A 287,405-nucleotide genomic window follows, 5' to 3' on the forward strand; every position below is an offset into this window, starting at 1 on the left:
AGTGTGCCCCCCCCCCGCAGACCAGGCTTTTGTTGTGGACGCTGGGGCAGAGCAGCTGGGGTGCTGCCGGTTGGTCCTGCAGCGCCGCTCTGGGCACTACTGGACCAACCCGGCAGCACCCCAGCTGCTCTGCCTGAGGCGTCCTGATTCAGCCGCTGCTGGTCAGTTTCAGCAGCGGCTGAATCAGGATGCCTGGGGCAGAGCAGCTGGGGTGCTGCTGGGTTGGTCCAGTAGCGCCGAGGAGCCGTGCTACTGGAGCAACCCAGCAGCACCCCAGCTGCTCTGCCCCAGGCGTCCCCACGTCAGCCGCTGCTGAAACTGACCAGTGCTGAGTACAGGAAGCCCGAGGCAGGGTTGCTCTGCCCCAGGCTTCCTGGAATCAGCTGCTGATCAGTTTCAGCAGCAGCTGACTTTGGGACCTTGAGGTTCTTAAGTTGAATCTGCATGTAAGTCAGAACTGGCTGTCAGTTTCAGCAGTGGCTGAATCTGGACGCCAGTTCCGACTTACATACAGATTCAACTTAAGAACAAACCTACAGTCCCTATCTTGTACATAACCAGGGGACTGCCTGTATTTATAAAAGGTCTTCTTGTTTCCCTTTATGCCTGTAGCTAGTTTGATCTCATTTTGTGCCTTTGCCTTTCTAATCTTGCCCCTGCATTCCCGTGTTGCTTGCCTATATTCATCCTTTGTTATTTGTCCTAGTTTCCATTTTTTATGAGACTCCTTTTTTATTTTGAGATCATGCAAGATCTCCTTGTTAAGCCAAGCTGGTCTTTTGCCATATTTTCTATCTTTCCTACACAGCGGAATTGTTTGCTTTTGGGCCCTTAACAACGTCCCTTTGAAATACTTCCAACTCTCCTCAGTTGTTTTTCCCTTCAGTCTTGCTTCCCATGGGACCTTACCTACAAGTTCTCTGAGCTTATCAAAATCTGCCTTCCTGAAATCCATTACCTCAATTGTGCTGGTCTCCCTTCTACCTTTCCTTAAGATCATGAACTCTATTATTTCATGATCACTGTCCCCTATACTGTCTTCCACTTCCACATCCCCTGGTCCAGCAAATTTCCTCATTTGGGACTGGTCAGGTCCCAAGGATGTCAGACCAGGGAAGTCCAACCTCTGATTAGTAAAACTAAATATTCCTTATTTTTGCCAGCAACATACTCTGAACAGAAAAGAAGAGTAAAATCATATTAGCTTCTGAATGTAATTCAGTACTATTAAAGAAGCTTAATAATATCTCCCTTATTGACCTGCACAATTCTTTAATATTTTCAGGTTATATTAACAAGAGAAGATGATCAGTTAACATATTGGCCATAGAGTCTTATCTGAAGGTCAAAATGTCGGTGTTTTCATCATCTTTTGTCTATGCATTCTTCAAACAAACACCCTTTACACTACAGTAATGTGGAAAAATGTTTGTTTACATGTTAAACAGGAAGGTTCCTCTTCTAATTGTTATGCCACTACTAAAATAGGAAGGAAACTGGTTAATAACATCTATTTCAAAACTGTACCACAGTTTATTGAAGCTGACACTAAGGGATGACAGATAGTATGGATTTTAGCCAAGCAACGTACAAGGCCTTCTTCCACAAACTCTGCTGATGTCAATTCAGTACTGATCTGCTATACAAAACTGCTTAAGATAGCTAAGTCTAAAGCAGACCATGAAGAGCTTCAAAAAGATCTCACAAAACCAGGTGACTGGGCAACAAAATGACAGATGAATTTTAATGTTGATAAATGCAAAGTAATGCATATTGGAAAACGTAATCCCAATTATACATATAAAATGATGTGGACTAAATTAGCTGTTACCACTCAATAGAGAGACCTTGAAGTCATTGAAGATAGTCCCCTGAAAACATCCACTCTGTGGGCAGAAGCTGTCAAAAAAACAAACAAACAGAATGTTAGGAGTCATTAAAGGGTTAGAGAATAAGACATTGAATATCTTATTGCTTCTTGTAAATCCATGGTATGCCCACATTTTGAATACTGCATGCAGATGTGGTTGCCTCATCTTAAAAAAGATTTTTTGGCACTGTAAAAAGTTCAGAAAAAGACAACAAAAATTATTAGAGGTGTGGAACGGCTGCCATACAAGTAGAAATTAATAAGACTGGGAAAAGAGATGACTAAAAGGGGATCTGACTGAGGTCTATAAAATCATGACTGTTGTGAAGAAAGTGAATAAGGAAGAGTTATTTACTCCTTCCCATAAAACAAGAACTAGGAGTCACTAAATGAAATTAATAGGTAGTGGGTTTAAAACAAACCACATGATGTATTTCTTCACACAACACACAGTCAACCTGTGGAACTCCTTGCCAGAGGATTTTGTGAATGCCAAGACTGTAACAGGTTTAAAAAAAGGGCTAGATAAACTCATGGAGGACAAGCCCATCACTGACTATTAGCCAGGATGGGCAGGAATGGAACACTAGCCATCTATGAATGGGCAAGAGGGGATCCATTACTTCACCATTACCTTCTCTGTTCACTCCCTTTGGGGCACCTGGCATTGGCCACTGTCTGAAGACGGGACGCTGGGCTAGATGGACCTGTCATAGCCCCCCTACACGCAGCTCCCCTAAGGCAGCTGTTTGGACACGCACATCTGGTGCGTGCGTGTGTTTTGCCAGACACTGGAGACTGGGAACGCCCCCTGCTGAGGCTGTGCGCTGCCCCTTTAAATCTGGGCTGTCAGCCCAGCTATCTCCAGGGGCGGGCTCTGGCGTTGCCACGGCTACTCGGACGGCTGACGCAATCTCGACGCGCGCTGCGCGGAGCGATGAGGCGCTGGATCCGTCTCCACGTCGCCTCAGCCGGGGGGGCGGGGCCAAGATGGCGGAGGCGGAGGAGAGCAGGGCTGGGGGAACCGCCAAACCCTTGGTGAGGAAGGGGTCGGGGGACCCCGGTGCCTGCCGGCGGTGGGAGGTATCGGGGGAGACCCAGCGCCGCTACGCCTGGGTGGGGGGCGGAGCAGGACACGGAGCGCGCTCGGACGCCTGGGTTCTCTTCGTGGCTTGGGGGAGGGGGCCGGCTCAGCGGTTGGACTGGGGAAGGGCCCAGAGGCCGTGGGAGGCTCGTGGGTTCCGGGGGGTTGCCCTTGACTGGGGAGAAGAGGCGGCTCGACCAGGGCAGGTTGGTTCCCATCTCTGCCGCTAACATTCTGGGAGACCTTGAGGAAGCCCCTTCCCGGCCGTTGCTTCATCAGTGCAACTGTCTCCGAGTTACAAACACGTGAAAAGAGCGGGGACGAGGGGGGAGGCGTGGCTGCCCCCCCCATGCTAGAGTCAAGCACAGCAGCAGTATTGTTTGAGAAACCCATTCTCTCCTCTGTCACGTGGTAAACCTTCCTGAGCAGGATTCCCTTCAGCACACCAAGCTATTCATTATTTAATTGCATCACTCAACAATAGGTGTAAAAATCCCAGTAATCAGTGGGGGAGAAACACGTGATCTTAGCCTTCAAGAGGTACACGCCACATAAACTTCATTATGTCTAATTTATATGGGGTTCTGAATAAATTGCTCACTTCAAAGTGGATTTTCCATTCATGGTATACTAAGGATGTGGCATTGTAGTTGCCATTATAAACTTAATGTAGCAGCATCAGTGTGCGCACATCTTTACAGACCACAGACAAGTCTTGTAGCCTGACCCAGGGAGCTTGCAATGTAAATAAGTACAAACATGAGTCATATGGTAATAGGGGAGGGAGGATCTTAGAGGTTACTGACAAGGAAAATGAAATAACCTTTGTATGTATTATCTCTTCTGCTCAGACGTAACAGCTTGTCTCTTAGTTGTGAGTGAATTGTTTGGACTAGGGAGACTACTACTCGAATACAAATTCATTTATTTAAATAGTCTGCAGAAAAAGCCCTAGGAAAACATGAAGCTATTTCTGTATTATAAAAATAAATTAAATGTGTAGTTTGCAGGTCTTTCAGATGTGTCAATATCAGAAGATATTCCAGTGGAAGGGGAGATCACAGTTCCTGTTGGATCTCATTCCCCTGATGAAGATTACTCCACATTGGATGAGCCTGTTAAGGATACTATTGTGAGTTTATATCCCTTACTTCAGTGCTTTTGAATCTGTTATCTGTAGTCTCATGCAAGTTTGCCAACTATGCCTCAGATTTCCAAAGGGGTCCACACCTCCATTTGACATTTTATGGGGTCTAAAAACAACTGCATTACTGTGTCTGTGGTAATACATGGAATTTTGCTGATCTCTTGGAATGTTAGATGGTTTGCTCGCCTTGTAATTGGTTGTGATAAAAATCCTGAAACTTGTTCACTGTGAACCACTGAAAACTTTTGTAGTTGTCAGGGCATCAAGCAGGGATGGGGAATTAGCCAGACAATAAAATCTCTTCTTGGAGTAGCAAGCAAATAACATTATTAGCTGGATATAAAGAGGAATCTAGTGAACTTCATGCATTTAGACTCATTATCCAGCTCTGAGTTGATTTGAATCTAATTTTTATACTGTTAAGGTATGATATAGAAACATCTGACCAAATATCTCTTGATTTAATACCAGTGCTACGTAATGATTCATAGCTTGCAAAAGTATTTTCTCCTTCCTTTTATTAATGTTTCAGTACCTGTGAAATCGTGTGCTATAAATGTTGTCATTTATGTGTTTCAGATGCGAGACCTAAAGGCAGTTGGAAAGAAATTTGTGCATGTCATGTATCCCAAAAAGAGCAGCGCACTCCTCAGAGACTGTATGTATCAGATTTAAAAAATCTTGCGGAGACAAACATTACAAGACAAATATTCCTAAAAGATACTGCAAGCGTTGGATAAAGTCTTTGCTTTAATGAAATATTTGGAGAATAAAATAGCTATATGGGTTTTTATTCTGCAAGATGTAGAATAACACAAGCAAATGAGGCTGTTGTATGAAGAGAGAGAACAACATTGGCATGTATTTGAAGTGAACTGTTTATCAGAATGAGTCTAGACATTTTTAATTTGTATGCATCTTTATATTTAGTATATAGTACCAGGTGTTGCTATGGTAGTTATGGTATTGGGAACTGGAAAGAGAATACACTGAGTTGTTTAATACTCTTTTATGCTAGAGAGACACTGTTCTGAAAATCATTATCTGATGTCTTGCTGCTTTTTTCCCTTACTTCAGGGGATCTTTGGGGTCCTTTGGTGCTGTGTGTGTCACTTGCACTGTAAGTACCTGTCATCTTTCTTATGTGCAAATAATAAAGGGGATTTCAGATATGTCATGGTCAGGTTAGTGTAGTGCTTAGGTTGGTGTGATGCAGATATTAATGTTGAAACCTATGAATAATGGACTCTCTAAAACCTTAAACTTTGGATTTTAGGATACATGTAGGTACAGGCAGTCCCCGGGTTACATGGATCCGACTTACATCAGATCCCTACTTACAAACGGGGTGAGGCAACCCTGCACTAGCTGCTACCCCCCAGCAGACCAGGGAGACGCGAAGCTAGCGCCGCCCCCAGCAGACCAGGGAGACGCGAAGCTAGCGCCGCCCCCAGCAGACCAGGGAGACGCGGAGCGGCTTTTCTCAGCAGACACCTCACCTTGAGAATAAAGGACTGAGGGAAGTGAGGTGTGGGAGAATAAAACTGAGCTCTGGAGAAATGTTTGGCTAGAGTTTCCCCTACAATATGTACCAGTTCCGACTTACATACAAATTCAACTTAAGAACAAACCTACAGTCCCTATCTTGTACGTAACCCGGGGACTGCCTGTAATTCCTTTCTGGTCCTGTAGTATTGGGGATAAATGTGATTGGAAGCTACAAAGGTCTTGGTAATTCTTGATTTTTAGTGTATATAGCAAGTATTCTTTGGGCTAAATGTTATGCATTTCATATGTGTTATGCAGAAAGAAAAATGAAAGTTTTGTTGCTCATCCATAGTGATATGAACTCTGGACTAACTGTTTATTACCTATTTGTCACTTCAAAATACAACGGCTTCCAAAGCAAACTTACAGTCCTGAAATTCTACTAAATTGTTGTTTTTAATTTGCTGCATCATTGCGAAGAACTAAACCCTTAATCACTTCTTTTGACTGCTAAAATGTGGGCAAGTTTATATATCCGAATAAGGTTGTGAAAGGTGCAAACAAAATGATGAAGTTATAAATCCTGCAGGCAGTCTGTTTTGAATCTGTATGGGGATATGAAAAGACAAGCAAGCATGGCTTTGGCTCTTCTGGATAAAATAACATCCTGAACTAATGGACTAAGGGTGTTAAAATGCAGTTAATTGACTAGTCGACAGAATTTCCATCCACTAGTTGATAGGCACTTCCCCAGCAAGGGTTCTTCTACATTTCAGAGGAGGAATGCAAAACTCTGTGTACAGCCCAGAGCCAGTGGGAAGTCGCGCTGACTCCGGGCTGCACACTGCGCGCCTGCTTTGAAATGCATGAGAGTCCTCAGCTGGGGACTCCACAGCTGATCCCGGATTCTGGGGAAATGCCGTGTGGAACCCAGAGTCAGCTGGGAGTCCCCAGCTGATCCTGGGCACCACAGCAGCTGCCCCTTTGAAATGCGCGGGGGCATTTCAAATGTGCAGCGTTCTACGGATCAGCTATGCAGCGGCCGCCTTTGGGTTTCAAGGTGCTGCCACTTTGAAGTACCCTCCCCTCTCCTTTGCTGCCTCTATCTCATAGGCAGCGGGGGGCGGAGGGGAATCGACTAGTCAAAATTCTGTTAACATCCCTCTTGTGGACCATCAATTCATTGCTGTGAAAGACTTAACTGTTGGATACTATTCTAAGAAACTAGTTTATATATATTTTTTTCTTTTACATACACAATCTCAGTCATCTGTGAATTGTACTTATGGTCTGGAAGCTATAGCTATCGACTGTTTCCTCCTTTAAAATGATCAGTGTTGGAGGGGAGGAGGGGGAGCCCAGCAAATCCATCATGAGGTTAATGATTTTTTTACCTATAGTAAAATGTGCGTATACATAAAAAAAATCATGTGTCTTTGTGTTTATCCATTTAACTTGTCATCTTGGCTGTAATTTTTCAGGGCATGGACTATGTACATGCTAGGCTTACAATACATTGCGGCTCCAATCCGGATTAGGCTCTCTGGGTTCTGCTGCACTATTGTGTAGTGCACAGGGAAAGTACTACAGAAATTGGTGTTCACAATACTACTAGTTTCCTCATTCCAATAAGATAGGGATTAATTTACCCCCAAGAAGTTACTTTTAACTGATCTGAAGGCATACTTTTAGTTCTGTTTGTTAAATTACCAGGTATCTTCAGTTTATTCTCTCCCAGATTATAACTATGTTGAAAAAGCAACAACTACTTTGACATCTAGTAATACTGAAAGTAGTTTTAACGCTACTACAGGTTGGACCTCACTGGTCTGGCACCCTCGGGACCTGAGCAGTCCTGCATGAGGGAGTTTGCTGGACTAAGGAAAGTCCCCTGCCACCAGCCCCCTCAGCCTGCCGTTCCTTCAGCCCCGCTGCCAGCTGGGCAATACAGGTGTCCCAGCCCCACTGCCGACATGGGAACACGCAGCCCTGACCCCACTGCTGCTGTTCCAACTTTGCTGCTTGGCCGGCATGTGGTTCCAATCAGGCTGCTGATGCAGCTGGATTGCTGCTGCCCCAGATGGGCTTCCCCTGCTGATCTGCCACAGCCTGGTTGCTGCAGCTCTGTCCTCACTGCCAGGCCAGTACACTACCCCGCTCGGGCTGCTGCAGCACAACCCCGCTGCTGGACTGGCACCCACAGGCTGCCCTGGCCACAGCTGGGTTGCCAGGCTGCCCCTGCCCCGCTACCACTGCAGGGTTGCTGAGGCCCTGGCCCTGCTACTACAAGCCTCATCTTTTGTAGGGCTCTCAGGCACTGGCCCTCCTGCACTGGAGTTCTCTTGATCAGAGTCCGTCCCGGTTTAGGGAGGTGCAACATGTATTTATATTTGCAGTGGAACTGAGAAGCCTCAACCACTTTAGAACTCCCTTATGATAGGCCCTTTACAAATATAGTAAATGGCATTATGCAGACTCAGACCCTACAGGTTTTTCAGAAGTGCCGGGTTACAGCCAAAATGATGATGGTTACCTGTCTTTGTCTCTGACCTTTCCTTTTATCTTTAATTCCAAGTTCAGTTCTTTGCTTTACTCATGTGACCTTGGGCATGTCACTTAGCCTCTGTCTCATTTTGCCACCTGGAAGATCGTTAATAGCAGTTCACTACTTTGCAGGAATGTTGTGAGGATAAGTACATTAGCATTGTGAGGTATTTGGATACTAAAGTAATAAGGTTTACACTAAGGCACCCTTACAATGCCAGAACAAACCTTTGTGAACCTCATTTCCAGTACTCTAGCTACATCTGTTCCTGAATCTCCTTGACCATTTCTTTTACAGTTGTGCTTTCTTATTAAAAAAAAAAAAAAAGTGAAAGGTGAAGGGTCTACATCAACAAAAGGGGGAAATTGATTAGACACAAAGTACTGTCATCTGCACAAAGTAAAGAAACTGAGGGGCAAAAGAACAAATTTTTCTCATCTTTCAGTTGTAGTAATCTTGGTATTGCATGAGACAGTTGTAAGTAAAATGTTTTAGATATGTGATTTTTTTTTTTTTTTAAATGGGCTACCTTTCACTTAGGTCACATTTGTTTGTTTCATCTGTCCAAGCTTCCACTTCAGTCATATTGTGGTTCAGTGGATAGAACTCAGAGCTCCAAATTGGAAGACTTTAGTTCTGTTGCTTGTAACTCTGCTGACTCATTGTTTCTCGTTAAATGGGAATAAAATCCGCCTTTGAAAAGTGGTTGTTGATCTATGGGACATAGTCTATTACTACTTCATTCATAACTTCTTACATGCTGCCCTTCTGACTTTTCTTAGGTTTGTGCGTCAGTCATGTGTTGTCCTGTCTCATTCAAAACCTTCTAAATGTGTCTGTTAATTAAGGATAAGACTTTATCATGGTTGTTTTTAGTAAAGGTCCCAAATAGGCTCTGGTCAATCAACAAACATTCATGGAGCCTGAGACCCGTCTATGACTTTACTAAAAATTAACTGGGGGGTGATGAAGTTCCATGGGGGCAGGAGGGAGTATGATTGACATTCCAAGCCCAGGATGCCATGAAGCTGGGTCTCATGGGCTCTAGCTGCAATTCTCAGCAGAAATCACAGGGCTGTGACTGCAGGGTCCTGGTTCCAACCAGCAGGGGTAGGGTAGGGATGCACAGTTCTGCCTCACCTCCTGAAGTATTAGAAGTCACAGAGGTCCAGTAAAGTCATAAAGTCCATGACTGCTATGACCTCTGTGACTAACTCATTGCCTTATTGATCTCTCAAAGTGAGCATTGCATCCATATTGTTTAAAAATAAACAAATCCTCCATATCTCATTAAGATGACCTTCATTTGACCAACCACTGTGACATAGCTCCCATTACTGTATTACTGAAGCACCTTTTGTCTGTCTAACTTGCACTATAAATACCGTGGGGCAGAAGTTGTCATCCTCTCTCTTCTATACCTATCTGATCAGCTATCTACTCAAAGAGAAATGTGCTTCAAGCTACCTGAGAATCATCTCTTAGGCTTAATACAGACGATAAAAATAAAACATGAAACCAAGTTACTGCTCTATGTTCATCTAGTATTTTGCTGTTTTTTTCTGCCTCAGGATGCTTCAGGGAGGGTCAGCAGACAGTAAAGATGATGGAGGCCCCCAGTTTGCTGAGGTCTTTGTGATCATCTGGTTCGGAGCAGTTGTCATTACACTCAACTCAAAACTGCTTGGAGGAACCATGTGAGTATACATGTGAAAAATAGCAATGGAATTGCTCCAGTGTGTGGATAATATTTGTGTTACTCTGACACAACTTCCTTATCTTCCTCCATGTCCCTCCTCCCCCCACCCCTCCCCTCCAGATCTTTTTTTCAGAGCCTTTGTGTCCTGGGGTACTGTGTCCTCCCTCTGACAGTGGCTATGCTCGTGTGCAGGCTAGTACTACTAGCAGGCTCAGGGACTGTCATCTTCATTGTGCGACTTGTTGTTGTGATGGCAATGTTTGCCTGGTCAACCCTAGGTAAGAAAGTTTTAGCAACAGAATTGTATTATGGATGCAAAGGAATTAAAACTTGTACTTTTGCTGTTAAGAAAGGTGGGCCTGCCTAGTAGTCTGCTGGTAGCATGGGTGAGGAAGAGATCATGGTTTGGGTTCCCCAAGTTGGTGAGGTTTTGTGGAAACGTTGCTCCCAACGTTTGCGGAGAAAGGGTGTTTTCTCTTCCCCACATCTCAGCGCATGATCATAGCCATGCTGGGGCAGAAAATGTGGGAGTCTTCATGTTGTTATAGCTTTTTCCCTTCACCTTTAAATGTACACTGGACCCTAAATTAGCAGCATTTACTGGCTTCTGATTGAGTTTGAAAAATGTGTTAATTTTGTTTTGTGCACATTTCAAGTCTGTATTTTTTCTTTGTCACCAGCATCCACAGCCTTTCTGGCCGACAGCCAGCCTCCAAATCGCAAAGCTCTTGTTGTTTACCCCATCTTCCTCTTCTACTTCGTTATCAGCTGGATGATTCTCACCTTTCCCCCTCAGTGATGGGGATCAAAAGAGACTGCACAACACGAAACTGGAAGTCTTTTTTTAAAAAAATGCTGCTGTTTAATTTATGGGCTTTATCTCTAATTTATAGATATTGCCTACTGTAAAAAAGCAGCCTATGGGATAAAGCCGGGGAGCTGAAGCATTCATTCATCATTTCTAAGAATGAGATACACAAAGAGTCGGTTGCTCAAAAGATACAGAAGTCCAGCTATTGAATTTTATTTTATCCTGCTATTTAGTATAGATGTTAATTTAAAAATGCCCAGTCTAAGAAGAGGCTGTCTCATCTGAAAAATGCAGATGAGAGAAGGCAGTTTTTGTGTGACTGGAGAGGATAAAATCCTATCTTGGAACTTCAGGAAGATTGATAACTGAAGAGCAGGCAATAAGGATCTGACTTAGAAGAATTTCAGTTCATGCTTTGGAGTTCTCTTTAAAACTGAATATTGCCTTATGAATAATAGAACACATTTGCTCATCAATACTAGGTAGAAAAGAAAGGTATTTAAATCCTGTCTTTCCTAGATGTGCAAAGAGTTGAAATCTATACAAGGTGCATCACAGGGGCAATAATTTTTCACTTCAGGTTTTAGCAAAGATTTATATGTTTGCTCCATGCTTTTTCTTCATCAGAGCATGCCTGAAGGGAGCTGTTTCTGTTCACACTGATGTAAACCGCTCTTGTTCACTTACGCATTGCAGTCATTTTATGTGTGTTGGGAACAGTTCACAAGCTAAATGTCTCAAATACTGATGTAACACTAAGTAATCCATACAGTTTCATGAGATGGTGTTTGCACTGGACATTTACAAATTCAGATCAGAATGTGGAAGGACAGAGGAAGACTTCAGATTCTTTACTTTGAAGGTGTTGGCACTGATTACTCAGCTATCACTTGGCAACTTTTGCTTAGAATCTGGCAGCTGGGGAGCAGGTACCATCGCTGAAATGAATTCCTAGTGAGCGATCTGAAGTTCTGGTACTTGAGACATTTACCCGTTAGCATACAAAACAAAGATTCAAACCTGCTATATTTAAGATAGAGGAATGAATTAAATGGTCCATAAGTGAAGATGTTGGTTATTCTGAATTTCTATGGAGATCTGGCACTCCATTGCTTTAGAGTGATTAATAATTGGTTGTTTGGAGGGTTGACATGTAAATGACATGTAAATGTTTGCCTTTTGTACATATGGGTCCTGCTTTTGGTAGTGGAAAATAAAAAAACAACAACATTTCTGTAGATTTTTAGACTGAATATTTATAGAAAGGGAGGGAATCTTCCTTCAGACATGTGCTATATGTACATGCCTGTTCTGCATCTGTGGAAACTGATGCAGATATATAAATGTGCCAGTCTGGCACTGATACAAAGATAAAATCCTGTGTGGACACACTGAGAGCCACACAAAGGTTATTACTGATGCATAATAAGCAATAGATAAGGAGAGCTGCAGAACATCAAAGCTTAAGAAGGGGCTAGGAGATAAAAGCTGCTATTCAAATATATAGTTAAATAAAAAAATGAACATAATTTCATGCTTTCTCATGTAGTAGTAAGTGCAAAATGGTCCTGAAACTGATTAGTCAGATCTTATTGAGATGTAAATATATTTAGTTTTATATTTTAAATATAAAATGTGGATCTTTTTCTAAACATTCTTCATATACATTTAGGATTCCAAACGACTGGCTGGATTTTAAGAAATTGACTCCCATTTGGTGGGCACAGAGGGCGTGTGGGGGTGGGGAACTGATTTAGTTACTCCCTAGGAAAACCTGAATTTAGGCTCCTGCTTCTTCCTGTCTGCAATAGTTAACATCAGTAAGTTTGTGGAGTGGACAGCTATATTTACTGCCTTTCTTAAGCTACATTCATCTACTGATGAGGGAGCTGTAAGTATTCAGGTACTTAATTGTAAAATGCAATGGGGCATTTTAAAGTTCATACACACTGTTACTGGTATAGGATGTGAAATGGCTTTGTATATTTGTTTTTAAAGCTATGCTGTTTGTTTTTTTAAATCTAATTAACTCAAGTGCACTTTATAAGATGTTAAAAACAAATATATTTTAGGCAAGTGATAGACAGCAAATCTTCTAGACTTGTTAGGTGTGTCTAAACTACACCCCTCTGTCTGCAGAGGGATGTAAATTAGACACATTGAAAGTGTAAATGAAGCTGAGATTTAAATATCCTGTGCTTCATTTGCACAATGGCAGCCACCACTTTTTTCCAAAATGTGGCTTTTTCAAAAAAGCCTGCAGTTTAGATGGGGCATTTTCGATAGAAATGCCCCGTTTCGAAATGCCCACTTTTTTGAGGAGTACACAATCTTTCGAAATGGGGTATTTCTGTTGAAAATGCCCCGTCTAAACTGCGGGTTTTTTTCAAAAAACCTGGTTTCAGAAAAAAGCAGCGGCTTCCATTATGCAAATGAAGCACGGGATATTTAAATCCCAGCTTCATTTGCACATTTGATGTGTCTAATTTACATCCCTTTGCCAACAGAAGGGTGTAGTTTAGACACAGCCTTTGGTCCCAGTTCTTCATTGCTTACTCAAATTAATACTTTCATTGAGATCAGTGGAGCTTTTCATAAGAGTAAGAATTATACAATCAAAACCTAGTTGTGCACAATTTCCAGAAAGTCAGTCTTTTCTGAAAGACCTGATTTCCTACCCCTCTCTAGTGTTTGTTATGATTCAGATTGTCCAAGTTTGTGACTTTCTTTAAAATAAATATAGTTGTAATTTATCTATTTCCTTGAGAGAAGACAGTTGTCTGGAAAAGAGTTTTAAATTTAAACTACAAATGTGAGAAGCATGATTTTAAAATCCTGCATTCATGCTTTCTTTTGTTTACTTCTAAGAATTCAAGGTGGCTTATTCTGTGAGAATTAATGTATTGCTCTTAGGTTATGAATGGGGAAGAAAGGTTATTTTTGTCTGATCATTTACAGTTAGACAGTGAAGTCTCCCAATGCACATACATGTGCTTAAAAACCATAACTTCCTAAAATCTTTAGCAGCATAGAACCAGGATACAGGTGAGGAATTGTAGGTATTCTGAAGGTTCATGCTTCCAGTTGAATAAAGTTTTGTGGGTTTTTTTGGGGGATTTTTTTTAACCATTACTGCTTCTGGTTACTACAGTTCATTGTCACAGAATCCATCCAACTGCACTAAAATTCCCCTGTTGATACCAACATATATCAAGTGTGCAATAAACCCCTTTAAAATTCTGTCATTAACATCTGTTCTGAATAAGCTTTTCTTGGCTTCTTAGTTGGAAGAAAGGGAATGTTTGCATTTTTGAAAGTATAGCTCTTTTTGTAAACAAAGTCTTGTCTTACCAAAAAATATGCTGAGAAGGCAAGCAGTTCTGAATATGGACATCAAATTGTATGACTTCATAGCTGCTCCTTTTTGTCAGTTTTTATTTCAGTTAACAAAAGCTAGAAGCTAAAACTATTCTAATTTTCTATTGTTTTTGTCAATCAACTTCCTGCATGTAATAAATCCAAGATACTACTATAGCCTGAAGATTCTCAGTTTAAGAGTTTGATTATGATGTCTGAAATGTATGTTCTGGAGTGACTTATCTAAAACACACATTGCTCATGGTTGCTACAGTTAAAATAAACCTAAAATAGTTACGGATAACCTGAAATATCTATTGATTAAATGATTCCATGCTAATGTGTGTACAGGTATATAATCAGGCTACAGATGTTCACATGTCAGATCAAGAGACAAGATTTGCACTCTTTTCCCATTGTTCAGAAGATGATTGAAATTTTGTATGCGTAGTAAATTTTCCCTTTATGAGGTCTGAGGACTCATTTAACTGGAATAGCAACAACTTCTGTCAGTCTTCTACTGACTAGTTGATAATATTTGACAGCATTTTGTTGCCAGTATTTACGTTGCTTGTTCCTACAGTGTTTGAGTGGAGGTCAAGATTTAAAAATAGGAAAACATAGCTGTAAAATCACAAACATGGGTAGGGATAACAAGTGCAACAACTTCTAATATCTTTAAAACTAATTCCAATTGACTTCCTTCAATATTGCAACATTCTATGAAAAGTCCAGGGGTAACTTATGGTTTTAAATCTACTCTCTAGGGGTGTGTCTAGACTACCTAGTTTTGTCGACAAAAGTGGACTTTTGTCGACAAAACTATATCAGCGTCTACAGTACCGCTGAGTTCTGTCGACATAACGTCGACTGAACTCAGCAGTTTTGTCGACGCTGGTATACCTCATTTTATGAGGCATAACACCTTCTGTCGACAGAACTCTGTCGACAGAAGGTGTTATTACCTGTAACATTGCGTCCAGACTACGGAGTTCTGTCGACAAAGCAGCTTGCTTCGTCGACAGAACTCAATGTGTCTGGACGCTCTTTGTCGACAGTATCTGTCGACAAAACTTCCGTCGACAAAACGCGGTAGTCTAGACGTACCCAAAGTGCTGATATGATTGTGACTTATATATCCTTTGTACCTGGTCTATAGCTTTGTAGTCCTCCAAAAGAATGTGTACTGTCCAGTCCATATAAGCAAACTATTTAAGCTTATGATTTGAGGATGCATATGATCACTTACTGTCTGGCTTTTCCCCTTGAAAAGTATCTCTCTTTGTTTGAAAGCTGGTGGCCAGGAGAGGGGAAGGTCAGGATATGGGGTGTAGAGTAGACTTTGCCTTAATGAAATGTATAATTTTTCCTGTAGCAAAAGCAGATGCATAAACTGCTATTCTTTCCCACTGAAACTTTGATACAATCACTTGCTGTATGTTTCAAAACCCCCTTCAAATTTCAAGTTTGATCTTCTCTTTCACATGCTATAGCTATGAAAAAGAACATGTTAATTTTAAAGTTATAAATTAAAATACTGAATGTGATACTGTGGTTTGTTGCTTGAAAGTATAATTTGCTCTGTGCTGTTGCCTGCACTCTAGGATCTATGTTAACTGGCATTTCTCCATAATGTTAATATTTTTTAACGTGTCAACTTGGTCAGTCTTTAAGCATTATGCAACCTGAGCTATCAGGACCTGGGAGGGAACAAAGCAGTTTCCTATGGGGCCATGAGCATTTTTGTCGACAAGCTGTAAAGCAGGACTTGGACACCTTTTTTTTGCCTGGGCCATTGACCTCTTCTCCTCCTGCCTCCCCCCCACCTGACCCAAAATCAATTCTGGGCCACTCACCTGCAGGAGGGGGAGTGCTGAGATCCAGGGTTTCCCTCTCAGGGTTCCAGCCCCACTGGGGGTGGGGCGGCGTGACACTGCAGGCCAGATAAAATCAAGCAATGGGACAGATCCAGCCCACAGGCCATAGGTTTCCCCACCTCTGCTCTAAAGGAAATCCCATATATTATGTGGCCTTCAAGGAGGAATAGGGAAAAAAGCAGGTCATCTTTCTGCACTGGCCTGGAGTCTGTGCTTGTAAAATGCTCTGATGGGTATATATAACTGAATTCTTACATGGTAGTATTTTTTTTACTCGGTTTTCGCACGTGAACACACCAAGACTATGTCTACACTGGCGCATTCTCACGCAAAAACTCTTGCGGAAGAGTTCTGCAAAAACTTCCAGAAGAGAGTGTCTACACTGGCATGTGCTTTTGCGCAAGAGCATCCATGCCAGTGTAGACTTTCTCTTGCGCAAGAAAGCTCTGATGGCCGTTTTAACCATAGGGCTTTCTTGCGCAAGAAATTCATGTTGCGAGTCTACACTGGCCTCTTCTGGAAGAGGTCTTGTGCAAGATGGCTTATTCCTGAGCGGGAGCGTCAGAGTTCTGGTGCAAGAAGCCCTGATTTTATGTTAGAATGTCAGTTTACTTGTGCAAGAACACGCGGCCAGTGTAGACAGGCAGCAAGTTTTTGTGCAAGGGCGGCCACTTTTGCATGAGATCGCTCCAGTGTAGACACAGCCCAAGGTTCAAAGAAGTGGGGAGAGTCCTAGCAGGACTTAATCCTTTTTCCTTAAGGGGGAACGCAGATCTGTAACCACTTCTGTGGGTATTTTTAATAATTGCACTCTTGGAGCAGTACTTGTTCTGCTCCTGCCTAATCTGTGTCCCTCTCACACTTAGGCTTTTCTAGTGAAGGGGGTGGGGGCTAGTAAGCTTTCAATGTGTCTGAGTGCAGCTGGTCCTGGTCCCTACTAATATGAACATCAGGAAGCAAAGAACCTAATTTAAGTTATTTACTGGGGTGGTTTCCTGTTGTCACTGAAAATATGCCAGTGCTATCCTATGTAGCTTCTCGAGATATGAACAATGGAAGAGATTTATATATAAAACTTTTTGTAGTAGCTGATCCTGTTTGGTACTGTAGAACTGCTTTTAGTACAACTTATTGAGTTGATATTTGGCGCTACCCACCTTCTAATGAAAGGCATTAAGAGATTATTTATCATAGATGCACATTTCTATTAGTGATCACTCTTGCTACATGATGTACAGCCAGTACAAACCAGCCATGTTAAGGCATAACCCACTTTTCATTGTTAATTTGCTTACTGCATTGATTGCCCTGTAATAACCTCCTTTCCAAGCAGATAAAACTTTATAGAACTAAACTATGTTTTAAGAGATGTGTTCCTTCAGGCCCCCTGCCATTGCTTGCTTCCTAAGGGACTAAGTGTTATCAATTATCATTCAACTAGCACAAAACATGCCTATGTGTCTAATCACTACTGTGAATCGGGAATTGAGTATGAGGAAATAATGCCATGTAGTAGTTATCCTGCAGAGATGTGGCAGGTAGTAATAGCAATCCAATGATGACTTCAAGTCACTAAAGATTGGCTTGAATTCAAGCCAGTTACCTAAAGGTGTACTTACATTGCTTTATCCTCAGCTAAACACCAATTACTCTTGTTGGGGAGTACATGAAACTAGGGAAACAACACATTTTCCACACTCTAAACATATCTTTTGAATGTGCTTTCTACTTGCTATACTGTCCTTCCTGTATGTGAATTGTCAGTACAGGTAGTCCCCGGGTTACGTACAAGATAGGGACTGTAGGTTTGTTCTTAAGTTGAATTTGTATGTAAGTCGGAACTGGTACATATTGTAGGGGAAACTCTAGCCAAACATTTCTCCAGAGATCAGTTTTATTCTCCCACACCTCACTTCCCTCAGTCCTTTATTCTCAAGTTGAGGCGTCTGCTGAGAAAAGCCGCTCCGCGTCTCCCTGGTCTGCTGGGGGGAAGCAGCTAGTGCGGGGTTGCCTCACCCCGTTTGTAAGTAGGGATCCGATGCAAGTCGGATCCATATTACCTGGGGACTGCCTATATTAATAAGCAGTGTGTAGCTATTTGCCTTCCTTAATGATATGTACCAAGCTGTTAACAACTAAATCTGATTTACTTTTTGCCCAAGTGGCCACAGGAGGGCAGCATTGCCTTTGAAAAGAAATTGCTATTGCCTCAAAAAAGAACAGAAATGACTATCCTGCCTCTCTGTGGGTCACAGTCCCCATTCACAACTCAGAAGAAAGCATCAGAAGGAAACAGCCTGATATTTCAAGTCTATTTTGTGAGCAGAATTTATCTTCCAGTCTCCATGGAATGCAGTACATAAAATTTGGAGTTCTGCAATGAGTGGCTAGCTAGATTCACTGCCATTTGAACAAGTTTGAGTTATTTCACTTTGTATGGATTCAGTCCATTTTGCCTTTTTCTATAACTTCATTTATTGTATTTTGAAGGGAGAGTGGAGAGATTTTATTTTAAAAGGAACAGTTTAAACAAAAAGCTAAGTCACTGGTGGGTGATTAGACATTGATCTATTTTTTTTAATACAAATAGATAAAATTGTTTTCAGAAAGTCAGACACAAGACGCTTCTAGTCTTCTATCCTTGTAGTCTTCACTTCAGTCCTTTTAAAGTTCTAAAGCACAATAGCGTTCTTGCTTTTGCAATAATCACTCAGTAGTAATGTAATTTTATTCTTGGCACGTTCTTGTTTGGTGAAAAATTGAGCAAATACTTGAGTTCAAATTACCACCCAGCTGCAGTAATTATTAGATGATGTGAGCCTAAAAGCATCTTCTGATAAGTATTACATTGGAATAACTGCAGTTAGTATAAACTTCTGCCAACCAGTCAACTTTTGCTGATTTTAAAAGGCGGGCCATGATTATAAAGTTTTTGTTATTTAGTAGCAAGCTGCTATGCTTTTTTAAAAAAAATCTTAGTAAAAGGAATGTTATGCATAAGATTAGTCTGGCAAAAACTTTTTGCTAATGCCCATACTTGAAATCCATATGTTTGTGGGTTTGGGAGAAGGGGGTAGAAAGAAGTAAAGGACCCTTGTATCCAAATACTTCTCAATTTTGAGAATATCTTGATCACACAGGAACAGATAAAATTTGGTCACTAAACCTAACAAAGAACATGTTGGGGGATTTTCCTACGAACATAAGAATGACTATACTGAGTCACATCAATGATCTATCTAGTCCAGCATTCTGTCTTCTGAGAGTTGCTGCCAGATGCTTCAGAGACAATGAACAGAAATGGGGAATTTGACTGGTTCAGTCCCAAATTCTGGGGCCCTCAAAGGCTTGGGTTGTATCCTTGACCATTTTGGTTAAGAGCTAGGGATGGACTTAATTAATTTATTTTATGAACCCATGTTTATATGTTTTGGTCCCACCACGGCCACTGGCAACAAGTTCCAGAGTCCTACTGTGCATTGTGTGAAGAAGTACTTCCTTTTGTTGCTTTAAACCTGCGGTATGATAAGTGACCCCTGGTTCTTATGTTATATGAAGGAATAAATAACATTTTTTTTCTTGACGCTCATGATTGTGCACACTTCTGTCATAGCCCTTGCCTCTTTTTAAGCTGAACAATCCCAGTATTTTTAATCACTCCGGCTATGTCTACACTGGTGCCTTCTTGCGCAAGAACATCATGCGCAAGGGTTCTTGTGCAAGAGGTCTTGCGCAAGAAAACATCCACACTGCCATGTGCGAGCTGTGCTTTTGCGCAAGAGCGCCAGTGGCAATGTGGACACTCTCTTGCGCAAGAAGGCTCTGATGGCCATTTTAGCCATAGGGCTTTCTTGCACAAGAAATCCCTGCCCAGCGTCCACACTGCCCTCTTGCGCAAGAGCTCCTGCGCAAGAGGGCTTACACCTGTTAAAAAAGAGCATAGCACTTGTGCAAGAAGCCCTCTCTTACCACGCCATCCTGTAAATCTTCTTGTGCAAGAGCGGGCGAGCAATGTGGACGCTCTGCGGATTCTTGCGCAAGAACGGCCATACTTGTGCAAGAAGCTGCGAATGTAGATAGTCTCCTTGTATAGAAGCTGTTGCATGCTGCTAATCACTTTTGTTGTCGTCCTCTAATTTTTTTCCTCATATCTCATTTGAGAAGTGGTGACTAGAAATGCACACAGTATTCAAGGTGTGGACTTACCGTACATTTATATAGTAATATAGTATTTTTTTATCTTACCTCTTTCCCAAGGGTTCTTCCCATTCTATTAGCTTTTTTGGCTGTTAGTGCACATTGAGCAGATATTTTCATGGAAATATTCAAAATGATTCCAAGATCTTTCTTCAGTAGAGACAGCTAATTTAGACCCTATCATTTTATATGTATAGTTGGAATTGGTTTCCAGTGTGCATCACTTTGGCCAGAGGCAACTGGTGAGGAAGGACCCAGGGAGCCATCTGCCATATGACCACCACTCCCCAGTGCTGGGATAGCCCCACTCTACCCCATCCCTGCCTCTCCTTGCCCGTTCTGCACCCCGGCACCCTGGCCCTTGCTCAGCCCCTCTGCCCTGCTGCTTCCCCCAAACAAGGGGGCTTAGGGTACTAGAAGGGTTGGTGGTCTGGCCACTCTCTGCACTCACTGGCAGCAGTTGGGGACGTGGAGCAACTCAGCCCCATCTTGCTTTGGTCTGCTCTGCTTCCTGCAAGTGAATGCAATAGAAGTCCCACCCCTGCCCCAGAGCAGCACACTGGGAGAGCAAAATGAGCTGGGGCTTCCATGCTCTACTTCTCCTGCTGCTGATGGTGAGTGCAGGTGGCCTGACCCTTGCTTTGGACACCAGACTCCCCCTCTGGCTGCTGGCTGGCCCCTTATCCATCCCACTGACAGTGTGTGGGAGCATGTCACCCCCTGACTTTGGACTTAGCAACATTCACTTCCATTTGCCATTTTGTTGCCTCATGGGATCCATTTGCAACCCTTCACAGTCTATTTTGGCCTTCACTATCCTCTGCAAACTTTGCCACTTCACTCTTTTTACCTCTTTTTCCAGATCACTTATAAATGTGTGGAATAGCACTGGTCCCAATAGAAGAAAGGCTCAGGTGTGCAAATCTCTACCTTCCTCTGCAGTGAAAACCACTAGTTCAAATTCAGCCATCTAGTGGTCAAAAGCTGCTAGCACCACATGAGTGTGTGAAGGTAGGATTTGTTTGTTTATTTGGTCTCCTGCAACAAAAGTTGAAGGCTCTTACTCCACGAGGTCTCTTGAGAGGGGAAACCTTTAAATATAACAGTGGTGCTAACTTGTCATCTTACTGCTTCTTAGAGTGGAGAAACCAAAAGACAGTAGACAGCAAAACTAAATTTTCATTTCCTGCCAGAAATGGTGTGCTCTGCCACGGGTTGTGACACCATCTCTTGTATTTCCAGGATAGTGGGGGTGACAACAGAACAGAAAAGGGGATATGAGTACAAGATGCTGAAGGGTGTCAGTGCTATTGATGGATGTGGGAAATGTTGACAATTCTGACCAGTTTGTACTTACTGTTGTAATAAGTAACACCGGTATCACTAGAATGGAAGGACTGTGATTCTTTCATTTTCAGATTTCTGCTTATGTGAAGTCTTCGCGCTTTTAGTAGTGGCAGCTTCATTATTTCCTTATCTTTATTGCCCCCATGCTACCTCCTTGATTGTGAGAGTCTCTTCCACTGCTACAGTGCAGGAGGGAGAGGGGGATGCATTTTTAAAAAATAGGACAATTAAACTGTCAACCCTCTAAACAGTTAGGAGGGACAATGGTAGACTTGAAACTACTTAAGGTGAGAGCTGGCCAAAAACCAGAATATATTTGTACCTCTTTCATCTATTCCCCCTCCTCCTCCTGAAACATGCTTTTTCTCAAAAGTAAAAGCTGGTCAAAAATTAACCCCTTTTCTGAAATTTGACTCTACTTCTAATTGACTATGTTCTTGAAGGTGGCTTGCAATAAGTAGAAAGTGATAAGAACCAGCAAAGGAAGATTTAGGCCACACTGAGGTCAATAGGACCAGCACCAATGAACACAGTTATCATTGTGGGAATTGCTCATACTTGGACCAGACAATATCCTTAGGAATGCACTGTAGGGGGCAGTTTTGCATTATCATCAGCTGGATGATTTAATCAGACTTTTCTGTTTCCATTCTAAAGGGAGTTAAAAAGGGTGTGTACTGTGCATGTGTGTTCCACTTTATAAACAAACTCTTAAATAAGTACCTCCTGTGTCAGCCAAGTGGCCTAGTAGTTATGCTTTGCATTGTAATGTGGACAAATCTAGGGCTCTAGCCCTGAAAACTAAGGTGCTCCTTTCCTAAGGCCTAAAACGTATGCTGCTCTGACAACATGAGACCTAAAGTAGCAGACTCTCCCCCCCCCCCCCCCCCCCCGGCTGTGACAGAGAGGTAGCTGTGTTAGTCTGATCTTGGTATTAAAAAAAAAAGCAGTCATGTAGCACTTTAAAGACTAAACTTAAGATGGTTTATTAGGTAATGAGCTTTCATGGGGCAAAAGTGGGTCTGCAGCTTTTATTGGCTGCAGAAAGTTTGCTGCTCCAGTCTTCACTGGGCTCTACATCCACCCTAGAACACAGAGGCTATGTCTACACTGGCATGATTTTCCGGAAATGCTTTTAACGGAAAAGTTTTCCGTTAAAAGCATTTTTGGAAAAGCGCGTCTAGATTGGCAGGACGCTTTTCTGGAAAAGCACTTTTTGCAGAAAAGCGTCCGTAGTCAATCTAGACGCGCTTTTCCGCAAAAAAGCCCCGATCGCCATTTTTGCGATCGGGGATATTTTGCGGAAAACAACTCTCTGCTGTCTACACTGGCTCTTTTTTGCAAAAGTTTTTCGGAAAAAGACTTTTGTCCGAACGGGAGCATCGTATTTCCGCAAAAGCTCTGACAATCTTACATGAGATCGTCAGTGCTTTTGCAGAAATTCAAGTGGCCCGTGTAAACAGCTGGCAAGTTTTTCCGGGAAAGCAGCTGCTTTTCTGGAAAAACACAGCCCGTAGGTGCAAAGGTAGATTAAAACTGAGAATCTGGCCTAGGATCTATGGGTAGCATTGTCCTCTGCGATCAGAAAGACTGTTTGTACTTTGGATCAAAGCCTCTTTTCCAAAACAGCAGAAGGCAGGTATGTCAATTCCTAAAGTCAGCTCGAGCTGCAGTGCAGAATCCTGTTTCCTTTGGAGACGTGCTCTGCAAGTCCATCAGGGGATGGGGATTTTCCTTGATGTCTTAGCTAGAATTCTGCCCCCTCCTTGTGCTTGGAGGCATCTCCTGGTACGATTAAGACACCCAGGTACGGTTTAGGGCGGTAGTTGGCGCTGGCCAGGAGGCATTTCCCCTACAGACACATTTCCGCCCGGCCAGCAGCTGTGAACGAGCAGTTAGGGCCCACCAGGACCGTTGCAGACTCCGAGCTGCCCCGGTGGAAGCGCACCGCCTCCCCTCTGGCTTCTCCCCCCTGCTCCAGGGCTCTCCCTTCAGCGCGCGGAACGCCAGCGGCAGGCACCTTTCCCGGGCGGGGAAACTGCGGCCGGAGGCGGTTGCGCCCGTTGGCCAAGGCCCCCGAGCGAGCCTGTGGTAACGTCAGGCCGTTGGAGCCCAGCCCGGCGCCGGGTGGGAAAGGGTTAAGCCCGCCGCCTCCTCGCCGGCTCGGCTTCCCCAGGTAGGCGTGTGGCAGCCGGGAGGGGTGATGTCATGGCGGGGCTGCACGGAGGCGGGAGCCCGTACGCGGCGGAGCGGGGGCAGCTCCTGGCCGGGAGCCGAGCGGCGCGGGGCACCGCTGTAGCCAGGCTCCTGGGGCCGAGCGTCCCTCCGTGGCTGCCCGCCAGCCCCGCTCCGGCAGCAGCGCAGGGAGCTGGTGAGTGTCCAGGGCAGACGCTGGGAGAAACCGGCTGCGGTGGCTGATCCGCGCTGCTCCTTCCGAGCTTGAGCCGAGGGGGAGCGGCCCAGACCCCCCCCCCTCGCTCCTGCCTGCCGCTGGGACGCTGCACTCCCGGCAGATCGTCTTTCGGGGGGCGCCGGGGGCTCTGGGGGTGTTAGCATCTGGCGGGAAAACGTCCCAGTGTTGGGGGGAGAGGGGGAGGTTGCAACTCTCTAGCTCCCCGTGCAGAGCGCGCCCTCCGAGGGGCTGCCGAGGAAGGAGAGGTTGGGGGCTGCGGTGGGTCTCCCTTGGCCAAGCAAATAAACCTGCAACACAGCCAGGAAATTCAGAGCCAGCTCAGACCTGAGGGGATACAGAGTTCCTGGCTGAGCCCCGTACAGGTGATGGGGCCTGGCCCCAGTGCTCCAGACCTGACTGGCAGACCTGGGATTCTAGTTCAGCCAAGTCTCCCTTACCTACTCAAGATCATCTCATCTGAAGAAGCGGGTTTTGCTCAGAAAAGCTCTTGATACTGTACATACATATATAGCTAGGTACAGATATTGTTAGTCTCCAAGGTACTACGGACTACTTGTTCCCTTACCTGTGTTCCTGTGTTTCAGGGGCCCACAGCAGTTTGTACTAGGAAAAGTTAGAACAGAGGTGACCAACATGGCTCTTCAGGAGCTCATGTGTGGCTCCTTGTGTAGGCACCAAATCTGGGCCTGGAGCTAAAGATGCTCCTTTTCTAATGGAGCCTGGAGCCATCTTCTGCATAGAATGGTTTGGGATGGCTGTCCCAGGTCCCATGCTTTGGGGAGCCCCCAGTGGCTGCCCTAATCATACTATGAATGGCACAGTTCCCCCCACATACGGAGTTTAGCCCCATGGGGAGTTCTGGTCTGGGACGGCAGCAGGGGTTGCCTCCTTTCTGCACTCATCACAGCGGCCAGAGACGTGGGAAGTAGAGTGATGCAGCAGCCACCTCCACCCTGCCATCTCCCAGCTAGGCTGCTCCACTTCACTGTGGTGGTGCGAAACAGAGTGACCCAGCCCTAGCCATTCTGCTCCCAGAGTGATGCAGGCTCCGCAGAGTGGAGCAGAAGAGGTTGGAACTGGGGCTGTGTGTCTCTGCTTCCTGCCACTGCATTGAAACAGAGTGACCCAGCTGTGTGAGAAAACAGCAGAGTGGAGCAGGGTGCTGAGTTGTTCTTCCTACAGCTCCCACTGCTGTGGTGAGTAGTGGCCTGACCTCTGCTGCTGTCCCATGCCAGGCTCCTGCTCCCCTAGAGCCTTGTCCCTTCCTGCTCCTTCCCTTGAGTCTGCAGTGGTCCCCTCCTGGAGCTTCCTGCACACTGCCAAAACAGCTGAATGTGGTAGGAAAAGGAGTGGGAGGTGCAGATCAGCAGGGCTGCTGGTGGGCAGGTGGTACGGGGGGCCTAATGGGAAAGGCTCCTGACATATTACTGCAGCTCCTTGGCCACGTACATTGGTAAATTGTGGCTCCTTCTCAGGCTCAGATTGACCACCCAACTTAGAAGGTGGCAGCCCAGTTTCTGGGCAGACAAACATGAAAATGATTTGTCCTCTGCAGACTTCATGCATTCATGAAAGTCCAAAGGAATCCTAGCCTGGCTCTTCTGGAAAGTGCAGTAGAATTCATTGTTTAATGAAACCTTTCTTCTGAAAAGAATGAAATTCCTGGATGCAGTTGTAGTGTTAATTACTAGTCTTTCCAGTTAATACCTAATTTCAGATTCCCCCTTTTCTTAGAAGCCCTTCTCTGCAGACTGAAATTCCCTCAACTGGTCTCACCATGGCACTGGGATGTCCCTGGCAGGGGAGCCAAAACTAATAATGAAAAAAGATCTGCCCAGAAGACTAAAAATTCCCCTCTTGGGGAATTCTGGGAGGAAGGAGAGTCAGATAGGCAAGCAGCTTTATCTGCAGACTTATCAGCACAGCAATTAAAACTGCAGCGTCTCATCTGACCTTTGCCCCTCTTTATAGGTGATGTTGGAAATGGCGGTAACAGCAGCAGGAGGTTGAGTTTGAGCCTGGGACTGCTAAATCTATGCTGTTTGTATTTTCCTTTGGACAAAGGCCCTGCACCCTCCTGCTGGTTGTGAGGCTTGTCTCCCAGGTGTCTCAGCTGGGGTGCTCACTTTGGGAAGCATTATGTTGAAGGATGGCTGGGGATGGAATTGTTCTACTAGAATGATAAGGTGAGTAGGAACTGGCAAGCTGGATTTAGCAGAATATGAATGACATGCACTTTTCTTCCAGGTGCATGACTGCCGTGTGTCTGATCAAAACGTGAAGTAGCTTAAGAGCCAAAGCACAGGAGGATGTGCTGGGGAGCTAATAACTGTATGATTTCACCCCACAGAGGTAAACAGACAATGGCCGTTGGCAATTCTCTCTAGCTAGTCCAGCAGCAGCACTGACAAGGTCTAAAGAGAGCAGTGTCCAACCTTACTTAGCTAGAGTGTGTGTGAACATGACCTGGGGTATTTGAGGGTTAGAAATAAAGGAAAAACTGGCAAAATCCTGGAGAGAATAAAAAGCTTTTAACAAAATGCAGATGCCAGCTTCACTCTACTCAGCCAATTTCCCTGAGCTGACGGGGAGTGGGGAGGAGAGAAGGGGTGTTAGTGAGTTCCTGGATCATGCAGTTAAATAGTAGGGAATTGTTACATTGTCAGTATTACTGGCTTTGCTACACACTTGTGGAATTCCCAGACCTTCTCTTGTGGCTCAATCTGAGGTTTGTGTGGGATTGTATTTTGGAGTGGTGGAAGGATGCTCTATGTGGATAAAAGCCCTGTAGGTTGAAATCCTCTCCACATGAGAGAGGCAAGATGGGCAGCAGCTGTGCAATCTTCCTCGGCACCTTGAAAGCTGTCCTAATATACTACATACTTGAGACAGGACTTACTGGAGACAATGTGATCTTTGTGAGGCAAAATACAGGACTATGTAGCACTTTGTGACTCATTCAGACCCCTGAGTATCTCTGCTAATGCTGGGGCAATTAGTGCACATTTTAGGTTAATTTGCCACTTGTATGTGTGTGTGATAAATCTGAGATCTCCTATTCTGTGTAGTGTGCGTGCGTCTGTCTGTTTGATAGAATGAAAGAAAACTTTAGATAGCAGCCAGGTGGAACGGACAGGACCACTTCAGCACCCTTTTACTCCCTTGAGCTTCCTCACCTTGCTCATACAGAGAGCGTGCTCTGAAATGCTGGCTTTCTGGTGTGGGAGGAATTGAGTATTGTCAGAAATGTAGAATGTTAAGCCCGAGTAGAGGGGAACATGCACGTGACCATAAAGAAATGACTTTTATCTCATCTGTAGAAAACAATCTTACATTGAAAGGAAACGGCATAGAGAGAATGCTATACAGCCATATTTATTGTTACTTGTTTTGTTTCAGAGCATACAAGAGCACTTTTCTTAAAGCGCAGTAGCTCCCTGCCTCTGAAAGCCAGGATATCTGTGTTTTAGTTTACATCGTAAAATCTAAAATGGAGGGAGAATCAAACACCCATTCACAGAATTCTTAAATTTAAAAAAAAAGCAATCCACTTGTATTGGGTTGGTGACTTGTGTACTTTGCAATGGTGGGAATGGTGATATATGTTGTTACTCCCCCCCCCTGTATTTAAGAATTGTTCCAAACTGTGCTTTTGTTTTCATATTTTAAATGCTGTACGAAGCACCTACTACCTGATTTTTCCAGAGGCAATGCATATTTGCAAGCTTTTGATTTACACATGTCCTTACTTTGCAACTAATTTTCAGACAGACTTTATTTGCAAAAGTATTTCCAGAATTGGGGTGTACGTCTGCAGCCTTGAAACTGGGTCTGTGCAGGTAAAGGCTTATGCCTGGATGGAGTTCTAAAGGCAGTGGGGCTTTGCACAGAACCGAGGGACAGCTCATTTAGACTGACTTTTATATAGGGTTGGGGCCTAAGTCCCCCATCAAGTGTCTCTGCAAATTTTGAAAGTAAGGAGGAGGAGAGCACGTCCATAAAAATGACTGTTATCAACTACTCTACCTTGGGGTTTGTGGATTTATGTGCTTTAATACTGATGATACATTTTTAGTGAAAAGAGGCTTGTTCTGGATTTAAACCTTCCTTTGCAGTGTTACAGCACACACACTAGGAGCACTGAGCAAACAAGAAGGCCAAACTGAGTAGCCAGTGGATAGGAAGGAAGGTCCAATGATTAGAGTGTTAGTTTTGGACTTGGGATCAATTTTGTTCCTTTCCAGAGTTCCCAAGCAGTCTTGGCCAGTCTGTGCCTTAGTTTCCCAGCCATAAAATGAGACTAATGGGACTTCCCTACCTCACAGATGGTTCCAAAATACATTAACTGTTGTGAGGAGCTTTGAGAGTATAATCAGGGGAGTGTAGAATACCTACCTCTACAACACATAGCATCAGCAGGGCCTGAGGAAACTAAGGCATAGAGCGATGCAGTGACTTACCCATGGTCACTCAGCAGGCCGCTGATGGAGCCAGAAATAGCGCCCTGAGTCTCAACTAAGTGGTCTGCACTCCACAGTACAACTGACAGATACTGTAGTGTCTCTGGCCAAGCAGAGTGAAATGGAAGTAGGCAGCAAGCAGCACAGTAAAGCAAACAGATCTGAAATTTTTTTGCCAAGTGCTTTTCAATAACTTGGAGAAAAACAATTACTAACTATATGGGTTTTTTTTTATCCTGCTAGTGCCTCTTTCATCAAGTGGTGATCTCTGTTCATGGGCCATGGATCCCAAGGATGCGAAGCACAGGATGATGCTGCCTTTTATCCCAGGCCAGCATGATAAGGTTATTGGAAATGAGGATGAAGAAGGTCTCTATGGCTTTTTCTGCATGAGGGGCAATACATCTAATCCTGAAGAAGAGCCTGACTATGCATTAATAGCAGATGAGTGTCTGCTCACCTCAGAAGAACTTTTCCCTGAATGGACAATAAAAGTCAAACCCGGGAGAGTCTTGGAGATTTGTCCAAGTGTTATCATCTTCACTGAGGATTGTGGTTGGAGCAGAGGGAGCATTGTTGGGAGTGAACTTCCTAGCAATGCTAACATATTCATCTTTAATAGCCCTGCTCAGCTGAAATGTGGACCTCTAGGGGAAAGGGAGAGAAGAGATGATACAGCCAGGCAGGATGAACTGCACAGACCAGAACTGAAGAGAGACCAGTGGCTTCTGCACTCTGAGAGCAATAGAGCTGGAAAGTGCATGTGGTCTCATAACTGCCCAAACCCGGACGAAGTGGAGAGATTGCCCTGCTGTATGGTGAGTTCATCTTAGCTTGTTGTCATCTTTGGGGCATAGTCTCAAACAGGGCCAAGTCATACAAAAGTGACTGGTGACTTGGGGTGCGCCTCTGTCATTGGTGCTCACCTTGAGATGCTGAGAGCTGCCTGGTTTTCAGAGAGCAAGTGTACAGCACAAAGGGAGCCGACAGACTTGTCAGGCCCTTGGGCAAGGTGGTATTGGGGAGCTCTGTGCTCACAGAACGGGTATAGCCTTGAGTGGAAGGAGTAGGACTGGGGCAGCCGGCCTTCCGTGCTGCCTGGAGTGTGCTATGTCACCCTACACCTTACCATTCCTCAGAGCCACCTGGTGCGGAGTACTCCAGCAGTGATTCAAAGAGTCCAGGACTCCGAGCTTGGGCCCTTTCGAAGCACCGGGCCCTGGGGCAACTGCCCCCTTTGTCCCCAGTGTCAGCAGACCTGTTCGGCACCTTCTGAAATGTGATCCTCCAGCATGTCTAAAGAGGGTTACCCAAAATCACTAACTGCTTCTGAATGTCTTTTGTCTATTCTGTGTTTCTTAATTTCAGATCTGTGAAGCTGCACAGCTCAACCTCTTTATATGGAGTTGTAACTTTATAACCGTGACTATTCTTGTATTGCTCTACAGTGGTCCTTCTGCATGCAGAAAATTAACTTCCTGTTAATTTGGAGGGTTTGTAGGAAACACTATTTAAAAAAAAAAAAAAAAAACACCACCACCTCCTAATTAATGGGAGGGGAGCCCTGTGCTCAGCTGTTACAGGGCTGGACTGTAGCCTGGCTCCGTGTCTTCTGGGAATGCAAAATCATTTTCTCCCTCTTATCATAACTAAAACCCTGTGGAGCAGAACTTGATGTCAGCTGTTCCACTACAATTCTCCCCCTTACTTTAACCATGTGCTTACTTCCGGGATTGCTGTGGAAAAGGGGTGTGCTCAGCTGCACCATGGGTATATAATAGCGAATAAAACTGGTGCTGAGTCAGTCAGTGGTCAGGGTCTTAGAATAGGCATTGTTCACTTTGCCTAACCCATTCTAAGGATGTGAAAGGTTAACCATTAAGAATCATCCTTAACTGGTAGTGCTTACTGGTTCCAGTTAACTGGTAGGCACTGGAGCAGTTCCCCACCCGTTGTGGGCAGGGGCTGCTCTGATGTCTGCAGTGGGCAGGCTGCTCCAGTCCACTCCCTCTTTAATTGGTTAACTGGTTAAACATCATGTTTAACTGGTTAACCAATTAAATGGGATTTCACATCTCTAATCCCAATTTGTTACTCTATGCTCATTTGAATTGAATGTTCAGCTGTATTCCTTTGCTATAGAGAACTATCTGTCTCTAATATAAGCCTTTCTTGTGCTCATCTCTGAACAGAGTGGTCCTATTTTTTTTTCTTTACAAAAGAGGCAGTAGACTCTGTGTAAACCAGAGCTGGATTGGCCAGGTAACCCGAAGAAAACTGATACCCCAAACCTAGCTGAGTTCAGTTTGACACCTGCCACCTCTTATGCTAAGCAAAAATTTGGATCAAGCTCTGTTATACACTCAGAACAAATGGGTTACCTAGGGGCTGCACAATGAGGCTTACTTAGGGTGACCAGATAGCAAGTGTGAAAAATCAGGATAGGGTAAGGGATAATAGGAGTCTATATAAGACAAAGTCCTGACTATCAGGACTGCCCTTATAAAATCTGATCCTCCTAGATCTGCAGGATAGAGCAACAGAATAGAAGTTGGCAGATCCAGAAACTAGTCCCAGATCTGCTAGGCCTGTAAATCTTCCTGCCTTTTGTTGCTCATTACTGTGGTAGCTTGATCAGATGAAAAAACTGAAGGTGTAACTTACTGCATGTGATACAGCAGGAAAAGGCTGATAATCCGATCAGGGAACTCCTGGCTTTGTCACATGCAGGATAGCCAGCTTCTGCTCTCCCTCATGGGCATGTCCTGTGGCTGGTGTTTGTGGGCTCTTTGAAGCCCTGTTATGCGTCTGAGCAGAGAGCCTGGAATTAGAAGGCTGGGTGTCTCTGGACAAGCATTTTCTTGTTAACATAATGTTCGTGTTTCATATTCTCAGAAGCAGGAGCCAACTTCTCCACGTGGGGATTTCTTAGCTCTCTTGAAAGTTCTGCATCTTTGCACACTGCACAACTGCTGAACTTGCATTTTTGGGTGCAAATGGTTGGTGTCAGCTAATGGCCTAGGCTGAAGGAATGTGTTGGTTGTGGATTAAGCACCATCGCCAAGGAACAGCATTAGATTTCCATGTGAACCTCCCACTTGTACTTGTTGGAGTCGTCATTTTTTTTTTCATATTCATGTCACCGTGTGCGCGTGCGCGTGTGCGTGCGCGTGCGCATGCATGCATGCCCACCCGCCCTCCCTCCCTGCCTTAAATGACATGAGTCCCTTTTGCAGACACTTTGACAATAAGGGCTCTGCCTCAAAGAGCTTTCACACCCTGAAAAACTATATGGGGATGGGAGAAGAGGGAGAGAAACAGCAGAGTGTGTGGTATAGTTGAATGGGAAGAGAATGCGAAAAAGGCAATTAGCCATGCAGTGTGAGTGGAGTGAAAGCAAAACAAGTAACTTTAATAATGTATTACATATCCCTCATTGTGCTTATTGCTTTCCACCGTTCTTTAGTTAAACATTTCCCTCTCTGTATTTACCTAGAGAAAATGGCTTCAACTAGTTATTTTCAGCTCCCTTAAACAGCCTGACTCTAGACCTTTTATGATTTATATTATAGTTGTGCCCCATTGTGCTAGGTGCTATATAAACATATAAGTGTTAGTCCCTGACCCAGCTTCCTTATGACCCAACTACCTGCTGCCCCCATGGATGAGAGCAGGGGAGGGCAATAGCAGATGGGAAAGCAAAGGGCATTCAGGCCTTCACTGTCTTAGTGCTTTTTTTTGTTTCCCTCCTTCAATTGAACTGGAAAACATTTACTTGTCCAGCCCGAGTCTGAAGCTCTGTTTCTCTTGTGGTAAGTAATGCCACCACTCCCATCAAAGGCTGAATATTGATGCCATCAACTCCTACAAGAGACATGCAGAAGTTGAAGTTCAGATCTCAGCAGGCATTGCTGAATTTCCCTTATTTACTGGTTCCTTTCAAGCGCTGTGTTCCTTCAGATTGTGTTACTGGCTTGGGATCATAAACAGATGGTGCAGTCATTTATACAGCATACTTATTTAAAACCTCCCTCTCTCTCCAATTCAGTTCCTCTTTAAGAAAACGAAAAAGGCAGCCAAAAAAGCTGGGATGTGGTTGCTGCATATTTTTTGTTCGGGGCTTCTGAATCCTTTGCAGTAAGGGAGACAGAAGCCCCAAACAATGCAAACTTGTAATCAGCAAAGTAACCGATGTGGCCTGGCATCCTGCCCTCTGTGTAGGAGATTCTGTGGAAGAGGCACCTTGTGAGCAATAGAAGCTCGGGAAGTGTGTTACAGTGGAGAAGAAATTCACTCATTCATGGCTGCTGGACCTGTATTTACCAGCCAGGGGACACTTATGTAAAAGTGGGAGAGGCACTTTTTAAATTTATTTTTTTATCAAGAGCTTAATATAACTTGGTTTTGAAAATTTGGTTTGGTATAAAACTTTGCTGGTGAATTTGAAACTCAGAAGCAAGGTGTGTGTGTGTGGTTTTTTTTTTTTTTTTTTTTAAATCTCCTTTTCATTAGAAACCTTGAGTGCCTGGAGGAAAGCAAAGCAAATAAAGACCCCATATAACTTCACATTATTCCAGGTTTTGAGCAACATTGCTGTTTAAGTCTGAAAAAATCAGAGTAAAGGTTCTTTTCTCAAAATAATAAGGTTTTGTGGTCTATTTATGCTTCTGCTATCTAACTTTAGTTCTTGATTTACTTTGGAGTAGGGAGGTTGCAGGGGACAAAGCCAGCCTAGCCCTTTTCTAGGGTATCTGGGAGTCATTGCATTTCTAAATATAGCCACCAAGTGGCAGCATGAAACCAACAGGTAGTGCCCAGGGGCCTTTCTGACAGCATACCCTCTAGTAAGCTTCAGAGGGGTAGCCAAGTTAGTCTTTCCAGTGCTACTAGACTATTTGTTGTTTAAGTGTTTCCTCTAGTAAGGAAATGCTCTTAGGACATGTAGAAATAACCCGATTTTTGAAGGGGGGGGGGGAGGAGGAGCCATAGGAATGACACAAGTATTTTCAGTAAATAATTAAAAGAATCTGATGCCTGCAGCTCCTACAGATTTTTCTGCTATTTCCTAAGGATGTGAGCAGCAATGCTAATGGCTCAAATTCAGCTCTGGTGTAACTCTTGGCATTGGTGAAGTTGTCCACTTACACCAGAGCTCAATTCTGCTTGATGTTTCTGCAGCTGTCCATTCATCTAGAAGCATATATCTTTATAAATATGTGACACTGCCTAGGTCTTATAAATTAGCCCATCATAAGACGGGATTTTCAGGTCTCTCCTCCATGTCGATCTTTTCTCCCGAGCCTCCAGTCTCTCACTTCGTGTCTCTTTCTCTCTCTCTCTCTCCCTCCTCCTACTGCCTACCCCTCTCTCTCTCAGCTCTCTTCCGCCTTCTCCCTATCTCTCTGTCTCTCTTTCTCTTCTCCCCCTCCTGCCTCTCACTCTCTCTCCGCTCTCCTCTGTCTCCGTCAGGGATGCACGCTTGTCCAGGCCCCGCCCCCTGGCCGTGTACGTCACCGCCCCGTCCCCCTTCGCCTTCCGCTGTGGCGCTCGGCTGACTTCTGCGCTGCTCAGCGAGGCTTTTGCAGGGGAGCAAGCAGACCAAGTGTCCGTTTGGGCTCCCCCTCAGTGGCCCGGCTGGGCGGCGCAGAAGTCAGCTGAGCGCCATGGCAGGAGGCGAAGGGAGATGTGAAGGGGGCGGGGCGATGACATACACGCCAAATGGCCACTTGTGCTGCTTGTTCCCCTGCGGCGGCCCGACTGAGCGGCGCAGAAGTCAGCCGAGTGCCATGGCGGGAGGCGAAGAATGTGACTCGGGCAACAGTGCTCCCCAGAGGGAACAGCCACCATTTCAGGCAACAGTGTCCCTCAGAGTGAATTATGTGGGTTCATTTTAGATTCTGCTTTTTGGGATGCTCCTGAAAGCAAAAGGCTGCTAGCAAGAAAAGCAGAAAGGGGAGCAGGTGCCATAAAAGTTTCAAGTCTCTGCTCCTAGGCCTCAATCTTGACCTGCAGGTCCCTGTTATATCCTGGTCCTTCCTGACACTACCTGCAACTTTGTTGGTGCACCTCACTTGTCACCTGCAGTCCTCTGTTACCCCAGTCCTGTGTTCTCCAATTAATTAATATATTAATATTCGATCCTATCTGACCAAAGCTCCTCAAGTTTTCAAGCACTGAGAGAGAGTGATTATGTGGATTATTGCTTGTAGGGTTTCATGATTAAACTTCCAAAGTCTTGACTTAGCTCAATAGATCTAATATGGATTCTCTGAATGCAGACTGTTCACTGTTTCATTCAAAATTCTAGTCAGAGATGTGGCTAGGATTTTCTCAGCACATTAGAACTAAGTGTTATAATGTATAAGTAGGTAGATAATGTGTTTGTTCCAGCTTTCATGAGCAATGACATGGAATAAACATATCTTTGTTCCCTGTGTCTTTGTAGTGGATGAGACTGTTTTGGCCATTGGAGGTATGAGGCCATGGGTTGGCAGGGACAGCCATCCTGTCATTGACTAAAGGGATTCTGTGCACTATGCATGTGTTTCCTGTGTTTATATGTTTTATGTCACTTTAACCTTTCCCGCATTATGCTCAGCCAGAACTGCCAGATGTCCATGGTTTTCTAGCATGGTTTGAGATTCCCAGCTATCTCCTTTGGTTTTTTTTTCCCTACTTTGTCAAAGCTCTGGAGCTGTAGAGCTGTGCTGGAGCAAATTGGAATGGGCACAAAGGGAATCTGTACCTTTATTAAGTGTACTTCCTGAGGCTGAGTTTTTATTTAAAGCCTTGGCATTGGGGAAAATCATTCTAGAGATGCAGTTTGCAGGACAGAGTTAAGCTATACTCTAGGACTGGGTTAGTTATTGGGCTGTAAATAGCGCAGGATTTCCTCTATATGTTTGCCATGTGAGCCATGCTGCTATTGCTAATAATAAGAGATTCTAATAATTCTTTGCCCTTCTATGGCAGTGCTCTGGTAAGGATTTCCTAACACCTGGTAAACATTAACTAAACCTCCCAACACACTCCTGAGCAATTATGTTATCCTGTTTTTAAGGCAAGCAGATTTTAAAAAATCACCTGTAAATGTCCTATTTCCCTGGTTTTGCTGCTTTCTGATGCATAAAATGTGTGTGTTCCGTATTTGTTTTAATGTTTTTTAAGTGTTGACTTATTTTTTTTTAGTGTGATCGATTTTCTTTTTCTCCCCCTGAAGGTCTCATTTGGATGTGGACTGGGAGTTGTCATAGGTTTCAGTTGATAGGTGTGATAATCTTTAACAAAGAGAGCTTTCTTCCAACTGTTTGTAACGTATTCTAGCTAGAGACGTTGCAAGAAAACGAGACTGTTTAATACCCTTCAATTTAAGTTTAACAGAACTAAAATACACCTGCCTTCTATGTCCATTAAGAGTTACATCTTTGTTATCTGGTATTACGAATCTAATTTCCCAGTTATCCATAGAGTCCTTCAGAAAAAGATTAATTGAATTTTGTAAGGCTTAATACCAAAAACAAGCTACATTGTGATTTGTCATTCATCATGAAGGAGCATAATTGTCAAGTTATTTTTAATATGGACAAACGGGGCGCACAGAAAGGTAAAGTGACTTGATCAAGGTCACATACTCGGTCGGTGGCAGAGTGGGGAGCAGAACTCAAGAATCCTGAGTTCAGGTGTCCTCTTTTAACTACTCGGTGATACTGCCTACCTATAAAAAGAGGAATTGGACTGAGAGGAATGAGGTATGGTGCCTCAACATGAACACTTTTATGATTGGCTGGTCATTTGAAGAAGTGGCCAGTCCACAAAAGCTCATAATACCATCTACATGTTTTGTTAGTCTTTAAAGTGCTACTAAACTATTATTTTTTTACATTTTACTTTTCTGATTGTTTGAAGGGTTTTTTTTTTGACCAGGGAGACTGTGAGCAAAGCCGCGGAGCACGCCCGCAGGGGGACAGCTCAAGCGCGCCCGGGCTGTCCCGCTGCGGGCGTGCTCCAAGGCTTTGCTCCCCGTCTCCCTGCAGACCAGGGAAACGGGGAGCAAAGCCGCGGAGCACGCCCGCAGGGGGAAAGCGCGGCGCGTCTGGACTCTCCCGCTGCCCGCGTGCTCTGCGGCTTTGCTCCGTGTCTCCCAGGTCAGCAAAGCCCACCCCCGTCTCCCTGGTCTGCTGGGGGGGGGGGGTGCAGCTAGTGCCCCCCCCCCCAGCAGACCAGGCTTTTCTTGCCTACCCCTGGGGTAGAGCAGCTGGGGGCTGCCGGGTTGGTCCCGCAGCGCTGCTCCGGACCAACCCGGCAGCACCCCAGCTGCTCTGCCCCAGGAGTCCTGATTCAGCCGCTGCTGGTCAGTTTCAGCAGCAGCTGAATCAGGACGCCTGGGGCAGAGCAGCTGGGGTGCTGCTGGGTTGCTCCAGTAGCGCCGAGGAGCTGCGCTACTGGAGCAACCCAGCAGCACCCCAGCTGCTCTGCCCCAGACGTCCCCAAGTCAGCCGCTGCTGAAACTGACCAGCGGCTGACTACAGGAAGCCCGAGGCAGAGTTGCTCTGCCCCAGGCTTCCTGGAATCAGCCGCTGATCAGTTTCAGCAGCAGCTGACTTGGGGACGCCTGGGTTTCTTAAGTTGAATCTGTATGTAAGTCAGAACTGGCATCCAGATTCAGCCGTGGTTGAAACTGATCAGTTTCAGCAGCGGCTGACGCCAGTTCCGACTTACATACGGATTCAACTTAAGAACAAACCTACAGTCCCTATCTTGTACGTAACCCGGGGACTGCCTGTAGTGATATTTTCAAGATCAAAAAGAGAGACGTTCTTATGGCAGAAATGTTTGGGGTCAGAAAACAGTCATTCAAAATACAAAGTACACTTTTTTCTATAAAGTATGTGGGTGTTCTTGCTGACAGTTTCTGATTCGACAGTGACACATGCCTGTTTCTCAGAGTGGAGGATATTTTTTCTCATAGTCACAGTATTTTCAATGAGCTTATCGTAAAATTTTGAACAAGTTGTCATTAATGTTCATGCTGAGCAAAAGAGCAGCTGTGGGAGTGTGTCTGCTCACTTGACACTGTCCATCACCCTTCATGCTTGCTGCACTATCCTATTTGTTCTTGCTAAACACAGAGCTATTTCTACATGGCGTAGCAATGTGTTGAGAACAAACTTTTTGTAGTTATTTCAAACAACTAATTATTTCAGAGGAGTAGCCGTGTTAGTCTGAATCTGCAAAAGCGGCGAGATGCATCTGACGAAGTGGGTCTTTGCCCACAAAAGCTTATGCTCCTACACTTCAGTTAGTCTATAAGGTGCCACAGGACTCCTTGCCGCTTTTTCAAACAAACCGTTCTGATTGAGTAAATGAAAATCTGAGACTTTCAGCTATTCTTAGTTATTTCTTGGACACCAGGACATCATTTGAAAAGCCAGGCTTCTCCTAGAAATGGGCCATAGGATTACTTTACTCGTGTGCAGTTTGGGCCACTGCACAAGCTTCAAAATTCCCTTGATTCTGCATCTCTCTGTAAATGAGGCTTAAATGTCTAAAATTGGTCACTCAAAAATAGGGCATTTTAATTAGTGGCTGTTTGAAGAATGAGATTTTTTTAATGTATTTTCCTTAGTTTCCCTATCTTTAATTTTAATAAAACATTCCCCTACCACATGGAGTGAAGAGCGTAAAGCTTTAGTTCATTAATATTTCCAAAGCACTTTGAGATCCTAGCTAAAAAGGGCAAGTTGCAATAAAAAAACAGGTTGTTAATGTTGGTGACTATTTTGTAAGTACTGTATATGGATGCTTTGGTATGTACGGCATGCGCTATTGGAGTAGTCTAAGCCAAGTGAGCTAAGCACTTACCAAAACAAAGCAATAATAAATAGAAACCTGTATAAAAGATGTGGTTCTTGCTTCTTTGTCAGAGAGCAGTGTGCCACTGCATACACATTGATGTGCCCACCACAGCTGGCTTCTGGTGTCTCTCTTCTGCCTCCATCCCATTCTCCTGTGTTGTGGCCCTGTGCTGATCTGGTTGAAAGAGGAGATTGCTTGCAGGTGAGAGTGATTCATGAGCTGCTACTGCTACACCTGCTGCTGTCCTGTAAGGATTGAGTTACTGTAACTTAAAGGTAGCTTGTGTAAATATTAATGCAGGAAGGCTTGGGGACCTTGTCTCCATGCTGTGGGAGCCTGGGGTCTGATTATCCATAAAGTAGATGAATGTGCTGCTGTGCTCCACTTCTAGGGAGCTGTGTTTGTGGCATGATGAACATATGAAAGTTCTATCCAAGGTTCTTGTTGGCTCAGATGCCATTTTTGTGGGTTGCCTGCTGATTGGACGTGCACCAAGTGCTAGCTGGATATGCTGCATTGGACAAAGTGTAAAGTAAAATCCAAAGTAATCACCCTTCTGCCCCCAGGCATGTGTGCATAAAGTCAGAGTTATTGCAGTCAATTGAAATATTGGCGTTGTTTGTTGAGAGAAGTCTGGGGGATCAGCAAATGAGATTCTGGGGACAATGACTAGAGAGGGGTAGGAACAAAGCAATTGTTCTGTGCCGGCATTAGCTCAGATACTGAAAAGAGGGTACAGAAATTAGCACTAATTCTTCTAGTAAGTGCTCTTGCATCTATAATGTCCAGATCAGTGGGCACTTGGGAGCTTAGTTTAATGTCTCACCCAGCCAGAGCTGTAACATATTCCACCATATCATATGACTGTCTTGTGGCTGCATGGAAGAGGTTAACATATGTATGATATAAATAAAGACTGGATCTTCCTTTGACCCTTCGGGTCACCCTCTGGCCAAAAGCCAGGCCATTGGTATGTACTGTATTCAGTCTATTTTCTACAGCTCCCTGATGGTTCAGTGAAGCTGTTTTCACCCATCATGTCACTCTCCGTGTATGCTGTACACTGGAAGCAAAAAAATGACTCTGCAAAAGGCTTGCAATGAGAGCCATGTGGGGCATGTGTGTGCCCTCCCTCAGAAAATCCAGAACAGTGGAATTAATACAGCATGTTACAGAAGGCAAATCATAACCTTTGTGGAAGTTTTCTGTATTTACTTTTGCTTTCCCCCCCCGGCAAGGGCTGGAGAAGAAAGGTGTTTCAAAATAAGGGAACCGTTTTCAGAATCAAAAACTTTTTTTAGTGTTGCAAAATACTTCTAAAAAGAGAGCAGTATAAATGTTTAATTGCTGAACATGTTGATCACTTACTAAAATGCTTGCAATTTTATTGAATTCACTTTTTTTCTGTGCCAGACTATGAAAATTGTAGTCATGTAGACTTAAATTTGTGGCCCTTACTGATGCAAAACTCTCTCTGTTGAAGTTTTTATGGGTTTCCTGACTAATAACTATGGGATTATGTTTTATAGATCTCAGAGAAATAGAGCAAGAACAGACCGATATAGATGCATGAGTGTTTATTTCGTAGCATCATAAATGGTCTCTTTAGTTTAAACTTGACACAAATTTCATTTCTATATAACTTCAGTAGTCAGTTTCTTGCTGTGTTTTAGCTAGCTGACCAGCAACCCAGGCCTCAGTGAGTCACTTAGCAAGTCACTTGCTAGTCACTTAGCAAGCTTCATCGTGAGAGAATTCAGGCTTTTTCCTCCTCCCTAATGATTTGTGCTAATTAAAGCAAATCTGTCTTTTGTGAGAAAAGATTCTTAATTTTTCCTGCTGTGTAGAAGTTTGTTTTGGATTGGCTCTCTCTTCCCCCCTCCGACCTTCTCCCCCCCCAGCTTTGAATGCTTCAGACAGGGGAAATAGGCTTTGCTCAACCTTTCCAAATGAATTCTCTTTTTGGTTGAGCTCTAGAATGGAAAATTTCAGTGTAAAGGGAGTATGTTTTCAACATTTGAAACTGGAGATATCATGGGACTTGCCAATGCTATAAACAAATAGCGAGTGAGAGCACAGTGCCGTGCTCTTCGCTTAGCTCCATCTATGTGAGCCTTTTAAAAAAAAAAAAAAAAAAAAAAAAAGGATTACTTGGTTGTAACTGGGGGCCAAGTCCCTGGACTTTTCCTAGTCAGCTCTTTGTGAGGGATTCTCAAGGTTAAATCCTCTGTCTCAGAGGCTTGCATCTAAAGTGAAATAGTCTGAGCCAGAAAAATGTTTCTCTATACCACAGGAGCTGACATGTGGAGGTTAAGTAATTGTTTATTTTATTTTTAACTTGCCCAGCAAAAGATGCTTTTCCTTTGTAGAATTTGGTTTTCACTTGCAGAAATAGTAGTGCCTTGAGGCGCACACATGTCTTCAGCAACCTCCTCATGCTGAACAGCGCATGAGAAAGCATGCTGCAGAGAGCTGCTTGGCTTTGTAAACCACACCTGACTCAAGCAAGTCAGAATCTGCATGGAAGAAACAGCAATTACATAATACTCTTGGCTCCTGATGCTACAGAGCAACCTGCTGGTAATGATGTTTTGTTTCCTTATTTGAAATATAAAACAAAATAAAATCAACTGGTCACTGGGTGACAGTGTTCAGGAGAGATTGGATTTACCAGATGGATGGAGAGGCTATTCTGGGGCGCTGTATTCATGCATGCTGATCTTCTCTCTGCTATTCCAGAGCACATCTGCTAAAGCATCTTCAGCACCCCTTGCTTCTCCAGTCATAGTCACTGCCTCCTTACCCTGCAAGCACACCTTGTTGTAGGGATGTAAAATCCAATTCAATTAGCTAGCCGTTTAAACATTGTTTAACTGGTTAATTACTCAACCGGGATCCCACAGGTGGGGGCTGCTTCAGCTGGGCTAGGCCATCAGTTAACCAGTTACTGATAAGCATCAACCAGTAAAGGTGATACTTACCAGTTAACTGGTTATATCCCTACCTTGCTGCTCTGCTAACATGCTTCACTTCTGACCTCCAGATCATAAGCTTACACGCTAGTAGTTTTTGAAGCAAGTTCCTTTGTTGAACATCATACTATTTCTTTCACCCTGTTGCCATTTCCAGCAGTCTAACACAAAGGGCTGTTTTGTGGAACAGTGTCAAATTAAAGAACTGGACTATTTGCTGCATGAATTAAATGTGACCTATTGACAAGGTCAGAATATTTTTCCCTTGTTTGGTCATAATAAGAGTTCATTTGGCATATTAATAGACTGCTCATCCTCCTTCAAAGCAGGCATGGAAACTACCCAATTGGAAATAACTCCCTATACCACTTAATGGTCTTTCCCATTGTCCTCCCATGTCAAATTCAGCTGTTTTGGCTCAGGGCCTTGTATAAGTAACTGTCTGTATTGAACTTGACAGGGCTGTTTCTTTAACAATTTATCATCTTATGGTGTCTGTTTCAGTGTCTCCTACGTTCAGTAATATGAAGTAGAAATCCCAAGAAATTACACATTTATTAGTGAGAAATTATTATTTTCATAATAGCTCAGCCAGTTCAGCACAGTAGCCCAGGTATTGGTGCCAGTAGTGTACCTGCATTGCTATAAATCAGTAGTGGTTTTTAACCCTTTTTCATTTAGGACCCCTAGAATATTTTGCATGGAGATCCAGACCTCATTGGAAAACGAACCTGTGGTCTGCGGACACCTTCGATAGATGTCTTAGACTGAAAACTGACCAAATACAATTCATTTACAAATGTTGCAGGTGCTCAGCATAGTGTTTGATGCAGTATGACAAAAGGTGCTTGCTACTTTGTGGGCTTGTGGTAACAGCATGTCTGGGTTGTGCCCTGTACTTGGGGATATTCACATATTTTCGATTGATCAGAAAACTGGAATGCCCTTTTTGGGATCTGAAACTATTTTCATAGTCACCTTCTGTGAACACCTTATTCAGACATAGTCTCTCTAAGGGTCTGTAGACCCCAAGATGAAAATCACTGCTGTAGAAGACTCATGTTAGAGAGCAAAGTGGAGGAACATGGGAACCATATAGCGTGTTGACGTTAGTTTGGGCATTTGCTTTTGAAGTTTAAAATACACCTTTTTAAAACTCTGTTGTGTGAAAATGGCCTGATATAAAGCCTATGGGACCATGGGGCTTCTCCAAAGTTGGGAGGGGGGCATGTTTGATTACTGATGAAAAAGAAAATGGAAGGAGGAGTGCAGTGAAAGTCAGTCCAGGAGTAAGTGGAGGGTCTATTCATTCTGTGTGTCTGGGTTGGGAAAAAATCTTACCTCTCTGGCTATTTGGCCCCTCACCTTTAGAGGCTGGCATCGCCTCTAAAGGTCTGAATAAGCAGTGCTGGGAGGAAACCTGGTATGTTTTGGTTCCATTTTGTTGTAGGTTTCACAAATCTTTTCCAGGAACAATTGGGTGTGTTAGACCCATTGGATAAATCTAATTGGCACTGGAAGAAAGTAGGGGAAATTTAGAATAAAATGTAACCAGAGTGACCATGATACATAGGGAAAATTGGGGGGAAAATTTTGTACTCAAATTGAAGACACTGTTCTCCAATTTGTTTCCCTCAGCAAGGCATAGTCCAAGCATTTCATATACAGTAAAACTCCAATAGTCCGGCATCCAATAGTCCGGCACTCCTGATAGTCCGGCATCAAAATGGCAAGAGCCTAGTGAGTGAGCTTCAGCAAAAAATGAGTCACACGGTAACAGCAGCAGCAGCTGAACTGAGCAAAAAGGGTAAAAAAGGCTTAAAAAAAGAAAACATTACAGTATACTGTATACAGTATGTACAATAAAAAGGGTTAAATACACTTTATATACATTATATAATGTATACAGTATATATATAACCAGTTTATAGTACCTCCTGATAGTCCGGCATATCTGATAATCCGGCACCACTTAGGTCCCATAGGTTCCGGATTATCGGAAGTCTACTGTAATATTGAGTGGATCTGCCTTGAGTGCATGCTTAATGGAGACAGCAGGCTGAGTTGTGACCCCTTGAAGGCGCAGCACACCTGGTTGTGTTACTGCTGGAGGGCTTGGCTTATTGGTGTGCAGTGTGGCTCTGCACTTTACTGAGGCTCTAATGATGCATGGGTATGAAACCTCAACCAAGATGTGCATCTGTGGGGGAAGGAGGAATTCAGATAGACACTTAAAGATGCCACACGTTGTGTGATTCAGTTCCTCTTGCACGTGCTCTCAGAGGAGCTGAGGTTCCTACGTTGCTGCACTCTTTAGCCAGCCAAATGCTTCCAAATTATATTGCATCCCTCACAATGCCTTGGGTATCCAAGCCTGTGGGAGTGGAGAGCATATTCTTTTCCACTCTCCAAACAAGGCTCTTGGACTTTGCAGGATGATCAGCTGCTGGGTTCAGAAAGTTCATTCTGAGAGACAATTAGAAACTCCTGTGTTGGTTGCTGTGATGCAGTACTCTGAATTTCATGGGGCAGCACAGCACATGCGCCCATCGTACTCCTGTTAAGCAGTGGCGGTGAAGCAGTAGGCGGTTGGCTGGCTCATCTGATTGTGGAGGACCATATGATCCAAGAACATTTGTGGCAAGCACAGGCTGAGCGTACTGAATCACCCAGCAATTGCATTGCTGTATTGTGGGGGGTGGTTGTGCTCAAGATGTCTGAAATCAGATGCTGAAACAGGAAGAATTTCAGTTTTCTCATGTACCAATGGGTTTTACATGGATCTTCCACTTCCACACCACTTGTGCCCGTCAATGAGGGGAGCCTACATAGATTTGGACCGCATTGTAGATCTCCATTCCTGTCAGTTTCCATGACTTTCTGATCTGCTTGTTACTCTGGACTTGCTGTTGCTGAGAGCCGTGTTTCTGGGATGTTGAAATCCGTCCTGGAAATGGTAGCTTTGGGGAATGCCATTCATGTTGTTAGTTTGTGCCCTTGACTTGCTGATAGATATTGGGGGCACACAGCCTGAAAGTGGAAACACTGAGTTGGCAGGGACTCTGTCTCTTTTCTCTATCCAATCCTCTCAGTTCTGAGAGATTTTTTTTGTGTGCAGAATGAGTTGGTGGCTCCGTCTATTTCCCAGCACACAGGTGCCCCCTTGGAGAGAAAAGAGAGTAGACTGGGGTAGGGAACCTAAGGCCCGGAGGCTAGATGTGACCCCTGGCTTGCCTGGATCTGGCCCCCGAGGCTCAGAGTTCCTGCCCAGCATTTGGAAGCCCCCACTGTCATAGGGGGCAGGGCACCCCACAGGTTGGAGCTGCTCTGGCATCTCAGAAGAGCAGCCCCTGCCTGTGGGGCACCCGGGCTCGCCGGGATGCCGGAGCAGCCCCTGTGTGCAGTGGGTACCCCACGGGGCTGGACCAGATCCCTGCCCCCACAAGTTAACCTTAACTGGCAAGCCTCACCTGTTAAGGTTGAAGTTTACCAGTTAATTGATTAAACTTTTACATCCCTATTAGACCATGGAAGTTGAACTACCCTTTTGCCCCTAATCTTTGGGCAGCTAAAAATTTACCCCTCTCCAATTTCATTTGCTGCTACGTGTCCTAGCAGCACATGACAAGGTCATCTCTTTGGCCCATGCTTTCCAGTTTATCAAGCATGTTCAAGGAGCACCTCTTGCCATTTCCCGGGGAGGGTCTGGTACAGATGGGAGACAGTGATCCAGCACAGAACAAGTTAAGTACTTTCTCTGAAAAGGCATTTTCTCTAGAAACTGGTGGCATTTCTTGTGGGCAGCAGGTTTCATGCGCCTCCTTTTCCCCCCACGGCCTCACCCTCCATTGCTCTGCTTCCAGTGCTGCGGCACCAGCATGTCAATTCAGCCCTATTAAAATAAAAGGGTTACTGTTCCCTCTATGCTAATGGGCTGAGTGCCTGCTCTACAAGTAGCCACTCTCTGCTGACCTCGGGGAAATGTCTGTGCACAGCAGAAAGTGGAAAATCACTGCATGTTAATGACTTGCTGGAGCTGCTACCGAGGAACACTGAGCCCAATGTTTACACTCCTTCAGCCACTCCATGTTCATCAACAGCACTGGGGCTGATCCTCAGGAGAAGCTCCAGCAGGTGTCAGCCTTGACAGCCATAGACTGAGGCTGGAAGGCTGCCAGCCTGTGATTTGTTGTTAATACCCTGCCTGAATGCTGTGGAGCAATAGCAGTGATAATAATAGCCCATCAATGGGACATGAATAGCTCACTGGCGACAGGCCTGCTTAGAGGCAACATCAGACCTTATGGCTGGTGAGTTGTTGCACAAATATGCTGTACCTGTCAACAAAAAATACCACTCAACAGTGTAAACATGGCAGAAAGGGATGGTAGGTTTACTTGCAGTATATGATACAGCCATTAAATATCTTTGTGCTCTATATAGTTCTAGACTGGATGCAATCCCTGATAAATGTGGGGACAAAGCTGGAAGTTGATCTGTGTGGGAACGTCTGAGTTTGAGTCTACAGTTGGTAGTTTTTCTTTAAGGCTTCCTATGTATGATGAATTCAGATTTTTATCTAGCCTTAGGGAACTTCTGAATACACATAGGCTGCGTCTACACTGGCAAGATTTTCCGCAAAAGCAGCTGCTTTTTGCAGAAAAACTTGCCAGCTGTCTACACTGGCCGCTTGAATTTCCGCAAGAACACTGACGATCTTATGTAAGATTGTCAGTGTTCTTGCAGAAATTCTATGCTGCTCCCGTTCGGGCAAAAGCCCTCTTGCGCAAATGCTTTTGCGCATGAGGGCCAGTGTAAACAACGCGGTATTGTTTTGTGCAAAAAAGCCCCGATCGCGAAAATGGTGATCGGGGCTTTCTTGTGCAAAACCGTGTCTAAATTGGCACCGATGCTTTTCCGCAAAAAGTGCTTTTGCGGAAAAGCGTCCGTGCCAATCTAGATGCTCTTTTCCGCAAATGCTTTTAATGGGAAAAACTTTTCTGTTAAAAGCATTTGCGGAAAATCATGCCAGTCTAGATGTAGCCATAGTATTTCTCACCATCAGTAGAGATGATTTAGATGGGTGTGATAAGGAGATCTTCATGTAATGGGAAGTACCCACCAATGGAGGTGGTATGTACAGACTTCAACCAGTCATCTGCTTCTGTTGCCATGCTTTCAACAGATGTAACGTGGGCTGTCAGTATCTGAGAGTGTCATTCTAATTTGCCGAGAATCTCCCAATTTGAAAGATTGAGGGATTCCCCCAACTGGACAGAATTTAACTGTCTAAATGCCAAATGAGAATTGGGATTAGGGTGTCTCTTGTTGGCTGAATGATTTGGGGATGACTTAAATTTTCTGGATACAGAGTTGCGTAGATGTACAGGTAGGCAATTGCCTCTGCCTTTCAATTGCTGTGAACTGAGAGAGACAGGACTTCCTCCTGTTTGCACTGAGCTTTGGAGTGGAAGCAGGAACAGGACTTGAACCCACCTATGAAACTAGCAAAAGTTAAAGGGTTGGATCTTGCCTTTTCTTGTGAAGTGTATGCTGGAGCAGACCTGTACCCTTCCTCTTAGCTTAGTGTCTCTCCCCCTACTATGAAGGAGTTTTCTGCCCTCCCGTGGGGAGAGTTGCAGTGTCACTTGATCATTATTAATGTTCAGCTGAAGTATTACTTGCTTGATGATATTTTGCATATGTTAACTGGAAAGCCACCATTAATAAACCTCTGAATGGCACTTTGTCATCCAAGTGTAGTGCAGCCATTAACTCGAATTAAAAGAGGAACAAAGCCAAGAGAGAAACAGGGTAGGAGGCAGCACAGAATTATCTTTCAGGAAAGTGTTGTCCCTGTGGAAAACTAACTCAGCCCTGGTGACCTGCGAAAAAGAAATGATGGTGAATATGCTGTCTGTGACAGGCAGCGAGAGCTGCGGAGTGTGTTCTGCAAGCATACTTGCACACATGATCCTTTGCCTCGCTCCCCCCACCCCCGGTTCTTCTAATGCGGTGGTTTGCAAACTACGGGTTGTGACCCAGTACTGGGTTGTGGAATGTCAAGCACTGTGTCATTGCTGCAGGATAATCAGATCACCAGTGAGTACTAAGGCCTGTCCTGGCACTGCAGACTGTGCTCTACCCAGAAATGGCCGGCAATAGGCCGGCTTCTAGGTGAGGAGGGGACCACACATGGTCCCGCACACTGCCTTTGCCCTGAGCACTAACTCTGCACTCCTGTTGGCTGGGAACATGCTGCTGGCTGCTTCTGGGGTGCAGCATGGTTTGTGGTGCCAGGAGAGACAGGAATTCTGCCGTAGCACCTCCGCTGCAACGCTGACTAGAGCCTCTCAAAAGGTTGTATCTAGACTACATCCCACTGTTGCCAGAGGGATGTAAATCAGGCATACTGACATTGCAGATGAAGCGGGGATTTAAATCTCCTGCACTTCATTTGAATAAAAATGGCCATCACGTTTTGCCGAGTCAGCAGTTTGTTGGCAAAAAGCAGCTAAGATGGAGATCGGGCGACAAAGAAAGCCTTTGTCGGTCGATCCTGTAAACCTCGTTTTATGAGGCATAAGGGATCGAGTGACAAAGGTTTTCTTTGTCTCCCAATCCCCGTCTTGATAGCCGCTTTTTGCTAACTTTTTGTAACAAACTGCTGACTCGGCAGAAAGCGGTGGCCATTTTTATTCAAATGAAGCGCGGGAGATTTAAATCCCCACTTCATTTGCAATGTCGGTATGTCTAATTTACATCCCTCTGGCAACAGTGGGATGTAGTCTAGACAAACGCAAGGGAAGCCCTTCCTGCCACTGCTGTAACACTCCCAATGCTTTCATCCTCAGACCCACTCTGGAGCCCATACTCTAGTTAAATTATGTTGGATTGTGGGCATCCATGATTTTCTTTAACTTGGTCATACGAAAAAAAGTTTGAAAACCATTGTTCTAGTGTACCTGACCTGCAACAGCTTCTATAAGCCAAACCTTGGGCTTCTCACACAATTCTGTCCACACTGCTAATCCAGATCACCTCCTATTGCTAAATACTCTGAGGTTACTGGTGACTAGCAGCATTTTTGAGGGGTTACTCTGACAAGAAAATAGTCTGGATTGAATAAGGATTATTCGAGTAAGTGGAGAAGGGAATGAGCCAGGAGAGGTGAATTTTATAATCCTGATGCCACAGTCCTGAATGATTTGGAAACAGGCATGTTTCCTGCCTGCTTCCCCACCGAAGAAAAATGCTTGAGAGTCCCCAGTATAAAAATTCCAGCCTTTCAGGCGAGGCTAGATGGATCATGAAGGCCTAGACCCTTTCAAGGTACATCTGTATAGTCTGCAGCAAGGGAGCCCCTAAGCCTGGGTCAGCAGATGTGACACAGGCTCTGACTGTAGGTGGGGAGGTTGGGCTCTGGAGTCTGCAGGGCAAAGTAAAAGTACTGTCTCCATGGCTGTTTTAAGCATGGAGTGCCAGCCCCTGTCTGTTGATCAGACAAGACAGTTCACTGCTCTGAGGTGCTGCTGGCTGTGTAGACATACCGGGGGTCTCCCACTGTTGTCTTGTGCACTTAGCTCCCATGTGTGAGGCATGTGGGTGAATGGTCCCTGTGCAGGATAGCCTGTGGCTGCTGTGGGAGGCAAAATTAAAATAGTTGTCTCGGCTATGGAGCTGTGGAATAGAAGAAAAGGACAAAATGTGCCAGGTTAGCACTCAGGGTGTGTTATCACTTAGGCCTGGCTGGCCTGGCAGTGCTGAGCCACAGAGCACCACAATGGAGGTGGAGCCAATACCAAGGCTGGGTCCAGAATGTGAGCTAATTATCCCTAGGAACAGCAAGTGGGGAGCTGGTGGGGGGAGTGGGCACTGACATCATCTTTGTGCTTGCCAGAATCAGATCCTCTCCCACTGTGATCCTGGTCCTCAGACTCTTCCTGTAGGATGTTCCCCTGGGGTGCAGCCCAGAATCCTGGGCCCTCATATTCTGGCAGAGGGCTGCCTCTGTCCAGCTGGCCCTGTGCTATGCAAGACCTGCATCTGGCCCAGTTCTCATGAAGGGTCTTGTTCCCCTCCCCTGGCTCCGTCTGGTGGTTTTGTTCAGTACTTGTAAAAGCAAGAGTGTGTTCAAGGCCTGGACCACAGCTGAGTGCACGCAGGGCTACACAACCTTCTGGGTGGGAGGGACATGGCATCAAGTGCTAGCTCACCTTTCAGATGCTGTGGTGATTCGAAGGCAGGGTTGGGCAAACTTTTTGGCCCGAGGACAACATCTTGGTATGGAAATTGTGTGGAGGGCCAGGAATGCTCACAAAATTGGGGGTTACCCTTTGAGAGGTGGTGAGGGCTTCAGCTGTGGGTGTGGGTTTGGGGGCTGGGCCAGAAATGGGGATGTGTGGCATAGGAAGGAGATCAGGATTGGGGTATGAGATTTGAGGTAAAGGGACGGTTCTGGGGTAGAGCTAGGGATGAGGGACTTGGGGTACAGCAGCACACTCTGGTCTAAGGCCAAGGGGTTCAGAGCCTGTGAGGGGGGGTCAGTGCTGGAGTAGTAGGTTGGGTCAGAATCAGACCCAGATTGGGGGGTGAGGGCTCTGGCTGAAGGTGCAGGCTCTAGGTAAGTATGTAATAGTATAACCGCATAAATGGTTAACTGATAAGCTCATGCTTATCATTTACTATAATGGTTACATACAGGCTCCCAGGGAGCTGGCTGCCATGCCACACTTCTGACTTTGTGTCGGAGTCCCCAGTGTGGGGTGGCAGCTGGTTCTCTGGGAGCAGGGCTGCAGGCAGGAGCTGATGTACACTGGGAGCCAGCTTAAAAGCCAGCTTCTGGCATGCACCGCGCCCGGGGAGCCAGCTGTTGCCTTGCGCTACAGGCTCTGCAGTATATGTTTTATACTGCAGAGTCCACAATGCATAATTGTGTAATCACTGAGATTTTCAATGGTTACCTAGTTAACTGCTTTTTAACATCTCTAGCTCTGGGGTGGGGCTGAGATGAGGGTTTGGGATGGAGGAGGGAGCTCAGTGCTGAGGCAGAGGTTTGGGATGGTGGGAGGGATGGCAGGGTTCAGACTGTAGGTGGTGCTGCTTCCAGGAGATGCTTGAAATAAGCATTATTTCTCCCCTCTGGTTCCTAGGTGGAGGTATGGACAGGGTGTGTCTGTGTACTGCCCTGTCCGCAGGAACTGCTCCCACTGGCTGTGTTTCCCAGCAGTGGGAGTTGCAGAGCTGGCACTTGGGGCAGGCCATCATGCTGCAGGAGCCCCCTGGCTGCCGCTCTGCATGGGAGCCAGTGGGAAGACATGTCTCTGGTTCTGGGAGCTGTGTGGATCAACAGCATGCATGGAGTAGAGCAGAACAAGCCCTCAACCCTATTCCCAGGTGGCATATTAAGGGTCAGATTAAAAGGTCTGATGGGCCGGGCCAGACGAGATGCTGCCTGGGGGCCACCCCTCTTCTAAGGACGTATATTTTATCCTCCCTCTCTTCTGTCTGTCTCCCTTCTCAGTTGTGGGGTGGCCTCTCACTGCAGTAATTGAAGGTCTGGCCGGGGCAGTTCTAAGGTCACTGGGGTTGGAGCCTCAAGTCTCATGGCAATAGGTTCCAGATCTTGGAAATTTATTTGCCCAGGAGTCTAGTTCACCACAGTGTCTTGTCATGCAAAGGATCCAGGTTCCCTTCCTGCGGTCGGGGCCAGTTCCTTTCCCTCCAGGCTGATGATGGGAGAATAGCAGGGGCAGCATACTGAGATGCTATTGGACTGGGGCTTTGCATTGAGCCACCACATGGCTGGTACTTGGGGGATTGCCAGGCTCCAGCCCTCCTCAACTGGTTGCCATCAACTGGGCCCATTGTGGGACTATAATAAGATCCTAGAAGTGTTGTTTTCTCCAGCTCCAGTAAAAAAAAAATGCAAATGCAGAAAACGATGAGGAAGCCTGGAAAACAGATTGCAGGGAGCAAACTAGTGCTACACTCCCAGTACCTCAGGATGGACTCTGAGACCTGCCAGGGCTTTCCCACTTCTCACATACAGCCTTGCAACTGGCATGCACACATAGAGATGAGCTCCCATGCACCCCAGCTTGTCCCTGTGTTTCAGTCTCTGGCCCATTCAGGCCGTGGTCTTCACTACTTCTGTTGACAAGGATCAATTAGTGCAGAGCAGGAGGGTAAGTTTTGTTAGTTTCTTGGCTACTCTTCTTGGCACTGCTCTTGTTCTTGTTCCTCAGCATGAGTGATGATCTTGGGGTTGTCATGGTGCCCAAGGCAGTAGCAGGCTCAGTGCCACTCATCCAGACAAAGAAAACGGAGTCTGAAGGGAGCCAGTGAGTAGAAAGTAGCTGGCTGAAGCACTTTACAGCCAATTTCCCATTAGATTCCTACTAGCTCCAAGGCTAGACTGCCTTATATTACTTTAGCCTTTCTGATGTGCCCAGCCCGTGCAATCTGTTCCCTGGGTGATCAACAGCACTCTTGCACACTTGTCAGAGGTTTCAGATGTTGCGTATAGCTTCCACTGGGTTTTTTAAATGTAGATGGGCTCTTATTCACACAGAGCTGGGTAAACTGCTTACAGCGCACAGCCTGGGGCCTGATATTGCATGAGTGCCAGGGGTCTGTGCATGTGGAGTTTAATGTAGAACTGGGCCTTTTGTTGGCAAATTCATCCCTGTTTGTGTTTGAGACTCATTTGTCAATTAACATTTTATTGTCTAACCATTGGTCTGTTGGTCTCTTGTTTGTTGAAACATATCTCAACCAGTGGGTGGCTCCCCACCTATTCACCAAGACCATTACTTTACCTTGGGTTTGCAGTTCAGAATTTCTGCTGTGATTGGGCACGTATGTCACTAGATGGTGTTTCTTCTCCCAGGTTCACGAGGAGGCTTGTGGTGCAAATGGCTGTTTTGCACTATCCCGTGAAAGCCGTGCTAAGTTGGAATTTCCACTGGAATCCAGCCTTTTTCTTTGTAGTGAGGGCTGGGACCTGGTTGCAGCAACATCTGTATGGTCAAAAGCCAGTTTGCTCCTCGGGTAGGCTGTAGTCCACAATGGGTCTAATTTGGTTTAGAATCCATTGCAGACTAATATGCATTGGTGTGGACAAGAAGCTGCCATACTCAACTTGTGGATAGGCAGCTAAATCAGGTGGTACAAATCATTGCAGGAACTTAAAAATAAACACTTCAGTCATGGCTTTCTGTGTTAGCGAACCCCGAATCCCTCCACTGTCTGTGGAGGTGTAGCCACGGCATGAGAACTTAAAGGTGCTGAAGGCTACCCAGAACTTTCCATCCAGCAGGTTATGGATGATGAAACCAACAGTGCCTGACATTGCAAAAAACACTCTGGATTACATTTTATATCTCTGGAGCTGACCAAGGAAGGCCAAGTGTCTGGACCTCATCTGCCATTCCCTCCAATCACATTATTGACACCCCTTCCCTCTCCCCCCCCACCTCCCATTTTAACCTGCCATGCAGACTTTGGACTAAACTGAACTGCATCTGACCCACCTATGGAAAGTGTGGCTACTTGATGCACATGTAGAAAATCCAAGACTCTTTTGGGTAACTGGTGAGAAAATCAAACACATCATAAAGTAGTACCCCGTATATGAATTCAAAGGTAAACTGGATGATATCCACTGGGCCTCCTTTGTGACATTGATATGGCTTGTGGATCTACAACTGCATCTATAGATTGCTACTCTGCATATGCATATATGTGAGAGAGACAAATACGTGCATGAGTGTTTATGGCAGTTTTACAGTGAGTTTCCTTGCGAACAAATGGCTGCTCACACAAACATCTGCAGAAAGTGAATGAGTTATGAATACTGTCCAAATGAGTTCTTGGATTGCATTTTTTTCCCCTATGATATCAACCCAGCTCTGGTAACAATCACAAGCTTGCTTTGCTGCTGCCAAACGTACTGCTGAGCAATTGAATTCCTCCTTGTGTTATGGAGCCTTCACTGCAATTGGCAAACCTGAGATATTAAAGGGTGTGGGGTGATCAGTGGCAAAAAGGTTAATCTAGAGTGCTGTTTTATTCTCAGTGGGGAAAATATTGAAAGCCCTTGTGTGGGGCTAATGAGCGAAGAAAGGAGAGTGGGGGGGGGGGTTGTATTGAAAATTTAAACCTCGTGGGGTTTGGATCTCCAATGCCCTGTATGTCTTTACGCTGAAAGTCTTATTTCTTATGCTTTGTAGTTTCTCCTTTCTTTCTCTTGCTCTCTCTGGCTGCCTGGGGATGGAAATGTGGAATGCTGAATGGTGCATTAAAGAGACAGGAAGGAAAGCCCATGTCTTTTTAAAACGCATAATGTCCAGGGAATTTCAATTGGCATCCAAGCCTATTTCTAGCCAACAGAATAACGGTGCAGGGTTTGAATCTTCTGGCCCGCCTCCCTGGGCATCGCTCCCTCCTTCAGTCCCTCCCTCTCTCGTTGTACAGCAGTTTCCTTCTTGGCTGAATCTCTCTGCCCAGCAGCTCGGTGCTGCAAGAAGCCACTTATGGATCTGATGGGAAGGGTTCTCCCCAGGGTTGGGGGGCACTTCATGTTATAGCTGACTGCAAGGGGAGCTGGCCCACAGACTTCCCCTGCCCTGCCCATCATGCCATTATTGGATTTTTTCTGGGCTTGCTTCAGAAAAGCAAAGGTAAGAAACCATCCATTTAAATCTTGCCCAGGCTTTCAGATTGCCTGTTAACTGCCCAGAAAAAAAGTCGGAGGGGATGGGTGGAGGGTGCCTGGTAGTGCCTGAGTTTGGTTATTGGTGTGCTTCTAGGGCATCTATACGTGTGTGTACACATGCATGCACTGGATGATTAAATGCAGATACAGCACACACATACATATGCATGTGCTATAGGGAGAGACACGTGCACTCTAGCTAAATTTCAAACGTGCTCAACATTCAGCAGCTTCCACAGAGAAGAATGAAAGGTGCTGGCTGTATGTGGATAAATGCAGATACTCTACACACAGCCATAAAAACGTCATGGATTACATGCATGTGTTGGGTACTCTATGCAGGCATGCTGCCCCCCATATGGCTAGCCCCATGTATTCAGGCATATGTATAGACACACTTGTATTCAGAAATTAAATTTCAGTAATTGATTTGCATGGCAAGTCATACACAAAGGTCTCTGTGACAGACATGTCCAATCTGCCAAAGTGGCTCCATGCTGTATTTGTCCATTTCTGGTTTGGTGGCAGATGCTATGAAGCTGTTTCCCACTTTTGCTGTTTCCTTTCTACTAGGGTTAGGCAAAATGTTTCCTCGGGGTGGTTTTTGGTTTTTTATTTTGGTAATAGAAAAACCTTAGATAGTTTCTGATCGTTGGAGCCGGTCCCTTCCTTACCCATCCTCTGATTTTTGGACCTGGCTGTAGAAAATAACTGTCTCCCTTTCTCCTGTGTCACTGGTTGCAGTCACACTCCCTGAATGAATATCCCATATAAAGTGTCTTTATAGATGTACTCAGAGCCACACATCCACACTCTAATGGTGCAAACATCTGTGAATCATTTACTAATGCAAGCCCTAAGTTTTTACCTGTTCCAAGGGGACGACACTGAAGTCCTATCTGAGCAGCACTGCATTCAGTGAATAACTGGGTGGAAGTCAGAGAAGGACATGGCTCCAATATGTGTGTGCCACAACAGTTAGGACCAGAATCTGATTTGGGGACACAAATCTGATGCAACTCAGTGACTACTGTTAGAATTACACTGGAGTAGCTTTACAGTCTCTTAGTTCTCCAAAGGACTCTACAGGCATACCTTAATCCTGTAGAGCTAAGTACTATTACCCCCATTTTAGAGATGGAGAAACTGAGGCACAATTAATCAAAATGATTTTTCTTGTGACCACACCATGGGTAAATGTCAGAGCAGGTTGTTCTTGGCTTGCACTCAGTGCAGTAGAAACATGTTTCTCTAGGTGTCAAACCAGAGATAATATAAACAGCCTTAATAAAAGCCTTTCCATGCCAACAATTGATGGGAACGTTCCTCTGTTTTTCTTGGAAGAATAAGATACCATATATCTTCATCCTTTTATTGCAGAATTCAGCTGCAATAGCACATCGAAGGCCCAGTCCTGGGCAATGCTGAGCTATATGTGGTGTTTGGTCACCTGAGTTGCATGGTGGTATTTCTGCTTTGGTTGGAGGAACCTTGACCTTACATTGAGCTTTCATGATGGCTTTGTAGAAAATGTGCAGGAGCACTGGCAGCAGTTGAGTTAGAGGGGCCATGAATACCATCAAGCAAATTCACTTTGTCTGAAGAGTGTTCTTAGGTTCTTTTTGCTTTCTCCCAGCTCTAGTGAGTGGTTGATATTTTAAATATAAACCAACCAAGGCTCTTGGGGACCACCCAGTGTGGTCTAACCACTAATTTATATGGGTCTGCTTTGTTACTGTGCTGATCTCTTGCTGGCTTCTGAAATATCATTACCTATCAGGAGCCTGAGTGTAGGTATATGCCCTGGCTTCAGAGAAGATTGGGGAAAGTGTGACCTAGAAATTTGTGCGCGTCTGGGCTGTCTGCTGCCCGCGTGCTCCGCCGCTTTGCTTCCTCTCACTGGTCTGCTGGAGACCAGGGAGAGGGCCCCGTTCGTAACTGCGGATCCGACATAAGTCGGATCCGCGTAACTCGGGGACTGCCTGTACTCCATAGTGGTGGTGCTGCTTCTGCATCGGCTTTCCCAGGCAGCACAGACTTGGACAGAGGTAAACAGGCTAATGATGACAAAGATAGTCCCATTTCTTGCCAGTGAGGGAAGGATTCAGAAATGCCCAGTCAAACCTAGGATCCCTGTAACCCGCCTGTGCAGAACACTTTTATGGAAACCCAGCCATAACTCACTGCCTCCATGTCACTGTGTTCTTTCTGTTTTCTCTCTGTTTTGCTGAGCCCGGATCTTGTTGTGAATGCCAGAGCAGAAGTGAAGAGGTTAAGCACGTCTTCCTGTGTGCTGTCCCCAAGCCCCAGTGCCCCAGGCAGGAAGAAGGGTCTCTGCTGATTTGTGGGAAAGTCAGACTCACCAGAAAGTCACATTCCTGACATTATCCCCAAGGCCTTGCAAGCACATCTGCTGTGATTTAGCCTGGGCCTCCTACTGAGATGAGGGGGAGATGGACATGTGAGACTATGTGGGGACCCCAAGGAGACTGGGCATGGGTGAGCTTTGGTGCCTACTGGATCAGCCCTCTAACCCAATGGACGGAATCATTACTTGGGATCTCTGTTTACCTCAACTACCTTAGGGCCATGACGTGAGTTCCCCCCCACACCTGTGTGCAGTACCATGAGCAGTGGCATGACTTTCCTTCTCCCCCGTAGCGGCAATACCTTCCCTTATCCTATGCCTGAGGTATCTCAGGTAAAGCTGCGCTGTGCTGGGTCAATTCTTTCTGTTCTGATGAGATTTCACTATTATTTATTTATGCCTGCAGAAAGCCTTCAGCAATGAAAGGAGAGCAAGTCATGTGCTATTTGTGCCAGGGGCATCAGCCCAGCAGCTCTGGAGGATGAGAGAGAGCAGCATGTGGCAGTCGCTTGTTGTGGGCCCCTTCATCATCAAAGGGGCTGCTGCATTTCTAACAAAGCTGAGAGAACGGAATGCAGGCAAAGCCTCTCAAGAACTGAGCCCAGCAAAGGAGGCTGGGTTGTTTTTCCTCTTTTTTTGTCCCTGCCTTTCTGTGGCTAGAGACTGTGTTTTGCCTGCCACCTCCAGAGCCTGCTAATGTGATTAAAATGTGGGCACCCCTTGCGCTTCTACTCCTGCTTTTGCAGTTGCAGGGACAGGAGACATGGCCTGTGAAAACCCAGACACTTAACTTTTCCCTGTGCTGGTAAGACATGTTGACACTTGGGACATTTTATAACCACTGTGACAGCCAGTTGGAGCCCTACTGTAGACCTGTTTGAAGGTGGCCTGACCCACTTTTTATTGAAACAATTTCAAAATTACCTAAAAAGGGCTCTGAATGTGGCGAGGAGAGAGTGACCCAAAGTCCCCAGCAAAGATTTTGTACCTTGTGCCGGGTGCATCATAGACATGATGACAAGGCCCTTGCCCCAAAGAGCTGTCAGCCCAAAAAAATGAGAATATGGGAAGAGAGTGGTGTGCTAAGCACTTTCTCCTGCTCCTGACTTGGCTTCCCCATCTGCTGGCCTCTGCAGCACAATTCTCCTCCTGTGCTGGTGGCCTTGACCTGGAAAAAATCGGGGCTTCAGCTTCAGCTTTGGTGTGGAGGTATGTGAACTCTTGAAGTGCTCAGAAAAGCTTCCAAGTGATGGTCTGGGCAGTAGCTGTTTTGTGTTTAGCCCCAGGACAGGAAGAGTTCGAGCAGTGACTGGGCAGGCGCCTCTTGCCATCACAGTCCTCAGCTGGATGATGAGGGATTTCTTCTCAGTGCGAGAAGAGAGTTCAGTCTCAGTGATTCATTCATTCCTTGGCCTCTCTGCTGAATCGGCCAGTGAGGGAGTCCTTGTTATTTTGTGCTGCTGTTTCTTGGTGCAGTGGACAAAAGTGTCAGAATGATTGGGCTGAGACCCAACAAACTCTTTTTGGACAGTCCCCCAAACAGCCATCAGATAGCAACAAATATTTCAACATGTAGTCCTTCCCTGTGAGCACTATGAGAGGTGAAGCAGGGCTGGGGCAGAGTACGAATGGGGACTTCATTATTCTGTCTGAAGAGTTAGTCCCAGGGTGAATATTTGGAGTCAAGAACTAATTGTGTGCCAGGGCTGCAGCTCTGTAGACATTCCCTTGTGAAGAAAACTGGAAGGGAAAAGGCCTCCATAAAGTCAAAGTCTTGGTGGTTCAGTAGCCAAATATCCATGATTGTTCTTCATTCCGTTCCAGGGGCTGCTTATGCACTTAGGACAAAGGGGTATAATATGGACATTACACCCTTTTCCCATATGGAGGGACCCTGGTTCTGCTCCCAGGGAAAAGATGCAGTAGTGGGGAAGGGTGTTCAGATTTGTGGGAATAGAAAGTTGACTGCCCTGCTAGCAGAGCTACTCAACATGCAGCCCATCTGTTTGTGGCCTGTGGTGCTGTTTGGGTTTACATGGGGCTGAACATGCTGCCTGTGGGTGGGAGCCAAAAATAAAAGTAGCCACTATAATGGTTTTCTGTTGTTACATGCTTTAGTAGTTAAATTCCTGGACTGTCCTTGCTCATTAAAAGTGCTGTCATGGGGTTAAAATGGGGTAAATATTGCATTTTATTAATATCAGCAGAACTGACTTAAATGGGGCCTGTGTGTTGTGTAGTCTTGCCTTAATCTTTGTATTCCTGCTGTCAGTTTGAAAGAAGCTATTTGCATATGTATATGCAACCACACTTAAGTTGTGGCCCTCTGCATGTGCTGTGAGTATCATTGTAGCCCCCGGGGTTTCCAAAGTTGAGTAGCCCTGCCTATTAGTATAATGCATGTGGGTGGGGCTATGAGAGTATGCTTTTCCTATGGCCCCTTTAGTGGCTGGGTACTTATAAGTTTATAATGGTTTTATCCTTCAGTGGCAGGAAGGCAGTAAAAAGTGTGAGAGCTTCTTTAACTACCATGTTGCTGTTACTTGAGGAAGATTTGAGGCCTCTTTTGGGGAGGTGTATATGTGTGAGATGAATCATACTAAACATGCTTCCTCTATGTGGTTCAACTGGTGTCTCAGCCTGTGGCTATGGATTACTACAGTGGATGGGTGACTCTTTACTGTACCTGCCTACCAGCACATCACAGAGCCAGTCTCTCAGGAGGTTATTAAAATGCTGTGGGATGAGAGATTAGGCAGGAGGAGTCACTAGAACAGGGATGGAGAACCTATGGCCTATAGGCTGGATGTAGCTCCTGGATTCCCTTGATCTGGCCCTCAAGGATCCCTCCCCTCACCCCTACAGTGGGGAAAGCATCGAGGAAGCAGTACTAAAGCCCCTGGCGGGGGAAGAGAAGTGGCTCTGTGCACTGTTCCCCCTCCATCCAGCTGGGGGGAATGGCAGCACAGGGAAATGTCTGCATGTAGACTTTTCTGACCCTGCAGTCCTGCCCCAGCCCCTCTTGCAGCCCTTCCTCTGTCCCAGATCCTACCCTTCCGCATACTCCTCCCAGACAGCCAACTTCCAGCCTGTCCCTGCACCCTCCCTCCCACCCAGATCCTCCTCCTGTCAACACCTCTGCCCACTCCTGCACCATACCTCATGCCCACATCCTCATCCCGCTCTGCCGTGCCCTGTGTACTGAACCCCTCATTTTTGTCCTCAACCCAGAGCCTGGGGGCTCCATTTAATCTACTAGCCCCGGGCCTCCAGAAGACTTAATCTGGCCATAGAGGGTAGCCCTGAATAAGGATGTTAAATTGTGGTTATCTAGCTAATCATTTAGTTGATATAATCTGTATCGACTACATGATTAGTTGAAAAAGGGCTCTTACTGGCTCTTACTACATTTAAAATGCAGAGGCGAAGTGTCCTGGACCAGTGAGAGCTGTGACTGCTTAGTCCCGGCTTGCGCTGAGTCCAGCAGCAATTGTTCACGGTGGCCAGCCCTATCCACTGAAATCCGAGACTGCTCTGGCACCAGCCACTGTTCGCGATGGACAGGGCTGTCCATGGCCAGCCTGGGCTGCCACAAACAAGGGCTGCTTGGTGGCAACATCCCTAGCCCTGAGTCTCTGTGCCTCCCTTCCCCCCACAGGGCTGGAGCACTAGGGAAAACCTGATGCCCGAGTTCCATGAGTGAGGAGTGTCGCTCTTTCTCTCTCTTTCTTCTTCTCAGTTGGGTGCCAAGTCAGTGATGTGTGTTTTTTTGTTTTTGTTTCTCAATTGTGTGTGCCCTCCAACTGATTTTTCTGTGGGTCAATGGCCCCTGACCCAAAAAAGGTTCCTCACCCCTCCAATAGAGGATCCAGCTCTGGAGCACAGAGAACGGGCTTTTTGACACAGCCTGTACGAGTCCAATGCCCACATGGGTGCCAGGCACCCAAAGTCTTGGCAGAAGAAGCAGGAAAAACAAGTGGGATCTCTGATTGTAAAGTTATATTTTCAGGAAGTGGGTGGAGGTTACAAAGACAGAATGCACTAGAGAAGCTTCCTGCAGCAGCTTGGGTGGAGGATTGGGGGAGACATTTGCAGAGCCCTGCAAGCTGTAGCAAGATCACAGCTGCATGCAGTGTGGCTCACAAGTGGCACCCAGCGGCCGGAGAGACTTAGAGCAGATGGGGCTTGTCTCTTAGTTCTGAGCAATAAACCACATATTTCTTCTTCTTCCAGTCCCTGGCTCCCAATCTAACCGTTTCTGTTTGTTTGTCTTTCCATTTTAGGACTAGCCTACATCAGAAAGGCTTTGCCAGTAGCTGTAGCCCCCTTCTGGCACCTTATACCAGAGTGGATTGATTTAAATCAATGTGATCTCTCTCTCTCACACACACATTTCCCATTGCTGCTACTTCATATATTTCTTCAAACAGTGGTTCAAATCTGATCACTAAAACATGTTAAATTACAGCCCAGTGCAGTATTTTACAACATCTAAGAAGGTATACTTTGTGTGATTTTTTTTTTTTAAAGGATAACTTGAATTTATTAATTTAGGAAATAGTACATAATACTCATTACCTGTGTCAAGATGCAGCAGCAGTACATTAGAAATAGTGAGAACTAAATCACACACAAACACAATAGTACTTATATTTTATTAAACTAAATCTTAACTGTTACATGAATGTTTCATATTTGCAATTGCAGAAGTCTTCTGAATTGCTGCTGATGGTTGTCCTAACATTAAATTTTTTTAAGAGTGTAATTAACTCTAACAAACAAGTCCTCAAAACTCTAAGGCTACGTCTAGACTGGCCCCTAATTCCAGAAAAGTCATGCAAAGCAGGTAAGTCAGAATAGGGAAATCCGTGGGGGATTTAAATATCCCCCGCGGGATTTAAATAAACATGTCTGCCGCTTTTTTTCCGGCTTGGGGAAGAGCCGGAAAAAAGCGTCTAGACTGGCGTGATCCTCCAGAATAAAGCCCTTTTCCGGAGGATCTCTTATTCCTTAGGAAAGTAGGAATAAGAGATCCTCCAGAAAAGGGCTTTATTCCGGAGGATCGTGCCAGTCTAGATGCTTTTTTCCGGCTTTTCCCCAAGCCGGAAAAAAAGCGGCGGACATGTTTATTTAAATCCCGCGGGGGATATTTAAATCCCCCGTGGATTTCCCTATTCTGACTTACCTGCTTTGCATGACTTTTCCGGAATTAGGGGCCAGTCTAGATGTAGCCTAAGGCTGTGTCTACACTGGCAAGTTATTCCAGAAAACCAGCCGCTTTTCTGGAAAAACTTGCCAGCTGTCTACACTGGCCGCTTGAATTTCCGGAAAAGCACTGACGATCTAATGTAAAATCATCAGTGTTTTTCCGGAAAAACTATGCTGCTCCCATTCGGGCAAAAGTCTTTTTCCGGAAAACTGTTCTGGAAAAGGGCCAATGTAGACAGCACAGTAGTGTTTTCCGCAAAAAAGCCCCGATCGCGAAAATGACGATCGGGGCTTTTTTGCAGAAAAGCGTGTCTAGATTGGCCATGGACGCTTTTCCAGAAAAAGTGCTTTTCCGGAAAACTGTCCTGCCAATCTAGACGCGCTTTTCTGAAAATGCTTTTAACGGAAATCTTTTCCATTAAAAGCATTTCCGGAAAATCATGCCAGTGTAGACGTAGCCTAAATATACAGTGATCTTAAAACATCTACAACTAGCTCTCATCTTCCCCACTCCCACGGTCATTTTGATGCAGATCTGATTCCAAGCTACCAAAAAAGCTTAGACTGAGTATGCTTCAAGTCTCAAAGCAGGTGTGTTCTATTCTCTATAGTTCTCCCAGTGTATTTCTGACTAATGCACTGGAGTCAGTGGAATTACTATCATTCTGAAGTATTTGGGCTGTCCCAAGTATTGTTCTCATTGGCTTGAGAAGGAAAATAATCCTCCCATCCTCATTGTTTCTCTTCTGTAATGATAATTGTGTTGAGCAACTCCAGTGTGTTTGATCACAAAAATGCATGGAAGGGAGGTAGTTATTGCTCTCAGGACCCTATATCTCCTTCTGCCCTTCTGAAATTCATTTCCTTTTCCTTTTCCTGAAATGATTCTGCTCTATATGGAACGTTGTCTTCTGCAGTTTGTTCTCATTCATATGCTGATCTCTTCTATCTGTGCTCAGATCTTGTGAGCATTTGATGTCCACTGTAGCAAAAGCCAGTTAAAGAAGCACTGAGTTTATTACAGCACCTACTTGGGGATCCTAATTTTCCCCCAGACACCACTTAATTACATCATTATGTATACTCAGTTGATAATCTGATCAAGGATCCCATTTGGGAGAGCTTTAGTTTGATTTGAGTGATGAAAACAAAGAAATTTTAGGGGTTCATGACCAGAAATATCAAAAAGATTGTAAAATAATTTCTTTTTCTTTTGTTTTTTGTTTTTACAGTGTTTCACATTACTAGAGGATAAAAGGGATGCAGGTAAGTGGAGATGGCATGTTCTGTTTTTATCATCAAGAATATGTTCTTTGTCGCCTCTAGACCTTTGTTTTGGTGATGGGACCGGATATATGCAGAGGAATATAATCAAGGGTGTCCTTCCTTCTCTAGTGCAGTGACTTGCGTAGCAGGGTTCCTGCTGGGTTTTCAGTTTCCCTGTCTCCGGTTTCCCTTTCAAGCTTTTTCCTCTGATCCCTCTGTCCATTTGCCCACTTGTCTCTGTGCCTTAGGATAGTGGATCAAATAACCAGATTTGAAGGTTCTGTCATAAGGGCAATGTGTCATCTCACAAAGCACCACAAAGCTAGAGAACCTGTGGGCATCAGCAGCCCTTCTTGTCATCCTAAACTCTGCCCTCTTCTTCTCTGCCTACAGCCTCTACCCCACGCCCTACCTAAGATAAAAGATAAGTTTGTCTATAAAGTTGCTTTGTCAGCAAAATGAGTGAAATCCTTTCCATTTTGTGCAAGGAGAAATCCTAATTTTAGAAGCAGGAATGGAGAAGTAGATTCTGATTTGTACTGCTGTGTCTACAGACACACAGAACTATTTTAATGGTTAACTCTGTGTTGGTCAGCATATGTGTGCTCCTCTTTCTTCTCTTCTCACTGTACTCCTCTGGTTCTCCCTGTGTGGCCTAGGACAAGTCACTTTTCTTTTTGCTTCAAGTTCCCTATTTGAATAATGGATTTCACAAGGATGAACTCATAATATGTTTTCAGGCTGTTGGATGGATGGCACTAGAGAAGGGCCAAATATTCAGTGTTAATGTTTTGTACTATTCATGGAGCCCTGATGAAAGGAAGACAGTGCCAGAGGAGAGGGGATTGTGAAATGTGATAAGTGAAGAAGGTTTTGGAGCTGGCAACCTTCTATATAAGAAAGGGTTAAAAGGACAGAGGAGACATGTTCATTTTGGGATTTTCCTGTTTGGGCTGTGTGAAGAGGTAGTGATTACAGCCAGCTAAACCAGTGTTACTGGAAACCTTGGACATGGCCAGTTTAAAATCCTGTCTTACTGGAACCCAGAGCTCTAGTAATGAGGCCAAAATAGGGCTATCTGTGAAGGTGTAGGGAGAGAGTCACAGATTTGGGGCTTTCTCAGCTTTGGAGGGATTTACTGAGGCATCTAAAGAGGCATCAGCCCCTCTTGCTGCTTCTGTTGCCATTGCCAAAGCTGTGCCAGGAAGCAGCTGTTATTCATGTGAGTTTACAATCAGTGTTTGCTTCTATTTGCACCAGTGCACATCGTAACTATCTCTGGTACAAATAATGCTTTGCTTCCTAGATGAAGGGAGATACCTGCCTGTTCTCTTAGTTAAAGCTTTAAATGAGACTGAGTTTGTTTATAGGAGCTTTGCCTTGCCCAAGTGTTGAACAGATACTAAGGACTGTTTCTTCAGTGACTGATGGCCTAGGCTCCCCTTCTCTAACTTAATGAGGGGCCCCAGTGCATTGACACTGTCCACGCCACCCTCCCCCCATGCTGCTGTGTGCACTGCCATGGGGCTTGGACTATGCATGAGCACAAGTGTAACCAACACACCCCGTGTACGGTTCATTGTCCCATGTAGTGGCACTTAAACCACTTCAACAGCTAAGAACAAGACACCTCTACGCAGCTGGCTTTATAGCTCAAGCTGTAGAAGTCCTATACTAAGCTTCAAATTCGCCCAGTGGTGGTTACGCAAGCAGCCAGTAGAGCTGTAAAGTGGGGAGAGCATGATAGCCAAGACTCCTGAGGAGGTAGGCTTGATCCTGTCAGATGCAGAGCACTCCCACTCCCTTTGATTTAAATTGGAGTTGGCAATGCCCAGCACCTCATGGGAAGGTCTCACCTCCTTAAGGGCTAAAGGGCTCCCCCGGTAAACTAATACTGCTGCCACAAAATATTGAGAGCCATCACTCAAGCCCCAATTCTGCGTTCCGTGCACTCCCAAAATTCCTTCTGGAGTCACTGGGATCTGTGTGTGCAAGGAGTCAGCAGCTGAGGCTGAAGGTGCATAATACTCTGTGTTGATGGGTATCAGGAGTGAGGGAATGCATTGGCGCAAGTTTTAAAGTCCACTGGTGTAGAGGAACTGACCAGCTGTCAGTAGCTCTGTGGCGGAGATGTAGATTGACTTATCATACCTGGCTTTCTACCTTACCAGGTTTGCAATGAAAGACAAATCTCTTTTGTGACATGTGCTGTTTGGCTGCATTTTCCTTGGTGAAAGATGGACCTGAATTCTCCACTGGTGCAGCTGGGATCAAAGCTGTGTGCGGACAAGGTGTGGGAATTTTACCATCAAGTCCTCTAAACCAGCTAGGGTAAAAACAGATGCCCCTTATTTTCACCTTCACCTTTGCTCATGACTACGGAACTGTGCTGAGGGAAAAGACGGTTCTGAGATTGTTCTGGAGTGGATGTTGCTGTTGGGTTTGGCTTTATGGAGTGTTCCGCACCAGCACAAGCTTTTCCAAGAACAAGGCTGGTGCACACGCTCTCCTTGTCTTGTGGCTTCCTTGGACGAGGTCAGTTTTAGCAGCCCTGGAAATAGTTACAGGGGCCCTGGAGCATTCTGAAGCCACATTCTCTCCTCTTTTCTTTAAATAGAAAAGGTCAAGAGAAATCCCTTTAAATAATTATCCATGGACAGCAACAGAAAAGGGGAGATGGAGGAAGGACCTCACTGAAGAGTCCCATCTGTTCCAGAGTGAAACAGGAAACACATTACAACAGCTAGCTCATGGGTTGTGTGTGGGGATCTCCAAGGTAGTTTTCATAACTGGAGGGCAATGACCTTGCTTGTTTTTCAGCCTCTAAAGGGTTAGATTAAGCTCTGAGCTGGTGGAAAGCACAGGAAAGCTCCTGGTAACAAGAGGTGCTTTGTGAATGGGACTGGAGAGTAATCCTGGGTGGTCTCTATTCACCCTTTCACTGGGGAGATTAACAACATGAATCTTGAAAGCTTGTTAAGGAAGGTTAAAGAGTTATGCGTGCAAGTGAAAGGGCCAGTGAGATGTTTTCCTCCAGCAGGCAAATCATATCCACATGATTAAGACTTTCTGGTGAAGGGAAGGCTTATGGTATTTGTTGGTTAAAGATACCTGTAGAATCATGGCTTCCTGGCAAATATGTACTTAAACTAGAGAGACATTACCTTTGATTTCAGAGTCTTCGAGCTCTGCACCTTCCCTGCTAGCTCTGCACATGCCAGACCTGGTCAGTTCCAGGGACACCAATGAGGCGCTGCACAAAGGTTTTGGATCAGAACACAGGAATACTAAAACCTCTTTCTTAGATGAGCAGCTCTTCATTTCTGTATTGGAGAATATGCATGTGTATCATGTGCAGTTATATGGTCTGGTTGAGGCCATATTTAGCTATTTCTGTATCATTCACTCCGATTCCGATCTGTGCTGCAGGCTAGTATCAGAGACTAAGGGTATGTCTACACTACCCCCCTAGTTCGAACTAGCGGGGTAATGTAGGCATACCGCACTTGCAAATGAAGCCCGGGATTTGAATTTCCCGGGCTTCATTTGCATAAGCGGGGAGCCGCCATTTTTAAAACCCCGCTGGTTCGAACCCCGTGCAGCGTGGCTACACGGGGCTCGAACTAGGTAGTTCGGACTAGGCTTCCTATTCCGAACTACCGGTACACCTCGTTCCACAGAATAGGAAGCCTAATCCGAACTACCTAGTTCGAGCCCCGTGTAGCTGCGCTGCACGGGGTTCAAACCAGCGGGGTTTTAAAAATGGCGGCTCCCCGCTTATGCAAATGAAGCCCGGGAAATTCAAATCCCGGGCTTCATTTGCAAGTGCGGTATGCCTACATTACCCTCCTCGTTTGAACTAGGAGGGTAGTGTAGACATACCCTAAGAGACAAGATTCATGGGGGGAAAAATAATACCCTGGAATCTGGCCTATTAAAATGTAGGCATGTGGCTTTATCATCTCCTGTATCTTTATGGGAAATGATGCAGGTGCCACCACTGATACTTCAGGAAAGAAGAGCCAGAATGGAGAAGCCCAGTCCTGAACACCAAGGCTTTAAGAAGCACTTTGGCACTAGTAAATATGAGTAGTCCTGTGGCACCTTAGAGACTAACAATATATAGAACCATAAGCTTTCATGGGCAAAACCCACTTCAGTGGGAATCCACCCATACCAAACCCCCTAATCATGAAGTGGGGTTTTATCCATGAAAGCTCATATTCTATATGTGTATTGTTAGTCTTTAAGGTGCCACAGGACTACTGGTTGTTTTTAAAATTACAAACTATAACACGGTAAATATTAGTAGGCAGATATGGTAGACAGGATGGCATTTCAAAGCAAGAGGTTATGAAGATATTGTGGGTGAGCACAGCGTTGGAGATCTCATGAAAGAAGTAAGGATTTAAGAGGCAAGAACTGCTTGATGGACAGAGAAGGTTGTCCCATATTCCTGCTTTTGTAGCTGAGTGGGAAGGTGTCCATCCTAATCCTTTCATCCCCTGCAGATCATTGTCCCAATATTCTTTGCTCCACAATTCTGTCTATTGTCCCTTGGCAACTACCTGGATTGACTTTCTGGCCATTTCCTCTTCCACATAATACCAGCCATACTGGATCAGACGTAAGGTCCATCTAGCCACTGTCATCTAACAGTGACCAATGCCAGTTGCCCCAAAGGGAATGAACAGTAATCATCAGTTGATCCCTCCCCTGCCACCCATCTCCGCCTCCAGTAGACAGAGGCTAAGGACACCATCCGTGCCAACCTGGTTAATAAGCGTTGATGGACCTTTCTTCCATTAATTTATCTAGTTCTTTTTTTAATCCTGTTAGTCTTGGTCTTCACAACATGCTCAGGCAAGGAGTTCTGTAGGCTGATTGTGCACTGCATGAAGAAATGCTTCCCTATGTTTTTTAAACCTGCTACCTATTAATTTCATTTGGTGACCCCCTAGTTCTTCCGTATTGCGAACAAGTGAATAACTTTTCCTTATTCACTTTTTCCACACCAGTCATGATTTTATAGAACTCTGTCATATCTCCCCCAGTCTTCTCTTTTCAAAGCTGTAAAGTCCCAGTCTTTTTAATCTCTCTTTGTATGGCAGCTGTTCCAAACCCCTAATAATTTTGTTGCCATTTTTAACTTTTTCCAATGCTAAGATATCTTTTTTGAGATGAGACAACCACATCTGTACACAGTATTTAATCCACAATAAACAGTCCTCAAATTCCCTTTTTTCAAACTTTATCTATTAATGATCTGGGACCAGTTGGCCTCTTGACCTCCTATATTGCGAAATTCCCATTGTTGTTGTTTCACAGAATAGCTGGATATGATGTGATCAAAGCTTTGTGTGTGAGGAATTAAAATCTCTATTTTTGACCCTCTGTTTCAGCATGGGAGGGGCTCATTCATCCTGGGGCCACTTGGCTAAGAATGCCAATAGGAGCAGGGATAAACAGTGTTTATTATGATGGTGGTTTTTGTTCATTAAGAACTGGACTGAAATGCCCCCTAAATTTCACACAGGCCACCAAACAGCCACCACTACTAACCTGACTGTATAGGATTCAGAGAGACGAAACATTCCGGATATTAATGCTCATCCTCTACAGTCCCCATTCCCCAGACAATGGGCATAATTTTATCCTGAAACCAAAATGCTAGAACCATTCACTAACCACAAGAACATTAACTTAACAGAAGGAAAACCTCAGTGGCTCTATTATGGGCCCTCCCATCCCCAGAACACTATTAACTAAAGCCTATTGCCTCTTTTTCCCCATCCCATCAGCTCCCAACTTTCCCAGTAGAGAGTACTCCATATCTCCCTTCTCTTTGCTGTCCTCCCATCTTACACAGCAACTCTGCCCTGTTTCTCTCTCTCAAAACATGAGTACTTCCTGGCACCAAGCCTATCCTTTCAACCAGATTCTGCACAAGAACCGAGGCTGCATTTTCATAGGTCTCCTGTCCCTTCACTTCTTTAGTGATGTTTTGTTCAGAACAATAGGTGGAAAGTTTGGTTAAGAAGAAGGGGAAAATCACACATGAGCTACATGTAGTTTTCAAATTCATCTCTATCGTTTTGTTCATCTAAGAAACGAGGCTTGGGAGCATTCTTTGCAGGGTGAGTAATTCCTACCTACCCTCTGAAAATGGCAATAAATAGCAGCCCCAAAGTAGCTTGCTGAGTAGCTGATATCAAGGCAGTGTCTATCAGTAATGTCTTTTAAACAAAAATTATATCAAGCAACAGTGGTTCTCCAAAGTGGGCTACCTCAGTAGAGCTGTCGAGATAACACGCATGGGGAATAGATGGTCTGTACGAGCTTTGCTAGACTTGGGCTGTATTTATACAGCCCTGTATTTGGAGTTCCAAAATAACTAAATGAAAATGTTGGCTATATATCATGCCTGGGATGCACTGTCTTTATACATGAGCTTTCTGGAGTTGGCTTCTGTAAGTTCCAGTCTTCTGGCTCAGATGCATGCACCTTCTATTTTTGTCCTTGACCAAGACTTCAGGCTGCAGCATTGCATATTTGTTTAATTGTGTGACAGGGTTGAGTTGTCCAAAGAGAGTGGTTGGGATTTGGTCCGAGTCATTATTTAAACAGGAAGTTAAGAATAGATTGTGACTGGGCACTGATCTCAAGTCAGTGGGAAAAGAGAATGATCTCTTTCTCTGTCCCAAATTTTCCTTTTTAATGCTTCCACCTCCCTTCACTTAGGCACATATTGGATGCAGGTGGGTGATGGTTGAAGTGGGCCATGAAGGGTTGTGCATTAGCCTAGCTGGTAAAAAGAATGGAGAAAGGACCACAGCAAAAGACCATGGTGGCAACAAGGTTTGCATGTAGCTATATTAGGATGTTAAGAAACTAAATGGTTAAATCTCTTTCTGACTTTGAGTGCCTTTGACCGGAAAGCCAAGGCAACAAATAAATGAAAATATCACCAAAAGGCAAAGTTAACTAGAAAGAGCCAACAAACTCATTACACGTGGGGATGGGAAACATTTGAAATGTTGACCAGTTTACATTCGAACAACTTTTTTTAAAAAGGTGCTTGTTACATAATGGAAAATACAGTCATCAGTTTGGGTTTCAATTGCAGAGGTAGGGAAAGAATGAGTTGAATGTGACTATTAGTGGTTTAGATGCCCTGTTTGACTTGCCATGTGATGAAAGGGACTCTCAATTCTCCTTCCTCTTCTTTCTCTCAATATGTGTGGTCAGCCTTGTGCTCAGCCGATGAGTCATTCTGAAGCCCTGGAACCCTTCCTTAAAAAACAGATTTCCAGACCCCTCTCTAGTGTTTCAGTCTGACCTGAAACAAGACCCTTCTGGTAAGATTGGCGCCCCCAGTGTCTTGGGTACTGTCTACCTGGGGGCTGGAGATCTTTGAATCTTTCTGACTGAATTACTAGAGTGGGACCTCAGGATTTTCTGCTTAATAAGTGGCCCTTTTCCTGTCACACTACAATGCCCCACTCTCTTGTCACTGAAACTCCATCAGCAGGGGCTATGATCAAACAGCAGGAAAACAGGTCTGATTAGTTGGAATGCCTTAAGGAGGTAAATCAGCACTTTTTAAGGAACAATATATACATTAACAATTGCCATGCCAACGCAATTACAGAGCAAACAAGTGGCCTTTGCTCTCTTAGATTCATTCTGATTCTGGAGAGAGTGTATCCTCCGTGTTAGGATCTTTGGAAATCCCTCTTTCTGTGCCATAAGGAGCTGATGTGATTGTTTCTGAACGTGTAGTCACTTTGTTTGGTTCATTTTATCCATGACCATTTGATTTCTGACATTATCCATGGTGGTTTGGTGTTGAACCATTTGGTCCAATCCATGATTCATAAATTCTGATATTTCATGCATGTCTCCCACATGTGCTCTATTTGTTGCTCAGCTAAAATATATTTTCAAAGCTAGTCTTGAAAACCTGTACCTCTATGCTGCAGTTTCCATAGTTGTGAATGGTCAGCCAGGCTATGTCTAGACTGCAGGCGTCTTTCAGAAGAAGCTTTTCCAGAAGAGATCTTCCAAAAAAACTTCTTCTGAAAGAGAGCGTCTACACAGCAAAAGCCATCTGCTTTTTTGAAAGACAGCATCCATCCAGTGTGGACGCTATATCTCACATTTAAGCTGTGACTACTGTGGACAGAGTGGCCACAAGTGCACTTGTGCTTTTTTCTTCTTTCCTCCTCTTTGGAAAGAACTCCTTCCCTGTCCACGCTTACCTTTTCTGAAAGAGCACTTTTGGAAAAAGGCTTCTTCCTCGTAGAAAGAGGTTGGAAAAAACCCTCTGTTCTTTCGATTTCTACCCCCCCCCCCCGAAAGAACGCGATTGCAGTGTGGACATAATTGAAGTTTTTCCGAAAAAATTCTGCAGTGTAGACATACCCCCAGAGGCAGATAGTATTGTCCTGCCACATCTCAGCGGGAGCTGCCATGTCATGTTCCTGAGCTTCCATACAAAGTCTTGGGGAGCAGGGGATTTTCCATGGCAGTCATAAGGGGAGGGGTTAGCTTAAAGACTTTTCTATAATTTTGGACATCTCTTGTTTATCCTCTGGCCTTCTTTTGAGCCCTTAGGAGAAAACTATTGCACATGCAAGCATCTCTGAATAAAACAATCCTCATGGCCACCAACCCTTTCCAGACTGGGCCACAGGGCAGCTTTCTGCAGTCATGTAGCATTGATGCCACATGGACTAACTCCTCTGAAACAATCAGAAATAATATCACAAAAAATATTTCTTCAAGCAGTTTGGCCAAATTTTCCAACTTTTTTCATAAATGGTCCCTTAGAAAGTAACTCTCAGAAGCAAGAAACATCTCCAGCTTATGAAATGCCAAACTGTTTCTTGTACAGTCATTTTTCCCCTATTTATCTGCCTACCATAACTTCTCTGGAGTAGAGTTGCTGGATTGTGGAGCTGAACTACAGTTTTAATGCCCTGCTTTGGTTTCCAAGTCCTTCTGGGGTTTTAATATTGGACTTGGAAGTTATTCTGTGTCCAGCAGCTGACAACATGTGGATCCCAATTTTAACAGCTGACTCTGTCAAACACCCTGGGATAGTCTTCAAAGGACAGAAGTAAAAGAGACATGACCAGGGAATGGGATTTTTCCTTTCATTGGCCAGAGTACAAAGGCTATGTCTACACTGGCCAGTCTTGCGCAAGAACATATGCAAATGAGCCATGGCAATGAATATCACTGCACCTCATTTGCATACTTAATGAGCCCCCATTTTGCGCAAGAAGGAGCAGTCTACATGGAAAATAAGTGGCAGAATGGCTCTTGTGCAAGAGGGTTTTTTTCACAAGAAGAAGTGTAGACTGCTCTTTGCACAAAAGCCCCTTGTGCAAAATGGCAGCTCATTAAGTATTCAAATGAGGCACAGATATTCATTGCCATGCCTCATTTACATATGTTCTTGTGCAAGACTGGCCAGTGTAGACGTAGCCAAATTGTTTACAAGAAGTGAATGTAGAGAATAATTAGCATCCACAAAAGCCACAGTTGTCTGATGCCAAAGGAATTGCTTCTTCGTATTTAATACATGGGGGGAAATTTTTCCAAGGCAGCAAAGGAGTGATTAAAAAAAAACAGAAAAGAAATAAGACTAGAAAGTTCACTAAGATATGTCTTGTGGGCAGCTTGCGTGAGACCAAAAGGACCATAAGGCAAATGTGTGTGCATTTCTTTTCTTGCGTGAAATGGGGAGTAAAGAATTGCACTGAAAGGCAAAGAAATTGAGCTTATGCCTAAGCATTTCAGTGGTAAAACTCTCTACAAATCTGCATAAACTGTAAAAGAAACAGTCCCCCTTCACTGGACAATGTAACTGGGAAGACCTCTATTATATTGGCCTGCAACAGTGCCAAAGGTGTGTTGGGGTGTGCTTTGTAATATTGTAGCATTTCGCTACGTCTACACTACAAGTTTTCTCGGCAGAAAATATGCTAATAAGGGACTCATTTGCATGAGTCACGATCTCATTTGCATATTTTCTGCCAATTCGTTTTTGTGCAAAAACAAGCAGTGTGGACGTTTTCTTTTTACGCAAAAACCCCTTTTTCTACAAGATCCTTATGCCTCATAAAAGGGCGTATGCCAATCCTATGGAAAAGGGGTTTTTTGCACAAAAACCCAGCCCAAAAATGAATCCGCAGAAAATATGTAAATGAGATAATGACTCATGCAAACGAGTCCGTCATTAGTATATATTTTTGCGAAGAAAACTTGTAGTGTAGATTCATAGTGTAGACATAGCCAAACGCTTTTGCATGCTACCATAGGCTCCCAGCGCCCATCGTGTCCCCGCCAGGCTTCCGTCACGGTGCCCAGCTGGAAAAACAAAATACCAGACGTTGCACATGTCTGGTATCTTCTGATTTTTTTTTTTTTAACTGGACAGAGGGCGCAAAAACCGGATTTTCCGGTAGAATACCGGACACCTGGCAACCTGACACCTGCTTGTCAACAAAGGTATTCTTCAGTCTATAATGTCCTAAATGGTGGGGCTCCCCCCTCCTTTCCTTGGGAGATAGTTCAGTGGCCTAAGAAAGCTAAGTGGTAGGAAGTGTTTCCTGGAATTTAGAGCAATATTACTGTAAATTTTCAAAGATAGTTTAGCTAAGATAGTTTAGCTAACTCAGATTAAAATAGTGAAAAAGGGCAACTTGTCTCTTAATTTGGGTTAGTAACTCAATTAAAACTAATAATGGGAAATGGTTGATTTTGAGCTGCTGCTAAATTGAGTTAGATGATGAGCTGCTGGTTTCGTTAATTTGTTATCCAAGATAAGGTAACCCACATTAAAACCATACTTTTTTTTCTTTCAAGATGTGTCCAGAGAAGCAAAGATGCAGTTAAATACCCTTTGAGATGGGTGGGATAAGAAGTGAGTTAACTCATAATTCACACTTTTCTGATGGCCCCATGATGATGTATGCTTTAGGTTGCCATTTCGGAAATTTGGATTTGACTCTTGAGCTTGCTTAATCCCCTGACCTGGCAGGAGCTGAGCTGATGCAGAAGCAGTGTATTTGGCTCATAGACTCTGATCCTAATTCTTTGTTCCTTCTTACATGGGTGGGGGGCACAAGATCTATTTATGTTGAAAAGATGTGAGCGTTTTCCTTGGGTGCAGAAGTAGCATGGCTGTACGTGGGCGCCCAGGCATTGAGGAAGTACAGCAGAGAACACCGAGAGCTTTGATTGGACAGCTGAAGGCTCCACCCTATCAAAAATCCCTGTCAGCAGTAAGATCCTCTAATGAGAGAGCAGCTCCATCAACAGGGAGCATAGCATACAGGAGAAAATAAACGGGTTTCTTATTATTACGTGACGAAGGAGCTGGGAAGGGACCAAGTGTTGGAAAGGAAAATTACAAGAACAGAGTGCAGCTCTGAGAGTGTGCTACCGCGACGCTTGGTAGAATCTGATTTTTAATTCTATTCATGCTATCACCATTTTAAAGCATTTTCCCCTTATAAATGTTCATCGGCGTGGGAAGGGAGGGAAGGTTTAGAGAGTGATTTAATGGCAGCCCAGGTTGAGGTTCAACAAGTGAAAGCTTTAGAATGGTTGAAACACGAGTTGTTGTCATTACATGTCAAAATATATAACGGGCTCTCAAGCCCCTCTCGAATAAGTTCTCAAGCTGCCCTTCTCGGGCTGTGCCTCTCTGGGGCGTTGGAGGTCGATTGATGGAGACGTGGAGTTTGTGTTGGTTGCGGGTTGGTGGGAGACATGATCTGTATCCGTAGTTCCGGGTAAAAAGAGCAAGGGGCTGGTTGCTAATCGCAGGGCAGAACTCAGCTGGAAGCCTGGGCTCAGACCCCCTGTTCTTGGGCGCCGCTGAGCTCGGTGGGTTTCTGCTGTTGCTCTCCAGTGCCCCCATCCGGCGCCATGTCTGGGGATGAGGAGGAGGGGGACTGGAGGATACAACGGAAGGGGCTTTGCTGTAGCCCGGAGCCGAGGGATGCCCCCTGGCAGCGGGAAGGGCGCAGGGCGGGGCGCCCCGAGGATGGGCGGCAGGCGTCGGCGGCTGCCCTGGAGTTGGGGGAGTTGCTGCGCCCGGCCATGCCCCATCCGCAGCTGCCGGGCGGGTCCCGGGAGCGGGTCCCGGGGGCGGCTGGCGGGCGGGCGCTGCAGGCAGGGGAGTCAGGCAGCGTGTGGGCAGGGGCAGGAGCAGGGGAGGGGCTGGCCGGCCCTGCCCGCACCGCACTCAGCCCGCGGCGCCGATGGGGAGCCCGAGCCGGCTGCGGGCTGAGCCCGGGCGCCCTCGGGCCTGGAGCACACGGTCCTTCAAGCTGCGCTTCCAGAGAGCCGCGGCCGCGACGCCGTGTACGTGGGGGCGCTGGGGCCGCAAAAGAGAGCCGGCGCCAGGTGAGCAGAGCTCCGTCTTCCCCTCCGTCCGTCCCTCTATCGCGCAGTGCCCGACCTGCCGCTGCCCCGGGATCTGCCTTCCCCTGCCTGTCCTTCCCTCTGCCACAGGATCTGCCTTTCTCCTGTCTCGCTGTCTGTTCGTCTTTCCTTCTGCCACAGGGTCTTCCTGACCCTGGTTATCTGTCCATCCGTCGTCCTCCCCCAGGATTTGTCAGACCCTCTCTCACTGTTCTTCCTCCTGCCCCATTGCCTATCCCTACATGGCTTAATCGGTCCCTCTTTCCTTCTGTCCTAAGAGGATCTTTGTTCATCACTTTCCCTGTGTCTGTCTCCCCTATCAGTGTGTTCATCTCTCTCTCTCTGTCTCTCTCTCTCTGTTCCGTTTTCACTCGGCCTGCCAGCAGTCCTGCAGGGTGACAAGGATTGGAAGTTATTTGAGCTGTTCCCTTTTCTCCATGCCACGTGTCTGATCTGGGCACACTCCACATTTCCATATGTTTTCCATCTGAAGAGCGGGGGAGGCAGCAGCAGAAGAAAAATCTAAAGAAAAGTCCCAGACTTTCCAGAGATTGGGGTTGGAGAAGGAGTTTGGGGGAGAGGGGCAATGCATATGGACTCTGACCTGTGGTTTGGTTTTAAATACCTCTTAGAGGCTCATGTAGTTTAGCAGTCCCTGTCCTATAAACAGCCTGTGTCCTGGGAGCTGTTCAGTATTGGGAAGTGGCAGATTTTTACCTTGTACTGGCGGTGGAGGGATTTCAGACCATTGCTCATTTTAAAATACTTTTAGCTCCAGAATGAGCCTCCAGCAGCAATTGCAATGTAGTATGAGTGGACACACTATAATGTATTATGGAGTGATAGCAGCTGCTCCAGCGTGAAGGCTGTATGGTGTGTTTATAATAAGTTGGGGTTTTAGGGCCTTGGATTTCCACTCAAAAATCTCCTCTTGCCCGCCCCTCCAAAAAACCCCTATGAGCCTCTTAGTTACATCTGGGCTGACGTGACTAGATGAGTGGTTTGTGATTTATGGCTCCAGAAAAATCAAGATGTCAGTTCTAGAGTGTTCTGACATCTCTGTTACTGCCATGCATAAAAAATGAGGAAACACAAACTTCTGTAATGGTTACAAGTCCAGGACCAGCATTTAATTAATTAATGGCAAATTATCAACCTTACTAATGTTTCCATTAGTCGTGTTGCTAGGGAGCTTCAGCTCCAAGGGGTTCACAAACTAGTAAGAATCAACACTTGCTAGAATAACCGAAACATTTTGGGAAATTAAGGGGTAAGTTAGAGTGGACATCAATGTACACATTACACAGAACCTTCCTAGTGGGACCCGATGATCTGGAGAAAAGATTTGGGGGGGGGGACTCAGATGTGCAGATCTCTGGAGGGTGGCCTATGGGGTATGAGGGTATGCAAGCACAGCAGATGGATAAGTAGCTGAGAGAGGCTTCACAAGCAGCTGGTTTAGGACTTATGAGCCATTTTAATGGTTCTGTATTAAAAGAGCAGGCTAAAATATAAAATTTGTCGGGTATCTTGGAGTCTTTGGTCTGAAATAGAGATGTAAAATCCCATTTAATCAGTTAACTGATTAAATGTGACATTGAACTAGTTAGCCACTTAAATGGGATCTGGTGGGCGGGGGGCTGCTTTAACCAGAGGCATGGTGGACTTGGCCAAACTGGAGCAGCCCACCATCCACGAGTGGGGGGCTGCTCCAGCCCTGCTGGGATGCCTGTTAACTGGTAAGCATCACCCAATAAGGGTGACATCTCTAGTTTGAAATAGCTCAGATTTGGTGATTTTTCTGGCCCTGCTTGTTAGGTCCTTTGGGGGCAGGGCCAGTGTTTTTGTTATGTTAACTTCCTTACAAAACATACCACTCATGGATCATCTGGGGAAGTTCCTGCAAAACATTCTGATTTTGTCAAATCAAAATTTTCTAACATAGAACTGTTCCACTGGAAACATCTTGACCTGCTCTAGTTATGAGTATCCATCATACTTCTACTTACTGAGTTTGCCATCTTGACACACTTCATATAAGCATTCTACTTGTAGGTATAGCTTTTCACCTATGGAAAACAATCTTGTAGAATATTTGGGTCCTATTCCCCACTCTACATACTGTTAGTGTGCTTGTAGATAACTACATCTCCCCTTAGTTTCTCTTGTCTAGACTGGATGCATTGTGAGATGCATAATTTAGGTACTAGGATTTTCACTTCTAAGCCAGAGTGTGTGATCAGTGAATTTTGTTCAAAAATTCCACATGTAAAGTTTTTTTTATTTAAAAATGTGTTTTAAAGCAAAACTTTTCATGAACAATTATCAGTGTTTTCTATTTTTTTGTGAAATATTTTGTGACATTTTAATCTAGCTTTTATCAACTTTTAAAAATATTTTTAACTTTGTGTTAGAACCTCATTTTTTTGTAAAACAAAGAGTCCCCAACAGGTTTGGAAACAAATTGATAATGATTTTCAAAATCATCTGAATAAAAGTTTTGATAAAAATATATAGATTAAAACATCTGGGAAATATTTGTAAAAAATCAGAGAGGAATATTGATCCTGGTTGACATATGTGCAGTGGGAATACTTTGATTTTTTTTCTCCACATAATTTTTTTTCCTCAATCATTCCACAGGTTGGACCTTCCTGGTCTGTCACCCACAGGACCTGACTGGTCCTGAACAAGAGGATTTGCTGGACCAGGGGAAGTCCCTCCCTCATGGCCCCTGCTGCCCGCTACCCCTGGTCTAGGGCTCCAGCCCAGCTCCACTTAGGCTGGACTCCAGCTCCCCAGGTCAGAGTTCCCTGGCCGCTGCCAGGGCCGGAGTCACTGGCTGGGTCCGGAGCTCCCTGGCCATGACTGGAGCTCTGCCACCAGGGCCAAAGCTCCCGGCCCCACTACTGCTGTGCTGCAGCTCTCCTGCCACTGCTGACACAGGGCTCCTGGCTGACTCGCCATTGCTCTGCTGCCATGTTTCTGCCCCACCACCAGACCTCCCTGTTCCTGGCCTCTGTGGTCCAGGAACATCCATGGTCCGTTTCTGTACCAGAAAGTTCCAGTTTAGGAAGGTACAACCGTAGTGCTTAGTGAAGAGTCTGTGTACCTTCCCCTGCAGCCCTGGGAAGAATGAATGACTTGTTTTGAGCTATCAAATGACCCCCTCAGGAAAGGAATAGACATGTTTTAGAAGAGACTAAATACAGATCTCCCTATCTTGAAGGAAATGTTAGCTTGCTGGGGATAGGAGAAATAAAGCAAGGAGAATAACAGGATCCTAAAGAAACTTGCCATTGAAATAACCAAATCCGTAAAACCTGTGTGTGTGATGTTCCTGAACCCTGAAAGAATGTTTCCATTAGTCCATTGTGTATCACAGGCCTAACACTCCCCATGGCTAGGCCCAGAGGTGTGTCAGACACCGAGGATAAGGGACAAGACTATCAGCAGAAGATGCAGCATGACATGCTATGGGCTAGGTTTCTTCTAGCAGGCCTTGACGTTTCCTGCAACTTCCAGACTTGGTGTGTCCAATCGCTATCAGTTTTTAGTGCTGGACTTCATCTCCGTGTGAGGTGGTGCTGATGACGCCATGGTGGGAGGGCTATCCTTACTGGTGCTGAGAGAGAGCTCAGAAGGGCAGGAGTGTTTTTCTGGAATAGCGTAGTACTGGTGCTGCAGGGTTCAGTATGTTCATCCTTATTGAGGATATGGTATTCAAATGCCATCGCTGCTCCCAAGCCAGACAGCCCCTGTTCAAGGATTTTTGTGGGATTAGCCAACTTCTTGTCTGCTTTGTGGCTGTTCCTTTTCATTTATTTTAGTAAACATGGACTCTGCTTCCTGACCATAGATCAGGTTTGACAAACACTGCTCTAGACTTGCAAGCCACCCCCCACTAGCTTGGGAACAATACACCAGTCTCAGCTTCCCTCCCTCCCAACTTCCCCCTTTTTACCATGGCCAGGTGGGTTTCTTTTGTGGTCAGCTGATTGCAAAACACAATAACCACTTCCCACCCAGGCTGTTCTGCCTGGCCAGCTGCAACCAGGTTGATACTGCATGACCCAGAGAGCTCTGAGATGCTTTGGCAAGACTTGCTTCTTTATCATCCCCTTGCCTGTGGTGGTCCCTGTGGGCTACTGATTGACATGCAATTTCAGGGCTGGCTTGCATTGAATTCAGCAGCAACCTCCCTCCCCCTTGATTTGAAAGGGAACAGGATCAAGCAGAAACTGGAGTTTAGGGTGACAGAACTTGTATTTTCTTCTCTCTTTGCTCAGTAACTTGTCCCCCTTGCAGTGGCTGGAGATGTTTTACTTTGGTTCAGCAGTGGCTGCATAATCTAGATTCCTCAGCTGAATTCCTGCTGTTTTGCTGAGGTACATGGCTGCTGTTTCAATTGCCCTGTACACTGGAAAACACACAGGACCCTTGTTTCACGAAATCAAATCCTATGAATGATGCTGTTGTAAGTCTGTTCCTCCCACCGCCCGTTCACGCCTTTGGAAAGTGGGGAATTGATTCTTGACTAATTCCTGATGGAAGCAAATGGATGGGATCACAATACAAGTGCTGGGATTTCCAACATATTAAGGCATGGCAACGAAATACCCATCACCTGATGTCATCAAAATACCCTGAGATTGGTAAAATGGTAACTGCTTCTGCCTGATTATTTCTGCCATTGTCAGTATTGCTGAAGAATGAAACTGGTTTCATTGAATTGAGATAGAATGGACCAAATTTATGCCTGGTCCCTGGAATCCACTGGCTTAAAGGTGCCTCTGCCACTTTGAAGAAACAGTAGAAAAGGGGTTCTTCCGTCGCGCTAGTAGATCCATCTCTCTGAGATGTAAAAAGGGAGAATGTTACTGTTGTAAAAATAGTTTGGATGAAATGTGGGTTCCCCTCACGTCCACACTATGTCTACCCTTGTCTGCACAGCATGGACCTCCGAGTCTGACAAGACAAGAAGTGGGATCTTATCGAGGTGGGGGAAGAACTTCCATGTGTGTGCTAGGTATGGACAAGATTAGGACTGTGATCACCAGTTAATTTCACATAAAAAGGTCAGAATCCCATTACCAAGTCCCTTGATCCAAATTCCCCTGCTTTAGTGGACTGTATTTTAAGAGCCCTGACAACTATGTGAATGGTACCAAACCAGGCTCATTACACTCTTTGCTTATGAACAGTGCCCTATAATCTGACTATCTGGCTACTGTGTTCCTTGCAAGACAGACACATCCCCCTTCATAACACATTTCCCAGCCACATTGATGTTGGTAGGTGTGGAGCAACACCCATCCCTGATCATCTGTATTTCAGGATCCGGGTACTTGCAGCTATCTCTGTGCAAAAGTCCAAAAACCACTACTAGAAAAGTGGCCTTGTGGATTTTGTAAATATAAAACAGCTTCTGATATGCTTTTGACTGGGACCAGTGCAGTGAGGAGGGGGTAGGGTGAGATGTATGTTTGTGGCTGCAAATGAAATTAAGCAAGTGCTCAGAAGTTAGATGCCTGAAGGGAAAGAAACAAATAGGACACTTATTGGGAGGGGATGCAGCTGTGCTTCCCCAGAGCTTGTGTTGATACAGGGATTCTCTTGTAAACCTCTTCGTTCTCTGTTAGTAGCAAAATGTGAATGATGAACAATAGCTGTTGGGTTACTTACCTAGTAAGCTAAGGCCAAATGCATGGATACGGAGCAGCTTAGCCCAGAACACCCACTTCTAGTTTTCTCATTCCTCAGGACCTGAGTGGTCTGAACCAGGGAATTTGCCAGACCAGGGGAGGTCAATGCAGCAGAGGCACTGCTTTTCCCTAGGCAGCTCCTCTGCCATCAGGGCTCCACTCCCCACAGCAGGGGGAAGAGGGAAGCTCTACTCCTCCCCCCTGCCCCAATTTTGCTGCAGCCTGGGGCTCCACTTCTCTCCCCCCCCCCCCCCCCCCAGCAGTGGCCAGGAACTCCATTGCAGTCCAGAGCTCCACTCTCCCTGTAGTCATTTCACTGCTCCCCCGGGGCTCTATGCTCTTGCTGGTGGCTTCACTTTCTTCCCCGTGACTCTGCTGCCGCCCTGGGGCTTGGCTACTGCCCAGCATCTCCACAGTCCCCCTAGCATTCTTCTGTGCTTCTGCCTGGGCCTTCACGCTGCACTGAGCAGTTTTGCTGCTTCCCGCAGAGCTCCATCAAGCAGCCCTGCTGCCACTTGGGGGGGGGGGTGCGGAGTCCCTCCTCCTCCTCCTCAGCACTTCCACTGTGGTCCGGGGAGGCTCTGAGCTCTTCAGCAGCCATGCTGTTGCCCTCTCCCTCCTCTCCCCTCCCCCCCAATGACAGAGAGCTCCTCTTCCCCCAGAGATCGGAGGCTCTCCATTCCTCCCAGTGACTCTCAGCCCCCTAATTTGACAGTGTTCCTGGCCCCATGGGTGGCGATGGACCAGGGATGTTGCTGGACAACCGAAGCCTGGATTGGGGAGTATCAGCCTCTAGTGTTTTGGTTTTGTCCCCATAAACAGTGGAAGGAAATGAGCCAGATAATGACACTCCCAGTACTGGGGGGCTGTTTGTGATGGATATGTTGGTTTTATTTATGTTTTTAAGGGTTGGTGGCCGGGGGAGTGAACATAGGGTTCCCATGGATCTTCAGTTGTTTGTTTTGATTTGTTTGTTGTTACTAATGTGTGTCTTGGCCTGAAGAGGGCACCCTTTCATGAAGGGTTTCCAAGTGATCTTGTCAACTAAGACTGTACAGTGAGGTTAGATATGCAGGATATATATGAGAGTGTTGAACACAGGGTACTTATCCTTAAGCAAATGCAAGCTTAAAGGCAATTACCAGTAGAAAGTGTACTAAAATCCAGCATTAGACCTTTCTGCAATGTTCAGATGAGTTTGATAATGGTTAGAATACAGGACTGGGAGTCAGGACTCCTAAATTCTCCTCCTGCCTTTGCTACTACTGACCTACTGTGTGGCTTTGGGTAAATCACTTACACCCTCTCTGTCCCCCAGTTTCCCCATCTGAGAAGTGGAACTAACAATACTGATTACCTCCCAGAGAAGCTGGAAGCCTCAAGTAATAACATTTGTAAAGTGCTTTAAGATCTTTAATTAGAAAGCATTTCTTTTGAAAACATTTCATTTATTTCTTCAGGCACCTGATTCATTCTTTCTCTCTCTAGTCCTGCAGGTAAGAGTTCTAAACACCTAGCCAGGATAGAGGAAATACCTTGTGAATGTTAATCATCAAGGATTGTGAGAGAGATCTCCCCCACACTGCAAGAAGAATCAGCAGGATAGGGACTTCCTGCACTTTATATTTTACGTGGCCAACAGGCTGCTGCTAACCAGTCATGTAGATTCCTCAGTGGAGTAGCTTTTTGACAATGCCTGCTGATCCATTTCTGACCTGAGCAAGCTGTTGCACAATGATAGGGTCCCTGAGGGGATCTTGACTTTCCTATGAGAACACCAGCTGTTCTGTAACCTTTTATTAGGGATCTGGATATTTCTCAGAGCTTAGTGCCCACCCCCACCTGACCATCCCATTTTATTAGTAACAGAGACGGGCCCTAGACACAGGATTAATTCCTAGACTCAAATTTAGAAGCTCCCCTCTCACCTCAAAGCTCAGGGTTTTGAGTCTGGGACCTTAGTCTGGCCGGATCTGAGTTTGGATTGTGATCCAACCCAAAGTTATGGGGTTATTGGACCCAGATTGAAAGCCCTCCTTTAATAGTTACTGCTCTGCATTTCACTAGTGTCTTTTCCCAAAGGATCTCAGAATGCTTTTAAAATATTACCTAAGACTCACAGCCCCCTGGGAAGTAAGCCAGTGTGTCTGTCCCCATTTTACAAATGGGAAGCTGAGGCACAGAAAACTGAGGTGATACATTCAAGGCCACTCAAAAAGTCAGTGTCAGATTTGGGGTCAATAAATGGTGTCCTGATTCCCGGGCCCCTGCTCTCACTGTTACATAAAAACTGTGATAGCTGAAGGAAAGGCAATCCTCTTTAAACCCCACTATTTACACCTGATCTCTGCACAACCTGCCCATGGTAATGGGATATTGCTGCCTTCTCAGTGTGAGGTGTATAAACCCAGCAGTGGTTTCATCCTCCTGGAGAGACCAGGTGCAGGGTATGGGAGGTTGGCTGGTGCTGAGGCAAAAGGCAAAATAGAATCCAGGTCACTGTAGAGTGTGAATCCAGTGTAGATGGCAGGAGCTAGTTCCCCTAAAAGGATCTTACCCTCTGCCCTTTTCCATATGGCATGCTTTGTACACATTGATCCTTGCAAATGGACTTAGGATTTCTCTGAGTCTGGCTGTACCTGTACTGCTGCCAGCGTCAGAATTCATTCACTCTGCAGCGTCTCTCTCAGCTCCACAAGTCTTTCAAAGAATCAGTGACTTCAGTGACTGGAAAGCTCTGGTAGGCCCCACTTGTCCATCTCCATCTGTGTGCTGATGTGGGTAGCTTCTCCAATTGACAATGCTATCACCTCTTGCAGAAGCAGCAGTTAAGATGGTAAGAGAGCTCTCTCCTGTCAGCTTACAGTGTCTTAACCAAACAGGCTACGGAGATACGGCTACATCTGTGCAGTTGTGCTGCTGGAAGTGCTGTGGTGGAGATGTAGCTTAGCATCTATCTGTTACACATTTGTCCTGTCTAGTTTTGACTATCCCACCCCCTCCTCTTGGGAGACAGTTCCAGTCATCTGAAGAAGTGGGCTGTGCCCACGAAAGCTCATGATAGCATCTACATGTTTTGTTAGTCTATAAAGTGCTACCAGACCTTTCGTGATTTTTTAAGTTTATCCTGTACAGACTAACTCAACTACCCCTGAAATTCCACAGTATTCAGCCTAAAACATCCTTTGTTCAGTGTTACCAATCACTTCTAGAGACAGGCCTGAGGGACATTCTAAAAACAATCACACTCTCTTCTTGCTACGTACATCTTTCAAATCCACATAGCTCGTTATTGTACTCAGCCCATATTCCTTGCTGCTGTGCTGCCCCAAGTTTGCTTTTTCTTTCTTTTCCTCTTGTGCCCCTACCAGTCTGTCCACTACATCTGTGCCCAATGCAGCCCTTCCCTCTTTTGGGAACTGAAGGAATTCCAGCCATGTGTGTTGCTGAGCCCCATCCCCCCCCCGTGTGTGTGCGCGCACACACACACTAGCCTCCTTGTTTGAGCAACAGTGCTGGCCAAGGCAGGGCCCTAGGGCTTGCCACCACTCCTCAGAAATGCGTTATGAACTATTAATATCCCCCTAAGTGTGAGGCTTCTCAATGCAATCCATTCATCAGCCTGGCTGGGGGGAGTGTATGGTATACTTTTTTTCCCCTCTCCTCCCAGCATCTTGCCTTAGCATCCCAGAGGCCGGCCTTCCCCAGTGCAAACAGGAGTGGGTGTGTGTTGAACGGGCTGGTTTGGCGCCTCCCCTCCTTGCTTCCTTTTTATAGTTTGGTGTCTCAGAGATATTTCCTGCCCCTCCTCCGCCCCCTTTGGTCCCTTTTTGAATGAGAACATGAATGGAAAATGTTTGAAATCCTCCTCTGCACTGAGCACTTTTTCCACTGGAGTCTGGAGCCGTCGGGCTCCTTGTGCTGTTTGGATAGGAGAGTCCCAGCTTCCTCTGCCGAGGGAGGGTGTGTGCGATGGTTGTTTCCACAGCAGTGTCTATTGGGCAGTTAAAGTCACTTGGCCTTTGTGGCTGGCAGGCGCTGGAGCTGATGGGAGCAGGTGCCCATTTCAACACTTTTGTGGCTGGAGCTCATCAGTTCTTGGTAAGCTAACCCGAAATGGCAGTATGTGGTGGGGGATGGTGTGTGTAAACCCTGCCCCTCGGGAGTGGTGTTCTTAATCTGGGGAGAGGTACACAGGGCACAAGAGGAGGAAATGGCTGGAGGGGGTATTTTGTGGCTAAAATACAGTCTGGAAGCCTGCAAGAAATTTCCTGCCCAGCAGATTGACTGCTGTTGAATGACACTGAGTTCCTGTAAAGACCTTCCTTACCTGCAGGGCAGGTGGAAATTTAAGACTCCAGACCTATACTTTGATTGAGGAGGCTTGGGGCAAAGCATGGGGGTCCGGCTGTTTTTATGTGAACTCTGGGTGTTCCCTACAGTTCTGCAGGGCTGGGCCCTCTGGAACAATCCTAATGCATATGTCAAAAGGTCAGAAAGGACAGAAAGTGAATGAGCTCCACTTGGCAACTATCCCCCATTTGAGCTGTGATGAGGCTTTAGCTCTCTGTGCTTCCCCTCACTGAGTCCACCTATGCTAGGAGTACATTTTACATTTTCCTGTCTCCACCATCTTCCCAGCGAGCCTTGCTTCTGCTTGCCTGGATGTATGATTCAATGGTTTTTGTCCCTGTTGTGGTGATAACCAAGCCACAGTTGGAGTAGATCTTCCCTCTCCTCCATCTTGCCTATGGAGCTTGTTTACCAACCTCCAAGCTTGTATAGCCTTTCCAGAGCTCACTTGTTCCCTGCAAGCCACAGTACAGGAAGACTGAGCACAGGAGTCAAATGCTGGTCAGGCACCCCTTAGTTCATCTCTGACATTCCACAGTCCTGTGAGTTGGGGTGCTGCCTACATTTGGGCTCTGAATACTGAGTGACAGCCAGGAACTCCTGTGCTCTAGTTCTGGCTCTCGTCCTCTTACTCATATTGCATGGGAAAGGCGAATCTCTTAATGTTACAAGACGAAGGATGATCTTGTGGTTAAAACACAAGGCTGGGAGCCAGGAGATGTGTGCTGTAATTCCAGCTCTGCTGCTGATTAGTAGTGTAACCTTTGAAGGCGCTTTGCTGCAGTTTCTGAACTGTAAACTGTCCAAGGGCACCATGAGGCTGAACCGATTAAGGTTTTTAAGCCGCTGTGAAGTTCTCACTTATTTTAATAGTTCCCCTTAAACCTTTGCTGTGTAGTCTCTCTTCTGTGTCAGAGGTTCTGGAAAAAGTGGGGCAGGAACTACGAATTTTTGATTTAGCTCAAGACTTTCTAAAGGCACCACACCTGGAAGTCACTGTCTTTACCTAGTTATCTGAGTTGGGGAATGGATTTCCTGGGGTTTTGTCACTGTGCAAGCACTTGTTTCTCTAGCATGTCATTGTGTGCAGTTGCTGTGGCTGTGAGTGAGTCTAGAATTGTAACAGCTAGTCTCAGCTATTTGTGAAAACTGTACTCACAAACCTTGCACCCTTTTGCTGTGTTGAGCTGCGTGGCTAGGCATCTTGTTAGGGCAGCTTGGAGACTTTTTAGCAGGAGCATGCTGTAGTGTTTGGGTGAATAAGAATCTTGTTTTCAGAGAAGGAAAGGGCCTTGTGGAAGAACCATATAAAGGGCTCACTGCTGATCTTGGTTCACTGCATTTCCAGCTGACAAGTCTGAAGCTCGGGTCCTTAGTGATAACCACTCTAAAACAGTTGTTCCCTGTAAGCTGTGTGCTTGTGCGACTACTCAGGAGAGATTGAAATGCTGCGCAAATGATTAGCAGAGCACCCAGGGCTGTGTGTGTTTCTACTGGTGGTCTCATTTGCACATGCCTTGGTGCCCATCAAAAATTATTCCATATGTTGATGGAAAAACTCATGTGGATGGAAAAGTTTAGAGGGAACATTTCTCTGAAGCATAGATGGGCAAAATGTGGCCTGCAGGCCACCATGCCAGGACCCTCAGGCTCAGAACAGCCCTATGCCACTTTAAACAGCTGGCCGCTCCATGTGGCTCTCTGCTCTGGGTGCCCTGGAGAGGGGGAGGACCATGGCACAACTTGCCCGTGGTAATGAGATATTGCTCTTCACAGGTCTGCCTCCTCAGTATGAGGTGTGCAAAACCCAGTTGTTCTCTCATCTTTCTAGAGGGACCAGGTGTGTGGTGAGGGTACATCAAGGTGTTTAGTTTTAATGGGTCCTGCTGTTCTGATGGCTCAGATACTGGTACCAGGAGGCTTTACTGAAGAAGCGCGTTTTGAGGAGGGAATTGAACAGGCTTGTTCTTAATCTTCCAGAGCTGTGGGACAGTGCAGATCTTTGCAGGCCTGTCTCTGCTCATGGAACCCTGGGGAGGTGGGGAGAAGCATTTCAGAGATTGGAAAGAAAGAAGCAGAGAGGGTGGGTGTGCAATTGGGATCAGAACTCAGGGGTTCTTGTGTTCAAGCTTTATCTCTTTCTGCTGAAGTCCCTGCAGGCAGCTTTGGTGCTCGGAGTCTCCTTTAGAGAACCCTTATTTTCTTTATATTCCAATAACTTCCTTCCACCCACAGAAAAATCCCCCCTTCCCTGTAGATCCGTGGTCCCCAACGGATTTCTCTGCACCCGCCAAGTGCTCAGGGCTGGCCCCCGGGCACGTGGCGCATGCGCGGTGCCGGAGCCGGCCCCGGGTGCGTGGTGCATGGAGAGCGCTGGCCCGGGGCGCCGCGGATTCACGCCCCGCGGCGCATGGGGGGCAGGGAGGGGGGAGAAAGCGCTAGCGCTGGCCCCGGGCGCGCGGCGCTTGGGAGAGAGCGCCTGCCCCGGGCGTGCGGTGCTTGGGGAAGGGGGGGAGAGAGCGCCGGCCCCGGGCGCGCGGCGCTTGGGGAAGGGGGGGGGAGAGAGCGCCGGCCCCGGGCGCACGGTGCTTGGGGAAGGGGGGGGGGAGAGAGCGCCGGCCCCGGGCGCGCGGCGCTTGAGGGGAGAGCGCCGGCCCCGGAATGTGGCTATGGGGGGGCCCCGCCCTCCACCCCCCCCGGCGCCTGGCGGGCGAACGGCCACGCCCCCTGGCGCCCGGCAACCCCATATGGTTGGGGACCACTGCTGTAGATACAACCCCTTTAGGCTGAGAGGAAGCAGCAATGACAGATTATCCTTTAGTAGCCCACAGTGGCCACCAGCCCCTTCTTCCCACCTCCATACCCGTGGTCTGTGGCCAATGAGAGAATGTGTCTCACAAGGCTAGTGTAGGAGACTTATTGCAAAGAAAGCCCCCTCACTGTTGAGACAAGATCTGTGTGAATACAGGCCTCTCATTGGCTAGGTGCGTGTGGGTATGGGTGTGAAGGGAGATAGGTTATGAAAGTGGTCTTAGAGGGAGTGGGAAACTTTCCACTTCCTCCAACCTGGAATAGGGCAGAACAAGTTGAGATCTTGGGAAGAAGCTGAGGTGGGTGACGGGAAGAAGCTTGGGGTTGGGGACGAGCCTGTGGCTGGGGGAGACCGGAGAGGGTTTAGCAAACTAAAGCCAATTGAAAGTGGATGGTTAAGTTTCCAGGCACTTGGGGCACGTAAGTAGCCCTCAGTGTCCTGTCAATAATTCCAGAGGAGGAGGTGGTTTGTGGTTTCTTGACGTGGGACCTTTTTTTCTTGTTCTGATCATGCTACTCCTTTCTGCAGAATCCCTTTGCTCTCTCTCTCTCCCTGCTTTGAGTCTATGCTCCTCATCTCTGTCTTCAAAGATCATCATAATTCTGCCCCTATTCCAACTCTGCTGTCATTTCTCTCACTCTACACTCCTTTGCTCTCAGCTCTGCATCTTCTACTGTCCTGCCCTTGCATCTGGCCATGGGACAAGCCCCAATCCCCAAATCCCTTCTTATATACTAGCCTTCCACATGGCTCTCCATCACCAACTAGTGTTGCCAGGTGTCCGGTTTTGAACTGGACTGTCCGGGAAACACATTGAGAAAATACTGGACATATAAATGTCCGGTATTTTCTAATTAAGTATGTTTTTTTATTTTTATCATGAGTATCAGTACATTGTTGTGTACTGCCTGGCTGATAGACGTGCTCACACTGTGTGAGTGTGTCTACCAGCCAGGAAGAATGCAACTATGCAGGGGGGAGGGGGGGAAGGGATGGAATCCCTGGGACCATACTTGCCTGTGTGCCTCACCGTTACCAAGTGCGGGATGGATAGCACTCCGGGATCTGCATGCGCCCGGGCCAGCCCCGCTCCCCACCAGCTGGTTCCCCCCGGCCAGCCCCACTCCCCCCAATTCCCTCCTGGCCATCCCTGCTTCCTGCTGGCGAACCCCGCAGCTCCTGACCCCCTCCCAACCAGCACCAGTCCCCTCCTGACCGGTCCCCCCCACCCCTGATCTGAGATAAGTGTGTCTGGTATTTTTTTCAAACCATCTGGTAACCCTAGCACCAACTACTCACATTCTGGCAACTGATCCTTTATCCCCATGGTATCCAACACACTAGCCACTAGTCACATGTGGCTGTTTGGCTGGTTGAGTGTAGCTAGTTGGCTTGAACAATGTGGTTGTTGGACAGTTGAGTGTGGCTAGTGCTTCAGAACTGGGTGTATAACACAGCTTTACACTTTGCATTGTATTTGGATTGGAGTTGGGAGAGCTAGAGAGAACCTTAGGGTCTGTCTGTGTTCAGCAGCAGCTTACTTTAAATTCCCAGGATCGGGTAACCCTGGGCTTCTTTGTGCCATGGGAGGGAGGGTTCCTATGCATTATTAGTGTCAGGCCTCTCCCTCTTGGAGGTTGTGCAGCACAGTTACAAATACCAAGCCAAGAATGTTCATTGGTGATTAGAGTGAGAAGAGAATAAAAAAGCCACACAACTTGAGTTCCAGCTTCCTTAGCCCTACCTTGCCTCCCTGGATTCCCTTTCTAGGGCTCTTGTTAGGGTTGATTGAAAGGGGGAGTTAGGGAGCAGTCTGTCTTCAGTCTAAGGTATGTCCAGGGGCTCAGTTTGTGGAGGGAAAAGGGAGTGAGCCACATTTATGTATCAATCAGGCAGGAGCCATTGGGAGTTGCAGCTGTCCTGTTCGTGCCAATTTTCTAAAGCTACAGGATTCTGCCAGCCTCTCTCATGTTTCTGAGTGTCCATTTCCACCAAGTAGTGAAGAGATCCAGACGCAAACCTTGGCACAGAACAGGAGGGGTCTGCAGTTGTTACTGCCATTTTTCAGATGGATTGGGGGAAGGAGGGTAATTGAGCAATCACTTGAGAATAGAAAGCTGGAACCTATATAGTATTAAGTAGCAGTGTGGTGAGCTGATATTCTCTGGGGAATAATAATGACACATCTGTGGTTTTACATCTGTTTGGGGTGGATCCCATTCTACATTACAAAGCTAGTCATGGCCTTGCTGGCTCATGGCATACTGGACTTTGACAGCACACTTGGTGTTGCTTATTGGCATATCAAATACCCAGAAGTCATGGTTACAGCAACACTAGGATCTGGTGTCTGGGGCACATAGGTCAGTTTGTGGTGCTGCTTGTGGATTTGCACTGCTGCTTGGGGTGAGAGGGGCTTTTCCCTCTTTGAACCTCTCTCCCATTCCATGTGGCTCGTTAGAACTTAGAGTTAAAGACTAGGGATGTAAAATGTGAAGTTTAACCAATTAAGGGGGGCCTGCTTCAGCCCAGCTCCAGGCACCCAGCACAGCCCTTGTTCGCAGCAGGCCCTGTGGGGATGAAGCAGCTCCCTGTCCACAGTGGGCAGGGAGCTGCTGTAGCCCCTACCAATTAACCAGAACCAGTAAGCATCACCCGTTAAAGGTGATATTAACTGGTTAACCTTTCACATCTCTATTAGAGACAGGTCAAGCTGCAAAATTGTGGTTTGGATTGGAACTGTCCCAAGTTTGGAACTGGCACATTGTTTTGGCACAACTGCAACGACATCTAGATATGTCATTGAGCTAATGTGCTTGCTTTCTACTGCCAGAGGTCGGCAATTGTATTTGTCTTAGACCTGGGGTATAAAAAGAGTGACCATCTCAAGGCACAGCCCCTAATGGATGTGTTTACATGACAGCACAGTCATGGAGTTTGGTAGTGTTTGAGAGGATTAACAGCTTCTGCTGGGGACATAGCCTTGGACCTGAGTACCAGGGTGTGCTGCTGCTCAGGACCACAGTACTTCAGCAGAGTTTCAGCCATGTGAGTCCCAGTGCTAGAATAATGGGGAGGCTATGGTGTAGAATTGGGGGCATTGTCACAGCTGTGTGAAAGGAACCCTGTGCTAGAATAATGGGGGGTTCAAGAGGCCAGAAGTGAGAAGCATTAGCAGAGCTGTGGGAGGGAAGCTTGTGCAGTACTTGCCTTCATTATGCCAGTGCTGCATTCTGTGTGTGAGCTATTCAGATGATCTGTTTTACCACTGGTGGAGTGTGAATATCTGGCAGGATGCTTCCTTTCTCATTGGCTGTACTTAATCTTTAGAGTTATCTGCTATGCTGGGCACTCCTCTGGTGCTAGAATCACTTGTGGAGATGACTTTTTGAAGTTCACACACTCTTCTGTGCCTTACCATGTAGTAGCTGAAAGCAAATGTTGTGAAAGGAAGGGACTGCTTTATTTGGGGGAAAAAAGCCTCTTCAAAAAAACTTTCCGGAGGGCCCAGCTGGTTTTGCTTTTCAGTGATTGGCCAGAGCTGTGGAGGGCGGACACAGCCACTGCTTAAGGACCTACAGTCTGGCCATCTGAGCATGAAACTTATTTGTGCTGACAATAGTTAAGGAGCAGCAGCACCTTAGCTAGCAAAATAGCCTTGTGTGCATGTTTAAATATATGACTTCTTCAACTTCATTTTGTAATCTACCTGCTGCAATAAAGAAAGCAATTGAACAGTTAAAGGATTTTCACTATCTAGCTGCTTTCTCGTCAATTTTTCTGTTCGCTGATATTACACAATTGTTCCCCACGGAGTGTGTTTGAGCTGAACGAGACAGGACACAACCTCAAGGTAAATCAAAAGCATGGATTTCAACAATTACTTTTGTCTCGGCGTGGCTCTCTTTGCCCCTCTGTATGTGTGTGTGAAATGTGAATTATTTTGTAAGGCAGCATGCGTTAGTCATCTGTTACATGTAATGGCAGATAATGCTCTTCATGGAACAATGCTTCCAGAAATAGCGAGGGGCTGTCAGGTTGAGCATTTGTTGTTCCATAACTGATATTTAAAGAACATTCATGTCCAAATAACTTGATTGACGGTGGTAGCAATAAGCTATTGTTGCCGTGCAGGGGAAGGAAAAAATCTCTGAGCTGGTTCAGGAGTTTCCTGCTATACTCGACTTGTTACTGAATTTTGGATTTCCCTGTCTGAGTCATGGCAAAGTGTGTTGGTCTAGAGTTCACATTTTCATTCTCGCTGCTACAGTGTGTGTGTTTAAATTGGAGTTTGCAGGTTCTGTGTGTGAGGCTTTTTGACTTGTTCTGCAATTGATCTTTTCAGTCACAGCACAGCAGCCCCTAAAATAAGAAATCCCTCAGTGAAGTAGCTGTGCTAGTTCCCTGTTTGGGGCTACATGGATTTTTCTACAGGTACTGCCTCACCCCCGCTGGAACTGGCACTGGCACAGTTACCTTGGTTGCAATTAGATTGGTGACTGAAAATGCTCAGATGTAGGCTCTGATCTAAAGTTCAGTGAAGTTATTGGAAAGATTCCGTTGTCTTCACTGGGCTTTGAATCAGCACCTTAGACTGAAGTGCAGGGGCAAAAGAACTAAGCTCCATATCCTGACTTCTAAACCAATGTACTTTTAAATCTGCTGCCCTATGTTGGAGATCACTGTGTGCTGGGTAGAGGCTGATCTCTTTGCCACCATTCTGTTATAGTTTACAATGTCACAATGATAAACTTAGCTCTGAAAGTACTTTACCAAGGTGGTTTCTGTGGTGGGATTTCTGTGGCTGATTTATGCATATGCTTCTTAGAATGTTCCCATTCCATCTCCTGCTGATGTTTCTCAGTGTGCTTGGGGCTTTCTCATTCATTGTCCTACAGTGTTTTTTTGGGGGGGGGTTGGCTTTTATTTTTTAGAATTTGGTATGATACAGTTATAAACTAGAGCCTATACATGAGAATATTGTTAGCAATAGCCTACAAGCTGTTCTTATATCCAGGTATAAATTCTGTTGGATTTTAACTCAAGTATAATTAATTTATTCTGAAATATTGCTGAAAACCACAGAAAATGTTTTCATTCCTCTCTGTCCACATATCTCAGTATTGACTGACCCTTGCTTAAGGTGGGATGCGCAAAGAATATGGGCCTGGTTAAAATCCATGGGAATTTTTCCACTGACTTGGACAGGAGTTGGATCAGACCCTTATACCTAAGGAAATGTATTGGCTTTTTTTAAATGAGAGAGACATCAGATTCAACTACAAAGTAGATACAAAACCCAGATAAGATATGTATATACTGTATGTAATATGCCTTCACTACCTTCTATACAATCATTTTTATTAAAAGAGTTTAACAACTGTTTCCCCACAAACTTTATTTTGAGTAACCTAACCTGAGCACACTGGTAGGGCAGAAATAATATGTTGCTTAGTTTTATAAACATATAAAAGTGACTGGGTAAGTGAAAAAGATGCTGAGAACCTTTCAGGATTTCCCTTGAATTGTCCCACCATTTAAAGACAGTACTGTGATTTTGAAAATGGATTTTAAGAGAAAATGCTGACGGACGGATGAAGCCAGAGTGCCTTTTGCCCAAGAGGTATGGCAGCACTCCTGGAGTCTGCAAGGTGGCCTACTGCTGAACAATAGGCCAAAGAGGCTAAACTAGACTGAGCTATTGCCTGGCGATATTAGGGGGCAGGTCATTTGACCTCTTTATGCCTGAGGCTATTTGTATGCTACAAAGATAAGTTGACCCATGAATTACTGTGGTGGCTAATGTCCGCATTATCCTCAATGGTGCATATCCTCAATAGGAGGCTTTAGTGAATCCTGAATCCCCCCTTCTCTCTACATAAACCATTTATTTCTACAAGAGCCTGGTGGGGCTTGCTAGTAGACAGGATAACTGTGTGTGTGGTTTGTATGAGTCTGCCAGTGTTTTACACCTGGATGGGCATATGTTGGGGTAATTTACCATCTGAAGGTAGGCATGGATTGTTGATCAAGGCATGTGTACAGCATTAAGTGCCATCAATACCAAGTATGCAGTCTAGCTGGAGATGTGTTGCTTCCAAGATACTGGACAAGGTGGGTGAAGTAATATCTTTTAATGGGCCAACAAAATATATTACTTTCCTCGGCTCATCAGTATTGAGGTCAGGGACTATGTCTGGATGGTGCTCTGTTGATGTTACTAAGAGTTTATAGATTCCTTCTGTGTATGGGATCTTATGTGCTTTGCTCTAGGGATTTTATCTCACTGTCTTCCTTAATTAAGTTGACAGCAGGAGGTGCTCTATTCAGTCCCCTTGCAGTGATTAATAAAGGCCCAGAGGCCTATCTCTTTTGCCTGCAGGGTCATGGGTGAAATATGTCACCCTCCAGTGTTGGTCATTGCTGGTACAAAAGGCATCATCAGAATAGGGTGAGGATTGAAGTAATATGGAGAGTCATATAGAGTGCAGCTGGCTTGGATCACTGGTCTCTTGTAGGGACTTTCCATTTCATGTCTTGCATGGTTCCCATGTAAGGCATGTTGCTTCACGTTCTGAGTTCGGAAGAAGCCATAATCTCAAAATGTTATTTGAAAACATTTTTTGTCCATTGTTGGATGGAACCAATAGGAGGGAAAACACTGGGTTCCACCTGAAACCTGGCATGGTCCTTATCCCAGAAGTGCCCCATGTGTGATGAGTCTGGGCCTACGTTTAGGTTGTTTGGAAAGGTCTGTATAGAGCTCTTGTGACACTTGGAACTAATCAGTGTTTTCTCTATTTTTGTATGTCCATGTGCGGAATGACTTTTGTTATGTGCACCAATACGGAGGTGATATGTCATATAACAAAAGTTGTTCTGCGCATGGACAGTGTGTGGTGGGCATGGTGTTGAGGGGCTGGAGTGTGGGAGGAAGCAGAGAATTGGGGTGTGGTGTGCAGGCTCTGACTAGAGGGATTCAGTATGCAGGCTGCCCCTGGAAGAGAGGAATACCCCAGCCCTCTCTCATCGCAACAGCCAGGAAAGAGGCACTCTCCTCTGGCCTCAGCACTGAACTGTAGACCCCTGCAAATTCATGCTTTATATCCGGATGTTTTATATCCATGGATATCCACATTTGTGGGTGTGAATGCGGATATCCATGGTTCATTTTTGCAGATACGGATGCGGATACCCTGTGCATTTGTGGTTATCTGCTTTTTATCTTCAGATCATTTTTGTAAATATAGATGCAGATACAATTTTGTGTCCACTCAGGGCTCTTCTGCGCTGCCATAGCCAGGGGAAAGGCACTCCCGCCCACAGCACAGAGCAGCTGCAGCTAGGGGAAGACATACTACCCCCCTTTCCCACACCTCCCCAGCCCCAGCAGCATAGAGTTCCTGTGGCCAGCAGGCAGAGACAGCACTCCCATCTGGCTGCTCTGAGCCCCTATGCAGCTGAGAGGGAATTTAGGACCTGATCTCTCATTTCTGTGACACTATGAGCCCTCCCCTGTAACATATAACCTCTGTATAATCACCCTGTCTTCTCAAGACTTCATCTGAAGGGTGGACGTATCACCTTGGGTGCTAGGAACATGCAAGATCTTGACTAACAGCACTCTGCCCTTCTGTATGAAGGTCACTGTACAGACCCACAAGAGGCTTATCTCCGTTGCAGAGTTAACTTGAATTATGACGCTAGTGTGCTCCTAATGTGAGTTCCATGTACACACAAACAGTCTTCCCTCTAGTGCGCTGGTGCTGTGAATTGAGTTGGCTCACCTAAGAGGGAGTATAGGTTGAAACTCCAGTCTGCACAGCTCATCAGCTGCTAACAAGTCCACACTGCAGTATGGATGCAGGGCTAGTGCCATTCAGGTGCTGCTAATCCTCCAAGGCCTTCCCTCAGTTCCTCTCCACCCCCCACCCTCTTGCCAGAGGAAAGACAAGCTCTCCCACAATTCACTAGGAAAGGTTTCATAAAGCAGCTCAGATTAGGGCAGCACTAAGAGCCATGGGGCATGTCCCCCCCAAGTCTTGGTACCCCCACACAAGTGAGCATAGTACTAATGTGCGCACAGCCACTTGTGAGTTATTTCATAGTGTGGCTCCACTCACCTGGTAGCTTGGCTAACTTGCGAGCAGTTACTTGAATAGCCTATGACAGGGCTGGGCAAAAAATAGGGCACACAGGCCGGATCCAGCCCACGAATGCAGTAAGGAGCCTCAGGCAGACTCCCTGCTTGCTGTGCATGCCCCGTACACTGCTCAGAAAAGCGGCTGCCAGGCCGTTTGTGTTTCTCAGCTGTGAGCCAGGAGGAGCGGGGAAAAGCTGCCCCACCCCCAGCACAATCCTATTAGCTGGTTTCTGGCCAATAGGAGCTGCCTGTTTGAAGAAACTGTGAAGAACCCTCCCTCCTCCTCTCAGACTCTTACTTACAGATGCACATGGCTCCTGTAGCCTGTGCGAGGATGGCACATGCAGGGAAATATTCTGGGCTGCTGGCTGGGAGTCATCCAGGTAAGTCTCCTGGCCACAGCCTGCCTCTGGCACCCCAGCCCTCCATCCCCCCAATTCCCTTCCCCTCGTTCCTAGCCCCCTACCCCACATAAGCCAAAACCCTCTGCTCCTCTCCTGAGCCCATATCCCCTCCCAGATCAAGCAGCCCAATCCCCTCCTTCTCTAGGTCACAACCCAAACCCCTGCACACCCTCCTTCACTCTAGTCCCCTGCCCCAGGCCACAACTGCCTCCTTCGCCCAAACTCCTTCCCAGACCCCACAGGCCCTGCAGCATCCTAGTCCCTAACCCCAAGCTCCCTTTTGCACCCAACCTCCATCCCAGACCCCACACCTTCTCCATTGATATCATGGAGGAGTGTGGGTCTTGACCACTTTCCAAAATCTGAGAGTACTTCTCTCTCCCCTCCCCCCCAATCAAAAATTATTGCCCATCTCTGGCCTATGAGATGGGTGATATTATCTTCATTTTACAGGCAGGTACACTGAGACACAGGTCAAGTTATTTACACAAGGGGACATAGGGAAGAGGGACAGAGCTAGAATTAGAATCTGGGGTTCTTAGTTTCCAGTCCTATGCCTTAATCACAGACTATCCTTTCTTCCCTTTTGGAAAACGTGAGGCATAGTTGGTTGGTTGCATTTAGCAGCAGTGAAAGAGATATGCTGGAGCGTGGAAGGAGTCTTCCTAGAAGTCTATGGGAAAGGGAGAAGCGGACTTTAGTGAGGAATTTTGTACGGTCTTACGTGATCTTCTTATCAATAAATTAGGCAAATACAACTTAGATGGGGATACTAAAAGATGGGTGCATAACTGGCTGGATAACTGTTCTCAGAGAGTAGTTATTAACGGTTCACAATCCTGCTGGAAGGGCATAACAAGTGGGCTTCCGCAGGGGTCTGTTCTGGGACCGGTTCTGTTCAATATCTTCAACGATTTAGATATTGGCATAGAGAGTACACTTATTAAGTTCAGAGCCAGCCCATGGTCTGGGCGAGGCGGCCGACTGCCTGGGGCGCCCCATTGTAGGGGGTGCCGTGCGGGGCTGCCGGGTCGGGTGGGAGCAGCACCGTGCATGTACCGCACACTCGGGTGGGGCGCCAGGCACCTGGGAGTGGGGGCGTGCATGCGTCTCACTTCCAGGGGCGGCGCTGCGCTCCCGGGGCGCGTGAATGGCTTGGGCCGGCCCTGATTAAGTTTGCAGATGATACCAAGCTGGGAGGGGTTGCAAGTGCTTTGGAGGATAGGGTCATAATTCAAAATGATCTGGACAAACTGGAGAAATGGTCTGAGCTAAATAGGATGAAGTTTAATTAGGAAAAATGCAAAGTACTCCTCTTAGGAAGGAACAATCTGTTTCACACATACAGAATGGGAAGTGACTGTCTAGGAAGGTATACTGCAGAAAGGGATCTAGGGGTCATAGTGAATGACAAATTAAACATGAGTCAACAGTATGATGCTGCTGCAAAAAAAGCAAAAATAATTCTGGGATGCATTAACAGGAGAGTTGTGAGCAAGACCTGAGAAGTCATTCTTCCCTTCTACTCTGCACTGATCAGGCCTCAATTGGAGTATTGTGTCCAGTTCTAGGCACCACATTTCAAGAAAGATGTGGAGAAATTGGAGCAGGTCCAGAGAAGAGCAACAAGAATGATTAAAGGTCTAGAGAACATGACCTATGCAGGAAGACTGAAAGAACTGGGCTTGTTTAATTTGGAAAAGAGAAGACTGAGAGGGGACATGATAGCGGTTTTCAGGTATCTAAAAGGGTGTCACAAGGAGGAGGGAGAAAAATTGTTCTCCTTGGCCTCTGATGATAGGACAAGAAGCAATGGGCTTAAACTGGTGCAAGGGAGGTTTAGGCTGGACATTAGAAAAAAAACTTCCTAACTGTCAGGGTGGTTAAACACTGGAATAAGTTGCCTAGGGAGGTTGTGGAATGTCCAACTCTGGAGATATTTAAGAGCAGGTTGGTTAGCCATCTATCAAGGTTGGTCAAGACCAGTGTTTCTCAACCTTTTTTTTTTTTTTTTAATTAAATAAAGTACCCCCTTTAAAAATAAAATAAGTACCCCCCAGTACCTACAATTTTCAGACACACACAATTTTTTTCTACTATTGCAACGCATTTGTTTAAACAACTTAATCATAGCCGGGCAGGCGATGAAATTTGTGTGTGTAAAAAGTACAAAAATAATAAAGCACTGTAAAATTTAAAACAAATTCAGTTTTCTCCAAATTTCAGTCATGTTGACATACCCCCTTCCCAGACTTCTCTTAAGTTCCCCTAAGGCTACTGGTACCACTGATTGAGAACACTGATCTAGACAGTAATGGGTCCTGCTGTGAGGGCAGGGGATTGGACTCAATGACCTCTCAAGGTCCCTTCCAGTTCTAGTGTTCTGTGGTTCTAACAGCCAGGGGCTAATGCTGGAGCTGAGAAGGCATTAATTAACCTTTGTGTCCTGCTCCAGCACATTCTCTGGTGACGAACGTTGGCAGCAGAGTGAGGCCACATTCCGATAAAGCCAGGGTCCCCCGACTCAGTTAATGATTGAGTCACAATAGCCCTTCTTGTGCTGAGTCTTTCTGAAAGTCACCTCCAGATAATTATATTAACTTTTCTAGGCTGTAGGAGCTGGGTGCAGAGATTTAAAGACAGACAGTTTTTTTTCTTTCTATGCACTTTCAAAATGAACTCTGTCAGATGTATGAGGTAGTAAATACAGAGCCAGAGCCTGATTTTTTCTTAATTTTGTATTCACTTACCACAGTTGTGCATGTGGAAATTGGTGGATTGCATTTACATTTTACAATGTACAACTACCAAATGTTCATAGAAAACTGAAGTCACTGCTGATGCAAATCAGGCATTTACTTGCATGTGTACTACTTCACGCAATTTTTTAAAGCTTAGGCTCTTACCAAGCTAGTTGCCTGCTTTCCTGTGCAGGTCTCCATTTCCACAGCTCTGTTGCATCCTGTAAAAATACAGGTTGAACCTCTCTAGTTCAGTACTCTGTGGTCTGGCAGCATTCATGATCTGGCATGATTTTAGTTAGTCCGATGTCCACTTGTCCTAGGTGTGGCCAAGTTTCCTGCACCAAGTACAAATTTGTTTACAGCAACCAGTCCTGGCTCTGTGTTCTGTGCTGTTTTTTAGCTCTAATTTATCCCTAGGTGTCTTCTAAGGGCCCCATAAGCAGTGACCTCCTGTGGTTCGGCAAATTCTTTGGTTTAGTACTGATCAGAACCTGAGGGTGCGGGATGAGAGAGGTTCATCCTGTTGTTGATGGGTTAAAGCAGGGGTGGGGAACCTCAGGCCCTGGGGCTGGATGCAGCCTTCAACATGCCTGGGTCCACCCTTGGCATTGGGGAGCCCAAGCTGGTGCTCCAGCCCCCCTGCTGTCCTCCTGGGGGGCTGGAGCGTACAAAACCTGCTTGGCTGGGCCCCCCAGGCACTGGTGTGCAAGGGGAATGTGGGAAGTGTCTCCTCAGGCAGGAGCCACAATGAGTGTTTTTTTTTCTGCTTCTCACTTGTGTGGGGCCCTCGACTGATTTTTCTGTGAGTCAGTGGGCCCCGACCCAAAAAAGATTCCCCACCCCTGGTTTAAAGTGTCCTTCATTTCCAGCAGGACACTTTAGTTATGCAGAATCCTGGAGTTGTAATGTCAGTGTCACAGCAGCACAGGTGCTGCCAGAGCTCTTATGTGGGCTTCCACCTGCCTGCTTTTTGTTCTCAGATATTCTCTCTGATCCCCTCTCATTCCTGCTCTTTCAACTCTTGGTTTGCTAGAAAATGGCAAAGGTAGCAACTTCATTGCCCTATAGTTTGGGTCCACACAGTTGTTTTTCTTAGGGTGGTGATTTTCTACTCATGGCTGCTCTGATGTAAACCCACAGCCAATCCATGGCAGTCAGTGGAGTGCCTCTGAATTTGTACTACAGTAACCAGAGTCTGGTTGAATATCCCTGGGGTTCTAAACATCGTGTTATTTCCTGGTCTCTGAACATATCTCAGGCATGTATGTCTTCCCTTCTGATTCTGCCCCTTTTCCCATTGCAAGGGGAATGCTGCCAAGCTGCCTATTAATAAGTGACATATTACCCTTGCAGCGTGTGCCACAAACATTTATCGAACGTACAGCAACAGCACTGTTTAACTAGCCGTTTTAAAGATTCCTTATCAGAAAAAGGTGCTTGCCATCCGGTGCCGGTAACCGGAAGAATAAATGGAGGGAGATATTAATGGACAGGTCTGGAAAAGGCCTTGTTGAACAAAATAGCTTGAGTGACTTTCATAATCTGGTGGATAAGGCTCCAAAGGACCAGGTGGCTTCACACTGTGCCGCTCTTAGGCTTGTTGCCAGTTTAAGGTTCTTAGTGGCTAATGAAATCACCCATGTTTAGGAACCCCATTCCATTGCTTCTCTGTGTTGTCTCATGGATCTGAGAGCTCTTTGTCCACATCACAAAACCTGCATGAGTTTGCTGGTGCCAATTCCAGGATAGTTCAGGAATGAAAGATTGTGTGTGACGCAGGTGCTGGCTGAGCTGTTGTGCAGAGTCTGGGAGCTGAACCTCAGGGAGTGCTGTAGGTCAGAATGGAGGTGCAGTGCTAGACCAGTGTGGGGCCAGTGTCTGTATCAGAGGACTGAAATGGGTCTTTGGCAGAGATTGGGACACCACAGGAGAGTGGTGCAGGGAAGTATTGAATTGCATGTGTGTATGTAGGGGGACAGCTGCAGATCAGGACTGAAGAGCATTGGCAGAGTTGAATAGGAAGACTTGTGCTCAACCCCTGACCATGCTTTGCTTGGTCTAGCCCAGTACTCTCTGGTTTCCATGATCTCTGATAAAACAAAGCCATTTCTCCTGGGATGTTGAACCTCTGTAAAGCTGGGGATGACTCTGAGAACACACACCTAGGAAGCCAGAAGCATAAGGGTTGCTGTTCCCATCTTTTTCCTGCAGGATATTGAAAGAAGGGGCAGTCAATTGGGCCTTTCCCTTATTCCCTCTCATTTTGTTTCCTCAGTTTCAAAGTGGGGAGATCTGGTTAAATGGGCTGTCTGGCGGTGCCCGGTAGTGGGAGGAAGTCACAAAGACTAGGCACTCAATTCCTACACTGTGCACATGAATGTTACATGCCGCTACTGGAGCTGTCAGAAGAATTGAACATCTGGACATCTTTTCCAAGGACTCCATTCAAGAATGCGAGCCATGCTCTGCTTAATTGGGACCAGAAACTCAGCACTCCTTCCTGGATGCTGTATTGATAGATCTGCTGGCTCCCAGCACGCTGCCTGAATGAAGGGTGGATTTCCTGCCATTTATCACAACAAGTGAAAAGATTCTGACTGCAAAATGTGCGTAGGATTATGAAACTGTTTTCTCTGTCTGCTGTAGTCTTACTGGAGCGGTCACTGATAAATACATTCATGGCTTTCTAGGATGGAAGCTTTAAGCTGTGTTCCAAGGAAAATACATATTCTCTCAATGGTATGTTCAGCATGCATTTGAATTACCTCCTGATATGCTAATGGAGATAGGCTGCAGAGCGGTGTGTGCATACACTGTGTGGGGAAGCAGTGATAGGCAAGCTAGGCTAGTGAGTGAGCCTCATGAGTGGCCTTTCTTCATCTCAATGGGCTGCAAAATGGCCTCCCAGGATAGGGTAGTTTTGTTAACTGTGCTTGTGTAGCTGGAATCTGTGGAGTGTGTGCCAGTTGAACTCTAGGAGCCCTTTGGATGTAGAGGCAGCACGTGGCTCTCGCGATGTTGTGTGCAATCAGCACCCACTTCACTTCATGTGCCCTTGCTTTACGTGCATGTCACTTTAGCAATACCAGTAGGTAAAAAAAACTACACTGACAAAACCCAGCAAAATCTGGCAACCCTGCACATGGGCAATGGTTAAGAAAAAGTCTTTTGGGCTAGAACCTCGATGGACCACCTGTGGGCCACAGGTTGCTCACCACTGGTGTATGTGTGGGAATTCTGTAGATCTACAGATCAATGAAATTGCATATATTTTACATGCATATATAGACATTTTTCACATAAAATTTGCAAGAATTAATTGATTCTGGTTGAAGGTGAAATGGTCACACTACAGCTTTTTAATATGCTTATTTTTCTCATGCTCAGTTCAAAATAGTCCGATTCCCTCCTCACTTTCTTGTCAGAACAGCAACAAAGTATTGCTCCCTCTCTCCTTTATTCCTTTGGGTTAACGTCGCTGCTCATTTGTGTGGAAAGCAATGCAAACTTCAATTATCAGAAGGGTAGCTGTGTTAGTCTGAATCAGCAAAAGCGACAAGGAGTTCTGTGGCACCTTATAGACTAACAGATTTATTGGAGCATAAGTTTTCATGGGCAAAGACCCACTTCGTCAGATGGAATTTCCACTACATGCATCTGACGAAATGGGTCTTTGCCCATGAAAGCTTATGCTCCAATAAATCTGTTAGTCTATAAGATGTGTCAGGACTGCTCATCGCTTTTGCAAATTTCAATGTGATTACTTTGCAGAGCTGGAGAGACCAGAGCTGAATGTGTCTTATGCAGGTTGAGGATTGTGAAAGGATAGAGTTAATTCTCTTTCACCCACAGGAAAGCTGCTTCTCTTTTAGGATCAGGCTCAATAATGACAAGACTGTGTCTCTGACATCTGATGGTGTGGGAACCATTGAGCTTCCCAGAGGAAGATACCCTGAAAAAAAAAAAACCCTGAAAAAATGAGGAGTACAGGATCTTTCGAAAAAGGGTTTTATTTTCAAACGATCCCCATCTAAACAGCCATTTTTCTTTTGAAAAGCCCCATTTCGGAAAAAACTGCGGCCACCATTATGCAAATCAAGTGCAGGAAATTTAAATCCCGACTTCATTTGCCATTTCGAAGTGTCTAATTTACATCCCTTTTTTGAGAAAAGGAATGTAATCTAGACACAGCCTCAGTAATCTTGGGTGGCAGCGTGGGGCAGAATGTTGGAACTGACCTAGGAAGGCAGAGCACTGGAGAGCAGTTGGAGGTAGGAGGGTCACAAGGCCAGGCTGAGACACTGATGCATTGTGGTGACTCAAAGTTCACTTGACCCTCTTGGTGCCTGCCTTCCTTCACCTGTGTAATTGGGTGAAAGCAGAACCTCTGGGTAAGCAGACCCTGCATCTGCGTTTAATTTTCCTAGGTAAATAATAACCCTCCCCTCAAAGCCAGTCTTTGAGAATCTCCTTAATGCTCCCTTTGTCCTCCTCTCCTGTTATCAACACCATGCTGTTCATCAGAAGCTCCCCCCACCATGATCTTGGAGCAGTGTTCCTCACATCTGCCTGTCAGAGCCACTCCTCTCTGTGTTTCCATCCCTGTGCATGGTGCCGGGTTTTTTTTTTCTCACATGGACAATTGTCTGTTTAGCAACTGGATTGAGTTGCTTTGTGTATGTCTCTCAGCACATAGCGCAGACATCCTATAAGTGTCATTCCTACGGACCGATGCTGGATGTGAACTCTGTGGCCGAGATTAAAAGCTCTCTGTAGCCTAATCCCAATGCCCTGAGCTACGTGTGTGGGTCTGAGGTACTTGGCATGGAAGGAAGTCCTGACATTTTCATTTGACTGCCTCTTTAAACTAGAGGAGAGAGGAGAAGGGGGGAGCTGAAAACAGCCGCCTCACCAAAGAGATGTTTCAAACTCAAAGGAAGCCCTGCAAGTTGTGATATCTAGCAAAACACTACAGTGAGATCCTGTAGGGACCAAGGGCTTGTTTGCATTGACCAGTGCAGCTGCGCTACTGTAGTGCATACTTAATGGGAGAGCTCCTGTCAGCGTAGGACATCCAGCTCTCTGAGACACAATAGCGTTGGCAGAAGCCCTCCCATCAGTTTAGCACTAGGGATGTGAACAGGTAACCAATTACCCAGTTGCCCAGTAAGCATCTCCCTTACTTGGTAATGCTTATAGGGCAACGGTTAACCAGCACTGGTTAACCACTTTGGGTGGAGGGCTGCTCTAGCACCATCATGCCACAGGCTAGGGCAGGAGCTGACAGCCCCGCATGGAGCCGGGAACCCCGTGCAAGGCTGGTGGAGACAGCAGCAGCCCTGTGTGGAGCAGCCAGAGCCAGGGCAGCTTTCCCCCTCCTATCCCACTTAATTGGTTAAACAGGATTTTACATCCCTACTTAGCTGTGTTTACACTGCGGGTTCACTCAGTATAAATGCCTTGCTAAGCATTTTAGTTGTACTGACATAAGATTGGAGTGTAGACCAGGTCTAAGCTTGTACATGGTCTGCAACCATCTGAGCTGGGGCAATGAGGGACTGAATTTTACCAGTGTTGGGATCTAAAGAATGCTCGGGAAGAAGATTCCCAGTCAATTAATAATATAGGGCTTAAAAAAAAAAGCAGGCCTGCAACCTGTCTCTGAGTCCGTCCATATGGGAAGGTGGGTCAATTATCCTTAATTCTTTGGGTACTGGAATTCTTTTCATTAGCCTGCTCTTCCTCCTGCTCTCCCATCCCAAAAACATTCCTCTGTCTGTTTTGTAAGAATGAGCTTTGAATTCAGAGATAGATATACTCAACAGTCAGTCCAGTGAGTCTTCTCACAGGTTTTTCATTGTGTTCTGCTTTTGTTCATTCAGTATTGTTGTTTGTGTCCATCCCTTAGAAACTGTGAGCAACAAAATATCAGCTTACGTTTTCCTAATGAAGTGAGCTTTGCTTATAAGTTTGTACATAACTGTGTCTTTAATCAGTTGCATGTGTATCTGAACTTTTATTGCCAGTTTGGAGCAGACACTGTCTTTGGATAGTTGAAGCCAGTTATCAGTTTCTATTTATATAGGAGTGCATGTCCCTCATATATATATATATATAAAATATGTATAGGTGTACCATTGTAATGGCTGCCGTATCAGTGCCTAGAGAGAGACAACTGCACATTTGTCATGCTTTCCATCCCAGAATCTCAGTCCTTTACAAACACTAATGAATTCTGTCCTGCTGCAGCTGTCAGGTAGTTGATATTATTACAACCAATTTACAGAATATTAAACTGAGGGCTAAATGATTTAAGTAATTTTCCTAAGGTCATACCGTGTCAGGAATTGAATGCACCTTTCCCAAATCTGAAGAAGAGCTTTATGTAATCTCGAAAGTTTGTTTTGTTCACCAACAGAAGCTGGTCCAATAAAAGATGATGTCTGATTCGCCTCATCTCTCTAATAACCTAAGGCCAGTATGGCTACAGCAGCATTGCAAACAACAATGAAAGATATCCTATTTCCCTGATGTTGCCGTGCCTTCCATCATCTTGATGGATAGGATTTCTAGGTATGTCTCAGTGTGGTCTCTTTTGGGGACTGTAAGAAATAAGAATCAGATTGCTGTGTTTTGTGCATGCAGAAGTTCTGAGGGCTGAGTTGGGGACCAGGAGAATTATGGTTTGTAGTTTCCGATCCAACTAAAGCAGCTTCCAATCTCTGGGGTTTTCCCTCTTTTGAGAACATTGCTACAAGCCCTCGGTCAGATTTAAGTGTAGTTGTATGTTAACAGATCTTACTGGTTGGAATCCGTTGTTGTGGACAGCACACACCTTGCTACTCTTCTCTTTTTGAGGCGTTGCTTGCAGTTCAGTTGATGAACAAAATAGTTATTTCCAGTTGACCAGGCCTCCATTGTGGTATGTGCACAGCTACATTGCAAACAGTGAACTCCAACTCGAGCTAATGTGGACCAATGTTTCTTAAACTGTGTTCCATGGCACACCGGTGTGCTGCAAGGCAATTGGAGGTGTGCTGTAGAGAACAACAGAGTTCAGAATGGCCGCTCTTACAGGGGCAGGTGACTTCTCTCCCCTCCCCCCCCCCCTTTTTTGGCTCAACAAAAAAAATCCTTGGTGTTCCTCAGGAAAAAAAATATTGTTTGGTGTTCCTTGGTTTCTTAAACTTAAAAAGTTTATGAAACACTGGTCTGGACCGCCTTCTGCTGCCTTCATCAGGCAGTAACTTCCTGGAGAATGTATGCTTGCTTCTTTTTGTTTTCTTTCCCTCCACAGAATTGTCAACATTAGTGTCACAGCTCAGGGATCTCAGCTGTCAGAGAAGTCAAACTATTAAACTATGCAGGTGTATCTAGAAAAATGATAGCCACTGAATTCCTGGGTCTACTGTTAATTATAGCACACTGTTCTGCACTGGCGCCTTCCACTTGAAGACACCAATGTTCTTTAGAAATGTGGGTTAAATTGGGACACGGAAAAATAATATCCATATTTTACAGTGAGGAAAGCTGAGGCAAACAACTTGTATGATGTGCTCTGGGTCTCACAGTTTGTTTGTGCCAAAGCCAAGAATAGAATCCAGGTCTTTTGGGTTCCCAGTGGATGCTTGAATTGCTACACCATGCTGCTCCTACAATGTTCTCCAAGATATTTGCAGTTTTTATCTGAAACAACATGCTGATGCTATGCAGGCACTCGTTCTATAGTGTTGAAAGCTATATAACCTAAATACCTAGTTAGAAAATGTGATCGGTGTATAATGGAAAAGAAGGTTTGTCCTTTCTTGTTTGGAGAAGAGGATAAGCTCTCTCTCTAAGTCTCTACATCCTTCTCCTGGCTCAGAAAGGCCAGATATTGTTTCTTTTAGAGCCCATAAGATTGTTCTAAGATCAGATGATGAGGCATACAATTCTTTCCCCTGCCGCTTGCCTTGTGGCTATGTGTACCTCTGCTATGCTACCATCCTAGCCCCTGCTGGTAATCCAAACAAAAACATATACTGGTACTTCGCAGCACAAGCTGAATTATTGTATGGGACCATCTTGGACATTTGAAACTGAACCAGAGACTCCTGAGTACATTTTAATGGTGCACATTTAGGGAGGTAGTGCAGTCCAGTGAACAGAACTATAGATTTGGGAGTGCAGAGACCCTGTCTGTGCTACTGGCCTGGTGTACGGCTTGGGGAAGCCTTTGACTCAGTTTCCCATCTGTAAAATGGGGATAACTAATTATTTCCCACCTTTGTAAAGCACTTTGACATCAATGAATGGAAAACACTGTGGAAGTGCTAAGTATCATTACTGCGTAGCTATTACATGACCTGGGGTTTTGTCCCTCATACTTTATTGCTGTTGTTTTGGGCTTGTAACCATAGAACCAAACCACTTATACTAGTGAGCTGCCATCAGAGTGAACTCTCCTCCTTTCTATGTGTCCCTAAGAGTGAAAAGCTTACCTTCAAACAGCTTCGTGTAAAGGGCCTCCTGACTTAGAGAGCATTACCTCTCCGTCTCCCCCAGCGGGTGGTAGCCAGGAAGGGGAGTTGAACTTTTCTCTTCTCATGCTGAGCTGCTTTCTTTAGAACCTCCTGCAAAACCTTGGATGAGTTCTATTTAGAGACCATTTCCCCTCTGTAGCTGGGGATTTCCTGAATTTATTTTACCTTTTCTTCTTTCATGTTTTCTAAAGTAAGAACATTGGTGTGAAAAGAGGATGTGTGTTTCCTAGGACTCCATCTGGATTAAATGAAGCAACTTGGAGCAAACAGGTGCTGAGAACTGCTGAGTTCTGGTCCTAGTGTTGCCACCAGTCTTCTGGGAGTCTTGGCCAATTCACTTCCCCTCTCTGGTCCCGTTTCGTAGGGCTGTATGCTGCAGCTCATCACCATACTATTTGTACATATCTGAAACAACAGCTCTGTTTATAAAATGGGGATGGAATTAATTTGGCTCACAAAGGTGTGTGCAGCTGTAAGGATTAGTTAAAGTTTATAAAGCATAAAAACAGCCATACTGGGTCAAACAAAAGGTCTGTCTAGCCCAGTATTCTGTCTTCTGACAGTGACCAGTGCCAGATGCCCTAGAGGGAATGAGCAGAACAGGTAATCATTTGCAAGAAACAATATCTAGGCTTTCTGAGCCAAGAGGAGGATGTGGAGGCTTAGCGAGAGATAATCCCCTTCTCAAAACAAGAAAGGACAAAACTTCTGTTCCATTATACCCCAGTCACATTTTCTATCTAGGTGCTTAGATCCAACCCCTGTCACTCCCAAAGTGCTTTGGAAATGTGCATTAGGTACCAAACTGCAAGTGTGAATCCTCTGGGACCTCATAAAGGTTTGCTGTTGACTACAACTCACAGAAGGGTTCTGACTTCAGCAGGAGAATGGGCAACAGCAGCTGCTGGAACTAGATTCTGTTTTCATGCAGATGTCTCTGTGAAGGGGAACGGTTCCTGCATGGAGAGGGGTGTTTTAGTGGCCTTCTTGAAACACACAAGTGCTTTTGGTGGGGGAAAGGAAAAAGGAAAGCACAGCTGCAACCCTAGGTCCCCATCTATGCCTGCTGCAGATGTTCACTCTAAAGCTGTGCATGTGTTTGTGTGTGGTTGTGCAGTGGTGTTGAGGCCAGATACATCTAAAATTAGAGCTGGGCCTGGACTGTGATATTCGCATGAGGTTCTGCATGTTCCTGATGTTCAGGAGGGTTTGGATTGGAGATTTTGGTTGGGGACTTTCCCCCTGTCGCCACAACCTGGCTCCAGTAGAGAACTTTGAATTTTACTTTGAGCTATTGGTGGGAGGGATGCGGTGGCTCTGGAACAGTTGGAGTTGCCTAGAGCTATGGCCAATAGCTAGGACCCCACATGCAGGACCTGGAAGCAGAGCCTCTCAGAATAGGGCTAACAGTTGGGTGGCACCCTGGGGCTGAGCTGGCGGTGGAACTCTGGGGCAGCAGCAGACCCAACGGCCAGGACCTTGGGCAGCAGGGGCATGAGGCTGACAGCTGGGACCTCAGGCATCTGGGGCATGAAGCGGGGATGCTCAAAACTTGGAACTTCAGCACCCCTTCACCACTACATCTCCTCCATAGGCATGGGTGGTTATCTTGGGTTTCCCTCTCTCTCTTGACTAGTATATTTTTAGTTCTCCTTGGGTGTGGGAGGCACTGAGTGTGCTGGCAGCTGGGACAGAAAGGGTTAAGTCTGCTTTGCAGTGTGAGTGAAAAAAGCCGTTTCCTTCATGTCCCCAGACAGTTTATTTTCTAGGCATTCTTCAGGACCCAGGGAGGTGCCGCTTTCTTTAAAGGCATTTCCTGAAAGCAAGTTTATATTTGGATTGATGAGGGGGGATGGGAAGAGGGACTTGTGAAATGGTGTCAGGAGGCAGGAGTGGAAGAATCTAATCTTTGGCTTCTTTTCCTAAATCGTTAAAATCAGCAGCAACAACAGTAATTTGGAGACTAGCTCCCAGGTCTGAGCGGGACCCCTTCGAAGGGAGGCAGCCATGTGCAGCACATACCTTAGGATTCCAGCCATTCTGAAGTCTGTTGTGGATTTGCATGAACAATGGTTCATGCCAGAGTGTTACCGATCCAAAATACACATTTGCACATATGGATCAGACCAAGCACACAGTGAAAGGAAGTATGGAAACTGCTACAACACTGATTATGTGTAAACCCTCAGTGTTTAAAAATAGGAACAAAAATCCATCCGCGATTTATGGCATCTTAATATTTTTCTCTGTCTCCTTTGATGTGTGAAACGGAATGTATCTTCTCTGTTGTGCAGTCAGGCACACATTTTCCCTATAGAGAATTGCTATTATTGTATGGCATATGGATTTGTTATTGAGAGTTGCTCACGGGTGCTGTACTGTGTGCGCACTGGTTTATTGTAGGGTCACTAGTTCCAGGTGCTCGTTGATTTCTTGTGGATTGCTCACAAGCGACTGACCGTGCACATTCATCTATTGTTGGAGTGCTAGAGAACTATAAACAGGTAGGAAGCATTGATTACTCCCTCTCTGCTCCCCTCCCCCCCAACTCGTGGAAGAGCTTAGGTGAATTTTATCATTTGTAGAAAAACATAATAACCTAGCTTAAAAAGCAAAGTTCATCTTGAAAAACAGGGAATAGTCCTGTAGCACCTGAGAGACTAACAAAAAAGTTCATCTTAGTTAGACTAGATCATGGCTACTCAACTTTGGAAGCCCCAGGGGCTACAACTTAAGTGTGTTTGCATATATATGCAAATATTTATGCAAATATATGCAAATAGCTTTTCACACTGACAAGCATGAATACGAAAATTAAGGCAAGACTACACAACACGCAGTCCCTATTTAAATCAATTCTTCTAATATTAATAAAATGTAATATTTACCTAATTTCCACCCATATGACAGCACTTTTAATGCATAATGACAGTCCAGGAATTTAACTACTAAAACACATATGAAGAGAAGACCATTATATTGATTACTCTTTTGTTTTGGCTTCACAATTTTAACAAATCAAAGAACAACTGTCAGTACAATATTTACTGAAATATAAATACAATCAATGTGAAGTTAAAGGCACCAAGGGGAAATGTGCTATGGCTAAAAAAAGGAACCCAGGAATCCTGCTTCCCAGAATCCCTTCCTTTCCCCTGCCCACCCCACCAAGCACCAGCTCCCACAGTTCTCACAAAGCAGAGACTGGAACCCCCAAATCTAACAAACAGACCCACTGCCCACCTACAGGAAAAGAAAGAAGCCAGAAGTTTTAACACCCAGTTCTCTGCTCCTACCCAATGCCCCACCCCTTCCTCAGAGCCAGGCACCCCCAGCTTCCCTGCTCTAACCTAGTGCCCTTCCCTCCCGCAGAGCTGGGGACATAGATCTAGCGGGTAGGAGGGTAACGTCCTAGGACTCACCTGAACCACGCACTTTTCCCTGCAGGTGCTGGAGCCTGTTTGCAGAGCAGCTGAGAGTGGTCCAGACACGTGGCTCCGAATGTTCCATTGAAGGCACGTACCGCCGCCCCCTCTCCGATCCCCTTTGCAGGGCAAAAAATCCCGGACTTTTTTTGCCTTTTAAAAAACCTGTCCAGATGGCAATTTAACATGTAAAACCAAGGATGTGTCTGGGAAGAACTGGACGTATGGTAACCCTACCCAAGCCCCAGCACAGACCTTTCTCACCCCAACCTTGCCACCTGCTTCTGCCATCGCCTCACCACCTCTCTTGGGCTGTGTCCAGACTCCATGCCTCCGTCGACGGAGGCATGTAGATTAGCCAGATCGGAAGAGGGAAATGAAGCCGCGATTAAAATAATCGCGGCTTCATTTAAATTTAAATGGCTGCCCCGATCTGCCGATCAGCTGTTTGTCGGCAGATCGGGAGAGTCTGGACGCGATGCCCCGACAAAGAAGCCTTTCTTCATCGACACAGGTAAACCTGGTTTCACGAGGTTTACCTGTGTCGATGAAGAAAGGCTTCTTTGTCGGGGCATCGCGTCCAGACTCTCCCGATCTGCCGACAAACAGCTGATCGGCAGATCGGGGCAGCCATTTAAATTTAAATGAAGCCGCGATTATTTTAATCGCGGCTTCATTTCCCTCTTCCGATCTGGCTAATCTACATGCCTCCGTCGACGGAGGCATGGAGTCTGGACACACCCTTGCTGCCCAGCTCTGCCATTGCCTTGCCATGTGCCTCACTGCTCGGCTCTCCAGCTGCCTCTTGCAGCTCCTGCGCATGCGCCGATGCAGCCTGGCTCAGTGCGGCGCTGCATGGCTCCACTCGTCAGGAGGCACTGCCACTGTGGCCAGCATGGCCGGTGTACCCTGTCCCCCCCCACTGCCCGCCGGCTGGAAGCTCCTGCACACTCGGCCTGGCTCAATGTGGTGTAGCTCGGCTTGCGGACACGCACTGCCGCTGGAGCCCACAGCAACAAGGCAGGCGGCCCAGGAAGCAGCTCGAGGTACCGCGGGCCGCATACAAACGGGTCACGAGCCCTGGACTAGATAATCACAGTGATCCCTTCTGGGTTTTTTAATCAGACAGACACACACACACACACACACACAAAAAAACATGTAACGGTTTGATCGATACAATTTGATTTGGAATAATATAAGGTTAAAATAAACTTTTATGCTTCATGCTGATGCCGTGATGGGAGTTCAGATCATGCTCCTGCTAGGCCTAAGATGATTGATAGCAGCTGTCTCTGTGGCTTGGTTGTGCACTATAAAACCTGTTGTCAAATAGTCTCTCTCCTCTCTCAGCCCCTTCACATTAGTACCTATTTACCTAATGAGGGACTTAGGGTTTCCTTAGTCTCTAGAAGGACTTTTAGGTGAGAATCACCCCGTTTTACATATAAATACAGAGAACAGAAGGACCAAGGACTCCTGGAATAGCAAAGAGTAGGCTGACCTGCCTTCCTTTCCTGTAAAGCTCCTACCTGACACATCTGTGGTGATGAAGGTAAAAGCCAGAAATGTAAAGGTGGTTTTACTTTGATCCCAACTCGCTACTTGGCTTCTGCGAAATAGCCCATTTGTAAAGGGCCACATAATATGTACTGAGTGAGGCCACAGAGAGACCAACAAATCTGCATTGTAAATATGGAGGAGACCTAATTTAATTCACCCTTGATGCTCAGTGAGGCTCATACACTTTCTCAGCCCCACTGAAGTCCATGGGCGACTGGAATAGAAGAGACAGCTTGTATGGATGTGAATCAACAGGGAAGAGTACTCAGCTGCTTCTCCTGCTGTCCAACATGCCAAGGCTGCGCTCCCCATTATATTTTCTTTGTATTACTGTGATTTCCTAACCTCGGAAGAAGTGAGTTATGAAACTGGAGTTATCCAAACACATCTTGTCTGAAGATAGCGTTTCATCCAGCAGATGCCATTTCCTGCCCTGTAAATGGCTTTCATTGTTTTGTTTTGGCTCCCAGCCCGGTGTCTTGTAGGGCTGATGACAGCACAGCTGAACTTTGGGGTCTAACATCATGAAAATACCACCAGGGATGAGAAGTGAGCTGGGAACATTTTATATTTCTTAGGTGTCTTGTTGAAAACATTTTGGAGGCTTAGTGGAGATGCTTGCATTGTGTGGCTGTTATGGTTTATTGTGGGTCAGTAGGCTACTAACTACTGTTTGCCTCTTCTATAGATTAATAACTGTCAAACCTTTTCCAGCAGTTCTGTCAGTTCATCAGATAAGACATTATCTGTACCAGCTGGTGCCAGATGCCTCCCTTCATATTTTATACGCTCTAACCCACAAAGCTTCAACTATTAATCTTGCAAATACTGCATTATGAGTGAGAGCACATCCCAGCACAGAGACTTGCTATTAAGTGTATCACAGGAATAGGGGACCATGAATACCAGTCACAGAGGCCTGTATTATTTGTATTATGGAAGTACTTCAGAGTCTCAGTCACAGACCAGGGTCCCATTGAGCAAGGTACTGAACAAACACGAGTAAAAAGATGTCAGATGGATACTGACAGATAGAGGAGTACAAGTTGAACCTTTCTAGTCCATCACTTTGTGGTTCAGCAGCATCCGTAGTCCGGGGTGAGTTTCGTTAGCCGGATGTTCATTTGTCATGGGTGTGACCAAGTTTCCCACAGTCCCAAGTCTGTTTAGAGCCACCAGTCCTGGCTCTCAGTGTTCTATGTGGTTATTTAGCTCTAATTTATCCCTAAATATCTTCTGAGAGCCCAGTGAGCTGTAGGGATGTAAGTGAATAGTTGACTACCCAATAAACCTAAGCCTATTGGGTAATTGAGTTGGCTACTCCCTTTGCTGTCTCTATATCAAAGGAAGCAAATGGTGTGTGTGTGTGTGTGGGCAGAAACAGGAGTCAGTGCTGGGAGAAGCCAGGTTAAAAGCCAGTTTCCCCCCAGCACTGTCTCCGTGGTGCTGCCTGCCCATCCCCACCCTGTGCTACTGCCTCTATCAGAGGCAGCAGCGGAAGAGTGGAGTAGGGGAGGCTGCCGCAAAGCAGCCTCTACTCGTGGCAGGCCCAGGCTCGCTGCAGGCAGAGACTGCTCTGTCAGTAGTCCCTGTCTATGGGGGAATGCCAGTGGGGAGTTGGGCCCACCCCGGGGACAGGGACTGCTGCTGTGAAGCAGCCTCTGTTCGCAACAGCTGGGGCTTGCACCAGTCCAGGACTGCTGCAGCTCTGCATTTAAAATGCAGAGCCGCAGCGGTCCTGGCTCTGTCCCAGCTCACACCAGTCTGGAACCTACCTCTGCAATTCAAATGTAGTAGGAGCCGGGCTGCCTGCACTTGGCTTACTGACTAATCATGTAGTCAATACAATTTGTATTGACTACACGATTAGTCGGTTACCCGCCTCTTAATGTCTGTAGTAAGCAGTGAAAGTGTTGGTAATGCTGCTAGATAATGTTAACCTCCTGTGGTATGGAAAATTATTTGCTTCAGCACTGGTCAGGTCCCCAAGGTGCCAGACTAGAGAGGTTCAACCTGTATAAGGAAACAATGACACAATATTGGCCATCATCCTAGGCAGTGGTTTCAGCACACTATGCAAGAAGAGACTTTTAAGAAGGATTTTGAAGATATCTGGGCTGCGTGTTCTACTGTCTGGGAAGCACTTTCTTAGCTTCTGGCACTGTGCATAGGGGCAGGTAAAATACAACCATGTGGGGATGGATCTGGCCCGCCAAGCCAACAGATCTGGCCTGTGGCCCAGGGGGAGCCTCAGGTAGGCCCTTTGCCTGCCCTGCCTTCACAAGGTGCTCAGGTCAGCTGTCTGTGGGAGCCATGTGTGCTTCTGATTGCTGTGAGCCCAGGGGTAGGGGGGAAGAGGCTCCGTGTGCTCTCTCCCCCCCCCCCCCCGCATAATATTACAGCTCCCTCTGGACGGTTTCTGGCCAATGGGAGCTGCCCGTTTGCAGGACAGGCAGTGTGTGAATTACCCCTCCTGCTCCCAGGGCCACAGTCTTTATAGAAGCACACATGGCCCTTGTAGCCAGCTGCTCTGAATGCCATGTGGGGGCAGGATAAGCAGGGAGCCTGGTTGAGACAGGCAGGGAGCCACTCAGGTAAGTCCCTCCCATTCAAAGTCTGCCTCTGGCACCCCAACTCTTCCCTCCCCCCAACCCTTCCCTCCCCCCCAATCCTCTGCATCCCTGCTACTGTGCCGATACCTTCTCCAAGACCCTGCACTCTCGCCAATACCCCATCTCCACATCGCAACCCCTTTCCAGATCCAGCATCCCAATCACCTCTCCCTGGTCTCATCCCAAATTCCTGCACCCCTTCCTGCACTCTTGCATCAAGTCACAGCCCCCTCCCAAACCCTGCAGCTCCTCCTGCACCCCTCCTCCAGGTCAGAATCTTCTCTTGCACCCATATACCCCTTCTCAGACCCTACACCCCCTCCTGCACCGCAGTCTCCTGTCGGAGGTCACAATCCCCTTCACCCAAACTCCCTCCCAAATCCCACATCCCCTCCTATACCCCAGTCACTTACCCCAAACTCCCCTCTGCACCATCCCAAACACGGCACTTTCCCCATTAATATAATGGAAGAGTGTGGCACTTGACAACTTATCACATTTTTGGAGTGGTCTCTCCCCCATCAAAAATTATTTCCCACTCCCAGCATACATAAAACAAACTAGCCTTTTACAGAAAACTACAAATTAAAATGAGGGGTTTTACACATCTCTCATTCTACACGACTCTCTATGTCAGACAGACATGCACACGTGTTGCTCATCATAGCCGCTTTTGACTCAGTTTTAGAGGAGATGTTAAAACAAGGCTACCTCTTCATGCTGAACAGGAAGAAGACTGATCCAATGTGGAACTTCTAGAAAAGGGAGAGGCTGTCCAAGATACGTGTGTGTGTATGTGAGAGAGAGCCATTTCTCTTCAAAAGGTGGTTATTCCTGGAAGAAAGTTCACTCCAATGATAGGAGCTTTTCCTGAGCTTCCTGGAGAAGTCTTGCTTGCTCTAGTGGGGATTAGTATCTGTCTTGACACTTAGTGGAAGGTCTTCTTACTTCAGCTGGAAAATTCGCTTCTCTTGTATGGAAAGCCTGCATAAGGAAGTGAGTATCCAATAGCTGTACATCCTTCTCTGTCCTTAAACAGGAACTGCTGTTATCTCTGATCGTTTATAGTTTTATCACACTTTCCCAGGACTGGAGACCAGATTGACTAGAAGGGTGTGGAGCCAGGGAATGAAATTACCTATCGTAAAAGTGAAGGGGAAGAAGAAAAGAGTTGGCAGGTGCATTGTTGCACAATGCTCATTAGATGCATATTACTTATCGAACAGATTTCTTTTAGAGCACAGCAAATAATGAAACAATAACTTTCCACATTTCAATTTCAAAGTGACTTTGTGTTGGCCATAATTGTGGCCCCCTCCTTCTCCCTTGGCTTCTAGTGACAATTATGCAGCATTTTGGAATATTTGCAATCAATCTGTGCAGTAAAAAATATGAAAAGATTTTTCTGCAGTGTATTTGAATAATGAATATATCTGGGAAAATTGCAGTCTGCTCTCTTCATAGCTGTTAGCCAAATGAGAGGCTGAGTTCAGTCAATGAATTAATTCATTGTGAAGTATTTTTTGGTCATTTATAGAATTTTTTCTCTGTGGATGACCTTCTCCCAGTGGACTTCTTAGGTGCAAATGCTTGCATTTAAAATACCATATGCTTGCTGGTTAATAAAACTTAATCGTGATTATGAAGTTGCATGATCATCTTCTATCGTATGAAGGAGTGCTTTTGAGACTCATCAAAGCACAGTCCCATTTTTAAATTCAGCCTATAGCTGCTAAATAAAACCCCCAGTAATGTTACTAGGATATGGTGGATGGCGCCAAAACATTGGCCTGGGCCCTTCATATTACTCTTTAATAAGAAATGAGGAACATATTGTTTGATTAGTAAGAAGCTGAAAGTTCTGCTTAGCTCTGCTGTTGGAAGCAATCAGCATATATTGGTAAAGCTGCAGGAATTTGGTACTTGACCTTTGAAGGTCATCTCTAAAATAATGACTTTGAGCCCTGGCTCATGGGGGAGAGATTAAACACTTTCTCTAGCATGCATGTCACTGCAGTGAAGACAGGAAAGGTGTAAATGTAAAGGGGGGCGATCTGGCTGATGTCACTACAAATGCTATCACCTTTTCCCAGAGGAACTGCTTGGATGTCTGATGCCTTCTCTGCTCAGGGCTGGCTCTGTGGGCCTTGGACTTTACAAAGAAGCAAAGCATGTGAGTGCTTGCTTTTGCTGCTGATGGAGAGTGTCTACTTCTTGGAGTGGAAATGAGCTTGTATGCTTATGGAGATGTGAATTTGCTAGGGCAGAAATACCCACAGCCATCAAAGGGTTGACAAAGGTCTTGTAAAACAAACAAAACACAAAGAGGGGAAGTTACCATTGTGCATGACCATGCTGCAGTGTTGCCAATGCTCCTGATATTAGCATGAGTTCCGTGATATTTGGTGGTGATCTGATAGTCCCAGCTTCTCGAGATGCGTAGAAAATGAGAGACTCAGCCTTTTTTTTTTTTAAAAGAAGTTTTAACTCTTGTGGTTGCAGAGAAAAGCTGGGAAATTCTAAAGGCTGAAATATTCAGTGGGAAATAAAAATCACTCCAAATGCATCACTTTGGCTTCAGAATCATGTCTCATGATTTTTGTGAGTGCTCAGGGTTGGCTACATTGCCATGGTTCTTCACCTGGAGGATTGCATCTCATCCTGGCTGTGTCCCCTCCACGGATATGGAGAGATTCGGGAGATGGGCCCAAGAGAAACACCAGGCATGATGCTGCTTGGAGACAGTAAGCTGAAGTTTAGGCTGTTACCATTTGGCTGGCTGCTGAAGGCAGATTTTAGTGCAGCCACAAGGGAATCACACTGGAGGAGGGTTTATTCAAACAAGGTCTAAAGAACAAGCTTGCTGCAGCATGGAGATACAGACAGATGAACTATATGCTCTGTCTTTTCCAGTCTCGTCTCTGCTGGCTAACAGTTGGCAACTTTCATCAGGTGACATTTCTCTGTCATTAAGCTGCATTTAACAATGACTGAGGGCATGTCTTCACTCGAGATCAATGTTCTGGTATTCAATTTAGGGTGCCTAGTACAGACCCATAAATCAAACGCAGAGGGCAGCTCTACCTGGCACCTGTGCTCCTCGCAGTCGCAAGGACTAAGGGAAGGTGATGTGAGTGTTGGCACCTGTCGGCCTCCTGTTGTATGGATGCCACCAAGCTCAGCTTAAGGTAAGCCAATTCCATCTATGTATTTTACGTAGCTGCAATTGTGTACCTTAAGCCAACCTTACGGGTCTAGTGTAGACCTGGCCTGAGTGTGGCTGAATCGCTCTGTGGTAGGTGATGGTGCTGGCCCCTGGTGGTCTGGGTGCACCTTTTCCCTCCTGTTAGCTGCAGCCAGTGTCAATGATGCTGCATGTTTCACTTCTTTCATTCTCTCCAGTTTTTCCTGTGGGTTTAAATGACAGAATAAATGCTTGTGTTAATGATACTCCTATTCTGCTGTGGGACGTGGCACTTTTGCAATCAACCAATTAAGCCCCACAAAACTCCTTAGTGATACTGCAGGCAGCAGCAGCAGCAGGGGTTTGGCGGAGTGCTGTGGTTTGGTGCTCTTCCTTCCTGGCCCCTCTTGAGCAATACAGACCATGAACTAACTGTCTCCTGTCCCGCGCTACTAACTTTCCTGACTTTTATGGTCTGGGCCCCTCAGCTCAACATGGAGTACTGCATCTTGGGACTTGTAGTTTCCGTGGGCTTACTAAAGAGGAAGACAGCAACACATTGCTACTTAGGGCTGCCTTTGCCTATCCCTGTGCATTTGCTTACACACTTACCCAGTTCGTTCAGAGAAATCACCGACTAGTAATCTTTTTACATGTCATTTCTTGAACAGAGGCCATATTTGTAAATGGCTCTTGGCAGTGGCATACATAGATAGGCACATAGGTAAAAGATGATGTGTAATATTCTGAAGAATATTGAAGAACTTTTGTTTCCTTGCTGGGCTCTTAAGCCGATTGGGATTCTGAATGCTACTACAGCCACTTTGTCAATTTTTTGTTTTATTTTCTAATAGAAGTTGTTCCAGTTTTCTCTGTTCTGCGTTTTGCTCTGGAGATGGGTATTTATGAAACATTATGGTCAGTAGAAGCAGCGAGTCTAGATATAACTGTTCTGAAGCTTGCTTCCACTAAACAGATGACTAAGAAAAGGATTTAGAGAGGTTGAATCCTGCTTTGAGGGTTGGGCAAGACCAACTAGGAAAAGGCAGGTAGGTCCTGCCCTCAGAGCTTTTTGTAACAAGCCTCCCATTACACTAGGAAGGTAGAAGGAAGGTCTGGCAGACTGTCGCTGAGGTTCAGATCGCTTCAGTAACTTGAGTCTTTTCAGTGTGTTGCTGGGGGGCAAGGATGCAAATGTCTTCAGTAAAGCCTGGTTTCCATTTTCTTATCTGTCTGACTCATGAGTTGGTGTTTCTGTGACTATACTGTATGTCTTGCAGTAATGAAGTAGCTTCTCCCCATCCATAAGTGGAGGGAGGGAGAGATTAACATTAGACACAGCTTCAAGTGTCTGTCTAATATAGCAAATAAGATATACACACATAAGGCAAGCAGAGGAAGTTTCAGTTATGTCTCCCTACGGAGTAAATAAGCCACTGGCAATAAAAATGCTTCTTCTGTCTCGCTGGTCTTGTAATGGTATTCTCACTAGACACGGACACTTGGCTATGCAGAGACCTGAAGATGTTAGAGTTTCATTATTCTGGAATGTTTGGGTGAATATGCTTTATATCTGTGTGCAATGCACCTTGGCACTTCTGGGAGAGCAAAGCGATGTGCATACAAAGAAAAGTAATAGCTGTTCTAGAGGGAAAGGCAGAATCACTGGCAAAATCCCTCCCGATCCCTAAAGAGCTTCCCCCACCTCCCATCACAAACATGTCTGAGGTAAATAAATTACTTGTTAAATTCCAGTTTATTGCAAGTTTTGCATAGAAATACTAATTCTGCTCAACTCCTCCAGCAGGGTTGAAAGTAAGACTGGGACAAATAATTCAGTGATTTTTGAAAGCATAAAAATATAATATTTTTTCATTGTATGTTGAATTAATTAAACGTGTGAAATTTCACAAATATTTCTCCACAACAGTCCCTTACCGTGAACGGAAATATTCCCAACTAAGCAGCCCCTTTATTTCAATTTCTAAATTGTAGGTAGGCTAGACTTGTTTATACCAAGTGCTCTAGATCCAAGAGTATTTATTGGGCTTTGTGCCGGATGCTACCTTGGAGCAAGTGGACTAGAGATGTTGCTGGATGATACAAGGGACCGAATACAAGATTTGGCCATGAAAACAAAAAGTAGCAGCGTTCATATGGATCTTTTTCTGTCGTGCTTTCATGTGCCATTTTCGTGGAGAGCTGCCATTCTGATGCATGGCAGACAGAACTTTCTGATCCAGAGCAGAGAGCCCGTCACTTACCCCTTGACTGTTAGAAGCATTTTTTGTATGTCAGAGAGAGTCTTGCTGTCCTCAAACAGTCTTCTAGCACTGAGCCACAGCAAAACACAATTTATCTGAATGTAGGTCTGATCAGCCTTATCAGTGTCTTTCTTTACAGTGAGATAGCCCAGGCCTCCTGCAGCATGCATGATTTTGTTCTCTGTGCTAGGTTTATGGCCACAGCCTGAAGATGTTTTGTAAACTCATAGATTTGAAATCTAGAAGGGATCATTGTGATCAACTAGTCTGAGCTCCTTGTCTAGCATGTGCCAGAGAACTTCCCCCAAATAATTCCCAGATTAGATCTTTTAGTAAAAATGCAATCCTCGTTTTCAAGATGCCAGTGGTGTCCTAATCCAGCAGTTTATCCTCCTTGTTAAAAAAACATATGCCTTATTTCCAGTCTGAATTTGTTTTCAACTTTCAGCCATTGGCTCATGTTATACCTTCCTCTGCTAGAATAGAGAGTCAGTTATTAAATATTTGTTCCCATGTAAGTGCTTATTGATTGTAATCAAGTCACTCCTTATCTTTCCCCGGTGAAATAAATAGATTGAGTTCCTTGAGTCTTTAAGTAGAAAGCAGGATTTCTAATTCTTTAATCATTCTCATGGCTTTTCTATGAACACTCTCCTACTTGTTAATGTCCTTGAAGTGTGGACTCCAGAACTGGACAGAGTAGTAAAGCAGTGGTTGCACCAATGCCACTGTAGAAGTAAAACATCCTTTCTATGCTTGCTTGAGATTTCCATTGATGCATCCCAGAATTGCATTAGTAGCTTTGTCCACAGCATTGCACTAAAAGCTTATGTTCAGCTGATTATCCAACATGACCTCCACATCTTTTTCAGAGTTTCTGCTTTTCAGGTTAGAATCCCCCTTGCTGTAAGTGTGGCTGACGTTCTTTGCTCCCAGATGTGTACACTTACATTTTGCTGCATTAAAACACACATTCTTTGCTTGTACTCAGGTTACCAGATAATCCAGATAGCTCTGAATCAGGAACCTGTCCTCTTCATTGGAGTTTAAGGCCAGAAGGGACCATCAGACCATGTAATCTGACTTCCAGTATTCATGGCCACCAACACCTACTAGTACCTGCACACTGACTAACTTTATCCTTGATGATTTGATGTTTTCTTCCAGGTCACAGAATTAGAGCCAAGTGCCAGTTCCTGTGGGACCCTACTAGAAACATGCCCACTCAATGATGATTCCTTGTGTACAGTTACATTTTGAGGTTTATTAGTTACCCAGATTTTAATAATTCATTTAATGTGTCATGCTAATTTTGTATCTTTCTAGTTTTTAATCAAAATGTCATGCAGTACCCAGTGAAATAGCTTTCACATGTCAAGTGTATTAGATGAACACTATTACCTTTACCAACCACACTTGTAATTTCATCCAGAAGATAATATATTAGATTGGCAGGATCTATTTTCCATAAACCTGTGTTATTTGACATTGATTGTATTACCCTCTTTAAATTTTTTTTTCAAATCCTGTATCAGCCATTCCCTTATCTTGCCTGCGCTTCAATGTCAAACTGACAGACCTGTAATTACTCCAGTAATAAGAGGTGGGTGCTTTTTGTATCACTGAGTAAAAACTCCCTCCTGAGTTTTAAGCCCAAGGCTTTACAAGCAGTAAATGTGACTAGTAATCCATATTACCCTTGGTTCCACAGAGCCTGTTAGCCACTAGAGATGCCCCACCACAGAGCACCGATCTTATCTTCGTGTGCGAGCTGCCTCCCTTCTTGCTGTGTGAATAGTCAGAACCATTTTCTTTCTTGTTGATGCTCCACTGGGCAAAAAGTCCCCAAATAAGTCTTGATATGACACATCTGGTCCTGGAAAAGGAGCTTCCGTTACTTAAAGAGGAACTTACAGGCTGAGCTGAAGCTAGAAAAAAACATGTTAATTTCTGCCAAAAAGCCCTTGCTTTGACGGTAATTGGTGTCAGTTGCCTGTGCTGCTCCTCAGGATATTGGCGTGTCGAATAAGAGCTTCCTGCCCCTTCTTAACCCAGCTTTTCCTTGGGCCTGACCCCACTGGTTCATAGCCTCCCTGAACTACTGGCTTTACCGTCTGCAGCCGTGGGAGGGATTCTCATGCCACAGGTTCGGTGCCTGAACTTCTCTGAAGGTCTGAGTAGGCGGGAAGAGAGAAAAAGCCACAGAAAGCACAAATACATTTGGTGAACTAGCCAAAGTGGAAAGGAAGCTTTCTGAAGAGCTGAGAAGTATTGCCTAATGGTTAGAGAAGAATTACAGGGATTCAGCACTCCTGGATTCTCTTCCTGGCTGTGCAACCAACTCACTCTGTGATCACAAGCAAGTCCCGTCTCCACCGACTGCTCCTGTTTACTTATCTGTGAAACTAGTCAATTAGCCCATCATAAGATGGGATTTTCAGGTCTCTCCTCCACGTCAGTCTTCTCTCCTGAGCCTCCGGTCTCTCTCTCCTTGTCTCTTTTTCTCTCTCTCTCTCTCTCTCCTCCTCCTGCTGCCTCCCCCTCTCTCAGCTCTCCTCCGCCGTCTGCCTCTCTCTCCGTCTCTCTCTTCTGCCCCTCCTGCCTCTCACTCTCTCTCCATTCTCCTCTGTCTCCGTCGGGGATGCATGCTTGTCCAGGCCCCACCCCATGGGTGTGTACGTCACTGCCCCGCCCCCCCCTCGCCTCCCGCTGTGGCACTCAGCTGACTTCTGCGCCACTCAGCCGGGCCGCTGTATAGGAGCAAGTGGTGCGATCGGCCTCTCTCTCTCTTCTCTTCCTACTGCCTCGCCCTCTCTCTCTCTCACTCTCAGCTCTCGTCCGCCTCCTGCCCCTCTCTCCATCTCTCTCTCTTTCTCTTCTCCCCCTCCCGCCTGTCACTCTGTGTTTCTCTTCTCCTCCTCCTGCTGCGTCTCTCTCTCTCTCTCTCTCTCTCTCATTGTCCTCCACCTCCTCCGTTCTCCTTGCTGTCTCCTCTGTGTCTGCTCCTCTTTCCTTCTTTTGAATCTGGTGCCCTTTCCTGATGTCAGAGATGCTCACTTGTCCAGGCCCCGCCCTCTGGCTGTTCCCTCTGGGTGGCGCTGTTGCCTCCCACCATGGTGCTCGGCTGACTTCTGTGCTGCTCAGTTGGGCCGCCGCGCAGGAGCACGGACCCCAAACAGCTGCTTGCACTGCTTACTCCAGCGCGGCGGCCCTGCTGAGCGGTGCAGAAGTCAGCAGAGCGCCATGGCGGGAGGCAGCAGCACCGCCCAGAGGGAACAGCCACCGTTTCAGCCTTAGAGTCACAGACATTGGGCTACTATCTGTGAAATGGGAATAGGGACACTCACCTGCCTCCCAAGAGGTTTGTTTCATTTTAGCTCTTTAAACAGAAGGCACAATAGGCATAAAAATGTCATGTATTTGTATGGCAAAGTCATAATAGTAGATAGGCGGATGGCTAGAGGATATTTAGAGTCTTCATCCCCCCAGACTAACTCGTGCTGCTCTGCTGACTTCTCTGGTGTCAGAAGAAATTTCAGAGTCAAACCAGTTAAGCTCAGTCCTTGGTTTCCAAGGCTTCCATCAGGTTTCAGCATCTGATAACCATGTAATAGAGCTTGAGGCCAGCTTTTCTTTGCGCCGTGTTTAGAATATTCCCTGGCATTCCCCACATTCCTGGCAAGGAGGTTGTGTTTAAAAAAAAAAAAAAAATTGTTACCCTTGTGTCTTTCTGCGACGTCTTTTAAAACCAGTTCCCAAAGGCTTTTTGGCCTGGTTCTCCCGTGGCGACTGTTTGCTCTGTAATGGAAAGGAAGTATTGGTGTTTGATTCTCTTTACTACTCCATCTTCAAATGAAACAGAGACAAAAGTTTGTAGTCTCAAATTTAGCTCTGGCCACCTATATAAAATTCAGGTTCATAGTCACTGGTCTTTACCCTCATTCCAAGGTTTCACTCCTGCATCCACATTTCCACAATTGTGACCTGCTTGATGCCTGCAGGTTCCTAGCTCCAGACTTGCTTTGCTACTGCAGCATGTCTCCATGTCTTATTTTAGGGGGTTATATTTTTGGAAGAAGATTTTGTCTGGATTATGGTGATAGTTAAGTATGCAGAAATTGTCATAATGGTCCATGTGGTCTGGTATTGTATCTCTAGGAAAGCAAACCCAGTGTGTCTGGCCATTTGTACTATAATGTATCTTCTAGGGATGGAGGGGAATACCACAGGTCATCAGCCAACACCGCAAAAGCATGGAGATTATTTTGTTCCCTTTACTGCATTAATATCACCGCTACAGGGGAATGGAGACCTGCTAGAAAATTATAGTTGGGTGTAATTGCTAGTAGGTAGATGACTAATATTTGGAAGCTTCAGGGGGTAGCTGAATTAGTCTGTACAGGATAAACTTAAACAACAACAAATGCTCTGGTAGTGCTTAATAGACTAACAGAACATGTCGATGGTATCATGAGCTTTCGTGGACACAGCCCTCTTCTTCAGATGACTGGAGTTTTGAGACAAAACTCTGATCATCTGAAGAAGTGGGCTGTGCCCACGAAAGCTCATGATACCATCAACATGTTTTGTTAGTCTGTAAAGTGCTGCCAATAGTATTTGGGAGGATTATTGCCTATTTGATTGGTACATTAATACGCTCTGTCTCTGTCTTTAGGGAGTGAGGGGGCTGATGCAGTTGGTGGAGACATGGAATGAAAATCTGAGAGAGCTCTTGGCCATCTGTACAAAATGCCCAAATCTTATTCTCCTTTGAAGACTTGGCATTGTTTCACACATGGCAGGTAGCAGTAGGTGCCAATCACTAGCGCATCCAGCTGCTTTGGGTTCCACAATTATTATGGTAGCAGATGATGGTCTTTTGAAGATACTGGTCTAGTTGCCAAAAGTCAGTAGCGAATGAGGATTCAGTGTGAAACTTTGGGCACAAATAGGACCATTCTGTGCCTCTGCCAGGCAAACCGGATTTGACTCTAAAAGTAAGATGAAAAGAGCCCATTGAGAATGACTGACTTTTACTGGCTGCTAGCTGAAATGCCCAGCCTCAGATCCTGCAGTATTTGGTTCTACCTTGCTCCATCTCCCCATATTAATGAATTCTGATTGCCCCTGACACTTGGCAGGGGTCCTCTTAAACTGCTGCCCCCCATTATACTCAGGGGGCATTAGTCTAACTCTTGGTTCTTCTGCCCCTTGCTCTCCCTTCCTTGTCCCCACCCCACCCTGCTCCTCTGTTCCTCCTCTCTGGCCCTACAGAAGAGAGCAGCATCTGGGCAACTCTTCCTTTCTCCCATCAGAGAAGGAGCCATTTGTTTCCTGGGCCCACTCAGCCCTCTGCTCTGGACAATATTTGAGCTCACTGCAGGCAGATGGACAAACTGTCTCTTCCATCATCTTTGGAGCCAAGAAAGATTCTCTCCTCCCTTTTCCCCTCCCCTAAATATTGGCTGACTCCACATCCATGAGAGAGATGGATGATCGTCATTCATTGTAGGAAATTTACGGTCTGGTTTCCTTCTGTGGCGCCACTGGAGCACTAACAACAGGAAGGTCTGACTGGGATAATCATGGAAGAGGCTTTTCCTGAGAATTTTGCTGAGATCTTTTTGAGGGGGGGAAAGGATCACAAATATCCTGGACACACCCCTCTCTCCCATCTCCTCATCACTAGATACATACGCAGACACACACGCACTGATGGATACACACACATACAAACCCCTCTGTGTGCTGCAGGAGGAGAATTAATCTTGCAAACTGGTATGAATGCTCTTAGTTCCAGAGTCCTGGCCAAATTCCAGTTCAATTAATGTCATTTTGCCTAGTCAAATCATCTTGTAGTGTTGGCCGGAATGGAGTTCTTTTTCACATCCTGCCCTGAATTGTTATGCAGCAATGCTATGTGCTGTTTAACAGAGGCCACGTTCCCATCCACCCTATAATCAGGAGCACCTACCAATCATCAGTGAATGTGTCCTCCTAGCACCCAGGAGGAAGGGAGGTGCCATCACTCCCATTTTACAGGTGGGGAACAGAGGAAACAAAGATTAAGTGACTTGCCAAAGGTCACCCCTACATTCTGTAGCGGAGCAGGGAATTGAACCCAGGTCTCCTGAGTGCCAGGTGCTAGTGTCTAAAGTACTGGACCATCCTTCCACCACAGAGTGAGTGGCCTCTTGAGTTTTCAAGGGATTGACCATCCTTCACCACTGTGTTGAAGTGCACACTCAGGGAGCCAGACTCAGATGTGCTCTCAGTGGGTACATCCAAAGTGTTGGGTCAGAATCTGGCTTGTAGTGCCCACCCCCGTCTTTAAAGTGCATATTTTTCTATTAAAAAAACACCCACTGTTTTTTTAGTGGAGGTGAGAGATGTTACTGGTCAGTCTCTGGTTGAATAGGACACATTTCCATGACATCGCTCAATGCTCCTGCTCCTGGCATCATGTAATGTTGCATGTTCCCAGTACAGTTCGACTATAGGATGCAGCATGTTGGTAACAGTGAGGGGGAGAGGAGGGGAGTTATACCCAAAGAGCTAGGGCTGCTCAGCACTTCTGAAAACTTGTATTTGGTGTCTGATACAGATATAGGCACCAGGGTTAAGCACCCAGGTTAGAAATGCTGCCAATAAAGGTTGGAACTGGGAAAGTCTGGTGAGGTCTTAGCTAGTACATGCTCATGGCTAGTACAGGAGAACCTCTATAATGTGTCTCCTCAGCACCTTATTTATTTGCTGTATTGCTCACTCGCTTTCTACTAAAATGACTTCCTCATGCCAGTATGTTACTGAAGTGAGTTGCTCCAAGGGAGAGCAGCAGAGGCAGAGTTTGAGGAGCTTGAAGTTGTTAATCGGCATGCTGTACATAGACTATTACTCTCACTTTCTCTCTCCTACTCCCACCCCTGCTATTTAAATAGTTCAGCCCCCTCATTGCACAAGCTGTGGATCTATTAGTTCCTAGAACCAGCTAGGTGGCTCTCAGTGCAAATGAGGTCAGCAAGGGCAGATTTTATTAGTAGAGTCCTGTAGGACTGGGTAGAAGGGAACACAGACCTCCAGCTTATTGCCTGCAGGAAGGAATTTTGGTTGGGAATCCTCCCATCTCCAGTGCAGGGTGCTTAGGCTGGCTGCAGGAATGGATGAAGGGGGATGATGCTCATGCTTTCTTATTTTCTTCATTTAATCTACAATTTCCAATGAACAAAGCCAGGATTAACAGTTTCAACTATGGTGAGTCTGTCTGTGCCTGAGCTTTACATTTCCACTTGCAAGTTGGCTTTAAAGGGGAAGGTGGAAGTAGTTTGTAAAATTAACCTTTTTTTCTGCAGAAGGGGTTTTAGAAACAGCATTTCCTCTTGCAGCTTGGTAGTTTGCTTGGGGTGTTCTGTCTTGACATAGGAAAAGGATTTGGAGATGTAATTCCTTTTTTAATATTACCATTTTCCTTTTTAAAAAAAACAAATTTACTTTTCTTGCAAGGTGATTTCCTTTACCTTGTATTCTCTTTTGAGAGACACGCTACGATCAGTCTGTTTGCTGCTGTACTAGATGTGAGTCCTCAAAGGCATTGATAAGATGAGGCACTTAAATCCAGGGTGTGGGTGTGAGAGGACCAGAATGTAATCAAATGACAGTTACATTGTGTGTAGTTTTCCTCTGCACTCTAATTATAGTAAGACTCTCTAGTCCTTTTAATGTTTGGGTTTATTTCTCAGTTAACCCAACCCATGAAAGGTCTTTGACTCCTTTGCGTGCCAGCTCTACTAAACTTTTGTTGCTTCCTGTGCACACGCCCAATATGCCTTCCTGGGCTTTCCAACCCTCCACTTTTCCTCCTGTAGAGGGAGCAGGTGGGGGCAGAAAGCCTTAGAAATAATTGAAGTGCCAACCATGCCATAGTTGGGTATGTCTACACTACAATGTTAGTTCGAACTAACGGACGTTAGTTCGAACTAACATTCATAGGCGCTACACTAGCGCTCCGTTAGTTCGAATTTGAATCGAACTAGCGGAGCGCTTAGTTCGAACTAGGAAAACCTCATTTTACGAGGATTAAGCCTACTTCGAACTTACTAGTTCGAATTAAGGGGTGTGTAGCCCCTTAATTCGAACTAGTGGGAGGCTAGCCCTCCCCAGGTTTCCCTGGTGGCCACTCTGGCCAACACCAGGGAAACTCTATGCCCCCCTCCCGGCCCCGGATCCCTTAAAGGGGCACGGGCTGGCTACGGTGCCCGTGCAAGGTGCAAGCCTGCCAGCACCCAGCCAGCAGACCCTGCACCTGGCACGGCACAGAGCCACCCACCCGATGTCCCCCAGCCCACCCCCTCTTGCCGGGACCAGGCTGGCGGCCCCCGGGAGCTTGCCCTGGACCGCAAGAGGCGGGCACCTTCCTGGGCTAGTGCGGACATCGTGGACCTCGTCCACGATCTCCGCACTAGGCACAGGAAAGTGGCCGTCTAGGGCAGGAGAGCTGCCAGCCTGGCCACCCAGGAGCAGGTGTGCATGAAAATCAAGGGGGTCCACTGAGACCCCCGACCCTGAGCCCTGAGCTTACAATGGCCGTCCTGGGTCAGACCAAAGGTCCATCTAGCCCAGTAGCCTGTCTGCCGACAGTGGCCAACCCTAGGGATCCTGGAGGGGATGGACCGAAGACAGTAACCAAGCCATTTGTCTCGTGCCATCCCTCTCCAGCCTTCCACAAACTTTGGGCAGGGACACCACTCCTACCCCCTGGCTAAGACTACTCCATGGACCCAACCTCCATGACTTGATCTCACTTCCCTTTAAACTCTGTTCTAGTTGTAGCCTTCACAGCCTCATGCAGCAAGGAGTTCCACAGGTTAACTATTTGCTTTGTGAAGAACAACTGTCTCTTACTAGTTTGAAGCCTGCTACCCATTCCTTTCCTTTGGTGTCCTCTAGTCCTCCTTTATGGGAACTCATGAAGAACTTTTCTGAATGCACCCTCTCCACCCAGCCCCTGCTTTTAGAGACCTCTATCCTGTCCCCGCTCCATCTCCTCTTTTCTAAGCTGAACAGTCCCAGTCTCTGTAGCCTCTCTTCATCTGGGACCTGTTCCCAACCCCTGATCATGTTAGTTGCCCTCCCCTCTCCCAACCTTTCTCTTCCCCTCTCCCACCTCCTTTTCCCAGTCTCCCCCAGTTTTGTTCAGTAAAGACCGAGTCAATGTTGGAAGAAACGTTATCTTTATTTTGTACATCAAGAAGAGGGGCTAGGGAAGGGTAAGTGGAAGGAGGTGAGGGAGGAATGGGGTACGAGCCCCCGATGGGGAGGACTGGGCTGGCTCTGCGGGCTTCTGGGGGTGGAAGCTCTCCTGCAGCCCCCCGATTGCCCCCTCTCCCCAGATGGCAGCCTGCGGCAAGTGCAGCCGGTCTGATGGCCGAGTGCTGTGATGTGCCCAGTGTGGGTAGTCCGGGCAATCCAAGCCAGGACTGCTTTGCAAGCGGGGCACCCCTGAGAACTGTCTGTCCGGGGTGGGGGTTGGGACCCTTTAAGCGCAGCCCTCGGCTAGCCTGACACAGCATCTCCACGCTCTAAGTCCTCCTCTGATGCCCTGCCGGCACTGCTTCCGGCCATCCTTAAGCCCTGTTCAGGGTCCACTCAATGTGGACTTGCTAGTTCGAATTAGCAAAACGCTAATTCGAACTAGTTTTTAGTTCTAGATGCGTTAGTTCGAATTAGCTTAGTTCGAATTAACTAATTCGAACTAAGTTAGTTCGAACTAACTCTGTAGTGTAGACATACCCATTGAGTTTTGTAGCCTGGAAAGATTTTTTTTTTAATTTAACATTTAAAGAGGGGTAGGGGTGAGAGAGAGATGCAGTGATGGGGGGCAGGATGATAGGAAGGAAAAGGATTAATTTCTACTCAGTGCTAGTGAGAATTGCTGTACCTGTGAGAATTATGCATCTATATTAATGACCAATGCAACAATAATGCTGAAAGTATCTGAATGAACTGGGTGCGCTGTTAGGATTGCAAGAGAAGACAGATGATTATTATTTCCATAGTGTTGCAGATGGGCAATGGCCTTATAGATTCAAGAAGTCAAGGTCATTGCCCCAGAGAGCTTAATATCCTTTCATGGGAGCTTTTCCATCCTACAAATGCTTATACTGTACACATGAATAACTTCACTTATTTGAATAGTGTCACTGGCTGTATTTGGCTACCTATATGATCAAAAGCTTTAGAGGGGAAGCTGAGTTAGTCTGTAACTGGAAAAACTTAAAAAACAATTAATAGTCTAGCAGCACCTTAAAGACTAACAAAACGTGTTGATGGTATCATGAGCTTTCGTGGATACTACCCACTTCTTCAGTCCAGTCATCTGAAGAAGTGGGTTGTACTCACGAAAGCTCATGATACCGTCTACATCAATGGTCCCCAACCTTTTGGGGCTGCCGGGTGCCCAGAGGCGGCGCCATGCATGCGCCATGGTGGCAGCACCGTGCATGCGCCGCACGCCCGGGGCGGAGGCCACGCATGGGCCCAGGGCACAAGAATGGCTCGGGCCAGCCCTGGTCACTAGGCGGGCACACATAAATGCCCCGGCGGGCGCTATGGCGCCTGCAGGCACTGCGTTGGGGACCACTGATCTTCATGTTTTGTTAGTCTTTAAGGTGCTGCTAAACTATTTGTTGTTTTTTATATGATCACAGTTACTTTTATGCGTAAGTGTTTGCTGGATCACGTCCCAATTTAGACACAATAACCACAACAAGTAAACATCACACATTAAAAGGGGCAGAACATATTGAAGTGCCTGAATAAAAAGGGAGATGAAATATCTTTTGTGGGTAGGTTTCCATCCACATAATAGGGTTTTAATAATCTCAGTTGTCCCATTATCTGAATCATTGTGCAACATTTTCTTCTTCTGATTGGTCTACACTTAAAATTTAGGTCAACATAGCTACAGCACTCAGAGATATGAGGAACCCATGCTACATACTAGCCCAGCCCCTGGTGTAGATATGGCTAGGTCAGTAGAAGAATACCTTTGTCATCTTAGCTGCTTCTGCTCAGGGAGGTGGAGTTCCTACAGCAACAGCAAAAATCCCTTCCATTGCTGTCATCTGCATCTTCGCTACAAGGTGTTCCCAGCAAAGCTACAGTACTGTAGTCCCCCAGTGTAGACATGGCCTCTGTTGTTCATAACTCATTTTAACTTTTAATGTGGTTTTGACATTTTGGTTTCTAGCTTTCTCTGTCATCCATGAAAGTGTAGTGAGGATGCCACCAACTGAGATTAGCAATGGGATGGTAGCAGAAAGAACTGACCGAAAGAGTGACAGAGTGTTTCCTGGAGCCCTTGGTTTGCTGTAGCCAAGGACAGTAATGTGCAACATTAGAACTTGGAATCTGTCACTGGAGCAGCTTTAAAATATCATCTGCCAATGCCGTGGAATTGGCTGATTTTCCAGACAGTACAACTCAACCATCCATCAGGCCAAAGCCTCCTAGACCTTTTTATATTAGAATAGATACAAAATTAAGAGAAACTGCTAGTGAAAGGCACAGTCTTACTCTGTGACTCCCTCCCCTGCAGGGAATAAAATCAATTCTGTCAACATTTGCAGCTGAGTTTGAGCTTAACTAACTAACTAATACACAATTTAAAGCCTTAATCCTGCAAAGGTCTTACTTGATCTTGATGGGATTACTCACATGCTTAAAATTTAAGCATGTATCCTAGAACTTGTCTACACATACAGCAATACAGACACAGGTCTGTAGTCTGTTAGTGAGGATACTACTACGCCAATGGCAGAGCTTCTCTGGTTGGCATAGTTAACCCATCTCCATGAGAGATGACAGCTATGTTGGCAAGAAGAGCTCTCCCATCAACATAGGACTGTCTACACTGGGAGTTAGGCCAGTATACGTTGTTCATGGAATGTGTTTTTTCACACCTCTCGATGTAAGTATGTAGTGTAGACTTGACCTAAATCTCTGCAGAATTGGGGCCTAAATTTGTTCAATACGCTTAGCTCTTAATGTATCACGTTTGTTAGTCAGTTGAGGCAAGATTTGGGCAAAGTGAGTGCCAATCTGAGCTACATGCCAACAGCTCACTGGACATAATGTAGGTGGATTAGGAGTTACATTTTATGACTTGTCTATGTAAATAATTAATTCACAGGAATCTTGGGTGTGATGTTATCTTGCCCTAGTTTGCTGCAAACTAACTGTTCATGTGAACCCTGCTGGTGCTCATTAACTGTCAATTAACATGCTGTATTCTAGTCCTCTTTGAAACAGGACTATAGAAGAACCTTCCTTGGGAATGGAAGTTGTATGTAACTGCAGTGTTCATAAAGCTGAAAGTTATGGTTGTTCTTTTAAAAGTTTTAGAGAGTAGCTGTGTTAGTCTTTAATTTTAAAAATAATGAGTAGTCCTGTGGCACCTTAGAGATTAACAAAATTATGTATAAATAAATAGTACCATGAGCTTTCGTTAGCAAAATCCACTTCCTCATATGATGAACTTGAGGGTAATAACGGAAACCCAAGTATTTTATAACAGTAAAAGGGAAAAAAAGATACCGGTCAATTCTAATAAGTCTAACTAAGTGGGCTGGAAGTGTCCCATACTTAGCTTTTTTATATAAAAATGAGGTGTTGAATTAAGGAAATACTGGCTGAACATTGCCTTAATATAGTTTTGAAACTATTATTTAGAAGAAAAATGCTGTTTTTAACTATGTTAATTAAAACGAAACAAGCACAGAAACCATTTTAGTCATTGATGTTTAATACAATCCTGTGCAGTATTTGCTTTTATTCCTCTTTCTCTTGTCTCTGTTGCTGACTGGTTGTCTATTTCTGATTCCAAATGAGGTGTGTGGTTGACCAGTCAGTTTGTAATTCTGGTATTCGTAACTCTGGTATTTGAGGTTCTGCTGTAGATCAGAGTACATTCACCATGTCATCAGGGTGCACACAGACCAACTGCAGCAGGCAGGAGCAACAAGGTTTCCCACCTCTGTTTGCTGGAAACCAAATGTTCATCGAAGCAAACCCTTAGTGTCTGAAGTGCAAGTGAGATGGAGAGGAGGCAGATTGTTACAGAGACCCGGAGAACTATTTGGAACTATCATTCTTTAGTGGCAGCACATTTTTATTTAAAAAAAAGGGGAAACTGCTCTTCACATGTGAAGCCTAAAGTAGCCCCATGTACCTTTGTGGGAAATTCAGCTTTCACTGCTCATGGGTAATAAGTGTGTCTGGGCAGTTGTTTTCATATGAGACACCATGAGCTTGTTCTGACACCAGTAGCTATGCTGTAGAAAGCATATTGACTACATAGAAACTAGTTAACTGTGCTGGCATTTAAGGTGTTTTAAGTTAGCAGCTGGTCATGGCAAATAATGATCTGGTATTGCAGCTCTTCTGGAGCCAAGTCCACTTCCCATTGAAGTTAGTTGGAGTCTTTGCATTGTCGCCTAGAAATTGGATTGTTTTACCATTTTGGCAAAAGGCTACAGCACATTAACTCTCTATGGGTTTTTTCTAGTAACAAACATTGACTTTCTAAATGATAAATACATAAACATCGAGGAAAATAGCAAGTTGTGGTTTTTTTTTAAATATCTGGATTTCAAGTAGTTGATAATCTGCCTGACTTTCACTAGCCTTGAGAAAAGCCAGTAGGTTTTTAGGACGGCAAGGAGATGTCAGACAGTATGTATGGCTGGTAAAAAGTCTGTCTCTGCTGGTACTAGAGAATCTGAAAATACCATATTACAGAGAAAACAGTAGTTCTGTGCAGTGACTACTGGCCAGAATTAGAGCTGCTACTCATTTGGGCTTTTTAGCAAAATTATTTTCCAGGATCTGGCCCTTCCCTCCCCCGTGGGCCGGCTTTCTCTGATGCTTACTGCCTGACTTCACATAGGATACAATAATGCTATCTAGCAAAAATGGCACCCATAATTCACTGGTGCAGGCCCACTAGCTGTAGCCATGTTGGGAGGATCTACATGAACAAGACTCGGGTGGGATCAGGCATTATTTCTAATGTCTGGTCCAGTATTTCTCTGAGCATTACAATTTCCAGCCATGTGTCTACTACACTGCAGCTTCTGTGGTTGGTAGAAGTAGTCATGAGCTGTGGTTTCCATTTTCTTGCCAACATAGAGAAGTGTGGTGATGCCTGTGCTGAACTATCGTGGCCATGATGCAGGCCTGCTGCATCTCACCATCAAAATGCTTACAGTACAAGCATCTCAGCATTGAGATGAGGTTACAGGCTCATGGCTGAGTGAGCTTGGAAGATGGGGTCCTTTGGTCTAAACAAAGCATGTGCTACTATTGAAAAGTGATGGAGCGATTCCAAAGGAAGTGGGAGATGTGCATTTGTTTTGTGTAGCATCCCAGTAGCTGCTTTTGTTTTGTTCTTTTGTGCCTTTAATATCTGTATTAAAGCACCCACCTTCCACTTGTATTAAGAGCTACAGAAATTAGTTCAAATATGAATATGTTAATGTCTGGGTAATCACCTAGCAGCTAGGTAATCAGTAGGGAGAGATACAGTACTCATCTGCTCACCACTTGTATAGTAAAGGAGCTGCTGCAGCCAAAGGTATGTGTTCATGCCTTCTTTCATGTGTGATCTTTGAGAGGCATGCTGACAGAGGTACTGCTATTCCCTAAACTTTGAGAGACGGTACCCTGAGTTACCCAACATCACTTCCACTTTGAAAGATTCTGCTCTTCATCAGCTCTGTGAACATTGCCTATAATTTTGCACCTGCAGTAATGTGTCCCCTGTTGGACTGTAGGGTCAAGTGACTGAACATAGATGTCTAACATCCAGATTAGGTGCTAAAATTAAAAATTCTGCCATTTGTGCTTAAGATTGAATATGCTGACTCTAATGATGGGTGCAACAGCATGTGTGGGGAAGGGTAGAAATTAGAGGCCATTTTGAAAAGCAGTTACCATTTATGTCTAGTCAGCTGTTTGTGTAGTGGGAGTTGCATGTGTGACAGGAGTTTTGTTAAAGTTCTTGTTTCTGTAAATAGCTCTGGAATGTCATGATGATTTCACTTGCTCCGGATTCATGAACTGGAAATAGTAATGTCCTTTCACATTTGAAGGTTGTTTTTACCCTTATTTTCCTTACACCTACCGCTCAAACCCTTTCTCCCCTCCTCACAAATTGGCTTCAAGCATTTCTACCAAAACTGTTCCAGTCTCTAGCTCCTCCTGTCTGACAGAGACTGGTAGGAGAGATTCAGAGAGGGTAACGTTTCTGGGAATTCTTGGTGTCTATGTGCTTACCACGAGTACGCAGAACGAAACTTGAACTGTTTGTGCATGTCTGTGTGCTTTTCCCTCCAGTCGGTTTTTGTGTGTCTGTGCTTTACCTTAGAGTCTGCAGGCTGGAAGGGGCCGAGATCTGAAGGCTACTTATCTCTACTGAGACACAAATGCATCAAGTTGTGTGAGTTTCAGGTTAGGCTGAACGGGATGTTTTGTCTGACCAAACATGTTTTGAAACTCATATTTTATTTTTACTGAAAGAGTCAATATAACTTTTTTTAAGAGTCCAAATAACTACATGGAGCAAATTTAGCATTAGTATTAGGGATGTTAGTGTGTAGTCATTTTCACGATTAAACTCGGGCTTATCAGTTATCAGTTATTCCTAACAACTATACATATCCCCTCCTTGCTGCCTCCACGCGTGCTGCTCCCCCCCCTCCCCCCCAATCTACCTAACTGGCCACTTCCTGCTTCGTTTAGCTAGTAAACAAAATGAAGATAACTGCAGCTGAATGAAGGCCTTGTAAAAGGCAGCCCATAGCTGGTCTGTCTTTGTCTGTTTCCCTCAAAGCAGGACTTCTGTAGCCTCTCTAATCTAGCTGTGATGCTATATCCTCAAAGCTTTAACAGTTTGGTTGATTTAACTTCTCACATGATCTTGGGTGCAGCATAAGGCGGGCATTGGCTTCTGTCAAGGTAAATATCAAGATCCATTGGCCAGTGAGGCAAATATTGAATGAGGAAGAGCAGGACATCCATTTTCCACTCTATAAAATGGGAAGAATAGCATGTTTCCACCTCTCAAAGGCGTGGCATGTGACCTAACTTATTTGGGGTCATATGCTGCCCATGGAAAAAGATGCTTGCAATTCCCATTGAAGTCAATGGGAGCGGCACATAGTGTAAATCTGACCTTATGTTTTAAAAGGCTGTTAAGAGCCATCAGTGTAAGACATTCTAGATGTTCAAAGGCCTATATTTAAAGTCTAATGGATCACTAGGATTGAGATTTTCAACACACAAGGTGAGGGATCTTAAATTATGGAAGTGGGTTGCACAGCAGGGCAGAATCTGGCCTTATGGCCCATAGCATTATATATTTCTGTATATCACATAATCCTTCTCACTAGTATACTTCTCTATAGGGGCACTCTGACATCAATGCTTGTAAAATACAGGATGTAACTTCATGGTACTTTTTGTGATTAATTTCCTTTTCTTTTAAAAGAGGAAGAAAGAGAACAGTGACCGACAGCAAGCTCACTGAATAGCCACACAGTGAAATCAAAGGTTCAGTGAAGGGAGCTGCATATGCATGCCTGAGCGTATGGAGGAAACAGTGCCCTGTGCACAGCCAGCATTGCATTTCCAAACCAAATTTGATCAGACTGTAAGCATCCTCGATCCTCACAGCGTGTTAGGTACTTTACTGAATCGTCACAACCCTTCAGGAGGTAGAGAAATACTGTCATCCCCACTATACAGATGAGGAGACTAATGCAGAGAAGATGCATTGAGATCAAGATTTTGTTTTACTTCTAATGTCAGTGCTAATGGGAATGAACCTGGCTAGGAACCCACAAAGACTTGTGGGACAGAGGTAACTTAAGGAGACATCTATGCAGGATAGAGGCACAAAAGAAGAAAACAGGGAGCCTACACATCGCTGTTCAATAGTAACCTCAAGAGAAGAACTGAGAGACTGCAAGGTTCAGGGGGCACATGTGGACCTCAGATGGCTGGGAATAAGCAAGCTCCTTCTCCTGCCTGGAACTTTTGTTTGGATAATAGAACAGCAACTTGTTATCTTGTCAGGGTCCTTTATTCCACTCCTCTCCCTGCACTGAGGAGAGTGTGCTGGCTGTATGGAGAGTCTGGCAAGGGCTCTGAGTCTATACTCAGAGTCCAGGAACAGAGCACTATTTGAATTTGGGGAGGTTTCTTACATCTCTGCTCTTCTTGTCCCTATAAATGCATTTAGTGCTTATATTCTATAATAGGCAAGTTTCTGGCTTGCTGAAAAACAAACAGCTGGTGATTAATGGATTTTCAGAGGAGAAATAGACTAGGGAGTAGAGTAGTATGGACCATCAGTTTGCCTTAATTGTAGACAAGTGATGCTGCACTTCAGAGACAGCAGTATCCATTCCTTCGTACATTGGAACAAATATAGCTGTGATCTGGGACCTTATTGAAGGATGTTGAGAAGAAATAAGGGTCTCCTAGAGGGAGGGACCTCCCTCACCTCCCCAAAAGATGAATGTGCCTATCACATGTACACAGACACGTACACACAATACACTTGTCTGTATTACTTAAGTATCTCTTGTCCTCGTCTGACTCCAAGAGCATTCCTTCCCCCGGATCACTCTTCTTGTTTATCCTGCACAGTACAGTAAATGTCTGGGATGTGAACAGCAAAGCAATACATTTCTTCAGTTGTGCAACTGTCTCAATTGCTTCTGTCATTAACTCATGAGCTCTCCTCCTTTGTTGCAGCTCCAGCTCCCAGCCAGGTCCCAAACCATGGCTGCTCTCTGTTGACTTTCTGCCTTCCAGTCTTTTAGATTCCCAAGGGTTCCTCCATTGGGACAGAATCAATGCTGTTAAAAATAGACAGACTATTTCAGGGTTTGAATGGGATGGAGGCATTTGAACAATCCCTTGTTGGCAGTGCAACAGGGCGCAGTTTCCAAAGCTTGCAAGCCCTTGTAACTGTGTGAGGGTTAATTATGGAAACCCACAACATCTGGGACAATGTCCAGTGGAGTTTCACATGCCTGTCCCCATACTCTATCTGTGCTTATGGCTTCATTGTGTAATGAAATACAAAATAGACAAAATCAGTTACTTTTTATCAGTGACCTGTGTGAAACTGTGGAGGTTCCAATTCTGATGTGGCTGGTGGATGCTGCTGGGGTACAGGGTGTAAAAACTTGGCACACCTCTGCCATTCAAAAAATCTACTCCTCATAGCAAATGTTTGTATGAGATGGGTCCAGAGCAAAATTCAGAGCTGGGTTTCCCCAACCCTAGGGTGCCTATGGCTGAAAGCGCAGCAAGGGAGCTGCTTAGTGCATGGCTGGAAGTCTCTAGTGTTAGACTGTCCCTATCACTTGCTTAGTGTTACATGGTTTTGAGGGGCAGAGATGGAATAATTCCATTTGCTTTGCTTCCTCTGCACTTTTTGCTGAGAGCAGGAGTCATAGGAGCTGCTGATTCCCCTCTCCCTTCCGCTGGTGTAAATCAAGAGTAACTCTTTAGACCGCCAGGGAGTAACACTGGTGAGAGAGGAGAGTCAGGCCTGCAGAATAGTAACACAGAATTACAGAAAATAAAACTGGAAATGATGATTCTGTCGATTAAAAAAAAAAAAAAGAAATGGGCTAGATTAGCTAAAATCAGCTCCACACTTCTCCGATAAGAAGCTGTAAACTCAGATTACCTGAGTTTTATCCTCGCTGGCACTTCTGCTGAAAAGCACCCATTAAAATGGTATCTACTCCATACCTAGGGGCTAACACAGGATTGTTCCAAATGGTGCTTTCTGCACTGCTTTTCTCCAGCTTAATTTTATACATATTTGTACACTTATCAATATCAAAGAGCTAGATGAGTGAATTCTACACTTAAGGGGCCAAATTCTTCTCTCCCTTACGTCTGTGCAATCTGCTTCTAGTGTCAAATTCATTGTGGTTGTAGCAGCATTAATGAGAGCCAAACTAGGTATCACTGGCAAAATTCATTCCAGTGCAGTCACACCAGGGATGAATCTGGCCCAATGTATTTAGTACAAATAGGAATTCACGTCCTACGTGTAAAATTGCTTTCCAGTCCTCTTAAGAAACATGTGTTCTCCATGGCCTAGCAGACATACCAGACTTTTCTGTAGGTTCCATAATAAATAGGAAGGCATTTACATTTACAGACTAGGGAGAGAAATTAAGCTCCGTTTGTGCATATTTAACTTCTTATGCAATAGTTTATTTTAAATCAGGATGGAAAGAAAACCCATCCCAAAGTGCTGCATACACTAACTCTGGAGCAGAGGGGGAGTCTAATAGAAAAAGCCTGCATTCTCATTCACATCTGCCTACCATCTTATTTCATGGCTTTCCATTGTGGGCATCTTTGTAATGTGGTTTTCTTTTCACACACTAATTGCCTGTGTGAGACTTTTTTACAAGTAATTTGAACTTGAAGTGAAATTCTGGAACCCAGGTTATATTTTTTTTTAAAGAGGAAGTGTGGAGTTGGAACTCTGCGGAATGGTTTTCTAGCTGTAATTAAATCTTCCTTCACTGCTTGCACCTTGCTGGTTTTAGACCAGTCCACATTTTGTTATATCCCTGTTTTTTTCTAGCTGTGTCTCTGTGATAAGGCTGAGCAGCCATTTGTATCTTGGGGTTTTCCACAGTTTCTGAAAACACCAAGGGGGAGATTCTGTCCTCTACTCTGGCCCTTATTTGTCACTTTAGCTACTGTTTAGGCGCCTGAGAAGTGCCTGAAGTAACTCAAGAAGAGTTGTCTCAGCACAAGCACAACTTAGGGGGGAGCCTGCTGCGTAATTAGCCCTGTACTGTACTTCTCTTCCTATAAGTGCTGGTGCAAAAGTAGATGCTGGGAGTGGGGGGAGATACAAAACTCTCTCTATCATACTTGAACTTAGAGTGTTACAACCTAGAGACTGTCCTTGGGACACAGTTTCTGTGTGGGATACGTTGGCCCACAGCTGCCCAGAATCCAGAGGGTGCAAAAGTGATTTAAAGCCATCTTTGCTCTATTTTGTCCCTCAGTTGACATTTTGTGCTGCAGCTCCTAAAGGCATAGAGCTGGACCTTAAATTTCACTCCCAGTGGTCTTACCAAGTAGGGGTTTGAACAGGTAACCAGTTAGCTGGTTACCAGGAGCAGCCCCCCGTCTGCGGCCCACTGTGGGCGGAGGGCTGCTCCAACCCCACCAGGCTCCCATGTGGGACTGCCAGCTCCTAGTCGGACTAGTGGCGTCCACAGCCCAGCATGGGGCCAGCAGCCCTGCAAGGCCTGCAGACTCAGGAGTGGTTGACAATGTAACTGATAGAATTTTTAAAATATTTTTTCTATTTTTACATCCCTAATGTGGGTGTTAAGAAGCAAGTATATAACTAATAGAGTAGTCAATAGAATTTTTATCGACTACTCGATGAGTTGAAAGGCAGGCCAATCAGTCCAGGCTCATGCCAGGTGCAGGACCAAACCCTGCTGTGGCTCTGCAGTTTAAAACATAGTATAGAAGCTGGGAGGCAGGCTACCTGGCTCCTACTGCCTTTTTAAATTGCAGAACTGTAGCAGGGTTTGATCCCGCATCTGGCAAGAGCTGGGACTGAGCCAGGTTGCCTGCCCAGTCAGCAATAGCCCTTGTCTGTGGGGGGGGGGGTCCCAATGGAAAGTTGGGACCTCCCGCAGACAAGGGCTCATTCCACGAACAAACCCCTGTCCATGGCAGCCCAGCTGTGAACAGGGGTTGCTTTGCAGCCTCAGCCTCTGCCCCCGGCACTTTTAAGCCAGCTCCCCCCCAGCACTAGGGATGTTAAAGAGTAGTTGAATAGTCAGCTATTTGCATTCCCCCCTTCTTTCTGCTTCTATATGAGAGGCAGCGGCTGAGGGTGGGAGAGCAGGAGCTGGTGCTGGGGGAAGCCGGTTTAAAAGCCAGTTCCCCCCAGCACTGTCTCTGCAGTGCCACTTCTCCCCACTACTCCCTCTATCAGAGGCATTAGTGCAGGGGGGCCAGAGGAGGCTGAGCCTGTGTTAGTGGGGGTGTCCCGGGTGCTTTGCTGCAGCAGTTCCTGTCCGCGGGCTGGGACCCCTTGTGGACAGGGGCTTCTGCCGGAACAAAGGCTGAAGCTGGCTGTGAACAGAGACTGCTCCGCAGCGGCCCCTGTCTACGGGGATCCCAGCTGCCTGTTGGGACACCCTCCCACCCCGTGGAAAGGGACTGCTGGACCCAGCGTAAGCCAGGCCTGACCACGCCTGGCTCAGTCCCAGCTCTCACTGGGTCCAGGAGCTACCCCAGCTGCGGCTCTGCAGTTTAAATGTAGTAGGAGCCGGGCTGCCTGCACTGCTTGGCTCTTACTATATTTAAACTTTAGAGCCAAAGTGGGGGTAGTTCCTTCTGAGCGCCTTCATTTCTCAGCTAATCGTGTGGTCGATAGAAATTGTATCGACTACACGATTACCCAGTTACCTATCTCTTAACATCCTTAATTCCTATTACCAAGAGAAGGCTGAAGGGGGTTGGTGATCAGATTGCTCTGCATGCTAGGGATGTTAAATTTAGATTAAGTAACTAATCAAATAGTCGATGGGATTTCCATCGACTATTTGATTAGTCAATAAGGGCGCTTCTGCCTTTGAACTGTAGCAAGAGCTCTGCTGGGCTCCTGCTACAGTTTAAAAGCTAAAGCTCCGCAGGGAACACGGGGCCAGTGGGAGATTGGCCCTGTGCTCCCTGTAGCACTTCAGTCTTTGAAATGTACAAGAGCCCCGCAAGACTCTTGTACAGTGTTTCTTAAATTTTTGGGACAACAGAACACCAAACAATATTTTTTTATGCAGAACACTGATGAAAATTTTCTTAAACAAAAGAAATTGTTGTTAGACCAAAAAAAGACACAAACTAAGCAGTAACAAAAACAAAGAAGAGGTCGCAGCACACCTGCGAGTTGTTCACAGAACATCAGTGTTCCCCGGAACATAGTTTAAGAAACACTGCTCTTGTACATTTCAAAAGCACAGTGGAGACTGCTTCAGTCCTCACTCCCACCGTTTCCTGCTGTGCCTTTATCTCTCTTTCCCCCCCCCCCCCCCACTGAGATGGTTCCCCCCAGCACCGGCTCCTGCTCTCCTCTTCTTGCTGCCTCTCTCTGATAGGCAGTTTATGCTTATCGGATAGTCTGCTGGTCACTTACATCTCTTCTGCGCACACGATGTATTTTCTCTTTGCGATTCAAGAGCACGTATTAAGATGATGTCTGCTGTCATGGCTAACCCTCCAAGGATAGAATTGAGGCCTAAGCTCTGTGGCTGCGAATGTAAGAGACTTGTATCCTCCATGGATCCGCCATAGAGACCTATCCTGCACATTCACCAGGGGTTTACATCAATGTGAAATGTCTGTTTACAAAAAAAGGTCAAACAATCTGAATTACTGATAACCACAGTGATTATGATGGAGTTTCCAAGGTCATTTGTGCTGCATTTGAGGAGTAATTTTTGTATTTTCACCACATTTCACTTTATTTCTAGTATGTTTCCCTTAATGCATTTCATTCAGTAGCTCGGTGCTGTTGGGTTTGAATTCCCAATGTGGCATTTGGGAAAGTTAAAAATAAAATTTTAAATTTTGATTGAAATGAAAAAGGTACCAAGAAAACACAAAATGGAGCTAAATCCAGGCATCTTCTTACACCAACTTAACATGCTATTTGTTGTTCATTATTCATGTTGGAGTCTCAAGAAAGCAGGAGGTTTCAGAGGAAATTTTTTATTTGACAATATCATTGGTGACGTGAGGAATGAAACTGGAACCATTATGTGATTTGGAAAGCTCTGTTTCTATGTCTCTCTCTAGCCTGCTTCCTGTTGGGAACAACTGGCTGGCCCTGGGATATGAACTTATAAAAAACAGAACCCATTGGGCATTCTGGAAATGGGGTTCTTTGCATGAGTTCTCTCTTAAATCTGAACCTTATTTGTTCTGGGCCTTGTGGAAGAAGTGGCTATTTTAGAGAGACTGAAAGAGAAGGTGTTGGGCTGGTGAGCTGGGATAAGAAGAGTATTTACTCAGGTAGTAATGCATCCCAGTGGTTTTTTTCAAGCCCGGTGGGGTTGTTCCAGTTTTACACGGGTATAATGAAGGGAAGAATTTGCCTTTGTTTTTGGACCTCCCCTGACAACAGTGAGCTGCTATGATGATCATGATTTCAAGATCCTTGCAGAGCTTGTTATGTGAGGGGGTGAGACACCAATCTGGAGATCTCACAGGCAGGCTCACAATCTTTGTTGATGCTGCAGCGTGTACACCTGTGATATATCTCTGGATGCTGCTCTGAAGTTGTTTTCTGTGGTCAGGAATTTGGAATCCACTGGGTTATTGTCATAACTATTGTTCTACCCATTCTTCTTGTGTCTGCCTTTCCAGGATGTCCGTGGGAAAGTACTTTTCATGGAAAGGGTGGGAGGGGGAGAGGAAATTGACTGCGGTCTCTTGGCATGAACAAATGCTTTGGAACCTTTTCGGTGCTGGGGCTGGTGGTGGCAGGGAGTGTACTGTGAGCCTCTTGCAGCTATTATCCCTGTGTTTTCCATGCGGCAGATGTTGGGAACCCATTCTTAGAAAAGCAAAAAAGTCACCATTGCAATTGAAAAGGCAGCCAACTCCAATTCTGACAAACTAGAAGAAAGGCAGATTTCCCCTCCTCCATCCACTGCATTTTGAACTGACTCCAATACAAGGGAAGGAAATGTGGCTCTCTGACTCCACATTTCCATTGGCAATGTGAAGTATAGTTCATTTGGATCCCAGACCTGCCTAGTGATTGCATGCCATTCCCTGCCTTTCTGGAGGAGCAGGAGGGAGTCTGCTTTTGTCTGCAGAGGATCCTTTGATTCCCTGTCCTTTCCTTCTCCTCCCACCTGCTCTTGTCTGCAGCTTGAATAGCATGTGAAGGAATCACCATCCTGTGCATGCTTTTTCTCCTGTGAATCCCAGAGGTTGCAAGGATGGTTGATCAAACCAGCTCGACATCTGTTCTGCAATGCTCTTCTATCAATTCACTCTGTGTACCATAAGGGGTAAGCTGCAGTATGTGCTAAAAAAGGGGATTGCAAAACTCCCATTGTGGCACCTGTTGGGTTCTTGGCTTTTCTCTTTGGAAGTATTCTCTGTTTCATCAGATCTCTTCTTTTTAAAGAAAAGATCCAGGGTTTTGTTTGGTGACCAACATGGCGTTTGGAAGGGCTCAGTCTAGTTTTGGTAGCTAGGTATCACTATTGCAAAACCTGCCACTTTTATTGGCTACCTCCTTGGTGGATTCATCAGAGGGGTGCTTGACTGAATGGGCTGCAGAGACTGAGCTCCACTTTCATTCCTAAGAGGGGTCCCTCCCTCCTTGGTCAGACTCAGGCATGTTGGCTAAGGAGCTATGTGGGCTGCAGCTGTTCTGTGGATTCATTCTCCAGGGCTGTCAGTCTGGTGACTTTAAGGCAGAAGTTAATGGGCCATGGGTAGGTTCCTGCAGCTACGTTACAACATTCACATGTTTAAAAAGCATTCCCGCTGCAATGGAAGGAGGTCAGATGTCGTTGGTTTTGTAATTTTGGATGGGAGATGCAGTCGGGCAAGCAAGGTTTCAGGTTAGGAGAGTCGTTGGAGCATGATGTCTTTCCTCCCAAAACTTGTGCTCAGCTAAGCATGGTGCCCTTTGGTTGCCAGTAAATGTTTTCTCCTTTTAAAACAGGGCATAAAATACCAATTTACTCTCCTTCCTAAGATCTTGGAAATATCTTCAGTGCAAGACGAAGGAGCAGAAGTAACACTGCATGGTCCTTATGTGTGATCAGAAAACATTCACTTCTGTCAGGCTTCTCTGAGCACGTCATATTTTGCTTTGCGCTGCTGTTTTAAGCCTCCTGTGTTATACAGTTTACAACCAAGTGATGTGTGTCGGAGGAGACAAACACACATAGATGTACATGTTTTCCCAAGCAACATTATCTGAATTAAAGTAACATTCCACAGTACTTTAATTAGAATTCAAAGGACAGCTAGACCTGAGCACCTACATTTGAATCTGGATTTAAATGTTTGAATTTTGATTCTTTCAGAATTCAGGTGGATTTTCCGATCTAGTTTTTGGTTTCACCCAATGTAGTGTTACAGGCAGCTGCAAAATTTGGATCTAGATCCAAAATCATATTCCAAACCTTCTTTCCCAAAGCCCAGTGGCATTGGACCAAGATTTTAGCTCAGTCCTGTCTCTAAGGTAAATGTATTTTGTGCTATTTCCCCATTGTTTTATAATAAATGTATTGAGTACTTCTGCAGGGGCTGTTGATGTCCTTGGGGGTACTTCATTTCAAGATGCTTGTGTCTGAAGTACTAGCCATATGTTCATCTACATACAGGATTATAGTAAGATTTTTCTGTTTTGTAAAATATGTTGGTTATAATCCTAAACTTCCATCTTGCCCTGCAGTCTGATGACCACTGATTTCAGATAAGATTCCCTGAGCTGCATGGAATTGAGGCAGAGAAGCCTCAAATTTTGAAAGTTCTAGAAATTTCCTAGAAAACAGTCAGCTGTTACGTTGGTTCCCGAGGGGGATTTTCAAACTATGTATATGGAAATACCCATTGCACTGTCAGTAGTTCAGAGCTGGCCCCTTGCTAAGCTTTGTGAGAACCTCTTCGTTGTCCTGCTTTGTTTCACAAACACTCTCTGGCTGGTTGCAGGCATTGCCCGGTGGCCTAATTTTCATGTTTTCTGTGTGCTCTGAATTCCTGCTAAAGTGTGTGTGATGGGGGGGAGAAGCTGTGAAAATCAGATCACAGGACAATAGCCTAGAGTAGTGGTCTGGAAGTCAGAGTTTGAATCCCTCACATGTGGTAAATGAGGAAGCCTGATTCGATCTCCCTTGCTCATGTTAAATGGCACCTAATTCCATGACTAGTCCCATTGATTCCAGTGGAGTTGCTAACACAGTATGGTCCTACTTATCATGAGTCCGAACTGGGCTCTGAGTAAAGAGTTTGGCCATCTAAGTTTTGGGATGAATTCGCTGATCCTTATGTTGGATTCAGTGGGACAGCTTGTATGAGTAAGTAATGTCACGGAATCAGCTCCGTAATCTCTTATGGACATTTGTCCATAAACAGGTGAGTATTACAGACCCTGTCTGCTGAGGAGAAGCCTGTGATAGGATTAGGAGGAACAGCTGCATGTTAGGGTAGAAGCAGCGTTTTTGAAGGCTGGGATCCAGAAGATAATTACCAGGGGCTATTGAAAGACAGAGTGAAGAACTTTCTTTGCTGGACTTTTGTGGTGGAAGCCTGTCAGGGGCGTGGCAAGAGATCAGACCCCAAATGTTTATGAATTCTAACTTATTTTTTAAAGACTTTTTTTATCTCCTGGCAGTCTCACTCTGTTCAGAGAGTTTAGAAACCAAATATTTCAGCAGGCGTTAAAGCATTCCTTGCAGTCCTGTCCCTATGTTGAAACTTCATAGTAACTTGCCCACCTTCTCTTTGCTGATGGTAAAGGAGAATAAGTCCTGTCAAAGGATGGGAGAAAGAAACTGCCAGCACAGAAATGGGAACAAAGACAATGCCCTTCTCATTACACTCATTATTCTAATGCTAAAGGAGAATAGAGCCTTGAATGGAATCCATTAATGCTTCATTTGAGTTGTGCTCTCAGTGGTCCTGATATGATCTCCTTACCACTCCCATCCCAAGAATAAGTGCTAGGCAGTGTTTCCAGTGTGAATGCTGGCAAGAGAGGATTCATAGGTTTTACATATCCCGTTTCATACAAATATATTTACTTTGACTGGAGTGCATTGAAAATGAATTTAGGCCATGAAGGTTGGATCCAGATGTGGTTCTGATGTTCAGAAGGTTGGGAGTGTTTGGACTTACGGGCTAGTGCACTGTGGAGATAATGAAGTTGAGATCCTCAAACTAATCCATTTGCTTTGTTTCAGAAGTCGAGGCCAAGAAGGCTTGTGACTGGCTGCGTGCAGCAGGATTTCCTCAGTATGCACACCTTTATGAAGGTAAGTGTTACCAGTGGTTTGGGGGAGCATCATGGGGAGAAGTAGTGCTCTCATTTCTTTAAGAGCATTAATGTTGAAAACAGCTCTGCACCCTGTGTAGGAAGGATGCTGGTTTCATTACCCAACAGTTTGGGGGTACAAGTCCTGAGCTGTCACCTTTGCTCCCTTAATCAGGTGAAGCTGAAGGAACTTGTGAGACAACACTTAACTCCCAAGAGGAGAGACGACCCCTTGGGTCATTGCTCGAAGCATTGTTTATGAGCTCCATGTATTGTCAGTCTTGAATGGATGGAAAAAGGGGGAAAATGTGATAAAATCCAGAGGACCATCCTGCTCCTCATCAGGATGGGTTCTGCAAAGTGAGACTGAGGCCTCCTCTTAACTGGAGATTGATGCTATGGAGATCGATCTCCCAGGGTTTGATTTAGCAGGTCTAGTAAGGACCCACACTAAATTGACCATGATTGTGCCCCTGTTGATTCTGGAACTCTTAACGGGAGTAAGGGAAGTTGATGGGAGAGTTTCTTCCAGTGACTTTCCTCAGTGGCAACAACGTGGAAATTCAACCTAAAGTATGTCAACCCCAGCTACACTATTCGTGTAGCTGTAGTTGGGTATCTTAATTTGCCTTTGTCCTCTAGTGTAGACTTGGCCTGAGTCCATTTGGTTTGTTCAAGTCTCATGTTTGCTCAAACTATGGGGCTAGTCATTCCAGTCCTCCCCTATTCTTTCTAGTTTGGATGACCCAGAAATGTGTGATGTGTGTGTCTTAACTAGATGTGGATGGCTACCTCAGGGGAGATTCTCAGAACACTGGAACCAATCTGAAATACTGGGGAAGAGGAAAAGATGGAGAGGGCAGTTTGCTAATTATATGATTATATGTTACAACTTTAAGCCTTCCGACCTGATAGAGACCTGGGGAGTTAGTCTTGTTATCACCCTCTCTGCATTCCTGAACCTCTGGTCTTCGGGCAGCACTACTGGAAAGTTCTTAGGATACCTAAGGGAGACAGGTTTAAATGGCAGTGTCTCCAGTTATTTTAGTAAGTTGTTGCTGGAGGTGGTGAAGCATGTACAGCTTAACCAGCCATGGCATAGGAGTGGGAGTAGTTTGTGTGCTCCCGACTATAGCACCTCCATGCTGGGAGCTAGGCGCTGAATTCCTCTGTTGGGTAGTCCTAGAAGAAAGGATATTTTAGGAGAGGTGGTTGGATGAGTCTAGCTGACTTTCTCACACGTGTGTTTCTTAGGGCTTGTCTACACATACCGTATGGCAGAGATACACACTGGAGTGCTTAGTGAAGACGCTACTTAATCCAAAGAGAGCTGCTCCCATTGGTGTAGTTAATCCACCTCTCTGAGAGGCAGTAGTTATGTTACTAGGAGAAGCTCTCCTGTTTGCACAGTGCTTTCTACATCAGGAGTTTGGTCGACATAACTGTGTTGCTTGGGGGTGTAGGTTTTACATATGCCTGAGCAATGTAGTTTTACAGACATAAATTTGTAGCCTAGACCAGGGCTCTCAAACTCCATTTGCAAATTAATCTGTGCAGAGTGTGTTTCTGGGCTCAGCTTTGTTTATTTCAAACACTTGATGAAGGCCACTAGTCCCCATGGAGATGTCCAAAGCTGAAAAATCACAGCTTTGGCTCAGCTTAGCCTGAGGAAGGAGGAGGCTAGAACAATAGCGGGAAATATGACCTCCCAGCAATGTGCAAAGCCAGCTATTGTTCAGCTGGGACACTTCCACTTGCCCCCTCCCAGCTACATATGCACAGCTACAAGATCTCACCTCCTTACTAATAGCTTTACAGGCTGCCTTTTTGTTTAGAGTTTCTATTTTAGGGGTGACCTCTATGTGTGTCCAAGCGTAAAGACTGACCAGATAGCTGAGATCTAGGCTCAGATCTGCTTGCCTGTGGGCTGATGACAGCTGTTACTCAGGGAGACAAGACACTGAAAACAAACAGTCCAAACTCAGTGCTGGTCTCTCAAAGCCTTCTATAGCCTTCTTCAGCATTTCTTGACTTTCTTCTCTCTGCTTCTTTCTGCTCCCCGTGGGCTCAGAATTCCCATTATCCCTTGTGTTGCAACCTCCACTGGGCAGCTTTGCTTACAATGAGGCTTTTGCCCTCATGGTTAGTAGAATTAAAAGAATACATGTATGTTCCCAGCTGAGTTTCCTAAAAGAGGGAAAGGAGCAGAGAATTCCATGCGATTTGCTAAGGACCTTGCTATGCAGATCTAATCTACTTGGAAGGCTTGTAGCTATTACAGAGATGATGGGCATTATGGAAAGCCCTAAGATAGCTGGATGCTAGCAATAGCTATCTTTAAAGACATGACTATTCTAAGCATGTGCTAGCTTCACTCCTTCCCCCAGCCCTGCCCGGATGCCAGACAGTGTGTCAGTCCTCCAAGATTTGACCCATGACTTTTGAGTCAGGTCTGGGGGAGGCTGAGCGAGGTCCCGGAGCTGTTATGCACATTCCATACCACTTGTTTGTCATAGGCATAGTGGGTTAGCAGAGGGAGGGGATCTTTCTGAGGGAGTTTACTGCACAGCCAAAAGGCTCCATAGCCTGACCCGTCTCACTGCACTCTCCTCTTTTCTTGTTTCCTTCCTGAGGGTGGAGATGTGGATTTTTCTTTTGAGCGAAAGCTGTGGGTGATTTGAATGCTGATGATAGAGATTCTAACCAACCGCTCTCAGCTGGGGGCCCTTCCATGCATGCTGGCTGCAGAGGAAGTTCTGATGTGTCACATCACTGCCGTAGCTACTAGATGTAAAACAACTGGGTTTTCTCCATAAAACAGGGGCCTTATTGTTTGGGTTCGGTCTAGATTTGGGTCATGGGAAACATTAGGAACATCACATTTTCAGAGAGTGCAACTCTGCTGTTGGAGGCATTGGAGCCCGGCTCTGAACGTGGGTTGTTTGGTAGTGGTCTGAAAGGCCGGGGTTTCTGCCACCCTCCAAAAAATGTCTCGAGTCTAGATCCACGTGTCTCCCCCACTACTGACAGTGGTGCTCCAGAGACAGGTGCCTGGAGTATTCTTGTTCTGTGTGCTCCAGAGAGTGTGTGATCTAACAGGTACAGCTCACAGTTGGGAGCTGGGAGTCAGGTGTTGGGACTTCTGTCCTGAGCACCGCTACAGACATATTGTGGGGGAATTATGATCCCCACTAAGTGACTTGTTCAGAGTCCTACAAGTCAAGAGATCCTCATATGGAAGATAAAAGAGAAGCACATAGAGTTGTGGTGTCCACCCCATGTGACAATCAGGGGTCTGAAACTAGTTCAGGAGCATCAGTGTTTTCTGCCCTGAGGTAGAATAACTCACTAGCACTCGGCCTCCTCCCTGGGGTCTCTGGGAAGATGGTCAGTTAGTTACCTGTGCTCTTATTACACATACTGTATTCCTACCAATTTAAAGCTTGCAATGAACACCTAAGCATTCAGGAATACGTGAGCTGAACAATTTAAGCATGAAGTGGCTGCTTGAACAGGGAAGTGATACCATAAGCCATTCCCTTCCCCATTTCCTGGTGACCTCTTCTCCCCTCTGCTTTCATCCTTCAGGCACTTTCCGAAAGCTGGCCAGGTGCCAAGGGGGAAGTCAGAGGCTGTGCAGGAAGAAGTTTACCCTCTGCCGGGCTAGCACTCTACAGTCTGAGGGGTGTGACTGCAGCCTGCCTTCCAGAGGTGGCAGGGTCGGGGAGAGACATGCTTGCCCTTGGCAGTGCGGATGGATGTGTGAGGGCTGTGCAGGGTTTTCATTTCAGAGGGGGTGTTTATTTCTGAGTTGGCTGATCTGTCAATACAATCAGATAGGGACAGTATAAAAAAATTTCAAGTGTTTCCCCAGGGGCTGCACTCGGCTCCAAGCACACATGCCACGGTCATTTAACCATGGAGTATTACCCTGTGGGGAGGAAATTGTCTGTCTAAGAATAAGCAGATGAGAGAGGCCACTGCTGAGTAACAGCGTTTACATTTCTGTGCGCTCTTTCTACCTTCTGGGCTGTGGTTTATATCCCTGGTGCCACCCTCCCATTTTCTGTGTGCTTTGTTTCTCCCCTGCCACCCATGTCTACCTGTCTAATTCATCCTTTTCACCTCTGCATTTCTCCTGTGCCCATCACCATGGCAGCTACTCACCATTGAGTCTTCCCTCTTCTACCTCCAGGTCTATCCTCTTTCTCCTTCTCTGGCTGTCAAACATGAAGCTGCAAGTAGTCCCTTCATTGGGGAATGTCTGGCCAGCATCCTTCCTGCGCTGCTGGAGAGCGTATCGTGAGCCCTACCCCTTGGGAGCTCTCTCTTGGCAGATCGAGACTGTTCGTAGTTCAGTGCTATAATGCTTGCTACTTTCTGGGAAGGAAAAGTTTTGCTTTCCCCTCCCAGTCTACCATCCCAGGAAGTGTCCAGAGGTTGTCTCATGGCATAGCTGCTCCATGTGGCACTTAGATACATTGAAAGTCTCAGAGGGGTAGTTGTGTTAATCTGTAACTTTAAAAACAATGTTTAAAAACAAGGAGTAGACCTGTGGCACCTTAGACTCTAACACAAATATAGATATAGTATATGAGCTTTCATAGGCAAAACCCTCTTCTTCGTCATCTCATCTGAAGAAGTAGGTTTTGCCCACCAAAGCTCGTGATACTGTGTATATTTTTGTTAATCTCTAAGATACCACAGGTCTACTCATTGTTTTTACAGATATATTATGTAAGCCTTAATCATATCTTTCACCAGTTGCTTACAGTATTTGTGGCTGTGTTCAGAAGCTTCCCCCCTTCCTTCCCTCTGTGGCGCTCTCATTTTCCTCCCTGCTTTTCCCTTCTCCAGGTCATACCTCCTCTGTGTTACCTTACTCTTTCTCAGGATCTAAGGGCCATCAAATGAAATTAGTAGACAGCAGGTTTAAAACAAACAAAAGGAAGTGTTTTTGCATAATGCTCAGGCCGCCTGTGAGACACCTTGTCAGAGGATGTTGTGAAGGCCAAGGGCATAACAGGATTAAAAAAGAGCTAGATGAATTCATAGCTGATAGGTCCATCAGTGGCTACTAGTCAGATTGGGCAGGGATGGTGTCTCTAGTCTCTGTTTGCCAGAAATTGGGAAAAGATGACAGGGGATTGATGATTTGGTGATTACCTGTTCTGTTCACTCCCCCTGGGGCACCTGGCATTGGCCTTTTTCAAAAAACAGGATACTGAGCTAGATGGCCCTTTCATCCTAGTATGGCTATTCTTATGTTGTCTCCCTCTCCTCCTCTGTATGTCCCTTTGTCGCTTAGTAGAGTTACTGACGTGGAGGCTGTGGCTGTAATTCTCTCCCTCTTCTCCCTTCAGACTCACGGTTCCCTATTGACATCACATCCGTGAAGAAAGACCACAGCTTTCTGGACCAGGATTCCCTCAAATCCCTTTGCAGGTAAAGTTTCCCGCAAGCCAGACTAATCTCTGCAAAGAACAGGGGAACTGTGGGACCCCGTCTCAGCTGCCCTGTGCTGTGCTGTGCTGTGTTGTCAGCCCCAGGGCTAATCCTCTGAGAACTGACTGACACCACCCAGGAAAGGGGCGGCATAGATGGGAGACAGCAAAAGCTAGTGGGGGTCAGAGTGACACTGACTTGCTGTAGTCACACAGTCTCTTTCAGCCTCACTTTCTGCATTGTTCAACCAGGTGTTGGGATGCTTTAGTCATTCAGATGTAATGTGGAATGAGCTCCTTAGATGGAAGGTGCTAGAGCAGGGGAGGGCAAAAGGGCCTCCATGGGCTAGATCCAGTCCACCAAGCAGGTTGATCCAGCCCACGGAGGCCCTGCTGCTCCCCAGGCCAATTGGCCTGGGGACAGGGGGAGCACACAAAGTTTCCTCCACCCTGTAAGGAGCATGCGGTGCTTAGAAGCACCACACACTCCTGGCAGGGTAGAAGGAGACTTCATGTGCTCCCCATATCCCTAAGCCCTGATTGGCCTCGGGGCAGAAGGAGGAGTGTGCAAAGTCTCCTCCCACTGACAGGGGCATGGGCGCCTAGGGGGTTCCTCTGGGAGGGGGGCAAACATGCTCCCCCATTCCCAGACCAATCATGATCTGTGGGTGGGGAAGCAGGAAAGTATCCTGGCCCCGCCCTTTCTGATTGAGGCTTTGCCCCTTCTGGTGCGGCCCAGGGCCACTTCAAAAATTTCTGAAGTGGCCCCTGGCAAATAATTGTTGCCCACCTCTGTGATAAAGCCAAGTTTGTGTTATTTATACACACCAAGCTCTTGAACGGTAAAAGCATCTTCCATAAATCCCCTTTCTAGATTCATTGTGTGGTTCAGTGTTTTAACTTTTTGCCTATGCAATCTCAATCCCTTCTGGCTGTGCTTTTGAAGTGAAGCGGGTTACATGCAGAATGTCTGTCCATCTCGTTGTGGTGAGCATCTCAGAGTTGGACTATGTCTTTCAGTGTTACCTGGACTTCAGAACTGGCCTTGTAGCCGCCTCCCTTTCCCATGCTTCCCTGATGGTCAGAGAGGTTCAGAAATGGCACCAAGTCATTTGGGGTGTGTCACGGGGGGCACTACCCCCCTCCCTCTTAACCACGCAAGAGTGTGGGGTAGGGTGGGCCCGTGTTCTGTTGACGGAGGGGCCCTCCCCAACTCTCGGTCCGTTTACTCTAGGCCTATAGGGCGTAGTAGGGTTCCCACGTACCGGGAAGTCCCGGTGGGCTCACACCCTCCTACTTATACCCTGGGGCCCTCTGCCTATAGACTGCTCCGGCATCGGGGGGTCCCCTTTGGGCCTACGAATCGGGGCACCGTCCCGACTCTGCGCCCTAGCGGGAACGGGGCGTTGGGTACCTCCTCGGTCGGCGGGCTTCTGCGGGGCTCCGGGTGGCTTCGGCGGGCCTCTTCCCAGACGTCCTTTGGCCGGTCCTCGTCCGTCAGAGGTCCTGTCGTGCTAGGCGGAGATACACTCTTCCGGTCCTCCCCCAGTCCCTCTCTGTGGGGGGGGCTGAGAGGCGGTCGCCGCTGGCACGCCTGCTGGCCGCAGCCCAGCCCTGTCCGGCGATGCTCCTCCTCCCGCGTCTTCCGCCTCCCTCTCAGGTGTGCCGGCACCGCGCTTAAAAGCGGCCGCCGGCTTGCCGCGCATGCGCGGCAGCACAGCCAGCATTCCTCCGGCTCTTTGCGTGCTGTGCGGGCTGCGCGTGCGCGAACCCGGCACGAGTGACGGGGGTCAGCCCGGCACAGGGTAAAAGGGCTGGACAAAGGAGTTAACAAAAGGTCTCAGACGTTTCTAGAAGATTCATCTTGGGTTGGGATGTGAAAATGGGCAAAAATTCAAGGAAGGACTTGTTCTGTGTCTAAACCATCAGTGCACTCTTTTTCCATTTCTTTTTCCATTATCTTCAATGTGGTTCTCCCTGTGTGTATGGGATCCAGAAAAAAGCAAAGCACTTTTCCATCTGTTATACTAATAGTGCTGTGTAACTTCTGTAACACTTGCAGAATATTTGGAAATCCTCTCTCCAGGCTATAGGGTGGGATTTTGTTTATTGTTGTTCTGCTTAGACTGAATTCACAGTAGGGCTGCTTATGCCAGAAATGCCATCTGTGAGCGGAATTGCACTTGGTTGACATGTGCATGTCTTAGGTAAATAAAATAAAATGCTCAATGTGTGATTTACTGAGCTTTTGAAGAATAAAAGATGCTACGTGATTATTAGACGCTGTCCCTCACAGTGGCTCGTGAGGAATTGGATACTCTGAAATGATGTTTGTTCGTTCTGTGGTAATAGATTCTCTTCAGTTAATTCTGTGTTTAGCATGTGATCTGCTCCACCTTGCATTTTGCTGTGGAGTTGGGAGCTCTTTTCCCAGACATGAAGAACTTTGCGTGGCTCGAAGCTTGTCTCTCTCTCCAGTAGAAATTGGTCCAATAAAAGATTGGATCCATCTTGTCTCTCTTGGATTCTTTACTAGTTGATTAATTTTCTTTCATGGAATAAACAGTTTGGTTGCTCTGAGTCAGGATTTCCTTTCCAAGAAGTGATTTTGTCTACACGTCTTGGTACAGTCCGCTAGATTAACATAATCATCCCAAACTCACAGGAAGAGATACTACAGAGTCCTTTGTATCAAAACACATTCTCTCTTAATACCAGCAGGGTTGAAATGGCACCATTAGAGTCTGTACATACGTTTTTTGAGAGAGGAGGTAACCTGGTTCTAGGTGGACACTCTTAATACCATTGTAATGAACAAGAGGGGATACTTAATCGAGAGGGGCTGTCAGATTCCCTATGGTTTGTGACTATAAATGCCTAGTCCAGTCCAAGACCATGATTGATCCAGGATTTTTAGCTCCTGTGTTTGGGTTCCCATACCCCTTGGATAGCTGCGTCCCTGCAGTGACCCTATAGCTGAGAGGCTGGGGGATATTTACTATGATCAGTGCCTTTTTACTCACAGGAGCAATGGAAGCACCTCTGCTAGGTTTTTTACCATAATGAGCCTGCTGTAATGGGGAGGATAGATTCCCCCATTGTGTGATTCCTTGGAATGAATCACAGCTGCTTCTCCTTGTCAGGGGAATGGAGGTTGCATGAAGGTTTGGAAGATCCTGGGTGACAGTCCACCCCTGTCAGAGCTATAAGTTTCTTTGTTTACACCTGTCTTGAGGAGTTTCTGGAGTTGTTTCGCTCTGGTAACCTGGAACAGGACATTTCTGCCTGCTCGGGTGATTGCTTTACATAGTGGAGCCTACATCAATGCCAATGCCTTTGGGAAGAGAGTGTGCGGTGGGTGGCATGAGTAGAACTATGGCTTTTGAAAAAGACTTGCCTGCAGCCAGCTTTCCAAAGCTATCCAGTAATCCCAGAGGTACACAAGGTGGCCACATGCAGCATTTAGCTGATTAAAAGGTCAGAAAAGGAAATTAAATAGCTCTTCCAAGAAAATGAAATCCCATGCACACGTGTTCTCCCCTACTGCTCTCCCTCTCTTTCATCTTCATTCTGACAAAAGTTCATGAATTTAATCCCTTTGCTTTAAAACTTTCTTCTCCAGCCAGCAAGGGACAAAGCAAAAGGCTGTTTGACTTATTTCCAGATGGGTGATAGGCCAGGCATGCATCTGGCCTCGCAGCTGCTTGTGTGGGATAAAACCACTTCTTGTGCTTCCAAGTGCCCACTCAATCCCTTTGCCCCTGCCCTGGAAGGAGGCATTTGTAGAAAATCTTCCTCCTCATCCCTGGAATCGGTATGCTTTTATGAACACAGGTTCTGATTCAGTCCCTCAGCATGCTGCAGCATAGGTTTTTCTGCCCGCTTTAGGAAAACCTCTGTGAATGTCCACTCCAGTCTTAACCAGCTCTTTGCATTATCACCTGAATACTAGTTTGAGCCCTATGAGAAACCACAAACTTTTGACTGGCTGTATCTTCCCTGTGTGTGGTGGTGGTTTGTTTTGGGCTTTTTATTTGTTTGTTTTTTAAACAGCAGGATAGCTAATGACTGTTGGTTTTCTCCCTGTCTGATCCTAGTTGAGACAAAGCTCTGTAGTTTAGGCCACCAGATAGCTAGGAGATATCAAAACCTCTATTCGACCTGCCCTTGATGGATGTCTTGATGGATGATAGCTATCTTGTGGTAAAAACAACAGGATTTCCACCAGGATTTTACAGTGAGATTACTAATAGCTCATATGGTAAACTACCTTGCTGAAGATGTAACCATTGTGTCCTGGAGCCTTTGTGTAGTGTGTACATTAGCATCGACAAAGGTGCTAATTAACTCATATTAATTGGCAGTCCACTAACTCAAGGTAAGGTAGGACCACAGACTCGATAGTCCAGAGCCACCAGGGGGTGCAGTGTCCATTGATCTCAGCTCAGAAGTGGGAGGCAGGGACCCCTGAATTCTATGCCAGTTCTGATCCCTTCTGAGAAACTGGCAGAGTCGCTTCCTGTTTCTTTGCTGAATAGCCTGTGTTTCTTTCAGTGTCAAATGTTTGAAGTATCTGTTGTGCCTGCAGAACATGCATATGTAACCCCCTGCAAATCCCTGATTCCAATACATGGTTCCCCCCCCCCCATATTTCCATGTGTACCATCCATACTCAGACGTATAATGGCTGGTTCATAACTTCTGTTGTAACAGTTCAGCTATAGCCCTTTAATGCCCCTCAATACTGCGGAGCTAACTATCCCCACAGGGAACTCTGGGAATCTCCCTTGTATTGTATTAGATACCTGCCTTCTTCTCAGGATCCTTGAAAATGCAGAGGGAATGGTTGTCCTCAATAGAAGCTGGCAGAGATTTAATTAAATTAATGCTAAGGATTTGCCATCCCACCTAGTGGCTTTTCTCTCTGCCTCCCTGCTTGTACACTGTCCATTATATTAGCTTCCTTGGGGAAACTTATTAAATTGCCTAGAATCTAAACAGTGGGACCAAGGGAGTGAGGCTTAATCTGCTGTCAGCTACGTGTCAAAGCAGTTTAGATGACTGCTCTGAACAAGTTAATAACAGGCAAGCAGGTCACATGTCTCAAGCTCGAGTAGAGACTGAGACCAAACCAGCCAGCTTCTTCCCTCCCCCCTTCTCAGAACATTTTATCAAAAGCTCTGTGAGGGGACACCATTCATCCCTGTTTCCTTTCACCTCCTGCTGCCACTTCCTTCCCCTGGCTTTTTAAACTGAAGATTATTTTTCTTAGCGTTCTTTGCTGGTGAAAGGGGTTGGGTTTGTAGCCCTGGAGGCTGAAGTCCTGTGGGTATCATCTAATCAGGTACGGGAGAGCAGTGGCCAAGCCAGCTTCCCCTGCTGCTCTGAAGGAACCAGCTCTGGCGTAGAGATCCTGCCTTGCTGCTAAGGCACCTACAAAGAGACCAGTCATGATGGGCTCTACAGCTTACACTCTCCTCATTCATACTAGCAGCTTGTTCCTGTGCCTGGAGAGAAGCTGTCTTGATTTCTCTATCACACTTCAAGGAGCTACCTTTTGTTGTATTTAAATCTGTTTCCTGCAGTCCTGTAGCTTGAGCTGACAAACCACAGTCTCTCACTTGCATAAGTTCCCACGCACACAGATGTATCCATAAGTCACGCCTAGGCGTAGCGATTAGCAGTTCTTGCAGACCAACTGCCAAGTTTAGCCTTTCCACTTCAGTGTGAGCAGATAGGCTCCCAGCCGCTAAATGTTGCTGACAGATATGTAGCACTTTTGAGGTTTCTAGGAATGTGCCCAGCAACCTTGGAAAGAGCAGAAGCTACCTGGGTGCCTTAGAGGGAATCCCATTGTGAGGTCACTATGGGGGCAGAGGAAACCGATTGAGCAGGAACGGGAGAGAATCATTCTCCATGCACTCAGAAGGCAGTGTTGAAGGAATGATGAAGTCACATAGCTGGACAGAGCCCAGTGCAATGAGGCTCAGAGCGGTTCAGCTTCCTCTGTGCAGTTCTGCCAAAATACCACTATCCTGCCATTCTGCAGGTTCGCCCTTATAGTCCAAAGCTGGAGTGGGAAACGCTGCCAATTCACTTGTCTTGACCAGTACTAAACACTTGCACTGTTTAGTTTTGTGTTTTGGAACCCTCTCCATTCACCTCATTCCTGACCCATAGCTTCTAAGCTGGGCTCTGCCCACTCTTGCTGATGTGCCTTCATACTAACCTGCAGCATCTGCTGCTGTTCAGTTATGCCTTTGCATTTCCATACCAACCTACAGCATCCCTGGCTGTTCCAGTCTTTCCCTTCTGCACACTTGTGCCAAGGCACTTCCTTGTTAACCTGCAGCATTTTGTGCTGTACCTGACCCACTCCCAAAAGCTCAGCCCCCTATGTCTCCACTCCTGGATTCTTCTGGAGTAGAAGAGAACAGATTGCCTGCTGGATAAATGCATGTTCAGGGACAGAATGAAGATCTGAGGCTTCTGGAGATGAAAATAGGTTGTACATAAAACCCAGTGAGTTACTGACTTATCTCCTCCCTCCTCCACACAAACACATTTTCCTGGAGGTATTTATAGGGTTACTTTTCCTAAATCCTCTTATTTGGAATCTGGAAATCAGTGTGGTGTTGGGGCTTGGTGATGCTGCTGGAGAAGGGTTATCTTGTAGGGAAAGGGCTCTCTTTGTATTTAAGACGTGTAACCCCTTCAGTGCCACAGTGATGTATTGGATATTTCCATTACATGCATCCACCCCTTACGTTCCCTGGCATGGCCACAAGTGCCTGGCTCAGCACCTCTGTAGAGAACAGCTTCTGAGGCCCAGTCACATTGCAGCAGCAGTGAATGGGGTCAACTTTTAGCCATGGAAAGGGTAAGAAACAAACTTCAAAAAGGGTAGGAAGTGGCTTCTGGTACCAAAGTCAAACATGGGATGTAAAACGCAATCATGAGGCACACACAAGCAACTGTGGGAGCTGAATCTGATGCTGGCCACAGGGAGAGTAAGCTTGGGTGTAACCTGAGGAGCTGCAGGTACTTGCAGTTTGGCCAGAATTTCCAGGGACTTGTACTGAAAGGGAGCATGGCATCTCTCTGGCTTGGATGCTTGTGAAATTGCTCTGGCGTGAGATTAAAGCACTCAGGCCATGGGCATGTTGGAGCGGTCTGAACTCTTCAGGGGAGGTGCCAAGGCACACACGGTTCTGCTTTCACTCTTGGGAAACGGGAAACACAAGGAGTCCAGAGAAGCTTCATTCCATTCAGCAGCACCCTTCTTCTGGTGCCAGCAGGGCAAGGCTTGGTCTGTAATGAAAGAGGTGCCGGGCTCAAACAGGTTTTTTACATTTATATCTGATGCAGCAAGCCCAGAGGTGCCGGGGCCATGTGCTACCAGGCCCAGAGGTGCCGGGTCTCAATCCTGGCCCAGCTATGGCACAAATAAGCACTGCAGACAGGGAATTTGCACTTGGCTGGAAATGATTTGGGGCCTGCCTCATGCTCTGTGCAGCCACTTCTCACCAGCTGTTTGGTGACAGGTGGCAGTGCTGCACCAAGAGCCACTAAGGAAAAAAGCCCACTGCAAAAGCCGAAAACCAAACCAGACAAAAGCGTCTCTTGTTTGTTTGCAGGAGGCTGATGACACTGAACACATGTGCCTCTATGAAGCTGGAAGTCCACTTTCAGCATAAACAGGTAGGTGGTGAGCTTTCAGGGGTATAAACAAGACCCCGGTGCGTTGTGGGGAAAACACATACACAAGGATGGGGCAAAGCGCCTGTGTTTAAAAATGAACAGTTCCAACACTCATTCAGGTAAGCGGCGTTTCGTTCCAAGCTCAGATGCCTTCCTCTGCTCTGTCCTGGGTCTTCCTGCTTAGCTCTGAATAAAGGAAAAGCACAGCTACCTAGGAGCCCTGCTTGCTTGCTGCAGGATTGAGGGGGAAGGCCTGGGCCAGAGTGTGCTCCATGATTTGTCATGCTGTACAGGGGTGGGCAAAAGCCTCTCAGTGGGCTGGATCCGGCCCGCGAGGCAGTTCCAGGCCTCGCCCCCTAGCACATTGCCTGGGAGCCAGAGACGCACGAGCCCTTTCAGCTGCTGCTGTTGAAAGGACTCGCGTCTTCCCTGCGCCTAGTTTAGCAGCCCTGACGAAGGTGTGAGCCCTGTTAATAGAAGCAGTTGAAAGGGCTCCCGTGTCTCTGGTTCCCTAGCAATGCACAAGCAGTGCCAGAGCTATGAGTCCTTCTAGCTGCTTCTATTTAAAAGGCTTGTGCCTTCCTCATGCCTGTCAGGCAACGTGTTGCTTGGCAGCTGCGGGGAACACGAGAACTCTTTAAATAGAAACCATTAAAAGGGCTCGCAGCTCCCAGCGCCTCTAGCACTTTGCTAGGGAGCTGGAAATGCACGAGCCCTTTCAGCTGCTTCTATTTAAAGGGCTGGCGCCTGCTGGGTGGCTGCATGGCCTGGCAGCCTCCCAGCAGGCGCAAGCCTTTTAAGCAGAAGCAATTGAAAGGGCTCGCAGCTCTCCGTCCCACTGGCCCATTGCCTGTGAGGTGCAAGCCCTTTCATCTGCTTCTGTTCAAAGGGCTTGTGCCTGCCAGGCAGCTTCCAGATAACAGGCTAGCAGTGGGAGCCAGGAGCTGCCAACCATGTTGTGTGAATTCTAAGCCTCTATCCCAGACAACTCTGGGAGGATTCTAGCACCCAGCACTCTCCCATCTGCTCTAGAGCCCTTTCACTGGCTGGAAGTGGGGGGGAGGGATCCCATGCCAAACAAAGCTCCCAGTAGGGTAGCTCTCAACCCCACTCCTTCCGTCCGAGACCCTGCCTCTTCTGGGTCGGCCCGCAGCCACTTCCAAAATTTATGAAGTGGCCCTCCTCCCACTTGAGAAATTATTGCCCACCCCTGTACTATACTGAGCCTCCTCAGTACAGCTGCTAAATTACATTGGAAAAATCTGTAATGGATTCTTTCCTAATGGTATCTTTCTACATAAGTAATTGCTGTAGTTTCCAGGAGGTGATCTGAGATTGTGAATATGAGAAGAGGGGCAGGTGGATTCCAGGAAATGCAGAGACGGTCTCCTTCCCTGCAGGTAGAGGAGGCTGTTGACAAGTTAGTCTCTCTAGTAAGTTCAGGTGCACTCATGGAGAGCATCTAGAGCCCTGCTCTAGCAGATCTCGAGGGACATGCAGTTGTGGCTGACTTTTAAAACCATGCTCTCTAGGGTCCTGCCAGCATTGCTTTGCTTCCCATATATTAATATCTATTTTTGTCATCCCACTCCTGATGCCAGATGGAGGATTTCTCCGAGGAAGTATTCTGATTTTTTTTTCCTGTTTCCTCCTCTCTCCTTTGTTGGTTTGTTCTGCTGAATGCCTGAGCTTGTCCATGGCCAGTTTTGTGTTCCCATTTGTCAAGTTTCACTGTAACATTATGAGATCCATATTGTAAGCATTCAGAGCATTGGAGAAGCTGCTTCAGCAAGCCCTTTCCTTGGGGTCATCCAGATTCGATCTTAGGCCTCTAATTTAAAATGAGCTCCCATCACCAAGAGACTTACTGCAGATATCTCATATGGTAACCATCAGTAGGGGTCTGATTGCAGCTGCTTCCAGCCCAGCCATAATGTAGTGCCATGCAGTTAAACATGAACTAGAAGGGGATTTCCTTGAGCAAATGTCTGGCAGAATGAATGAGTGAGGAAACATAACCCCATGGGGAACTTTCCCTTAGGGGGTAATATAACTAACCCATGTGTCTCAGACAATAAAATGCTTCTCTTAAAACATTGTTTATTATGGTTTCATGTTTTCCATTCCCACCTGCTCTCTGTGGCAGCTGCAGGCTCTGCACCTTAATATGCCAAAGGTCCCCACTTGTCCTGCAGAATTGCAGGAAGGGATCATGGTTTTGGAACATTGTTCCAGTGTCCGGATCTCTGGTTCTGCAGAACACAAACAAGAGAGAGAAAATGAGGTGGAAAGGGGCTTGGGACCAAGTGGATGGCTTCAAGCTGTTTGTGCCAGCTTCACTGAGTGCCCAAGCTGTGAGGGTAGCTACATTAAAAGTAGAAATGCCATAGATAGAGGAGATTGTCACTTGGACAATAGCATTTAGGGATAAATCTAACTGAATTAGTAAAAATGTTGTGTGATTTATCAGATCAAGAAATCAGGATGTGGGCTGGGAAAAATGTCATGGCTGTCCCCAAAACTGTAATCCCAATACAGGTTTTGATAGCAGCTGAGGGTGCGTCTACACAGCAGGGCTTAACTCAAAATAAGCTACACAGATTGAGTTATGTCAATTGCATAGCTTATTTTGAAATAGCTTATTTCAAAATTTGGAGCATCTGTACAGCACTTACTTCTATATAGATCACTCTTCCTCTGACTCCCTTTACTTGTACAATAAGGGTTGCAGGAGTTGGAGTAAGAAGTCCTCAGCTTGACAGTATTTTGATATGTCAAAATAACTGCCTGGTGTGTAGACACGGACTAACTTATTTTGAAATAATGATGTTTTGTATGCGTACCCTGATTGCCCTTACACTCCCTCTTCGGAAGACACTGCTACTTATTAACTCCTAACATACCTCACCTCACCACCAAAGCTTTGTGATTGCTCGGTAGTAGCTGTTGTTATCGCTTAGATAATAGTTTTGCTAAAAACAATTGTGAATGTTGGCTTTTGGCAGGAAACAGTTAAAACATTTTGGCCTGTTTTCTCCCTATTTTTAGACCAGGTCTTACACTAAATTGCTTTAATTTTTCTACTGTAGTGTACATTTGTGTGCTTGGTCACTTCAGTGTGGGGATATATACCCATGGTGTTCTGAGTGCTTTCTAGTGGTGGCTCTAATGAAAGTGCTCCTTACTATAGGAAACTCTTCTTGGACAAGTGGTTCTCAAACTTTCTTGATTGTACCTCCCTTCTTTGTGTCCAAGTTTACGCCTCCTCTATCCCGGTTGCCCAGTTCTGAAGTCAGAACCAACAGCGGCAGCTGCTGGCTGGGCATTCAGCCCTGAAGGCAGTGTTGCTGCCAGCTTCCGTGCAGAAATAAGGATGGCATGGCATGGCATTGCCTTAGTTACTTCTTCACAGCTGCTGGTGGTGGCACTGTCTTCAGAGCTGTGTGCCCAGCCAGTAGCTACTGCTCTCCTGAAGGAAGAGCAACTTCTCACACCCTGCCCTCCACCAGAATGCACTCTGTTCTCCAGTGTTCCCTTTAATCTCTTACATCTTGTGCCGATTTTTTCTATCCGTGTGCAGAATAAGCTTTTTTGTGTGCGCCAAGACATGTTTAGATGTGCACCAGCAGTAGAAACCAAAACCCTAGCTGTGGGTACTCTGCTAGTCAGTTGGATGGCATTCGAATCTCTCCTGAGTGGCTGCACAAGTGCTAAGCTTACAGGGAACACAGGCACACACCCCAGTTTGAAGTGAAAACTTAGATTCTGTAACAACTGCTGGGGGCACTAGAAGACAAGCGTCTTCTGATCTCTGATTTATATGCTGGCTTGTCAAGGCCATGAGCTGTTCTATCCCATCACCTGATTTGTGACCCCAGAGACCCTTTGCATACCAGCAAGTGTATCAAGAAAACAGCAGCTTCCATCTATCCCACATGCTTTGGGTCAGTTACAATGGACTCAGGGCAGGCTGTCCTTTGTAGGACTCATTCCATTGTGTGGCAAGGAACCCTTTGTTCTAAGTGTAAAGACTCTGGGATTGGCTGGGTGGAAATGACAGCGCTTTTTAATCTACAACCGTATGGTGTGCTTCTGCTGAGATGCCTTGCCAGTGAGTCCTGGCAGGAGGGAGAAAGGCAGAGCATCAAGATACTATGCCAAATTCTGCAGTCTGTTTGGATGGAAAGATGGTTTCCCCCTTCTTTGTAACCCTGGGGACTGGTTGCATCCACACTATGAAATATTTAGAACTAGCATGGACGAAGCACTCAAGAGCATCTGTGCTAGAGAATGGAAAAATTGAGACTTAAAGGTTTTTTGATCCCTCTGCTATGAAAAGTAATTGCATAGGAGATGGAGAGTGCTTACTGGGTGTCTTAAAGTGTATTGTACATAACACGGGTCCCCATCCAGAGAAGATGTGGTTATACAACTGTAAATTCTCCCAACTTTAGGTGGGTGCTTGGTGAGTAGCCATGCAAAACTTGATCAGACTAGAAGACCCAGCTGATTGTGTCTCACTCTGTGATCCTTACTCTTGGTTTAGAATGAAGACTCAGAGGAAGAAGATCTTTGTGCCATCAGCGACCGATGGGCCTTCCAGAGGGACAGCAAAAGGTGGTCCAGAATTGGCTCTGTTGACTTTCTCTCCCGCAGTCCAGAGATGCTGAACTCCACCATGCGGCAGACATCCAGCCATGAGAGCATCCTTACAGACCTCAGTGCTAATCTGGAAGCTACTTCTCTCCACAGCAATACCAGCACTGGTGGCACAATTGGCACTGTGGTCACCCCGCCTGATGTGTCACCTAGCCGGGATTCTCCAAATATCACCAAATCCAGCCAAAGCTTGAATGACCATTGCTTGGCAGACCAGTCCCCAACCCAGAGTGGGAGTGCTAAGGAAAAGTCCAAGAGGTGGAGATCCCGCAGCTTCCTAAAAAGGATAGAATCTCTCAGAAGGAAGGACAAAGAGAAATCTGACTCCAAAGCAAAGGATGCCATCAGTGGCAGAACAGTGACCAAACCAGGGCTTCATTCTGCAAAGGCCAATGGGCACCTTACTGCTGCCACAACCATCTCTCCTAAAAGAGGAATGTCCTCCTCTTTCCATGGCAACAAACACTTTCTCTCTATGGGATATAAGACTAATCGCACGTCAGACTCGGGTGAGAGGAAACCGGGCTCTGAATTAAGACGCAGTGGGGTCTATCTGGAGGATTATGAAACGGCCCTGAAAAATAGCACCAGTTGGGCTGCTGGAGAACTGGGCTATGGGCATGTGTACAAGGGCAACTGCCTGATACACCTCCCTGGGGACCACAAGCCAGGGACTTTCCCTAAATCTCTCTCCATCGAAAGCTTGTGTCCTCTCGATGGCAGCCCTTTGGCCCACTGGAAACCTGGGAACAAAACAGTGGGGCTTTCAGGGTGTAACCTGGGGGGCAGCAGCAGCAGCCTGGAAGACTCTTCCCCTCAAGGTTTTGTGTGCCGGCAGAGGAGGGGGTCATGCAGCTCCGTGGGTAGCCAGACGAGCATGTACGACAACATGCCCGAGTTTGGGAGCAGCGAAGATCTCTTCAGCATGGATGGGGAGGTGATCTACAAAAACCTTGATGACATCTTGCAGGATGTCTGGGGGCTGCAGCGAAAGGTGGAGCTCTGGTCTAAGGCGCTCAGCCCCGATCTGGATGGAGAGGGAGATGGAGAAGAGGAACAGGAGACGGACTCGGGAGGGGAACCCACCTTCCCCTCCAACCTGAACTTTGAAGAGCAGTCCATGTCCGATGTGGGCACCTCCGCCAGCGATTTCGACAGCACGGGCAACTCCTTGAATGAGGGAGAAGAGATTGAGGTGCGAGAGCGCAGGGATTCCGGTGTGGGAGCGTCCCTCACTAGACCTTGCAGGTAGGTGGGTTGGATGCATCGCTGACTCCCCTCAGACATGCCTATTGCTGGCAGGTCAGCATCCTTATAACAGTGGGTGTCAAGTGAAGAGCTTAGTCTGGGGGCGGACTTCCCCATGTGCAACCCGCTGGCCTTGAGTGCACTGCAAGGCTTTTCCTTGGGAGGATACTCTCAGACTTCTGCTTAGTTTGCATTCCAGTCTTTCCCAAAGTAGGAAGCGAGTCCCATCCAATGCCTCAGCACCGCTTTTACGTAGGTCAGTCATGAGAGGCCACTAGAGAAGAGTGTGAGGGCTCTGCTGTTTCTGAGAGACCCCTTTGGTCCTGGATCTAACATCCTCTCCTGCATGAACCCTGACAGTTGCTTATTGTGCAGTTCCCCATAGCCACCAGCACTCCGGAGAGGAGGGAATGTCATTGTGATATTGGCCCCACAGGCAGCAGGCTGGTATTGGCATAGGGGCGGACACTGTGACTGCCAGCATGGAAGGAATGGCCACCTTGTTCAGAAGCAGTTGCTTAAGGAGCCACTGTGTGGGACTTACTTTGGGTTCCTAAGGGCAGCTGGTGAACTTGCTTGAGTCTCTGGTGCCCTCTAGCGGCCTGAGGCAAGCACTAAGAGCATTCAGAAGGCACCAGCATGCTCATCTGCCCTTTGCTACTGCCAGTTTGGAAGCAACCTTCATATCGGCAATTTCAGTTGTCACGTGCACGCCCGGTTCCACCCCACCAGACGTGCTTTGTCACTTTGACCTAAAATACTATGCAGTCAGGAGGTTACTGTCCATGGACTTGCTCTTAAATAGGGTAAAGTGGAGTGGTTCACCTGGTATGAAGGTCCCTCTGAAAAGCTCTGGTATCACCTCAGCTTCCTGGTTGCCCTAAGTCAACTAGTGCCTGCATGGTTAGATAGTGGAATGTAACTCCTCTGCTGGTAGGTGGTTGCTGAGTGGGTTTTAGACCTGACCAAAGTCAGCAGGGAAAGTCACTCACACCCCTTGTATTTGGAGATTTACCCCAGTGCAGTGAAGGGTGTTCAGGGGCCTTTCAGAACACCATGGGCTTGGGAAAGTGCAGCTGGGTCAGAGCTTGTCAGCAAGCTCCCTGCAGAAAGTCGGTGAGGGTTTTTGGTTGCCTTCATTCTGCCAAACGGCGGGGGAGGGGGGAATGTCATCCTTGTTTCACAGCTCTCTGGGAAGATGCAGGGCCAAACTGGAATGTTGTTTCCCGTTATCCCACCCAAAGCAAACGTCGTGTTCTGTGAAAGATGTGCACACTTGCGTGTCTCTCTCCTGCATACTGGTACCCTTGGGAGGGCTGTGATGTAAATACCTGGCAGGATAGCAAGATAGTAGAGTCTAGGCCCTGCGGCATGGGGGTTCTCCATGGGAATGCCCCTGCTGTGTTCCTGTTGTATGGAAGGGCTGTTTTGGACACTGTAATGGACCAGCCCTCCCGTGGACTGAGGCAGTTCATATCCCAGTCCCTGCAGGAGGAGGATGCTCCTCCTGCTGGCCCATTGCTGGACACCTGCTCCGCTCCCAGGAGCGTTGGCAGCACAGGAAGCAGGTATTTTCCTCCCCCGGGGAAGTGGTGTGACCTTTTTCTCCCTCACCCGGCTGCCCTCTGCAGGAAGCTACGCTGGCACAGTTTCCAGAACTCCCATCGTCCCAGCTTGAACTCCGCCTCCTTGGAGATCAACCGCCAGTCTTCTGCTCAGCTCAACCTGCTGCAGAAGTGCTCACTGCTTCGCCTCACCGCCATCATGGAGAAGCACTCAGTGCCAAACAAGCAAGCCTGGGCATGGTGAGCGGGGGACAAACAGGAGTGGGGAAGGGAAGCTGAAGGGGATGGTTGAATGGGGCCAAGAATGAGATCCCTGAATCCAGAGCTTCAGATCCCAGCAGGGTTGACTCAGCCTTTCATCCTGTGGCAGATAGTGAGTCCCACGTGTGTGTCAGGTGATGGAGGTAGAAGCCCTCTTTGTTCTGCATGGACATGAAACATTGCGTGGGCTCCCTGTGTGTTTGCGGTAGGCAGTTCCCCTGGCTGCTGCCTTCCACCCCAGAAATTACTGCATTTGATTTCGGCAGCGCTGAATGGATTTTGTTTGTGAATCGCTTTGGGATTGAAGAAGGGATTCTATTGTGCCTGAGAGTATCAATACAAAATGGAATTGCCTGTATGTGAGCTCGTGTATGTATTCATGTGCATGCATGCATGCCTGTGTGCATATGGTATAGAAGCATGCGTGTGCAAGCACACTGGGGTGTGTGCATTTTGCATGTGTGCATCCATTCATATGAGGCGTGCATGCACATTGTGTGCATACAGTATGCACATGTGTCCCCCCCAACTCACCTTCTGCTTGCTGCTGGAAGCTTCTGTCCAGGGCAAATGGATGCTGTTCTGACTGGCCTGTCTTCCCTCTGTCCCATTCTCTCCGATTCTCACAGGACTGTCCCCAAATTCATGAAGAGGAGCAAAGCTCCCGACTACCGGGACAAAATGGTTTTTGGGGTCCCGCCAATCATCAATGTGCAGAGGACAGGGCAGCCTCTGCCGCAGAGCATCCAGCAGGCGATGCGTTACATCCGCAGCCAGTGCCTGGATCAGGTGAGGACCAGCCTTCTGCAGTACAGCGCTGAACACCCATTCACTTGTCCGCTTCTCAGTCGCCCCTCATTTAATCTGTGTCAGCCAGCTGGGAGCTCCCCGCATGGCCAAAGCCCTGCAGTAGATGCAGCCATGGTGATCCTGTGTTCACATGCTGGGGAACTCTTTGTTTCTGTCAGCAGGCATGAGCAAAGGAGGCAACCACTCACTTTGACCCTACTGGCTTAATTCTATGGGCAGTGGCTCCTATGCATTCCAGTTGTCTTGAGAGGGAGATGCAGAGCTGTTTGCCATAGGAGCCTACTGCAGTGTTAGAACCGTACAGTTTCATTGCCTTTGCCCACAGTCCCAGTGTAGCTCCCTGGCCTGCAGCCCTCTCCACAGGCCAGGAAGAGGGCTCTTTCTTTAAGAAACCAGTGTCAAGCTTTGCTGGTACCACTCCCACAGCACCATTTACTGGGGGTATGCACTTGTCACTGAGGGGACACTTGAAGTTGGGCAGGCCTGAGCACATGTTCACTAGGCTAGCAAAGTGCTGATGAGCGTTAGGGCACTGCAGTAATCAGGGATGTGTTCCTGTGTCATCCCAGTCTCTGCCTGCTGAACTGGACACCTCCCTGGGGGTCTGGCCCAGCCCCCACACAGCAATGAGCATCTCAGGAAGGGCAACACCATTCTTGTTTTTAGTGGGGAACAGAGCCCAGGACACTTTTCCTAGTCGGTGACTTGAGATCCTGCCTCTCAGGCATTGTTGCCTCCTCATCCTTCCCTTCCTCCGGGTCTTCCCGGGATGCGGGGAACCCATACTTGTTGGGAAGGCATCGCCTCATGGGCACCACTGAAGCTCCCTTGAGCTGGTTGTCTTGACTTCTCATTGGGTGGCAGAGGCTGAGATGATGGCTGTCGGCACCTGTCTTGGACGGAGCTGATTACTCTGTTGCCCTGGCTGGACCTCAGGGCTGCCTAGGCTGATTATGTTGGATGCTGCACTTCTCCTGGGCAGGTTGGCATTTTCCGGAAGTCCGGGGTGAAGTCTCGGATCCAGGCGCTGAGGCACATGAACGAAGCCTCCCCCGAGAACGTGAACTATGAAGGGCAGTCAGCCTACGACGTGGCTGACCTGCTGAAGCAGTATTTCCGGGACCTGCCAGAGCCCATTTTCACCAGCAAGCTCACTGACACCTTCCTGCAGATTTATCAGTGTAAGTGCCACCATGGGCCCCTGGGAGAGGCACCTGGGACCAGAGGTAGGCCTGGCCTCAGGGCTCAGAGCACGTCCAAGCTCAGCAGGAAGTTGGGTGAAAGCAGTAGGAGGAGTAGTTCAGGACAAGCTGGCCCCTGACTGTCTGCCTGGTGTGGGAGGAAAATCAAGGGCCTAGGAGCCCACCCATGGGAGTTGAGAAGAGGAGTCTGTCTGAAAAATGGGGGAGATGGAGAAGGGAGAGGCATTCTGTGAGGTAAAGGGCAGATTCGTTGGCTCCACACTCCTTCACCTTATCCCACCTCTGCTTCCCGGGGGATTTCCCACTTTTATTGCCTCACCCCATTGCAAATATTCTGCCATCTGCAGTAGAGTAAAGCTGACTGTGATCCAGCACAGGTTTGTAATCAGGAAGCAGAGCCAGAGCCGAGCAGTGAGGGATGCTTCAGAGCATGGCGTTGTTGCATGTGCCTATGCAGCTCTTAGTTGTGACCCAGAGCTACTCCCAAGGAATGTGTGGGCTATAGAATTAGAGACTCAATTCCAGACCCTCTGAACAGGCTTCTAGGGAAGCAGTGTCACCAGGGGAAATGTTTGCTGTGAAATGACCGATGAACACATGTTGCTGTGACCAGCTTCCCACATAGGGATGTAAGCGACTAGTCAACTACCCGATAAGCATATGCTTATTAGTCGAGTAGTGACCCGACTAGTTGCTTCCCTCCCCTCCCACTTTGCTGCCTTGATCAGAAAGAGGCAGCAAGGGGGAGGGAGAACAGGAGCCAGTGCTGAGGGGAGCTTGTTTAAAAGCCGGTTCCCCACAGCACCATCTCCGTGGGGAGGCATAGGCATAGTGGGGGGCCAGGAGCTAACCCCACGGTGGCTCTGCAGTTTCCACTCTTTTCGACTACTCGATTAGTCGAAGGAAATTCCATTAACTACTCAATGAGCTGATAAAATGCAATTTAACGTTTCTGTTTCCACAGTGAGGCTATGTCTAGACTACATGGCTCTGTTGACAGAGCCATCTAAAATAGTTTATTCAGCATAGTCAAAGAAGCGGGGGTTTAAATAATCCCTGCTTCATTAAAATAAAAATGGCCGCCACGCTGTGCTGACGATCAGCTGATCTGGCACAGCGCAGAAGTCTAGACGCAGCGCAGTCAACAAAGGAAGCCTTTGTCGACTGCTCCGGTATGCCTTGTGAAATAGTACAATAAACTATTTTACGTGGCTCCATTGACAGAGCCATGTAGTCTAGATGTAGCCTGAGTGTCTGGAAGTGGTCTGGGGCCCTTTAACTGGGCAGCAGCTTCAGTATGAGAAGAGCAAGTACTGTTGGTCCATTCAGCCAAGTCTAGAGGAACCCTTAAAGTAGGATCCCTGAGCCTGGCTCACCACAGGCCCCTTCTTTTTGCATTCAGTTGTCCCAAAAGAGCAGAGGCTGCAAGCTGTCCAGGCAGCGGTCGTCCTGATGCCAGATGAGAACCGGGAGGTGCTGCAGACACTGCTGTACTTCCTGAGTGACATTGCTTCAGCTGAGGAGAACCAGATGACATCTGGGAACCTGGCAGTGTGTCTTGCCCCATCCATCTTCCACCTCAACGTGTCCAAGAAGGAGAGCACCTCACCCAGGTAATATGGCTTTCAGAGTCCCAGTGCTCTCCTCACTGACTCCTCTCTCTGACTTTCGTATTGGAGACATGGCTTGGTGGATACTCCAGCTGACTGAGTTAAAACTTGTCAGTAACACGGAGGCTGGGTTGGATGAAGGGGAAAAAGGGCTTCCATTCCCAATGGGTCATAACTCTCAAGCCCATGTGCTGCTGGAGCCATAGTGCAGGGGTTGCTGCACTATCAGAGACCAGCCGTCCGTGGGCCCAGAGGCCTAGTGATGTAAGGCCTGGTTGGGCCTCAAGGAGGTTCCAGCCCAGTCTTCCTCCTGTACTGTAAGATGGTAAAACACAGGACAGAATAATTGCTGTGATGGCAGTACAATCACATGCAGTCCCCGGTGAACGGGAGGTTGCCAACAGGAGCGCAGGAGGGGAAGGAGTCTATTTCCAGCCCAGCTCTGTGAACAGTGGTATGATCAGGAAGCTGCAGTACTGCTGTTTCACCACAGGGTGTCAGCAGGACTTTCTTTAGGGCTCCATCTTTTCAATCAGTACAGCATAGGGCAGTGTTTCTCAAACTGTGCTCTGTGGAGCTCCAGGGCTCCGCAAGACCTCTCCAGGGGCTCCGCAAGGTTGACAAACTGGAAACATCAATAGGTACAACACATACAATCAGTGGACTGTTGGGGCGCCGCATAAATTTTTACACATGTAAAGGGCTCCGGAGCCCAAAAGTTTGAGAATCGCTGGTATAGGGATTCCTCCCTTGCTAGTGGGTGCCTCTGGCTGAGCCGCATCTCTCAGCTCTCTTGCAGCCCATCACTCCCTCTGCTGGGTCTCACTAGTCTGCATTCTCTTGGGCAGGATGATTCAGAAGAGAGGCACCATGGGAAAGCCTGACCAGAAGGACCTGAATGAAAACATGGCTGCCACCCAAGGGCTCTCCCACATGGTCACTGACTGCAAGAAGGTGTTCCAGGTAGGTAGCTGCAGCTTGAAGTGAGTGATGCTGCTCTGTTTAGTTATTTACCTAGCTCCTTGTTGCTGTACAATCTGAGCACCCCCAGATTTTACCCTCACTTCACCCCTGCTTGGTAGGCAGTGTAACTAGACCATTCCTGTAAGTGTTTGTCTAACCTGTTCTTGAAACCTCCAGTGATGGAGATTCCACAGCCACCCAAAGTAATTTGTTCCAGTGCTTAACTACTCTGACAGGAATTTTTTCCTAATGTCCAATGTTAACTATCCTGACTGCAATTCAAGTCTATTGCTTTTTGTCCTGTCCTCAGAGGTTAACGAGCACAGTTTTTCTCCCTCCTCCTTGTAACAGCCTTCTATGTACTTGAAAACCGTTATCATTTCCCCTTCAATTTTCTTTTTTTCCAGACTAAACAAACCTAGTTTTTAAACCTTTCTTCAAAGGTTATGTTTTCTAGACCTTCCATCATAGTTGTTACTCTGCTTTGGACTGTCTCCAATTTATCCACATCTTTCCTGAAATGTGCCCAAAACTGGACACAATATTTCAGTTGAATCCTAATCAGCACAGAGTAGAGAGGAAGAATTACTTCTGCTCTTTTTCCTACCATACTTCTGCTAATACATCCCAGAATGTTATTTTCTTGTTTGCAACAGTATTACACTGCTGACTCCTATTTGGCTTGTGATCTTTGAAGATCCCCAGATCCCTTTCTGCAGTAGTCATTTTTCAGTTGTTCCTTCCTAAGGGGAGTACTTTGCATTTGTCCTTATTGAATTCTTGTCCTTATTGAATTTTATCCTATTTACCTTAGACTACTCTAGTTTGTCCAGAGTGGCTCTTCTTCCCCATGTGCTCCTAAGCATGTACTGTGCTGCTACCCAGTGCACCTAGCTTAGGGAGCAATAGGTCAGGCCTGCTAACCAAGCCAAGGTTTGTCTCGTGTGGCAGTGCAGAGTACTTACTTTAGGACACAGCCCCAGACAGGATGACTACACTTATCCACTGGCCACATGGAATTTCCTCTGTGTTCCAGAGACCTAGTAACTGCGCTGTGTTGTCCCAAGAATCCATCCACTCCAGTGTCCTTTCACCAGGGGTATGTCTAGACTGCATCCCTCTGTCGGCAGAGTTAGGCAGGTCAACATTGCAGATGAGGCAGGGATTTAAAGACATTGCAGGAGTCATAAGGGATCTGTTGAAAAAGGCTTTCTTTCTCGACAGATCCCCCTCTAGACTGCCGCTTTTTGCTGATAAAGTGCTGAGTTGGCAATACACGACAGCCATTTCTTTGCAGATTAGACGCGGGATATTTAAATCCCTGCCTCATTTACAATGTCGACCTGCCTAATCTGCATCCCTCTGCCGACAGAGGGATGCAGTCTAGATATACCACAACAGTGCCCACTACCAGATGCTCCGGAGACATGTGCAAGATGCCCTCCAGTGGCCAGCTATGGAATATCTTGCCCATCGGAGATGAGATTCTAACTCCTGAAGAAGTCCCTTAGGGCAGGTGTGTGCTATATGGGGAGAGCAAACTAAATTACACAACTTCACTGTGTGAAGATCTGTTTACCACAGTGTCTTCACTGCAGTGCAATGACAGGAGAGGCTCTCCTGCCAACCCCCCTTGCACCTCTCATTCTGGTGGTGTACTGGAGTTGACCGTAGAGTGATTGGCAATTGATTTACTAGACTCAGTAAATTGATCCCCCACTAGCTTGATCGCTGCCCTTTGGATCTGGACCCTATTGAAGACAAGTCCTCAAGCAGGGAAGTTGATCTCCCTTAGAGAAATACGTTTTACCCTCTCTAATGTGATTCCTCCCAGCTGACATTTAGGACATCAGCTGAGAGATGTGGGAGGCATTGAGGACACCAAGTGAGCTCTAAAGTCACTGGACTCAAATCTGTCCTGCTGGTTGGTGTGTAGCGTTGTTTGGGCTGTTGGTACAGGCATCCCAGTTCAGGGTGGGTCAGCGACGTGAGGCAATTTCAGGAGACACAGTGGGTGAGCGATTTTTGGTGACCACTCTTGAGCTTTTAAACTCCTTAGTTTTACCACATCTTTGTTTTCTAGATACCCCATGATATGATGCTTCAGCTGTGTAACTCCTACGTGGCAGCAGACGCCCACCCGCTCTCCCTGGCTGAGCTGACGAGCCACAGCCTACAAGATGAGGGCAAGGACTTCCAGGCTTCCTTAGAAGACAGCATGCAGAACCTGCTCAAAGAGTCATCGGAGAGGTTCAAAGGGTGGCTCAGCACCCCAGGGCCCCTGAACACAGAGCTCTCTTGCAAAAAGGTAACGTCCATGCTGGGAAGGGTTTGCACACGCAGGGGTATTTGGAATGAAGTGGAGACTGATCAGCAGCCTCTGTCTTCATAGATTGCGTTGTGAGATATAGGTACACACAGCATGGCTGCCAACTAAACTGCTCAATCAGCTAGACCTTATACTCAGGCTAGGCAGTGTATTCAGCAGTGCCTTCCATGGCTGCCTGCTCTAGACCACCAGTGTGATGACACTAACTAGCAGAAGCCTGGGAATTGGATACCTGAGAGGAGCATGGGGTGCTCCGTGCCAGCAGGCCCAAGCGAGAATCCCCTTTTCTACTCACTGCAGTGGAGCTGGCTCAGACATGCAGGCTTTTCGCCACAGTATCTCTGCTAGTTCACCCAGGCCACGGAGTTGCTAACTCCTGAAAATGAGTAAGGGCGGGTCTCCCCTGCTAGCAGGCTGCCTGCACTCACCAGCCCATGGAAGGCAGTGCCACTCCCCCACAGAGGGGAGGTCTCAGGGCCACGGCAGTATTGTTATCCTTAGGTTTCTTGGCTCAAAACCCTGACTGACTTCCTCCACACGGTGCTTCCACAGGTTGGTGATGGGCACCCACTGCGTTTATGGAAGGTCTCCACAGAGATGGAGGCCCCTCCCTCCATGGTGCTGCAGAGGGTACTGCGGGAGCGTCACCTTTGGGATGAGGACCTGCTGCAAGGCAAAGTGATAGAGGCCCTGGATAAGAACATGGAGGTTTATCACTATGTCACGGACAGCATGGCCCCCCATCCCCGCAGGGACTTCGTCGTGCTCAGGTGAGGTGGGAAGAACAGCACTGGAATTGGGGCCAGCATGGAGGCAAGATGCAATCTCTCCAACCCCGCATCTGTGCAGGAAGCTGTTGGTCCTGGATTGGAGTGTCTCGTGCTTTTATACCAGAGGGAGGTCAAAGTACCCTCCCCCAATTTACCCAAGCAGACTATAGCCCAGACGAGGGCTCCAGAGGTCTGAGATGTGGCATTTGGCTGGGAAAGCTCCCTCTTCATCAGTGATAACATGCTGCATGCGGGGTGGGGGCAGCCTGGAAATGCTTTGGGCAGTCACAGATCAAGGAGTCACGTCTTCTGCTGGGAAGCATATTCTTTGCGGGCTGCACCGCTGGGTTGAAGGTGAGGGTGACTGCAGCAGCCTGCTCCATTTTCTGAGGCCTCAGTGACTGGAATGGGGATGGTTCAGCCAAGCTGTCCCGTGTGGCCCCTGTGGCACAGCCCATTAGATGGGGTCAGGAAAAACTCAGAGGGTTGTGCAGAGCTTCTTGCTGAGTGTTTGACTGGGCGCCTCTTCCTCACTGACGCAGAAAGGTCTGGAGGTTTTGACAATGGCTTTGCTTAAGATGGCCTCACATCCCATTTTAGCCATGATGGTCCCTTTTGCTAAGCCCTGTCCCAGCCCTCCTGATTTCTATAGCAAAAGTCCTGTTTGCTCTTGCCAACAAATACCCCAGGGTGGGGGGAGGCAGGGCTCAAGAAAACAATAGCACCAGCGTTAGCTGTGTGCTGGGGGAGGCAGGACTGAGGAGGGTGGTAGGAATAGGGAGGGCTTGAGCAAGCAACGATGCCAGCCTCATGCAGGGAAGCAGGCAGGGCTGTGTGAGTGGCGACATCTCTCCCCAGGCAGGGCTGGCCTCAGGTGAGTGGTTCAGCCCTGCCCTATGCAGTGCCCGGTTTCCTCTTTGAGACATATGGTCACCCTAGCTTTGTTTGTTCCCTCATACAGGAAATGGCGTACGGACTTACCGCGAGGGGCTTGCCTGCTGGTCTCCATGTCACTGGAACACGAGAAGCTGCAGGTGGAAGGAGGAGTCAGAGCTGTAGTTTTAACATCTCAGTATCTGATTGAACCGTGCGGGATGGGTCGCTCCAAAGTGACCCACATCTGCAGAACTGATCTCAGGTAAAGGCAAACCTCTGCTCAATCCTTTTAATCTCTTTCACGCCCAGTGTGAAGTGGCTTCTGAGCACAGATTGGGAAGTGAGGAATGTGTGGCTACCCATGCTGGCTCCATTAGTGACTTACTGGCACCTCTCTGGCTTAGCACAATGGGGAGAGGACTCATTTACCTGCAAGGGGCCTGGGAGGTGTAATTATTTTTCCCTATGGTGCCATATATGTACAGCCATTGCTAACACTCTCTTCCATGATTACTGTTAACACCCTTCCCAAAAACACACTAGATGGCTCACAGGCAGATAAATTTATTGGTTGCCCTGCAGTAACACCTCGGAGTCATGGCCCAAGACCGCCTTGTGCTACGTGCTGTACAAATACAGAACAAAAAGATGATCCCTGCCTCAAGGAGCTTACAATCTAATGTTGACATGGTGCAGCAAAATACAAAGAGCATGTCTACACTAGGAAATTATTTCAAAATAACAACTCCGCAATAATAATTTCAAAATAGCATGTTCACTCTAAGGGGAAGCCTCAAAATTAGTTCAAGGCAGCCTCCCTTAATGCGGACATGCTACCTTGACTTAGAGCCCCAGGAAGCACTGAGAGTAAATAGTTTGAATGACTCTTGGGAGTAGTTATTTCGAAATAGCGGCACTGGCGCATCCACGCTAACACTATTTTGAAATAACTGTTTTGAAATTAGCATTATTCCTTGTGGAAAGCAGGAGTTATTTCAAAATAACCAGCCTGTTATTTTGAAATAATGGATTTGAAAATTTGGATCCTCCGCTTGTTATTTTGGAATAACTCCCTAGTGTAGACCAGGGCAAAGGTGGGAGTGGTGGAGATTGGAGAAGGCTTGCAGCCAGCATTCCCTATAAGCTGAGCGTGTGGATGGTCATGCAGGAGAGATTGAAATGCTGCCCTGCTGTATTTCTACTGGTGATGCACATCTGCACATGTCTCAGTGAACATAACAAAATTTATTCAGCACAGTGAACATAACAAAATTTATTCAGCACATGATGGAAAAAACTAGAGAAAACATTGCTCCCAGCCTAGGGTAAGTAGGATGGTCTGTTGGAAGAGCACCGGACTAGGATCCAGGAGATCTAGATCCATTCCCAGTTCAGGCACAGCCTTCATGCCTATGTCTACACTACGTTTTTAAGGATCTTGCTCAAAAAGGAGGTTTTGTGTAAAATGGATACGTCCGCACTGCTTGTTTTTGCGCAAATACCTCTTGCACAAAAAGGATCAGAAGACACTATGCAAATGAAGCATGTGAAATGCTAATGAGCACTTAATTTGCATTGCCTCTTCCGCAAAAAGTCCGTAGTGTAGACGTAACCCATGTGTGACCTTAATTACCTTGACCTTCGTGTAAATTGGGGATGATACTTTTCTAGCACAGACGGATAAAACCCATGTCATGGCCAAGACACCAAAGTGTCTATATAGAAAGTAGGAAGATTGTGTAGCTTCTCACCCTCTTCTAGAGGAATCTGACTGATGAGAGAGGTGTTGAGGCCCTGCTCAGAAAGGGGAGGCAATGTAGAAGGCACAGAGAGTGACCTTGAGGTTACACCTGTGCTACCCATGCGATATGAAGGATGGAAAGTAGGAAGGGTCAGAGTTATGTAGGACCTCAAAGGTTACATGGTATCCTCTAGCAATTTGGCTTACTCAGCAGGTTGTCAGTGCTGGACAAATTACTGCTGGGCAAATTACTTCCAGACTGTCCAAGAGCATTACTGACCCAGAGTTGTTCCCTTCAGATAGCTGTGCAGATGCCTGTGTAACAAGCTACGATCCCAGTCCAATTCCTTCAGAGCTGCCATTTACACACACACAAGCCACTGGCTCCTCCGGCACCCCATAGCATCCCTCCTGGGATGAGACACACCAACAGGCTGCAGTGCAAGACGCTTATATGTGTCTGCTGGGACAGCTAACTGTATCATGTATCTGGGAAAAACAAGGCCCTGCCTATGTCATAAGGCCGCACTATCCCATAGTTTTCTGCAGCAGCCTAGACCAAGGTGGACCTAGGGACATAAGCGACTACTTGAATAATCAACTACCTGATAAGCCTAGGCTTATCGGATAGTTGAGTCACTACTCGACTGCTCACTTCCCTCCCCCCCCAAACACACTTGCTGCCTCTGTCACAGAGGAAGCAAGGGGGAGGAATAGGAGCCGGTGCTGGGGGGAGCTGGCACCATCTGCAGGGGGCGGGCAGGGGAGGCAGAGGTGCAGCGGTCTGGGTCCCAGACCTACTCCCTCTGTGGCTCTGCCTGGGTAGCTCTTACTACATTTAAAAGGCAGAGCCACAGAAGTCCCAGAGCTAGTGTCCTGGCTCGCACCGGCTCTGGGAGTTACCCCCTGCGGCTCTGCAGAGCGCCTCCCCTTATCGATTAATCATGTAGGCAATACAAAGTGTATCAACTACACAATTAGCCAAATCCCTGCTCCTTAACATCCTTAGAGGAACAGCCTTAGCTAGGAGAGGGAGCCAATGCAGTTTCAGTCTTGTGTTTTATACATGCCCATTCCCCTCATGGTACACGCAGCGTGGAAGCAGGGATTACACTAGCTGTTGCTTGCTCACACTGCCCCAGAGCAGGTATGTTGATATTCCCTTTTAGCCTGAAATGTGCCCCACTGTACGAGAAAAACCATGTTACTCTCCTGTATGTGACAATGACTTCCTCCCTCTGCACTCTTGTCTCTCCAGGGGCCGGTCTCCCGAGTGGTACAGCAAGGTCTTTGGACAACTTTGTGCCATGGAGCTGGCAAGGATACGAGATTCCTTCCCAGTGCTTAACCCATGTGGCTCTGAGACAAAGATTTGAGGTGACTGGAAGATGCTCTCTCCTGTTTGATCATGAACCTCCCAGACATTGTGGGGTGAAGCATGGAGAGGCAACCTGGCCATCAGCAGGCTGTTGGCATCTGGTTGTGCGGAGCCTGTGCTTTACCAGGCACATGAGCATGACCTTCCTTTGAATCAACCACCAATCCCGAAGGAGACGGCCGTTGTCTCCATCTCCATGGGATCCCTTTCTCCTTACCACCAGAGACCTTCAAAGCTGTGTCCAGCAGCACATCCTGGGCACAAGGGGCCAAAACGAAGCCTTTATTTCCTGCTTCCAGAATCCCCGCTGCAGGCTGAAAGGCAGCAACAGCCTCCTTCCTAAAGCTCTGAGGAGCAGCTGTGCAGAAATGAACCAGTGTGCTGCTTGCTGGGGAGAGCTGCCCCACCATCACCCGCCTGCCATGGAGAGAGTGGGGCTTGGGAAAGGGGTTGGGGAGTACATACAGCAGGCTGAGCCAGGAAGCAACTGGACCAGAGTCAGATGCCTTAATTGCCCCCTTTGCTGACTGACCCTGGGCTCACCCTTTCAGCCCAGAGACTGGCCTCGGCCACGAGAGTGGTGGTGTGTGAAGGGACCAGAGATGATGCTGATGTGTAGGAGAAGGGAGAGAGGGCGGAGCTCGTGCAGTGTCTGCATGGCTGTGTGGTGTCAGGCAGAGCGTCTGCTGGGGATGTGACTGTGTGAGGGGCACCAAGCAGCATGACACACAGGCAGAGAGACACAGGCTGAGGAGTTGGTTCAGGTCAGATGGGTGTTAGGTTGATTTGGTTTCTAATTAAGCACTGCCATGTGTTGAATGGCAAAACAGAAGCTATTTTACTCTGGGTGCTGATTTCACTGGGAAGGACTCCAGGTCTGTGCCTTCTATTTGATCAGATACAAGGAACCTCTATCACCCCTGTTTTCAGCACGGGGTCGTGTGGACCGATGAAAGAGGATGCAACTATTGTGCTATCTAAGGGCCCAGTCCTAATTCTCATTGAATTAATTGAGAGCCTAGTCTTTCACGCTAATAAATTGGGTCTTAGATCGATGGGTTCAAATTCCAAAGCATTCACCCTGTCCAAGCTGTGCAAGGGGAAGGGTTGCCTTTGCAAGGCTGGGAGTGAGACCAAAAATGAGCAGTGCAGCTCACGTCCTCCCTTGGGCTGGTTTTAGCAAGCCTCAGGGTTAGACTTCCATTGCCTTGAGGTGGGAAGTGAAGAACACCCCCTCCATTACACAGACACACCCTTACACAACGAACTTTAGCTTGGCTGTGGGGAAGATTTAAAAGCATTGGCCCATGACATGTGACCATGGGGGCGGGGGGAGGTTGATCTGATAACTGTATTCTGCCCCCCACTGAGAGAGTAATGTGCGTTTGCCCCAAACTGTACAACAGAAGTGCCATTTTAATCAGGCGGGGGGAGGGGGGGAAGGATTGGGTTAGTGCACCCTAGTTTGCCCTCATTGTTATGGACACTAGCTCTCCCACCAAAGAAGCAGTGCTCGCTCCACTGCAAATGGGAGTGAAAGGCAAGTAACAGTGTTAGAACGTAACTCTTCATCCAAGGATCCCACTGCTCTGATCATGTCCCTCCTTCCCTCTAAACTCTTAACAGTCTGTCCATGACAGGAAGTGATATGCACTTGACGGGGTTTCTTTTTTAATCAGGGACCCAAATGACTAGACGTTGTTCCAAATGGAAGGCAACACAACCCACTGGCGGGTGAAATTGTCAGTTTCACCAGTAACAATCTGCTTTCTTCTCTAATGCACACCAGCTATATTCTGTTTGTTCGTTGTTGTATAACTAACGTTTGGGACTGATTCTCGCCTCTTTTTAATGTTTCTTTTCCAATCTATAAATACTGTACAGTTGGAATATTAATATATAACTCAGGCGGTAAGAGCTTGGTGCTGGGTGACGAACACCAGAGTGACGCGTGTTTTGTATTTAAGGGACTTTTTTGTATCAGATGCAGCCGCTACAGATTGTCTGACTTCAAAGGGGGCTGTGGTTCCCCCTCCGTGTAGTAATAAAGTACTAATGTCATCTACTGGCTAATGATGAAACCTTGCTATACGCTGACTGCTGCTGTCAGTGCTTCCTCCTTACAGGGCCCTGCCCTGACATAGGCTCCAGAAAATAGAGCTGGGGTGGGAAGCCTCCTGACCACAGCCCTCCCCGTCATGCCAGCATGGGGCTGAGTGAGCATGTTTTGTAAAAAGGGGACTGCAAAGCCAAAAGGGTCAGGGCTCTGATGATTACTTCTGCAATGGCGGGGCAGAGAGGTTGCATGGGTCTCACATGAGTTAGCTTCACACCCATCGGAGAACTCTTTGTTTGGGAACAATGCAATCTGATTTCCCCCTTTGACTTTCCCTCTGGCCCAAGCATATAAATGGCAGGGCCTCCTTTCTATTCCTCTGGGCTGCTGGCTTGGGCTGGCCTGTCCTTCCTTCAGACTCCTTGCCTGGCTCAGCTGTGATTAACCCCAACTGAGACAGTAAGGACCCTGTGGTGGACTGATGGAGGGGGCCGTGTGTTTGCTAACCAACAAATTCCTTTCCATACTGCCACTCAGCTTCCAGGAGCCAGGCCAGTGTTATCTGAACTGCTGGCTTCGCAGGCACCCCCAGGAGAGGGCAGGATGGCAAGCAGTGCATTAAATGGCCATATCCAGGCCTCAAGGGCTGGCTCTCCCTGTCCATTTAAGGACTCCATGTGCTTATTAGCAAGTCTCTTCCTCCTAAAGCCCCATTGTTCTTGGCAGCTAATGCAGCATCCCATGGAGCTCAGTGTGGTACCCCCTGGGGTTTCACCCAACCTGAAGCCCTGCAATATTGCCCACATCCACCATCTGACCCATCTCTCGCTGAATGCTCACCACAAGATGTATGAGCAGAGCCCTCCAGAACAATCACATTATTAATAAGCAGCATCTCTGATGCACGCCTATCCGCCCCCCCCCCCTCCTCGGCCCCATGGTACAGGCACTTGGTATCTACCTGGTCACCTTTCCAGGGCTCTTACCATGCAGACGCCTTGGCTACAGCCAGTTGCTCACCCCTCCCATAGGAGTTATGGCATCAAACAGGAAAAGGAGACTGATGGTTTGTGGGAGCACAGACACTAAAGGCACAGCCTTTCTCTCTCCACTTGCCATTCTGTGCAGGTCACAGCCTCCAAAGCATAGGGGTAACACACCGGGGGGAGGGGGCGCGGGCGCACTCGCAGCTGCTATATTCAATTCCTGTCTGCTCCCTCTCCCCTTTCCACCACGGAGTGAGCTGGATATAAGGATGTTAAGAGGCAGGTAACTGGCTAATCGTATAGTCAATAAAAATACTATTGACAACACGATTGTCTGTAAGGGAAGGCACTCGGTCCTGGCTCGCGCTGGGTCTGGGACCTACCCCACTGCGCCTCTGCAGTATAAATGTAGTAGGAGCCAGGCTGCCTGCTTGCCAAGTGTATTTAAACTGCAGAGACACAGTGGGTGGGGGAGGGGGTAGATCCTGGATCCAGTGTGAGCCTGGATTGAGCTGGGCTGCCTGCCCTGCTGGAGCACCCCTGCCTGCAGGAGGTCCCAGCTCCCCGCTGGGATCCCCCATAGACAGGGGCTGTGTCCAGAGCAGCCTCCGCCTCTGGCAAGCTTGAGTCCACCGCAGGCAGATGCTGCTTTGTGGCAGCCTCCTCTGCCCCCCTCCCCCCCGTGCTGCTGCTTTTTAAGTCGGCTCCTCCTACCACTGGCTCCTTATTCCCACTGCTCGCTGCCTCTGATACAGAGGCAGCAAAGGGGGTCGTGGAGGGGAGGAAATCCGAGCAATTGCCTTGACTACCTGATAAGCCTAGGCTTGTCGGGTAGTTGACAACGCATCCCTAGCTGGAATCGTTCCAAAAAGCAAACAGGGAATGGCAGAAATTCCAGCCTGGGATGGGGCTAAAGCAAACTCCACTGGCTGTAGGCTGCTCTGGGGCTCAGGGTGGTAAGCCCTAGCAGGTTAATCTTGCCTAGGGTTAGGGGTGGGGCTAGCCAGTCCACACAGAGTATGGCAGGGAGACACTCGAATGCCAAACTCAGACCCAGCCACTCCCTGGAGGAAAAGGTCAATTTTTGCCTCCTTCCCAGGAGTAAATGAAAGAGGAACATGAACCATTACCAGCTACTATTTCTCTGCTGGCAGCCATTCCCTAGGAATGGGTTTGGGCACAGGCTGCATTAGTTAGGCCTCAGTTGTGGTGTGAGCCCAGATAGCGCTGGAGACCAGGCTGCAGCCTGGAGCCCTTGCTGGACAGGGTGGTTGGGAGCAATCCCTGACTGGGGACTCCTGTGCCGAACACAGGGCCTGGCGCTCAGGGTGGTCTAGGAAGATTTGGGGATAGCGCCACCTCCCTTCTGTAGCATGTCGCCGACCCCAGTATCTGCTGCCTGGTCCCACAGCCAAGGCTTCCCGAATAGGTAGGGCAGAGCCATTGCCCCACAAGCTGAGGTCGCCTGCAGCTTTCACCAAGGTCGCTCTGGCATCTGCTATTGCTGCCTTTGCCCCCAAACCAGAGCACGGCAGGGCTCTCATCCCACCTTCCTTCCCCTGCACTCACACTTGCCTCCAGCAGTGCAGACACCACTCTAGGGCTCTGAACCTGCAAGCCAAGCTGGGTACATAGGCAATGCACTTGGTGCTCTGCATTGGGGGCAGCTGTTCCAAAGGCAGCTGCTCCTGCCCCGTGTCTCCAGGGCGAAGGGCCAAGGAGCTACCGGCTCCACGTAACATAGGTGGGGGGTTAGGACTTACTACACCATCCATTCCACAGCGGCTGGGGAATCCTTGTGCTGACCCAGCATCAGCCAACCCACAGCCCCCCACTGCTGACCCATGGCAGTGAGAATGCCTGGGGCTGGCAGCATTCCAGTGCTTTCAACCATGGGGCAGATGAGCAGAGTTCAGGCCCTGTCTGCGACCATTTCTTCTGTCGGCTCCTAACACACCGTCTGTCACTGCTGCCACAGCTGGGAGGGGTGTTCCCGCCATGCACAAAAGCTGGCTGGCAGCTCCGCTCTGGCTGCTGCTGCCCCACAAATGCTACACCAGTGGGGTGGGCAATGAACCCGGATAGGTCAGAGACATGGTCCTTCAGAGCTGCATGCATGAAGCAGTGAGGCTTTTCGGCTAAGCGGCCAGGGACTGTCAGGTGCTGCTGGTTTGCATGGACACCAGGGTAAAGTACATTCTGGACATTTCTGGGTCCTGGAGTGACTGCTGCTGCTTCTTCTGCAGACACAGCTTGAGCTTCTCCTGGAAGGGGGTGGTGGTGACGGTGTACAGAATGGGGTTCAAGGCACTGTTGATGGGCAGGATGAAAATGACCACCCAAGACGTCACAGTACCTGTTCCAACACAGACAGTCTGTTAGTAACCATGGGGGCTGGCTGCCCACTAAGGGTGTGAAAGGTTAACGTTAGTCGTTAAGCCTCACCCTTAATGGGTGATGCTCACTGGGTCTGGTTCACCAGTGGAGGCTGGAGCAGCTGCCTGCCTGCCATGGCTCCAGCCCCATGAGGCCTGCTGCAGACAGGACACGTTGCAGCCTGAGTCCCTGGCAGCCTGAGACCCCGGCAGCTGCTCCGGGTGATGCAAGCAGCAGACTGCTCCAGCCTGGCCATGGTGGGAGGTGGCTGCTCCAGCCCAGCTGGGCTGCCCCCCCTTAACTGGTTAACCAGTGAAACATCATGTTGAACTGGTTAACCAACTAAATGGGATCTTACATCCTTATTGCCCACATCCTAGGGAGATTGGGGCTATGTTCTGCTCTCATACCCAGCTGTAAAGCAGACGAACCCCAATCAAGTCTGAGCTATTCCAGCTCTTACGTGTGTGAGAGCCAGGAGGCTGGCTCCTTGCAGGCATGGCTGGTGGCTGACATTCCAGTCTGCAGGCGGGGATCAGTTTTGGGATGTGAGCAAACAGACCAGGATGAGAGGCCCCAAACGCTTGGCCACCGAGGCTGAGAGCAGAGCTGGGATTCGCACACAGACAAATACATGAACCTCCTAGCACACCTCTAGGGCTGAACATGTCTTACCCAGGCACAATGGGGCAGAGCTGAGAAGCTTGGGCCTGCCTGGAGCAGGAAGGTCAGTTCTTGTCTCTGGGCTGAACTCACGGTGGCAGAGAGAACAGCACATGGTGCGTACTTTGATCACAAAGCGAGTGCTGATGTCACTTCCATCTAACTGGTATTCAGCAGATGGGCAAACCAGGGGGGCAAAAGGGAGTGCGCCTGGCAGAGGAAGTCATTACAGAGCAGGCCAATGAGAGAAACTGCTCCCGCTCCTCTCCATGCACACAAGAGAAGCAGGCTCAGCAATGGAGGCTGCCTCTAACCCCCACCAGACCTGGGCCTAGACAACAAACTGCTGCTTCCTTTCCCCAGCCTGTTGTGAGCTGCAGACTGGAAGCCAACTTATAGGAGCTGAGCTGACAGGTTAGGATGAGAGAGGAACCTGCCCAGACTCCAGAGCATCTGTGACACCCTTGCAAAAAAGCAAACGTTCTGGACTGCGTTAACAGGAGCGTTGTGAGCAAGACAGGAGGAGTCGCTATACGGCTCTACTCTGCGCTGATCAGGCCTCAGGCTCCAGGTTTGGGAGCCACATTCCAGGAAAGATGTGGACAAATTGGAAAAGATCCAGAGAAAAGCAACAAAAATGATGAAAAGTCTAAAGACATGAGCTGTGAGGGGAGGCTGAGGAGCTGGGTTTCTATAGTCTAGAAAAGAGAAGACTGAGAGGGGCCAAAATAACAACTTTCAAGTACCGAAAAGGGTGTTACAGGGAGGGAGATAAATTATTCTCTTGAACCTCTGAGGAGAGGACAAGAATCAATGGGCTCCAATTGCAGCAAGGGAGGTTTAGATTGGACATTATGAAAAAGTCCTGTCAGGGTGGTTAAGCACTGGAATAAATTGCCTAAGGGGGTTGTGGAATCTCCATCATTGGAGATTTTTAAGAGCAGGTTAGACAGACATCTGTCAAGGATGATCTAGACCAGGCCAGGCAACATACGGCCAGCGGGCTCGATCCGGGATGCCAAGCTACCAGATCTGGCCCACGGCCATCTCCCAGGGACCCTTACCACAGAGCAGCTCACTACACTTTGAACAGCTGTCTGCTCTCTGCTCTGGATGCTGGACAGAGGGGGAGTCTTCGGGTGCTGCTCTCACCCCCAGCAAAATCTCTCAGCTCCTATTGGTCAGTTTTCGGCCAATAGGAACTGAGAAATATTGCTGGAGATGGGGTGGGGCATGCACAGCCTCTTTCCTCCCCACCCTGGCCAGAGCAGAGACATATGGAGCAACCTGGGACTGCAGCAGATAGGGAGCCTGCCTCAGGTTCCTGCAGGGATGCTGGCTGGGAGATGCTGAAGCAAGCTGGAGCTGGCCTCTGGCACCCCACTCTCTTTCTCTCCCCAACTCCTTGCCCCAGGCCACCACACCCTCCTGCCCCAAGTCACAAACAAAATCCTTTATACCCCTCTCCCCTCTTCTCCCAGGTCACAACTCCCTCCTGGACCCTGAATCCTCCCGCCCCCTCCCCTAGGCCAGAACCCTCTTCGGCACCTATACCCTCTCCCAGATCCTGCACCCTAAGCTCCCCCCCAGATCACAATCCCCTCCTTCACCCCAAACTCCTCCTCAGATCCTACACCCTCTCCTCCTCCCCAGTTCCCTAACCTGAGCTCCCATCTGTACCCAACCTCTGTCCCAGACCCTGCACTCCTTCCATAGTAGCATGGCCTTTGACCACTTACCAAAATCTTAGAGTGGCCACCCCCAAAAAATGATTGCCCACCCCTGATCTAGATGGTGCTTCTGGCACGAGTGAAGGGGACTAGACTTGATGACCTCTCAAGGTTCCTTCCAGTTCTATGGCAGGAAGCTGTCAGCCAACAGGAGAGAGAAGCCGCTGCCTGTGTTCAGCAGGGAGCCAAGGGACAGATAGGAACTGAGTTTGGCTCTTCTCTTTCAGCTTTTGCCCATCAGCGATGGAGTATTTTGAGCTTGGAGATCAGGTGCTGCGGGCCAGCTCTGGGGGGCTACATGGGGACACATGCAGGGAGTCCCTGCATGGCAGTGCTCTGCGTGTCAAGGCATCTGTGTACAAACAGCTGCTGCTGGTGTGGGGCCCAGCGTGGCTTGGTCAGTCACCTGGTATTTCCACCTGCAGCAAGGAGAGGAGCTTCAGGAGGAAGATGGGGATCCAGCAGAGGGCGTCAGTGAAGACGATGAAGAAGAACCGCTTGGCGATGGCCACTTCCCTGGAGAAGACGCTGCGCTCGGCGGTCTTGGTGGCTGTGGTGTGGATGGAGTAGAACATGCTGGTGTAGGCGAACACGATGGTGATGAAGGCAATGAGGTTCAGGCCTAGCGAGGAGGAACCACCAGCCATGAGTGCGTCAGCGAGCCAACCCAGGGTGCCTGTGCCACACGCTGGCTGAAATGGGGTGTAAGGGTGGAACAGCCGCTAGCAGCAATACAGCAGCCTCGCAGGGACGACGACCCCTTGCTTCCCAAGGAGCAGGGGAAAACACATGGACACAGACAGTCGGCTTCTGCCCTGCCACGGTAACAGGATGGCATTTGGGCAGCAGGGAAGTGAGCTTCCTGCTGCCTGGCTAGGAATTGCACTGCCCCACCTGCGTGGCGGCTGTGTCTGCACCTTGCTAATTTTCTGGTCCCTGCATGCCTGGGGCCCATGGATGAGAGCCAGAGTCTGGTCTCCTGAGTCTGAGGCTGGCCCCCCTCTCCCAGGAGCGCTTTGGCTGGAGTGGCCTCATGCCTGGGGAGCGGCGAGGGGTTGTTAAGCCAGTAACAAGTGGGCGCGCAGTGAGTTATAAGAGCCTCCTGAGTCTGCAGTAAAGCTCCTGGCTCTGCACAGCCATATGCAGCATAGCCCTGCTACCGGCCTGAGGCAGGGACGTGTGCGGCCCCCTCTCCTACGTGACCCTGCCCCTGGAGAGCAGGGGTGCACCTCAGCCCCGCGGGAAACGCTGCACTCGCCTGGCTGGCTTTGTGGGGCTCTGAAGGGGCCAGGAGAGCAGGCCAAGCAAATCCCCAACGTTTTGCAAACAAAATGCTCCTTGTTAACAGAGCTCTGGGGTGTGCACCAGGGGCCAAGGTGCTACCAGCCCTAAACATCAGCAGTCCTTAAGGGGCTAGTTAGCAGGTTGCTCTCCCCCTTCACCTCTAGCACCAGCGTCCTACCTGCCCTCCCTTCCCCCAACACCGAGAGCTGCGGCTTCCCTCGGCTGTGCCAGGTCAGCCCTGTTTCACCCACCAGCAGCCCGGACTGAGTCACATGAGAACAAGCAACAGTCTGTCAGCAGAATCATGTGACCACTCACTGTCAGCTGTCCTGTGGCCTCTGGCACAGCTGGGTCTGAGCATGCCCTGCTGTGAGCCACACAGCAGCCCTCTGAGGCGGGCCCCACTGAGGATGGGGAACTGAGGCACAGAGAGACTAAGCAATTTGCCCAAGCTTGCGATGCAGCAAGGAATTGCTGTGGTGTGTCCCAAGCTGGCACCCAGCCCACTGGCCCACCCAGCCTCTCATTGCACTTTCCTTTACACTGAGTTCCCTGTTTGACTCTGGTGCAGAGCACCCATCAGCAAAGGCAAGCCCCAGTCCCCTGTTTACAGCTGCATGGTGCCTACCACCCCACCGGCTCAGTGGCAGCTGAGCAGTCCCGCTCCCATGCCCTGAGGATTCCTTACCCAGAAATATCCCGGTGGAGTAGCCCCTGGCACCTGGGCTCACGGTCTCGTCAGACTGGAGGGGGAAGCACACCCCGTTCCTCCCGTAGTAGTCCCCGAAGGACTCCTTGCACCAGAAGGGGATGAAGGTGAGAGAAAAGCCCAACAGCCAGATGACGACCAGCACACAGAGGGTCTGCTTTTTGCCCACTCCGTAATGGCTGAATGGGAAGACGATGCAGAAGAACTTCTCCAGGGTCATGTAGGTCAGCAGCAGCACGGACACCTCTGAGGACAGCATGGCCAGGCTGCCCACCAGCTGGCACTGGATGCTCGCCATCCACACATGGGCGTGCTTGTTGTACTCGCCGGAGAACTTGAGATCAAAGGCTCCAATGAAGAAGAGGTAGATTCCCATCAGACAGTCTGCACCTGGGACAGAGACAACGTCCGAGCATCACCCCAAGAAAGGAACCCATTCCCACCGCCCCCCTGGGCACAATGAGCCCTTACAGAGCAGTTGGGACCAGGACCCATTTTTCCCTTGGACACCCGCGTGCGCCTGCCTTTGAAGTCACTGGGAGCTGTGTGCATGCAGCGAGGGGCCCTTACTCTGAACACAAGGCACCAACGCTGTTAGGATGGTCACCCGCGCACAGCATTGCACTGCAGCGCTCTGGGAGACGGATGGTAAATGAGGTAGGCACAGGCTCGGGAGCTCTGGGACATGTCTTGTTGAAGTGGAGCCTATTCCAGCTGGGCAGTGGGCCAGGATGGTCCAAATCTGGAAAGGACACTAGCCAATCCTGCACTTGCAGCCTTGTGGGGAGAAGGGCTGTCTCTCTCACTCACACACATGCACTTGCCGGACATTGTCTGAAGCAGCCCCTCCCCCAACTCACAGCAGAGCGATTTGATGGCCATGGTGTGCTGGCTGTTCTCGGAGACGACCAAGGACCTCATGCCGATGACAAAGAGATTCCCAAAGCAGGTGACGCACGCGATGACCCAGACAAAGACCCTGAGGATGATGTTAGCCAGGAGGTTCTCAATGGAGGAGATGCCGTCTGTGTTGGGCTTGCAGCTCCGCACATGCGGAGAGTAGCTGCAATACTGGAACTTTTTAAAGTAGCTGCCAGGCAAAGGGATATCACCTGTGTTAGATGCTCAGGACAGGAGCTCCGTCCCTAGAGGTTACTTGAGAAGAAGTTTGCCCACCTGGCACAGAGCCTCATGGACCTCTCTCATCTCATCCCCTTTGCTCACTTCTTCTCCCGAACTCTCCTCCCCCAAACATTCTTCGTGCCCTTCTCCTTCCACCGCCTGAACCACTCTTCTCATCCTGGAGCAGATTCAAGTTCAGTGTATCATACATGTCTACCCTTGTCATCTCCGCGTGAGGTGCAGCAGCATGGGTGAGGGGGATAGGGCAGGAACCGGTAACATGTCCACAGGGGTTGAGATGAGGAAGTTTGCACTGCACCAAAGGGTTTGCAAGGCTCTATGAAGAATACATGCCCTTCTGCATATACGTGTGTGAGCACTGAATCCCTTCGGGACCAAGGATGGGGTTGAAAATCTCAGGCATTCCCTTCCAGGGGAGTGTTGGCTCGTCAGCACCCTTGTTTGGGAAGCCCATGTTGGTACAAGCTCACACCTGCTTTTCATCCCAAAGTGCAAGGTCAAAGTGTAAGCAATCATCCTGACCCCAGTGCAGCAATGTGCTTACGCACATGCATAAAGTGCTACAGATGTGCATGTGCTTTGTGGAATCAGGTACTATGCAATGGTGCGTTTTAATCAATAACTCATCAGCACTTTAATGTGTACAGAGTTTCCCTTCAACTCAGGACCTTTGTCAACATACAACATTTCAAAATCCATCCATCATTCAAGCCTTTCAAATTCCACTCACCGGGATTCACATTTTATCCAAGGGTTATTTCATATAAATCCCCTCTTTAAAAACCGCACAAAAGCAATCCTACAGCAGCTTAGCACTTTAAAAGGATGGCAAACTTCAAAGCAAGGCTCATTTCCGTTCTGATCACTCACAAAAGGGGTGAGAAAATAGTGTCCTTGGCTACTGTTCCCTAATGTTACCGGTGCAAAACTTACTCAGGTTTTTAATCGGAACAGACCAACGGCAGAAAGTGACATGGACATTTATCTTGCATTGTGTATGCTTCAACATTTATACCCGAAGAAAAGACAAAGTGCCTTACAGCAGGCTGGTTAGTGAAATATCTCTGCATCTTCCAAGATGCCTGTCCTTGGAAAATAGGCCAGTTTGTGTATCAATACATCTGAATTGTTCTTAATTCAGTATGCCCAAGCAGGTTGCCAAAAGGACCACTAATTGGGTTATTTAGCAATTGTTTTCAGAGAACTAAACAATAGCTTTATAATACCTGGCCTGAAAATGTACCTTTTTCAGTTTCACTGTCAAGGGGATTCTAACTATATAACCCTCCCAGCACCACATCACTATACAAACACACACACGCAGATTATGGAGAAAACCCCTTTAAAATACTGTGGCACTTGCTTGTTCCCCCATCTCTCTTGGTACAGTTCAGATTGGAGGGTTCTTAAAATTAAGGCTTCTTGTCTGACCTGCAGGAGGCCTTTCCATCAGCTAGGGACTCCCGGCAAACAGTGGTCCTGGCTCCCCCAGCTCCAGGGTGCTGAATGAGGAGTGGGGTAGGAATGTCTCACTGGGGAGATCCAGCTGCTTTCTGGCCACCGCAAAAGAATAAACTGACTGAGGATTGAGCCCGGTTTGTTTAATTGCTCCTGGCACTAACTTCTACAGCTGCAAAAGATGCTATGACCCAATCCCACCCTTCCTCCACTCCCAGTACTCACATGTGAGACAGATTGGTGAGTTTCTGGAACATGCGGGGCTGGACATTGGGGATCTCCAGACCTTCAATACTCCTGTAAAACTCAATGCAACAGAAGAAATGAGTTGGCTTGTCTCCCCAACTGGCCTGAGGCCACAGGCTCAAGGGGCTTGGGAGAGGCAGTGCCTGTGCTGCTGTTCACTTACAGAGAGCGCAGCTGGGGCAGGCTGTCAAACTGGTCTGCAAAGATCTGCTTCAGGGGGTTGTAGGAAATATTCCTGCAAAGGGAAAAAGCCGAGTCTTTCTTTCTAGAAACTCCCCATGATACCCAAAAGCAGAGACCTCCACAGCCATGTTCCCTCTAATTTTTTTCATGCATATGAAAAATAAATTTTGTGATGCGCACCAAGACATGTGCAGATGTGCACCACCAATAGAACATACACTGCCAGCTGTAAGTGGCTGTGGCACTCTGCTACTCAGCTGGGTGGGACCTGAATCTCTTCTGGACAGCTGCTCAAACTCATGGCTTAGAGGGAACCTGGCACCCAGTGCAGCCTGCAGAGACGATGCTTGTTTATGTTAAATAGAAATATGCTGAAATGTGAGGAGAGAACACTTTAGGGACCTAATTTAGATCTTGATAATAATAAGGCCTAGCAATATATGAGTGAAGTGAGACAACTGAGAGGCAAGTTAGAGACAAGCTAGGGCATAATCCCATATCATGGAAACATATTGAGACAAAACGTGAATGTGTTGGCAGAATGTTGCCTGTATTGATAGTTACTGGAATGGTATTTATGCAGATGTTGACTAAGATGATGTTTAGGGTTAAACAACCAATAAGAAAGTAAAAATATTGAAGTATGGTAGCAGAAATCTAGAGATGGTAAAAGGCAGGCTTAATGCTAATTAATTATGGGATGTTATTTTAATTGATTATAAAGAACAATGTGCTGCTTTTAGATTAGTGCTCTCATCTGCCATCCAGGTACTGTAAGAGAAAGGATTATCTACCCCTTCCTCTCATCCATGAACCACTGGGTGCACCAGATCATTGAGGACTGCAGGTACCATGGCAGTGTGAGTGTACGGTGTCATGGCTATTGACTTGAACGGATTATTTTAATTCTGCCCCCATCAGGTCAGTTCCGGTTCTCCGCTAAACCTGTAATTGCCCTGGAGGCTCGAATCTGAACATGCGCAGTCTGGGCCAATTCCTTAGCTATGACACACAAACCAAGGCCACAGCAGGAGCAAAACCATGGCAGACCTTCCCCTGGCCTTGGACCCTCCCTTGAAACAGTCACAGGCCCACTGTTATACTCTGGCTGCCAGCCCATCAGCCTAGCACAGCCTTTGAGGGAGACCTGCCAGCATGAGGGAGTGCTCTGTGCCTTGGAAGACAGTATAGTACAGTGCACAGAGGAACAGCACTAAGTAAGAGCTGGGTCCTGTTATTACTGTTCTTCTGCCAAAGTTGCCAGAAGAGGGTCACACAGTGCGGTGGGCCCAGGCCATTGTTCCCTTTCAGTTAGGGCAACAAATACATGTCAGCTATGGCGGGTGCTACTCATCTGGGTTGGATTTGACTTGATGGCTCAGAAGCAAAAGGCTAATAGCAATTCCCTGAGCCAGGTGGTCCCCCTAGAGCTGCACTGTGTGCATCCCGCAGGGACAGCTGGCTGCCCAAGCTGCTCTCTGTTGTAGCCCTTGAAGACCTTCAATAGTGACAAATACTATGAAGACTTGGAGCACTCCAATGCAGTACTCACAGCTGCTGGAGGTCGTGCAAGTTACTGAACAGAGACGGTGGAAGTTCCTCCAGCCTATTGCAAGAGAGGTCCCTGTGCAAACAGAAACAGGATTTCAGACAGCGGGCTTGGTGGGTGCAGCAGGGGATCACCCTATGCACACAAGAGAAAACCAATACACCTAGGGAGCAAATGCTAGTCCCGAGAGAGGCTCAGTGCAAGAGTAACTAGAACAGGGCTACTCAACATGTGGCCTGCTTGTCTGCAGCCTGCGGTACAGTTTGGGCTTATGCAGGGCACAACACACAGCTTGCGGCTGGGAGCCAAAACAAAAAAGTAGCCAATATAATGGTCTTCTGTTGATATGTGTTTTAGTAGTTAAATTCCTGGACTGTCATTGCTCATTAAAAGTGCTGTTATAGGGGGTGGAAATTGGGTAAATATTTCATTTTATTAACAGCAGAACTGACTTAAATGGGGCCTGTGTGTTGTGTAGTCTTGCCTTAATGTTTGTATACATGCCCATCAGTGTGAAATAAGCTATTTGCATATATATTTGCATGTACATGCAACCACACTTAAGTTGCGGCCCTCGGCATGTGCTGTGAGTATCATTGTGGGCCCCGGGACTTCCAAAGTTGAGTAGCTCTGAACTAGAACATTGCAGGGCAGGGCATGTTCAGGTGCTTGCTGAGCTCGGTGTAGGTGGGCGGGAGTGGGAGCAGGCAAAGCATAGCAAAAGGTTAGTGCAGGGTGCTTGGCAGAGCTGAGTGGGGACTCCAGGACTGGAACAGCAGGCAGTGTTGTGGGTTAGGCTTGTGGTGCATTAGAACATAACAGCCAGCCTGGGTCAGACCAATGATCCAGATAGCCCAGCATCCTGTCTTCTGACAGGGTATGTCTATACTGCATTCTTCTTTCGAAAGGGGAATGCAAATGCAGACAAATGAAATAGCAAATGAAGCGGGGATTTGAATTTCCCGCACTTCATTTGCATAATCATGGCCAACCGCTTTTTCGAAATACCCTATTTCAAAAAAAAACCAAAAAAAACCCACTGTGTAGACTGGGTTATTTCTGGAAAAAACCCTTCTTTCAAAATAACCCTTACTCCTTATAAAATGAGGTTTAAGGGTTATTTTGAACGAAGGGGTTTTTTCTGGAAATAATCCCGTCTACACAGTGGTTTTTTTTAAAAATAGGGTATTTTGAAAAAGCAGCCGGCCACGTTTATGGAAATGAAGCGTGGGAAATTCAAATCCCCGCTTCATTAGCAATTTCGTTCGGCTGCATTTGCATTCCTCTGTCGAAAGAGGAATGCAGTGTCGACATACCCACAGAGTCCAGTGCCAGATGCTTCAGAAGGAACGAACAGAACAGGCAATCAAGTGATCCATCCTCTGTCATCCAGTCCCAACTTTTGGCAGTCAGAGGCTTAGTGACGCCCAGAGTGTGGGGCTGCATCCTGGATCATTTTGACAAAGAGCCACTAATGAACCTATTGTCCCTGAAATTATCCAGTTTTTTTTTTGAACCCTATTATAGCTTTGGATGTCACAAGATTTCCTGGAAACAAGTCCTGTAGGCTGACCGGGCATTGGGTGAAGACATACTTCCACTGCCTCTTATTTTCATTGTGTGACTCCTAGAGCTTGTGCTATATGAAGGCGCAAATAACACTTCCTTCTTTACTTTCTCTACACTGGCTGTGATTTTACTTATAGTCCTTTATCGCATCCCTTCTTAGTTGTCTCCTTTCGTGTCTTTTAGCATCTTCTTAATCTCTCCTTTATATGAAAGCTGTTCCATAATAATTTTTCTTGATCTTCTCTGTATTTTTTCCAGTCTTTTCAATATATTTGAGATGGGCTGACCAGAACTGCATACAGTATTCTAGGTACAGGGGTTACATGTTTATTAGATGCATTTTTTTCTGTCTTATCTGTCCTTTTCCTAATGGTTCCTAACATTTTGTTGGCTTTTTTGACTGCTGCTGCATATCGTGTAGAGGTTTTCAGAGAATTATCCACTATGACTCCGAGATCTCTTTCTTGAGCAGTAACAGCTAATTTAGAGCCCATCGTTTTGCAGGTATAATTGGGATTATACTTTCCAATGCACATTACTTTGCATTTCTCAACATTGAATTTCATCAGTCAGTCACCTAGTATTGTGAGATCCCTTTGGAACTCTTCACAGACTTAACTATCTTAAGTAATTCTGTATCTGCAAACTTTGCCATTAGGACCTCACTGTTTCTCCCACTTTTCCAGATCATTTATGAACATACTAGTATTGCCCAGCCTAGGGATGAGTTTATCAGTTACCGTAACGGTTACACGCCAGCTCCTGGCCCTGCTCCCAGGGAGTTGGCTGCCACCCTGCACTGCTGGTTTTGTATCAGAACCCACAGTGCAGGGCGGCAGCCGACTCCCCAGGACCAGAACTGGGAGCAGGTATGCACCGGAGCCAGCTTAAAAGATGGATCCCGCTTGCTGCCCTGCTCCTGGGGAGCCAGCTACTACCCTGTGCTGCAAGCTCTGCAGTACAAAAGCTTATACTGCTGAGCCCACGATACAGCCGGCTCCCCAGGAGTGGGGGCAGGAGCCAGGAGCTGGCTTCCGGCACACACTGGCTGCTAGCCCTGCTCCTGGGGAGAATGCTTCACTGTACACACTGCAGTATAAGCCTTATACTGCACAGCCTACAGCGTGTATCTCTGTAACTGCTAAGATTTTTAATGCTTATACAGTTACCTTGTGAATGGTTTTTTAACATCCCTGTGTGGGACTGCAGGACAGGAACAGCAAGGGTGCTAGAGGTAAGGAGTGAAGAGCATCAGCAGAGCTAGGAGAAGGGTAAGCTTGGATCCACCCGCTAGCACTATAGCCAGCAATATCAGTGTTTCCCTTTCATACGTATCAAAGACCTGTACCTGTAAGTGGAGCAGCCAAGCTGCCCAGTGTCAGGCAACTATTCACCAAGGGTGTGTCTAGACTACATGCCTCCGTCGACGGAGGCATGTAGATTAGACAGATCGGCAGAGGGAAATGAAGCCGCGATTAAAATAATCGCGGCTTCATTTAAATTTAAATGGCTGCCCCGCTCTGCCAATCAGCTGTTTGTCGGCAGATCGGGGCAGTCTGGACGTGCCGCGTCGACAAAGAAGCCTTTCTTGATCGGCACAGGTATGCCTCGTGAAACCAGGTTTACCTGTGCCGATCAAGAAAGGCTTCTTTGTCGACGCGGCGCGTCCAGACTGCCCCGATCTGCCGACAAACAGCTGATCGGCAGAGCGGGGCAGCCATTTAAATTTAAATGAAGCCGCGATTATTTTAATCGCGGCTTCATTTCCCTCTGCCGATCTGTCTAATCTACATGCCTCCGTCGACGGAGGCATGTAGTTTAGACGTACCCCAAGAGAAGAAGCACAGAATAGACTCCCCACAGGATCATGAGCAAATCACAATCTAGGCAGTGGGCATCTTTTGCCCTCCATCTACACAAAGACGAGCGCTCGCAAGCACTGACACCCTGTGGACCCTGGGGAGGGCACTGCATCTGGGCACGTCAACAGCGAGACTTACAGCTCCACCAGCCTGTTCAGCTTGGAAAACGTCCCTTCCTCAATCCACTTGATCTGGTTTCTGCGCAGAACCCTGGAGGGGGAGAGAGACAAGCAGCCCTTCATTTCCTAGTTACTTCCCAGAACGCTGAGGACCTTGGACCTGAAGATCTGGACACTGCAATGCCGAGAGGCATATTTGAAGCCGCGCCCTCAGGCTTTCCCTCCTCTTTCTGGAGCATGGGGTTCGTGCTTAGCTTGCGACAGTGCCCTGACCCACTCTCATGGGCCCAGACTCCACACCCATATTTGGAGGATTCAGCGTCTGCTCACAACAAATCATAGAATCAGATGAGTCCAAGCCCCAGAAGAGAATCTGTCAGCGGACCCAGCCTGAGCCAGGGAGGTCATGTGGCTAAAGAGAGCGTGAGAGAGACACAGGGAGAGATGCAAGGGGTGTGAAACAAACAGAGCTCCCAGTGCAACCTGACACTGCACAGAGCTCAGCTGGCTACAAATCCAGTTCAGAACTCAGGAGGGCTCATTGTCTGTGACCTGAGAACCTGTGGCATGAACGTCTGTGTCCCATACTCAATGAACCCTGGGTTTCCAGTGCAACCACTAGCCATGTTACTTAATGAGGAGGCAGCTTGGAGGGAGTTTCAGTGCAACTGCTGGATTTGACCCCTCAGGCCCTACAGGCGAAAACAAGGGAGGGATCGAAACTGAATAACGTGTGCACATAACTTCCCGAATCCCCGAACGTTCGTTCATGGCTCCAGCAGAGAACCGGCACTGCTGCGCCTGGAGGATATTTCCAGACCCCTCACACACAGCTCAGCTCCCAGGGCTCAGGTCCCGCACTGCATGTAGTTTGCTGCTGGCCATTGCGTGTGTTTGTCATCCATGAAAGGTCTTCTTCAGCCCAGTCTATGGCGGCCTTAAATCTACGCCCACCCACAGGGAGTGCATGGGAATGCGGCACTGGGAGCAGCCTTAGTCCTTGCCAAGCATTCAATCAAGGAATGAGAGACTGACCCTCACCCCTTAATTGCGAGAGCCTCAGTAGCACCAGCGCATCGCTGTGCTGGGATAGTTGCAGGGAGGAGGCAGGGTGAGGGGAGGAGCGCTGGGCTGGGGTGGGAAGGTTCTTCCCACTGTCCCACTCCACCCTGTAAACCGGCCTCTTTTTGTCTGTTTCTTCTCCTCCTAAAGCTGTCACTTGTGCCAGTGTTATTGGCAGGGCGTGTTTATGCCTCCCATCTGGCCCCGGCTTATGTTTCCATGACGCTGACATAACAGTCCTGAGAAACAGTCCTGATCAAAGGCAAAAGTGCCTGGCTGCTTGGCTTCAAGGAAGCATTACACTGGGAGAGGGAGCCCCTCTCTCGCCTCCTAGCTGTAGTGGCAGGGGACAGAGAAAGTCCTGGAAGGGAAAAACAGGGCTCAGCATCTTGGCTAAAATGTCTAAGAGCCTCCTCTGTGACCTGTGCAGGCTGCACCAAGGAGCCGTACCCAGCCTTCTGCAGCTGAACATACCTGGAAGGTCCTCCCATGTCATTGGGTCATTTGCAAAAGTACCAAGGCGGGGCAGGGTAGGGCCGGGTGGGGACACTGAAGATGGATTACTGATACTTTAAGAATCTTCAGTCTGCAATTTAGCCCCCACGCCACATACTCACGAGTCTCCACCTCATTTGGACTTGCCCACAGATGCGCTGGGAGTACCAAGGGGTTATAGTGGGAAGGGCACTGTGAACTGCCCTGTTCTGAAGCTGCATGCCAGAGAAGACGGGCAGGCTTCCTAGCAAGGGAAGGGAAGTGCTGGAAGGCTGCTCCCTGCTTTGGGACTCCCCCACTACACACACTACAAAGCCAGGGGCTCACATAGGGTCTGGCCGCACTGCAAGCAGATACCCATTGCTGGCCAGTTTCAGGGACTGGCAGCGTTCAGGCTGTTGGTTTGCAGTGTAGACGCTGAGGCTGTTCTTGGACCTTCCCCCTTCACAGGGTCCCAGAGTCCACGCACCAGCTTGAATGGCTACACTGCAGTTAAACACTCCCTTAGCTCGAGCCCCGTCAGCTGGCATGGGCCAGACACAGGTGTGTAGCTTCAGGGGAGACGCTGCCAGGGAGTAAACCCCAACTTCAGTGCCAGGGAGCTGAACCCCAATTGGCTTGGCGTAGACAAGAGCTCACAGGAGCCAAGTCCTGGCAGGAGCACAAAGGGGCAGAGTCTGGGCACCAGACCCAGAGAGAGCACAGGACTCTGGATACTGAGTTCTGGAATATGCTGCCAATGCTCCATCAGCTGCAGGGTTGTTCACGTGGTGCTGGGTGCCTGGGAAAGCTCAGAATTACTAGGATTCATAGTAATATAGAAATACAGAGCTGGTGGGACCTGGAGAGCTCATCTAGTCCTAGCCCCTGCACTGAGGCATTTGGAAACATCTGGGCTCACTCAGAAAATGCGGCGGAACTGCATCCACTCCTGTTTCCTTGCCTTGCCACTCAGCACCACGAACATGCCTTTGGAAATTAGCTCTCTGAGAGCACCGGCCACAACAGGACCCAAGCGGTGCTGCTGTGTTTCAGTGGCGACCTGGATTAACAATAACAGTGCTAGCTGGAACCGTGCTTGCTTACTGCTCGGAGGGTTTGACTTGTGCACCGCACGCAGGCCAAGAAAGCACCTGGTTTGCGTAGCCAGTCACAACAGCAGCCCACCCAGGCTGGCTGCGCTGTGGCAGGCCTAACCACTTCTAAACCGCGGGGCCGCCATTTGCTCATGCAGGTGCCTCAAGTCAACCACAAGTAACTGATGAAAAGCGGGCTGGTTTCCGAAGCACCTGAAGTGCTCAGTGACTTTAGTGGCCAATCAGCCATTCTTTGAAATGCCGTATCAGGCCCATCATCTGAGGCTCTCAAAGCATTTCACAAGAGTGAACATCCCTCTGGGCATCAGACCAAGGCTGTGTCTAGACTGCAGGCTTCTTTCGAAAGAGCCTCTTTCGAAAGCATCTTTCGAAAGAGCCTCTTTCGAAAGATCGCGTCTAGACAGCAGGCGGATCTTTCGATAGAGGAAATCCGCTTTTTCGAAAGAGAGCACCCAGCGAGTCTGGATGCTCTCTTTCGAAGACAGCCTCTTTACATTGTAGAACGCCTTCTTTCGAAAGAGGAACTTTCAAAAGAAGGCGTTCTTCCTCGTGAAACGAGGTTTACCGCCATCGAAAGAAAAGCCGCGTTCTTTCGAAATAATTTCGAAAGAACGCGGCTTGAGTCTGGACGCAGGGGAAGTTCTTTCGAAAAAAGGGTACTTTTTTCGAAAGAACCCCTGAGTGTGGACACGGCCCAAGTGACCTAATGGATCTCTGCCATCTCCAACAGCCATAGCTCCAAGATTAGTTATTTAAGCCACCCAAATCCCTTGCCAGGTGAGTGAGTAAATAGGTGCATCAAGCTAAAAATAAGGGGACTTACTTGGGAATTAGACCATTGTTAACACAGCTCCATAACCACACTTGGGAACGGGAAATTGGCCCAAGGATAGAGGCGGGGTCATGCCAAAGCCACATAGCAGATACAGTTCAATAAGCTTTGGATTGACGCCCCTGCTCCGAACTGACAGCTTTGGAAAAGGATCCAGTGATGCATTCCCAGTGCCCTGGATAGCAATCATCCCTCACTCTGGGAGGACAGCTCCACTGCACATTCCATTCCTTCTTTTCACACCACTGTCCCATGACAATTTGTAGCTTGTGTATATGAACAACATATCTATGGCCTGCTAATTTATTAGCTTTATCTTGCAGCGCTCCAGGAGTTGAGCTATCTGGGGAATATATAAACATCATGTTTAGGAAAACTAGACTCCGGGACAGGGCTGTATAGTCTCTGGAGAATTCCTGGGCTTTGGCAGCTCCTGGAAAGCACCCGCACTATAGCTTAGCACTGCAAACACTGCAGGCCAGACATGAAACTGACCAAAAACAGGCTTTAGGGATGTGGGGCAAAAAAGAACAGGCAGGTGTTTAACAGGCTGTGGTCTTATTAGGGCAGGCTTCATACTTTTCTTCTTTAAATGACAAATGTAAAAGGGGTTTTAGTGCTAGTAAAAGGTTCTGAGTAGACCGTGAATCCTTTTACACCCAAAGCAGTTACGTGGCAGTAGAAAAGTCAGCTATCGCTACACACCACCCTCTGCCTTTGCCTGCATCCAAGGACACTAACTCACTCTGCATGGTTTGTGATGTGGAGAGGTGTTAATTATGCACTGGACTGACACTAAGAGCCTACCAAATTCATGGTCCATTTTGGTCAATTTCATGGTCTTAGGCATTTAAAAATAGTAAATTTCATGGTCTCTGAAACTTCACTGTGTCGTAATTGTAGGGGCCCTGACCCAAAAAGAAGTTGTTGGGGATCACAAGATTTTTGTTGGGAGTGTTGCGGTACTTCTACTCTTACTTCTGCATGGCTTCTAGCACCGCCTGGTATCGCCACTCTAACTCCTGCTCTGCTGCCTGCAGAGCTGGGCCCTTGGGCTGCAGATACTACTCTTCGGCTGCCTAGCACTGAAGGCAGCAGCCCAGGAGTAAGGGTGGCATGATATGATATTGCCATCCTTACCTCTGCACTGCTGGGGGCAGGGCGCTGACTTCAGGGCAGGGCACCCAGACAACAGCCACCAGTCTCCAGCCACCCAAGCAAGGGTGCCAATACCACAACCACTCTAAAATAATCTTGAGAGCCTCCTGCAACTCCCTTTTGGGCCAGGAGTCCCAATTTGAGAAACACAGGTCTCCCCTGTGAAATCTGTATAATATAGTACCTTGTAAAAGAACACAAAGGACTGGTGGGTGTGTGCAGCTGTGTGTGTATCATTTTTCATAGCTGGGAATTTGGTAGGGCCTTACTCGTTATTGATCTGAGCAGATGTCAAAGCAATGAACTGGAAGTGAAATTGCTGCACCTCATTATTAAGTATAAATGCAGATTTATGACATATTTAAATACCACAAAACTGTCAATGTTGTTGCTGTTTATGGCTTGTGTGCCTTAACATGGATTCAAGGTGCCAGATCTACAGTAGGGACAAAGTGACTTGGCTCTGCCCAGGAGACATAAGGATCTTGCACAAAAGGTTTTTTTTGCATAAGACAGAAGCGGCTAAACTGTTTCTTTTTGCACAAAAACCCCTTGGCTGTGTCTAGATTGGCCAGTTTTTCCGGAAAATCAGCCACTTTTCTGGAAAAACTTGCCAGCTGTCTACACTGGCCACTTGAATTTCCGCAAAAGCACTGACGATCTCATGTAAGATTGTCAGTGTTCTTGCGGAAATACTATGCTGCTCCCATTCGGGCAAAAGTCCTTTTGCACAAAATTTTTGCGCAAAAGGGCCAGTGTAGACAGTCCAGATTTGTTTTCCGCAAAAAAGCCCCGATCACGAAAATGGCGATTGGGGCTTTTTTGTGGAAAAGTGCATCTAGATTGGCACGGACGCTTTTCCGCAAAAAGTGCTTTTGCGGAAAAGCATCGGTGCCAATCTAGACGCTCTATTCCGAAAATGCTTTTAACAGAAAACTTTTCCGTTAGAAGCATTTCCGGAAAATCATGCCAATCTAGACGTAGCCCTTGTGCAAAAAGCATCAGCAGAAAATATGCTAATGACATCGCGACTCATGCTAACAAGTCCCTCATTAGCATATTTTCTGCCACAAAAACTTGCAGTGTAGACATAGCCAATGTTGAGAAGCAGGCCCACGATCTCTGGTGTTAGATCCGATTCCGTGAGGACTGGACCACGTTCACAGCACCACGTGCACGTCCCAGCAGATTTCTCCCATCAGGTGAGGGTTGAAGGTGTGACTCCAGAGCCACTCCACATCCCACTCTCCCCCAAACTTGGGGTATGCCAGGCGCAGGGTTGGTACTCACAGCACAGTGAAGGTGCTGCATTCCTGGAACACTGAGCTTCTCAGAGCACGGATCTGGTTTCCTTCCAGCTCCCTAGAGAAAGAGAAGAAGCTGAGTTTCCTTGGATAACAATCCTCCACCTTACTGATCCCTCTCTGAGCTAAATGTCCCCTGCCCGATAAAATGTCACTTCTTCTTGGAGCCTATCCCAATGCTACCTGTAAGCACACAGCTCCTGAGCCAGGTGCATGGCAGGGGTGTGAGAAATGACTCCACAGGTCATCTTCTCAGGTCCTGCTTTCTGTGTCATTATCAAAAACCCCACTATCCCCCCGTCTGCCAGCTCACGACTTCTCGTTGTTTCCTCTCTCCCATCGGGGCTCTCACTGGCCCTTCAGTTCTTCCTCTCCACCTGTTCCCCTCCCTCCCCTCTGCTAACACACCTTTGCTTGTCTTTTGCCTGCTGCAGCCTTCTCCTCTCTGCCCCGCCCCGGTCTAGCCAAACTGCCCCAAGCTAACTGCTGCTCTCACCACATCTACCCTGCAGAATACTAAAAAAGACCGATGCTTCTCTCCCCTCCTCTCCTCTCTCCTGCTCTGGGAATCTGCCCTCCCCGCCCCCCCTTCCAAGCTGCTTGCAAGATTGCCAGGCAGGCCTGGGCCGAGGAGCCTGTTCATTACTCTGGCTAACCCAGAGACAACAGATCTCCACACCAGCGTGGGGACTCACAGCCAGCTGAGCTTCGGCATTTCTGCACAGATGGAAGTGTTGGGCATGCTGCTCAGGGAGTTGTTCAGCATGTACCTGGGTGGGAAGCAATAAGAAAACCTGTAGTACTGCCTAGCACGTGTCCAACACACACGACTTGTGGTAGCACCCAGGAGATGCACTGCCCTCCTGTGCTCCCGCCAACATTTCGATTGCTAAATAAGGTGCTTCCTCATGCCCCTTTCCTGTTCCTCGGGGTGGCTTCCCTGTATCCCCTCCTCTTGCAGGCACCGGTTGCCCATCAGACACTATATTCATGGTCCTCTCACTAATGCAATTTATCATCTGGGCTAAGTAGAATAAGTGCAACAATTCACTAGGCCTGTTCTCGCAGTCTGTCTGCCACAGCCAGCCCTCCGACAGCTCCCATTATATCCGGGAGCCACACCCACTGTGACTGGAGATGACTGGTCACTCATCCAATCCATTGCACAGATACTAGTGGTTGCTGTTAGCATCACTTATTTTCTTTAGGCTACTGACAGATGACCACAGCTTAACCACAGCCAAAGCTGAACTGCAAACACTGCAAAGGGAGTTTGGGGGTTCCCGTGGAAATAATGGTGCATGAGTATGTGATGACAGACGGCAGCCTAATTCATGCACACTAGAGGGCCAGAATCAGTTGCATGGACAACCCATAGTAATTGCAGGAAAAGCCCTGCTTGGTCTCTGCAGCCTAGGCTGAAGCATGCTTGCTGCAGACAGCATCTTCGGGGCATGGAACTCCCCAACTCTAGCAAGGCTCTACCAAGTAGGTGGGAGCTGAATTGGCTAAATGTGGGTTGATTTTCACAAGAACATGAGAAGACACATCCCTGCCATGTCCCCGCTCCAGGGCATGGAGGTGTGAGAGCATCTCACTGAAATAGTGGTCGGAATAGTTTTTAAGACGGGCAAAACAAAGCTTTCCCCCTTGTCTTGTTCTGATGAATGGCTGAACCATTTTTGCTGAAATGTCCCAAAAACACGCTCCCTGAAGCACACACCTGGCATGGAAAATTTCAGACAAACAATGAAAGTTTGGCAAAGTTACAATTAATGAAAAGAGGGTTGTACAATGTGAAGTGGTGGGCAACAGATATAGGTGGCACCAGCAGCTCAGCCTATAATTACTTGCCAGACACTTCACTCTGTATGCAGGCAAACCTCTGAGTGGAGATTTGCCTGCATTAGACAGAATAATAGCAGTAAGATTCAACCTTAAATAGAGTGCAGCAACGGAAAGGAATGGTACAGAGTGGTGTCTCTCAACCATGGGAGCATTATGGGGAGAAGGTCACTCAAATCTGACAATGCAGGAAGGGGTCACAAACATTGACAATTGTATTACTATCTAAAGCAAAGAAAATCCAGCTTTTCCAGTCCTCACTCCCTTTTCCTTCAAGGCATTCTGTCAGCTTCTTGATACATACACATAAATTGTATCTCCAAAGCAGGATAGCTGGTACATCTTCATACTCTTATTTTTATAGTAACTGTAATGAGGTCATGACAAATGTAAGTAAGAGTTCACCAGCTTGAAATGGTTGAAAAACATTGGCTAGGAGGGGAACGAAAGATGCAACATCAGGGACATTATGAAAGAGGGAAAACATATGCCCCAGAGAACTGGCTTGAGACTTACAGAAAGTACAGTGATTTCAACCCCTCAAAAGTTGCTGGGAGGATCTTGGCGATTCTGTTGTTATCCAGCATTCTGGAAAGAGAAGAGGGGATGAGCCAGATGAACAGTCTTTAGATGAAGAGGCAACTCCCTAGAAACAAAGTTATGTGGGGCTCTATTAAGTTAGGAAGGTGCGATTGTCTCCCGGGCTTATAATTAGCTCTTAAGTTGTCCCTGCGGGAGGTGGTTTCTTCCTTTTCTCACTGACATCTCAAGTAACAAAACATATAGATGGTATCATGAGCTTTCGTGGGCACAGACCACTTCTTCAGATGACCGGCTGTGCCCACGAAAGCTCATGATACTATCTACATGTTTTGTTAGGCTATAAAGTGCTACCAGACCATGTGTTGTTTTTTCTGTACAGACTAACTCGGCTACCCCCTGAAGCATCTCAAATAACATCAGCTTCCTCCTCTCTTGCATGCCCTTTCCCTCCCCTGTCTTCTCCGCCAGCCCACTCCAGGGAAGAGGAGTACATAGATCACCCATTTGAATTTCACCCCAGAACATTCTGGCTCATGTGCTTGATCTGAATTCAGAGTCTGGCTTCTTTCACAATCTGGGGACTGCTGGGCTTTTTTCTCTTTTGCTACAAAATAAATGATACATTAAAAGGCCACTTAATGAATCTGAGATTTAAGGGCATGTCCGGCTCCCCCAAAGATTCTGTGGTTGATTGATACCCTGGACCACCCTGAGGCTACAGCTACACTGCTGTTTTTTTCCTGAAGAAGTTATGCAAATCACGCTCGCAATTTGCATATCTTCTTCTGATTCTTTTTGTGGAAGAGGTTTTGCAGATATTTGGCCCTGCGTAGACAAGGCCAAATGTTGGAAAAATAATCTCTTTCGCAAGACCCCTTATTCCTCATAAATCAAGGTTTACAGGGTCTTGTGAAAGAGGGTTTTTTTCCGCCATTTGGCTGGCCAAATATTAGCAAAACCTCTTCCGCAAAAAGAATTGGAAGAAGATATGCGAATACGAGCGTGATGTGCATATCTTCTTCTGAACCGCCCCCCGCCAGTGTAGCCGTAGCCAGAGTGAGCTGCTCCTCAGGGTTTTTTCTAGGCTATTTAAGGGAGCAGTTGGTTGATCATGTGGTAAATTATGACAGGAATCTGAAAGGCTGGGAAGTTCTCTCTCCAGGATGTTAAGCTCAATAAGGCAGCCATCTTGCAAATCAGGCATTATTGTTCCACCTCTCCAGTGACCCCTTTATGAGCTCCATACACAGCACCACGGGACCCTGAAGAAGAACCGCCCCAGATGGGGTTAACTTGGCCCAAGCCATGAAGAGCTGACTGGCAGGAATAGCACTTTTGGAACATTGGTTTTCAATGTGGTGGGTGTGTGAAGTCAAAGTGGCATGTCCCATTTCAGGGCTCACCAATACACCTCAGTCCAGACCAGCAGCAGCCCTTGTTAATCCAGCACTGTATCATACAGAATTCTCCCTAAGGCCTATAATTATAACCTGCAAAACCGCCCCTTACCCCCTCTGCTATTCCAGTCCTTGGCCTCCTGAGTAGAGAATTATATAGACACATCTCTACTAGGGACTAGACTGAAAAAAGCTAAGTGTGTTATCCCCCTGAAACATCCCAGGCACAGGGTTCTCAGTTATGGCTCTTCACCTATTTCCCAGGACCACATCTTTTGAGGCCAGAGACTTCCCTAGTCTGACCTGAGCTTTGTCAATACCACGAGGGATCAGATCCAATGGGACAGACCCAGACACCATGTGAGATTGTGTCGCCCTGTTCTCATGCTGACAGGTATAAGGCTGGGTTAGGACAGATTCTGTTCATGTGGAAGGAAGGAAATTGGAGTGGCTCAAACACACCTCCTCCCCCACGTGGGGGGTGGCAGATCCTGTAAAGCAGTGGTCTCCAAGCTTTTTAAACACAAGATCACTTTTTGAATTTAAGTATCATGTAAAATCTACCTCAAACCCAAATGCCCTTGCCTCACCACCTTCGTGTCCTTTCTCTGAGGCCCTGCCACTACTCCCTCCATCCTCCCTCTCTTCCCCATCTTCCCTCCCTTTCACCAGGCAGGGGCAGAGGGTTGGGGTGCAGGCTCCGGTCTTGGGCTACGGGATTTGGAGTGTGAGGGGCTCTGGGCTGAGGCACGGAGTTGGGGTACAGAAGGGGGTTCAGGGTGCAAGCTTTGGGAGGGCGTTTGGGTTTAGGGGGCTCAGGACTGAGGCTTGGGGTACAGGAGGGGGTTCATGCCTGGGGCAGGGGTTCGGAGCTGGTTCCAGCTGGACACTGCTTACCTCAGGTGGCTCCTGGGTGGTGGTGCAGTGGGACTGGCCCAGCACCACTCCCAAAGGCAGCCAGCAAACTCTCCTCCAAGCCAAGCCAAGCCAAGCCCTGTTGTACCCTCCCCCCTGTTCTGTAGAGATAGAATACAGCGTGGGAGAGGGGGCACCCTGACTTCAGCGACCCCTCTTCTCCCTTCCCTGCTCTGTACCACAAGCAGGAGGCTCCTGGAGGGGGGCAGCTCCAAGGCAAAGGGCAGGAGATGCACAGCAGTGAGAGGAGGGGGCAGCTGAAGCCTCTTGGCCAAACCCATCAGGATCGCCTGTTAGAGGCTCCAAGAGCTACCAGTGGATCCTGATTGGTGACCACTGCAAGAGAAAGGCCGGGAGAGCTCCCAACGTGCTGCACATTTGGAAAAACAAAACTCATTATAGCAGAGTAAACAGTCACCTTCTCTTTGTGGTGATCAGTGATGTCACACGCCAGTGACATAACACACACCCATGTGTGTCTGGCGGAGGCCTATGAGCTTGGCTCAGCGAAACAGGATTAAAGAATGCCCAAGCTGGCAGGAAAAGTGAGCTCAGGAGTCTCGTCAGCACATCAGGTGGCATGCCAGGGGGTTTAACCCACCACATTTCCCACTCTCCTCCTGTGTTCCCTGTTAACATCCACGTGCCATTCAATTAACATCCCTTAAGTCTACAGCCTTGTCGCAGGTTGGGGGCTATTCCATCTTTACAAAAAGAGGAGTCTTTTGATTTAAGAACTGAAGCTGGAGAGCAGAATTTCATGCCTGAGACCCTGGAGCAAGTTTATGCCACAGATCAGAGATGTCAAGCATGAAAAAAAGTGGATACGCCCTGCCTGATTTCCTTCCTGAGGCCACTGTAAGTTAGTGCGCTTAACTACACTCACCAAGGGTTTGCTCGGTCTCCTTCTCAATGTCCCAAGCAACTGGGCCCTTACTGCTTCTATTGGGAAGAGACAATTGCCTGGCCTAATGAATTCCACACCTTGAGCATCAGTTTTGATATTCAGACTAACCTGCCCTAAAAATCAATTCTAACTCCTCAGTCCTCAGAGGCACCCCTGCAGACATACCACCTGAAGAAGCACTTACAGCCATTCAAGATGATGCAGGTCCTGGAAGACTCTTGGATTCAGTTCAGTGATTTTATTGTAGCTCAGGAACCTGGAATTATTAAAGGAGAAGAGACGTGACCTTGGGTTGATGCTGTTCATTAAACTGGTTTCCATTCATCATCCATTTCCCCCAGCGATGCCCATAAACCTTCCTTACTTTAGGGGCGTGAATGGGGAGCTCCTCAAGTCAGGTGCAAGCCTGATTTGGAATGAATGATGGGGGAGGGGAATGTGAGGCAGAAACATCTGGAAGAGGCAGGAGTCCTCACTCTAGGTGCTCTAATTTCAAACATGGTCCTTCCTGGGGAAGGAGGGTGCATTTTGTTTAGCCACACATCTCCAGAGGGGCTGCTGCCCAAGAAAAGCAGGAAAAAGGCATTAGAGCCCCATGTCTTCAGACGGCATTCATTCCGACATTACAATGAGCTGCCTGGGATAAGCAGATAAGTCTACACTAATGCTTTACTGCACTGCAACTTTCTGGCTCAGCGGTGTAAAAAAACACCCCTGCAAGCACTGCATGTTAGAGCTCTGTAACTGAGCTCCTAGCGCTGTTAGCTACTCCCCTCATGGAGGTGGTTTACAAAGGGCGCTGGGAGAGCTCTCGCTAAGCACTCCTGGCATGGCCACACTTTCAGTGTTAAGCACTGCCTCAGCTGTGCTGTAATTGTAGAAGTGTAGACAAAACCTGAGACTGTCGATAACCTCCCCACCCATCCTGTGACCCACAAGAGGAAAACCTTCTACTCACAACATTTTCAGCTTGGAAAGTCCAGCAAAAGCATAGGGCGGTATTGACTGGATTTTGTTGTGCTGCAAGAGGCTGTTTATAAACAGAACAGAAATATCATAAGATGAAGGTGGTTTCCAGTAATGACTCAAACGTGTATCTCTTCAGCAGACATACAGAGCGCTGGCAGCCCTATCCCCTCCTCCTCCCCGAGAGATCAGGACTAAGAAATGAAACATACAGCACTCCCATCTCAGGATCCCAGGGAGTAACAGATCAGCCCCGGGAATGGATTTAGGGGAGCACAGGGAATGAACTGCAGTGAAGAGGGGAGACACTCTGATGGATAAGAATACAGGACTGGGAGTCAGGAACTGTGGGTTTTATTCCTGGCTTTGTTAACAGGCTTCCTGTGCAAATTTGGGAAAGTCACTGCTGCTTTCTCTGCCTCAGTTTCCCCATGGGAGGGGAATAAAGACGAAAGAACAAATCCTTGGAAATCATTAATGGCAGCTCTGAGATCCTGGTGCACTAGAGACAAATGCACTATGGTTGTTATTATTATTACTACTACCATGTGGAATGCTAGGCCAGGATCCAATCTGAAAGAATAAAAATCTGTTCTCTTATGTTCTGAGTGATCTCAGATCATACACCCATTGACTGTGTCATCCTGGAAATACCTTGTTTACCCAAAGGAAATGGTGTGTAGAAAAGATTTGCCAGAACAGAAAGCTGTTTGCTGCTCTTTGTTCTGTCATGTAACACTCATTCTGGTCTCTGGACTGCCAGTACCCATGCCTGTGATGTGTGCAAAATTCTGATAGGTCACTCTGATTCCTGATCCTCTACTTAGCACGTGACAGAGGCAGCAGTGTTGTTAGGGTTCATGATAGCTAGGAAATTACCACTGATTTCAATGGGGGCCTTGCAAATACACAGACATCTACTTTATATCTGTGGGTATTCACATTCACAGATGTGGATTCAGATATCCATAGATCACTTTTGCAGATATGGATATAGATACGAAGTGTGGACCTGAGCAGGACTCTATCAATGGGAGAGAAACAGAAGCACTGATAGCCAGCCAACCCCAACCCTGTGATGAATAACTAGAGAGCCACTGTAAACAAGGGGTTACTCAGCCCTCCTGCTTTCTCTGCTTCGCTGACGCTGAAGCCAAACACTCAAGTATTAAAATGAGAAAAGCCGCGGTCCTGCCAGGCTGAAGAAATCAAGATCATTATCTCTTGCTAGCCAAAGCTGGCCCTACAAAATATGTGCTCTTATTCTTTTCCATGCCGCACACTACTGAGGTGCTGGAGACTCATGTGCTACTCTTCCCCCAAATCTCCACGCCCTTGCTGATGAGCCTGCCGCTCCGAGGGGGTAGTACTTACAGCTTCTCCAGACATTTGTATCTGACAAACTGGTTGTCCAACAGTAAGTGGATTTTATTAATCTTCAGGTCTCTGGGGAGGGGGTGGAAAAAAAATCAGGGACCACCGATCAGGGTATATGTCATGAATAATTAAGAAATGCAGGTCTCTCTACTCCTAGTAGCCTTTCCCAGGTCTCCTCTTCCTGTCTTATCTGAGCAACCTGTGTGATCCCATTTGCCTTCAGCACTTCTTGAATTACAAGCATCATTTTTGACACCTGAGGGTGTTGAATGCTCCAATCCCTTCCATCCCCCCAATTCTTATGTACAAATGGCATTTCCATGCTTAGACTGATTAACCAGGTACACCTTGCATGCTGCTCAGGTGTTATGATCCCAAAAAGCTGCAGGGCTCCAAATATTGGACATGCCATGTTTTTAGGCAATGTTTGCAGCCCCACAGAACTGTGCAATACCTCAGAGGAAAGGGGTTGGGGAAATGCAAAGGGTCCATTATTTAATGCCAATAATCCAGGTAAAGACAACAACCCAGTACAAACAAATGGATGGGAAATTCATTCAGTCTGATGTCAAAATCTCTCTCTTCCCTTCACAACAAGCACTGCAAAGGCCTTCTCCAGGGAAATACAGCCTGGAGGTTTGGCCAAAAGGTTCAGTGTTTACAAGGCATCTCTCCAGCTATTAGTGGCTCAGACCTCTCTAGCCTGGTTGGCACAGAGCACCTGGCAGAATGCAACCTCCTGGATAAGATTGTAGAGTATTAGGGAAAAGCTGGGATTTGAGCATCTGGGGGCATCCTTAATCTAAGAGATAAAGGTCTTCTTGTGATAACCCCAGACTCACCATAACAGGCACCAATTTCTGTGCATTATAGTCTCCCATACTTTGGAACTAGCTTTCTCTGAAACCTTACCACTAGGTGGCACTACCCTCTTGATGACTGATGCTATGCAGCAGTTTGGCTAAAAATGGGAACAGGGGCGAATTTCCCACAGGTTCCAATTTTGCAGAGAAAGGGACATGTTTACCCCACAGTGGTCTCTGTTACTCACAGCTTTGTCACATTGGAGGAGACCCAGGGGATGGAGGGCAAGTTCTGGCTGGTGCAGTCTATTGTCCTTCCCCAGCACTGGCATTGCTCTGGGACCTGGTCAAGCACTGGGGACAAGCACAAGGGAAACAGTGAGACTGGAGACAGACAGGATCTCAATGGGTCAGTGAGCACATAAAAGATCACACAGGTGCACAGGGAGGGTCTGGACTGGTTGGGTAGATCAGGATCAAGGGGCAGAGGATGGCAGACACACAACTAAAGAGAAAAGAGGGAGTGGTGGAAGAATGGAAGAAGTGGCAAGAGGGTGGGCCGTTTTTCCGAAAAAACTTCACTTACGTCCACACTACAATCATGTTCTTTTGACAAAAAATCAAAAGAACAGAAGTGTTTTTCTGACATTGGCAAACCACTTTCTATGAGGAAGAAGCCTTTTTCCAAAAGAGTTCTTTTGGAAGAAGGAGTTGTGTGAACAGGGAAGAGGGAGTTCTTTCGCAAGAAGAGAAAAGAGGAAAAAACACAAGTGCCCTGGTGGCCATTCCACCCATAGTAATCACAGCGTAAATGTGAGATACCATCCATTCAACGTGGACACTATCTGTCGAAAAAACAGATCGCTTTTCGATGCACTTTGGCAGTGTGGATTCTCTTTCGGAAGAAGTTTTTTTGGAAGATCTCTTCTGGAAAAGCTTCTTCTGAATGAAGCCTGCAGTCTAGACATAGCTGGAGAGAATGGAAAGGGGAAGGATGGGAAGAAATGTTTTCCTGAACTTCTCAGGTAGGCCCGCTTGGGCTGGGAATCTCACAAGGCCTTGGTTGGGGTATTTCAGCACAACTAGTCCTGGCCAGAGCCCCTTGTGGGGAGTCAGGGAGGGAGAGTCAAACTCCCACAAACATGAGCAAAACTCATTCTGAATTTCGGGTTGGGCTGCAGGGTGAGATTTTACCATTGGGTCCGAGTGACAAAATTCCCAGGATCCCATCTTTAGGGCGTGGTTCAACCCCACAGGGCCACAAGGGAACACCTGCGTCACGGAGCGTCAACCCTAGCTACAGGGAGGAGGGGCTTGAGGGAGGGAAACAGGAGGCCTTGGACAGCAGCATTGAGAGGCTAGAGAAGACACAGCAGATGAGGAAGGAACACAAAGTCAGCCCCTGGAATGAAGTGCTCACCACAGTCTGGAGTCTCCTCTTTCCGAGTGGCTCTGCTGCCCTTGGTCTGCTGCATGTTGTCCAAGATCTGCAGCCACCCACTGTTATCCACTAGAAAAGAGAAGGTGGACAGCAGGTGGGTTTGTCTGGCACCTGTCTTCTCACAGCAGACTCACTCACTCCTCCTCCCCATGCCCCGCTTCCCCCAGGCTCGCTCATCTCCACTCTAATTCCTGAGCTAGGAACCGTGTGCCACCTGCTGAAGAGATGTTTACATCTGTGCTGGGCCTGAACCAAGCGCCTGGATAGGAATACCCCTGACCTTGGAGGGAGGGAATTCAGAATCTGATCTGAAGCTGGTTCTTGTAGTTCGAGCCCATTTTTATAATGTACCAAATCTTTAGGTCTGACTCCCCTGAAACACGGGGTGTCCAAACTCTGGTGCCAGCCCCATGTTAGGTGATATCGGTCCCCTTCTAGTTTATGTTAGTGCCTGCTCATTGTCCCTTTGACTCGACTGTGTCCTGAGAGATCATTCCGCTAGGACTTACATTCCTACATTCAAGGCTGGGGCAATCTCTATCTGACAATCCCTAACCCAGGTCCAACATGGTTTATTAATTACAGGGCATCTGCCTTTGTTATGGAGGCAAGAAGACAGGAAAAGAGGTGGCCAGCTACGAGGTTAGCTAATTACCACAGTTCTCTTCATCAGCTCCGTTATCACAGTCCTTCTCTCCATTGCAGTGCAGGAGCTGGGGTAGACAAACAGACAGGTTGCCACAGGGGAACTGTCCCAAGGGGCAGGCATAGCTGTCCAGCCTGGAATGTACCAGCAGAGACTCTGCCAAAGGAAAGCAAGACACAGTCAAAAACATCTTTGAACAGGCCAGTCCCCTGTCCCTGCCTACAGCTGGTTTAAGAACCACCTCGCTCCCTTGGCTTACTAGTTCTCATCTTGCCAGAACATGGTAAGTGCACATTAGCCACGTCCCACCCGGCATGACTTATCAGTGGGCTTCTATCAACACCCGTCCATCTGGAGCACGCTCCTTGATTATTCAGCTGTTTCCCAGAGCTCAGCAGGGTCAGAGAACTGCAAAGAAGAGGCACACTCTCACTTTGTGGAAGGGACTGTCGGCCCCTTACTAAAACCCAGTGGGGGTTTCTGGTTGGTTAACTCCCATTATCAAAAGGAAGGGGAAGAGTCCATCAGAAATCAGGACTCTGAGACTGACAGCCCCCAGGAAGAATGGGAAGAGGCCAGCGCTCCAGGTCAACCTGATTGACAGGGTGGGCAGCCCAACGAAGGAGTGAGGAATCTGGGGGAAAAGTCCCATCCTGAATGCTCCTATGTAGGTTGGGTTGTGCCTGAGTCAGACTGGTGGGGCCGAGCTAAGGCAATGACATGGGCCTGAGCTGGGCCTGGGGTGGGAGAAGAGGGGCTGATGCTGAGGAGAAGGATCCTGCCCCACAGAGCAAGTGTCTGACCTGCAGTATCGCTGCAGAACACCCAGGGCCTGAGGAGGCGGCCAGGGACCTACAAGGAACAGACTGAACTGTCCTAACATTGCCAAGACGCAGTTTGTGTCTCAGTGCCACAGAGCAGAGTGAAGTGTTTTCCAGTCACTTTCCTTTTTTTCCTTATTCTTTTGGTTTTTTAATTGATAGCTATTTAATGAATTGTATTGCTTTGAAGTGTGTGTAATCACCAGTCGGTCAGGGAAACAGCGAGTGAGAAGAGAGCATCCCGGCATTGGGCAACCTTAGCCCCTGTCTGAGGTAACCATAACAAGGTTGGGGGTTGAGCCCAGCTTGTTGGGGTTACGAGGGCTCTGCCATGCAGGAGAGTGGAAGGGGAGCCCTTGAGGTCAGGGAGGCCTCTGGGTAAAGGAAGTGGGAGCGGGGACTCAGTTCCTTTCACCAGACCATTTCACTGTTGTAGTGTAGGAGCCAGGAGACATTCCCCCGCTTACAGTTGTAAGAGCATGAAGCAATGTCTCACCATAGACAGGACTGAGACATGGAATAAGGTTCCCTAGCTGTCCTGCACTTCATTTGGCAATTTCCCCTCCTCCCACTCAAACGAGAAAAGAGGAAACAGAAGCAGGAGCAAATTCTGCATCTGCATTGATGATTCCATCAGGGACAGTTGGAGGTGTCTCAGAAAACACTTGCAGAAAAATCTCCATGATGAAAAGACTCCAGGCCAAGTCAGTAGTGATGGAAAGACGTGCCCATCAAACAGCTGTTCTGTGACCGAGGTGAAACACATGCCATAACATCACCAACACAGTTCATGCTGATTCTGCCACTGGGGTATGGCTGTTTACATAGCACCATATAGCTTGGTGCTATATGTTATGTAAGGGCAGAGCTGGTTCACGTGGTGCGAAGCTCACTGAGGGTACGTCTACACTACAAAGTTAGTTCGAACTAACTTAGTTCGAATTAGTTAATTTGAACTAAGCTAGTTCGAACTAACGCATCTAGAACTAAAAACTAGTTCGAACTAGCGTTTTGCTAGTTCGAACTAGCAAGTCCACATTGAGTGGACTCTGAACAGGGCTTAAGGATGGCCGGAAGCAGTGCCGGCAGGGCATAAAAGGAGGACTTAGAGCATGGAGATACTGTCTCAGGCTAGCCGAGGGCTGCGCTTAAAGGGTCCCGACCCCCACCCCGGACACACAGTTCTAAGGGGTGCCCCGCTTGCAAAGAAGTTCTGGCTTGGAGTGCCCTGAGTGCCCACACTGGGCACATCACACCACTCGGCCATCAGCCCGGCTGCACTTGCCGCAGGCTGCCATCTGGGGAGAGGGAGTAATTGGGGGGCTGCAGGAGAGCTTCCACCCCCAGAAGCCCGCAGAGCCAGCCCAGTCCTCCCCATCGGGGGCTCGTACCCCATTCCTCCCTCACCTCCTTCCACTTACCCTTCCCTAGCCCCCCTTCTTCTTGATGTACAAAATAAAGATAACGTTTCTTCCAACATTGACTCTGTCTTTATTGAAAAAAACTGGGGGAGACTGGGAAAAGGAGGTGGGAGAGGGGAAGAGAAAGGCTGGGAGAGGGGAGGGCAACTAACATGATCAGGGGTTGGGAACAGGTCCCAGATGAAGAAAGGCTACAGAGACTGGGACTGTTCAGCTTAGAAAAGAGGAGACGGAGGGGGGACAGGATAGAGGTCTCTAAAAGCAGGGGTTGGGTGGAGAGGGTGCATTCAGAAAAGTTCTTCCTGAGTTCCCATAAAGAAGGACTAGAGGACACCAAAGGAAAGGAATGGGTAGCAGGCTTGAAACTAGTAAGAGAAAGTTGTTGTTCTTGACAAAGCAAATAGTTAACCTGTGGAACTCCTTGCTGCAGGAGGCTGTGAAGGCTAGAACTAGAACAGAGTTTAAAGGGAAGTGAGATAAAGTGATGGAGGTTGGGTCCATGGAGTCCTATTAGCCAGAGGGTAGGAGTGGTGTCCCTGCCCAAAGTTTGTGGAAGGCTGGAGAGGGATGGCACGAGACAAATGGCTTGGTCATTGTCTTTGGTCCATCCCCTCCAGGGTCCCTAGGGTTGGCCGCTGTCGGCAGACAGGCTACTGGGCTAGATGGACCTTTGGTCTGAGCCAGTACGGCCATTGTAAGCTCAGGGCTCAGTGTCGGGGGTCTCAGTGGACCCCCTTGATTTTCATGCACACCTGCTCCTAGGTGGCCAGGCTGGCAGCTCTCCTGCCCTAGACGGCCACTTTCCTGTGCCTAGTGCGGAGATCGTGGACGAGGTCCACGATGTCTGCACTAGCCCAGGAAGGTGCCCGCCTCTTGCGGTCCAGGGCAAACTCCCGGGAGCCGCCAGCCTGGTCCCGGCAAGAGGGGGTGGGCTGGGGGGCATCGGGTGGGTGGCTCTGTGCCGTGCCAGGTGCAGGGTCTGCTAGCTGGGTGCTGGCAGGCTTGCACCTGGCACGGGCACCGTAGCCAGCCCGTGCCCCTTTAAGGGGTCCGGGGCCGGGAGGGGGGCATAGAGTTTCCCTGGTGTTGGCCAGAGTGGCCACCAGGGAAACCTGGGGAGGGCTAGCCTCCCACTAGTTCGAACTAAAGGGCTACACAGCCCTTAGTTCGAACTAGCTAGTTTGAACTAGGCGTTAGTCCTCGTAAAATGAGGTTTTCCTAGTTCGAACTAAGCGCTCCACTAGTTCGATTCAAATTCGAACTAGCGGAGCACTAGTGTAGCACCTATTAAAGTTAGTTCGAACTAACGTCCATTAGTTCGAACTAACTTTGTAGTGTAGACATACCCTGAGGTACTATGTTCAATACAGACACAAACACACAGTCTCCTCTTGTAACATTGTTAGTTTAGTTTTAAAATCCTCATTCTCTACAGAGGAATGACCATTGAAATGCCACAGGAGAGGGGGGTGAGGAGGGATTTGGATGGTCATTGTGGCCAAAGTCCCCAGTGTTTCCTAGGAGATTGGGTTTCAAGACAACTTGAGGGGCATCAGGAGGGGGAGCCTTGCTGTGCTTGCTCTGAGGAGAAATCAAGGCCATTGACATCCTTCCAGCATCTTTCACCACCACCACAAGAGAACGACGGAGGAGGATGTGAGCCACTACACTGTGTTCTCACCTGCGTGTCATAGCAGATCCAAAGGGTCCTGCCTCTGGGCTTCAGGTGTCAGGACTGCTCTGCATTCCTTCTGCAAGCAGGGCATGTGTGAGGTTAGGAGCTCACAACTACAGGGAAGAGAAGGGCCTTCAAGCAGGAGGTTGCTGTCACTTTGGAGTTGATGTGTTCTAAGGGGGAAGTAAAATAACTCCTGCTGGCATAGACATCAGGGCTGTGTCTAGACTGGCCAGTTTTTCTGGATGGCTGCTTGAATTTCCGCAAAAGCACTGACTTCCTACTGTAAGAAATCAGTGCTTCTTGCGGAAATGCTATGCTGTTCCCGTTCGGGCAAAAGTCCCTTTTGCGCAAAATTTTTGCGCAAAAAGGCCAGTGTAGACAGCTGAGATTTGTTTTCCGCAAAAAAGCCCCGATCGTGAAAATGTCGATCGGGGCTTTTTTTGTGGAAAAGAGCGTCTAGATTGGCCACGGACGCTTTTTCGCAAAAAGTGCTTTTGCGGAAAAGCGTCCGTGCCAATCTAGACGCTCTTTTCTGAAAATGCTTTTAACGGAAACCTTTTCCATTAAAAGCATTTCCGGAAAATCATGCCAGTCTAGACGTAGCCCAGATGTCCAGGGCTGGCCAGGTTCTATTAGGGTCATTCCCTAATGAGACACAAAGAAGTTGGAGAGCTATTCGACTGTGAAATGGTGGCTGCTGTATTATTTATGTCACTGAAAAGCAGACTGGAAAATAGCCGGGAGGGGCCTAAACCTGCATTGTCCAGGGGGCTGGACCAGGTAGAACTTAGGAGGAGAAGGAGAAGGCTGCGGCTAGATTCACTGACTGCTCCTCTAAGATGGTAGTAACCTCAGGCTACACTACAAAGTTAATTCGAACTAACAGCCGTTAGTTCGAATTAACTTTGATAGGCGCTACACACGCGAACCGCTAGTTCGAACTTAATTCGAACTAACAGAGCGCTTAATTCGAACTAGGTAAACTTCATTCCATGAGGACTAACGCCTAGTTTGAATTAACTAATTCGAATTAAGTTAGTTCGAATTAGTGCTGTAGTGTAGACATACCCAGGAAGAGGCAGAGAGGCACCCTCTGGTGGGGGACGTGACAGCTCCTTCTCCGAAGTGCTTCCAGGCCGCCCAACAGAAAGGCAGTTTGGAGCACAGACAGAATGGGGAACAGGCCTTTCCATGGAGTTAAACCAAGGAAAGCAGAAGAGACTCAGGCACGTTATTAACTACAGTCTAACAAACCGGCTTCCTAGTCCTCTGGTAAAACCACGCTCCCTGAGGTGCAGTTCACTCCCTGTGATCAGATTAGCCTCAGTCACTTAAACCTCCATTTTGCTGAGGCTTTTCCATCAAGCAGCTCTGAAACATCATTCAGAGTATCAAAGCACCCCAGCCACTCAGCTCTGTTCATTAAAATCCTGAAATTAACTGTGTCAAAAGCACTCTTCAGATCAAGCAAAATGTTTCCATGCACTCCCTTTGATCAAGGCCCCAGAAAGCTGTTATCAGTCTATCGCTATGACAGGATTGTGTGAACAGGCCTGGCTTGTCATTCAAGCTTTTCTTCTGCCGCTAACATTCCTTTGGCTGATGATCTGGGTTTATCACTGAAGATGCATCTATTAGTTGATTTCATAATCTGGGGCAGTGAGTGTCACGTCTACATGTTAGATCATTCCTCCACTCCCTCCCAACCCCAAGCCTCAAGGATTCAAGCAGGCATTTTTAGGGTACTGTCTACACTACAGAGTTTTTTTTTTTTCAGAAAAACGGCCGTTTTTCCGAAAAACTTCACTTATGTCCACACTGCAATCGCATTCTTTTGACAAAAAAATCGAAAGAACAGAGGGGTTTTTCTGACATTGGTAAACCTCTTCCTATGAGGAAGAAGCCTTTTTCTGAAAGAGATCTTTCCAAAAAAGGTGTATGTGGATGGGGAAGAGGGAGTTCTTTTGAAAGAAGAGGAAAGAGCACAGGTGCCCTGGTAGCCACTCAGTCCCTAGTAATCACAACTTAAATGAGAGCTAGCGTCCGTTCAGTCTGGATGCTATCTTTTGAAAAAGCAGATTGCTTTTTTGATGCGCTTTTGCTGTGTGGACACTTTCTTTCGTAAGAAGTTTTTTCAGAAGATCTTCTTCCGAAAGAAGCCTGCAGTCTAGATATAGCCAGAGCCAATTATGCCCTCCCCCAAGGTGAGCTGTAATAAAAAGGCTAAGAATATGGAGACAGGACTGGCAGCAGGCTCAGGGGTAAGTGATGACACATGGGATAAATCAATGTTGAAGCCAGCATTTAGGCTACATCTAGACTACAATGACCTATCGGAAAAAGATACGCAAAATGCACACCGCAATTTGTGTACCTTTTTCTGGTAGTTTTTTTGTAACGAGGCTTTTCCAAAATTTGGCCTATCTACACTGGGCCAAATTTTGGAAAATCCTTCTCTTTTGGAAGAGCCCTTCTGCCTCATGGAAGGAGGAAGACAGGGCTTCCGAAAGAGCGCATCTGCTCTTCCGCAAAAAAAGCAGACGTAGCCCCAGTCTAACGCAGTCCGTGCTCCAAGCCACTTGCAGTTTACCTTAGAGAGCTACAATACAAACAGTCAGAAGTACTGGTGAGGCATCAGTGGCAGCCACAGTAGGTCTGTGGGGGAAGGTAAGGGGAATGAGTTTTAAAGAGAGAGCTGTGAGTGAATCTCAAAGAGGAGCTGCTTGCGAAATGAGGGAGGGCTCCAAGCAGAGGGACACTTGGCCAATCTCTGTATGGGTGGCAGGATGTAGCTAGCATGTTCTGGGCTTGGAAAGCTGCCCCATCTGCAGCCTCGTTGTTGGAGTGGTGACCTTTCTTCCCTTCCAGTACCTCTCTGCACATGGTTTTCTTTTGGGTCAGCTGCAGGGTTATTGTCAGCACCAGATTCCTAGTGGCTACCAGAATTTCTCCTGCTGATGATGAGGGAGTTTCATAGACCATCAGGTTCAGGTCACCACAATTCTGTTCACAGCATCCTCCTCACTCATGCCTCTTAGGGTACGTCTAGACTACCGCGTTTTGTCGACGGAAGTTTTGTCGACAGATACTGTCGACAAAACTTCCGTCGACAATTTGCGTCCAGACACATGGAGTTCTGTCGACAAAGCAAGCCGCTTTGTCAACAGAACTCCGTAGTCTGGACGCAGTGTTACAGGCAATAACACCTTCTGTCGACAGAGTTCTGTCGACAGAAGGTGTTATGCCTCGTAAAATGAGGTATACCAGCGTCGACAAAACCGCGGAGTTCTGTCGACGTTATGTCGACAGAACTCCGCGGTAGTGTAGACGCTGGTATTGTTTTGTCGACAAAAGTCCACTTTTGTCGACAAAACTAGGTAGTCTAGACACACTCTTGGAGAGGATGGGAGGTGTTTTGCAGCAGGAGTGACTGAGCTCTTAGGCAGCAATGATCCCAAGTTCTTGCATCTTACCTCAGGGCATGTTTAGCTTATTTCAAAATAACAAGGTGAGCATCCACAACTGCCACGTCCATTATTTCGAAATAATGGGCTTGTTATTTTGAAATAATAACTCCTGCTTGTGAAGAGAAATAAGCTTATTTTGAAATCATTATTTCCGGTGTTATTATTTTGACATAACTTATTTCGAAATAACCTGGTAGTGCAGACATAGCCTGAGTGACCAGAGCTATGCAGAATATGCTAGAGCCCCAGAATTCAGAACAGGCCTTTCATGAAGAACAGACTCCTCCTCAACGTTTGACCCATTTCTAGAGAGATGCTACCAAGGACAAGCGAAGGAATGGATGGAATTCAGAGTGGTTTACAGTGAATAGGCACACCCTTCATCAAACACATTAGAACAGGGGTGGACACTAATTTTTAAAGGGGGGGGTGTCACTTCATAAATTTCAGAAGTGGCCTTGGGCTGCCCTGGAAGGGCTGGAGCCTCGGGCAGAAGGGGTGGGGGCAGGACACTTCCCATGTTCCCCTGCCCACAGATCCTAATTGGCCTGGGGTGGGGGAGCGCATGAAGTCTTTGCCCCTCGCTACTCCCCCAGAACCTAGAGAGAACTGCTAGCTGTTTTGAACAGCCGGCAGTTCCATCTAGGCGCCCTGTGCCCCTGGTGGCAGGAGAAGACTTTGTACACTCCTCCAACCCCCAGGCCAATCAGGGCCTGGGGGCGGGGGAGCGCATGAAGTCTTTGCCTCCTGCCCCCACCCTGCAAGGGGCATGCGGCACCTAGTGTGAACCGTCAGCTGTTCTGAACTGTTGGCTGTTCCCTCTGGTGCTGCAGGCCGCTGGCGGGGGGAGACTTCATGCGCTCCCCAGTCTCATTGTCCTGGGGGCGGAGGAGAGGCAGGGCAGGCATAGGCTGGCTCAGCTAGCTTGGTGAGCTGGATCTGGCTCATGGAGGCCCCTTTGCCCACCCCTGCCTTAGAAGCTGCCTCTAATTTACTACCCTATGGCTAATAGTAGGGAGCACACAGTGTGCACAGTGACACATAGCACCCAAAATCTGCTATGCCTTGTACAGACTCAGTCCCTGTCCTGAACAGTTTACAGTCTCACAGTTTATCTTACCCAAAGGCTCATCTGCATGAATTCCCTAGCTTTTCGCAGGCTGACACTGCCTGGATCTGAAGTATTTTTCCACATTACATAAGAAACATTGCCCAGGGATTCAGCAGCCTCTCTGGAACAGTTGGTTGGAGCAGAAAAATAGCAAACTCTGGCCAGGTCTCCAGCCGTAAATCTTCCCCAGGGTCCGTGGGGACCCGCTGGCCTTTTATCAGATTTATTGACGCATCTGGGATGTTTGTTCTGAGGGAAACAAGGGCCCCAAATGCCTGCAGAACCTGCTGGTACTAATCAACATGATTCAAAGTGTTTAAGATTTGGAGCAGCAATACACTTCCAATCCATGAATCTTTCCTTAAAAATTGGAGCTTTCCCAAAAACTGCCAGAGAAAGCGACATCCATCCTAGGCCATAAAACTGATCTAAACATTTCTAACAGCCACATCCTGCGCTTGTCCTCCTGCATTCTAAGTTACAAGTCATTTGCGGACAAAGTTTCAATTTCTTAGCACAGTTCTGAGTGCAGCGTGGGCACTTTGGGCACATCTCAGCACCTGAGAATTAATCCACCGACTCCCCCCAAAAAACTTTTTTTTTCCCATTTTGAAAGCAGCATCTGACGTTCACTGGGGAGTATTCAGTATCGCACGTCAATGTCTGGGCATGTCCAGCAGCTGGGCCTGCTCTTCTTCCATCAGTGCGGAGGCACCTCAGGATTCCATGTGAGGCCCTGTGCCTCAGGCAGGCTACAGGCTGGCCCAGCGCCTCCATTCCAGAGCTCTGAATACAGAGTTCTCTTATTTAAAGCGCATTCATTTATGTAGGCTCATCACGGCTATAAAGACGCGTCTCTCCTGAGCTCCAGATGCCACCTCTACCCCAAAGCCTGAGCGATAGTGGGGTCTTGTACCCTGCTCAGCAAGACCAAGCCCTGTCAGCCCAAGCAAGAAGTCCGTGCCAAAGTGGAGGGCTCCTCACAGAGACTCCGCCATCAACTAGCCTCCTCTCTCCTATATACCAAAGGGCTCCCGCTTGAGCACCCCTAATGCTGTAGAAGGAGAGAGCTGTCTCTGCAGCACACAGGTCCCACGCTAGTCAGAGGACTTTGGAGGTAAACCCCCCAGTGCCCGGAGCTGTGTGCCATGTGCTTCCAACAAACCAGGCCACTGGGGTGGACTGTTGCAGTCTGCAGAAGCTCCAGGTGGCAGCAGTGCAGTCTGAAGGAGACAGAGACCTGGTTTATGGTAGCAAAGTCCATATTAATAGCACTCTGCAGGCCAAACAAGGATGAAGAAAAAAACATTTTGGTCACTGCAGCTTCACCAGCCTCTCACAGTCACTCTGGATCAATGAAACCCCAGGCTGCAAACTCAGCCCACACCTGGCAAAAGAAGGACTTCCCTTGCCAACCAGTTTTACGTGCCCTGACTTCAGGCACATAGTTCTTAACCATGCCCTGACCTCAGACACTCGGGCCAGATGAGCTGGATATGTAGCTGGGTGTCATCATTATACTGAACCCCCACTGCCCACATCTCCCCTTCTACCGTCCCAGCAGCCCCAGGTTCTCATTGAACAGAAAGGGAGGCAACGTGGAACCCAGCCCTTAGGGATGCCAAGCAGTTGCTCATCACCAGCCATTGGGAACTTTCCATAAGTCATGAATAGAGGCCCCAAGATCATCCTGCTCAGCTCCTGCTACTTTCTGCAGGTGTCTATGGCCTCTCTCAATCAACCGTATTAGTATGGACAGCTGTGATTCATACAGCATGGCGGTGAAACTGCAGGACTGGTAGCCCTGGAGGCCAAAGGTCAACAAAAGAAGACCAGGATTCCTGAGTCCTAGGCTTGTGTGTGACTTAGGGGAAATTATTTCTCTCCAGAAATCACAGGCAGTCTGTGAAGATCAAGTCAATAATGTTTAGAAAGGGCTTTGAAAAGCACCATGCCTTACACACAGTCCTCAAGCCTTCTCTGGTTCCTGATCCCAGAAATGAATCTGAAGTGCTTTCCCAGAGCATTCTACTAGATCTTGAATGTCACATGCACATAAATCCACCAGAGGCACTTTGACCAACCCCAGCTTCCCACAGATAGTCCCATTAGGCTTCCATTCAGTCTGTGACCAGCTGGGATGGATCTGGGTAGGAGGGAAGCAGACTCTCTCTTCAGAGTCTGAGCTACATGCAGCAGGGCTAGAACATCCAGAGTAGTTCCCACAGAGTGAGTCCAATTTCAACACACTACCATGTTTCCCTTCAACTACAGTGGAGGGCTTCAGACAGGAGAGGACTGGCCTGGTGGGACACTGGGAATTTCCCGATGGGCCGTCCTTCAAAGGACTGGCTGGAGGCTGCTGGAGGAGGAGGGGAATTGTGATGGGGCACTGTAGCCCCACACTTTAAATTCCCCAGGTCTGCATGCCGGTCATATAAGGGGGCACAGAGGGGCTGAGGGAGTGCGTGTGCGGCGTGCTCAAATGCCGTGCAACAGGTGAGAGGGGAGACTTCTGGGCGTGGCATGACGTCACGGCCCGGGACTTTAAAAACACTCGGCCCAGAGTTGCACCAAGCGGCTCAGCTCGAGGCCTGGCATGTGGTCTGGGGCCCGATCACAGACTCCAGCCCCACAAACTGGAAGGCAGAAGGTAGGTGGGAAGGGTGGGTAGGAAATAGAAGGAAGGGGTAGGAGAGGAAGAGGCTTGTGCTGAGGGGAAGGGGGCAGATCAGGAAAAGAAAGGGGGAAGGCACCAAAGGACAGTGTGGAGGAGAGACAAATGTCAGGGGGCCAAGTGGAGACAATGAGGAAAAGGGCAGGAGGGGAGGTGTCAGTGGGAGGGGGGACAGGGTGATGCTGGGAAAGGAGAGTGGAGGGGTATTGGGGGGGTAGAGGGGGGAGAGGGTGGTGCAGGGAGAAGGCTTGAAAGAAGGGATGGGCATGAGGAAGGTGGGGATGGAGCAAGTCATGTGTGAGGGCACAGGGGCATGAGGGGACTGGGGGCAGAGGGTGGTGAGGGGGTGGGCATCAGGGAAAAAGAGGGCAAAGGGGACAGGGACAGTGAGGGAAGAGGGAGGCACCAGAAGGTTGCAGGGATAAGGGAAGTGCAGGTGCCAGGGGGTTCTGGGGATGAAGCAGAAGGGCAGACACCTGCAGGGGAGGGACCAGCACCAGACGAGAGAGGCAGGGCAGGTGTGTAGAGGGAGGTGTTAGGAGAGGGGATGAGAAGGGGTAGCTCACATGATCAGAGTGGGGCTACTGGAGGAGTGGGCATAGGGGGGAGAGAAGGGCTGGTGCAGAGGGGCAGGTCCCACAAGGGCTGAGGGCAGCGAGAAGGGCAGGAGTCTGGACAGCAGAGGAGGGTGAGGGGTTGGGGGGCAGCAGGCACCAGGGGAGCTGATGGAGCAAGGGGAGGAGACATGGCAGCAGAGGGAAAAGGCAGAGGTTTATAAGATATTTATTAATAACTTGGGTGCCAGAGTGGCACGTCCAAACAAGCCACATGAACTCAATACAGGTGCACAACACAAATCATTCTGCTCATGGGAGGAAACTCTTAGAGGGAACACTTCCTCCAGCCTCTCTGCCCCCGAGTTAATGTCACACATATTAGGTTAATGCAACTGCAGGATAGTTGCATGAAGGGCTTTGGTGGGGGGCCAAAGCTATTCCCTAATCTTTATTGGTAGGAGGATGGTGGGAAAAATCCTTAGAGAGGGGTCACATAACACCTTTTACTTCTGGTCATGTGTCCATCTTTCCCCAAGAGTGTTACCTCCAGAGGCCTGGCTAATGGGAGTCAGGGGGTGTGGCTAATAGGGGTCAGTGGCGTGGTTAACAGGGGCTGGGGGTTTGGCTAATGGGGGTCAAAGAATAAATTTTAAAAAAAGTCTTTGATGTGAAAAAATGGGCCGTTCTCAACCCATTTCCCAGGCCTATTTTGATTGCCAATCCGCCCCTGGCTTCAGATACAAAAAATACTACTAAAGTACAACAGGAGAGCACTGCAGTGGCTGATTACAGCCATGTGCGCCTGGGTTTCAGTCATGGCAGCCAGGAGGCCTGGGCTGTGTTCCCACCTCTGCCAGGCTTGCTCTGCCTTTTCCCATTTGTGGAAAGCTAGAGACAGCAACCAAACATACAAGTGTTTCAAAGGATGCTTTGCAGATACGAGCTCCATTCAAGCTCACCACTACCAGCTGGGCAAGACTCCAGTCCCAGTAGGGATGGTCCTGGTATTTCCAGGAGAGTCAAACAGCACGGCTCTCCTCTCTCTTCCCTCCCATGCTGCACCTTTTGTTGCACTTTCCCTGTGTTTGAGAGCCAGGACATTTTCTTCAGGAGATGGACAGAGCTGCTGCCATGCATACTAGCGGGACCAATAATGTCCTGGGATTCAGATGTTGACAGTGGGGACCACCTGGCTCTTTTTTTTTCTGGGGGAGGGCTAGCATAGTGGCTTGATCATTGGCCTATTAAATCCAGGGTTGTGAGCTCAGTTCCTGAGGTTACCATTTAGGTATCTTGGGCAAATCTGTCAGAGATGGTACTTGGTCCTGCTATGAGGCCAGGGGTTGGACTTGATGACCTCTCAAGGTCCCTTCCAGTTCTATGGGATAGGTATTTATTATTTCTGTTCGAGTCAGGCCTGACTCCAGTCTCCCTGGCCAAAATTCCTTCTTTTACCAGTTTCCTACAGTGCATTGTCCTTCTGCTCTGCTTCCTGTTGTCACCACCTCAGTGGTGGCTGCATTTCTGTGGGCTCTTTGGAAACGGTTTTGACATTGTTTGGGATGAAGGGGATGAATCTACATCTGCAAACCAAAGATTTGCAAAACAAACATGGAAGTGTTATGGGCACATTCACAAGCCATGAAAAGAACTTCAGCTAATGTTTCCCTGGACATTTTAAAATATAACTCTCATATTTATTTTTACAAGTATTTTTTGGGCAAAAACTATATGAAAAGCATACACGCTTTATTTCAATGATAGTATTTTTCTAACAAAGAAGGAAATGAAGGCTGGAGTGTGAATGTGGGGGTGAGGAGAGGCAGGGTGTGGGTGGCTTAGGGCAGAGGGCTGGAGGGGTGGGGAGCCTCAAGGCAGGGGATGGGGATGCTCAGGGCAGAAGGAGGGTGTGCAGAAGTCAAGGCAAGTGTGAGGTGCAGGAGTCAGGGCAGGGGGCCCAGGACAGGGGAGAGGGAAGTGGGTAGGGCCTACTGGGGCTTCCCAAGATGGCAGGATGGTGCAGCGCCCCTCTACCAGCAGCCCCACTGTGGTTGCTTCCCTCAAGGCCTGCAGGCAGTCTCGGGGTGGGGGGGGCAGGTTCTGGAGGCTTCCATCCCTTCCTGTACCCCCCCCATGGATCTCGGGGGGGGGGCATGAGGCTCTGGGGGGCTGCCCGCGGACTCAAGTGTCCCGCAACAGCCTGCAGACTGTCTGAGGGGAGCACGGTTCCTAGAGCTGCCACCAGCCTGGAGGACACCCCCTCTCTGCAACCTGCAGGTGGTTTCGGGGTAGACCAGACTCTGGAGGCAGCACCCTCCTCCAGAGTCCCCTCCCCTCCCCTGTGGCCTGCAGGCAGTCTGTGGGGGACCAGACTCCAGAGGTAGGGTTGCCAGGTGTCTGGTTTTCACCTGGACAGTCTGGTAATTGCAGCTTCTGTCTGGTAAAAAAACCTCAGAAAATACTGGACATGCAAAATGTCCGATATTTTTTGTTTTTCCTTGGGCGGAAGGCCTGCAGGGACATTTTCCCCCTGCTGCGGTCTGGCGGGGGGTGGTGTGTTCCAGGGACCACTTTAAAAACTTCCCCCAGCCTCCCCTGCAGCACGGCCAGATACTTCCCGTTCCTCTCCTGCATGAAGGAGAGGCGCGCACAGGAGATCTGGTGGGTGGGAGAAGCTCCATGTGCTGGAGCCCTGCTGTATTTCAGCGAGGTGACGCTGAAAGAGGCTGCAGCTTCTTTCTCAGGCTCAGGCGGCTGCAGAAGCTGCCAGCAAAACTTCTTTTGCTGTGCGCAGGTGCGTGAGGAGAGGCGAGGAGATGAGAGGAGAGGGAGAGGATCCATTCCCAGAGTGGGAGGCCAGGGAAACCCCTGAGCCCATTCTCTGCATGGGGCGCCTTTTGGAAGGAAGGGGCAGCCACAGCAGGGCCAGCGTCTCTCCCCCGCCCCCTTCCCTGAATAGGCTGGCTAGCCTCTGGCAGACTGGAGCCTTAACAGTTAGTATGCAGGACTGGAGGGAAGGTGTGTGTGGGGTGGGGGGGGGGGTACCTTGCAGGAGTTGGAAGGAAGAGAATCACCCCCTGCCCCTTCCCTGCATGGGGTGCATTTAGGGAGGAAGGGGTGGCCACATCTGTGCAAGCCCCAGAACTCTTTCCCTGCAATATGCTGGCTTCAGCAAGGAGCAGTGTCTTGTAGCCCTACACTGGCTGCAATGCCTCCTTAACAATGAAGATGGCATGCAGGACATGAGGGAAAGGCTGGGGTGGGGGGGAGGGAGGAAGCAGAGGAATCACTTGCAAGAGGGAGGGAAGAGACGCCCCTCCACCCCTTCCCTGCATGGGGTTAGGGTTGCCAGGTGTGCGTTTTTCACTTGGACAGTCCAGCAATTGTGTCTTCTGTCCAGTAAAAACAAAACAAAAAATGAAACAGATACCGGTATCTTCTGTTATCTTCTGTTTTTCTTGGACGGAAGGCCGGCTGTGTCTGGCAGGTCCTTTTTTTTTTTTGCTCAACCAATTTTTTCCCCACCGTGTTCGGTATTTTTTGTGAAACTATCTGGCAACCCTGTGGAAGGGCCTGTCTTTCCCTCCAGGGCTCCCCTTCAGCCTGCTGGCTGTTTAGGTGGGGGGCAAGGTTCTGGGGCCTCTCCCCCTCCAGCAGCCTGCAGGTTCTCCATGAGGGGGGCAAGCTCTGGATTTGGGGTGGAAGGCTCCTTACTTGGTCTGGTGGCAGGCAAGATGGCAGAGCCCCAACCCCGCTGGACACTCCCTTTGTACTGCTGCTGCCCTCAGTGTCCACTCTCAGTATCGCATCCTTCCTCTCTGTTCCCCTCTCTTCTTTGTCCCTCCGCTTTCTGCCCCCTCCCTTTCCATGTTATGGAAAACAGTCCCATTCCCAGCACGTCCCATTTTTCACACACAACTGAACCCTGACCTTGTTTTAAGTAGGGCAACAGGAAGCTGCATACCAAATTTGGCGGTCCTAGCTCTAACAGTTTACGAGGTGTTGTTGAACAAATGGTCTCACAGACACACAGATACGCTCTAAGTCTGTGGCTACATTGGCATGTTTACACTGGCAGGGTGTTCTTGCGCAAGAACACTGCTGTTCTACTGTAGGAAATCAGGGCTTCTTGCGCAAGAACTATGATGCTCCTGCTCAGGGATAAGCCCTCTTGTGCAAGTGTTCTTGCACAAGAGGCCAGTGTAGACAGGCAACATAAATTTCTTGTGCAAGAGAGCCCGATGGCTAAAATGGCCATCGGCGCTTTCTTGTGCAAGAGAGTGCCTACGCTGGCACGGATGCTTTTGCGCAAAAGCACATCTCTTGTGCAAAGACACATGCCAGTGTAGACAATCTCTTGAACAAATACTTTATCGCAAAAACTCTTGCGTTAAAAGTATTTGCGCAAAATCTTGCCAATGTAGTTGTAGCTTTCAGCTATGTCTATACTACAGAGTTTTTTCCGAGTTTTTCAGGTCCAGGGACCGCGTCTGTTCTTCCAAAATGTTTTATGAGGAAGAAGGGATGTTCCAAAAAAGGTTTTTTTCCTGCCATTTGGCCCAGTGTAGATGGGCCAAATGTCAGAAGAGCCTCTTCCGAAAAAAGAAGCGGAAAAAGCTATGTAAATTGCAGTTCGCAATTTGTGTAGCTTTTTCCAGAAGAGTGTAGACATAGCCTAAAATAGATAGATAATCTGAAGTGACGTGCACAAAAAGTTGTGTTAATTGTGCGTTTGGCACAACGTGTGCTCCAGAGGAGGGTGGGGCATATTTATTAAGTGTTTCACTGTGCAGAAGAAGCTTGAAAACTTACAGCTTGATACAGTACTTCATGAAACAGCATGACTGTGCTTCAGCTATCTCTGTGAATGAAGCAAATCTGTGTGTCACCTTTAGTCCCATGAGCTGGGACAAAGAATATCTTTTCTTATTTTGCATCAGATGCAAAACAAAGAGCTAGTGCCACGAGTCAATGGGTGAGTGCATGAGGCAGTCATATTGTGTATGTGTTGAATGTCTTTTTCTTTCTAGGGCACTAGAAGAAGATCAGAGAGTCAAGATGTAATATGACTTTCTCTCTTGTCCTGTAAAACACACTGATTGATATTATCTCAGACACAAGATGTAATTTGACTTTCTCTTGTTCTATAAAATGGTGATATCATCTCTCTCTCTCTCTCTCTCATCATCATCATCATGCCTTCTTGTACCGAAGAATGGCTAGCATTAAAGGTTCTATTTTCTAAGGATAGAAATGTAGCTGTGTTAGTCTGGTGCAGCTGAAACAAAAATCAGGACTATGTAGCACTTTAAAGACTAACAAGATGGTTTAATAGGTGATGAGCTTTTGTGGGCCAGATCCACTGTTTGATCTGAGGAAATGGGTCTGGCCCACGAAAGCTCATCACCTATTAAACCATCTTGTTAGTCTTTAAAGTGCTACATAGTCCTGTTTTTTGTTTTCTAAGGATTCTTCATACCCTTAAATACGGAGAACAATACTAGGATTTGATTGCTAGCATAGGACCCTCCCGCCTTAACTTACACCAGGCCAGTCCTATGAGCTAGCCTTGTATATAGGGTGACAATTGGTGTGGCCCCTTCTGGAGGCACAGAACATACTGGCTCTGCCCCAGAGCCCCACCAATGCTCTCTTGGAATTCTGTGCTAGTAGGAGCAAAAGTAGCTCCCAGCATAACTCAGGCAGTGAGGGAGCTACTCTAAGTTACAGCAGCTCTGTGTCCTTGAACGGGTCTGCCCTAGGCAGAGCCTGCACCAGAGTCGTTTTCTCCTGACTTCCTTCCATCCCAGGCCTGGAAGTTGAAACAGCCCTGCAGCCTGAGCCCCAGTGCTCAAGCTGAGCTGTATAGTTGCTTTGTAGATATAGGGACTTTTATAAGCCATATCTGCTGCTGCAGAGGAGCTAGAAACTAATGGCCCTTGTGCCCCTCTTCTGTACTGTCCTGAGGACTCAGCTGGTCCCCCCCCACAGCATCATTTACGTGAAGAGGTGCCAGCAGTGAGTCCAAGGGGACTTGACAGCAGCATCTGTGATGTTGTGACCAGTACAGTAAACTTCTGATAATCCGGCACCTTTAGGACCCAGGGGGTGCCAGATTATCAGATATGACAGACTATCGGAAGGGGGGGGCTATGAGGGGTCTGGTGTACGGTGGGTGGGATGGGGGACGGCGGTGCTGCGGGACCAATCCGGCAGCACCCCATCTGCTCTGCCCCAGACTTCCCCAAGTCAGTTGCTGCTGAAACTGACCAGCAGCTGACTCGGGGAAGCCCGGGGCAGAGCAGCTCCAATTGTCCAGCTGCCTGGAGCACTTCCGGGTTCCAGGTGGTATTGGACTATCAGGAGTGCCGGATCACTGGATGCTGGACAACTGGAGTTTTACTATACTAGGAAATCCCCAGACCTTTTCGGAAACAGTCTGTGCAGAATGTGTACAAGGTTGGGGTTAGCTGAACTGATAGTTTCAACGTTCCTTATTCAAGAAGGTTTTTTTTAACACACTCACAATGGGTGCGTTACTACCTCCATCACATCACGGGTTAACATGGTTGATTTCCTTTTGCTCTCCTAATGCTGATCACACATTGTGCTTTGACACTATCAGGCACAGTTACATGGGTGCCCTGCAAGACAAACAATTCAGGCGTGAATTAAAATACCAACAAAGATAAAGTGCAGATAAAGGGTTTAAAATAGAAATCAGGGTGCTGGGATCTAACAAATGGAAAACCTTTTAAATAGGCAAGTACGGCAGCCCTGAGCTCTGGGATGGAGGGCATGTCAAAGACCTGGGCCAAAGAGGCCACATGGAACCAGTGGGAGGCGAAAGAATTGACATTCAGGGTACGTCTACACAGCAACATTATTTTGAAATAACTAACAATTATTTCAAAACTAGCCAGTTAGCCCATCATAAGAAAGAATTTTCAGATCTCTCACGTCGGTCTTCTCTCCTGAGCCTCCGGTCTCTCGTTCTCTCTCTCTCTCTCTCTCTCTCCTCCTTCTCCTGGGGAAGCTATCTTGGTAATGGGTAAGATAGCCTGAGTGTTACCCATTACCAAAATAGCTTCCCCAATTATCACCTCTAATACCATTAACTCACAAACATCCCACTCTCCCCACCTCTAATATCATCAATTCACAGACACTTACCTTCCTTCTTCCCCCCCCCCCGCATCCCCCTCCTGTTCTGAAATGTGATTTGTCCTTTTCATATGTGTTAATTTTTTTTAATTGTATCCTTTGGTATATATGGTTGTGCCAATTTTCTTCCACTATTTGATCTGAGGAAGTGGGTCTGGCCCACGAAAGCTCATCATCTAATAAACCATCTTGTTAGTCTTTAAAGTGCTACATTGTCCTGCATTTTGCTTCAGCTACCCCAGACTAACATGGCTACATTTCTATCACTAAATACAATGAAGCTGCTTTCCTGGGAGCCAGCTGAGTTTAACCAATACCATTAACTGATAAGCATCAGCTTATCAGTCTAAGGGTTAGTCAGTTAAACTCTAACATCCCTACTTTGCAGCCAACAAAGATCACAAATGTACCGCTGGATGGAACTGGCGCTGTGATGACAGGGCCAAACTCTGAGCTGCTTGTTCAGTCCTTACCCACAGCTGGCTCATGCACAACTCTTGCTAAAGCCCATGGGAGGTGTGTCTCAGTGAAGTCTGGCCCTGATGCTGGCAAGCAGCTCTTTGAACTCCACATGCACCAGTTCTGAGTGAGAGCAGGAGAGCGAAGACGGAGGCTGAAGGCCGTCATTCCCATGAAAAGCCCTTCCCCCTCCATTAAGAATAGAGGAGGAAGGGTTTTCTGCATCCTGGGTGGTGACTGGGGCCACAGCACAACTGAGCCCCTCTGGAGCCAATTCCACTTTCCCAAGACATGGATTCTTTATGTCGGGCTCTGGATTTCAGAGCAACTGCAAATAAAACCTAATGAAACAAGCGCAGAAAAAGGACAAGTAGGTAATTAAAGGGAGGAGGAGAGTGATCCCCAAGGAGTGATGAAGGAAACAGTAACATTTAACTCAACCTTAATACAGCTAATGCTTTCACTTTTACATTTCTGACAAATGGCTAGATTTGGAGGAAAGTGAGTCTGGAGAGGCAAGGGAGAGCAAGAAAAGAGAAATAATGGAGAGGAACAGTGCTTAACCCTTTGTTCTCCTCCTCTCTACTGTCTTCTATAGAACCCTGCAGCTAGAGGACCACACATCTTCCTTTGTTTGCCCGGGCTTTAAAGATGGGTCCAATTCCAAAGATGAACCCTGGATCCACCCTACCCCTGGACTTTGTGTCTAAGGCCCATCGTGACTTACACTGTGAGATGTTTTTCTATTGCAGAGGTCTCCAACCTTTTTAACCACAAGATCACTTTTTCAATTTAAGTGCAATGTAAGAATCCATCTCCAAACCCAAATACCCTTGCCCCGCTTCTACTGGCCACGGTTCCCTATTACTGATCAATGGGAATTGCAGGAGTAATGTCTGCAGGCAAGGACACATGTGGAGACCCCCTGCTCTGCCTTTCTCGGGGGCTGCAAAGACATGCTAGCCACTTCCAGGAGAAGCAATTACCATTGGGATGATTACTCCAGCCACAAGTATTTTAGAACTCACCACTCAAAGAATTAAATTTAAGCGTAAGACAGAAATGAAAATTATGAAATGCACAAACCAGTCAGAAACCAAAACTGCCTACACTCTGCTGGCAGTAACAGGAAGTAACGACAACCTCCTACATATGTGTTGGGTCGGGAGATGAGAGGGAAGGACAGTGCGTGTTTGTGAGAATGACAGGCACACACAATGTGTGAGTGACAGAGATTTGCATTGTAAAGCTCCCTCCAACTCCTTCTCTTCTGTATGGAGGTAGGGTATAGAAGTGGGGGGAGGAGGGACACCCTGACAGCACCTCCCTCTTCTCCCTCCCACACTACACAGCAAGCAGGAAGCTCCTTGGGGTCAGCTCCAAGGCAGAGGGCAGGAGCAGCAGGGCAGTAGGTGGAGGGGAAACTTAAGTGCTAGTGCTTGATAGCTTCCTGGCCAAACCAGTCAGGATCACCTGTCAGAGGCTCCAAGATCCCGATCTACTGGTTGGTGACCACTGTTCTATTGCATTCACACATCACGTGGGGGCCCTGCTATTTCTTTGATTCCATTCAGTTAGGGCTCAGTGCACCCAATGGGAATCTTTCAACTGAGTATTGGATCTGGCCCCGTCCCATAGCTACTGTCCCTATATGGCGCTATGTAAATAACAAAGAAGAGCTTATTAACGTAAGTTTTCCAAAGAGAGGATATCAAGCCACAAATTCCCAGCCAAACACAAGCTTTGGAGCTGTCCCTTGTGGATCTGGGTTTGGATTATGAACACCACAAAGTTTCCACATTCAGAGACCAAGACAATGAGAACTACGCAGAATAAGAAAATATGATGGTGGTTAAGGGCACTGGAGAAATGTAAGAAAAGAAGGCAAGAAGTAATGGCCAGAAGGAAGGGGAAAAATGGAGATACAGTCTGCGTTTCAGATACAGTCTGCGTTCCTGGACCCTCTACAGACCTGCTTGCCTTCTGATGCTATAATTCCATTCCCTGGATTGTTATACCAGCCTACAGAGAGAACTAGAAGCATTTTCTGAGATCACCTCCTGATTTTTTTCTTGGTGGCAAGCTCACTAGAATGCAGGGCACCCTGTGGTCTCTGGCTGCCGGCAGTGTCAGGTGTGGGCAGCCCTTTGTCAGCTCTGGTTCATGCCAGGCTGGCATCCTGGGCTTTGGGTCTGGAGTTTGAGAGATCCAATCCAAGTTCAGCCTGGCTTTCCCCCAAAGCGTTACACTGCTGTCACGAAGAGGAGCCAAGTTAGAGACTCATATTCCTCTCCTGACTCACAGAGTCAGGGTGAAAGGGTTAGCAATAAAGTTAGTCACGAGCAGTTATTAAATTAGCTGTATGGTCTAATCTAGTCACCACAACACCTGAAATCTCGTTCTGGCCCTGAATTCCCTTTACTGGGTGGTCTCTGGCAAATCATTTGACTTTTCTGCATCTCAGTTCATCCATTTTTACTACGGCAATGCTCCTGACCTAGTTCACAGGAAGTTGTGATGATAAGTTAGTAGTTACTGTCTGTAAAGTTCTCTGGGAGTACAAAATACTATCTAAATCATCTCAGTGTTTGATTCCCTAAGACAGTTTTCCATTTCCTGGGCCTTTAGCCAGATTTTCCTGGACTTTAAAACAAAAGCTAGAAGTCTATGTTTGCAAAGGCAGAGATGTGACTTGGGGGACCCTTCCCATTAGAAAATCTTGCCCCACTCTCAGATCAGAACCCTGAGCTGGTTGTGAGTTATATTAAGCTTATTGTACACTTAGTTCAATAAACCATTTCCTCCAAAGGAATCCTCTCACTTTTACACTTTGAGAAAAGGTCCCTTACTCCCTACATGCCCCTCTCCCCCCAAGGAAACCAGATAATGTTACAAGTACAGGCAGTCCCCGACTTACGCGGATCCGACTTATGTCGGATCCGCACTTACAAACGGGGCTTTCTTGCCCCGGAGCTCGCAGGCAGTGGTCCGCCACCTCGACCTCCGGGGCGAGAAAAGCTGCTCCCGGTGCCCCTGGTCTGCTGGGGACCATCTCCAGCAGACCAGGGGCACCAGGAGCAAAGCTGCAGCAGTGGCGGGTCCCGCGCCAGAGCAAAGCCTCAGAGGCGCGGCACCCCGCTGCTGCGGCTTTGCTCCCCATGTGCCTGGTCTGCTGGGGGGGGGGGGGTGCTGCCGGTTGGTCCCACAGCGCCGCTCTGGGCACTACTGGACCAACCCGGCAGCACCCCAGCTGCTCTGCCCCAGGTGTCCTGATTCAGCTGCTGCTGGTCAGTTTCAGCAGCGGCTGAATCAGGACGCCTGGGGCAGAGCAGATGGGGTGCTGCTGGGTTGGTCCAGTAGCACCGAGGAGCGGCGCTACTGGAGCAACCCAGCAGCACCCCAGCTGCTCTGCCCCAGGCGTCCCCAAGTCAGCTGCTGCTGAAACTGACCAGCGCTGACTACAGGAAGCCCAAGGCAGAGTTGCTCTGCCCCGGGCTTCCTGGAATCAGCCGCTGATCAGTTTCAGCAGCAGCTCACTTGGGGACTTGGGGTTCTTAAGTTGAATCTGTATGTAAGTCAGAACTGGTGGTCAGTTTCAGCAGCGGCTGAATCTGGACGCCAGTTCCGACTTACATACAGATTCAACTTAAGAACAAACCTACAGTCCCTATCTTGTACGTAACCCGGAGACTGCCTGTAAATACGAAACCAGTGACACAGATACAGGACAGAACCTGCAGCTTCTGGGAGGTACATCTTCCTACACAGTACCCTTTGGGGCAGATACCCCTCTGGCCCTTGAGGTCTGGATATCCGCTTTTGGCACAAATACCTGTCTGGCACGCATGTGCACACACACATACACTCACACACACTTACACTGATATACAACATGCATAAATGATACACACACATCCTGGTAACAGTAAGTATTTCGCTGTTGAGGTGAAATGGGTTGCTTCAAAACCAAATCATTTTAAGGAAGTTGCTAATAAAAAGAGCTCTTTAGGTTATGGGAATGGGGGGGTACAGCCACCTTAGCCTTCTCACTGGGTTCACTATATTTCTGCTCTCCCCTCCACAGTTAACAGCAGGGAAAAGTTTGCGTTGTCATTGGTAAACAGCAAAACAACAAACAGTAAAACTGGCATACTGAAGAACTTCTGGCTTTGCCACCTTGTCCTTTTCCAAAATCCAGCTTTAAGGGTCCCTTAATCATCCTCTCTTCATCCGCACAAAACTTATACTTGCGCCAGGTCACCTTAAGATGATGAAATTAACAAAGCTTCTCTTTCTGCTCTCATTCAAATCTAACATCTCTCTTCCTTTTGGACAAGCAACATAACTGTAGTCTGCCATTGCTTCTCCTTCCCTCTCAGTCTCCAGGTAATGCAGAAGCCCAGAACTAATGACAGAATGGACAGAGGTATGCGCAGGCATACGGACACAAAGACACACTGCTTAAACTAAAGTACTGATGCAGCAAGGGAATAAGGAGACTCAGATAATGGTGCAGATTCTGACAGACATTAGCACTCCATCCTCCACGCTCTCCATCCTTTCCAGTGAACAAGTGCTAAATCTATCCCAAAACTCTCATTCAAAAAACCCACAATCAAACATTTTGATTTTCTCCCCACTTGGAGTAAAGTGAACGGCAAACATGGCCACTTACTTGTAACAGCTTGGAGAAGAGAAGGCAGAATAATCAGGAAAAGCTTCATTCTGGTAGCTCTTGTAACTATAATCCAGGCTAGAAAGGATTTTGAAGTTTTCTGGGTTACTGTAAAGGAATGAGAGGGAGTAGTGGAGATGATGTGGCTCTTGTTTAGCTAGCTCATACACATGTGCTCTCCTCTCCCAGAACTGCACACACCCACATAGGAGATGCTGCAGACTCCTCTTTGCAAGGCGCTATTGCTGTTGACACCTGCCACACCAGGTTTCTTCATGCACCACACACTGGCAAAAGTGGCAAGTTGTCCCAGGACCAGAAGAGATTTGCAGTTCCGCTCACCCTCACATTTAAGTTTGTGTGATGGGGCGGTGGGGTGGGGGGAGGGGAATCTTCCTTCACCACAGGAGGTAGGTGATTGACTCCCCTTGCCTTACCCTTAGCTCACCTGCCTAGGGAAACGACCTGAGGATCTGCTTTAAAATGCAGAAGGATCACCTGCTTTGTTTCACTTCTCGCTGCTGAGGAGGATTCCTAAGGCAAACTACCTTTTCAGTCCTGGCTGTGTGTGCCTGCTGATGCAGATGGCTGTGCAGCGGAAGGGAGCAGGGTCTCTGATGAGTGGCTTCCTTGCAGGATGCCCACGTCCTAACTAAGAGATGAGAGGAGGAGGGGTGATTTTTTTCAATGGGCTAGTGAGGACCTGGCAAGAGGGCCCTCTGCTGGACATGATATTTCATGAACAAGGCTTCAGATCAGCAGTCTCACTTCCTTCTGGCTCATTTACATATATAGTTGTACCACTCTAACTAAAACAGTTTACTGACGTGGTTTAACCCAGTGAGCATGGACTCATTTACATCCAGATAAACGTGTTTATACCAGTTCAGCTATTCCCCACAGTGGAGGAAGAATAGGCCCTTTTATACTGATATCTCTGTGTCCACACTTGCAGTCATACTAGGCTGACTAGCTGTAAAATGTCACCCCCCTACTCGAAATAGTTACACCTCTACAAACCTCATGTGTTGGCCAGGCTCTAGAGATAGAATCTGGATAGGGCTGGGAGACATGTCTGCAGTGCACTGTTTGCTCGAAGAAAGAAAGTTCATGAAACCTTGGAGCATCAGTAAGGTTTCCAGCAAACAGCTTAGCATTTGTGAAAGGGTATTTGAGCCTAGTGCTCGGAACTAGTATGGGCTAAGCTCTGTCCAGATATGCAGCAAAATATGTGTGTTTCTACACACATAGATCTATAGATATAAATATATACACTTATTTATGGCTCATAATAAGACCCCTATGAGCTGGCAGTGACAGCTGACCTCCAGGACGTGTGCTGGGGGATCTGAGATGGACCAGCAGACAATGGCTGGGAAGAGAAGAAGGTGAAGGAGAAAGGAGATGAAGAAGCAGAGAAATTGCAGTACTAATAGAGAGGCTGGAGTAGAGATGTAACCAGTAATCAGGCCTCTCTCCATCACCACTGCTTATCTTCTGCCTGCGGTAGGTAGTGACCTCCCAATGATCCAGGTTATTCCTGATGAGTGTAGGACCACACTGGGGACAATGTGGAGCTGCACCATCCCTGGGGAATGGTTTATGCCTCAGGTCTCCTACACACACCTTGTTGCATCACACTCCATTTTATATGGGCTCTTTATTCTCTCCTACTCTGAGTTATTCCTTCCTTCTGGGACAGCTAGTTCCCTGAGGGTACGTCTACACTACAGCGCTAGTTCGAACTAACTTAGTTCGAATTAGTTAATTCGAACTAAGCTAATTCGAACTAACGCGTCTAGAACTAAAAACTAGTTCGAATTAGCGTTTTGCTAATTCGAACTAGCAAGTCCACATTGAGTGGACTCTGAACAGGGCTTAAGGATGGCCAGAAGCAGTGCCGGCAGGGCATCAGAGGAGGACGTAGAGCGTGGAGATGCTGTCTCAGGCTAGCCGAGGGCTGCGCTTAAAGGGTCCCGACCCCAACCCTGGACAGACAGTTCTCAGGGGTTCCCCGCTTACAAACCAGTCCTGGCTTGGAGTGCCCGAAGTACGCACACTGGGCACATCACAGCACTCGGCCATCAGACCGGCTGCACTTGCCGCAGGCTGCCATCTGGGGAGAGGGGGCAATCGGGGGGCTGCAGGAGAGCTTCCACCCCCAGAAGCCCACAGAGCCAGCCCAGTCCTCCCCATCGGGGGCTCGTGCCCCATTCCTCCCTCACCTCCTTCCACTTACCCTTCCCTAGCCCCCCTTCTTATTGATGTACAAAATAAAGGACACGCGTGTTCAAAAATAGAAACTCTGTTTATTTAACAAAACTCGGGGAAACTGGGAAAAGGAGGTGGGAGAGGGGAACAGAGAGGCTGGGAGAGGGGAGGGGGAAAACTGGGAGGAGGGAGCTGAAAGGGGGAAGCAAGGGAAAGGAGGGGGTGGGGAAACTGAAGGATCAGGGGTGGGGGTCTCACCGGGCCGACCGCCTCCCAGTACGGCGAGGGAGGGGGCCTCGGCGTCCCCGGGGGGATGGGGTGGAGGGTGCGGAGGTTGAGGTGGGGGGTGTGGACATTGAGGAAGAGGTTGTGGGGGTTGAGGAGGGAGAGGTGGGAAGGGGAGCAGGAGTGGGAGGAGGGACAGCAGTTGGGGGGACAGCTGGTGCAGGATCAGCACGGGGCACCATGCTCTGCAGCAGGAGCTGCAGGTTGGTGCTCAGCCCTCAGAGCTCAGACAGCAGCTCGTGGCGGACCTGCAGGTCTTCCCGCATCCACGACCGTAGTGTGCGGTGCACGGCTTGCAGGGCCCCAAGGTGCTGGTCCCAGTATTCCTGCTCCGTGCTGGCGGTCCGGAGCAGGCTGCGGGTGCGGTAGCATGTCCCGGGCGGGGTGGTGCGCCCTGCACAAGCAGCTGGTGCAGCTGTAGAGAAAGAAGAGAAGGGGTCAGTTCTCCCTGGGGACGCAGAGGATGATGCCCAGCCCCCTCCCCAACTCCGCAACGTGAGGGTGACCATGTCCTGCACCGTCACAGCCGCTGTGCTTGTACAGAGGCCATGGTCAGGATGTCTGGCTCTCCCCGGGACTGGGAGCTGCCCCAAGACCGCACCCATGTCCCTGTGCCATGTATAGTGTGGCCGGGGCGGCGGGGGGGAAGGGGAGATATCCCCTGCCTCCGTGTAGAGGGGACATGTGAAGGGAAATCATCCTGCTGGGTCCTGCCCCGGGGTCGGGAGCATGTCACGTCTCTTTGCACAAGCATGTGACTATTGGGCAATGGCCCCTGGGTGTCACGCAGCTGGAGCCACCTGCCCAAGGGTGGCATGGCACGTGCTCGCACGTGCACAGGTGTCTGCGTGATCCGTGGAAGACATGGCCCACGCGCGCGGTCTCTGGTCTCCCTCCCACCTCCCCCCCGAACTACTTAATTCAAACTACTTACCTGGTACGGTCTCCCTGGACGATGCTGCTGGCGGTGACCCTTCTGGTGTGCCCAGCTCAGGGCCCTCTGGTCCCGGCTCGATGTCCCCCGGGCTGGCACGGACCGCCCTGCCCCCCAAGACTTGGTGGAGGGCAGTGAAGTAGGGGCAGGTGGCAGCCCCTGCAGTGGCGCCGCCTCTTGTGGCCCTGGCGTACGCCTGGCGCAGCTTTTTAATTTTAATGCGCACCTGCTCCTGGGTGCGCCTGTGTCCCCTGGTGGCCATGGCGGCTGCTATGCGCCCATAGACGGCCGCATTCCTCCTCCTAGTGCGGAGATCATGGACGTTGGGGGCCTGCCCCCAAACCTCAATGAGGTCCATGACCTCCGCACTAGTCCAGGAGGCCGCGCGCCGTCTACAGCCCCTGGCTGGCCCCTGGGTGCTGGGGGACTGGGCAGGGGACGTGTCACTCGCACTGGCCGCCTGGCTCATGGTGGGGCCACTGGTTCGGGGCAGAGACTCCTGGCAGGGCTGGCTGACTCTAGTGCCGTCTGGCCAGAGTCTACCCCTTTAAGGGCCCGGGGCTGGGGGAGAGGAGAAGAGTTTTCCTGGTTGTGCCCAGAGAGGCCACCAGGGGGAACCTGGGAAGGGCTAGCCTCCCACTAGTTCGAACTAAAGGGCTACACAGCCCTTAGTTCGAACTAGCTAGTTCGAACTAGGCGTTAGTCCTCGTAAAATGAGGTTTACCTAGTTCGAACTAAGCGCTCCGTTAGTTCGAATTAAGTTCGAACTAACAGAGCGCTAGTGTAGCGCCTAGGAAAGTTAGTTCGAACTAACGTCCGTTAGTTCGAACTAACTTTGTAGTGTAGACATACCCTGAGAGGCCTGAAAAAACAGCTGTCTCTGGTGCAGGGAAGCCACAGTTGTGCTTGGTCTTTGCAGGGGGAGGGAGTGGAGAGAGGTTGATAAGGTTCTTTGCACCTTCCTCAGGCACTCACTTTCTCAGTGAAAGGAATAGGGTGCAGTTAGCCCCTGAGGGTATGTCTACACTACCCCGCTAGTTCGAACTAGCGGGGTAATGTAGGCATACCGCACTTGCTAATGAAGCCCGGGATTTGAATTTCCCGGGCTTCATTAGCATAAGCGGGGAGCCGCCATTTTTAAATCCCTGCTGCTTCGAACCCCGTGTAGCGCGGCTACACGGGGATCGAACTAGGTAGTTCGGACTAGGGTGCCTATTCCGAACTACCGTTACTCCTCGTGAAACGAGGTGTACCGGTAGTTCGGAATAGGCACCCTAGTCCGAACTACCTAGTTCGATCCCCGTGTAGCCGCGCTACACGGGGTTCGAAGCAGCAGGGATTTAAAAATGGCGGCTCCCCGCTTATGCTAATGAAGCCCGGGAAATTCAAATCCCGGGCTTCATTAGCAAGTGCGGTATGCATACATTACCCTCCTAGTTCGAACTAGGAGGGTAGTGTAGACATACCCTGAGTTTCCTTAGCATCTGGTTAACACAGCAGAGGAGTCCAGCAGAACTGAAGACAAAAGCAAAATGCAGGACAATGTAGCACTTTTGCTTCAGCTACCCCAGACTAACACGGCTACATCTCTATCACTATGAAGACAAAACTGATTAAGTTCCTGATGCTCCCATTATTGTTACTAGTGTTCCCTGTAAGTTATGTGCTTGGGAGGCTGCTCAGGAGAGATTCAATGCTGCCCCACTGATTAGGAGAACACCCACAGCTAGGTGTTTAGTTTCTACTAGTAGTGCACATTTGCACATGCCACGGTGCACATACAAATTATTCTGCACATGGATTGAAAAAATTCACACATGGATAGAAAAGGTGAGAGGGAACACTGACTGTAGCAATCCCCATTCTGTAGGTGTAAGGGGTGCTGCTCTTGGGTGGCCCACCATGACCAACATCTCTTCCATCATTCACACAAAGCAAAACCCTGTACCAAAGTGACCTCAAAATGGCAAATAAATCAGCCAACCATCACTTGGGTACTGGTATGTCAAAGTGGAACTGATAGGCTGAGCACACACAGTATCTTCTCATCATCTGCTTTCCACCCTTCCTGAAAAATAGACCCATTTGCTGCAAGCTCTGCAGGAGGAAAACATATTTGGCCCACTATTTCATCAGTTTCAGTAAACAGGTCCTTAGTCTTCTGTGGATCTAGCAGCAGCCAAGGTACAGGCTTAGCTTATAATATAGTCATGTTTCTTTGTCCATCCATTCTAGGGTGCCTTCCATTCTAGGATGGGTCCCAATACACTTTACAAAATTTCATGAGTCTCACAATGACCCCAGTAAGCAATGGGAGTTTGGACTAGCTGAGGATTAGAACCCAGCAGTCAAAACCCCACAAGTTGTTGCTCGAACCCCCTAGGTCATACATTTCCACGAAAAGTCTGTTTCCTTGTCCTTTCCTCTTTATGGTGGGAAAAATCACAGGTGCCGGTATCTTCCAAATGCATCCATTTAAGGCATGAAAATAAGACAAGGCTCACAGTACATTGTGCAGACATTTGTGACCTCCCCCCACCCCTTCCCTCTTGCTTACATAAGACATAACCAGTGAAAAGGTTACAGTTATTGCACTGAAATCATGATCACTGTGCATCTGAGTTAACAACCCTCCCCCCGAAATGAATGGGCAGATGCCTCTCTGCAGGAGCTACACTCAATTCACATCTTATAGGGGTTTCACTGCAGTCATGTAACACCGAAGACTCACTTGCTATTTTACATGAAAGATGACATTCTGGAGCACAGCCTCTTCAGAGAGGTGCCAGTGTGGTGTATAGGCATGCTCCTGCTGTTCCCAAGCCCTGGGACATACCCTGTTTGAAACCAGGAAAATTGTCCCAGCACAAATCCTGTTGCACTTGTGTGAATTGTGTCTGAATTAGGGGTTTGCATTGGAGAAGCTATTCCAGTGGTGAACACCCTAATGTAGGTAACACCACTGTACAGGCTGATGCCATTAGAAATGGAGCAAACAAAGCTGGCATGCTAAGGAGCGATCAAAACCAATTTGCAGCTGGTTGAACAGTGACAACATTTATTCACAGAGCTATTGGACTGAAGGGCAACATTCATTAAGAAACCATTTCTCCTAACATTTCTTTAGTCAGCTGTAGAGCCAGCTGACTAAAGACTAGTATCAGAGGGGTAGCCGTGTTAGTCAGAATCTGCAAAAACAATGAGAAACCCTTTGGCACCTTATAGACTAACAGATTTATTGGAACATAAGCTTTCATGGGCAAAGACCCACTTCGTCAGAAGCATGACACATCTGACAAAGTGGGTCCTTGCCCACAAAAGTTTATGTTCCAATAAATCTATCGGACTAAAGACTGAAATTAGCCAGGAATATTTTATATACACACAAACATATGGCAGATAAATGATTTGCAAAAGAATGCCCCAGCCAGCATTAACTGGTAGGTAAAGGGAAGGCAATGCTGATATTTCCTATCCTGAGTAGCCTCCTCTACTGGTGTCCTTCAGGTTTCTATCTAATCTAATCTAATCTAATCTAATCTAATCTAATCTAATCTAATCTAATCTAATCTAATCTAATCTAATCTAAGGATTTTATACTGCTATCCGTCAATTTAGCACAGTGGTAGGCCCATTTCAGGTCTATGGATGGCCTGCAAAATGTTTTGGTTACTGCTGCCCATGCGCAGGGTTGCCAGATTCTGCTGGATTCTGTAGTTTTTCCCCATCAGTATTACTAAAGTGACATGCACTTAAAGTAAGGGCACATAAAGTGAGGAGTGTGCTGATTGCACACAACATTGGCGGTGAGAGCTGTGCACTGCCTCTGCATCCAATCAAAGCGCTGCTATGATTCAGTCGGCACACCCTGCATATTCTAGGAGCATAAGTGCAGTTAGCAAAACTATATCCTGGGATACAGGCTTGGTTATGACAATCTTGCACCCCACTGAGATGAAGGGGGGCCACTCTTGTGGCCTACTCTCTAGCCAAGGTTGCCCATTGCTGTCTTAGTATCTGAGGGTATGTCTACACTACAGAGTTATTTTGAAATAACTTATTTCGAAATAACGAGTCTACACACAAAATGCATTTTCAAAATAGCTTTTTGCTATTTCGAAATAACACGTCAACACTGAGTGGACGCTGAATTGCATTTAAGGCCGGCTGGAACCAGGTCCGGCAGGGCATCAGGTCAGGAGTTACTTTGTGTGGCTGCTGCCTGAGGCTATCTGAGGCCTGTGCTTAAAGGGACCCCCTCAGACATCTGGTTCTCAGGTTACCCTGCTTGCTTGCCTACCTCGCTGAGGGACAGCAAAGCATTTTGTCTCTGTGTGCTCTGGTTGCCCTCATTTGGGACACCACAGCACTCTGCAACATGGAGTCAAAGCTTCCCCTGGGGACTCTGGTACTTCTCTTGGACATGTTGCTGTGAGCCTGGCTGCACTTTCTGCAGGCTGCCATCCGGGAGGTCCATCAGGGGGCTGTCAGTATCCAGGAGGCCCTGTGGGAGAGCTTCTACCCTAAGGAGCACTAAGAGCCTCTCTGGTCTGCCCCACTGGGGGCTTGTGCCTCATTCCTTCCTCACATCCTTCCACTTACCCCTCCGTAGCCCCCCTTCCTGATGTCAAATAAAATACAAATATTTTCATGAACATAAACTCTCTTTATTTAACAAAACTGGGGGGGAGGATATGAAACTCTGGTGAGACTGGGTAAAGGAGGTGGGAGAGGGGAGGGGGAAACCTGGGAGGAGGGAGGTGGAAGGGGGAAGCAAGGGGAAGAAGTGGGAGGGGAAGCTCAGGGCTCAGGGTTGGGGGTCTTGCCAGACTAACTTGATTTTCATGCAAACCTGCTAATGGGTTCACATGTGGTCTTTGGTGGCCAGGCTGGCAGCTATCCTGACATAGACAGCCACATTCCTCTGTCTAGTGCGGAGATCATGGACTTTGGGTGCATCCCCCCAAACCTGAATAAGGTCCATGATCTCCACCCTAGACCGGGAAGGCGCCTGCCTACTCCAGGCCCTGGCAAGCTTCTGGGAGCTGGCAGACTGCTCCTGGGGAGTGGTGGAGGGCTGGCTGCAAGTGGCTTGCTGGCTCGTGTTTTGGGGCCACTGGATCAGGGCCTGCGACTGCTGGCTCTGGGCTGGCAGGCTTGTAGCTGGCACAGACACTATGGCCAGCGTCTACCCCTTTAAGGGCTCTGGGGAGGGTGGGAGGGAGAGGAGTTTTTTTGGTTGAGGCCAGAGTGGCCACCAGGGCACCCTGGGAAGGCTGGAGGCCCCCTATTTCAAAATAAATGTCTACACAGCATTTATTTCAAAATAGCAATTTCGAAATTGGCGTTATTCCTCATGGAATGAGGTTTACCAATTTCAAAATAAGCCCTCCACTATTTCAATTTAATTTTGAAATAATGGAATGGCTGTGTAGATGCTAAGCTAGTTATTTCGAAATAACTTTGCTATGTAGACATACCCTGAGTGTGTTCCATATAAAATCAACCATAAAAACAAAACCTCTGCAGAGCCTCTGGATCATCTCCTTTTTTTACAGTAAACCACAAATACACTGGTTGGGGGCATTTTGGGATTTGTTCCATTGTTCCATTTGTTCCATTGTTCCATTTTTTGTGGGGTGCAGGGGCGCACTACACTTGAGTCCTGGTAATATCAGCTCATAGAGAAATACAACCTTCATGTGATATTGCTTACACTCTGCTGTTCCAAAACTTCAGGATGGCCAAACCTGTGTGTGAAACTTCCCTGATTTACAGATCACCATTTACATAAAATAATACCCTACCTGACATAACAATCCCCCATGAGACCCCTGCCAATGGGTTTCAGCTGAATGCAAAGAAGTCCAATGATTTTCTAACTGCAATTTTCATCGTAAAACATTTCCTACTATATCTCCAATTTTAAAGGAATGAGACCCCTGGAAGAAGACTCCTATCTCCATTTCCCTCTGATATTGACCAGGTCAGTCATTCTTATATCAATATCATAAAGAGACAGAGAGGAGCTTCTATACACCCAGGTATAAAATGTGTGAGGCTCTATATCAAATTTATTTATCTAAGCTTTGAAACTAAAAACTGACCAGTGGTGAGAATGCAGCAGGGGAAAAGACACAAAGAAGAACAATGTTTCTTTTTCAGTAAAATAGTTGTGATTATATGTTTTCCTTTTAAGGATTTAAAAATGGTTTAGTCTGGTGAAAATTCTTTAGAGACGGGGAGTGTAAATTTCATTCTCTTTGTGGAGGCTCCAGATTTGCACCATCAAAGTTAAAAGCTCTGACTGCAGTCCTGGAAACAGGATTGGGGCTTGATATTACAGACAGGACAAGCTGGCTTTTCATCGCTACGAAAGGAAGTTCGAACCCTGGAACACTGGCGAAGCTGAGCTAGGATCTCAAAGTGACATATATTACTAGCTGCTTGAACTTCAAAGCCACCACTACTTATTTAAAGGACAAATCTAAGATCCAAAATGAAAATCCATGCTGAGGATTCACAAAACACGATAATGCGTCAACCTTGTAATTCCCAGCAGGTTAACTTGTGACAAGCTATGAGGCTGTGAGGAAAGATGTCCTGATGGCTACACCTGGGAAGGTAAAATAAGAGGATCTTGTAAAGAGAGAATTCTCAGCGTCTGCATGAAATAGAATTCTGTGGGCATGCAGCCTACTATTGATACAGAGGCCCATGCTGCGAAAATAATACAAAAATGGCAGAATTAGTATAGAATGAGTTATGCATACACTTCAGGGACTGGTATGTCAGGCATCTGCATGGAATTAGGCATATGCAGCATCACATACAACATCAAAGAAGAATCAATCACTCAAAGCTACACTATGGCAAAATTCATAGTTGGGGCTGAGCTGCAGAAATTAGATCCAGACTTTTAACTCTCCTGAAAGTCAGGGATGTTTGCAGCTGTGGTTTTGGTTCAAGAACAGAAAAAACTGGGGTGGGATCAAGTTTTGGACCGTGAAATTCCATCAAATATTTGAGGGTTCACAGTTAGGTTTTTTTGTTTGTTTGTTTTTTGACTGGGACCTCTTCTTTCCATGGAGCTACAGAAACAGAAATAAGAGACAGATTCATTGCTGGTGAGGTCCGAGCTATGGAGAACTGGGAATTATTCAGATTTATTTTTATTACAGAACTTTTGACTCCATTTCTCTTCTTATCTTTGTATTGCCACCCAGAAAGATGACGTAGTTCATTTATTTCTCGTCTGCTGGGGCGGATGGGATAGATAAGACATCAAAGACTGTTGTATTGACACGTGCCAGAGTCTATGGTTACCGGGGGTATTCAGAGACTTTGGTACGTATCGGTCTGTGTCTTTGTGGTCATGGCTGGCTGGGCGGGTCTCCTGTGGAATCTGGAATTACTGAGGCGTGATTAGGGCAGAGTTACGCAAGCTTTCAAGCTTTGGTGTCTGTGAAGAGTGACCATGGGGGGGCTTTATCTATTTCAGGAGCCCTGGGATACAGTGACTATGAAACTGGATGACATATCAGCCTGAACTGTCTCAGGGTTGACGGTCACTTGACATGAGACTTTAACCGAGAAGGCAGAGCCCTGCTGGCAGGGTTTGAAGCAGTGCTTGAGTCATGTTGGCACACACCAGAACATCATTCCAGCACTTCTTTGGGGAGTTAGCATGGCATCTTGTGGCATTTCCAGCGCTGCTGGTACTTGAATTCTGGCACTTCAAGTGCTGTGCTCATCCACTGCTTTGAAGGCCTTTGAAATCTACCAGGGTCATCATGTAGAAGATGGATAATAACTGATGAACCTAGCATGTGTAGACTGTTTATTGTTTTATGATGTTTTTCTCTGTTTTATGATGTTTTCTCTGCTGTGTTTTTGTCCCAGCTTTGTGGTTTGTGAAAGCTGGCTGCTCGCCATTAGCATGTCCCAGCCCCTGGGAAATTAGAGGACAGCAAGTTCTGAACTCAGTCTTCCTAAGCAGATCAGAATGAAGAGCAGGAGGAACTGCAGTCTAAGGGTGCGGCTACACTGCACCCAGAGCTTGTAATAAGCTATGCAGTTTGAGCTACGCAAATTGCGTAGCTTATTTCAAGTCACTTTTGAAATAAGCTATTTTGAAATTTGGCACTGTCTACACAGCTCTTTTTTCAAAATAAATCACTTTTCCACAACATCCCTTCTTCTTGTGGAATGAGGTTTACAGGAACATGGGAATAATGAGCCAATTATATTTTGAAATAACGGGCATGCTCAAAAGACGTGGAATAATTATTTTGGGATACCTCCGGTATCCTGAAATAGCGCTGCAGTGTAGACATAGCCTAAGTTCCTAGTCAGGAGGAAAAGACATGCAGGTTCTTCTCCTGAGAAAGAAGATGACTGGAGACCTGTTTTCAGTGCCCTCAAGAAGGCCATGAAGGGCTCAGAGCTGCAGGGTGCCCTAAGTTTACATTTTTAAGCATTTTCTTCAATGTAGTTTTAAATATTCTTTTGAGGCTGGCAGGCCAGGTGCCAGCTCATGCCAAGCTTGCCATGTCTCTAAAGAACTTGGACAAACACCAAGCTGGAATCAGTCTGGCTCACCTCTGTATTAGTATTGGCAAAATAGGTATTAGACTGATAAAATATTAGAATGTGTTAGTCTTTAAGGACTGCAGCATCTCTCGAGCAATCAGTTCTCTCATATATAACATCCGTCTCCCATAGCATAAAGTAATATTTCAGCAGCTGTATCATGAACCTGTGACTGTGTAAATCACAAGACAGGAAAGACATTAACTGGGGGAAGGGCTGATCTTCAACAGAGGGTGTTATACCCTCCCAAAAAGGAAAGATCTCTAGATACCAGACAGATTATTATGACATGTTGCACCTGGAATTTTCCTATGTAGCACTGACAAGAGGTCAAAAGATGTTCGTTGTTACTCTGCCTTCTGCCCCTGAAGATGAATCATGGCAAGGATTTCTCTCATTCGCTGAGCATTGCAGACAAAAGCACGTGGGAAGAAAAGAATACCCCCCTAATAAAAAGGAACTGATTACCTCTTTGCTGCATGGACTTTGGGGAGGAAAGTGTTTCTAGGCATAAGCAACAGATCCCTGGCTGCTTAGCCTGTGTTAGCCGGACGGGACATATAGAGCTTGCTTATTATACAAGCTTCTATTATCTCTTGAAACATAAGACTGTAACACATTTGTCTATCAATGTTTACTTGTTTTAACCTGGCAAATGAGTCCCATTTCCTTTTCCTAGTCAATACATCGTTATATAGTGTATTATAGGATTGTCTACAAGTGTGGTTTTTGGGTGAGATCTAAGGTGCAACTGCCCTGGGGTAAGTGACTGAGCATTTGGGACTGGGAGTGACCAGCTATCACAAAGGGTACACACACCAAGTTGACAAGATAATTCCACCCAAAGGGACTGTCTGTCACCCCATGCTTGGACTGTCATAGTGCCTGAGAAGTTGACACTTGGTAATGGGTTGGTGAAACCTAAGTACAGAGCTTACAGCCAATTTGGGGTTTGTGCCTTGGTTCTTTACAGTCTGTTCTGAGGTTGGTACCAACACATTTGAGTCACTGCAGGCAGCATTACGTTCCCAAGCAATAGGGCTTCTGCTCCCTCCTTGTTGATCCTAACTGATGTTTCCTGATAGTAAATTTAAATTTCCCTCATATTTATTTTATTCCATTACTTCTCATTGCACACTTGTGGGACCACACAAAGTCCCACTCTTGGTGATTTTATCCCCTCGCCCATATTATAGGTGCTGACTTTCTGGGTGCTTCTTGGCTGGAACACCCCCAGAAATAAACTAACAGGTTCTTACCACCTACTGCCAGCTCCCCTTTTCACCAATCAGAGTTTCCTGCTCACCAGTGGCTTCACCAATCAACTCCTCTCCATCCCTCCCAATGTCTCCCTCCTGCTGCAATCAGCTGTTGTGGCATGTGGGAAGTGTTGGGAGAAATGGGCAGGAGTGGGGAGGGGATGGGATGCACCCAGGGGAGGGGCAGAACTAGGTGGGAAGAGGAGGGAGGGGCTTGAGGAGGAAGGGTCGGAGTGGGAGTGGGGCCTGGGGCTGAGTGAGGTTTGAGCAATATTTGGGGGAAGTTGAAGGCTAGTACCTATACCTCAAATAATTACAGACAGCTCTGTCCCTCATCACTTACACACTCCTGCTAACTGTTATGTGCATGGCATCCCCACAGAGCAGCGAGAAAAAAACACATTACTTTTGCTGGAAGTTTGCAATGCATTCTGACTTTATATCTTAAAATTCAGAACAATAGCACACAAGACTCCCCGACAGAGAGACAAAGCAAGCTGTCCCCTAAAGCGGAGACACAACGCTCCCTCCCTCCTTCTCCTAGGCTGGCTCTCTGCAGGCAGATTCCTTTGCACACGTCCCTACAAACACCCCCAGCCTGCAAGCAGGAAACATCTTACAAATTAACACAAGAGCTTATAATACTTTTACATTTTTCAATACCCTGCATTATTTTTCTCATAAATTGTTCCCTCCAGTCCCAATCATTTCTGTTGCTTTGACATCTTTTGCAGTGATACATAGACGCTGCATTTGTTAGACATGAGCTTTGCATGGTGCTTCTGTAGCTCCAGTAACGAAAATGTTCATGATCTCTGAGTTAATTGCACACAGGTTAACAAAAAAATGGGGTGTCTGCTGAAATCCTATTGTCTGGAACTGTGTGTGTGTGTATGGGGGAGGGGAGGTGTGGATGGGTGTGTGGGAAGATGCTTCATTGCAGCTAATGCTTTCCCCTGCGCCCGTGTCTATCTACAGAAGAACTCTGATGAGAGCTGCTCCAAAGGCATTTAAGCTGATAAAATGCTGTTTTATCTGTTACGCCAGTAGTTCCCAGCCTATGATCCGTGGATCCCTAGTGGTCCGTAACGATATTGTAGGGGGTCCATGGAAATTTTAAAAGTAAGGATCGGGCCCACCACAGGACTGGGACTTTTCACTACGTGATTCTCGCCCGGGGCTCACCATTCGCAACCATTCATTCTCCCGCCACCAGCTGCATTGCTGTTTACACTCCAGCCCGCTCCTCCCCCAGTCCCGCTGTGGGCCCGATCCTTACTTTTCTTTTCCTTTTCTTTTTTTTCTCCCCCAGGGCTCTGAGCCCAGCCAAGGGAGGAGTACGAGGCAAGAGCTGCCTTTGGCCATGAAAGCCCCTTCGCCATATCCTCTGTGGATGGGCAGGGAATTGAGGAGGCAGGAGTTGAGGAAGCAGCGTGGGCCAAAGGATGTGTTGGCCACCTTATTATCAAGTAATGGAATGTTTGAAAACATATGTATTGTTGGGGAGGAGGGGTCTGTAAAATTGTAATAGATTGAAAAGGGGTCCATCTGCTTGAAAAGGTTGGGAACCTCTGTGTTACGCCATGGGAATCTTTGCATTATTTAACAAGTCAAGCGTTTTGCGGGGGAAATCCAGCTGGGTGCTTTGTGATTCTTTAATGCACAACGGGATTTGCATTAAACTCTTCTCTTCCTCTTATTGATTCTTCCCTTGCAGTAGTTCCAAAATCTATTCTCTTTCTTCTGCATCCCAATGGCAATAACCATATTCTCTCACGCTGACTACTGCAATCTCGTGAAGTTATGCTTGAATGCTGGACACGTCGCACACATACCCTAACTCTTTGTACATACCTAACATTGGCCACTTGGCTCAATGTATCCAGTGTGCTGCTGGGCTTTATGGAATGGATGCAGGGACTATGTCTTTCTACTTGTTCTGTACAGAGCTGAGTACATATAATTACTAAAGTCAGGATGCAGCAAAGAAGTAAAGAACTTTATAGAATCATAGACTCATAATGCTGGAAGAGAACTCAGAAGGTCGTCAATTACAGCCCCATGCCAAGGCAGGACCAATTGCAACTAAATCAACCCAGCCAGGGCTTTGTCAAACCAAGACTTAAAAACCTCTAGGGATGGTGATTCCACCACCTCCTTAGGTAACCCATTCCAGTGCTTCACCACCCTCCTAGTGAAATAGTTTTTCCTAATATCCAACCTAGACCTCCCCCATTGTAACGAGGCCACTGCTTCTTGTTCTGCCATCCATCACTACTGTGAACAGTCTTTTTCCATCCTCTTTGGAACCTCCCTTCAGGAAGTTGAAGGCTGCTATCAAATCCCCCCTCATTCTTCTCTTCTGCAGACTAAACAAACCCAAATCCCTCAACCTCCCATCATAGGGCATGTGCTCCAGCCCCCTAATCATTTTGGTTGCCCTTTGCTGGACCCTCTCCAATGTGTGCATATTCTTTCTATAGTGGGGGGCCCAGAACTGGACACAATACTCCAGATGTGGCCTCACCAGTGCCGAATAAAGGGGAATAATCATTTCTCTAGATCTGCTGGCAATGCTCCTCCTAATGCAACCTAATATGCCATTCTCCTTCTTGGCTACAAGGGCACACTGTTGACTCATACCCAGCTTCTCATCCACTGTAATCCCCAGGTCCTTTTCCGCAGAACTGTTACTTAGCCAGTCGGTCCCCAGCCTATAACAATACTTGGGATTCTTCCATCCCAAGTGCAGGACTCTACACATGTCCTTGTTCAACCTCATCAGATTTCTTTTGGCCCAATCCTCAAATCTGTCTAGGTCACTCTGGACCCTATCCCTGCCCTCCAGCGTATCTACCTCTCCCCCTAGCTTAGTATCATCTGCAAACTTGCTGAGGGTGCAATCCATCCCCTCATCCAGATCATTAATAAAGATGTTGAACAAAATCGGTCCAAGAACAGATCTTTGGGTCACTCCACTAGAAACTGACTGCCAACCTGACATCGAGCTGTTGATCACTACCCGCTGGGCCTGACATTCTAGCCAGCTTTCTATCCATCTTACCGTCCATTTATTCAATTCATACTCCTTTAACTTGCTGGCAAGAATATTGTGGGAGAAAGTATCAAAAGCTAAAGTCAAGATATATCACATCCACTAACTTTCCTATATCCACAGAGCTAGTTACCTCATCATAGAAGCTAATCAGATTGGTCAGGCATGACTTGCCCTTTGTGAATCCATGTTGACTATTCCCGATCACTTTTCCCTCTTCCAAGTACTTCAAAATTGATTCCTTGAGGGTCCCCTCCATGATTTTTCTGAGGACTGAGGTAAGGCTGACTGGTCTGTAGTTCCCTAGATTGTTCGTCTTCCCCTTTTAAAAGATGGGCACTACATTTGCCTTTTCCCAGTCATCTAGGATCTCTTCTGATCTCCACGCGTTTTCAAAGATAATGGCCAAAGGTTCTGCAATGACATTTGCCATCTACCTCACTATCATCGGATGCATTTAATCCGGACCCAAGGCTGCTTCGCCTACCCCAGTGTGACTGACATGTGTGGGAGCTGGAGGAAAAGGAAGCAATGGGATGGGGGAGTCTGCCCCCAGTGCCCCTGAGAGCCACTCTGGCTCCCCGCTCACTTCCACTGGGTGGCACAGGGACCCCGCGCAGAGCCTCTGGATTGAAGTCCTGCCCCAACATGCATGATGCTACTGCTCTGCCTGTCCCAGCCCCGCAGGCATGGGGAGACTCACAGGTTGGGGGTGGGTGGGAACAGGCTGCCCTGCCCATGGGGCTTGTCCGGGACATCCCCAAGCAGACACCACCACGTGAGATGGAGGTAATGGGGGAATTAGGGACTGGGGTTGTGATGGAGTTAGACTCAGAGGGTTGATGGGCTTTGGAGGGGTTTTTTATGCTTTTAACTTGTGTGGTCCCCAATTGATAGTTCCCTACCTCTGTCATAAATAAAAAAAAACATTGAAACCTTTTGTGTTGGACATAAATTAATATTTGATTTATTTAAAATGAAGTTTGATATATTAACATGAGACTGTTAAAATGCTTAATCAGTTTAATCATTTAAATTAAACCAGTCTCCCTCGCTGCAGCACTAGCAAAATGGCTTGGGCATAATTATGTAATTAACGGTGAGTTTCCATTAAGAACTGGTGGTCTGTGGAAAGGTTTGCATTGAGCCAGGTGGTCCACAGACCAAAAAGTTTGAGAACCACTGCTTTAGAGGGCAAGTGCTGTGGCTCCAGCACTGAGCAGTGGCGTGGGCAGCTGAGGGGAGAGGAAAATGGGTGGGGGGGTCCCCCTGCCCCAAAGCTGTGTTGGTCCCCGGGTACCTGGCAGGAAGGCAAGGGCACCATGGACCGGACCCTATGGGATCCCATTCCTAGGAGGGCTGGACACCCCAAGGTCACCCACATGCTCACCCCTCCTTGCCCATTTCCCTGACCCCTCCCAGTCATACTGGCCCATGTTGGCAATCCAGCATCACACCCCTGTAAGATTGGAGCCAGCACCGGCTTCCTGTGGTGGTGGTGGTGGAGGGGAAGCCCTGAGGCTCCGTGCTAAATCTGGCTTCTGGGGAAGTGCACGCTGCTCTTCCTCTCCCCACAGGAAAAGCTGGAGGGGAGCCCAGGGCAGGAGACCAATCAGAGCGAGCGGTGGAGTGACCCCCTCCCCTCTCCTGGCAGAGTGGCGTGTCCCGTGGCAGGAGGGTTAAATCTTGGCGCGCCACTTGGGAAAGGTTGCTTACCCCTGATTTAGTGCATTGGCCAGCATTTGCAGCAGTGGATTTTCGTGCTGTCTTTTTGTGTTTGTTTATCCAGTGCTTCCGCTTTCTGGTTATGTGTCTTCTCTACTAGCTGAAATGCTTCTCAGGAACACAGCAATTAAAAGCAGCTAAAGGCTGTGATGGGAAATCATTGTTTAAAAAAACCCCACAAACAGAACTGCAGGACAGAGACTTTTTCTGCTCTGTGGAGGAACCCGAGAATCATTAATTATTCTTCTCTGAGGCGGATGCTTACATGTTTGAAATTACTGGCGTAGTCAGTCACTTTCTGATTCCCTGCCAAGGTCTGGAACATGGTAGTTGTAACAAGGGGCATCATCTGTAAGAGGGAGCGCTTAATTTACAATTCATCAGATGGGCCAAAAGGAGTCGCCTCTTTACTTTGGTGGGAGTTATGGCCTATAGGGCCTGATTTTATGTTCCTAAAGAGCACCCTCGAGTGTTCCCTTTCCAAAATGTGACTGATCTTAAAACTATTTTGAGCTCATGGAAAATGACATCCACAATCCAAACATTTCTACTTCTAAAGCTATTGCTGTATCCTCAAGCAATAGGAACCCCCTACCCCAGAGTTAATCAGGATATAGCCCTTTAATACATTTGACACATAATGGAGCACAAGTTAATCAACATTATTCCCAGAACGGAGATGATGACCCTGCTGACAGATGAGCAGATTAAAGAATGGCAGAGCCATATCATACTCAGTGTGGTTGATAAGAAACCCGGGGATGGGGGAATGTTTGCTAAATATGACAAAGGAAGAAATCTGGGACAGAGATGTTATTCTCGTGCTTTTATGAGGAAATTAAAATCTTTACTGGAAGTGTATGTGTATGGGGTCATGGCAACTACAAATGGAAATATTCTTGTGCACTGGATGCAGGTATCTGGATCCTGGGATTTAGCAATGTTTCTGACTATCACTCTTAGGGGTGGATTAAGGATAATGAAATTATACTCCCTGTGTCTAGACTGGCCAGTTTTTCCAGAAAATCAGCGGCTTTTCCGGAAAAACTTGCCAGCTGTCTACACTGACCGCTTGAATTTCCGCAAAAGCACTGACTTCCTACTGTAAGAAATCAGTGCTTTTTGCGGAAATACTATTCTGCTCCCGTTCAGGCAAAAGTCCCTTTTGCGCAAAGCTTTTACACAAAAGGGCCACTGTAGACAGCTCAGATTTGTTTTGCGCAAAAAAGCCCCGGTCGTGAAAATGGCGATCGGGGCTTTTTTGCGGAAAAGCATGTCTAGATTGGCACGGACGCTCTTCCGAAAAAATTGCTTTTGTGGAAAAGCGTCCGTGCCAATCTAGACACTCTGTTCCGAAAATGCTTTTAATGGAAAACTTTTCTGTTAAAAGCATTTCCAGAAAATCATGCCAGTCTAGATGCAGCCCCTCAGTATATGTGTGTGGTGAATGGCCTAAAAAGGCTTAGAATTAGCACAGCATAGGACATTAGCAAGACTCTGACTGGTATACTGCGACCAGTTCTGATGTTCATGCTTTTAAACTGATGTTCACAGATTGAAAAGGATTCAGAAAAGAGTTGCAGAAATGATTTGAGGGCTGGAAATCTTGTCTTACAGTGAAATACATCAGAGGCTCTTTGAAAAGCTACCGAGATGGAAGAGGTGAGCTAAATATGGTCTAGAACAGAGGTCCCCAACCTTTCATGGCTGCCGGGCGCCCAGGGGCGGGGCCGCTCACGTGCTGGGCATCCAGGGGCGGGGCCGCTCACACGCCACGCTTTCAGGGGTGGGGCCACGCATGCACTGCGCGCCCGGGGGTGGGGGCCGCCCACGCACCCTGAGCCCAGGGCTGGCACCGCACATGTGCTGCATGCCTGGGGCAGGGGCCGCCCACGTACCCTGAGCCCAGGGCCGGCAACACGCATGTGCTGCACGTCGGGGGCGGGGCCAGACCAGATGTTTCAGTGGGTGCACATAAATGCCCCGGCGGGTGCCATGGCGCCTGTGGGCACCACGTTGGGGACTACTGATCTAGAAGAACCTACATGGGGAGAAGATTTCTGATAGTTGAGTGCTCTTTAATTTAGCAAGCAAAGGCATAGCAAGACCCAATGACTGCAAGTTGAAGTAGATTAATTCAGGCTGCAATTAAGGCAAAACATTCTTAATTGTGAGGGTAAGTACTCATTGTAACAATGTATCTAGGAAGGCGGTGTGTTCTCTATCACCCAACATCTTCAAATCAAGACTGAATGGCTTTCTAAAATATACACTTTAGCTCAGCCTTAACTGGTGGGCTTAATACAGGAGTCACCCTAGATTAAATTCTGCTGCTTGAGTTATATGCAGGAGGTCAGACTAGCTGATCAGAATGGTTCCTTCTTGCCTTATGAGCTTTGAATCTAGGACTCTGAGGCGACGGCTACACTACGAACTTTTTCCAGAAGCGGAAATGCAAATGGAGTGCTCATTTGCATATCTCACACTCTAATTTGCATATTGTCTCCAGATCCTTTTTGCGGAAGAGGTTTTTGAGCAAAAAAGTGCTGTGTAGATGGTGCCTTTTTGTGCAAAAACCCCCTTTTGCGCAAGATCTCGTCTTCCTCAATTGGAAGGGAAGCCTCTTCCTTGTGTAGTAATGCTGGGAGTACAGCTCAGGGTGTCTTCATTTCAAGAAGGCATCCTTGTTTCTGGAAAGTAACTTTAAAAGCCTTCCATGGCAAAAGATTCCAGCCAGCTGGCATGGCTGCCTGAATCTTAAACATGCACTTGCTTTGCACTGGGTTTAAATGTAAATTGAACCAGCTGAATTTCACCTTCCATGAATTCTATTATCGACATGCTCCCCCATAGTGAAGGGCCATTGAGCAATAATTGGATTTTCTGTCACCATGCAGCAGCAGCAACAGCAGCAATCAACTTTCTGGGAGGGTGGGGGAAGAGGAGGGTGGTCTTATTAGAAGACTGTTCTTTAGTGAACCCCAGTGATAAACTAATTATTGGCATAAATTAGACTACAAAGGAACGGAAATAGAAAGTAGTTAGATACATATACAGAGTATTTGTAGATAGAGTGAAATCTTGTTTGAGTTTTGGAATACATTTTCTAAATGCAGCATTTAAAAATGGGCGATGAAGCATATGCTTTTGATTGCCTCTTTGTATGGGCTTTTTGAATGCACCTTGCAATTACACCATCTATGTGCATTTGAAAGAGAAGACAATGTATTTAAGGTGTTGAATTGAGGTATAACTAAGAATTAATGGAACAAAATGAAGAAAGGTAAAAACTTAGGAGAAATAGCCTGACCATGTGATAGATTGGGCCGTGGACACTCTCCCAAGAGATTTAATGGACAGTTCAACTCCAGGGAGTTCTCAAACAAGACTGGGCAGAGCATTAGAAAATGTAGGTTCCTATCCTGCAGTGGTGCCTTGGACAAAGATTGGAAGATTGTGTTTATTTATGAAAATTCATATGCTCCTCCTCAAGGTAGTACCCGAGCCTTCCAGCAGTGCATCAAGCAATGTCACTAGCATCTGTCATGTGGCTTCCTTCTCTATCATCTTCATGCTCTAATAAGTCTTCAGTTTCTAAGCCCTGTCATGTACAAAGAAGCTGGCATCAGGTCTCCAACAGCAGATGGAAGATGTCCCTTTACTAGCCTATGGCTTACCATTTTTCGATTTGATATGTTAGCCAGAAATGTCTACTCTAGTCTTTGGGATGGCAGAGTTTAACTTGGACTCAATATCAGCATTTATTTGGCTGAGGGGCGAACAGCAGCATGCTAAAGAGTGACTGTGTGTGTGTGAGATGTCTTTCTCCTGCCTCAACTTCTTGTCCCTGCACGGGGATGGAGCTGCCACACTATTTCCATCACAATGGAGCTAGCCCCTACAGTCCCTACGTTCTGCCTCCGTCTGCAGAAACACAAATTCTGCATGCGTCTGTATGCGTGTGCACACCCATAATGGGTACGTCTAAACTACATGGCTCCGTCGATGGAGCCATGTAGATTTGTTGTTTTGGCAAAGTCAAATGAAGCCACGATTTAAATGATCATGGCTTCATTTAAATTTACATGGCTGCCGCGCTGAGCCGACAAACAGCTGATCAGCTGTTTGTCCGCTCAGCGCGCTAGTCTGGACGCTCCCCTGCCGACATCAAAGCCCTTTGTCGGCAGCCCCGGTAAACCTCATCCCACGAGGAATAATAGGGCTGCCGACAAAGGGCTTTGATGTTGGCAGGGGAGCGTCCAGACTAGCGCGCTGAGCGGACAAACAGCTGATCAGCTGTTTGTCGGCTCAGCGCGGCAGCCATGTAAATTTAAATGAAGCCGTGATCATTTAAATCGCGGCTTCATTTGACTTTGCCTATGTGTCTAATCTACATGCCTCTGACAACAGAGGCATGTAGTCTAGACACAGCCAATGGTGTGATACCCATGTCACAGCGAAGAGGCATGTATGTGCGTAACCCAAAGAAATGATGAATAAGCCAGACACAAAGATGATCAGGATTAGGTCTTTTATTAGGTAAGTTTCCAGAAAACCCCTTCCATCTTTTCTTTCCTGGACTATCTCCCAGTCCTGAGCTCCGGCTCCATTTGGGACTGCTACGTCACAGCAGAAGCAGCAAGCACACCTGCCTCTGCTCCATCCTGTGATCTCTTCTGAAATGGCGCTCCCATCCTTCAGTCAGAATAGAGGGCTGGCTGCAAGAAATTAAGGGTCCGATTTCCTGCCCATTTTTCTCCAGTTCTTGACCTTGCGGCTAAATTGTTCAACTGTATGTATCACAAATGGCCTTATAATGGGCAGAGCAGCTGCAGGCACCGGAGGATGTTTACAGTCATAGAGTGAGCAAAGAACAATTGTCTGAGGGTTTCCAAAGTGCAGCTAGCTCAGGTATGGAACTATGTCCTTGTCAGCCAGCGCCTAGTCTGTTCTCCCACAGCAGTGGCTCTGGGAAAAGACACTAATGGTTTCTATGGCCCAGGGGAATCGTTTACAAGTAATCATTGTTAATCTGTGTAATTTCTGGGCATCTTCATCTCCCTAGCAACAGTAACATTTATGGCTGCCTTGCTCTGAAGTGAAATGCTGCTTCTCAGCAGGGCTTTTCTGCTGCGAAATATTCCATCAGTCATAACACTGGGGAAACGGCTCTGTTAATGACATTAAATGGGTATGGGGCTAGCATAAGAGAGCAGACGCAGAACTGATCTATGTTTTTATAAGAAAATCTCAGAGGGGTAGCCGTGTTAGTCTGTAGTTTTAAAAACAATGAGCAGCCCTGTGGCATTTTAGAGACTAACAAATATATTAGGTCATGAGCTTTTGTGGGTAAAAACCCACTTCATCAGATGAGCTGGAGTGGAAATGACAGAATCCAGAGTCCAACACTTACCCAAGCTGCAACAAAGGAACACAAATCAGACACATAAACCTATAGGGGAACATTTTAACCTCCCTGGGCATTCCATGAGGTTTAACTGTTAATTGGAACTAAGGGGTTTATCTTGGAATCGCGCTTTTCTGCTGCGTGTAGACGCGGGCAGTTACTTCGGGCTAGTCAGTTTCCAAAATGGCGACCGGCCGAGAATATGCTAATCAAGTGCAGGATATTTAAATCTCACGCTTCATTAGCAATTTTGGTTGCCCTCATTAGCCTTCCTAGTTCGAACTAGGGGGCTAGTGTAGACATACCCTGAGACTTTCTATTACGTGTCAGGAATTCCGGTGGGCTCATCACCCCACAGCTCTGCTGTTTATATTGGCTCCCATTGCCTAAGAATCCAGTTCAAGAGTTCTGTCCTCATGTTTCAAACCTCTGGGCCTAGCCATCCAAGAGGCCATCCTTCCCTTCAGAGCCATCACTTTGCATATCACAGGACTCCCTATCTCATGGGGTTCCAATTGGTTCCTTTGACAGTCTCAGTGTAGGACCTAAGACTGAATGGGAAGTTGGGTAGGGCATCCATACACATTGGAACTACACCATGGGAGAAGCTGGAGCACATGACCTAGAGGGCTGGAGCACATGACCTATGAGGAAAGGCTGAGGGATTTGGGTTTGTTTAGTCTGCAGAAGAGAAGACTGAGGGGGGATTTGATAGCAGCCTTCAACTTCCTGAAGGGAGGTTCCAAAGAGGATGGAGAAAGGCTGTTCTCAGTAGTGATGGTTGGCAGAACAAGGAACAATGGTCTCAAGTTACAGTGGAAGAGGTCTAGTTTGGACACTAGGAGGGTGGTGAAGCACTGGGATGGGTTACCTAGGGAGGTGGTGGAATTTCCATCCCTAGAGGTTTTTAAGTCTCGGCTGGGTTGATTTACCATGTTTTAGCATAGATAACTCGCGGGTTATGAAAAGTTTTACACACACACACACGGGCTATATTCGTCTGCGTGTAAATACAGGTTTTTTTTACTTCGGTGATGGTTGAGGTGCCGAATCAGAATTGTTGTTGTAGCCTGAGCAGCTGTCACAGGGAGGGACCAAGCAGGCAGAGCAGAGGGGGATGAGAATTCAGGGAAGAGGTAATCAGCTGTGGGGAGGGAGAGGAGATTCCCCTGCTGTGGGAATACCCGGCGACCTTCTTCCCTCTGTTGTGTCTGTCCGAACGTGGCTGCCTCTCCGTGTGTGTGTGGGGAGGGTGCTCTGTTGAAGGACACAGCTCCTTTGCTCAGCTCCTGGCTCAGCTCCTGGCTCCGGCTGCCTGGGGCAGACAGCTCACCCCGGGGAGAGTGCACAGCACCCCGAAAGGCAGCTGGAGAGGGTTGGAGATGGTGCGAGGGGTAAGCCCAGTCACCTTCCCTTCCCATGCAGCCTGGGGCAGACAGCTCACCCCGGGGAAGTCAGCCTGTCTGCCCTGTTGGGCTGTGGCCATCTACTCTGCGCTTTGGCAGTTGTGTATCTGGGAGCTCAAATACTTCAAATGCTTCTGCGCGACAGGCTCAGACCCTGACGCCTGAGTTAATTACCCTCGTTATCTTTCATTAAGTACCTGCGGTTCACCTCTCGAGGGCTGTACATGTGTGCCGGGTATGTAAGATGTTTTTTACTCAATCAGGAAAAAACGCGGATAATACACAGGTGCGGGTAATACTCAGGTGTGGGTTATATACAGTAGTTGGGATTGGTCCTGCTTTGGGCAGGGGGCTGGACTTGATGACCTCCTGAAGTCTCTTCCAGCTCTAGGATTCTATGATTCTAAGCTGGCAGTGCCTGTTCTGAGGCTAAGTAGAGGCTGTAATTCCTGCTCCTTTCAACCAGCACCAGATTCACTTTCCAAAAGCTGACTGCTCTTATCTTAGGAGCTTGCTTCATTAGGAAAATATACAGAGCTTGCTAACTCCAGTGCTATCATGTGAGTGAAGACAGAGACAAATTTGGCCCACCATATCCAGTGCACAGTGTCTCCTCTTCTTCCCTCATCTATGATTCCTCTTTAGCTGGGGTACCGGCAAGCTCTCAACTGTTGGCCAGAGATGAGCTCAAAGAGTAGGTTGTTGTAGTAGGCACTTGAACTGCCATTACCTTTCTTTGTGCTTGACTTCAAACTGATCATGAAAATATATTTACATAGGGTAGCAGTTGTGAGATATGAAATAGGTAAAGAAGAGCAGGGTGGCTGCTCTCTGCTAGGGGAGATGTTCAAAGTATCCAGTTAGGTCTGTATGAATTACCCTGCCTTTTTCGCTTTCTGGAGTAAACGCCCCCAGAGCTCATACACAGTCACCTGCAGTGATCAGAGCAAAGTGTGATTTGAGTTTTTAAGTTACCGAGTGTCGTGATGGTGTGTTATACTAAACTAGACTGCTGTATGTCAGGCATCATTGTGATGTGCATTCTAATCATGGCAAGGACATTGAGAGCATAGGGATATGTGATTTTGTTTTGGTTTGCTTTTGCCATTTCCATAAAAAGAAGCAAAGTCATGGGTCTGTGTCTGAAAGGGTCTCAGTAGCATACACGATGGAATTGAAGGTGCTACCATCCCCTCTGGCTTGAAGTGGTTTCCAATATATTCAGTTTGGTTCAATGGCTCTCAGCACCCCACTATACATATTGTTCCAACACCCCTGGGGGAAATTCCCCTGGCGCTTTAGATCTAGAGTCCCAGGTATAATTTCGGAAGAAATCCATTGGGGGGGGGGGGGATTTATCTTTAGATAGGTAGTAGGCTTATTTTTTTAAAGGCAGCTATTTGGAGTGACACAGGTATTCAGAAGGTCAGAATGAGTTTCAGGAAGCTGGATTGCTGGGCTGAGGGTAGGTGATGTGATCAAAGGTGAGGCATTGGTCTTATGCCTGTGAAATTTATCATACACATCTCCATTTATCACATCCATCTACCTGGCATATGGTATGTAATATGTGGGTGATGCATAAATAGGTGGTATTACTTGTATTGTGGTTGTACTAGGAGCCTCAGTCATGCACCAGGAACCAGTTGTGCAAGATGCAGGACAAATGAAGAACAAAAGGGTGGTGTCTGCCAAGAACTGCTTACCCTGGGTGCCTGCATATATCTGGAAGATGGCAAGTTGTCCTGTTTTGTATCTCAGCAGAAAACTTGTTCCAAGATGAACTATCCTGTAATAGACTAGCAGTGAAATAGTGAAACAGCCCTCCCCCACAGACATACACACACAGTGGGTATGAAGTGGATGGGGGTTTTCTGGTGATTATATCCAACTTCTATTTAATTGTGTGCAAGTTTGCTTAGTATTCCAAATGCTGCAAAGAAAGATGGGCACTTAGATGAGGCTGCAAAAGGTTTTGTAAAGTTAAGCACATGGTGTAAGCATTTGCAGGAGGGCTTTGTGTATTAATTCTAACAGACACAAGCTATTTAATGATGTGTGCATGTATCATATAATGATATTTATTCACAAAAGAAATCCATCTTGGATTGATTCATCATTGTAGTAAGAGGACCTTGTGAAAGAGGGATTCTGTTTAGCTTAAAGAGGTTCTGACCAGGAAGAATTCAGCCATGATACATTAGACAATTTCAATGCAAGTAAATAAAACACCCAATTTTAATTAAAGGAATAGTACAAGGTAGCAGTGTTATCTTCAAGGGAGGGGGTATCTATCTGGTATAAGCTTACACCTGGTGTGATTATTGTCCCACAATAGAGTATATCTGATCCGTCCATGAACCCACACATAAATTGTTGCCCCTCAATACATACAAGAATCTGATATAACCATGAATCTTGTTATGTATTAATCTTGATTTATAATCTATTTTGAGTTCTCCTTTGTCCATTAGGCCCAGGGGTGCTGCTTTGCCAGCTACACAAACTCCTTCAGCTTTACTTGACAGCCCTGGATCTCAGTGTCTGAGCTGTTCCTAAGCATCGCCCTCTTATTCCAAGAAAGGTACTAGAAACGGTATATAGAACTATTCAAAAAGAATCTACATACCTCCTTTCCTGACCTTGGCAAGTTAACCTGCTCTGATTTCAACTGGACAGCTTGTTACATGGATTCAAAGCACATTTTCTCAATGCTGGGTTAGGACAAGTGCTGCAATATTTATAAGCCTGCTAAGTTATTCTGAGAGGCCCAAAGGGAAAGAACTGTCCTCTTGACAATGAGGCCCATGTGAGAAAATACCCAGCATCCCAAGCTTCTGTTGAAAAGCTATTAGGGTCTCAAGATATGGGGGGAGGGATGCTAGATAACCCTAGGGCCTAAATGAATGGGGTAGATGTTCCATGGCACTGTAAATACTTAGGGTGGGGGCCGATCAAGTGTGACATGCCAGGAGAAATAAGCTTCTGTAGTTTAAATAGAATGGAAGGCAGACAAACTGGCTCTCCATCAGCAGGTACTGCTGACTGCTGCAGGGGCCACGAAGTGTGAAATGGGAATTGGGCTGTAGTGTTGATTTGCAGAGATTGGAGAGCATATTCACGTGCACTAACTATAAAATGGTAGCTAAATGTTTCAGAATGTCTAGCATTTTACATTTTCAGAGCAGAGTCTATTAACCAATTCATCATCATGGTGTCCCTCCAAGGTCAACATTATTGTATCCATGTTACAAAGTAGAGGAAGAGGGACTTTGCCAAGCTCTCAAAGTGAATCTGTGGCAGAGATGGGGCTAGAAGTCAGGGACTCCTGTTCCCTAGTCCAGTGATCAGCCCTGTGACTGTGTCCTTGTCTGCTGTTGCCTGGGGCAGAGGCAACTGTGGGGATGACAGGAGATTTCTATCACTAGATTTTCTCATGACACTCATGCTGGGAGAGCTTTGATTGATATGCAGAAGCAATTTACTGTCAGGAACAGCTCCTGGTAGCTGTAAGTCTCTGTTTCTATGGATGCCCCTTGAAATGATGGGGGTCATTTCCAGGATCTTGTGGAGGAATGGAAGGGGACCCCCATATTGATGTTCACAGGAAGGGACCAGCTGACCTTGGACCAATGTTACTTACAATAACCAGGGGTGCTGGAACAATTTGTATAGTGAGGGTGCTGAGAGCCACTGAACCAACCTGTAAACCATGTATATAATGAAAATGACTTCAAACAGTACCCCTGCAACATTAGTTCTAGCAGCCAAGCCCATAACCATTTCCCATCCAGCCTGCAAGCTACATTTGTGCAGGCTACTGATTTCACAGTGCTAGCGTGTTCACCTCTCACAGTGCCCACCATGGACCCTGCAAAACCCCAGAGTTCATTTCATTATGCTGCTAGCATAGGTAAGGTAGCACCTCTATTCCTAGCCCCAAGGACTTGGGAAAGAATAAAGCAGGGAGCAAGGTTCCAGGGAAGGCATTCCTACTTTAGACAGATGAGGTAAAGATGAACAAAAGGCCCAAGGCCACAGGCAAGATCAGTCCAACTCTCAGCTCCATGGCTGATGAAGAAGAGGCTGAAGCAATGAGCTTTGGGAGCACCTTCCTTGAGGAGGATTCATTGGCTACCTGAGAAGAAGAGGTCACAGCATGTCAATGAGTGAGTGGGCGAGAATTCCTGCTCTCTGCTGAACTCTATAATGAACAAATAATAAAACATTAATACAATGCTCATGCAAACAGCAGCTCTCACGCCAGGGAATCCCTTAGGCACACATTATTTGATGTACCACGCTAATGCTGTCATCTCTGGTGCTGAACATGGGAACTGATTAACTGTTTTCAAGTACATGAGGTGCATACGTGAAAGTAATGAAGTTGGCTGAAGCTGCACAGGGGAAGTGAGGCAGAACGTGGATACCCCAGAAGGAATATGTCCAGAACTCCAGGGCAAAACCCCCGCTCTCTTGGAAAGCACCGGGGGATATTTAATGAACACATGTAGGTGTGGAGCTGTGCATCTCATCCTCAGGGCATTGTAATGGGATGTTGATTCATTACTAGTGCAATAGGAAACCAGTCCCTATGAGAACTGGCAATCCCAGTCCCATTCCAGCTGGGCTCTGTGGCTTCATTCTGAGCTTGCTATGCATAAACGTTGCAATCTGGAGATCGTCTGTTTCACCTGTAATTAAAGACAGTAATAAGGGAACCTTCCTGTGTCCCTTTCCCTTCAGCAAAGGAGCTTGGATTTGCTTATCTCTCGTGGCCACCTGCAATACATTTCTCACCACAACATTCTAATGCTGTCGGGATCTCCATTCCCTAGACTGTGATTCCACTCCTCATTCAAAAATGTAATTAAATCAAATCTAGAGAAGCAAGGAGCATACTGTGGTGCTAAATAGGAATTTTATTCTTATCGAGTAGATAAAAAAGGGGAGGAACATTAAGGACTTGTTTTTACCATTCTCTTCATTCCCAGTGCTGTCCCGAGCAAACAGGTCGCTTGATTAGCTAGTCGGAGCAATGTTTCATCGTCAGCCCAATCCTGCCTCTGCAATGATCTCTTCAGACAGAGCAGCAACTGTTTACACTTAATACTTCTTCATAAGGCAACAGAAAGGACTTTCCTTTAGGGCAACCTCCAGCAGGAAGACACCCCTGTTCCCATTTCTAGCCTGAGGATCTCAAAGCATTTGCCAATATTAATCATTAGAGCTTACACTGGAAGTATTATAATCCCCATTTTATAGAGGAGGAAACTGAAGCACAGAGAGATGAAAGTGATTTGTCCAAAGACAGACACTGAGTCAGTGGTAGAACCAGGAACAGAACCCAAGATTCCTGGCTCTCAGTTCTAAGCATCATACTGTCAGTCCCCGTAATACACGAGGTTCGAAGGGATGCCGGAAAGGATGAGACCACAACTGGGAGTTTTAAAAAGCACAAGCTGATTTTATTTTGATGACGCCAGACAATCATCAGAACAAAAATTAAGCAGATTGCCAGACAACACAAAACAATTCCCTGAGGCTTTTCTAAATCACAATAATTCCCAATAACTGCCCAGGGGTTAGGAACAGTTGAATTAACACTGGTATTGTCCATAGGGCTGATTATTTACACAACTTTATACAAAGAAACAGTAAAAAACCTAAACCACAACTATTTATAAGCTAACTTAGTAACTTTTTAGCCACTGTCACTTGACAAGCAATAAGGACTACTAAGAAATCAATTAGGATAGGGATGATGGCGGGGGGGGGGGGGGTGTTATACCAGTTCTGGAGACAGCAGGAACACAAGTACCGGTCGCATGCTCATAAACTGTCTCCACTCGGGTCGACCAACTCGGAGTACGCTCAGTAAGGCTCGAGAGCGGGGGGTGCAAGGCATCTGGGTGATCAGGCCAGGCGTTCACTCGATGCGAATCCCCAGTGAGAGAGGGGCTGCCTGCCTGTTTTATTGCCTGTGAACTTATCACCCCATAGGTTGGTTTTTGCTGCAGTGGGTGGAGTAGCAGGCCTGAGCACAAGTCAGCCCATTGGCTGATCTTTTACTGCAATGGGTGGAGCGAGCAGGGGGAGATTATTAATTTACATGCCCTTATATGGAAAACACTCTACCTCACAGACAGAGCCCCCTATACCAGCCTTAGAAGTATTACAGGCTATGGCTCCCTGCGACGGGCAGCCATTGTTGTAGTTCTGACTCGGACATGCCCCCGTGGTTGTCCGGAGCAAGCGGTAAGGGGGTTGCCTAAGGTGAGAGAGCACGTAAGGGTAATTAGCAAGAAGCCAATTGAGTAAATTGAGGTTCTGGTGAGCTGCTGTTTTCAGAAAGGGGGGGAAAGGAAGAATAAGTAACAGTAACAGGGAATGCGGAAACAACTTTGTGGATAAGAGCTTCTGCAACAGCAGTGCCCACTAAAAAGGCTAGTAACACAAGAGCACATACAATCAACCACTGCTTAATGGTGGATGCCCAAGTACTCAGTCCCCAAGAGGAAAGTTTTGTTTGTCACCAGTCCCATTCTTCCCACTGTTCGCGAATCCAAACCGCAAGTGAGGTCAGCTGTTGGGTGACAGCTGAAACGTTGTTTCACCCGGGCTTGAAACGCAAACAGTATTGGTCCTTAAACCTGGGGTCAAGGTCCTCGAGTGCCATACAAAAGTCCTTCTGCAATATAACCTGTATCATTAGACGATTCTGTTCGGCATAATGAGCTAGTACGGTGAGAGCCAAATCGACTTGTCGAAACCCTTCAGCGGTCAAATTAGTGAGGGCTTCGAGATTGTGGGACATTTGGTCAATCTGACCTAAAATAAGGGCATAAGAAAGAGGGTTAAATTGAACATATCCCCAAACTAAAGATTCAGTGGCAGACTTAAATTTTTTCCATCTTGATGGTTCTCGTCGGCTCCTGAAGTCAAACAGCCGGTGGGGATGGTGGTATATTCCACTACCTTGTAGAGATTGTTCAGCCAGTGATGGGCTCGAATGGGTTGGTACCTGAAAAACAAAAAGGGGACAAACAACGCCCTCAAGGCGGGCTAATTAAGATCGAAGAGAAAGCCAATTGTGATGGACTAACGTAGGTTGTTTGTTGTTTTCGATTTGGACATGATAGGTGTTAGGAAACTGACCGGAATTAAGAATGGCACCTGGGACTGGGTTACGAGATCCTTTGGCATTGGGAATGGTTACCCAGACAAGTTGAGAGTTTGCGAACTGTGGCTTCCATGGTGGCCGGGGCTTAGCTTTAACTTCCGGCCATCTAGAATACGCCTCGTTCAAGGAAATGAGGACTTGGGATAGAACTCTACTCCATCCTTTAAAGTCAGGAGTTCCCAATGCAGCCCATAGCTGGTTTTTTAACATGCCGATACGTCGTTCCACAACTCCATTGCTTTGTGGGTGATATGGGAGATGGACATGAAGACATATCCCCCACTGAGACACAGCTTGGGCTAGATGTTGGCTGGTAAAAGGTGGTCCTCCATCGGACTGAATTTCCGTGGGTGGACCCCAGGCAGCTATGGCTTGCATGAGTGCTGTGATAACCGCAGGGGCAGTAGTTTTACGTAGGGGGTAGCACAAAAGCTGCCGAGTTCCAAGGTCCACTATTACAATACCTTTTGGTATTGTTTGGCTCCTGGGAGGGGACCAATAAGATCGACTTGCCATACTTCCCCTGGAGAGAAATACTGAGGATCATATGCCCCCGTAGTTATTTTATTTCGAGTAAGGGCTCGTGCTTGTTGGCAGTTGAAGCATCGGAGAACTGCTTCAGTGCATTGCTGTCGGGTAACCTCGGCTTTCTGATTGGACTGCATTGACACAACAGAATGTAAGGCGCGACCAGGTAAGTGACCCCACTGTTCATGTAACCACTGAGTAAAGGGATCAACATCACTAGGTTCTGCATAAAAAACATCACAATGGTCCTTACCTGAACCCTCAAAACTATGGCTTCTAAGTAAAGTATCCAGGTGGGAATGGAGGGGATTACTATCTACACGATGGGAGGGGCAATGAACTACGAACCATGGCTGTTTGGTTCGGGTAGCTAACTCAAATACCTTTTCCCAGATCTCTTCATGGGCTATAGGAATCCCTTCTCCAGTTAAAATTGAGATGCAGTAACTGGAGTCTAGGCCCAAAACTACTCGACGAGTCGGGTGGATGACTGCGAGATGGGTGGCAGCTAGCAAAACTCCTTGAGCCTTGGCCTTCTGGGTGGAATCATTCAGGGGTAGAGACTCGGGATAAAAGAAATCACATACAGAGCATAACATTCTAGCTCGTGGGGTAGGGGAGCTTCCCCCATCGGCCACAATCTATGGCTGATAGCCAGCTACTTCAGCTAAAGCTTCGCTACCAGTTCTTTCAGATCCCTGAGTTTGAAATCGCCAAAGACCTAGGCTTTGTTGGACACCATACACGAGGCATTGCCAGGTACTGGCGTTGCCTTGAAAATCAGGAGCTGGAGTAAGTGTAAGCCATGGGATTAACTCTGCATGGGGGCCTTTGAGGAGGCTAGGCTGAGCCATTTCGCCCCAGGGTAAAGCTAACTGAGCTGCTAGCAAAGCTTTACCCACTGCACCATATCGGTGCTCTGGTCCAGACAGCTTCTTTGCTTGGTGGTATACAGGCCGTTCATTTTGGGACACAGAAATGGCTACATGTGTGGCCGTAACTACAAAAGTTATTACGACTGGAATTGAAGGATTCCATCGATATAGGGTGGGGGCTGACCCTAACCAACGGGATAATGTAGCTACTGCCTCATCTGCCTCTGTAGTCCATGGCCTGCGAGTGTTTTTCGCATAAGCCTGAACTACAGCCAGAGAGCCTAGAAGGTCTGTGGGGAGAAATTGGCGATGGTAATTTACAACACCTAATAGCTGCTGTACCTTCTTTTTAATGGGAACAGATCCTACTTCTGTTGGACTAGTTAGTGGATGATACACGAGATGTTGGAGACAACCACTTTCAATTTTAAATCCTAAAAACTGAAATGTTTGAGAGGGTGTGGTAGCACTTTTCTGGTGATTAATATCCCATCCATCAAAGTTAAGGGCTTCTAAGACACTGTTTGTGACCTGTTGGACATCAAGGGGATCTGACCCACATATCAAAACATCATCAACATAATGAACTGTATGAACTTTAGGGAGAGTTAAAATGGTCTCTAAAGTTTTTGCTAGGGCTGTAGTAGCACATGCTGGGGAGTTACGGTACCCTTGTGGGCAAACGTTCCACTGGTACAGGCCTCCTTCAAAAGCAAAATTTAAAATTCCCTCTGGGTCATGCAGGGGAATTTGAAAGAACGTGTCTTTCAAATCTAAAGTGCAGCCCCATTGGTAGTTGTTATTTACCAAAATCTGCTCTATAGAGGGGATGTTCCACTGAGCCGCAAAAGCTAAAGGCTGGATATGACGATTGGCGGCCCGATAATCAATGACCATTCGATACTCATTGGGTTTATGAGGTTTTGGGACTCCCCATGCAGGTGACAAATATTTACTGATAGGGATTTGCTGGACTTTGCCCTGGCTTAAAAGGTGGTTCAATAGTGTCCTAATACTCAATTGACCTCTTTCAGGTGTGGGGATGGGAGAGAATTGCCATGGGGTAGCATTTAGCAGCACAGGTTGGTGGGGTCGATTGCCTTCTGCAATCACAACAGGCAACGCCTCGACCACCCGCTGTGCCAATCGGAAGCGGCGTATCTCCCCCACTCCCAAAAGGGGGGTGTTTCCCAGGAGACCAGTAAAGGTAACAGCCTTCCCATTAAGATGGGCCCGGACTTTAACTTCCAGACGAGCTTCAACGCTATTTAATCCCTGTACAAAGACTATCTTTCCAGTGGGGCTGTGGGGCATATCGGGGGGGATGATGGATATCTGTGCCCCCGTGTCTAACAAAAAGGGGATAATTGTCTCGTTTTCAGTAGTCAGGTTTTGATAGGGTCGAGGGTCATTTAAATCGGGCTGAGTGACCGCTAGGCACTCGGCCTCTCCCCGTTTTTTGGCTGCGGGGGAATAGGGTGATCTTCCCACCCCAATTTCACAGCCAAGTCTTTCTGTTGATCACTATTCATTTTCCTAATAGCTTTCTTGGTGAGTCCCTTACCCAGTAAAAATCCAAAAATGTTACGCTCGATGAACGAACGCTCGGGGTATTTGGGTTTGGGCGCCATTTTGGACCCTTTCACCAGAGTAGAGGGGGTTGCAAGTAGGGCGGCCTTTAGTGTTGCCCACTTCACCCTCTCTACAGCGTCGTATAGTCAGCCAATAGGTTGTCCTGTGTATCCCCTTAGCCACAGAAGAGCCCCTGTGTCTAGATTAGGGCTGTTGTCCACGGCTAGGGTAACAGCCGCATCTTCTATGGGAATCTGAGTGGGATCATCAACAAAACGAAATGGGTTTTGTGCTACCGTCTGAACATTAGTTAAGTTGAGGGGGTGTGCGGTGGGATCCCAGAGCAGAATAGAACTCCCAGCGATCGCGTACATAAGTGTAGCGGAGTTATTCACACAATCAGGTGGCATCTGTACTGCGCGAAATCCCCCTTGTATTTGGAGGTGCGCGGCAGCTGCGGCCGTTACAGGCCAATGATTATTCACTGCCAATACTCCCCCCATAAGGCCCCGTGACCAACTCCCAGTACGGGTTAACGTTAAGGCTTCCTCCCGGTCAACCCAGTCACTCCCCTGTTCCAAGGCTAATCTCCCTACCCAGATTATAGGAGGCTCATCCGGACGTCGGGCAGTATCCGTGATGAACTCCTTCATTTCTGCCTTGGTTCGGGGCGGGTCTCAGTTACCTAAGAGGTATTCCCCTGACCATCCATTTTTAATCGGGTTACGGTCACAGGAAGGGCCTCCGGTACAATCAGGTCGGGAGCTGTGGGTATGGTTGAACTCAGGGTAGTCAAGCCAGGGTAAATGTTTGGTGGATCATGAGAGCCTTGGTATGGGGGAGGAAGTTGTGTCTCTAAAGGAGGCGTCTTTGGCGTCTGAGGGGAAGACTCTGGTTCTCCCTCCGACTGCGAGTGCGCCACCCCACGGGAGCATTTTGTAACGGCCCCATGGTAGACAGTAACTTTATCAAGGGCCGCTGCTAGGGTATTGCAGATGGCAGCCAGAACATCTTCTGATTTATAAGAATCGGGGCGTAGTTTTTTAACCTTTTTTATCCCATCTAACCTTTGGACCAATCCTATTAACAGGTGGTGTGTAGGTGATCCATGTGGGGCTCTTGGTTCGGGGGCCAAGATGGAGGGGGCTACCCCACAGAGTTTAATTACCCTGTTCACCTCTTTCCAGAGGCTAAGAGGGTTTGAATTAGGGGCTGTCTCACCCACTTGAGTGAGACACGGTTGAAGGCTATTATTGGCCGGGGTGGCCCTGAAGGTGGGATGGCAAGTTAGCAAGCAGCCCACATCGCTCAACCCCAAGGGAACGGTGTAGGTCCTACAATCATGGCCGTGTCCTATGATACAGACCCAGTCAAAGGTGTTAGGGGCCCCTTCGCGCTGTTGAGTACAGAGGAGGTGGTATTACAAATGATTAAACTGATCCTCCTCAGAACCTGGGGTCTCAGTTTTAGCCCAGGGGCAACTGTCAGAGTTGTCATGGTCTCCGGGGTTCCGGCATCCTGTTCGTGACGCCATGTCAGTCCCCGTAATACACGAGGTTCGAAGGGATGCCGGAAAGGATGAGACCACAACTGGGGGTTTTAAAAAGCACAAACTGATTTTATTTTGATGGCGCCAGACAATCATCAGAACAAAAATTAAGCAGATTGCCAGACAACACAAAACAATTCCTTGAGGCTTTTCTAAATCACAATAATTCCTAATAACTGCCCAGGGGTTAGGAACAGTTGAATTAACACAGGTATTGTTCATAGAGCTGATTATTTACACAACTTTATACAAGGAAACAGTAAAAAACCTAAACCACAACTATTTATAAACTAACTTAGTAACTTTTTAGCCACTGTCACTTGACAAGCAATAAGGACTACTAAGAAATCAATTAGGATAGGGATGATGGCGGGGGGGGGGGGGGGGTGTTATACCAGTTCTGGAGACAGCAGGAACACAAGTACCGGTCGCATGCTCATAAACTGTCTCCACTCGGGTCGACCAACTCGGAGTACGCTCAGTAAGGCTCGAGAGCGGGGGGTGCAAGGCATCTGGGTGATCAGGCCAGGCGTTCACTCGATGCGAATCCCCAGTGAGAGAGGGGCTGCCTGCCTGTTTTATTGCCTGTGAACTTATCACCCCATAGGTTGGTTTTTGCTGCAGTGGGTGGAGTAGCAGGCCTGAGCACAAGTCAGCCCATTGGCTGATCTTTTACTGCAATGGGTGGAGCGAGCAGGGGGAGATTATTAATTTACATGCCCTTATATGGAAAACACTCTACCTCACAGACAGAGCCCCCTATACCAGCCTTAGAGGTATTACAGGCTATGGCTCCCTGCGACGGGCAGCCATTGTTGTAGTTCTGACTCGGACACACACCATCCTTTGATACTTGTTGCAGTACTGCATCCAGCTGAAGATAGAGCACACTTACCTTCAGGAGCTGTTCAACCTCCCCCAGGTAATTTAGCCCATCTGGACCAGCAAACCACCTCTCTTCTCCCATCTTCCATGACTAGAGTAGCAAATCTCATTCTGGAAAATGAGGTTACGCAATGAGCGTTCAAACTCTGCCTCCCTTGGTTTATTCTCTTTTTAAAAAGTGTTTATACAATACAGATGATAATTCTTAATATGTCACAGGACAGGGTCCTCTCCTCTAAGCATTCCCAGCTGCAACCCTCACAACAACCACAACTGGAATTCAGGAAAAGATTGTGATCATTATAAATCTAAAGGACTCTGAGATCCCAAAACCTGCTGCGTACAGCTGGGAAGACTAGGAGTTCCAAGAATCCAGGGCCAGACAGAGGAGAACATACTAAACTTAAGGATAGGCCAATAAATTATTTAGTTGGCCTAAATGAATCAGTGGAATGTAGTGTGATTTCAAGGGAGGTCGCTGCCAGGAACAATGGCGCTGAATTTTTTCGTACCAATGAGATCTTCCTCCTCCTGCTGCTCACACTGAGTTTATTCCAGACCCGTGTTTTGTCCAGCACCATGGCTCTGCTTTCCTGGTCCTGCTTCCTTATGCGCTAATATCCACCATGCTCAGCCCACAGGATCTTCTCAGGGGCAGCCTGCAGGGACGGATGGAGCACAGCAGTAAACCCTACCCAGGCGCTGCTCATCCATTTGTGCATGTTAGTTTCTCTGTGCCATCAGGGTGGACCTCTGACAGGGGGAAGGCATCTGCCTCCTTATCAGTAATCCTTTGATACTTTGGGGACAGGAATGGATAGAAATGTATCACTTGTAAATCCTGCGCAAAGAGAAGAATTGCTGCCATGAAAACCAGTCTGCCCCATGCCACCTCAACAGGCCAACCTCTGGCTCTTTTGCTAGTTGTTTTCTGATGACCTTCTCCTTGTGCTGCAGTTGATTTCAGCCTTCTGTCAGTGTTGGTAATGCAGCAACAATGGAACAAGGAGAAGAAATTGCAGTCTCTGTGTGAATTCCTGAGCTGTCCTGTTTGTGGGTTGTCACTCTCTACCATCCTGGAAAGAAGGCGTAGGACATTAGCCATACCACATTGGGCGGGGAGCTCGACTAGACCTGAGAACCAAATAGAGTCAAGCTGGGCCCAATCTGGATGGGAAAAGCCAGGGTTCAGCACAGAAGAAGTGCTAGTAATTTGATGGGAAGGGGTTTCTCTGCAGGTGAGCACTGAGCGAGAGTGTTGTGGCATTGTGTTGGTGGAAGTGCCATCTTTAGAATGAGGTGTAGACCCATCCTGCTCATTTGTGATCATTACCGAACCCTAAAGGAATCCACGCCCTGTTGTCTGTTTATATTCTCTTAAATATGGCACATGCTAAAAGATTGCAGCCCTGTGCTCAAAACCAATATGCTTCTTGTCATGTTTTTCTCATTTTAATAAGTGCTGACATCTCACCTCTGCATGGCAGCATCTGCTGTGTGCATCATTCAAGTCTGGGGAAGCAAAACCTCGACAGAGAATTCCCAAGCCTCATTCTCAGCATCTGCACGGGTGCTAATTAGGAGCCAGACAAACTTCATTGGGACTCATTTGTGAGTTGTAGCAGCATCTCATTACACTCGTGAAGTCTTTCTGGGAAGTGGGAGGATGGGTGCACATGAAGGCATGGAACAGCTTAACATATGAAAACAAATAGAAAAATAGCCTAGGAATAGTGAGGGCAGGACTACACAGTAGGGAGTTGAAATGTTCTGCCATAACCACCTTTAGGCACAGAGTTTCACTGCTTACCCATGGAATGAGAAAGCTTTGTGTGCAATGGTTCCTCCAGTGTGGCTTCAAAAATCAACCTGGAGCACAGAGCCATGTCAGGGTTTGTTTCATTAGATTAGATTTGGGCAAAAACATGCAGAACGTTTTCTCCTATTATGCCTTCTGATTATTTATTAAATTTGCTCACGGCCCATTCAAACCCCTTCTGTGAATTTCAGTCTATTCAGGACAGAGTCTCGGCCAAAGCTGCTCATGGACAAGCCTATACATTCCTAGGGAGAAAAACGGTGAGGCTGCACGACTCTTTAATCTAGCAGAGATAGGCATAAAATCCAAAGGCTGAGAGCTGTAGTTAGAAAAACTCAGGAAATAAAGTGCAAGTGTGTACAGTGAGGATAATTAACTCCTGGAAAAGCTTACTAAGCAGCATGGTGCATTCTTCATCATTTGACCTATTTAAATCAAGATCGGATGTCTGTCTAAAACTGGGCTACTCAACTTTGGAAGCCCCAGGAGCCACAATGATACTCACAGCACATGCCAAGGGCCGCAATTTAAGTGTGGTTGCATATACATGCAAATATATATGCAAATAGCTTCTTTCACACTGACGGGCATGAATACAAAGATTAAGCCTCAAGCCGCAGGGCCAGACCCTAACATGGCCAGTGTGAGCCAGACTGCACCTCTCAGGCTCTGCCCACAAGGCTAAGCAGCCAGCACTTCCCACAATGCCCTGGCACTCCTGGAGCCTCCTCCCTGGGGGCTAGAAATGCCGACACCCTGTACCCGTCTGTTCCAGTCAGCCTGTCTCCTTGCGTCTTTCAGTGCTCACCCCACCTGGGAGACCCTTCACCATTGTGGAACGTGTTCCCAGTGGAGGCCATGTTCAAAGGATCACACCCGTGGGCCAAATGTTGAGCTCCAGGTAAGCCCAAATCACACTGCGGGCCGCGTGTTGAGTAGCCCTGGTCTAAAACATACACTACTAGCCGATGTACCAAGGATGTTAAATTTAGATTAATCAACTAATTGAATAGTTGATGTAATTTGCATCAACTATTCAATTAGCTGATAGGGGCACCTCCTCCTTTGAAATATAGCAAGAGCCCTGCCAGCTCTTGCCACATTTCAAAGGTGGGCATGGTGCAGGGAATGTTTGAGTCCCCACTCGCCGTAGGCTCCTCGCAGCGCTTCTGCTTTTGAAATGTAGGAAGAGCCCTGTTCTTGTTACATTTCAAAGATGGAAACACCGCCAGTTCCTCGCTGCACTCCTGCCCCTTCTCCCCACAGAGCCAGTGCTGGAGGGACCCAACTCCCCCCAGCACCAAATCCTGCTCCCCACCGTGCTGCCTCTCTCTGATAGGGACAGCAAAGGGGTGGGGGAAGTGACTATTTGAGTTATTAGTTGACTATCCGATAAGCATTTGCTTATCGGATAGACGACTAGTAGGGTTGCCAGGTGTCCGGTTTTCACTCGGACAGTCCAGTAGTTGCGTCTTCTGTCTAGTAAAAAAAAAAAACCCAGAAAATACCGGACATGTAAAATGTCTGGTATTTTCTGTTTTTCTTGTATGAAAAACCGGCAGGGACATTTCCCCCCTGCTGCGTCTGGCGAAGGCAGGGGGAGCAGGAATTTAAAGGTGCAGTGACTTTTTTTGGTTTGTTTTTTTGTGGTTTTTTGCTCAACAAGTTTGATCCTCCACTTTTTTTTTCTCAACCATTTTTTTCCCCGCTATGTTCGGGATTTTTTTTGAAAGTATCTGGCAACCCTAACGACTAGTGGCTTACATCCCTAAGATGTACCTGATGTTGCTTAGGTCTTTAACTGAAATATATATATTTTTTGAAAATAAGTGAAAAATGTACATGCTTTATTTCAATGATTGTATTTTTTTAAAATGAAGGAAAATGAAAGCTGCTGTGAGGATTCAGGGATGAAGAGAGGCAGGGGTGGGTTGCTTAGGGCAGAGGATTGGGAGGCATGGGGGGCTCAACACAGAGGGTGGGAGCCTCAGGGCAGGAGGAAGGAGACAGGGGCTCAGGGAAAAGGAGATGGGGGTTCAGAAGTCAAAGCAGATGGGAGGTTCAAGACTCACAGCAGGGAGCACAGGGCAGGGGTCTGGGAGGCGGGGTTGGTGCTGCTCCAGCAGCAGCTCTTCCCAGGAGGCCGTGGGAATGCTCCCGTGCCAGTAGCAACTCCCGAGAGGTCGGGGCTGCGCTCCGCAGAAGGCGGCGCCTCCTGGGAGCGGGGGATCCAGGTCTGTGCACTTGTTGGATGGGGGTTGGGGCTCTGTGGGCCAGCCTGAGCCTCAAGCTGCCTCCCCCAGCCTGCAGCCTGTCGGGGATGGGCAGTCCTCAGCCAGCTATTGCCCTTGGCTTGCTGCTGCTCTAGGGGGAACCTTTCTTGGGGCAGAGGCCCTCTTGTCCTGCAGCCTGTTGAGGGGAGCAGCACTCTGTGGGCTGCCCCCAGCCTCCAGCTGCCCCCTGCCCCGCAGCTGGTTTGGGGTGGGTGAGGCACTTTGGGGACTAACCCCAGCCTCCAGTGGCCCCCTTCATCCTGCAGCCTGTCTGGGGAGGGGCCATACTCTAGAGCTGCCCCCTCCTCCAGCAGATCCACCCGCACGGCCTGCAGGCTCTCCATGGGATGGGGGCAGGCTCCGGGTTTGGGATGGGGGATTCCTTACCTGGTCTGGTAGCAGGCAAGATGGCAGAGCCCCAGCCCTGCTGGACACTCTCTTTGTACTGCTGCTGGCCCCAGTAGCCACTCTCAGTATCACATCCCTCCTTTCTATGCCCTTCCCTTTCATGTCTCTCCGCTCTCTGCCCCCTCCCTTTCCATGCTACGAAAAATAGTCCCGTTCCCTGCACTTCCCATTTTCCAGGCACAACCACACCCTGACCTGGGTTTAAGTTAGGAGAAGAGAAAGCTGCATTCCAAATTTGGTGGTCCTAGCTCTTGCTGTTTAGGAGGAGTTCTTGAACAAATGTACTCACACATGTACTGACTCTTCCACTCCACTCTGCACTGGTTAGGCCTCAGTTGGAGTACTGTGTCCAGTTCTGGGCACCATATTTCAAGAAAGATGTGGCGAAATTGGAGAGGATTCAGAGAAGAGCAACAATGATTAAAGGTCTAGAAAACTTGACCTATGAGGTAAGGCTGAAAGAATTGGGCTTGCTTAGTTTAGAAAAGAGAAGACCGAGAGGGGAAATGATAGTGGTTTTCAAGTATCGAAATGGGTATTACAAGGAGGAGGGAGAAAAATTGTTTTCCTTGTCCTCTGATGACTGGACAAGAAGCAATGGGCTTCAATTACAGCAAGGGAGGTTTAGATTGGATGTTTGGAAAAACTTCCTAACTGTAAGGGGGTTAAACACTGTCTTATACAAGAGGTTAGACTAGATGACCACAATAGTCCTTTCTGGCATTAAAATTGATCCACAATCCATCCCTTTTTCACCATTCAGCTGAATTCTGTACACAGGTTTCACAATCATCTCCCTGATCACTCACTTGCAAACTTCTCATACTCCTTTGCATGCCCATCATCCACTGTAATTGCTAAAGGGCATGTTTCTGTCACAGGAGTAATAACCAGTGGAGATTATCTGTATGACAAATTACGTGTGGCAATCCTTGTTTAAAGAGAACAAATAGTCATGTACTACTGGGTAAATACACTATGATTCAGCAGACCTAGCCAAAAAAGGAATGGGGCACTGAGGTGATATCAAAAAGAAAAGAAGCAGAAAATGCTCCTTAGTCCCTTTGCCTCTGCCTCATCCACAGCCTTGTGGTCCTTTTGGATTCTTCTAAAAGTCACCCTCATGCCATCTCTTATGGATCAAAAGATTATGGACATCCTATTAGGCTCAGACCTGCCCACAATGATCCACACATTCATCACCTCCCAGCTTGATTATTGAAAATTATACCTAAGGATTAAACAACACAGTACATAAAACCCCTTCTCAAAATTGATGCGTGGCATTGCAACCTGCCAACTAAACACATAAGTCACCAGATCACTCTGAATAGAGCCCCTCAGTGAATGCAGAGCCCAATTCAAGGTCTTTGCCCTGAAATGTAGAGCTCTCCATGGGTATGTCTATATTTAGTCCGATCCAAAACCCTTCCCTCGAATTAATTGTTACTCCTCATGCAATGTTTTGGATCGGACTACCGCATCTACCCATGGCAAGGGTTTTGGATCAGACTACCGTGTCTACATGTGGCGAGTTAATTCGGGCTACCGGCTTTTTAAAATGGCGACCAGCTGCAAATATGCTAATCAAGCACGGGATATTTAAACCCGCGCTCATTAGCAACTTCAGTATGCATCAGGTGCCTCCCTAGTTCGAACCAGGGGTTAAGTGTAGACATACCCAAAGGGATTGGCCCAGAACAATTGAGCTATCAACCTACAAGATGAGGCTGGAGAATGTGGGAGACAGAAAGATTGTGGAAAGAAGTAAGAATGACCAGCGACATCATCTCGTTCAGAACTGAATGTGAAGCCCATCTCTTTCCCAGTTAGCTTTCTACGTCTACACTGCACTGCAAACTTGAAATAAGATATGCAATTTGCACTACGCAAAATGTGTAGCTTATTTTGAGTTTATTTCAAAATAGGCTATTTTGAAATTTGGTTCAGTCTATACAGCACCACATTCAAAATAAAGTGCTATTTCAAGACATCCCTTAACCCTTGTGGTACAAGGGTTACTGGGATGCCAAAATAGCACGTCCGCTATATTTTGGAATAGAAGACATGTTCAAAAGACGTGGGGTAGCTATTTTGGAATACCTCTGGTATCCCAAAAGAGTGTGTAGACATACCCTTACAGTACATTCTTTGTGCAGCACAGAAGCACAATGCCCCCTTCTTCCCAAAGAAAGTTCTACTAACTATTCCAAGTTTTACTACTCCATGGGAAGAAAGAAGGGATTGGTTTTCATTTCTGTATTAGCATTGAGGAAGTGCTCAGATAACAGGAGGGAGAAAGGAATGAGAGGGTATGTCTACACTACCCCGCTAGTTCGAACTAGCGGGGGTAATGTAGTCATCCGCAGTTGCAAATGAGACCCGGGATTTGAATTTCCCGGGCTTCATTTGCATGAATAGTACAGCTATTTCAGATTAGGAAGCCTAATCCGAACTAGCTACTCCGTGCCGCGTGTAGCCGCGCGGCATGGGGTTCGAACTAGCCTGCATTTAAAAAACGGCGCCGGCCGGCTTCATGCAAATGAAGCCCGGGAAATTCAAATCCCGGGTCTCATTTGCAACTGCGGATGACTACATTACCCCCGCTAGTTCGAACTAGCGGGGTAGTGTAGACATACCCAGACAGACTGGATAGATGCATAGACAAACAAACTGTCTCAGCCAGCCTTTTATGGATAGAAAAACCAGCCAGAGGTGCTATGGCAACAGGCAGAAAGGTTATATGATTTGAAGAGAAAAGAACTAGCTCGTTTATTTTATTTTTTAAGATCTGCTTGGAAAACAGAAATTGCTGCACTGTGAACTGACTAGGTGGAGATTCAATAGACTTTAAATGATCCACGCAGTGCAACAATCGTGGAAGCAGAGCCAATTGCTGATGTCATTTAAACCAGACCAGACATGCTGCAAATTTAGACATTTCTTATTTCTGCAAATCATGCATGCAATGCTTTCTTAGGGGATTTCTACACAGCAACATTATTTCAAAATAACTAGTGTTAATTTGAAATAAGTTTGTGTCTACACAGCAGGCAGTTATTTCGAAATAATGTCAAAAGACTGTCAAGCTGGAGGACTTCTTACTCCAACTCCTGTAATCCTCATTGTACAAGAAGCAAGGTTAGTTGGAGGAAGAGTGCTCTATTTTGAAATAAGTGCTGTGTAGATGCTCCCAATTTTGAAATAAGCTACTTTGAAATAAGCTACGCAATTGATGTAGCTTAATTTGCATAGCTTATTTTGAGTTAAGCCCAGCTGTGTAGATGCACCCTTATGGTGCTCAGGACTTGTTACCCCCCAGTTCAGTGGGAGGAAAACATGTCAGGTCCTTCATGCCACCAGCTTATTAACTACCCAAATGATATACCCAGGGTTTGGCCAGTCCTAACTTGCCTTTGCACCCCTCTTGCCAAGTGCCCCAAAGAGTTCCCCTGAAATGTTCAGCTCTTAATCATCAGACACTCAAATAAATGATCAAAGTTGTCTTCACAGGAGCACCAGCTTGTTGCATTCAAGTGAACATCAATTCCATTATCACATAGTAACAATCTAACAGCACTGAGATGTGGCTTATATGTTTATTATCATAGGCTAAGGCTTCACAGGTAGTGAATGAGAGTAATAATGGAAACGGAAACAGTTACATATAAAACAAAAAAGTATAATCCATTCCTAGGAGTCTAAGCTGAACTTGGACAAGGGCTTTTAACCTGTTAAATGTAGTTTCTCTCACTTAAAGCAATCTCCTAGCACCTACAAGCAACATGACTAAGACCCCGACCCCCTTTTATAAGTGCAAAAAGTGCTGTGTGAAGGATGAAGAGGGGCCTTTCTGCCTTCCCCACAAAGTCATTGTTTTGTCTCCAAAGCCAAGGAGATCCCCTTCCCAGGCTTATGCCCTGGTGTGCTCGCTCCAGGCTGCTTCACAGCCTTATGTAGACGTTGTATGCCAACGGCTCCCAGTGCTTATGAACCAAGGCAGACAGGTGACTCTACAGCCTGTGCCTGGTCAAAACCTGCTTGTCAATACTGCTTTGGGTCAGGCTTTCAAGCATGCTTTCCAGTGTATTTACACTATCCCTTCAATGCCATCCGTACGTACATCTCACGTGATCACGAGGATCTGTGTGACGCAAGCTTTTATTAGATGCCTCACTTGACTTTCCTTGCACAAATACTATGAAAGCTGTGTGTGATGAGTTTGTAAGGTGTTACTGTAACAGACCAGGAAGCCCTTTGTCAGTTGACACTGAATGGTTCCAAGGGTCCAAGTGAGCACAGAGGTCTTTGCCTTCTAGCAATCACACTGAAGTTGTGTGACCCGACACATGTTAAAGCAGCCAAAAGCATGACAAATATGACTTCCTTACTTTGGGTTTTAGGATAGACACTAAGCCTTTCTGCAGGAAGGGTTTATTTTCTCCACACACTGTATTATCTTTAAATATCTGATTGAAAGATACAGCTTTTTAAAAACCACTGCTCTTTTTCTTCTGGTGACCAAGTTAAGAGCAGGTTCAGTTTGAATGTCATTTAGGGATTCAAATGTCCAGTTTTGAGGATCTAAAGGAACTTGCTTTCTGAAGGTAATCAAACATGGAGGAGTGTTTAGCCATGTGGCTTGACCAGACGAACTAGCCTTCAAACAAGTGCTGTAACATTACCAGTGGACCAGAGTATGAATGCAAGGAGACTGATCTCTGGCAGCTACCCTCTGATTCTGAAAATCCCTCTACCTTGGCCTAGCTTTCTTACTGGGGCTTGGCACTCCCTATGCCAAGCTCTGGTTGGCCATTGTCTTGAAATTTCTCTGTCTCTGGTGCATTCCTGGTCCCAGATTTCCTAGAATGGGCTAATTCCTTCTGCCATTCTAAGCAGCTCCTGGGCTCCTGGGATTTGAATATGTGGCCATCTAAGCAGAGATCACCAGACTGAAGATGAATTTGTACAATGCAGGAGGACTGCAAGGGGAAAGAATCACGAAACCAAAGACAGACGAGACGTATTGAGGATTTGTTCAGGGTAGACTCGTACTTGGCACTCCAGAGTGATTTTTGCTCAAGGGCTACGTCTAGACTGGCATGATTTTCCGCAAATGCTTTTAACAGAAAAGTTTTCCGTTAAAAGCATTTTCGGAAAAGAGCAAAAAAGCACTTTTTGCGGAAAAGCGTCCGTGCCAATCTAGACGATCGCCATTTTAGCCATTGGGGCTTTTTTGCGCAAAACAGTACTGTGCTGTCTACACTGGCCCTCTTGCGCAAATGATTTGCGCAAGAGGGCTTTTGCCCGAACGGGAGCAGCATAGTATTTCTGCAAGAACACCGACAATCTTACATGAGATCGTCAGTGTTCTTGCGGAAATTCAAGCGGCCAGTGTAGACAGCTGACAAGTTTTTCTGCAAAAGCAGCTGATTTTGCGGAAAAACTGGCCAGTCTAGACACAGCCATGGATTCCAACAAGTGACATAAAAGCTAATTCACAAAGCTGAAGCCTGACCTTGTATAGTAGGTAAGTAACATCTTGCCCTTTTTACAGATGCATAAAGTGATGCACAAAGCTTAAGGGACTCACTTTACAAAAGTCATTCAGCAAATTAGTGACACGGCTAGACATAAAACCCAGCACTCCCAGCTCTCTGTTCTAGCCATGGCAGTAAATGATCCAGGCAGAATAAGTGGGATTAAGAGAGCTACTGAGCAAACAACACTACAGACTGAAGATTAGGGTCAATTTCTTGGTTGTGCCCTCTCTTAGACTATGGAATAGTTTCTCCAGGAAAGTGGTGAGCTTCACACTAGCGCAGAATGCTTTGTAGACGGCCATCTTGCAGTGGGATTAGATGTGTTAATAGCTTTCTGCAACTCACATCTTAGTGTCTCTAGTCCAGGGGTGGGCAAACTTTTTGGCTTGAGGGCCACATCTCGGTATGGAAATTGTGTGTGTGTGTGGGGGGAGCATGACTGCTCACTAAATTGGGGTTTGAGGTGCCAGAGAAGGTGAGGGCTCTGGCTGGGGGAATGGGCTCTGGGGCGGGGGGAGAAATGATGAATTCAGAGTGTGAGAGGGCTATCTGGGTTGGGACTGAGGGGTTCAGAGGGTGGGAGGGGAGCTTGACTGGGGCAGGGGAT

The 287,405-nt window shown here is 47.2% G+C and overlaps 3 protein-coding genes across 18 annotated transcripts; 2 read left to right on the forward strand and 1 right to left on the reverse strand.

The window, feature by feature from the left end:
• Positions 1 to 2,754: 2,754 nt before the first annotated feature.
• YIPF6 (Yip1 domain family member 6) lies at positions 2,755 to 15,548 on the forward strand. Its single transcript, XM_014574670.4, has 7 exons — positions 2,755 to 2,908; positions 3,958 to 4,086; positions 4,681 to 4,759; positions 5,179 to 5,221; positions 9,706 to 9,831; positions 9,954 to 10,111; positions 10,514 to 15,548. Exons 1-7 carry the CDS (start codon positions 2,861 to 2,863, stop codon positions 10,630 to 10,632), a joined length of 702 nt encoding a protein of 233 aa, XP_014430156.4. The 5' UTR covers positions 2,755 to 2,860; the 3' UTR covers positions 10,633 to 15,548.
• Positions 15,549 to 23,365: 7,817 nt separating this feature from the next.
• STARD8 (StAR related lipid transfer domain containing 8) lies at positions 23,366 to 182,599 on the forward strand. Of its 16 annotated transcripts, none has more exons than XM_075940810.2 (17): positions 23,366 to 23,598; positions 25,807 to 26,021; positions 28,539 to 29,113; positions 62,649 to 62,682; positions 147,911 to 147,982; positions 153,345 to 153,426; positions 161,063 to 161,126; positions 165,673 to 167,033; positions 168,665 to 168,838; positions 169,489 to 169,648; positions 170,652 to 170,850; positions 172,274 to 172,484; positions 173,330 to 173,444; positions 175,528 to 175,752; positions 176,326 to 176,543; positions 177,505 to 177,681; positions 180,419 to 182,599. In XM_075940810.2, the coding sequence occupies exons 3-17, from the start codon at positions 28,577 to 28,579 to the stop codon at positions 180,534 to 180,536; spliced, it is 3,747 nt and encodes a 1,248-aa protein (XP_075796925.2). In that variant the 5' UTR covers positions 23,366 to 23,598; positions 25,807 to 26,021; positions 28,539 to 28,576; the 3' UTR covers positions 180,537 to 182,599. The 16 variants fall into 16 exon arrangements, with proteins under 16 accessions (XP_075796925.2, XP_075796924.2, XP_089637753.1 ...); XM_075940809.2 differs by lacking the exon at positions 23,366 to 23,598 and adding an exon at positions 23,661 to 23,793; XM_089781627.1 differs by lacking the exons at positions 23,366 to 23,598; positions 25,807 to 26,021 and adding an exon at positions 26,172 to 26,187.
• Positions 182,600 to 185,330: 2,731 nt separating this feature from the next.
• LOC102459568 (relaxin receptor 1-like) lies at positions 185,331 to 239,893 on the reverse strand. Its single transcript, XM_089781629.1, has 17 exons — positions 239,290 to 239,893; positions 215,269 to 215,415; positions 214,593 to 214,682; positions 213,421 to 213,526; positions 210,985 to 211,056; positions 210,211 to 210,282; positions 206,781 to 206,852; positions 205,115 to 205,189; positions 204,406 to 204,477; positions 198,491 to 198,562; positions 194,925 to 194,996; positions 193,353 to 193,424; positions 193,169 to 193,240; positions 191,203 to 191,432; positions 190,322 to 190,732; positions 188,756 to 188,971; positions 185,331 to 185,936 (listed from the first exon to the last, which is right to left on the reverse strand). The coding sequence occupies exons 1-17, from the start codon at positions 239,336 to 239,338 to the stop codon at positions 185,737 to 185,739; spliced, it is 2,100 nt and encodes a 699-aa protein (XP_089637755.1). The 5' UTR covers positions 239,339 to 239,893; the 3' UTR covers positions 185,331 to 185,736.
• Positions 239,894 to 287,405: the final 47,512 nt, after the last annotated feature.

This window comes from Pelodiscus sinensis, chromosome 13 (genome assembly GCF_052426305.1).
Source record: "Pelodiscus sinensis isolate ZL-2025 chromosome 13, ASM5242630v1, whole genome shotgun sequence".
NCBI classification, from domain to species: domain Eukaryota; kingdom Metazoa; phylum Chordata; order Testudines; family Trionychidae; genus Pelodiscus; species Pelodiscus sinensis.

Bases quoted from the DNA above. Each gene is read 5' to 3' on its own strand.
- STARD8 (XM_075940810.2), top strand. From the start codon at position 28,577: ATGGATCCCAAGGATGCGAAGCACAGGATGATGCTGCCTTTTATCCCA. The intron at 167,034-168,664 runs GTAGGTGGGTTG...TGCCCTCTGCAG, and splicing joins TCCCTCACTAGACCTTGCAG to GAAGCTACGCTGGCACAGTT. The intron at 176,544-177,504 runs GTGAGGTGGGAA...TCCCTCATACAG, and splicing joins AGGGACTTCGTCGTGCTCAG to GAAATGGCGTACGGACTTAC.
- LOC102459568 (XM_089781629.1), bottom strand. From the start codon at position 239,338: ATGAAGCTTTTCCTGATTATTCTGCCTTCTCTTCTCCAAGCTGTTACA. The intron at 213,527-214,592 runs GTGAGCACTTCA...GCTTGTCCCCAG, and splicing joins AGAGGAGACTCCAGACTGTG to TGCTTGACCAGGTCCCAGAG. The intron at 188,972-190,321 runs GTAAGGAATCCT...CCTCCTCGCTAG, and splicing joins CTCCACCGGGATATTTCTGG to GCCTGAACCTCATTGCCTTC.
- YIPF6 (XM_014574670.4), top strand. From the start codon at position 2,861: ATGGCGGAGGCGGAGGAGAGCAGGGCTGGGGGAACCGCCAAACCCTTG. The intron at 4,760-5,178 runs GTATGTATCAGA...CCCTTACTTCAG, and splicing joins CAGCGCACTCCTCAGAGACT to GGGATCTTTGGGGTCCTTTG. The intron at 5,222-9,705 runs GTAAGTACCTGT...TTTCTGCCTCAG, and splicing joins CTGTGTGTGTCACTTGCACT to GATGCTTCAGGGAGGGTCAG.